This window comes from Pristis pectinata, chromosome 5 (genome assembly GCF_009764475.1).
Source record: "Pristis pectinata isolate sPriPec2 chromosome 5, sPriPec2.1.pri, whole genome shotgun sequence".
In the NCBI taxonomy this organism is placed as follows: Eukaryota; Metazoa; Chordata; class Chondrichthyes; order Rhinopristiformes; family Pristidae; genus Pristis; species Pristis pectinata.
Window position 1 is genome coordinate 86,663,579 of NC_067409.1, and position 264,001 is coordinate 86,927,579.

General features: G+C 40.8%; 5 protein-coding genes across 8 annotated transcripts; 3 read left to right on the forward strand and 2 right to left on the reverse strand.

Annotated features, from left to right (window-relative positions):
- Window positions 1-1,282: 1,282 nt before the first annotated feature.
- On the reverse strand, window positions 1,283-10,553 carry mettl6 (methyltransferase 6, methylcytidine). Of its 4 annotated transcripts, XR_007956355.1 has the most exons (7): window positions 10,263-10,552; window positions 7,250-7,612; window positions 6,226-6,360; window positions 5,450-5,620; window positions 4,838-4,979; window positions 4,387-4,628; window positions 1,794-1,923 (listed from the first exon to the last, which is right to left on the reverse strand). XR_007956355.1 is itself a non-coding variant. In XM_052015889.1 (6 exons), exons 1-6 carry the CDS (start codon window positions 10,282-10,284, stop codon window positions 1,760-1,762), a joined length of 837 nt encoding a protein of 278 aa, XP_051871849.1. In that variant the 5' UTR covers window positions 10,285-10,552; the 3' UTR covers window positions 1,283-1,759. The 4 variants fall into 4 exon arrangements, 3 of the variants coding, with proteins under 3 accessions (XP_051871849.1, XP_051871848.1, XP_051871850.1); XM_052015889.1 differs by lacking the exon at window positions 4,387-4,628 and having other exon boundaries at window positions 1,283-1,923; window positions 7,250-7,452; XM_052015888.1 differs by lacking the exon at window positions 4,387-4,628 and having other exon boundaries at window positions 1,283-1,923; window positions 10,263-10,550.
- A 61-nt stretch (window positions 10,554-10,614) lies between these two features.
- On the forward strand, window positions 10,615-25,885 carry eaf1 (ELL associated factor 1). The gene is given in 8 exon segments (XM_052015891.1): window positions 10,615-10,864; window positions 12,174-12,268; window positions 15,316-15,375; window positions 15,377-15,413; window positions 15,416-15,452; window positions 18,600-18,766; window positions 22,681-22,938; window positions 24,383-25,885. Coding segments are annotated over 8 exon segments (804 nt in total). The 5' UTR covers window positions 10,615-10,761; the 3' UTR covers window positions 24,430-25,885.
- Window positions 25,886-27,281: 1,396 nt separating this feature from the next.
- On the forward strand, window positions 27,282-50,966 carry mturn (maturin, neural progenitor differentiation regulator homolog (Xenopus)). The gene is made up of 3 exons (XM_052015893.1): window positions 27,282-27,864; window positions 43,583-43,705; window positions 48,795-50,966. Exons 1-3 carry the CDS (start codon window positions 27,703-27,705, stop codon window positions 48,903-48,905), a joined length of 396 nt encoding a protein of 131 aa, XP_051871853.1. The 5' UTR covers window positions 27,282-27,702; the 3' UTR covers window positions 48,906-50,966.
- Window positions 50,967-81,609: 30,643 nt separating this feature from the next.
- Window positions 81,610-224,240, forward strand: LOC127570466 (E3 ubiquitin-protein ligase znrf2-like). Its single transcript, XM_052016077.1, has 5 exons — window positions 81,610-82,703; window positions 171,515-171,610; window positions 217,143-217,248; window positions 220,053-220,145; window positions 222,649-224,240. The coding sequence occupies exons 1-4, from the start codon at window positions 82,304-82,306 to the stop codon at window positions 220,108-220,110; spliced, it is 660 nt and encodes a 219-aa protein (XP_051872037.1). The 5' UTR covers window positions 81,610-82,303; the 3' UTR covers window positions 220,111-220,145; window positions 222,649-224,240.
- A 5,027-nt stretch (window positions 224,241-229,267) lies between these two features.
- On the reverse strand, window positions 229,268-252,950 carry LOC127570986 (nucleotide-binding oligomerization domain-containing protein 1-like). Its single transcript, XM_052016957.1, has 11 exons — window positions 252,765-252,950; window positions 250,304-250,478; window positions 245,609-247,418; window positions 243,469-243,552; window positions 241,938-242,021; window positions 241,762-241,845; window positions 239,949-240,032; window positions 238,348-238,431; window positions 236,981-237,064; window positions 234,772-234,855; window positions 229,268-229,541 (listed from the first exon to the last, which is right to left on the reverse strand). Exons 1-11 carry the CDS (start codon window positions 252,948-252,950, stop codon window positions 229,472-229,474), a joined length of 2,829 nt encoding a protein of 942 aa, XP_051872917.1. The 3' UTR covers window positions 229,268-229,471.
- Between the last annotated feature and the right edge of the window lie 11,051 nt (window positions 252,951-264,001).

The following is a 264,001-nucleotide window of genomic DNA, read 5'->3' on the forward strand; positions in this document are numbered from 1 at the left end:
GCTGCTGCTACCTCCTCCTATTTAGAGGGAAATTTGTGTGTTACACAATCTGGGTGATTTGCCAACATTGGCTGAATAGCTGGCTACTTACGCAAGCTGTGAAACGTAGGTGTGAAGCCTACAGTAGTGGCAAATATGTGGGGATGCAATGAGGAATCTTGATATTACATTTGCATCCTGATCAATACATTATTGGTATTGGTTTATTATTATCACATGTACCAAGATACAATGAAAAGCCTTTGTTCGCTTGGCATCCAGACAGATCACTCCATACATGATACATTGAGGTAGTAAAAACAGAATGCTAAACATGGTTTTACAGTTGCAGAGAAAGTGTAGTACAGGTAGACAAATAAAGTGCAAGGGCCATAATGAGGTAGATTGGAAGATTAAGAGTTCATCTTTTAGTGTATGAGAGGTCCATTCAGGAGTCTGATAACAGTGGTATAGAAGTTGTCCTTGAGTCTCGTGGTTTGTGCTCTCAGGCTTTTATATTTCCTACCTGATGGGAGAAGGGAGAAGAGAGAATGATGGGGGTGGGAGGGGTCTTTGATTACATTGGTTGCTTTCCTAAGTCAATGGAGGGGAGGTTAGTCTGCGTGATGGACTCGGCTGCGTTCATAACTTCCTGCAATTTTTTAGGGTCTTGGCCATGGTAGTTGACATTCTAAGTTGTGATGCAACTGAATAGGATGCTTTCTGTGGTACATCTATAAAAATTGGTAAGAGTCATCAGGACATGGCGAATTTCTTTAGCCTTCTGAGGGTTGGTACAGGGAAAATTAAAAAGCTGCGCATGCTAGAGATTTGGAATAAAAACAGAAAATGCCAGAAAAGTCAGCAGGTCGGGCAGGATCTGTGGAAAGAAAAACAGATAATGCCTCAGATTGAAGATTCTCCAGCAGAACTGGAAAAAAAACAGAAAACTTGTTTTAAGTTGGAGAAGGTGAGGGGAGGAATGGAAAGGATGAAGGGAATACCTCTGATAAGGTAAAGGTAGGATTGCCCTGGACATAGATTGTAGAGATTAACCAGCTGATGGGTTAACACTGCCAGAGAGAACATTAGCCTCTAATGTGCTCTATTTACCATGGTATTTATTCAATGATTCAATAGAGCCAGCTATGCTAGCCAAGGATACACAGCATCTGAATTTAAGATTTTAAGTGAATTTAAATACAGAGATGCAATACAAATTTTTAAATTTGTAAGTGTAAATTCAACTTTTTTTGCAATTAACAAATGCTGAAAAATGTTTCATTCAAAAATGAATGGAAGGTACTTTTTAAAAAGAGAGTTTATTAAAACAAAGGTCAGTAAGTACAATGAAAGTTTGTAAAACGTTCAACATTTACACTTTACAAAAGTGAAATAAACAAGGTAGAAGTTTCCTAAAATTCCAATCTTGGAACATGCAATAATTTGTATTTTTTTTAATTTTTGCAACGTGTACAAGATAACCCTCTCCTAGAAATTCAACAAGCGTTGCCTTGAGTCAGCCATTAGAAAGAGCACAGGTGCAACCTTGGAACCACCCACTCTTCCAACCTTCCTTCAGTTGTGTGGGGGAAAACACTAATCCTCCCACTCAGCAAACATCATTTTGGCAATAGCACAGCAAAGATCACCAGTTCATTCCTGCCTCTTACTTTAGATTTCCAAAGCACCATTTCAGGTACTGGTCTGGCACTGCTTGTCCCTTGACAAGGTTTGTCCAAGTGAAATATCAAAACATCTTAAAAATCAGCAGTTGGAATCACTTGTGTTCAATGTGCTCGGTGCTCTTTGACTTCTTAAATTTGCATTGAAGAAAAACTCTTGGAACGCACAGACCTTCCTTCTTATTAACAGTCTCTCGGAAAACATATTCATTCACCAACACCTCATAACCAGCAGACGTCAGGAGCTGTGCCACATACTCTGGAGTGAAAATGTACAAAAATGAAAATACAAATGAATATAGACAGAAGAGTTCCATGCAATAATGCTTTTTAGCACACAAATTCTATTCCTTTGATGGGTTTAGTGCTTCTTCCCAGGGAGGGCAGTAGGTAGTAAACGGCAGGAGGTATGTCCACACCTAATACAGTTTGAGACTTCCTGGAGTGCAAGTCCATATCAAGGTCTCTCAGCACCACTGCTTGCAGATTGTGCCACCACAACAGGTAGAATAAGATGATACACAGAGAGATGGTTATGGAGGGTAGGTTAATGGTAGGTTAGTTGGTTATTGTAAATTGCCCCTAGTGTAGGTAAGTAGCAAGAAAATCGGAGGGAGTTTATGGCATGTGAGAGAAAAATGGTTACAGGGAAATAAGTGGGGGAATGAGTTTTTAAAAAACTTTAAAACTTTCTTTATAAAGCACGGTAACAGGCCCTTCCAGCCCAAAAAGCCTGTGCCGCTCAATTACACCCATGTTAACCCTTAAGTCTTTGGAATGTGGGAGGAAACCGGAGCACCTGGAGGAAACCCACACAATCACAGGGAGAATGTACAAAGTCCTTACAGACAGTGGCGGAATTGAACCCCGATCACTGGGGTTACGCTAACCACTACACTACCGTGCTGTCCTATGTATGTATTAATGTATGTGCTCTGAGAGCTGGCACACTCAATGGGCTGAATGGCTTCCTTATGTGCTGTAAGGAAATATGAGAATAAATACAAGTTTGTAACATTGATGATCACAGGAAGAATGTGCAACCTCTACACAAACAATAACTGAGGTCAGGATTGAATCCCAGTCACTGGAGTTGAGGTAGCAGCTCTACCCGCTGTGCCACTGTGCTTGCTCTTTTGTGTTATTGCAGAAAATAAAAGCACATGATGTAGGCAACATATTGGAATAGATAGAAGATTCACAAGCTAATAGAAAACAGAGTAGCCTAAATAGGTCTTTTCTGGTTGGAACATTATAATGAATGTTGTGCCACTGGGATCATTGTTGGTTGGGGCTTCAACTTCTTACAATTTAGATGAATGACTTGAAGGCACCAAAGATATGGTTGCATATTTGCTGATGAAGCAAAAGATAAATAGGAAGGCAAGCTGCGAAGAGAACATTACAAGACCACAAATGAATATAGATAGGTTAAGTGAAAGGGTAAAGATCTGACAAATGGTGTATAATGTGGGAAAATGTGAGATTGTCCATTTTGGCAAGAAATATAGAAAAGAAGCAAATCCAAATGGTGAAAGATTGCAGAGTTCTAAGATTCTGAGGGATTTGTATGTCCTAGTGCAAGATTTGCAAGACTAGAATGTAGATTCAGCAAGTAATTAGGAAAGTTAACATAATGTTATTGTTTATTGCTAGGGAATTGAATATAGACGTACTGAGGTAGTGTTTCAATTATCTAGGGAAGTGGTTTTCTTATTTAAAGGATGTTAATGCAACAGAAGTTCAGAAAAGGTTTGCTAAACTAACATTTACAATGTGTTAGTTGTCTTATGAGGAAAGGTTGGCAAGGCTAGGCTTGAATGTAAAATAAAAAAAATTCTGATTGAAGGTCTTTGACCTAATACGTCAATTCCATTTCTCTTTCCATATATGCTGCATGACCTGCTGACCGTTTCCAGCATTTCCTAATTTCATTTCAAACTTCTAGTGTCTGCAGTTTTTTTTAAATTTTCTGGACGAACCTGTTGGAGCTCAGGAGAGATGATTTGATTCAACCATATCAGATCCTGAGAGATTATGGCATGGTGAATGTGAAGAGGCTGTTTCCTCTTGTGGGAGAATCTAGAACTAGAGGTCAGTTTAAAAATAAGAGAATACCTACTTAAGAGAAAGATGAAGTAATTTCTTTTTCTCTCAGAAGGTTGTGAATCTTTAGAACTCTCTTCCTCAAAGGCCAATGGAAGCAGAGTTTTTGAATATTTTTAAGGCCATGGTAAATAAGTAAATGAAAAGCAAGGGGTGAAAAGTTACCACAGGTACCCGGGAATGTGGAGTTGAATTATAGTCAGATCAGCCATAATCTTATTAAATGGTGGAGTAGACTTGAGGGGCTGAGTCACCTATTCTTGCTCCTAATTTGTATATTCAAACATTTACAGATTTCCTTCACGAAAGGACATTAGTGAATCAAACGACGATCTAGCAGATTCACAGTTACTAATACTGACATCAGCTTTTTATTCAGCTGTATTTAATTAACCCAATTTAATTGGTGCACCTGCTAAAGCAGGATTTGAACTCATCCCTGGATCATTAGTACAGACCTCAGGATTATAGTCCAGTAACATTACAGAACCACCTTTCCCCATTTCATCAAAAAATTTCACCTAACACAAATGTTGATGGGACAAGGTTAAAACATTTTCTGATACTCCTAAACAACTACTCTTTCTGGGAGAAAATGCATCCGCTGATAACCTACTTTAATCGTGTTGGTTGAAAGGGAGGTATTGGTGAAGACACTGATGAAAAGTCTCTTGCCTTTCTTCAAAATTGTGCCGTTGAGTCTGTCAAATGCATGCAAGCTAGACAGGGCCTTGATTTAACAATAACTTCCCCTTTGGTAAGGACAACAATGACGGTGTCACAATTAGCCTCAACTTTCCTGTGCCAAGTTCGCAACATTACCAAGGATCTCAGCAGCTGACTGCTGTCTTGCAACATCTGCAGGTAGAACATTTAGAGATAAGATCAAACATGAATAGCTTGCAGATGAAGAGTTACTTCTGTTGGTGCTCAACTGATAGCATATCTTTTTGAATTAGTAATTTCAATAAAGTCCAAGTACAGCATCTTATAAGTATGTATTTCAAATATAAATGTACTAGTTGATAGATTCTTGAAAGATAAAAAACTTAAATAATAATTCTCACCATCAGAAAAAAAGAAGGATCTGGTTCCATCTTGTCGAACATAAAAGTTTGGGCCAAGCTTATGGCCAGATTTGAATCTAAGCATGGCGTGATCATACAGTCCATAATCTCTGAATAAGATGCATCCACCTGGTTTTAGTATCTGTCATACACAAGAGTGAAAGTCACAGTTGGTATTTTGTTTACCATGATGCACTCCCAAATGAAAAAAATTGTGACCACATGAGTAATTCACCTGTGTTAGAATATTTGGGCACATTCTAATTGAAACAAGCTAGAAAATGCCTACAAAAGTAATACTGTTTACAGTAATGTACACAATGATCTTAAAATTTTAATATAGAACAGCAATGCTATTCATTGGTTTCTTCAAAGGCATTCACAATTCTTTCATAAAGTAGTTGAATTAACAAAAAATATCTATCATGCTGCAATGTTTAAATTATAACATGACTAATTGAGAAATGGTAATATATCCAGTCCAGATACATCATCAGCTTTAATTTTAAATCCATCAATTTGAAAGAAAATGGCCATCAAATATTTTTTGAATTAGCTCTCTTTTATGCTACAGCGGTTTAGAATACAGCTTGTATTCCTTTAAGTACTTACTTTATAAATATTTTCTAAGGCCAGCTGCATCTTCTCAGGATGAATGGCGGAGAGCACAAAAATCAGCATAACAACATCCACAGAGTCAGGAGGCACATTCTCCAGTAAGTCATCTTTTGTCAGGTCACACTGAAAGGCCTTACATCGTTCAGAGTTATACAAGCGATTTTGCTTTAAAAACAGAAAACATTCCAATAGATGAAAAGCAGTTTGTAAAAGATCCTCACATCAATAGTCCTTTGCAACATAAAATTTAATCATGATCAGTGTTTACCTGCTACTGATACTTTACTTCATATGCTGCCTAAAACAGTTAATGAATTATCAAGGAATTTGAATAAATTGCTTGCCATAACAAAACAAATACATTTTCAGTTGATAGTTAGCCCTAACATTGTTAGGTGTGGAACCTTCGTGTGTCCAACATAGAGGGGCCATGTTTTCTCCATTACAGTACTGAAAATGTTCAGAAGTACCTTAATTACTTTTAAAGTACTTTGCTATGTTTTCCATTCTTAGATGGTAATATAACAGTGCAAATCGTTTGTTTCTTCTTCTAGTTTCAAGATTCTTGCACTTACATTTGCATCAACATGACTTTTGGGTGCATTATTTATCATCTGTACACAGTGTTTCTGGCTAAGGCTACCTCCATCATACATTTAATATCTGTTTCATTTTGATAAACTTCAGCAGAAAAGATTAAAAACAAAAAAATGTATCAGTGTAAAAGTCAGAAATATTTATATTAACATTTTAAATGCCGTTGACTATACCTTCACAAATTCTACAGCTCGGGGAGAGAAGTCACAAGCATAAATGAAAACATTCGGATCGCACTCTAATAGAGGGAATAAACAGTTTCCAACTCCACAGCCTGCTTCCAAGACAATCAGTTTTTGATGCTCAAGCTACAAAGTAAAATTTACAACAGCATTAACATAATACAATGATACACTGAGCTTCACTTAAAAAAGAATGGGCACCACATCAGTAATAGAAAAGATTACTAGGCACATGGTTAAGAAGATAAGCTAACAAAATGGGTGGAATGGTGATGAGCTTTGGCAAGACTGTTTCTGACTGAAAAGTTGAAAGGTGTGAAGGTGTCATTGACAGAAGAGCAGAATGATGAACTGAGGACCATGAGGGTTGAGACATGCTACTCTCAAGGCAGAGGAAAGCAATCTTGGTGATGGATAGACTATGGAACTTGAAGCTAACAAAAAAACGTTTGTATACCACCTGGGTTGGCCTGAGTGAGCACTTGGAAGTTGCAAGTGAGGGTGAGGAGTTCATCACAATATGTATTCACTTTTCGGAATATAGAACTAGAGAAAATCCAGGTTCATTTGTCGGTAATTACTTATTAAGCACTCTGGTACAAGGTAATGACCAATTTAACAGTGACAGAGTTGTCGACAGCCATATAGTTGTTTGTGCCAACTTTGCTGGAAATGGTATGTAAACAAGGGTAGGTGGAGCCAAGATGAAAGCAGCACTGAAAAAGGGAGCAAACATGGAACCTCATATTATGCTGGAAATAACAAGGGGGATAGGAAAATTATAGAAGGCCGAAGGATATGCCATTGCTGGAGATTTTTTAGGTGAAATAAGGCCATTAGGAATGGTAGAGTAGGAGCAAATCCCAGGAGGTTTTTTTGTTTTATTTATTCATTTCTTAGGATTGGTACGTCATTGGCAAGGCCAGCATTTATTGACCATTCCTAATTGCCCTTGAATTGAGTGGCTTTCTAAGACATTTCAGAGGGCATTTAAAAGTCAACCATTGTTACTTACATCTCTACACGCTTTCAGCTCTTCAAACTCCCTGGTTGTCCAGTGTCTATCTTTGAAGAAGTTGGTGCTGTTCCTCTTGTAAAACAAATCCCAGTTTTTCTGTGCCTCTCTTTCCAGCTTTTGTTGTTTATAATCTGACACCAAACTCTGGTCCTTCATGAGCTTTTCTGCTTCTGCAGGGGTAAGGATCCTTCCCTTGTTCCCTGTTACATGTAAAGGGGTTTCTGATTTGGAAGATGTCACAGTTTCTGCGTTGTTCCTTAGAGTGCAACTGCGTAATCCTTCTATTGCATGCATTTGACTAGTACTTGAATCATTTGCCCCCACATCATAATTCATTGTGTTTTCAATATTTCAGTTGATCTTAAAGCATAGAAGAAAAATAATCTTAGTTTAAAATTCAAAACTGTATAATGCAATTGAAAAAATTCTCTACGCATGTCAACACTTGACTGCACACAAATGTAACACTGAATAAATTTTTTAAATATAAAATTAAAATTTTATGGTGAAAGATCTATACATCCTATTGTTACAAGCATTTCTATGAATACTCAGCAAGAGTATTTCCCAAAGAGTAACAAGTTATCAGTTCAACTATCTTAAGAGTTGCAGTTATCAACGTGCCTACCTCAAACTAGCACCCAGTCCCTGCAGTTTAACAAAGAAATATTAGTAGGAGTGGGCCATATGGCCCCTTGTGCAAGCCCTGCCATTCAATAAGATCATCACTGATCAGCATTACTTTCCTGCACTCCCCCATATCCATCGATTCCCCTAATATCCAATAAACTTATCAATCTGTAACTTCAATATACTCAGCCAATGAACCTCCACAGCTTTAGTAGAAAATTCCAAAACTTCACATCCATCTGGATGAAGAACTTTCTTCTTGCCTCAGTCCTGAATGATCAAACCATTAATTTAAGACTGTGACCCCTGATTCTAATCACCTCAGACAAGGAAGACATAATTTCTACACTATCTTGTGAAGTCCTGGAAGGATTTTGGAAAGAGTTTAGAGGAATGAGAGGTTTCAATGTGGTCACCTCTCATTCCTCTAAACTTAGGAGACATTATAGGCCTAGTCCGCTTAATCTCTCCTCATCGGACAACTTCCCTCATCCCAGGAATAAATTCAGTAAACTGCTTTATTGTTCCTCAATCTCAAATTCCTTAGGTAAGGAGGCAAGGCCTGTACACATTCTATGGGCAATGTCACCAGGACACTGTGTAATTGCAGTAGACCATCTGTACATTTGTTATCAAATCCTCTTGCTCTACCTAAACATTACCTTTCAGTGGCATATGGGCAAGGACACCCAAATCCCATTGCACACTAACAGCTTGCAATTTCATTACCAAAGTGGATGACTCAGATTCTTCCCCTTGCAGTGAACTTTGCCATTTTTAGCCCAAAGCCTCTCTGCACCATCGCAACTCACACTGCTATTGGCTTTGTATTATCTGTAAACCTGGATGCAGCCAAAACTGCTGATCATTTTCAGTTTTTACTTTGGATATATTCACTGGATCCCCTCATCCAAATCACTAATATAGATTGTAAACAGCTGCTAAAGGATCCACTCATCAGAGCCAGGTCTCAGTCTATTTATCAACAGCCCCAGTTATCAGTCCACACATTCAGCCCAGTACAGGCCGTGCTCGGGTTGCAAACGGGTTCTGTTTTTAAGTTGGTTAGTCGATTTTGTCCACAAGTCAGAAAATATACAAAATCAGTCAATATGGTATCCATACCTCCACAGTATTGTAATGAATGAATCAGAATCAGGTTTATTATCACTGACATACAGTATGTCATGAAATTTGTTGTTTTGCAGCAGCAGTACAGTGCAAGAAATAAAGACATAAAATTACTATAAATTACAAAAATAAATAGGGCAAAAGAGGAATAATGAGGTAATAATGGGGGCAGCACAGTAGTGTAGTGATTAGCGTAACGCTATTACAGCGCCAGCGACCCAGGTTCAATTCCCACCACTGTCTGTAAGGAATTTGTACGTTCTCCCTGTGTGTCTGAGTGTGTTTCCTCCCACATTCCAAAGACATACAGGTCAGGAGCTGTGGGCATGCTATGTTGGCACTAGATGAGTGACGGCACTTGCTGACTTCCCCCAGCACATTCTCAGTAACGCAAAAAGACATATTTCACTGTGTTTCGATGTACATGTGACTAATAAATAAATATCTTATATCTTAGTGTTCATGGGTTCATGGACCCTTTCAGAAATCTGATTGCAGAGGGGAAGAAGCAGTTCCTAAAATGTTGAGTGTGGGTCTTCAGGCTCCTGTACCTCCTCACCGATAGCAGCAACATGAAAAGTGCACATACTGGGTGGTGAGGGCCAATTAACATGAACATTTAATTGTCTTCCCCTGCCTAATTACGATGGTACAGAATCGGGATGTCTCATGCTGGATGGCTGGTTTCGATGGGCTTAACGTATCAGTGGATGTTAAGTTAGAGTATTGTTGCACAAATATCAATAGTAGTAGTAGAGAAACAAAGGACTGCAGATGCTGGAATCTAGATGAAAAGCACGACGAGGCTGGAGGAACTCATCAGGCCAGGCAGCATCCGTGGAGAAAAGCAGGCAGTCAACGTTTCGGGTCAGGACCCTTCTTCAGGATTTGAAATGTTGACCGCCTGCTTTTCTCCACAGATGCTGCCTGGCCTGCTGAGTTCTTTCAGCATCATCGTATTTTTTATATCAATAGTAGCAACGGGTTGTCAATTTCCAAAGAAACCCTCTTAAACGGCCTCCCACGGTGAAACTGTCAGCCAGAGGCAATGGTGCCCGATTAATGCAGGATTATGGGAGCTCGTTCACATGTACAGGGTGGCCATAAATCGGGGGTTCGTAACCCGAGGAGGGCCTGCATCTCCTCCGAACACTTTATAGATCCGAACATGTCCAGGAATGTGTCATTCACACACGCATCAGTGTTATGGGTTTCAGCATCAGGCACAGCGCATTAACCGTATACACACCTGCTTTTAAATGACCGTACATCAGTAGAATGTGCTGTCCCTCCCAGCATCTGACAAGTGCGCCACCAGCCCGTCCTACGTTACCAGCCTACCCGACCCATTGCGTGCAGATCACGGCCTTGGGGGTCACTTTAACAAGTCCCAAGCCTCGACAGAAACGCAAGCCTTTTGCTGGGACGCTTCGTCCGTGAGAGGGCAAACAAAGCATTGAAAACAAAACCAGTGGGCCGCCCAAGCACTCGGCGGGAGATGGTCGCCAGGGAGGCCGGTGCCGACCTCTCTCACTCTGCCATGCGCAGTCGCCGCCGGAGGGGCAGGGCCGCACGCATGCGCCGGCTCCCTCCCCGCGCACGCGCGCCCCGCCAGCTGGACATGTTTACACTCGGAGCCTAACGGCTGCCGCCGCCAGCTCGGCCCGTTACCGGCGGCTGTTGTTTTAAATGCTTCCCCTCCTCCTCTAAACAGCGGCCGGGTGGTTGATGGTTGAACAAGTTCGGCGATGAACGGCACCGCACAGCCGGCGCTGGGCAAGGAAGAACATGTGCTGAAATTGGGCGAGAGCTTCGAGAAACGGCCCAAGAGCTCGTTCCACACCATCCGCTGTGAGTGGGGAAGGCGGCCGGCGGCCTAGACCCCTGCACACGCTGGAGATCTTAAACAGCGGCGGAAAATGCTGGAAAACAAAACTCAGCGGGCTTGGGCCACCGAGAATGCCCGTGTTCAGACCGAAGCGAAGAGGCCGCGGCGAGGCTTGCGGTCGCCCTGTGACCTGGGCTGGCAGCGCCGCTCGGCCCATCCTGTTGCCACGGTTACACGCCCCCCACCCACTCGCGACCAATGCGAGCGCGGCCTCTGCTTCGGGGCTGGGTTTAAAGGTGGAAACAGATTGCATACCTTACCTGTTGTGATGAAAGGCTGTGGGCCACTAAACGATTCCCCCTCTGCTGAGTGCTTCCGGCATTTTCTGCTTGACTACAGATTTCCAGCATCTGCATTTCTTTGCCATTGCGTTTCAGACTCCTTGAGTTTAGACGGTTAAGAAGTGGCTTGAAGTCAAATATGTATTCCTTTATATATAGTGTCTCCAAGTCACTCATTGTAAATAAAGTTCTGTTTTGAAGTAGGTAGGCCAATTTACTCACAGTATCCTGATGGTGTTGATTAATGCATAGATATTATGAGAACTTCCCGTTCTTCTGAGATTTTTTACTTCATCTTTAGAAAGCGGGGGCTTTGATTTAATGTTCATCCAGAACACTGGACTTGCAGCAGTGTGATAATTGCATGAAAAGAATATACCATCAAATGGTAATGATGCCGTTTAAAACCTTATTTCCCTGTACTCTTAATTCTCTCTTCATTGCAATAATTTTTGTTCAGACAAAAATGTTTCTAATCCAAGTATGTCTCGTACTGGAAAATCAAATGTTTTTACTACCTCCTGACTGATTATTTTACAAGGGTTTTTGTGAGTAAGCAACAGCGGTTATGTATCCCCCACAAGAATTGAGAATAGCCAGCAAGTCAGGCAACATATGTGTAAAGAGAAACAAGTATTGACTGTATTTGTAATTTTATCTACCTGAAAACGGGTTTATTTCCAAGAAACCACATCCTTAATCAACCCTCACGACATGAAATGGGTTCACTGGTTCGGATGGCTTGCTGCAAGGATATCAAAAAGTACTGACTTCTCATTCCGTATCCTTGTACTGTTTTGCACCCATTGTAATAACTTGTGTAGGAGATTAAACAGAAACGCAATCAAATTAGCTGGGGCATGTTTCCTAATCAGTCTTTCTCAAAAAAACATACAAACTAAAAAGCAATCAGCTACAAATCAAGGGACACGATTTTATTAGATAGATTTTTCTATCTTGATGATTAATCTGTGTATTTGCTTGTTTTCAGATGATTTTAAACCAGCATCCATTGACACCTCTTGTGAAGGTGAGCTGCAAGTTGGAAAAGGTGACCAAGTCACCATAACTTTGCCACACATCCCAGTAAGTTTGCATTCTTTCTTTTAAAAGTTAAAACCAAAACTTTCAAGAGTAACAGCAAATTTTTAAAAAATACTTCTACATGCAAAGGGCAGTAGATAATTTGAGTGCTCCTGCACATGATAATACATGCTAGGCCACTTATTAATTTTAAATTTGCGTTTGATGGATTTGTGTTTTTTTTATGAAAGCATGTGTGTTAATGGGGTAAAACCGGGTAGTGGAGTTAAGTGACAGATGAGCCACACTCTTATTTAGTGACAGTAGTTTTAAGGGGTTAAATAGCCTACTTTGTTTCTTGTTTTTTGTATTTGTGAAACCAAAAAGGCTGCCAATGAAATATTTTCTGAAGTGTTGTTGCTATTACAGTTAAAATTTGCTCAGATAGCATGTTCAACAATGTTCTACATGCAGGGATATATTAGACAAGATTTTTTTTTGTAGTTACTTTGAGGAATTTATATTGGCTAGAGAACCTGGGGAAACTTCACTGCTCTTTGAAATAATATCATTCTGCCAGGATAAATGCCTCATTCAAAAGATGCACCTCAAATGCTGTGCTTAGATTGAAAGGCCCAACCAAATTACATTGTTAGGGATGTGCTTCTTGTGTTGAAATAGATAACAGATAGAATGAGTGGAATGGGTTTGGGCCATGCTACTCTTCCAGGTGGGAAATAACTTCATAGGTTGCCTTGTCTCATCACCAATGGTAGATTTGCACTAGTAGTTTTTACTCTGTTATGGGATATCATAAGAACTTGAATTCAGTACAATTTTTTACAATCAAAACAGAAAAAGTTTATCATCACTTCACCTGCGAATCCGAGGGTGTCATTTATTGCTCTCGGTGCAGCCTCCTGTACATTGTTGAGACCTGACACAGTCTGAGTGATCGCTTTGTCAAGCACCTTTGCTCCGTCTGCTGCAAAAGCAAGGATCTCCCGGTGGCCAGGCACTTCAGTTCCATATTCCACTCTCATACTGACATGTCTATCCACTGCCTCCTCAACTTCCACGTTGGTTGGAGGAACAACACCTCATATTTTGCCTTGGTAGTCTCCAACCCTGACAGCCTCAACATCGATTTTTCTAACTTCTGGTAACCCCCTCCCCCTTCCCCACCCCACCCCACCCCACCCCCCCCCCCCCTTTTCCATCATTCCTGTGGCCTCTTCACCCCTTCCCTTTTCCCTCCCCTGCCCTCATGACCTGCCCATCTATTCCCCACCTCCTTCCCTTTATTCTATGATGTACTGTCCTCTCCTACCAGATTCCTTCTTATTCAGTCCTTTGCTTCTTCTAGCTATCACCTCTCAGCTTCTTGCATCACTCCCTTTCATTTCCCCCCTCACCTGGACACACCTATCACCTGCCAGCCTGTGCTCCTTTTACAGTCTCCACCCCCCACCCCGACCTTATTCTAGCTTCTGCCCTCTTCCTTTCCAGTCCTGATGAAGGGTCTTGACCTGAAACGTCGATTGTTTATTTCCCTCTATAAATGCTGCCTGACCAGCTGAGTTCCTCCAGCATTTTGTTTGTTTTGCATCATATATAATTACTTGATTATCAAAGTACTATGGACCAAATTAAGGGAGTCTACAGGAGAAGTTTTATTTGGAAACCACCAAAGCAGTTACTTTTAAGATTTCTTTATTAGCCACATGGACATCGAAACACACAGTGAAATGCATCTTTTGCATAGAGTGTTCTGGCGGCAGCCCGCAAGTGTCGCCATGCTTTCCGGCGCCAACGTAGCATGCCCACAACTTCTAACCCGTACATCTTTGGAATGTGGGAGGAAACAGGAGCACCCGGAGGAAGCCCACGCAGATATGCGGGGAGAATGTACAAACTCCTGAATATTAAAAATGTCTAGCTTGTAGACTGAACAGATGCTTTTTGTGGGAATTTAATTTAGGGGAAAGTAGTTTTATATTTGCTTAATACAGCATACTGAAATAACAGCGAAAGTCTCTTGAGCCTGAACAGGTCACACAGGACTATCAGTGAAACCGTGTAGAGAAAATAATTGATAGAGTTGGGAGAAAGGGGATATTTATGTATGACTGTTTTAGGATTTTTGATTCGGTGTTTGTCAGTTCTGCATATTTCAGACTGGCCATTTATAGGAGATTTCTTTGTATTAAAAGCAGAAAATGCTGGAAGTAACTCAGCAGGCAAGACAGCATCTGTAGAGAGAGAGTGTGTTAACATGTAGATTGATGACATTTCATTAGGACTGCAAAAAGTTAGAAATAAAGACTAAGCTGCAGATAAAAGGGGGAAGGTGTGCAGAAAACAAAGGAATATCTATGAAGGGGGGAGACTGGAAAGGATTCAATGACACAAGTGGTAGAGCTTGCTTAAAGAAGGTAGTAACGATTAGTGAATTAAAGGAGGTACATTTGGAAGTGGTGTACATAGGAGATAAATGAAATTTAATGTTAACAGAAGAATAGAGGGGAAAAAACAACGGTTGGAAAAGTGAGGTAGAAGGCTGGACTTTTCATTGTTTAATAACCCCACGTTTTTGGTAGTTAGTGCTATTTCAGATAATGTTTACTTTAAGTTACTTAAAATTTGCTTTTTGAATTTGTCTGCCTGCATTGCTACTTTATATTAATGACTGAAAAGTTTCTTTCAATCATTAATGCACTCCCTCATTAATATTTCATTACATTACCGTGTCCAAAAAATGCACATCAATGCAGTCTGCTTTTGATATAACATGATTTTGTTTTGGGTTTCTCTATTAAATTTCCTCTTAGCTTGTAATGGAAACTGGTTGATTCAGCTTGTGAATATTTAACCTCATTCGGAAAAGCAACTTCACATCAATAGTAAATACTATATGTGATCAAGTCAACTTTTAACGTACAAAGTGTGTACTTCAATGTGCCTTTTTTTCCATGTAATCCTATGTAATGAAGGAGGTGTATCTGGGGCTTTGTTACAATCACATAGAATGCTTGGAAATGTTTTACTTTGTGTTGTTTTGCCAACAAATTATTTCAAACATTTGCAACAATATAAGTTTTGGTCACCAGGGCTCCACTCCTCCAATGACTGTGTTCAAAGGTAATAAAAGGCCATATCAGAAGGATTGGTGTACTTATCATTAACCATGATACTGGAGAGTTCGTGCTTGAAAGCTCAGTAGCAGTATACAGGTGAAGAAGACTAGGTGAGAATACAAAGCTATTTTCTTCAATTGAATCTGTGTAATGACAGTTTTGTGGTGTGACTAATTGTGACACAGCTTCTCTACAGTGTCATACATAGTGTTGGTTATTCTGTGTCTTTTGGGTTTACATTCAGAATCAGATTTAACATCACTGAGTTACCATGACATGAAATTTGTTGTTTTGTGGCAGCAGTACAGTGCAAAGACACAAAATTACTATAAATTACAAAAATAAATAGTGCAAAAAAGGAATAACAAGATAGACCGTTCAGAAATCTGATGGCAGAGGGGAAGAAGCTGTTTCTGAATTGTTGAGTGTGGGGCTTCAGGCTCCTGTACCACCACCTCGATGGTTGTAATGAGAAGAGGCGTGTCCCGGATGGTGAGGGTCCTTAGCGATGGATGTCAACTTCTTGAGGCACCGCCTCTTGAAGATGTTTACGCTGGTGGGGAGGGTTGTGCCTGTGATGGAGCTGGCTGAGTCTATAGCCTTCTGTAGCTTCTTGCAACCTTGTGCATTGGCGCCTCCGTGCCAGGCTGTGATGCAACCAGTTGGAATGCTCTCCACCATACATCTGTAGAAATTTGTATTATTGTATATGGACATTTGTATTATATGTGGTAATCTGACTATAACTAATACAATAAATACCAAGTTTTTATATTTATCTTGGATTTTGTTACGCCTGGAAGAAGCCCCTTTAATCCATCATGTACATGAGCTATAAAGAGGTTAAATCATTGTTCTTTCTCTAAACCCTTTAAGTTTTTAACAGAGAGATAGAGTTGGGAGAATGTATTAAGTGAAGTACTGCAAGGACTAATTATTTATTAATTAATTTATATCAGTGATTTTAGATGAGGGGGCCAAGTGGAATGTATTCAGATATGTTGATGAGACAAAGCTGGGTGTAAGAGAAAATTGTGAGGAGCATGTATAGAGGCTTCAAGATGATATAGACAGACTAAGTAAATGGATGTGAAAATGGCAGAAGTATATGCAAAAATATCAGGTTGCCCATTTTGATAGAAAAAGTAAATTTTAAATGGGAAAGTATTGAAAGTTACCACAGGATGTACAGCAAGCCTTCATTATGAGAAGATTTGAGTACAAATGTAAAGATGTCCTGAATTATATAGGTCTTGGTGAGATGGCACCTGGAGTGCACTTTTGGTCTCCTTACCTAGAAAAGGATGTACTTGCCATAGAGGGAGTGTGACAAAAATTCACTGGACTGCTTTCTGAGAGGCAGGTTCACAAAGAGTAAGAGTTGAGTAGGCCTTTATTCTTCCAGAATGAGAGGTGATCTATTTGAAATGTACAAAACTCTTGTGGGACTTGATAGGGTGGTTCCCCTTCCTAGCTGAGGAAGATAGTCAGGCCTCAGAATGTCAGAATGGGGGATAGGTCCTTTAGGATTGAGATGAAGAGTAATTTCTTCATTTGGAGTGTGGTGTATCTTTAGAATTCTCTATCCTGGTTAACTATGGAGACTTGGTTGTTGAGTTTGTTCAGAACAGAATGACCGGTTTCAGGATATCCAGGAATCAACGGCTTTGGGGATAATGCAGGAAAATGGAGCTAAAGTAGAAGGCCATGATCTTGATGGATGCAGAGCCTGCTTGAAAAGCCAGATGCTTTACTCGTGATCTTAATTCTTATGGAAGCAAATGGTATATTAGTCTTTATTGCTGGAAAATTTCAGTGCAAAAGTAAAGACATTTCACTAAATTATATAGGACCATGGTGAGACCCTCACTGTAAATATTGTGAATGGTCTGATCTCCCTATCTAAGTAATGTATACTTTTAATGGAGGAATACAATGAAGGTTCACCCGATTGATTGCTGGGATGGGTTTGTAGAGATATAATCTGAGGAGAAATTAAGCAGACTGGACCTATACTCCTTAGAAGAAAGAACTATGATCTCATCGAAGCAGGAAATTTTTGTAAGACTTGAGAGATGCATGATGTTTTTCCCTGGCTCCAATATTTAGAACCTGGGTCACGATTGAAACATTTCTTCACTCAGGTTGTGAATCTTTGGAATTCTTTTACCTGACAGGGCTTTGGAGGCTCAATCATGAATTGTATTCAGGACATGGATAAGTAGATTTTTGGATACTAAGGAAATCAAGGATATGGGGTTAGTACAGAAATCTGCCATCTTATTGAATGGAATGACCATGAGTGGCTGAATGGCCTACTTCTACTTCTATTTCCTATGTACTTGGGTTCTTCTGTTCTCACCCTTTTTGAAGCTTGCAAGCACAGAAGTGAATGACCACATCCTAAACTATAAATTTAATCATTCATTGAAATACTTGCTTTCTAAAAATCTGTATTTATAAAGACAAATTTTAGGTATCAGGCAGATTACATACCTGATATCAGAGGATAACGAGAAGCAGTTAATATTAACCAGCCAGTTCAATCCAACTGTGATCTGCGGCTGTCCTAGTTTCCCAGAAGAAAACCCTAAATTTCTTTTTTAAGGCTAGGTTAGTGTGGAAAACTCAGAATTTAGCGAACTATATTGCTGTAGTGAGTCTTCTCTTATTTTTTTGCTAATGTAACTTTTGAAGATATTTGTTGGAATCAAAACAGTTGAACAGAATTAAAATTTGGCCCCTGGGGCAAGAGCTCAGTGGTCTAGCCTTTAATTTCTTCAAAATTTTTTTTTATTATCTTAACAGGTCACTTGAATTGTCATTGCAATTCCTAAGATTTCTGCAAAATGTGAGCACTGGCTGAAGCTATTATCAGTCTTTTTTATGAACAACAACTCTCAACTTCCATGTTCCCCAGCCCCAGAGCTAAGTAGGCTTTTGATGCAGGGTGTGTAAGCTTGTGACAAAATGAAAGGCAACTAAGGAATAGTGACACCCATGGAACTCTTATACTCTTTATCCCCCCCCCCCCCCTTAGTCTTTCAGCAAAATCAATGGCTTCAAGAGATGAAATAAGAAAAATAGTAAAAGTAAATAGAAAATAGGAGAATTTTATCTCACGTATTTGTTCTACTAAAATCTTATACAAGAATTTAGATTAATCTGTCTTCTGATATTTTTGAGAGAGAATTCTAAAAGGATTTCTTACTGTTGTGAAGTGATAGATAGCTAAACTTTATTTTCTATTGTTTCAGAGCTGAAGGGAGCAGTAAAATCCAGGCTCAATTGGAATCACAGGCAGTGAGAAGATCTCAGCCGCCTTCGCAGTTTAGAGCCCCAAATAAGCCATCTACTGGGCCAAAAACATCTCCCTCAAAGGACAATCCATCACCTGAACCACAACTTGATGACATAAAAAGAGGTAAGCAAATACAGGGTCTGTGTGAAAAGGAACAATTAATGCAAAGAGCCCCCAAAGCATCTTTTACAGTTTTGTGTAACATTTCCTATCCACTTCCTCCTCCTCTTTTAAAAAAAATTATGCCCTGTCAGTTCTCTACCAATCTCTTTTTTTTTCTATATGTTAACCCGTTTGCCTTTCTGAAGTTGTTTACAAAGTCAATCAGCTCCAATCTTTTTCATCTGCAATTTTGATAGATCTGGTCTCGTTTATTTCCTGTACATAAATGTTAAGTGATGAATTAAGATATTTAAAGCATTCCTTTAATTGTATTGCTGAAGACATTTAAAAATGTATTTCATAAGAGGTTTGTTGCAGAATGTCATGTGTAAGGTAATTGTAGCAGCATAGTTAGAAAAGGGGGAATTGGAAATGGAGGGTTAGGTTAAATAGGTCTTCCTTAAATTACAAAGGACCTTGGTGGTGGTAGTCTGTAGTGGTCAGTGTAGAGAATTGTATATGATTTCGGACATAAAAGTATTTTGATGGTTTAACAATAGTTATTGCATTGTGTGTCAATTTTTTCCTCTTTATATAAAAGACATTAAGGTCACACATTCAGTATAAATTCACCAATTAGATACCAAAAATAGGAAATTATGGTAAAGTGGAGATACTGACTTATAGGGACAGCATGCACTAGAAAATAGAGAGTGAAAAGGAGATCTTCGCTTTTTTAAAGGGTGTTATCTTTTTCCTTTTGCTGGAGGTCATCAATTTAAAATGATCATTGTGTGAGAAGCGATGCTTAAAATAATATGATGCAGAGTGTTAGAGCTTGGAATAGTTGAAATAGAGATTGCTAAGATGAAGTTGATAAATATTTGAAGCTGAACAAACTTCCACATAACAGGAAGAGAACAGGGCAGTCTGGTTAAAATAAAAGCAGAATATGCAGGAAGTACTCGGGGCAGGCCATTTCTGTGGGAAGAGAAATAGATTTAATATTTTGGGTCAAAGACCCTTTGTCAGAACTGGGAAGGAGAGAAAAGATGTTTAAGATGTAGGGAGAAGGGAATGCCCCTGATAGCGTAACACCATTGATGACTGTGGAATAAGCTGTAACAAGGGTTATCTGATCAATGAGTAACTGTGAGCAATTAGAGAGTGAGAACATAGACAAAACGTAGGAGTTGTGACAATGCAGGCAGGAAGACCTACTCGGCAAGTCAGACTTGGCAATGTCCTCCACTTCCAGGGTGGGGGGGGAGGGAAAGAAAATCCCTTTACACTTCTACCTCTGTTTTATCAAACTGTTCCCCTCCACCAACAACTCCTTCGCCTTGCTAAACTTGTTCTTGTGTTGAACAACTGTATAGCTATAGGTACTTGCATGGGCTCAAACTAGACTGTGCCTGTCTTTATGTGGAGTATGTTTCTGTCTTTGTTTCTGTCCTACCCTGCCCCACTCCCTCACTTTTTTCAATACACTGTTGACTGGATTGGTACTGCTTCCTGTACTCGTGCTGAACCCAAGAATTTCATTACTTTTGCTGCCAATTTCAACCTTTCTCTTGCTTTCAAGTCATCAGTCTCTGACCCTTTGTTTTCTGAATCTTTCTGTCTCCCTATCAGGAGATAGGCTAGCTACCAATATCCTTTACAAAGCTACCAACACCCACAACTATCTTGACTACTTTTCCCACCCTGCCTCTTGTAAGGACTCTATTCCAATCTTCCAGTTCCTACATTTTTGTTGTTTTTGGCTCTATAATGAGACCTTCCATAGAAGTGCCTCTGAAATGTTTTCCTTACTGAACCCTGGCTTCCCCTTTACCATAGTTGACAAAGCCCTTGACTGATATCATCCATTCCCTGTGCATCTGCTCTCATTCCCTCACCTCTGGGACAGAGCAAGAATAGAGTTCCCCTGGTCCTTGCCTTCCACTCCACCAGCCTTCACATTCCAGCAGATCATTCTCTGCAGTTTTCTGCCACTTTCAAGAGAGATTCCACATCAACCATATCTTCCCCTCTCCTCCCTCTTTCAGCATTTGGCAGGGACTGTTCCCTTAGCAACTCCCTGGTGCACACTTTCCCCTCCACCTGTACAATTCACTTGTGCTGCTTCTAACCTCACCTACTGCATTCAGTGTTCACAATGTGGTCTCCTCCATGTTGGAGAAACCAAAAGCAGATTGGATGACCCCTTTGAGGAGCACCTGCATTCAGTCCACAGGGACAATCTGAGCTTCCTGTTCCCTGCCACTTTAATTCTCATCAGACTCCCAATCTGACCCTATTGGTCTATAGCCTCTGCACTGTTTCAGGGGGCCCCAACACAAGCTCGAGTAATAACACATAATTTTCCAACTGGGCATATTGCAGCCTACTGGACTTTATTAATTTCTACAACTTCAGGTAACGAGATTTCTCTTTCAGTATCAGTTGCCTGCCTGTGATAATGGCTCAGCTTATTTGTTTATTCCTTGTTTTTTTTCTCTCTGGAGGTGGAGGACATGCCCAGCCTGACCCACCGGGCACATCTTCCTGTTCTGCATTTTATAACTCCTACATTCTTTTGTCTATGTTCTTGTTCTCTAACAGCTCCCACTCACTCTGACCAGATGACCTTGTTTACAGTTTATCTGCATAATCACCCTGATTTTACCCTATCATAGACATACCACCTCCCCACCCACCCTCGGCTTAATAAGCTTTTTTTTCTCTCTTTCCCAGTTCTAATGAAGGGTCTTTAACCTGAAATGTTAGCTTTTTTTCTCTTCCCACAGATAAAGCCAGACTTGCTGAGTATTTCCAGCATTTTCTGTTTTTATTTTGGATAACAAGCATTTACAGTTTTATTTTCAGGACTGACAAGTTATTTCTTGATTGCTCATACAAAAACCTGACATGCATGATGTGCCCCTTTCTGGGGTTCGTACAATCAAGAACTGACCACTGAACCTGGTGGAATGTTATCCACATTTCTGTACATCAGAAAGCATTTATTGGTGACTTTTCTGTCCTTCAGCTAACTTTCTAATCCTTTTTGCACATTTCTCCTAATGCAATTTCCTAAGACTGGAATGAAGGAAAAGGAATAGTTTTTTTTACTCTGAAACCGGTCATGATTGATCTTCATCTTAACTCCACTTACCAATCTTTGTTCCATTTTACTTAGTACCATAGTCCAATAAAAATCTGACCAATCTCGCTTTTGAATATGGTTCAATATGTTGAGTATGTATTCTGAATACACATTTTCTCTTGACGCCTCTAAATTGTCAGACTATCTGGCATCCAGGATCCAGAAAATTTCTCCAACTAAACATTGGGAAGGCAAAAATTATTTTGTTAGGTTCCTGTCAAAGATTGAAATTCTTAGCCTCAAATCCCGAACCTTTCCATGGCAACTGTCTGATAATGGAACTGGACAATTGGCATTCAGGTGTCATATCTGACTCCACTTTAAGTTTTGGACCATATGTTTGTTCCACCACTAAGATCCCCGATTTATTTCTGCTTCACCTCATGTGCTGATCATTGTTGAACACCTTCCCTCATTTTATTCTCTATAACTTGCCATCCAAAGCTCAGCAGCTTGTATTCTAACTCTCTTGTTCACCCATCATCCCTGCGTTTGCTGTATGTACCACACTTGCTCCTAGTTAACCAACACCTCTGCCTTAAAATAATTACTTTAAAATCTCCCCATAATGTTGCCTTTTCCCATAGTTTAAGCCCTATAGCTCTTTGTGTTTTGAGGTTTCCCAAATTTCCCTGTTATAAGGGGTGTAATTTTGGCAGTCATCCTTCCACAGCAAAGTCCCTAAGTTCTGTAATTCCCTATACAAAACAAAACTTCCCTTTTTTTATTTTCTCCTTTGAAGTGGCTTAAAAAAACACCTAACATTTTTTTTCAATCCTTCCAGAACTGAGAGCTGAAGTTGATATAATTGAACAGATGAGTAGCAGCAGTAGTTCCTCAGAATCTGGAAGCTCATCTGGCAGTGATGACAGCTCCAGTAGTGATGTGGAAAATGAAGCTCACCCATCTACACTGCCACAGCTGCAAACACATCAACAATCCCAATCCCATCAGCAACAGCAGCCACAGAACTACAGTAACAGAATTGCTGCTACAAATGGCACCAGCAGACCAGGAAGCAATCAGCTTATGACCACACTGAGTAAGTATGCAATGCTCAAATACATTTGTTATTAATACATGTACTATTAATCATAGTTGTGTCAGCTACCAGTTTTATTTTACACTTTCCTCTTCCAATATTGTTTGCATGAAATGCAAAGTGCTGAATTAGTCAATATCAAGTAAAAGTTTTTGAAGACCATCCAAACACTTGGTGCCTCAAGTCTGCCCCACCATTTAATTATAACCACGGCCGATCTGCCCAAAGCCTTAACTTCTCCTCTGTGCTGGTCCCATGTAGCCCTCAATTCCCCCATTTTTTTTTAAACTCTCTCACCTTAAATTATCTGCAATAATATAGCCTCCACAACTCTTTGGGGAAGAGAATTCCAGAAATCCTCCACTGTGAGAAGAAATTCCTAAGCATCTCAGTTATAAACTCCTTCACCCTTGTCTTGAAACTATGTCCCTTCTCCCACTAATGGAAGTATCTCAACTTCTATATTGTCTTGCCTTCTTGGGATCTTGTGTTTGGATAATATCACCTGTCATTCTGCTAAACTCCAACAAAAAAAAATCTGATTTAACTTCTTTAGCTGTTCATGATAGGACAGCCCTCTAAGCCCAGGAATTAGCCCAGGAATTAGCCCAGTAAACTGCCTCAATTGATAGTATATTCTTTCTTAAATAAAAGGATCAAACTACACACAGTATGCCAGGTGCAGCCTCACCAACAGCCTGTACAATTTAACAAAATATAATTAAACTGAGGGCTTCAGCTATCCTTGATTACTATCTAAAGACTGTGCTTTCTCTCCTGTTTAAAATAATCAGCAGTAAAAGTGGAGATGTCATATTGGCTTATTTTTGATCTCCAACATGGTTACATAAGTTTCCAGCTAACTTTTTGAATGCCTTTTATATGAAATGAATGAGGATAATAATTGACTTTGGTCACTTCCTCTTTGTAAAAGCCTATTTAAGAACATAGAACAGTACAGCACAGGAACAGACCCTTCAGCCCACAATGCTGTGTCCAACCAATTACATTAGTAATAAAATGGCCAACTAAACTAATCTCTTCTGCCTGCACAATATCCATATCCTACCATTTCCCTCACATTCATGTGCCTATCTAAGAGCTTCTTGAACGCCACTATTTCTAAATCCCACATAGGAAATAAAGGTTTCTGCCACCTCAAATTCCTCTTTCCTCACTCCCACCCTTTCTCTTACCCATGATTTATCAGTGGTTTTCAGGGCTGCCTGATCTTTGTACACCCAAAACTAGTGAACTGCCATTTCAGGCAGACACTTGGCTGTTCTTTTTACAAAAGTGGAATTGGACTCCCAATTCATAGGCACATGACCCACACAGGAGTTAATATAGGTCCTACAGGAGGAGATCAACCGCAAAGTGAATATAGATGTCAATAGCTACAGAATGACAACCACTTGTTAATAACACAAATCTTTATTTTCAGGAAATGACTTGCAATTGAGTGAATCTGGGAGTGACAGTGATGATTAAAGTCTGAGGAAAATGGACAACCTACCTCCATAATGATCCAACAGGAGAAGTTTGCTGATGCATTAGCTAGATTAGAGATTTTGTGTAAAACATTTGTGTGTGTGTGTGTGTGTCCTTACTGCAGTTTTAATATCAAACATGGGGTGATGAATGCAGTATGTTTTCAATGTATTTAATTGCTTTTTAAAAGTTAGAGACATTAATTTTACTTGTATATTTTGTCACATTCTAATTCATTTTCTGAAGGCTTGTTGATCTTTTAAATGAACTAAATGGTAAACTTGCATATTCAAAACCACCAAATAGAAATAGACTTTGATGCTCAATCATGCAGAAGACCAATGTTTACCTTGCATATTAAAGCTAATTATACAATAAGTTTATATATCAAAACAGATGGTGCACAGTGTAGAAATCCTTTGGCAGAGCCGATTTCCACAAATACCAAGATGACTGTGAGGTTACAGGCATTAAGCTGGGTGGTTTATGGTGTTTAATGGTGGGAACCAATAATGGATGCAAACCTGAATTTAAGAACCACAGATGTGCATTGACAACTGGAGAAATTACCAGCAACATTTTCCTAAATCTTTGAATTTTGCTGGTGAAACAAGTTGCTAGACTAGGCTTTAATTTCCAAAAAACACGACATTTTGTGGCATAAAAATCATGTGTTTGTAATACATCTTGAGCAGCATAACTATCTTTTTTAATAGAAGAATTTGTGTGAAACTGGATATTCTGACTGATCTTCCATACTGCAGTTTTAGCATTTCTTTACACAAGTGGCATTTGTCGCTATTTGACCTGTTCAGTTGGAAAATGTTTTAATCGGTGATGATTTTAAAAAAATAATTTAATCCATGATGCTTTTCAATTTTGTATCTATGAAACAGGGGGAAAAAAAAGCATTACTACTTAAGCCTGATGCTGTCTGTTATCCTCCTGTTCACAAATGCTATATGTCATTACTGGCCAGAGTGAGTGGGCTGGTGATCTGCTCCCAGACCTCCATCACCTAACTCAGCAGTTTAATTGCTGCATCTATTTTTCCAAAATTTGTCAGCGTTCTTCCTAGTAACACAAGTTAAAGACCTCATCATCTGTGGTTATTGATTTGTGTCTGCATGTGCCTGTGAAGGATCATTCAAAATTTCCACTTGAAACAAATTTGGTACCAATCTGCCATTGTATCAATCTTAATTGGTCTTCAAATTCTGACAGTTAAATCCTTTGAATAAAAAAGATTTCTATATCAAAGTGAAGCATCCAAGATTTTAGTAAATTTAGAAAATTACTATTTAATATGTTCTAACAAGATTAATGTGTAGGACTGTAAACAGATACTGAATGCTTCAGTTGGCCAAACCATGAAGCTGTGAATTAAATATGAAATGGCAGTAGATGCATTAAGAATTTGTTATATCCTGTTAAATAATAAATGGAGAAATAGTGATCAATTGGAACCACCTGATTTCTCCATAACATAAGGTGGGTTGGAAGTAGATTTCTTTGTTTTTCTCCAGTCACTTTCTTTTTCTGCATCTAATTATTCTTTAAACCTAGTTACAGTGAACGTTTTATGGTTGTTTTTTTGTTATAGTCTACTGTACAGTTCTGTTTTCCTTGCATTTGCAATTTCCTATACAAAATGAATTCAACCTGCGTTAAAATGAGAATCTGAGAACCTGTATCTCTCTAACTTCATAAGGCTGGAGTAGACAGGACTACCTGATGAATCTGATCATCTTGTATATTTGTAGTCCTGATAATGTAAACTTGTACCAGTATTGTCATAGCCTGATAGATTTAAGAAATCAGGGGTTACTGTGGTTAAATACTTATGACTATGACTAGGATGCTGTAGGACTATTCCAATTTAACACACGTACTCTTACTCATTTTCTGCTGTTTTCATGTAAGTGAGTGTAATACAGCAGCTTGATGCTTCTGTTTTGTTCTTTAGTTATATAGGTCCAGTATTCTCAAAATCCAAATTTGTCTTGTTGTATTGGCTCTTGGTCTTGCCTATCAGTTTGAGAGTTAAATGAAAAGCAGTAAATTATCTTTGTAGATTTGAAAATTTAATGATACTATAATGCTACAGTACAAATATCAGGTTGATTGAATCCTGTAGCTTTTGGATCCAGGTTAGGCAGAAACGAAACTGCTGTTCAGCTTTGTTTGTTCAAAGCAACTTCACATTTTAAATACATATTTGAAGAACAATATTAAACTTCATTCGAATTTCTTAACAACAATGTCTAGGTTGAAGCAGGGTCAAAGTAGCCTATTCCTTGGCCCTAATTTGAATTTATGTACTGGATTTGCCTCTTGGAGTAAGACTGATTTTAAAGCAAAATATACATTGCACAACAAACATCAACAACTGCAATTTTACACTGCTTTGTCAGTTGTGGCTTGTGTTTTATTCCACCCATCTAAGTAGATGGAAAAGGATTATAGTGATTATATAATTTATCCAGAACCATTTGATCTGGCAACTCACAGCATTTTGTCGTCAATTGAATGTTTCACTGAGTAAATTATAACAGATTGGGCCTCTTGGTGATACGGGACTCGTATGTCGGGTCGGCTAAATGACGACATAACAAATACCCTTTAGGGAAGATGCTTATTTAGAAAGAACAATATGCCAGCTTTGATATTAACTATTTAACAATGGAAATTCACAAACCCAAGGTAGGGATTTGACTTCTGTTCTTTGGGCTATTAAACTAATTATTTTCGTTACGTTACACTGTCAGTAGTTCATTGCCTATGGAGTGTTATAAATGCAAGTTTATTGTGTACACTATTGCAAAATGATAAATCCGATGCTAGCAGACCGTGGGCAGAATCAAATCCCAGCATCAACTGAACGGGCTACCGGAGTGTCCTTGAAGGATGGAGGGAAGCGCCCTGAGTTGCACCCATCCCTTGCAGCTTGCTCAGCACAGCACGCGCCGCCAACACCCGCCCTCTTCCGCGCGCAGTGCCTCGTGCTGCGGTCCTTGGGATTGGGCTCGGGGAAGGAAAGCGTGAGCTCCCGGGACCGGAGGGAGGGGAGGGGAGAGGAGGGAGGCAGATAGACCGCGGCAAGCCGTCGGAGCGGCGGAAGTGCGCCACAAGGCGAGCGACGAACGGCGAGGGAGAAATAAAACAAAAGCGCGGTGCGCTCGGTGGGCCGCGCTCCCTCCCAGGCTGATGCGGCGGGCGAGGTCGCGGCTGAGGTAACGGAGGACGCGCGCCCGCACCGGAGAGCCGGCGGCCATGGAATTCCAGCAGTTCGTCGACATCGCCGACAAATGGTGCTACAACACCCCGTTCGAGCTCATCGCCACCGAGGAGGCCGAGAGCCGCCTGGATTTCTACGCGGATCCCGGTGTTTCCTTCTACGTCCTGTGCCCAGACAGCGACTTCAGGGATAATTTTGTGAGTTGTCCCGGGGGTGGGGTGGGGGTTTGCGGTCTGGTTGATTCGTGCTTGACCCGGGTGTCTTCCGTCCGGTTTAGCCTTGCTGCAGCCACTTGCTGCGTCACGGCCGCCGGTTTCATGTGGTACCCTTGTTTACCGGGCCCTGTCATCCATCTCTTCCCTCTCTACCCACCCCCTCCGCGGTCCCCATCCCTGCCGCTGTCCTGGTAAGTGGTAAAACCTCGCCCAAGGCACCCCCCACCATTCAGCTTTACTCATTCCTCGACAAAATCTCCCCTTGGTTTATGGCGGGGGTCTTCGCCCCTTCCGAAATGTGGCCCCAAAATGTGCTTCTCCAGGAGGCGCTCGGCGTCCTCGTTTCTCAGTAATACTGCAAAACAAAGACCAAGCGGCAGATCTTGCTGCACGGTTCTTGTCACTTAGTAATTTTTGGTAACACAGTCATTTGCTGTGACTTGTGAGGGTGAGGTTTTACAGCTGCATGTGTAGGGGGACCAGGATTCGAATCCACGCTCCGGTATAAATGGCAGTTGTATAATGCTGCGGCTGATCCCTAGGCTGCCTTTGGTGTCTATTGCTGTTGTCTGCCAAATCCCCTTTGAAAAGTTGCACACTTGCATGGTGTCTTAAAAAATAGAATATTTACACCTATCTATTTGTATATCCCAAGTTTCGATTGCGGTACTGCCTAGCATCAGCCTACGAACCCATTTTGCAATGTTAAATGGAGAGTCTTAATTGATGTCGAATTTCTGCCTCTCCACCCTCTCTAGAACCCACCCAAAAATGCTGAACGGGCTGACTTTATTTTCTGTGCAAAAAGTGAGCAAGCATCCTACACAATATTATGAAGTGATACAATCGTTGTTCACATCAAATCATTTAATTGCTATGCTGGTTTGACATATTATATGACTGCCTCATTCAGTGCAATGCCTCCACAAGCATACTGATCTGAAGTAGACATTTTATTATTTAGGTTGTTGGTTCAATTGGAAACTTTCTTTTGAGGGGGATGATTGAAAAGAATTTTGTTCTCAACATGCAGCCCTGAAGTTAATTATTTTGTATGACATTTTTGTTCACACATGATGTCATTGCTGGCAAGGCAATCCAGAATCTCCAATGAGAAGGTGGTACCTTCCTGAACTGCTGCAGTTGGGTCATGTAACTATACACAAGTGTTAGTATGGAATTTTAGGATTTTGCCCCAGCAGTGATGAAATAAAACTGATTAGGTCCATATGATGATGGTATGGAATTTGGGAGTTTGTGGCATTGCCTAGTGCCTGTTGAAACTTTCTAGAAAGCTGAGGTCACAAATACCGTCAAATAAACATTGACAAGTTGCTGTGTTACACTCTGCGGACGTGATGAGCAGATACTGAAGAAGTGAAAATATAATGTGCTGAATGGAGAGCCAATTTACTGGAAGTTGCTTGAGTGTTGGTGTTGCATCCAGATAAGTGAAAATTATGCAGCAATGCTCTTGATTTGTGCCTTGGAAACAATAAATGACCTTGTGAAGTCAGAAAGTGAATTGCACCTCCATAGGATACCCAGCCTTTGACCCATCCATGTCATCAAGTAATTAATTGGGTCAGGCAAGATGAATATCTGTGGAGGATTCACTGATGGTAATGCCATTGAAAGGGAAGTTGTTTAGACTGTCATTACCCCAATAGTTTGATGTAAAAGTGAACTTACCACAAACCTGGGTCTTGCTACATTTGGGCATGCACTGCTGTTTTCTGGGGATCTTTTGTCTTTAACACAACAAAAAAAAACAAGCGTTGATATTTGTATTGATATCCAGCTAGATAACCCATTAATGCTCACTGGGTTAAAGATGACTGGTAGATAAATTGCCTAATAGTCACTAGGGAACAGTGTTCCAGGAAAAGCCAGTGCATTGAAAGGGCCAGAACAGTCAGGCATTGGGATTGTATAAAGTCAGTAACATATTCAGTCAGTCATAAATCTTTCTGTTTTAAACATGTATTTAAATAACTAACCTTGCTTCTGATTTGTTTGTGGTACAGGGTTTGGTAGTGGAGTTGTACCTGAAGAATAGCATTTGTATAATTTTTTCTGACATTCAATGTACCTGTTCTGATTAATATTTTGGTTCAGACATAGAATCTCAAAATTTTGCACCATGTACAAAAACTTTTGACCCAAAGCATGTGCAAGTTATTTAAAGGACTTAGTTTCTTTTTTTTGCCTTTTTGTTTAAGTATTTGGTTTAAAATATTTATGTACATCTTTCTTTGCAAGTTATAAATACAAATTCTAGTTCTGCCACTTTTGTAAAAGGCCATTCATTTCATGATCAAACATTTCTCTGCATAAATACATCCATTTGAACTCTTCTGTTATTCTGATTTCAATTAATCACCTATCTGGTTCACAGTAAAACACTCTTGATATCAGATTCCAAATTCTTGTCTTCCACATAATATATGGTCATTTGCTGCTTACTACACAACAGATTCTGTTCACTTTAGAAGAGTGACCCAAGTATTTTGAGACAATTTAATAGGTGGTGATTTTTTTTTAAAAAGGAAAAGTCTTATAGCTGTGGTCCAACTGAGGTAAGCTCCTGTAATAGGTCAGTAGTTAAATTATATATTTTCTTAATAGCAGGACTTTGCCCTCCCTGTAGTTTTTATACATCAAGGTCACTGCATTATATTGAGATGGCGTGGATGTTTGGGCTCTTTAAAAATTGTAGGAGGGAAAAAAACTTGCTGTAAGCTTTCTTTTAAGAAAAACCTACTTAGATTTGAATGTTTGAACTGGTTTTAAAAAGTTCTGCTAATGTTTAACAGAAAAAAACATCAAACTGTGAAATATAAAACCAGTGACCTACTTAAAATCGCTGGAAATTGTTAATCTGGCTAATCCTTTAGTAAATTGTTTTTGGAATTTCCACTTTATTCATGTGCCCCTGTTCTGTAGAGAGAGAAGATTTCACAGAATTCTAGACTTCTGGGAGGAGGGCTACTAGCATTTGCTCTGCAGCCGAGATGGCAGAGGTTGCTCTAAACTTGATTACTCCAAACTTGATTACTCCAGTGATTTTTCTTCCTCTCTTCCACCGCGCCCCCCACCCCCTGTTAGCCTCGTGTCTTTCACTATTGGTAAACTTGCCATTTGTATCAATGTGGATAAGTTCTACATATATTCCAGTCCTCATTTTGGATCAATGTCCTTGAGCCCCTCAAGTTTAAAAACATTAGCCTGGATTTTACAGTTTAAATGACAATAAACCATTGGGGTTTGGCATTATAACACTATGTAAATATTATTTAGTTATTCATTTAGTAGTTTGCATGCCTGCATAATTTAACTCGGAAATCCTCAAGTTTTCTTGAGGAATTTGGTGCTCCTCTACTGGTTGTGGTGTTTTGCAGCCACTTCTATCATCAATATAAATCAGTGAAATCATGGAAATTTAAAGTAGTTACAAGCTGTCCTTACACAACACTCTGAAAATTACCTCTTAGTGAAATGCAGACCCATAATTACAGAAAATGCTAGAAATACTTGGCAGGTGGGGAAATATCCATAGTTAAAGAAACAGTTTGTGTTTTGGTCAGTGAAACTCAGAATGAGATATCCGATGAAAGATCGTTAGCATGAAATTTTAACTCTGCTTTACTCCCTCCTTGGATGTTGCCCTATCAACAAAGTGTTTTCAGTATTTTCTGCATTTTATTTCAGACTTTGACGATCTACAGTATTTTCCTTTAGTAATCCATAATCACTGCACAGCAAACTCCAAAAGCCTACTAATTTTGTAGATTATATTTCAAAATCTAATGGATTTTAAGATTTTAGAAGTTTACGATGAATAATTTTTAATCCTTGTGGAGATTCTAACCTTTTGCATTCTGCTAAATGTTTAAATTATTAGTCAGAAATTTGTCTTTTTCCCTTCTTGGTTCGCCATCTGAAAGTTTATTATGATCAGCTGCCTAAGGCAGCTGGATGGCATTACAGCTGCTGGCTCCCAGGGATCATTATTTGAACTGACACTTGACTGCAAATGAATTCCATAAAAGGGAAGTTCATGCCATATATATCAATGGACCTTCTATGAACAACTTTTCTTGAGATCAGTTGTGATTGCCATTGCTTTATCACTGACTGTGAAATTCACACCCTCATCTTTACATTCTTCTGAGACATCCCATCATATTAATGCACATCTCCCACCTTCATAAATCCCTCAAACTTCGTTCCTGTGAGTCTAGCTTGCTTTACTACTTTCCCTTTAGTGACAGATTCTAAAGATGTCAAAGTCTATACTGTAGAATTCCTTTTGTAAATGTCTCCATATTTGCTTCAGCACTTTTCTCAATAGCAGTTTCTTCAACCAAGATTTTGTTAATGGTCCTAATCATCTTTGCCAGACTTTTTTCATTTTTAATATGACATCTATGAAGCTCCTTGAAATATTATGCCAAATGGATGGAACATATTATTCGTTTCTATATGTTGAAAATGTTTGCATAGTTGAGATCAGGGAAGACAGATAATAAAATACCAAGTTCTATATTTGACTTCTAAACTTCCTGAGTTTTCCTTGGTCCAACCTAGAAACCAAAATCACAATTGTGTTGAATTGGACAAATCATTATTCTTGATGAGTTTTATAACTGGAAAAGGTGGTGGAAATGTTCTTTTAAGAAACAATCAGTTATCTTTGAGAAAGGATGATGTTAGGACCATCAAATAAGGTTATGTGGGTTGAACCAAAGAACAAAAAAAGGGCAGTCACCTACAAACAGTTCATGTGTAATAGAAGAGCACATTTATAGGCAGATTTCTTAAATGTGCAAAAGCACTGGTTACCCAAATAGTACCTGGGATATAATCAGTGTATATTTAAAAGAAAAAAGGCACAGAATTCCTACATTACATATGGGTGCTAGTATGTAGCAAGTCCAACCAGAGGGATGAGCAATTCTGAATTTAGTTTTAGGGAAGAAAATTGAGCAGTTAGAAGGAGTATCAATGGGACAGGAATTTTTTTTAGTAGGAATCATAATTCTGTTAGATTTAGCATGAATGTGGAGAAAGACAAAGATGAAATAGTGAATTCTAAATTGAATTTAAGGCTTATTACATTAATAAGTGATTAAGTAAAAGTGGACTGAAAACAGCTATAAAGGTAAATAAGAGGCAGGTCCCAAGAAAAGTGGATAAGAGTGGATCCAAAATTGGCGGTGCATGCAAAGGGTAATGGTCAGACTTTTGAATTTAATAATTTAATTGGAGCTCATTCGTATGTAGTCCATAAGTCAGGTGTTTGTAACCTGGGGGTGACCTGTACTGCTTGCATTTCTGGGCGCACAATATTGGAAAGGTGTGTTTACACTCAAGGGTGCAGAAGAGATTTACAAAGATGTTGCCAAGACTACAATATTGTAGCAATGAGACACGATTAGATATTGGTTTGATTTGGAATTAGAGTTTAAGAGAAGACTTCGGGTGAATAAAAAGACCTGGATAGAATGAATAGGAGGGAGAGCGGCCATACACTAATGTCATAGATTTAAAGTAATTAGTTAAAAAACAGAAAAGAGGAAGTAGAAAAAAAATCAAACATGGGGTTAGTATGGGTCTGGAACTCTGAACATGTAGTAGAGTCAGAAATTTCCATCACTTTTTTAAAAAAATTACTTCGATGTGGATGAAGAGCCATGATTGGCTTCTTACCATCTTTTAAATTTTCCACACTTGTACAATATTGTAACACCTTATTGATTGTCTTTATAGAAATATTGTCCTAGTTGAGTTACGATATTTAAAGAGATTATTGATTTTCCTTAATGGAATGACAAAAGGGCATGTTGCTGTATAGTTAATTCAGTTAACATAATTAGGGGCAGAGTCAGATTGTGCATTGTCGTGTACTATAAACTGAAGTGGAATGCACGTCATTTTTCAAACTTTTTTTGTTAAGAGAATACTGAAATGATTTGGACAAAATGGGACAGCGGGAATAAAAAAATGAAATATTAGTAAATGAGTGTAAAGTTGATTTTGTAGAATTGTAAATATTGAACAACACAATTCTGTTCACTATGTTGATGCCAACTCCAAAGTTGATTTCATTGCCCTGCAATATCCATTCCCATTTCTACTCTGACTTCTGTCTCTCTAACAACACTCAATGTTAGCTGGAAGAATATTGCACCTCATCTTCTGACTTGACATGTTACTGCCATTGGGAATCATTATCAAATACAACAATATCAAATATTTAGTCATTCCAGACATTTCCCATTTTCAGCTTGTTTTCCTCAAGGAGCCACAATGGTTACAGCATAGACCATTCAGCCAATCAAATCCATACTGGTTGCCTAAGTGCAATTTCACTAGCCTCAGTCTCTACCCCTTTTTTCCATACCTTGCAATTTTTTTCTTTCTGATGCCTACTCAGCTCCCCTTCAAACAGTACCCTTAATTCTGTTTCCACTATTACCTCTAACAGTGCTTCCACACTTTTGCATGTGTATAGGAGAAGACTTGCTTTGAGATTAAGATTTCCTTTAACAAATCCATGCTGTTTTCTCTAATCAAACCACAGTTATCCAATTCGTTGTTATTTCTGTCCCTGATTATTGTCTAGAATTTGCCCCACCACTGATCTGTAGTTGCTAGGTTTAATCCTACACCCTCCAGAACAAGGATTTAACATTTGTAGTTTTCTAGTTCAAGGTACCGTCCCTGAATCCATGGATACTTGGAAGATTTAAGCAAGAGCACTGCAATTTTCTTCCCTCATCAGTCTTAATATGTACTCCATATGGACCAGGTGGTTTATCCATTTCATGTATATCAATCCATTTCATGTATATCAACCCTTGCTAGTGCCTTTTCTTTATCTTTTTAGCCTATTCAGAATATCAGCAAAGAAAGCAATATTCTCAGTGATCACTGATGTAAAGTGCTCATTTGGTACCTCAACCACACCCTCTGCCTCCATGATCAGATTTAATTTTTTATCTGTCAATGGCCCCACCTCTCCTCTCTCAGCCCTGTTTCCTTTTTATATGCTTGACTAATATATTTGGACTCTCTTTTTGCTGCTCTTGTGCCCTCTTTTTTTGCCCATCTCAATACTTCTCTGTAATCAGCCTGGTTCTCTATTGTGATATTTCTGTCCCCTCTTCTGGATTTCCTATTTCATCTGTTCACTCCCCCACTTGGTTTTAACAGCCTCTTTCAGCTGATGCCATCATTGCTTGTCATTTCAATTTCTCCTGGTCTACAGCCTAATACAGCTCTTCCCTTTTCTTTTCCCCTTCCCTACCCCATACTCAATACATTGTTTTATTAGTACTAGGAATTAAACATCATCAACTGGAAACATTAGGTCTGTTTCTCTCTGCACAGATGCTTTCTCACCTGCATAATTCTTTGTTTAACAATTTTCATGTCTGATTAATGAAGATATAAAATTAGCGTAACTCAGATTTACTTAAAAATGGTGATTATTTTCTGAGTCTGTCACTTGTCTGAGTGAGAATAATCGTTCTCAGTTATTTAATTTTCCATCTACAGCAACTTTTTTAAAATTTTATTTACAGCGTGGTAACAGGCCCTTCCGGCCCAGTGAGTCCACACCGCCCATTTTAAACCCAAATTAACCTACCCATACATCTTTAGAATGTGGGAGGAAACCAGAGCACCCGGAGGAAACCCATGCAGACACGGGAGAACGTACAAACTGCTTACAGACAGCGACGGGAATCGAACCCTGATCGCTGGCGCTGTAATAGCGTCAGACTAACCGCTACGCTACCGTGCGTACAATAATGGCTTATAATACCAAATAACGTCCCTTCGGAAGTGGTGAAGACTACAGAATTAGCAACCTAGCCATGCTGTTCCATTATGTTCCAATACCATTACGGTGCTGGAATCTACCCATCAATGTGGAAAGTTGCCCAGATATGTCCTGTTCACAAAAAGCAGGACAAATCCAGTCTGGTTAACTACCGTCAAATTAGTCTTCTCAATCATCAGTAAAATGATGAAGTGAGTCATCAATAGTGATATCAAGGGTAGTTATTCTTAACTCCGGGATTCAGCTTTGGTCAATGATGTCTGGAATAGAATGATTCTGGGGAAAACCCAAACTGAGCATCAGTGACCAGGTTATTGATTGATAAGTGTCACTTGATAGCACCATTGATGACTCTTTTCATCACTTTGTAGCATTTGAGTGTATCAAGGTGCCTTGGTAAAATTGAAGCCTTGAACACCAAAGGGGAAAACATACTCCAGTGGTTGAACTTGTACCTTGCACAAGGAAAGGTGTTTGGAGTTGTTGGAGATCGGCCAACCCAGCTGCAGCATCACTGACGGAGTTCCCTTGAGCAGTGTCTTGGATCTAACCATCTTCAACTGCTGTTTCAAAGACATTCCTTCCATCATAAAGTCAGAAGTGGGGATGTTTGCTGAGGATTATACAATGTTCAGTTCCATTTACAGTTCAGCAAATTGAGTAGTTCATGTCTGCAAGCACAACATTTGAGCATGGACTGATAAGTAATGAGTAACATTTGTGCCACAAAGACACCAGGCATTGAATATCTCCAAGCAAAAGGGAGTCTTAGCATCTATCCTTGACATTCAATAACTTTACTGTCACTGAGTCCCACACTGCTAATATCATAGATGCCATTAATTAGAAATTTTTCTGGGCCAGTCTTAAATACCATGACTACAAGAGCAGAGGCTGGGTATCCTGCAACGAGTGACTTGCCTCCTAAATTGGTTTATTACTGTCACATATACTGAGGTACAATGAAAAACTTTGTTTTGCATGCCATCCATACAGACCATTTCATCACATCAGTAAATCGAGGTAGTACATGGGAAAAGCCTCCTAATATTCAAAAGCCTTTCCATTGTTTACAAGGTGGAAGTCAGGAGTAAGATGGAATACTCTTCTTGCCTAGATGAGTGCAATATCAGTAACTTTTGTGAAGCTTAACATTATCCAGGACAAAGCAGTCCATTTAATTGTCATAAAACGCCTTAAACATTCATTCCCTACACCACCAGAGCACAACAGATACAGTGTGTACCAACTACAAAATGTACTGCAGTTACTCACCTGGACAACAACAATAGCACCTCCACACCTGTGACCTCTACCAGCAAGAATGACAAAGGTCGCAGGCATGTGGGAACACTACCATCAATTTCAATTTCCACTGCATTGCCAGTCTTCCACTGTAATTGTGTGTAAATCCTAGAAGACCAGAGCAGGAGTAGACCACCAGGCCCCTCAAGCCTGCCTTACCATTCAATATGATCTATGCTAGCCTCAACCCCTGTGCCAGTTCCCCACAACCCTCATTTCCTTGATCTTTCAAATACTTGTCTTTCTCAACCTTAAATGTAACTAATGATCTGGCCTCTATCACCCTTGGGGGCAAAGAATTCCAGCAATTCACTACCCTCTGAAAGATAAAATTTCTATGCACATTAGTTTTAAGTGATTGGCTTCTTGTTTGTGACTTTCCCACTAGAGACCCACTAGAGCTCTCTACATAACCATATTGTGGTTCTTTCAATAGAAGGTCTAGAGCAGGTCAAGAAGGCAGGTCCTCATCACCTTCTCATTGGCAGTTAGGTATGGATAATAAATGATGGCCATGCCAGTGATACCCAGATCTTGTAAAATGAATTTAAAAGAAACTTCAAATTTCCAGTTTTTGGATCAATAGAATTTGACACTTTTTATTAATGAGATTGGTAGCTTCCAAAACTAAATTCTGCAATTTGATTGCCTCCTCTTCTTGCCTGCCAATAGAATGGCACTGTTTTACCTACTCATGATTAGTGAATTGTACCAATTGTCACTTAACAAAATGTCTTCATTTTAGCCAAATTTTTGCCTTGTAGACTGTGACAAAAAACACTTAGTTGAGTGATCAAGTATTTAATAGTATCACATGGAACAAGCTATAACCCTAGCTACAATTTTGGAACAAGCCAGAACCTTAGCTACAATTTGAGAATTGACTTGATTTGACCTTTTTGTTAGGTGACTGCTGCTTATTGTGGCATGATGGTTAGTAATAGTCAAGAATTTTTTCTTACATATATCAGGAGGGGGATTTTACACATTTCATATGTGCAGTGGCATTTCATGATCAAATGCAAATTTTTGCTGCAAAACACTTGGATTCTTTTACAACTGTTCTGAAATCAGTCTAGACAATGTGAATGTATTCAAAGAAATTTTATGGCATTTGGAAGTTGCAAATTTGCTTCACAGCTAGATGAAGTGTATGTAGTACTTTCTGTGGCAGCCAGTATAAGTGCACAAAGCTCACAAACTGAAGCTATTTTTGTTCTTTGTGAAGAAGTAAATATCTTGTACAATGCAAGTGTAAATCCTGTACATTATTATGAATTGTGGCTAACTTGAATAAATTCAGAATTGTGTTCTGCTATCCTCTTTGTGGACTGAATGGCCTCCTTCCAAAAAGTGATCTGTGCTTTTATTTATTGAGGCTAAATTCTGTTAGCCTTTCTAATGACATTGTCTACCGGTGCATTTGGGGAATTAGTTTTTGAATGTCTATATGTTTTTCATCTACACTCTCCATATACTCAATAGCCTTCTGCTGTGTAGAATATTCTTTCCTTATTTTCCTCTAATACATTCCAAATGTATTACTAATTCTGCCACTTGTTTACTCTGTCTGTTCTCCTGAACAAAAAAGAAAATTGTGCAGGTGCTAAAATGTGAAACAAATAAACACTAGTGACACTTGAATGGGGCAGAATCTTTTTGGGGGGGGGGGGGGAAGGTGGGAATGGAAAGAGTTAATATTTGGGGTGTAAGTACTTCATCACCTTCATTTTTTTGTGTTTCAGTAAATTTGTGTTCTCTGTGCCCAACAATTTCAATGATCAGGCAAGATAGGGTACTTGTACAACTGGTTTCATAAGAAGCAATATGGATTTGCAAGAGAAAGTTGTGCCCAACAGACGCGTGTATATCACGTGTAAGGTATGTATGATGTGCTTTATGTGGGCCTCCAGAAAGCTTTTGACAAATCCCATATGAACATCTGTGAAATTAAAAGGAATAGGATTCCTATATATCAACTCTACTTGTTACATCCTTGAACTCAAGCAAATTTGCCAAGCATGATTTGCCTTTCATAAAGCCACATTCACTTCGTTTGATTACATTAAACTTCTGTAAATGACTAGTTATTTCTTTCTTGACAATAGATTCCAGCATCTTGCCAATGTCAGATATTAAGCTATCTTGCAAATAGTTACCCAATTTTGTTGTCTTCCCTTAAACAATGGAATTACTTTTGCCATTTTCCAAACTACTCCCAAAATTCAGTGAGTTTTGGAAAAACTCCATTATCTCTGCAGCTGCTTCCCTTTACAACCCTTGGGTGCAGGCCATTGAGATCTGGCAACTTGTCTGTCTTTAATCCCATTCATTTTTCCAATACCTTGTCCCTCTCAGTAATTTTTTACAAGTTCTTCGATAACGTTTGAAAGCAGCCTATTAGATACCTTCAGGATAATTGCAGCATCCTCCACCCTGAAGACTGATGCATAGGATTGATTTCCTTGTTTCCCACTACTAATTCCCCAGTCTTGTTCTCTAGGGGTCCCACACTTGCCCTAGCTACTCTCTTTATATACGTAACCATGGAAGCCTTTGCTGTCTGTTTTGATACTCCTTACCAGTTTTCTCTCAATTTTTTTTTCCTCATTAAATTTCTAGTCTTTCGTTGCTGTTCCTTGTAAATTAGAGTCCTCTGGTCTACTGCCAGCCCTTGCTACTTTATATGCTCTAGTCTTTAATATTTTCGTTGACCTCTTCTTAACCTCAGATGGTTCATCTTTCTTCTGGGATTCCTCTTTCCAATTGGGATAACTTTTTGCTGAACATTATGAACTAGCTTTTTAAACATTTGCTGCTGTTCATCCACTGACCTATTCCTTGGCTTCCTTACTCAGTCCACTTCGGACAATTCTATCTTCATAACTTTGTTGAGGACATTGGTTATGGACCCCGGGTGTTTGCCCTCTGACTATCTGGAATGTTACCATGTTGTAATCACTCCCTAGAGGATCCTTAACCATATCATCTTTATTAATTCTATGTCATTACAGAAGACCAAATATAAAATAGCTTGTTCCCAAGTTGATTGTATAACATTATTTTGAGAAACAATCCCTGACATACTCCTCAAATTCCTCTTCTATGGTATCTCTGCCTGTTTGATTAGTCCAGTAAATTTTCAGATTACAATCATCCATGATAATTAGCCATCATTTCAAAGATGACACTTGTGCTGTTTTTGCCATTGAATATTTTAAGTTAACATGTGCACATGAGTGAGCTTGGATTACCATCTGGGCTGAAACTCCAATACCCCTTCAAAGATACCCTGGAGTGTCAGTCTCAAATCAGTAAACTAGGATGAATACAATCAGTATAGCCAATCCTAGGCTTCCTTCCCAGTGCTATCAAATGTCAGGGCTATCCCAGTCTGCTAATCAAGTATCGCTATTATTGTGACTGCATACCTGTTCATACCATGAGCCGTACCATGAAAAATTTGTTAATTGTTTTTCAGCTGTGGTATTTATCTTGAGGAAATATATTTATTCTTTTCAGGAATTATTTACAGAACACAATTTAAAATTTAGGATAAAAGCTAGGATCCCAAAACTGCAAAATCTGGGAATCATCTGCCTTTGGCTTAACATATACATTACAATTGTGTATGTAGAAGTGTTGCTAAATCCCAAAACACTCTTTCTCATGCTAAACATAATTTTCAACTTGCAGTGTATTCTGCCAAAGTACAATTAAAAGTAAAATATGGGGTGGAGGGGGGGAGGGAAGGAAGGCTGTAATAACCAATGCATTTAAGATTTTCACAGAACTCGCAACACCAGTAAAAAAATCTCTGCATGCTGTGTAATAATAGTAAAATTTTATTTATTCAAAGACAGTAAATAATAGCCTGAATAATGCATTTTGCAATATAGTGCCTGATAGATAGTGGAGTAAAATCTAGCAGTCAATTTGCAAAGGCTAAGTTCCCACAAAACTGCAAGGAGATGCTTCCCAGTTAGAGGTATAAAGACAATTTTTCTTTGTTAGGCTCAAATATAGTACACAACTTCAGAATTTTCAAATAATAAGGAAACTTGGAAATATAACGAACAATGAAGTGGACATTAATGTAGAGAATTGTGAGAATTCAGAGGCAACATGAACTATGATTCAATATTTTAAAAAGGTGCAGGGGCAGAGACCTCTGCTTGAATGTTGGCATATTCTTTAATGTGATAGAACAAAGGGAGATTTGTTTTTTTAATTGTATTTATTTAGTGGTACCATAAGGAAAATGGCAAGGCCCGAGAGCAGTAGCGGGGAGATTTACTTGAATAGTACAGAGAATGAGAAGTAACTTTGTGACAGAACTGAGAAGCTGATGTTTTTCTTTGAGCAGAGAAGTTAATAGCTAAATGAATTGAGCTTTTCAAAATCATGAATTATAATATAGTAAATAAGCTGTTTCCAATCATAGTGAAAGGGATTGTAATCAGAGAATATAGATTTAATGTGATTGGCAAAAAAGGACTAACCTCTTCAGATGTATGTGATCTGGAATGCATTTTGAGTTGGAGGAGAAGCAGATTCAACAACATTGTACAAAGGGTAAATGTGTGTATACAATTCACTTCCTTTATAGGAAAAGGTTAAGGGAGTATAATTACTCATTATTAAACAGCTGACATGGACAGAGTAACCTACCTCTGTGTTGTGTCATTCAATGATTCTGAGTGATTATCTGTTTTTGGTGACGTTGAGAGATGTGTCATCCAAGACACTATACTTCTCTTTGATTAGCTTTGGGAACCAGGGTCAGAGTCATCTGACAAATGGTATCCCCAACAACATGCTACCTCAGGACTATGTTGAATGTTAACCTTCAATATGTGTGCACGTTTTTTAGCATGAGATCTGAATTGGTGAATTTTGGTTTAAGACAAAGAGTGCTACTACTAACCCAAAGCTGACCCTTTTTATATGATGGCATATCCTCCCTCACCTTGGCATTTAAAAAAAAATTGAAGGAGATCTGAACAAATACATTGTGTGTATCAAATGAGATTTCATCAAAAGGAAATTTAGAAAGTGAGAAATCTCTTAAGATTCCCTTGTGTCCTGGCAATATGAAATGGTGACATTTCAAAATGCTTTGAAAATATAAGTAGTTTGAATAGGACAGTACAAGTCTTTGGAGTTTATCCTGGACTCTGCTGTAGACTGATTAGAAATTATTTATTGTGCTCATTCAACACTGGTTATGTATATCATCAGAAAATGCAAAGAGAGTATAGTTTTAAAGATTGATAGGCAGAAGGATACTGAGGGGGATGCTACTTCCAGAGTGGGAGACTGTTTCTAGATCAGGGATCAAGGTACCAAATATTTCCAGACCTTTTGACTTTCGTTGCTCTCATGACTCCCTTCATAGTTTCCAAGTCTTGGCATGTAATGTTTTTATTCCCATAAACAATCATTCTCTCAATACTACTAGACTAGCAGAATACCACTGCTTCCACAATAAATGGTTACTCTTTCATCACCATGATGGATTCTAAATCCATCTATTTGTCTTCCAATAAGAACATAAGAAATAGGAGCAGGAGTAGACCATATTATTCTTCAAGTCTCTTTCACCATTCATCAAGATCATGGCTAATCTTCCACCTCAGCACTATCTCTTTTAGTGCCCAGAAATCAATCATAATGACTGAGCTTCCCCAGGTGTTCAGGATAGAGAATTCCAAAGCTGCTTCATCCTCTGAGTGAAGAAATTTCTCCTCATCTCGGCCTTAATTGGCCTATCCTTTATCATAAACGGGTTGATTTTTCAGTTTTATAAACTTGTTTGGCTTGAGGGGGTATGTTTTCTTGTATGTGCTTATGTGTGTACTATATTTTCTAGTTCAATTCTAAAAATTGATGGGCAGGTTTTGTAGCTAAGCAGTACTCGTTCCTGACAATGCATGAACCATATTGTGAAGTAACCAGATAGTTAAAAGCTTCTATGAGACGGGGTAACTAATAAGCTATAATAATTATTTATTATTGTATATAATAAAAATAAAATTACTATACAGGAAGTCCCCGGGTTATGAACAAGTTCGGTTTTTGAGACTGTTCGTATCCTGATTTTGTATGTAACTCGGAACAGTGTCCGCGCATGTGCACTTGGGCCAGGGGTCGCGGCCGCACATACGCATTTGGCCTGGGGTTGGGCCAAAGAAGGTGTACCGCCGCCGTGGTAGGATCGGGGGCCGGGCCTGCTTACGAACCAACCACGAAGGTCGGTTTGTAAGTAAGGGCATTCATAAGTCGGGGACTTACTAATAAGGCAACCATAAATGATGATATGAAAGATTGCAGAGAAAAGCAAAACAAATGTAACAAATTAACATGGTCAAGTTCAAGTGTATCATTTGGCAATTTATTATGACTTACTGAAATTCAGAGTAATCCTGGATAGGGTTTGCACTAGAAATTTTTGACACTTTGTGATACTGTAATTGTGGAAGATGGTAATGTTCAACCATTGACTTCAAATATAACGTTTTTTTATCCCTATCTCCATCTGTTCAGCATGTATGGAGTGAAAGTGAAGACTGTCTACCATTCCTACAATTGGTACAAGAATACATCTTATCCTGTGGGAAGAAGACCCTCTCTGAAGTACTGGAAAAAGTCTTCAAGTCATTCAAACCTGTAAGTGTTACATTTTAATATTATTAAAATAAGTATACAATACAAGTCATTAATTTTGTTTTTTCACTTTTTAAGCAAATACATATGAAATTTATGGTTCTCATCTCCCTAGGAGGTAGCTCTTTTCAAGCCGATTTGTCTCTTTGCCTTCTTTGTGCAATTAATAATCAGAACCAAGGCAATTTTAATTATCACCGTTGATGAATAGTTGATGCTTGGAGGGGATGTTCAGATACTGCAATGGATTAAACATCAACCTTTCATATGTAGTGCAAGGACTGTATCTGTGTTTAAAAATTGCCTGAATTTTCTACCTGTGTATTCCACCCCTGATATTGTCATCCAAGTGTTTACAATGATAATGGTGCTGTGGTGTGGTACAATGTCCTGTGCTTGGTTGAGATTTGACGATAACTGTTGACTCCTTTGGACTATGACCTTGCTATCAAAAACCAAACCTTTATTTGGTTCATGATGTTGTGCCTTGCCAAGATTTACCTCTCTTCCTCACCTCCAGAACTTTAAAACTTCTAAAATTTTCAACATTTTGTAGCTTCTCCATTGGAGTCAAGGGTGTAGCTGTATAAATAGGCATACAGTTTGTTCGCTTCTGTTCTAAAATGAGTCTCTTGCCTTTTCTCCCCCCCATTTCTTGTCCCCACTCCCACTCTTGTCCTGTTTCATTTTGACAGGTTCAGTTTCTTCACATCAAATCCTGTAAAATTATGGACATCCAGTTCCTCCTAGGATAATCTTAGGGTCCTATGCTACTGCTTTGAACAGCAATATTTCCATTCCCTTCTGTGCTGTCATGCTCTTCCACTAAACTCATTGGCACCCCAACTATTTCCCTCTTAATTTCTTCACATGCTCCCTCCGTTCTCTTCTGTAACAGAGATCTTAAAATTCAGTAATGCTCTGTGTGTCAGATAAATGGAACGGGATTTCAATTCATCCACAAAATCTCTTTTCTAACATGACATGTAGGAAATGAAGGCTTTGGTCTAGATGTTGATTTTTGTTGTCTTGAATGAAGTAAACGCTAACATTTTAGCATAGGGATAGTGTGGAGTTGTCAGTAAATTTTGGAGGATAAGGAGAGGCAGACTTTTACTATGATTTTACTGTAAATGAATGAGGGTGAACAGTTTCCCCCATTACTCCGCTTGTAATTTTATTTGTGTGGTTGATCTAATTGGTTAGAATTAAATAATGAATAAACACCTCTGTTGCTGGATGTTTGACAAAAAGCATGTTAAAGTTTATTTTCCAACCAAGACAATATTACAAATACCCTAACACTGCAGATGCTTGAAATCCGAAATAATAAAAACACAGTGCTGGAAACACTCAGCAGGTCAGGTGGCATCTGCAGAAAGGGAAATGTTTAATGTTATGTTGGCTAAGATATCTACTACTTCCTCCCTTTTAATTGTAATTTGCTCTAGAATTTCACTGTTTTACCCTCCACCTCCCCCCCCCCCCCCACCCAAACAAACACACATACACACAGCTTTAACACCTTCACTGAATTCTGTAACAGCATCCTTCTCCTTAATGGGGCCAAAGGTCCAATCACTTTGGGATTATTTGCATTACTTTGGGATTTTCATTCACGTTGTCTGCCAGTGATACTTTGTTCCCCCTAGCTTTCCATACCCCTGTTAGACATACCCTATTTTTAGTTTTCTGTCCCTGCCATATGTTTTTGTATACTTTATCCAACCCTTGACATCCAGAGTTCCTTGGATTTGTTGTCCTTCTATCCGATATATAGGAACATGTTGGCCCCGAGCTCTCACTATTTCGATTTTTGAATGACTCCTAATTATGGGATGTAGACATGACTGCAAGTAGTGTCTTCCATTCTGCTTTTAACAGGTGCTGTCTTAGGATAGTGACATCAGCCGTCCCCCATTTCAGGACCTCAATTTCTGGTCATTATCCTTTTCCATAATTACCTTGAAACTTACTGAGTTATGGTCTTTATCTTCAATACGTTCTCCCACTGACACTCCAACCACTTGCTGGACTGCATTTCCTAAGATTGGGTCCAGTACTACCGCTTATCTTGTAGGACAATCTAATTATTGGCTCAAAAAAGCTCTCCTGGATACATATTAAAAATTCCACCCACCTTAAGCTTTTCACCCTAGGACGATCCCAGTTAATAATGGGGAAGTTGAAATCGCCTACTACTCTAACCGTATTATTCTGGCACCACTGTGATTTACCTAGATCTTCCACTGACTGTTAGGAAGCCTATAGTACATCTCCAGCAAAGTGACTACCTTTTTTTGTTTCTAAACTCTACCCATGTGGCCTCATTTGAAGAACCTTAGGATATTATCACTCATTACTTCAGTAATGGACTCCTTAATTAATATCGCATTGCCACCTTTTTTATACACCCCTGTCATACCTGAAGTTTCTGTACCCTGAAGTATTGGGTTCTTGCAACTATGTCTTTGATAGCAACAATATCATATTCCTATATGCTAATCAATTCTGTAAGTTCATCTGAGACACGAGATTGCAGATGCTGGAATCTGGAGCAACAAAAAATCTGCTGGAGGAACTCAACAGGTCATGCAGAATCTATGGGAGGAAAGGAATTGTCGACGTTACGATCAAAACCGTGCATCTGAACTGAGAGTGGAGAGGCAAGGTGGCCAGTATAAAGAGGGGGAAGGGAGTAGTACACATTTTGATGCAAGCTTTTGACCAAAAACAACAACAATTCCTTTTCTCCCATAGGTGCTGCTTAACCCACTGAGTACCTCCAGCAGATTGTTTGTGGATCTAAGTTCATCTGCCTTACTAATCAGACTCCTGGCATTAAATGAATTAAATTTAGTCTTGCATTCCTTCCATGTGCCTTATCTTGCTCACGTATGCTCTGTGTCCTCAACTGACTTTATTTTCCTTCTATATTTGATTATACCTCCCCTCACCCCCACTGCCAACTGTACATGTACTCTGTGCTTCAATCCCTTGCCAAATTAGTTTAAACTCACCCCAACAGCACCAGCAACCCCCACCCCAACACAAGTATGTTGGACCCATTTGTGCCCATTCTGGTTTTAGTGAAACCTGTCCAGCTTGCACATGTTTCAACTTTGCCAAAAAACAGTCTGTATTCCAGAAATTTAAATCACTCCTCCATTTACCATCTCTTTAGCCATGTCTTCATCTGACCACTCTTCCAGTTCCCGTAATCACAAGTGTTGATTGAATCCAGTTCACTTAATTGTGTCAAAGAACATGACGTTCTTTAAAATTAGAGGAAAAGAGTATAAATGCATGTGACAATAACAAGGTGTTAAAATCTGATATGATTTAGAATAATTAGCACAAATGAGGCACAAAATGTTCTGCAATATACCTATGAAATAGCCATCTAATTAAAGTGGTGAGGTGAAGTTAAAACTATTACATACAGATCCAGTTTCATTATACAAAAGCTACACCTGATTATATCTTCGTCTCCCATCTGTGAACTCAACAGATATGGATGAGTTCTTGGTACGTAGCCTACTATGCCTTGGCAATCCAAGTGCTAGTAAATTGGATTAATGATAGTCAGCATTAACATAGTGGATCAAATTTAAGTTTTTTTAAAATTTTATTTACAGCGTGGTAACAGGCCCTTCTGGCCCAACGAGTCCGCGCCACCCATTTTAAACCCAAATTAACCTACCCGTACGTCTTTGGAATGTGGGAGGAAACCAGAGTACCCAGAGGAAACCTATGCAGACACAGGAGAACGTACAAACTCCTTACAGACAGCGACGGGAATCGAACCCCGATCACTGGCGCTGTAATAGCGTCGCACTAACCGCTACGCTACCGTGCCGCTTTCTGTGATGATTCTATATTCAGTCCTTTTTAAACCATTTCTATTTGAGCAACACTCCAAGTCACAAGAGACCGTGCTAAGGGCTAGCTAAAAATTGTCAAAAAGTGCTCAACTAATTTTTCAATTAATTATTTTCCTCAATTACTTGTTATTTCTTGTTTTTTATTTCATTCATGAAAATGTTTATTCAAAACATTCTTCTGTACTGCCTCATTTCGGTGAACCTAGCAGAGCCCCAATTTCATTTCTGTGCTGAGCAAACTTGTTCAGCTGGAGTTTACTTATCACTGGGTTCAGAGCAGGTTAATTTTCTCCTCCCTGGAATTCCGTCCTCCCCATCAGCCTCCACTTTATAATTCTAATAGTAATGCAATCAATTTAAAAAGTGAACTCCTTGTTTCCTTATACACTGTGATGAGATTTTGCAGGATGTCATTGCATCCTGAGATTCCAAGTAGATTGTCTTAATATAGTGTGTAACAGCAGGGTGACCATGGAAAAAGGACGCAGCAATGGTTTTATGCACAACATGTTAATATGATGGGAAAAATTGTGTAATTTTAATCGGTTACGGCTTTACCAACTGGCTTGGGAAGCTTTGATCAAAAAAGACACATGCTGTCATTCGACATTGTTGCATTGCATCAATACAATTTTAATGGCCACTAAGAAATTAGTGGTACTGAGGACCATTTGTATGAACAAATGTAGATGGTTGCAGGTGATGAGTAGGTCACTAATCCCTTCTGAGTTTACCTTTTTTGGTTTCAGCTTTTTAGCACAAGTGTGTTTTGTTTGTGTTGTTGATATGCTGGAAAGTTCAGCAATTATGGCATGAGCTTCTGTGGTTACAGCTGACTCTCATTAGTGCTGAGAGCAGGTGGTTAGTTGCGGTTTTTCTCTCCCACCAATATCCTCTTGCTTGTGGAGAGAAAGCTATTTTGAGTTATTTTGAATGTATGAAACATAATTACATGCATCTTGTCTATACCGATTCCCTGGTGGAATAAATTGTGTCTCAAAATTACGAGTAAGCATGTACTGTTTTTTGTATTAGGGGTATATATCTTGTGCATTTATTAAAAGGCTTTTTTGATAACTGCTATATGGTATTTTAAGCAGAATAATGCTGCCTTGCTGTTTTATCTCCTTTTTGAGATAAGTAGGAGCTCAGCAGTTTCTTCACTTCTGCTTCATTCAATTTGTTTTAACTCTATTTCATTTGCACAGTTGCTGGGTCTTCCAGACGTGGATGATGATGCATTTGAAGATTACAATGCTGATGTCGAAGAGGAGGAGCCCGAAGCAGACAGCCAGCATATGAGCGTCAGTCAACAGTAAATGTGTGCAGAGCAGAGTCAGCTTGCATGAAGTTCAGTTATTTTGTTGATGGATGACCCTCATTCACCCTTCCATTCCTGATACATGTACAGCCTTTATTTGGATCAAGTTCAAATAACATACCTAAACCACATTTAGTTTGTTCTGTACATAGCTTAATGTTCATCATTTTCTCAAGTTGAAAGCTGTAAGGAAATGTGACACATGGTATGGAGATAAATGTACTAAACTGGCTTTTGAGGAAAATAAAATTCACTGTATGGTCATACCTACATTGAGGAGGTAAGACTACTTTAATTTACAGTCAGTTTTTTGAACTTGGGCTTTTATTTGGATAAGGATTTTATTTTTAAAAAAGGATTGATTAATCCACTAATTTCAATTAATGCAATTTTAAAGCAGTATTGGGCAATTTCCTGCCAAAATACTGCAATGTTGTCATAAGGATTGTTTACTGGAAAATTTTATTCTTAGATTGGTACCTGGAATTGCATAGATTTTACAGCATTGAAATAGGCCCAAATAGTATGCACTGGTATTATGTTCCACACGTACCCTACTTTAAGTAAAACAATCTGCGTATCATTCCATTTATTGTGGCATAATTTGTATTTCAAATACCCTCTTAACATGTTTTTTAAAAAGATATTGATTGTGTTTATTTAAGTGTAGTTGCCCAACAATAAATTTGAAAGAAAGCAATGAGTTGTGATGAGTCTGGAGAGTAACTGTTTGATATAGATTTCATTTTAAGTTTCCATCAGGTAGTTTTGTAATGATTATTTGAATTAAAATATCCTTGAGGACACTTTAATTAAAATGCAACACTGACTTAGAACTGACATCTGCTTGCATAAGTTTGTTACATAGCAAAATCAAGAATGTGCTGTTATGTAGAAGCTTGAAAGCATTACTGTTTTCTGCTACTGCTGTATGTACTGCAGATACTGTATGCTGTACTGCATTAACTATTGCTTGGCTTTTAATGCACTGCAGTCTGTTGGGTACTTTGATTTACTTCCTGTGCATCTCAGACAAAACATTTACAGCTATGACATTCCCAGTTGTAGATCAAAAATGGCACAGTATTTAGCTCTTTGTTGATGTGTGTTAATAGAAGGAGCTGTAAATTTGCTTTTAGTTGGAGGAACTCGGTAACATGTATGAAAGAATTTTAAAAAAACGTAATGCTCATTGAATAATGGGTGTGTTACTTGGTATGTTGTAAGTGGTAAATTGTACTGTATCTGGCCTGTGGATCTTTTGTACTGTATGTCTATATATTATAAAACAGAATGGCTTGTGTAATCCTAGAACATTTGAGATGGGGGGGGGGGAGAAACTTGATGTTTTAAGATGCCTTTTAATGAGCTGATGGTTTAAAGTAAGTCAGTGTATTCATCTGCCTGCAGTTGGAGTTTTTATTGACTTGGGTAAGGCAGGCCATGGGGAGTAGTGGTGTTTAATGTAAATATTCTGTTCTACAGTATATGTACTGTACAGATAATCAAAGTAAAAGCTTGGTCTGTACTTCGTGAACAGTACCCAGTGTTTTAATGTTATGACAGTTGAGCATCTGGATTTTTGAATTGCAAAGGAGGGAGTCCACTGTTAATAGGTGTTGAATTGCACCTCTCAAATGCATGGCTGGTTGATCTAGGAGGTATTTTAATTTTAGTAGTTTATTATAAAAGAAGGTACTTCATAGTTGATGTGTCGTGGTCTTTTGCAATCTGCAGCACTTCATTTATAGATACCTCAATGCTTTTGTTGACCTATCAGTCTAGGTTTAAAAATGGTTAAAAACAAATTGGACCAATGAATTTCTCTAATACAAATTAAACTCTTAAACTGTTTGAAAATATATTGGATTTAATGAAAGATAATATTACATTGGTTATCTCTCCTTTTAGATTGATTAAAACGTTACTTTTATGTATTTAGACTGAATTTGTAAAGCACATGTTTTTGTTTTTAATAGTTTTATGATGGTTAACAAAAGGCTACTGTACTTTAACATGCTCTACACTAAGTATGCTGAAAATAAATTATTCAAACATTGCTATCTCTGAACTCTTCATATGTAAAATCTTCACTCAAATCATGTGATTTTTTAAAAAATTCCTTGTTATTGTTTGGTAAACAGCTATAAAACAATGACAAAACTTAATGAGGCTCCCGTTTTGACCTTAAATGACTTGTCCTCCATAACAAATTGGTAAGGAAAAGAGATTAGTCCAGAGTCAACTTAATTGGTTATCTGTGCAGTCAAATCAAGGATTTGTCCAAACCTTCTGTTGAGAAATTCTAATAGATATCTCTTCCACCACCACCTTCCTTTTCCTACCAGATAAAATAGTAGAATATTCTAACCTTGTACCTTTATTCATCTGGCATTACTTGATTTTTCTGTAGTTTTATAATTTAGGTTATCTGTCTGTCTAATCCTATTCCATTCCTAGTCAAACACTTGTGAATAGATGTGAAGCACTGGCTTTTAATAGTGCGATGTGTATGAAATGTATCATTTTAAAAAAAAGTTTTGTTAGTGGAGCACAATTAAGATTATTACTAGGTTAAATTGCACTACTCTGGAATTTCAATTAGATGCTTGTGGTTGTAAATTGCACTTGCATTGATGTTTTTAACATGCATGCATCTAATGATATCCCTTGTGCAATGCTCTTTAAGAGTAATGTTGGGGAAATTGTGGCTTGTTGTTCCAAAGCCCATCTGTTATTGAGTATTTTCTTGCAATGGCCAAATTTAAGAGAGCTGCTTGCACTGTGGAAGCACTTTTAAAAAGGTCTTAGCCCAACACAGGCTTCAATTTAGTTTAACCTATTCCCCTTCATGACAATCCTGCCTCAATCCAACAGCCCATCCCTCTTTCCCTTCCTGCCATTTCTTGAGACCTGCCTGCCTATTTTCCTTCATGAAAAGTATGAAAGTCTGTTCAGTATTTCCCAAAGCATATGCTTTAGGCACTACTGAATTTTTAAGCAATGGGCCTGTGATCAAAGTAACAATGGGATTAACCCACCCTAATGACAATGAATTTCTACCCTTTTTTATGTATTAAATAGGACATCTTCATTGGGCTGACTCCTTTTGTTGGGAGGTTATCCATTGCTGTGAAAAGGGGAACATTTCCATCTATTGCTTAATATTGTTAATTTTTTGCATAGGTCTCTTTCTCTGATTTCTTGCACTTCAACTGCCCCCAAAGCTAACAGTGAACCTAGTTGTACGAGTGGCTGCATCTTTCAGTGCAGTGTTTAATGATGATGCAGTTTCCCTTTCATGTTTTTGAGAAATGATAGACATGAAATTTGAAACTTGTTCCACTGGTAGATTGTCATCTCTGTTCTACTTCCCTCCATCTGCCTTGGTGGTTTAGCTAATGAGAGACATGTTTGTATCCCAGAGGTTTTAAATTGTAAACCAAATTTATAATCTGGACCCGGAACTGTTGTTGACAGGTAATAGCGGAGCAAAAGAGAATGTTGCAAAGGTCTAGTTGGTATGAATAGTCCAATCATGGTCAATGATTTAATAGCATCCATCAAATAAAGATGACTACCAGAAATACAGAAGTTACTGATGGCAACAAGAGAATGGATATGGAAGCTGGACAATGATTAATCAGCTAAACAGTAACAACTGAAAATTGATAATTTGGAAAGTTTATATAGTATTACGCAGGTAGGTGTGAGGCTGAATTAAGCAAGAAATTCAATATGGGTATCAATGGCTTGACCAACATTTACCACCTTTCACTCATTATCCTTGGAAGGAAGCATCTAAGCATCATACTCAGCCACATGAATTGGTTACTTTGGGTTTGAATTTACATATAGGCCAGATTGAATAAGGATATCAGGTTTCTTTTCATGAGAGCCATTAATGAACCTTTTTTAATTTTTACATCAATCCAATAAGGACTGGTTTCTTACTAGAAGCAGCTTTTGATTTACTAAACTGAATTAAAAAATTTCAAACTGCCATATCTGGATTTGAATTATCTAAATTATTTAGCCCTCTTAAACATTACATCACCATGGATACTTTCTCAGTCTGGCTGTTTTATACAGCTCAGCAGCAGGATTGGTCATGTAGCCAAAACAAAATGTCTTGCAATCCTGATCCCTCAGCATGGTAAAACAGTTGTATTACAGCCAGATCACAGCCACACTGGCAAAGATTCAGATTTGAAGAACTTAATTCTTGCCTATTGTTTGTTACATTTTTGTATGTCATACTTGACACTTGTTTAACAAAACTATAATTTTGCTGGTGCTTCATGAAAATTTGAAAGGCTTTTTAGCCAAAATGGGAATTTAATATTGATTATTTTAATTTTAAAGACAGAAGCCATCTTGACTGATTTTTCAAAGGTCTGACTCTAAATGACTTTTTCAAACACAAAACCTTAAAGTCACACTTCATGCCCCCTTGCATTTTTGGGCTTTTCTAGCCTTACTCTAAATATTTTCTCTTCTATAGTTAAAACTACATGAGTGAATCCAGACTATCTCTTCCCTCTGAAATATATTGATATTTGAGTTCCCATTAACTATAATCTTGAATTATTCCTTTAGAAAACAAAGGTGGTATTAAGAATATCACAACACTTAGCAATGTAATAATTTTGAAAATGTCAATCATTTTCAGGGCAAAAATTGCAACTTGTGTACTCTTGAATATATAAGACCACAAGTTATATTATCATCCATGCTATTTTACTAATATTCTTATTGCTAACTGTGTTTGTTCATGTAAAATTCCCTTGGGTCTTAAAGGCTGTTGAAAATTAATTTTAAATCTGTCCCAACAATTGCATAGAAGTGCTATCTAGCACAGCAAATGTGCATGCATCATAATTTCAAAATTGAAGTTGCTTGTCAAACCAATCCCCTTAATTTCTGAATGGGTTGTCCCATCAATAACAGTGGAGTGCTTTCCTTTGAAACTGATTACATGTACTAGCTCCAGGTGGCATATGATCTTATTTTATCTTGATACACTGATGTAGATGTTAGAAATTCAGAAAATAGTTCATTTTTAAAATTTTGTAATCTGCAGGTCAGCAGGCAGTGACATGATTTTAAAAAATACTATCCCGGCAAGCTGCAGTGAAATCTTCACATAAGAAAACTCATTGGGACCAAAAGGAAAGATGGTTTTATCTTTGTTTGGTGTCGTCAGATTTAGCCATTTTCTGCATATTAAAAATGAAAGAAAAATATTTGAATGGGCCATCAGTGTGAATAATGCATGCAGTGCAGACTGCTTCATATTTGTCATTATTTTCTCAAAGCCAACTGTTTCTATCTTGTATGCTTTATAGGCTGGGTAACAAGATCAGTAAATGTGGTAGTCTGTGCTACTGAACAAATAGCCCAGAGATTATAAAATCCCCACAAAGCTGTGAAATGAAACTCAATCAACTTGTTAAGTTGTGGGTTGGCAACAAGAGGGATAAGCTATTAAAAATGAGAGACACAAAAGACTGCAAATACTGGAGTCTGGGCCTTTGAAACTGAAATTAACCCTTTTTATTGGCTTCTGGAATGTCCTTTCAGCCTCCGAAACCTTTTCCACTATTCAGTTAGATGTATCCACACTCTTTGCCAGTCTTTAAGGAAAAGTATTAAGTGTTAGTTTATCAAAGTTATCTAATCTTGGCCTAATATAAACTTTATGGGGGGAGGACATTCCAGACTTTGATTATCCTTTGGTGTCAGGTTTCAGGCACCCAATATCCTCAAATTTCTAATCCTGGCGATGACATGGAGGTATACTGCACAGAAACAGGCCCTCCAGCCGATCGTGTCTATGCCAACCATCAAATACCAATCTACACTAACCCCATCTACCAACAATGGAAAACAAATAAAACTACTGCTTAAATCTGAAATAAAAACACAAACTCTGCCAGCTCCAACACAATCCCTCCATCACCCACATCTTCCTGCATCTCATTGAGACCATTCACTTTGCAATTCCCTGGTCTGCTTTTCTACCCCATCCACCACTCTGTCCCACTGAACCTTCCCAAGTAACCAGAGGAGATGCAACATCTATTCACAGCTTCCCTTCCCATCATCCAGGGACCCAAATAGTTCCAGGTAAAGCAGAAATTCACTTGCATTTCCCCTAATCTAAACCACTACATTTAGTGTTCACAATTTGGCCTCTACATTGGAGAAACCAAATGCAGATTGGATAATCACTTTGCAGAACATCTGCTTTCAGACAGGAGTGATCCTGAGCTTCCTGTTGTATGCCACTTTAATCCTCAATCCCACTCCCATTTTGACCCGTCTGCACCTTGCTCCACTGCCATAGGGAGCATCGTAAAGTAGATGAACAAGATTTTCCATTTACGCAGTTTGCAACCTTCTGGAAACTGCATACCTAAGGTATACTGCTCTCTCACCACTTCCCATTATCATGCTTATGTTCTTTACTCATCCTGTTTCTTTAAAATACCTCACCAACAATACTCGTGTTCCTTATCACCTGATCTATCTCCATATAATTTTTATCTCACACATCACTCCTCCCCTCAATCCATATGAAGGGTCTCAACCTGAAATGTTGACTATCCATTTCTCTCCACAGATGCTGCCTGACCCACTGAGTTCCAGCAGCCCATCTTTTACTCCTCACTCCCCAGCTCTGCTTTGAAAAAGTTAAACCCTGCATTCTTCCCATAATTCTGAGGAAGGGTTGTTGAACTGAAATGTTAACTGGTTTCTCTTCCCACTGATGCTGCTTGACTGGCTGAGTTCTTCCTGCACTTGTATATTTGTTTCCTATTTACCAGCACTTTGGACCTTAGTTTTCTCTGCCTTGGCAATGTCTAGTGTTGTGAGAATATCTGCTACCCCACCCATTCTGGCAGTGCATCCAGATTCCAATCATTGTTTGGGTGAAAAAATTCTACGTCAGATTGCCTCTAAACCTTCCGCCCCTTAGTGTAAACTTATGACCTCTAGTTTGTAATACCTCTGCTATGGGGGAGTTTTTGTACTTTCCACTTTGTCTATACCCTTCATAATTTTGTGTGCCTCTATTAGGTCCCAGCTAGGCCTCCTTCGTTTCAATGGAAAACAAACACAGTCTCTCTTCATATGTAAACCCCTATCCTGCTGAATCTCCTCTGCACGCTTTCCAGTGTAATCACATCTTTCCTACAACATGCTGATCAGAACTGGACACAGTACCCCAGCTGTGGCCTGACCAGTGTGTTATAAAGTTACAGTATATCATAATGTCCCTGCTCTTATATTCTATGCCCCAGCTAATGAAGTATGCCGCATGCCTTCTTTGTCACTTTATCTTCCTGTGCTGCCACCTTCAGGGATCTTCGGCCTTGCACAGCAATACACCCTAGGGCCCTACCATATATAATGTATACCACAGTCAGGTCCCCCTTCAATTTCCTCTACTCCAAGGAAAACAAACCCAGTGAAGAAGGAATCTTAGGAATTATAAGAAAATTGGGAAAGTTTGTAATATGGTCAACTTAAGTGTTATATAAATTAGAAAGGGATGATGGGAAAATAGGCCAATGGTGGAGATGGCTTAAAGGTCACTTAGAAGAAACAGGCTACTAAGAGCGGGAAAGTGTTTAGATTACAGAACATAGCTGGCTGGAGCAGAGGTAAACAAATGGAAGTTAGAATACAGCTTAAGTGCAGGACAACTGATCGTGAGATAAGCTGAGTCAGGTCAGAAGGACAAGACCATAAACCAGAGCACCTAATTGCAGGGAGAAAGGGGGATACTGCTTTCTGGCAAAGAAAACAAAGTCCCATTTGTCAGACAGTTTGAGGCAACCCTTGCAGAGAGAAAACGAAGATCAAATACTACAAAAAGAAATGGTTATTGATGAAATTGCGAAATCTGCATTTAACTATTGTAACACGAATACTATAAATTGTTGGAGGTCTTTTGGATCAGTGGAGCATCTTTGAATTCTCACTCAAAGTGCACCCCAGTGTACACTGTAGCAGGCCTGAATAAACCGACTTGTTTGAGAACTCACCACCGCTGAACAAGAGATTTTCTTTGTGTGCTGTCCTGATCTGAGCCGTGACTAAGAGGGTGACTGGGCCCCACATGAAAGCCAGATTCAGGGTGCAGGTTAAACACACAAATTCCTCCCACACCCAGCATATCCAGTCTCTTCTCAAGGACATGTTTACATTTGTACTGTTCACTTCTGACCTTTGTAGTCTCTCAGTAATCAACAAGCAAAAACCTGAAGCAAAATCAGAAATTCCTGCAAACACTCAGCAGGCCAAGCAGCATATGCCATGGAAGAAACAGAGTTAAGGTTTCCGGTCAATGAAATCTTGTTAGAACAAGGAAAAGTGAAGAGAACAAAGGGAATGGTTGTGCTGGTGTGAAGACCAAAAGAGGCTGAACTATGCAGATAGTGATGCTGGCTGAGAGTGGATGGTGAAATCTTGTCTAACACAACTGATCTATGTGGAGTGAGATGAACGAGGAGAGGAAAGAAAGCAAAGAGAAACAGCTGCAGTGGCTAGAAATCTGAAATGAAGCAATGGTGAAAATGCCCAACATCTGTGGAGACAAAATCAGTCAGTGATGACCTTTCATCAGAACTGGTCAGTTCTGACTACAAAGACTGACTTATCTGAAATTGTTGAATTCAAGGTTGAGTCCTGAGAACTGTAACAAACCTAACTGGAAAATGAGATGCTGTTCCTCAAGCTTGCCTTGGGTTTCATTAGAACTACATAAGAAGCCAAAGATCATAGAGTGGGATAGAAAACTAAAACGACGGGTAACTGAAAATTTTGTTAACTTTGCAGAATGGGGGTGTTCTGCAAAGTAGTCACCCATTTTGGTTTCTCTAATGTTGTGGACACCACATTCTGAGCACAGGATGCAATACACTAAATTGGCAAAGTACGCAAAGATGACCCTGAGCTTTAAGTTGCCTGTCACTTGAATTCTCCATCCCACTCTCATTCTAACATCCCTCTTAGACCCCTTACATAATTCTAACAAAGCCCAAAGTAAGCTCAAGGACCGCATCTCATCTTGCAACTAGGTACATTAGATCGATTGGGACTCAATGTTATCTGGAATTGTGGAATTTAGTCTTTCTAGTTTGTGTCAGAACTGACAGGTTGATGACTTTTCTCCAAAACTAATAATGTTAATTGAGTTGTTTTCCTTCCACAGATGCTGGCTGATCTGCTGGGTATTTACAGCATTCTTCTGTTTAAGATTTCTGACAGTCTGGACTTCTGCATGTCATAAGAGAGGGGAAAAGTATGTGAGCATTATTCCCATTCATCTCCCTCTATTTACATCTCTTCCAGACATTTCAGCTACAAGTAACAAGCCTTCAACACCCTCGGTCAACACCAGCACTATCTGCATAGTTTGGTCTCCTCTGTCTCCACCCTATCACACACATTTCCCTTTGTTCTCTCCACTGCCTTGCCTTCTCTACAATTTAAAACCAGATTGTTTTATTTTTTTCCAGTTCTGGTAAAAGATTATCAAACTGAAACATTAGCATCTGTAGAGAGGGAATAGGATTATCTGACATACTGAGTGTTTTCAGCATCTTTTGTTTTTGTGTGGTCTCATTAAGTACCTCCCTGTTTAAGACACTGCACAGACACATTGCAGCAAATGGTCATTGAGAATCAGCAGCACCATAAATCCGTACATTAATCTACCCAGAATGAGAATCAGCCACAGCTTTGTTCTACTGCAGTTAATCTTTTAACAGAGCAAAGGTACAAATTTACCAAGGATTCCACATTTCTCCACTAGAGGGCCCAAAATGTATGTGAAAATGTATCAAGTGTAGCGGTTGCTACCGCGGAATAAAACAAGACGCTAGTCGGAGGATTGCCGAACAAGAACTGGTTTATTTTCCTGCCTTGCGCGGGCCCTTTAAGGGAGACTGTTCCCGCCCAATGAAACCGGCAATGACGTAAGTATTACGTCATCAAGACTTTCCCGTGCGCGGGTTCTCCCCGTCGCTCGGAAAGACGAGGCCCGCCGCCATCTTGGGCCTCGTCGCTCCGACGCCGCGCGACCCGACTGCCGAGCCGGTTCGCCCAACTAAACGGTGAGTCGCCACACAACCCCCCCCAGAACCAGCAATACAGTCCCCAAGGTCCGCGGGCTGTGCCAGCTGCCGCTTAGGGGGCTGGCCTCTGCGTCGCGGCGTTGCAACCTCGACAGGTTGTTGCAGATCCAAATGGGCCGGTTTGAGGCGGTCCGCCGTGAAAACCTGTTCCCTGCCTCCAATGTCCAAAATAAAGGTGGATCCGTTATTCCGTATGACTCGGAACGGTCCCTCATATGGTCGTTGCAATGGCGCCCGAGGCGTGCCCCTGCGAACGAAAACAAACTTACAGTCCCGTAGTTCCTTGGGCTGGCAGGATGGGGCTTGACCGTGCCGTGAGGTGGGAATCGGGGCCAAGTTGCCAAGCTTCTCGCGCAGTCTTTGCAGGACTGCTGGGGGTTGTTCCCCTTGGTCCCGAAGGGCAGGTATGAAATCCCCGGGGACAACTAGGGGCGCCCCGTACACAAGCTCAGCTGACGAAGTGCGGAGGTCTTCTTTGGGGGCAGTGCGTATGCCGAGCAGGACCCAAGGCAGCTCGTCAACCCAGTTAGGACCCTTCAGGCGGGCCATCAAGGCTGATTTCAGATGGCGGTGAGAACGTTCCACCAACCCGTTTGATTGATGGTAGGCCGTGGTGGTGTGCAGCTGCGTCCCTAGCAGGTTCGCTAATGCAGCCCAGAGACTGGAAGTGAATTGGGTGCCTCTGTCTGAAGTGATGTGGGCCGGAACACCAAAACGTGAGACCCAAGTTGTGAGCAGCACCCGGGCGCAGGAATCAGTTGTGATGTCAGTCAGGGGGGTTGCCTCAGGCCACCTCGTGAACCGGTCCATGATGGTAAGGAGGTACCGGGCTCCTCTTGAAACCGGCAGAGGGCCCACGAGGTCGACGTGTATGTGGTCGAACCTCCTACGGGTAGGCTCGAACTGCTGTGGTGGGACCTTGGTGTGTCGCTGGATTTTTGACGTCTGGCAGTGCAGACAAGTCCTGGCCCACTCACTGACCTATTTGCGCAGGCCATGCCAGACAAACTTGCTGGCGACCAGTCGGACGGTAGATCTGATGGACGGGTGCGCCAACCCATGAACCGAGTCAAAAACGCGTCTCCGCCAGGCTGCAGGGACTATAGGGCGGGGCTGACCAGTCGCAACGTCGCAAAGTAGGGTCCGCTGACCTGGACCAACCAAATCTCGGAGCTGCAGACCCGAGACTGCGGTTCTGTAGCTGGGCAGTTCGTCGTCGGCTTGCTGTGCGTCAGCTAGGGCCATGTAGTCGACACCCAAGGATAGGTTGTGGATGGTTGGTCTGGAAAGTGCATCAGCAACGACATTATCCTTTCCGGAGACATGTTGGATGTCAGTTGTGAATTCCGAAATGTAGGATAAATGTCTCTGCTGACGAGCTGACCAGGGATCGGAGACTTTGGAGAAGGCAAAGGACAGAGGCTTATGATCGGTGAAAGTGGTGAAAGGCCTGCCTTCTAGAAAGTATTGGAAATGCCGGACCGCCAGATACAGTGCTAGAAGTTCCCGATCAAAAGCGCTGTACTTCAGTTCGGGCGGTCTAAGGTGCTTGCTGAAAAATGCCAAGGGTTGCCAGTGGCCTTCGAGTAGCTGTTCCAGTACCCCACCCACTGCGGTGTTGGACGCGTCTACCGTGAGGGCAGTCGGGACGTCAGTCCTAGGGTGTACAAGCATCGTGGCGTCTGCCAGGGCGTCTTTGGCCTTAACGAAAGCAGCCGCAGCCTCGTCAGTCCAGGTGATGTCCTTGCCCTTACCAGCCAGCAGCGAGAACAGAGGGCGCATGATACGGGCTGCTGCAGGGATGAACCGATGGTAAAAGTTGACCATCCCAAGGAATTCCTGTAGGCCTTTGACTGTGTCGGGGCGGGCAAAATGGCGGATAGTGTCCACCTTGGCGGGTAGAGGTGTTGCCCCATCGCTGGTGATTTTGTGGCCGAGGAAATCGATAGAGTCAAGTCCGAATTGGCACTTGGACTGGTTGATCGTGAGGCCAAAATCGCGGAGGCGGGAATACAGCTGGCGGAAGTGGGAAAGGTGTTCCTGGTGGTTACGGCTGGCGATCAGTATGTCGTCTAAGTAAATGAACACGAAGTCCAGGTCTCGGCCTACCGCGTCCATCAGCCGCTGGAAGGTCTGCGCGGCGTTCTTAAGGCCGAACGGCATCCGAAGGAATTCGAACAGGCCGAATGGGGTGATAATCGCAGTTTTGGGGACGTCATCCAGATGGACCGGGATTTGGTGGTATCCCCTAACGAGGTCCACTTTGGAAAAGATGCGGGCCCCGTGTAAGTTCGCTGTGAAGTCCTGGATGTGAGGGATGGGATAGCGGTCCGGGGTGGTGGCGTCATTCAGCCTGCGGTAGTCGCCGCAGGGCCTCCACCCTCCGGTGGCTTTGGGGACCATGTGCAGGGGGGAGGTCCAGGGGCTGTCTGACCTGTGAACAATCCCCAGCTCCTCCATGTGACGGAACTCTTCCTTTGCCAGGCGGAGCTTGTCTGGAGGTAATTGTCGTGCTCGGGCATGAAGGGGTGGCCCTGTAGTAATGATGTGGTGTCGTACCCCGTGTTTGGGCCTAGAATTTGTAAACGAAGGTGCCAAAATTGATGGGAATTCAGCTAGGAGCTTGGCGAAATCGTCGCCAGAAAGGGAAATGGAGTCCAGGCGCGGGGCTGGTGGGGTGATTTCTCCCAGGGGATAGGTCTGGAGAGTGCTAGAGTGGACTAACCGCTTCCCTCGCAGGTCGACTAACAGGTTGTGGGCCCGAAGGAAATCGGCTCCTAGGAGTGGTCGGGCGACGGTGGCAAGGGTAAAGGTCCACGTAAAATGGCTGCCGCCAAATTGTAATTGAAGTGTACGGGTGCCGAAAGACCGTATCGTTGTACCGTTGGCGGCATTGAGTAGAGGACCTGGTGGCCTGGCACGAGTGTCGCGGCCGGTCGGGGGCAAAATACTGACCTCCGCTCCAGTATTAACGAGGAAACGCCGTCCAGATTTCTTGTCCTGAACGAAGAGGAGGCTCTGTCGGCGGCCGGCCGCCGTAGCCATCAGCGGCGGCTGGCCCTGGCGTTTCCCTGAAACTTGCAGGGTGGGCGGCATCAACGGGCCTCCGCACCCCACCTCTGATGGTAGAAGCACAGCTGGTCACCCGTGTCGTCGTCTGCGTTCCTGGGGTGTGGCTGCTCGGTTGCTGGGGCCGGGCGAGGCGGGCGTTGGGCTCGCGGCCTGGTGATTTGACTGACGGATGAACCGCTCTCGCGCTTGGCACTCCACAGGACATCTGCCCGGGCGGCCACCTTACGGGGGTTGCTGAAGTCAGCGTCAGCTAACAACAAGTGGATGTCATCGGGGAGTTGTTCGAGGAAGGCCTGTTCGAACATCAGGCATGGCTTGTGTCCCTCGGCCAATGCCAGCATCTCATTCATTAGGGCGGATGGGGATCTGTCCCCCAGGCCATCCAGATGAAGCAGGCGGGCGGCGCGCTCACGACGGGAGAGGCCGAAGGTCCTAATCAAAAGGTCTTTGAAAGCCGGGTACTTATCTTCCTCCGGAGGCGACTGGATGAAGTCTCCAATCTGGGCAGCTGTTTCTTGGTCCAGAGAGCTAACCACATGGTAGTACTTCGTGGAGTCGGAGGTGATCTGCCGAAGGTGGAATTGCGCTTCGGCCTGGTCAAACCAGACGCTGGGCCGAAGTGTCCAAAAGATGGGCAGCTTGAGGGCCACTGCGTTGGCTGCTGCGCTGTCGTCCATTGCGTGGGTCCAAAAGCCGTTTGGACCGTCGGGGTCACCAATGTAGCGGTTGGACCGCGGAATAAAACAAGACGCTAGTCGGAGGATTGCTGAACAAGAACTGGTTTATTTTCCTGCCTTGCGCGGGCCCTTTAAGGGAGACTGTTCCTGCCCAATGAAACCGGCAATGACGTAAGTATTACATCATCAAGACTTTCCAGCGTGCGGGTTCTCCCCGTCGCTCGGAAAGACGAGGCCCGCCGCCATCTTGGGCCTGGTCTCTCCGACACCGCGCGACCCGACTGCCGAGCCGGTTCGCCCGACTAAACGGTGAGTCGCCACACAAGGCTTATTTTGGGAAAAGGATGAAAGTGAGCATTAAGTCTGTTTGAAAGTCTGAATTTAGTTTTGGTCTGAATTTAGTTTTGGTCTTAAATGCCAATAAGCATAATTTGAATTTGTCTTCAGATACTAAACCAGACACCTGCAAAATTAGCAGTTAAGAGCTGAATTGATGTTTTATATAAAACAATAATGACCAGGCTATATCTTTCTCCTGATAACTTCAAAAATACGTTTCATAAAAATTGGGGCAGCACAGTAATTAACTTTAATGGAATAAATATTGTTCAAATCTTAGTGAGGTCCTGACAAAGTATTCCAAGATGTCATCAAATGTATTCAGAGGGACTCTTCATGAATCCAGCTGCAAATGAACATGAAATGATGATTATCCACTTGAGTCGCCACTGCTGATGAAGCACCAGGCCACCCTTGTGCTAAGGGTAGACTAAGTTGCCATTTTTGCTTATGACCTCAGAGGCTCTTTAATATCTGAACACCCTGCCAAAAATTCCCCCAACAAATATTTGTTATTCTCTTGCCAGCTGAACAAGGAGGGAAATATGTGAACAGCCAACAAGAAGTATAAAGCCATTATAAAAATTGAATTTCTGTTTATTGGTTATTGGAGATAGGGGAATAAAGTCTGACTGAGCTTTGGGCAGGACAGGTAAAGGCAGGAGATCATCTGATGAAACATCCAGAAATACATCCAATCATAGTTCAGAGGCTTTTTCTCCCCTAGTGTGGGGAACTAACAGCATCTGATGGTAAAAGAGTTATTTAAGAGTTGAGCAGATTGCAAACCTTATTCTTAGGATACAGCCTTGGATCTTACACCATTGCCAAACCAATGAAGTTCTTTTGAAATATAGTACTTTTTGTAACATGAGAAAATGAGGAAGTCCATTTGTAAATAATAAGGTCTTAGAAATAACAATGAAATAAATATTCAAAGCATCTATTTCAGAGATGTTGCTTGGGTAATATTGATTGCAACATCAGGGAGGAATTCTCATGCTATTCTTAAAAATACTGCGTGACAGAACAGAAAAAACTTTAGTTAAGCATCTTATCTGAAGCAGCTGATATAGGTTTGATATCACATTCCTTTAGAAGCACCATCTCCTTATCATTTCATACTAAGTTCAGGTGAATGGCACTCATGTACTGTATGCCAGTTTGAAATAAAGGAATTTATATGTGATTGAAGTAGATTCTAAATAAGTTGGTCTCAATTTTAATTAATGCTAAGTAATAATCATTATACCTCACCACAGTAAATATTAACTTCAAAGCTCAGAGTAAATTCAATTCCATTGATATAAATTGACAGTATAAGAGTCCTGCTAAAAAAAACCTTCTGAGTATTTTGCCATCCTTATATGGGTGAGCACCATAAAATTGTGCATGAAGATCATTACCATTCCATGCCCGATATTTGCAATGAAACCATTATTTTTAATGTAATAGCATCACAATATGCAAATGGTATTTTAAAAAATCACAGGCATTCCATTTTGTTTATTTCTACCAATATGTAATCTGTTATCAGTTAATCGTAATTATGACTCTCCTTGTATATACGTTAAAGGATATACCTTTTGAATACATGACCCTTTGGGATATTTCATATTAAATGTCGATAATAAAGCACCATTTCTCAAACTATTTACCACAGAAATGTCTGTCAGTCATCCTGTCACAGTTACCTTACCAAATTGTTAATGCACTTCATGACAATATCAGTAAACCATTCACATCAACGTGATTACTGTAAATAAGTTTTTCTAAACCATATGTGATTATTTATTTTAAAAGAAACAGCCACATTTATCATTTTCAAATTATTTAAACTTTCTGTTCAAGAGTGCCAGAAATTTTAATTACCCTCAAAAAAAAATTGAAATTGAAATTGGAATGTGGGACCTGCCACATTGTTCTTGCAGAAACCCAGCAATAGCTTGAATGTCTGAAAGGTCTATCATTTTATAATTCTATGAGCACTTGCTTAGTTATTAATTCTTAATTCAGATCTGCTATCTACATTATTGTTTATGTTGCCCAGAACTTAAGTGAGATATTCTTTTCAATCAGAGGAGTCTTTGAAAGACCTCCCAAAACTGCTGTTCTGACTGTTCAACTAGAGAGTGAAGTTTGCCAGTATAAGTTTGACCCTTGACAAGGACTGTCAACCCTGGTTGGGCATATCCCTGCAGCTGTAATTGCACCACCTTTTGCTTTACTGCTGTGACACGTTCCATTGGTTACCTGACTATCCATTTTCATGGTATACAGCCTTCTTACACCTCTCCAAAATGGAACAGGCTTGCTTAAAAGATTTTTGACTTTTTTCTGTCACTGTGTCCAATAATTTTACAATCAGAAAACCACAATTTTTCCGAGGTACTCAAAGCAATGTCCTAGATATTAGACATTAATGTTGGGAGACCACCTTCCATTTCTTCTGCTAGACATGGACCATCACCATTTAGACATATACCAGCTGCTTATTTGTCATTGATGGATTTTTGTTTATTCATTGGATGTGGATGTCACTGGCAACTCTAAATGACCCTGAACTGAGGAGGGAGTTAAGAATCAATTTGTGCAGGAGTATACTGGAACTCCCTTTCTAATACAAAAGTTGGGAGCACTACCTCCACAAGGATAGTAGCAGTTCAGCAAGAGTCTGAATAGGTTGCATTCAATTTTATTCATATTAAGTAACAAAGTTATTATGCCTCATTCACAATAAGTCTTAGCTCAGAGTAAGTCAAATATCAAGAGTTTGATTAGACTCAGTATAGAACTTTTGCCAAAGATATTCCTGCAAAAGGGATGTGTTGTATAGTTTTTCTTTAGGTTTTCTTTATCATGTTATCATGTTTTATATGTTACATTTCTAAATCTTGAATGCATCTCATGACAATATCAGGAAGTCTTACCATCATCATAGGACAACTAGAATTAGACAGTTAAACCTTCTCGCTAACATCATCCATTTATTTCTGTTTTAACAACAGAAATTTATGCTTAGCTCTTTAAAATGTCTATTAAACAAAACCACTGTAATTATGCATCTGGAGCATCTAAAGCTAATGTTGGTTTATGGGATATGAAAACAATAAATAGTTCTGTTTATTCATTCTGTAAAGACACATGACCCTCAGAAAAGAACTTTCTTTGTCTTAGGTGGGCAATCCCTTATTTTTAAACAACGACCCATAGTTCTAGATTTTTCCCCAGGAGGAAACATCCTCTCCACATCTATCCTGTCAAGATCCCTCAGAATCTTGTATGTTTCAATCAAGTCACCTTTAACTCTTCTAAACTCCAGCAGACATGTCTAGGCTGTTCAGCTTTTTCTCATAAGACAGCTCCTGCATTCCAGGTAGCATTTGCAGCCCTCCTTAAATGAAAAGACCAGTATTGTGCACAGGACTCCAGATATAGTCTCACCAATGCCCTATCGAACTGAAGCATAGCCTCCCCATATTTGTATCTAATTCCCCTAGCAAAAACAATAATATTCTGTTAGATTTCTTAATTACATGCTGTAATTCTTTATAGATTTATGTGGAACATGCAGCAAGATAACCAGGTCCCTTTGTATCTCAGAGCTCTTTAATCTTTCAACATTTTATTTTCTGCCAAAATAGACAACTTCATGTTTTCCCATATTATACCCTATTGCTATACAACTTTATGACTATGACTTTACCTGCCAGAGTCATATAGAGTCATGGCCTACTCTATTAACCTATGTACTTCCTTTGTACTTTCCTCAGCTCTTCTTCACAACTTACTTTTCTACGTTCTACTGTCAGCAGATTTAGCAACCACATCATCAGTGCCTTCATCTTGGTATAATTTACATAAATCATAAAAAGTAAAAGCCCAGCTCTGATCCCTAAGGCACAACACTTGATATCCCTTGCCAACTAGGAAAAAGGCCCTCTCTCAGTTTCCCGTTAACCAGCCAATATGCTATATATGCCAATATGTTAATTTCTACATCATAAATTTTTTTCTGCAGTAAGTTTTCATTCAGCACCTTAACAAATTCCTTCTGGTTAATCTCACTACAGTACAACCACTGGGTTCTCTTTATCCATAGCACATTACTTCTTCAAAAAAGTCCAATAAACTGATAAAATATGATCTCCTATTCAAAAAACCATGTTGACTTTGTCTGAACACCTTGAGTTTTTCTAAGTTCCCTGCTATTATCTTTAATTAACTATCTTTAAGAGCTTCTAACATTTTACAAATGACAGGTGTTAACTAAGTTCTTTTTCTAAAAAATTACCACCATCCTTCAGATTTCTGCCAGTTGTATGGTCTCCATCATTTCTCTTTGTAAGCTTACTCGTTAATTTTCTATTAAGTGGAACTCAGCCAAAGCCCAAGCATAGTCTCGAAGAAAAATGGAACTTATTTCAAAGATGGTATTTTCTACCATTATGTTCATGCATTTCCATTATAACTTTCCATTTTTACATTTATAGTTGGTTATGTAACAAAGCGGTTAGTGCGATGCTATTACAGCGCCAGCGATCGGGGTTTGATTCCCGTCGCTGTCTGTAAGGAGTTTGTACATTCTCCCCTGTCTGCGTGGGTTTCCTCCGGGTGCTCTGGTTTCCTCCCACATTGCAAAGACGTACGGGTAGGTTAATTTGGGTTTAAAATGGGCGGCGCGGACTCATTGCGCCGTAAGGGCCTGTTACCACGCTGTAAATAAAATTTAAAAAAAAAATTTTAAAATAAAAACAAAAAATGCTGGAAACACCTGGCAGGTCAGGCAGCATCTGTGGGAAAAATTGTAGTGTTAACATTTAAGGTCAAAGGTCCTTTGTCAGAACTGGAAAAATGAGGAAATAAGTTATTAGTACTTTTAAGTTCAAATGGGGGGGGGAGGGGGAGGGATGGTTGGGCCAAAGGAATATCTCTGATAGGGTGAGGCCAGAGTTGCTGTGGTGATATGCTGTCTACAAAGCTATTTGGTTGATTCATTAATGAGGGCAGTGAGAGAGACAGAGAAGTAAACAGAGGAATGAGAAACTGGTGAAATGCAGGTCTGAGCTGTGCAGAGACCTGAAACCAAAAGGAGAATGTTAAAAATGCCCAGCACGTCAGCAGTGTCTGAGGAAAGAGCAAGGGTAAACTAATATTACAAATGATTGCCTTACAGCAGAACTGCCCAATTCTGTTACAGAGAAATCAAGTTACCTGAAATTGTTAAATTCAATATTAAGTCCCAAGGTCTGTACCATCCCCAGAGAGAAAATGAGATGTGGTTCCTCTTCTGTTGGGCCTCAATAAAACAGTGCTGTAGGCCACAGACAAACATATCAGAGTGAGAATGAGATTGAGAATTAAAGTAAAAGGCAACTGGAAGCTGAGAGTCACCCCTGCAGACTGAATAAATGTAATCCACAAAGCAGTCATTCAGTCTGTGTTAGGATTCTCCAGTGCAGAGGAAACCACATCATGAGCTCCAAATGAAATGCAGTGAATTAAAGTGCAAGGGTATTGGTGCATTGACCAAAAAGACTGTTAGCCCCCTAGGTAGTGTGAAGGGATAAGGAAATAGAAGAGAGGTTGCACTTCCTGCAGCTGCATGGAAAAGTACCATGCCTGGTGGAGTTGTAAGAGAAGGCATTGTGAATGAGAAGACATTGAGAAGAGAAGACATCGTGATTGTGAATGGTCCTTTCGGAATGCTGAATGGAGAAGGGAAACTTTGTCTTGCGGTAAAATCTTGTTGAAGATAGTGGAAATTACAAAGGATGACCTGTTGAATGTGGAGGTCGGTGGGGTGGTAAATGAGGGCATGGTGGACTTTATCTTTGCTCCTGTTGAGAGGTGAGGGTAGAGTGAAGGTGCAGGAAATAGCTGAGAGGGGGTTTTCAGTTTACTGCCATATTGTAAATCTGTCACATTGTAAGTAATTTTCCTACCAATTATTAGCCTGAGCTGCAGTACCCCCACGAATAGTTAAATGTTATTACAACCATGAAATATTTACAATAGTAATTTCCTTTTTAAGTAGGGAAAAACAATTTATAAATAATAGAGGTGAAATGATAGGAGACATAAAGCGACTACAGGTGCTGGAATCTGGAGCAACAAACAAGAAGCTGGAGGAATTCAGTGGGTGAGGCAGCATCTGTGGAGGGAAATGGACAGTCGATGTTTCGGGTTGAGATGAAGGGTCAGCTCAAGATGAAGTGGATATGAAAGTGACAATGATAACAAGCTTTATTGTGTCTAGCTCCTTCCATGAAAATATTAGTGTGATCTCTCTGTATTACTCCATAAGCAAATATACTGACATTCAGTATTCAAAGAGAGAGAAATTCATTCCAGTCCCTGTTTCCAGGGAAAGGCAGATAGGCAGTTTACACTGTCTTGAAGAATTGTGGCTTGCCCATGGGATCAGGGTGATATAAGCTGTCTGCATACTGCTTTGTGCATACCTCCTGTCAGCTATGTCATTTAACTGAACCAAAAGGGTTTTCACTCCCTCACAGGCACTGACTGCACCATACAAGTCAATGCCCACTGCCATGGGAGCAATCACAATGCACTCGTTCTGTGGCAGTCCTCTCTGCTTGCTGTATTTCAACAAGCATATGCAAGAGCTTCCTTGTGACAACATTGCATATAATTCCAGTGTGCAATCCATGCAGGCAGGCTTAACTGATACACAATAAGAGTGATGCTGCCACAAACATGCCAGTGGAGCAGACTACTGGAGCAACAATTCCAATGCCTGAACTGCTTTTGAAGTCCTTGCAACAGTTGGTTAAGCAGGTCTCGTGATACACTGCATGCTCCTCAACCTTGCCATAAAGAGAGATCAGACTATGCCACCAGCTATCAGGGAAAAAAAAACTGAGGAGAATGAGCAGTAGAAGGAAAGGCAAAGGAAAAGTTAAGGAATATGAACTGAATGTGAACAAATAATGTAAGAGACATTTGTCACACCAACCCCAATTCCATATTTGTCAGCAGTCTTACAGTTCTTACAACCCTCAGTCACTGACCATCCTATCAACCACGTGGTCACAATGCAAAAATAGCAGCCAACACAAAATAGACTTTATAATTCAAAATTTTAAATCATGCCTTATTCTGCACAATAATAAACTAATCAGTACATGCTTTCAAGAGCTATTGCCTCTCCCAATTCTCCTCCGAGTTGCTACCTCAATGGCTGCAGCATATTTAGTGGATGGCTTTTGAGAATGACCTTGAGCAGTTCCAGATCTGGACCCAATGCACCAGGCTACAGTAGAATGTTGGAGAGTGTACACACTGAAATGTTTGCTTCATTGAGAAGTCTACCAGAAAGAAATCCTGTGTGCAATATCAAGAAGCATGGAGAAGTTAGTCATCAACTTAACAGTGAAATCCAAAAAAAACTCCCAAAGCAAATATTTGACTATTGGTTCACGACAGTGAAATAAAACTATTCATATCAACTCTTCAGAGGCTTTTGGAACTTGTAAGTTTGCTAATTGCTACAAATGATTTTCCTAACACAGGGGTAGGCCCAGGGCTTTGTGCAGAACATGATGCCCCTTGATTCCAGCACAGAATGGGTGATCAATTGCTTCAACATTCTTGTGGACCCAAAGCAAAAATAGACAGGGCAATAAGAGGACAGAGTGTACTTATGGTGGGGAGGGAATTTCAACATTCATCATCAAGAGTGGCTTTTCAATACCACCACAGGAGTTGACCAAGCCTTAAAGGATATATCTGTCAAACAGAACATACAGTGAGAAAACCAACATTGGGAAAAACCTGTTGACCTTGCTTTCAGTTACAAATGCACCTTTCTCTCACAGTATTGTCACCATTGCAGAGACAATGTTCTTTTTTCACAGTGAGGACACTCTTCACCACATTATGTGAGACTATCACTATGATGAATGGGATAAGAACATGAGACCATAAGAATCTAGCCTTTTAAACCAACTCCACCATTCATCAAGATCATGGTTGATCTTCTACCTCAGCACCATTTTTCTGCACTATCCCCATTTCTTGATTCCCTTGAAATACTGAAATCTATTGATCTCTGTTCTGAATGAACTCAATGACTGAACCTCCACAGCCCTCAAGGGTAAAAGAAAATTCTAGAGATTCACCACGCTCTGAGTGCAGTAGTGTTTCCTCATCTGATTCCCAATTGGCTTTGCCCTTATTCATTGGTCTAGCCCTGTGACACCTGGCTCCAGACTTCTTCACCGGGGGAAATATCTACCTTCCATCCAGCATCCAGCAGCAGCAAAATACATTACAAGACAAGGACAAACATGAGTTAACATAAACTTAAATTAACATAGATTATACATAACATACGCATGTGCAAAATAAACCACAGAATAAACATAACAACACAAGTGCAAGATTGAGAGAGAGAGAAAAACAAAATATATAGTCCAAGGTAGTGTTAAGGTTTTTCAGGTCGGTTCAAGAACCTGATGGCAGTGGGGAAGAAGCTGTTGTTGAACCTTGAGGTGTGGGTCTTCAGGATCCTATACCTCCTTCCTAATGGCAGCATTGGGAAGAAGGCATGGCCTGGATGGCGGGGATCCCTGATGATGGATGCTGCCTTCCTGAGACATCGCCTCTTGTAGATGTACTCAATGATCGGGAGTGCTGTACCCGTGATGGAACTGGCTGAGTCTACCACTCTCTGTCACCTCTTGCATTCTTGTGCACTGGAGTTTTCATACCAGGCCATGATGCTTTCCACTGTACATCTGTAGAAGTTTTTCTTAGAGTCTTCGATGACATTCTGAATCTCCTTAAACTCCTAAGAAAGAAGAAATACTGGTGTCCCATCTTTGTTGTTGCATCTTTGTGCTGGGCCCTGGATAGGTCCTCCGAGATGTTTAGTTCTACCTGCAGTTTCTCAAATGACGAACCAGTCCATGCCCATATTTAACAAGACCTGTGCAACATTCAGATTTGGGCTGAAAGGTACAAGCAACATTCCCCAGTGAATGATTAATTCCAACAACAACCTAAGCACCTCCCCTTGACATTCAGTGACATCAGTATCACTAAACAACCCAGTACAAAAGTCCTGAGATTAACTCTTGAACAGAAACTTAATTAAATCAGTATGGTAAGTACTGTGGCAGGTCAGAGGCTACATGTTTGGCAGAAAATGGTTCACCTCTTGACTCACATAAACCTTTCTACCACCTAGAAATCTCTACACCATCTAAGACAAAGCAAGCTGCTTGATTGACACCCCATCTAACATGTTAAAAAGACACTCCTTCTCTCACTGGTACCATGTGCGGAAACTTAGCAAGATACTTCAACAACACTCCCAACCCGCTACTTGCACCACGAAGAACAAGGACTGGAGGCACATGGGAATGCACATCACTTCCAAATTGTTCTCCAAGTGATACACCATCCTGATATGGAATTATGTCTCCAGCTTATTATCATTGCCCGGTCAAAATCCTGGATCCTTATACTGAATAGCATTTTGGAAAATGTTCACCATGTGGACTACAACATTACAAGAGCATTAATATCGATAGGTAGGCATAGACATGGTGGGCTGAAGAATCTGTATCGTTGCTGTATGACTTGATGTCTCTGTTGGTCTACTCCACCTTCTCAAGGGCAAATAGTGATGGGCAATGAATACCTGCCTTGCCAATGATACCCGCATCTCATGACCTAAATATAGTTCACTGTATATTGGAATTATCTTTTCATGAGGAACTTAATGAAAGTATGATGACTAGATTGTGCCAGTATATTATGGTAGAAATATGGCTTTGCCTTTGGTTATTTTCTCCAGTTGGTTTGGAAATGTGAATTGAATAACGCAATGTGCCTTCTCTCCTGGTTTCCTTGGTTGGATGATCTTAGGAATCTTATTTGAAAAGAATTTGGATGCTCCCAGTCTCATTACTAATGGGCATGGGTCACTAAACACATCTGCCATTAACTGGCAATGTCACTTAGGATTTCTGTTACAAAAAATGGAAAAAGATTCAGACTGGAAAAATGTAGACTCTGAGGTTTGCATCAAGGCATGTTGTAGGAATGGAGAAGAGGGAACTCAATGCTTCACGTAACATTGCTCTGCTATGTTTCACTTGGAGATGATGAAGATGACACTGTGTCACCTTAAATGAACAATGTTCCATTTCTCAGCATGAAGATCCTTTCATCAAATTCAATAAGCACAAAAATTGGGAAGTAATTTTTCAAATTATATCAATGATGTTGAAGAATATTTAGATTCCATGCTGGCACAGCTCACCTTGTCAGAAGTGGAGAACAATGCTGCTATTGTAAAGTTGTAGAGACATACAGCATGCAAACAGGACCCACCAGGTCTGTGCTCACCAATAACAACCCATTTTCACTAACCTTACATCATCTCATTCTTTATTCCCCCCACATTCTCATCAAACCACCACCCCCCCCCCCACCAATCCACCACAACCCTCCGAGATTCCACCACTCATATAATCATAGAGCAATGCAGTACAGATACAAGGCCTTCAGCCCAATGAGTACATGCCAACCACAGTGCCCACCCAGCTAGTTTCCTGTGTTTGGCCCATATCCCTCCAAGCCCCACCCCTCCGTGTACCTATCCAAGTGATTCTTAAATGATATCTGCCTCAACCATTTCGCCTGGCAGCTCGTTCCATATACTCACCACCCTCTGCATGAAAAGGTTGCCCCTCAAATCCCTTTAAATCTTTCCCCTCTCACCCTAAACCTATGCCCCCTAGTTTGGAATTCCCCTGCCCTGGGGAAAAGACTGTTACCGTCCACCTTATCTATGTCTCTCATAATTTTAAACACCTCTATAAGGTCGCCCCTCATTCTCCTACGCTCCAATGAATAAAGACCTAGCCTGGCTAATCTCTCCCCATAACCCAGGCCCTCCAGTCCTGTCAGTGTTCTCACAAATCTTCTCAGCACTCTTTCCACTTTAACCACGTCTTTTCTATAATAGGGAGACCAAATTAGACATTTCGACTCTGAGAAAAAGACACCAGCCATTCACTCCATTCATAGCCCTGACAATCCCACAAAAATCTCCATCAGGTCTCCCCTGTCATCTACACACCAGGGCCAATTAACCTGCCAACCTGCACAATTTTGGGATGTTTAAGTTTGGGTGACATTGCTTTTGTGAGCAACATAACGTTTATTATCTTTTCCTGGTGGAGTCTGGGTGGATGAACCTGATAGCTCGTGCCAACTCTCTCCAAGAGGTAAATGAGGGGACTCTCCGCTTGCAGCTTTTGTGGATTAGAATGATTTCCTTGTGAGTCTGTCCCTGTCTGCAATCTCTATGTAGCATTCACAAAGCAGGTTCTTCATTTTTGCTTTAGTCTACGGGATTGTTGCCTCCTTCAGTGCTTTGCCAAGGACATTAAGCTTAGACTGCAGATAGACAGGTCAGACTCCTGCAAATAATAGCACTGTAAGAAAAAAGTAGCAAGGCCTTCATTAATTCAGCATTGCAGAGCTGCCAGCTGATTAAATCTATGCAGTAAGTTAGCCAACCTGCTGTTTACATAGTTGGTATGCTCAAGATCATATGGCTTATTTCAGTGGTTGCAGAGGCAATGTTTATTGAACCTTAAAATGCCCTCTGCCTTCCTATGGAAGCAATCAGGTGATCTGATGAAGTAATAAAGCAATTCAGAACCATGGGTCTGAAGTTACTGCCGCACAGAATCAGACATGTTTTCCTCCTCACCTGCAGGAAACTACAAGCATTTGAATTCATAAAGTGATCCCATGATAATTTAATCAGTGTTATATTAATTTAGATAGGATTATCTAAAAAAGAAACCGTAGCCTTCAAAGAATAGAAAGTTACATTTTTCTTTCATGTCAATAATTTATTGCTGGTATTTAGAAAGTCTGGTCTACAAGTTCTAGACAGTCATAGAAATAAAGAGGCAATGGTAATTTTGGTCATGGCCTTGGAAGTATGAACTTCAGTGGTGCCCAGGCCAGGTCTGGGGAGTCAGAGAGGTCTAGTGGCGGTAAATCCCATTGGGACCTAGGGTTGTGATTGTGGTCAAGTCATAGGTAACAGTGGCTGGAGGCTCGGGTCATGACAGTGATTAGGTGATTGGCTGAAGGGACGGGGAGGGGTGCAGTAAGAGCAGTCAGATCAGATCAGTGGTGAAGCATCTGGGGTGAGGGTTGGGGAGCATGGGAGGCTGGTATGTTGGAAATCAGGCTCCCTCAGGGGTACTGTCTTGGGAATTTGTCACTGGATCAGTGTCTCATGTTGATTAGAGGTTCGGGGGTGAAGAGAGTGGGGTGGAGGGGTAGTGGGTCATGTCACAGCCTCAGCAGATTGGGGTGGGAGAGGGGTGCTGTTGGTAGTTGGTGGGAAGTCAGAGCCTCAGTGAAATGGGGTCAGGAAGAGATTGGTGGGTCATGGTGCTAATGCTGGGCTGATTAGGGGCCCAGCAAGGAAATCAGAGGGATGAGGTCTTGGGCCCCAGGGGATCAAATCAACCCTAGACTATTTGCTCAGTGGGGCTGATCCCACTGGACTTGGACTTGCCTTGGTGGAGTCCCAGTCCAGCAGGACACTGTGAAGACATTGTTATCCCTGGAATGCCAAACAATGATCACTTCGGGGGCTAGTTTGCCCAATTGCTCTCTCAATCCTTGAAAATAAGCAAGCATTCCATGGATAATGGGATCCAAGGCGAGCTAGTTAATTGGAGGCAACGAGTAGTGGTGGAAGGATGCTTTTCTAATTGGGAGTCTGTGACTAGTGATGTGCTGCGAGGATCAATTCTGAGACCTTTGTCGTTTGTGATAATATTTTAATATCTTGGACGTGAATGTAGGAGGTATGGTGAATAAGTTTGTGGACGACATAAAAGTTGGTGGGTGTTGTGGATAGTGAGGAAGGTTGTCAAAGGCAACAGAAGGATATAGATCAAATGGAAAGTTGTGTGGAGAGGTGAGAGATGGAATTTAATCCCGACAAGTGTGAGATGATGCATTTTGGGAAGTCAGATAGGGATAGGACATATACAGTAAATAGGAGAATGCTGCTGGAGGGTGATAAGCAGGAACACATAGGCTACTAGTGCTGGAATCTGATAAGTAAGGAAGGTGATAAAGGAAACCATAAGGGGAGAGGTGAAAGGCGGATGGGACCAGGACCAAATGGGGAAGGGTGACAGTGGGGTGGGGCGAGGGGGGAGAGCCCAGTGGGTTAAAGGGTATTTGATGGGAAAGTTTTTCGCACAGAGAGTGGTTAATATTTAGAACTCACTGCCAAAGGAGGTGGTGGAATCAGATATAATCACTATCTTTAAGAGACATTTAGACAGGCATTTAAATAGTCAAGGCATAAAAGGATATGGACCTAGTGGGGAGAAATAGGATTAGTGTAGATGGGCATGGATCAGGTGGGCCAAATGGCCTGTTTTTGTGCTGTACAACTCTATGACTCTATGACTTTGTGCATGTCTGACAAAGGAATTGTTCAGGCACAACTGTATCTGTTGGGATTTCTAGAGTTACATAAATCATTCTGAAATGGTGTTATTAAGTTTTGCTCTTTGGTAAATATATAATGCTGAAATTAACAGTGTTATATTTTTATTTTTGGTACCTTATGTCACCGCTAAGTAATCTGAGCCATGGTATGAATACAGAATGAGAATCACTGTACTATTCCCACACTGCATAATGGTCAAAACCACAAGGGGTTACTTTTTGCTTGACCACAAAATGATAGGCTGACACAGCAATTCAAGACTGAGCGAGTGCAATGGTGCCAGGGATGCTGTCTTTCGGGGAATTCCATTGCCATTCTCTTTCGTCTGGCTTCTTCACTCCTTTTGTCAGTTAATCGCTCCTGCCATTCATCGAACATAGACAATCCCCTTTGTTCTCTCCTCCTTCCTCATCTCCCCTCCCCTCTCCCCACAGTTACTCTGCACTTAAAACTCTTTGCCCATCCTGATGGAAGGTCATTAAGCTGAAACATTAACTCCCTCCACAATGCTGTTCTGATCTGGAGTTTTTTCTGCATTTTTATCTGAGGATTTCTAAGAATATTTCCCCCAGTACAAATAGGGAGTAATTATTTATACCTGTGGTTGTTTCTTAATATTTTAAAGTCTGATGTTCATCTAAATGACTAGTTCCCATGATTATTGTTGTTGTTTTATTGTCTATTTATCTATCTCAGTCTCTGTGTTATCAATGGTTTCTGATCTCTGTTTTAAGATCTCTGGCCTGTTTTCTGTATCTCTCTTCTGGCTACTATCGCAAGATGATTTTCTTCTTATTGTTCTGGTGTGATTTTACCCAGTTTTGTTGCATAGATTTTACAGATTTTATTTTCTTTTTATTACTACTATATGTGATTTATCCCTATTTGTTGCATTTCTCCCTCATTTTCATGCTGTGATGTCTCTCTGCTTGTCTCTCTCTGACTCATGTTATTTCTATACGATTTCCTTGCATTGTTGCATAAGTCCATTTTCTCTATTTATTCCTGTATACTGTCTTCTCTCTCGGTTTTAATCTTTCCTTATATCATACATATGTCTTTCTCAAACACACACACACACACATATACACACACACACACACACGCACACACACGCACATTTATTGCACTTACAGGTATTCTATTTTCACTCACTCTTGCAGTATGATCTCTCCCTACATTGTTACATCTCTCTCTTTGATGGGACATATATTGTTGGAAATCTCTGGTTACTCTGCGGTCTCTCCTTGTATTATTAAATATCTTTCTCCCTCTCTCTCACTATAACCATATGACCTGTCCTGTTATTTACTTATTCAAATATGAGTTATGGACATTGCTGGCAGTTTCATTGCCTGCCCTTGACTTCACCTGCACTGAGGAAGCAGTTAAGAGTCATTGTTGTGGCCCGTACACATGAGCTGGTTATGCATGATCAGAGTCTTGATGCTTGGCCTGGGAGAGGACGCTCATGTTAATCGTCTATCCTACAATCAGTTTGTAGGATTTTGCGGAGATGGCATAAGTAGTATTTTTCCATTGCTTAGAGGTTCATACAATAGATTTCCATAACTCTGGTGCACAGCGGGATATAAATCATTGCTTCTTGGTAGACCATGAGCTTGATGCTGAGTTTGAGGTCATAGTCATTGAACTTCCTCGTTATTATTATTTGATAGTCCTATATTCTTGGATGGCTCAATATTTCTCATTGGTTGCTGTGGAGCCTCCCTCTGTGCTATTTCCTCTCATTCACCACTATGTCCATCATTTTCATATTGTTACCATAGGATCCCGGTGTATTTTATGCCTGTCTCTCATTCTTACAGTATAATCTCTCACTTTTGGAACCTCTTTTGCTTCTCACTCTTTGGTATTTTTGTATACTGTTACATTTCCCACTCTTTTATTGATAGTACTTAATTAGTTCCAATACTGTAATATTTCAATAACATACACATTGTCACTGTACTATTTATTTCAAGATTTTTGCATTTAGCTGTTTCTCATGTTACTGTGTAACTCTTTCTCAATTTTGTTGCATGTCTCACTCCCTCATTTCCAGGGTATGATTTGTCTTTACATTTTCTTTGTCTTTTCCTGTCTCACTATAATAATATAACAGTTCCCTATATTTTTGCACATCTGTCTCTCGATATATTCTCTCATTGTTACTGTGTGATCTTGCCATGGATTCTTCACTGGTGACAACTTCCCATAAAATAAAATTACTCCCTTGCATGGTAATATGTGATCTCAATGGATGTTGTTATGCACCTCTTTCTTTTCCTCACTGTAATTGGAACATCTTTATATAGTCCCATGAATGCTCCATCCCTCTCTCTGCCTCACTATTACAAAGGCATGTTTCTGCATGTTATTCCATCTCCTATTTTTATCCCTCTGACTTGCTGTGATCTCCCTGCTCTTCCTCTTTGTCATAAGGTACAATTTCTCCGTGTATTCACACTCTCACTTTCTGTCATTATGGCTGTATAATCAATTCATATATATCTGTGTATATTAAATGTGTGATTCCTTCTGTATGTTTCAATGATTTTCCTTTTTGTTATTGGGTGATCTTGGCTTATATTCTTACACATCCATGACTCTTCCCTATTGGAATTAGGAAATTTCTCTCAACATCATTCCATGCTTTTTGCAGTGTATTATTCCAGCTCTCAATCTTCATCTTAGCTACTGTGAGATCTCTATATGTAGCGTTCCATCTCCCTGTCTCATTGTTACTGAGTAATCTGTATTTTTTCCACCTGTGTCACTCTGTCTCTCTCTTTCTCATTGTAAGTGTGTGACCACACTCTATATTGTTCTCTCTCTCTCTCCCTCATTGTTGTTTCTCATCTAACATTGCTACTGTATAATCTGTCTCTATATCACACCACTTCTTCCTCTCACTCTGTCTCATTATTACTATGTGATCTGTCTATATTTTTCTATCTCTCTTTGTCTTGCTCACATTGTTACTCTTGTAACCTTTCCCTGTGTATTATTTCATTTCTATCTCACATTGTTACTGTGGGATCTGTGTACTGTTGCATTACTCCCTCTGTGGCCGTGTGATGCCTTTGTGTATTGTTCCAGATACTCTCTGTCTGTCCCTCATATTGTTACTCTGTGATTGGTCCATGTATTGTTCTCTCTATCTATTGGTGGTTCAGTGATCTCTATGTATTTTCTATCAGCAATACACACAAAATGCTGGAGGAACTCAACAGGTCAGGCAGCATCCATGGAGTGAAATAGACAGTCAACGTTTCGGGTTGACACCCTTCATCAGGACTGGAAAGGAAGAGGGCAGAAGCCAGCATAAGAAAATTGGGAGAGGGGGATGAGGACAGGCTGGCAGGTGATAGGTGAGTCCAGCTGAGGGGGGAAGGTACGTGGGTGGGGGAGGGAGGATGAAAGGGAGTGACGTAAGAAGCTGAGAGGTGATAGGAAGAAGAGGCAAAGGGCTGAAGAAGAAGGAATCTGGTAGGAGAGGGCAGTAGTCCATGGAATAAAGGGAAGGAGGTGGGGAGTAGATGGGCAATGTCATGTGTGTTTGTACTTTCTATCAGTCTTCTTCCCCATTGTGTGATCTATGTATTGTATAAATTCTTTCCTTCATTATTGCAGTGATCGCTCCATATATTGTTCCGTCGCTTTATCTTGCACCCTTATTATTACTGTGATTTCTCTATAACATTCCATCTCTTTCATTATTTCCATGTCCCCTCTTTGAATCTTTTCCTATCTCTCTTCCTAACTCATTGCTAATTTGCGATCTCCCTGTTTCATTCTATCTGTCTTCTGTCTATATCCCTCACTGTTACTGTGTGATTTCACTGCATTGGGTTCCATCTTTCTTTGCCTTTCTCTCTTATTGTTATGCAGTGATTTCTATGTCTATTTACCATCTTTCTCTGACCTGCTATAACTATGTGCATTCTCTATTTTCCAGCCTGTTCTCTCTCATTCTCACAGTGATTTCTTTCTGTATTATTCCATCCCTTTCTAGTTCTGATTGCTATTATTTCTGAGTATTTTATCTCCCTCTCATTCTATAATATGATCTCTGAACATTGTTTCATCACTTCTTTTGTCACTGTGTAATCTCACTATGCATTATTCACCCTGCGTTACTGTGACCTTTCTGTGTTGTTCTTTCCCTATGTGCGTATCCTGTTGTTTCTATACACTATTCTGTCTTCCTTCTTGCTATTGTGATCTCTTTGTGTATTGTTCTACCTGCACATATCTGGGTTATACTTTCTATTGTTCCTTCAATATTATTGTGATCTCCCAATGTCTTGTTCTATCTCCTTCTCTCTTCTATTGTTATATCTGATCCTCTTATGTATTCTATCCCTGTTCCCTTTCATTACTACTATGCAATTTCTCTGCATTTCCCAAGTCTCTCTCATTATTACTCTGATTTCTTTACGCATTCTTCCATCTTTGGTCTCTCATTTACATTGCGTGGTCTTTCTTTCTATTGTCCTACCTGTCTGTGTCATTTTATCACAGTGTAATCTCTGTGCATTGTTCTCTCTGTCGGTGTGTGATTTATCTGTATTTGTTCCACCTCTCCCTCCCTCTTTACTCTTGTTTTCAGTAGTTCAATTTCCCCCTTTTCTTTTGATGTGTGTTTTCCCTGTGTCATCTTCCATCGCTCTGTCTCTATTACTGTGACCACACTCTGTATTGCTTCATCTCTTTCTCCGCCTCACTGTTACTGCGAGACCGCTCAGTGTATTGTTCCTTCTTTCTGTCTCATTGTAACTCTGTCTTCCTTCTCTTTGTCCCCACTGTGACGGTGTGGTCGCTCTGTGTGCTGTTGCTTCTCTTTCTCTCTCCCCCTCTCATTGTTACTGTGATCTCTGTGTATTGCTCCATCTCATTGTTACTGTGTGATCTCTTCCTGCTGTTTCTGACGTGTCCTGACGTGAGAAGGGGCAGCCAGCCAGTCACTGAGTGAGTCTCGCTGTCTGTTGTGAATGTCTCTCGGTGTCAGGCTGGTCGACCTCTTGACTTTTAACAATGTGCGCGACTCCGTGCTTCCGCGTCTCCCTGTCGAGCGGCGAGCGCGGAGTTTCCCGGGCGTGAAGGAAGGGGAATGGGACAATTGAACAAAAAGCAACAGCTCACTCTTGTTTTGATGCCATGCTCCTGGTTTAGCACTGCGATGGCGGAGAGAGCTGGCCAGCAGCAGCAGCAGCCCCGAGCTACAGCGGCAGGAGGTGGATTAGGAGCCCGACCAGTTCAGCCCTCACTCTGGCTACAGAAGAGCCGTGCGGCGGGCACTTTCTGAACCCTGTCCGTCCTCCAGGAGACCGGTCGGTGGGTGGGGGACGGAATCTGCTGGAGGTGACTCAGTCTTTCTTTGTTGGGATCTTTCTCTCCTTCACACAACAACGTCTACTGCCCGCGGTTATCTACTGAGAAACCTCGTCGCTACTTACTCTGCGGAGAGAGGGCTTTCCAGAACAATTGGGAACATTTTATATTATATATATAGGAGGCGAAAGGCCCCCAGACGTGGAAAGTGAATCCGAACTTTGCAGGGGGGAGGATCCGGGAGCCACTCGGACGGACCAGCCTTGACCGCCCGCCGCAGGTTTCACTCATGGGAGCAAAACAGAGCAGCCCGACTGCGAACGGCCGGACCCGAGCTTACTCGGGCTCCGATCTACCCTCCACCACGGCCAGCAGCAACGGGAGCAACCGGTCGGTGGCTGGTTCCAGCGGCTCGGGGCCGGGCTCCAGCGCCGGGGTGGCGACCGCCTTGGCCAGCGGCCGCTACCACTACGTGAGCCCACCTGCCGGTGGCCCCAGGTCGGTGGCGGCGGCCGGCAGCCGGAACCAGTCGCTCAACATTCCCAACAGCGGCGGCACGTACAGCTCGCAGGAGGACTCGGAAGGCAGCAGTCCGGAGGAGAGCACGGGGGAGCGCTCAGCAGGTCACGGAGCACCCCGGCTACTCATCGGATCCCTCCCCGCTCACCTGTCGCCTCACTTGTTCGGAGGTAAGACCCTCGGGGACTCTAACGGGCTGCTTAATTGCTGTGCGGGCATCCATAGGAGGGAGAAGGTGGGCGAACAAGCCTGCAAGATCGGAGGCTTGTTCAATCAACAGCTCAGGTCAATGTCACCCAAATGTAATTCATACAAGATCCTAATAATCGTGAGTCAAATCCACCACGAGCACAGCCTGTATATCCAGACTAGCGTTAATACCTTCTCCCTCTGGCTCCTAATTGTGTTTTAAATGCACCTTCTGGCTCAATTCTGTACAGATTACATCTCTGCATTTCAACGACGCCGCCTCTTACCTGTCTGCTGGGTATAGTGAAGGTTTACGCAGGGACTATTCTGGCGCCAGGGCGCCACTTTCTTGATTTAAGATCTTTATTGGTTTGGTTTTTTTTCGCTCTGGTGGCGGGATCCCTGTATCTATTTGACCCAGAAGACGCTCGCTGTTTGGGGAATGGTACACTGTTTCCAAGCACTTTCTCCCGCAGACATTTATCTTGCCCATCGATTTCAAAGTCTGATGAGTTTCACCCACTGAGTGAGTTTTTTCCAAACATGTTTTTTAAGCGTCTTGTTGAATGTATTCGTTTTTCCAGGTCGCACCTTTGCCCCGCTGTGGGTTATAGCTAGAAAGTCTGTTTAATCAGAATCACAAGGCAACAAACGGAGATTTTCAGTACTTGCACCTGCACGTTGCTGGTAATCGCGATTGGATTACAAAGGGACGCCGCAGCGGCGGGCTTTCATATTTGAGCAATAACCTCTCCAGGAGATTGTTTATTGAACCCACAATATTGACGCGGCTTGATGTGATCAGCGAGCTTGCAAATATGATTTAAATCGCCCACAGCCAAACCGTCTGAGATTCGTTTCGGCGTTGATCTTGGTTGACAAGCTATTTAACTTTCTTGCCCCATGACTCCTATCCACAGGCTCCTATTTTGCCAAGATAACGTTTAATTAGTGAATCTCTCGTTGCTATGGTCTATTTTCTGGAGGGGGTAACACAACGCAAACTATTCTCTGGAAGGGTCACTTGTCGACTTTAAACTACCGCCAGGGATACATGGGGGTTTGCTTTAAGTCACCTCGTTGGTTTACTGCCTGTTGACGAACTTTTCCCTTCCAGGTCATGTAGTTGTCCTTAAGGTGAGCTACTCGTATTTTAGCATATTTGTTTCTCCCGGGTCTTCGGCCGTTCCCTTCCCAGAGTGTAGGATGGTAACTGGCTTCCAGTCTCCTGTGCAGAGTCATTGCACAGTCGAAAAGATTTTTGTACTCATTGTCTCATCATGATAGGGATTAGTTCACTGTTTACACATTTCCCGTGTTTTATTTGTAATATGCATATCATTTATGTATATAGGAAAGACAAGAAATAGTACCAGACAACCTTTTTTCCTCCCGAAGTGTGTTGATCCCGACATCGTTGTTCAATCAGTGTAGCCAGGGATGTCTCTCGGCAACATGTTGGCCAGCTAAGCTCTGATGGCAGGATGTGGGTGAAGGGTAGTGAATTAAACTGCCTTTCCTGCCATAACTTCTAGCCCCTTTTCCCCCTCCCCACCCCTGCCCAGTCTCGCTGCAGGGATAAATATGGTGACCTGTCTGTTGCTCTCTGGTATGGGGATTTGGTGGAAGGGAGTAGCAGTATAGCCAGTCACTTTGCTGCCACACTCTGATGCTCCAGCAAACTATACCAAACATTAAAACCACTTTTCACCCCTTCTGTAATGTTTGATTATGTCATTTGCTTGTAATTATTAAATAAACACCTTTGAGTACAGAGGTGGAGAGCCTGTGTTACTGGACTGGTAATTGACTCACTATGAGCAATGCTCACATCTTGAGAATGAATTTAAAACGTTCAGTTCAGATTTACACCCAAAGCAAAAGAAAGTGAGAAAGTGTTTAGCTTTTTTCATGTTAAAGATGGTGCAAGGACACCTGGCTGGTCATTACCTTGCAAGTTCTATTTATTTGCTTGGTATTTAATATATGCTGCAGCAGCTGTTTGTCCATGTTCCCATCTGTTCATAAATTATTTGCAAAGATTTCTTTTCACATATTTTACATCTTTGTTTGCTAATATAAAGACTGACTGCTGAAAATGTGGGAATGGATGTAATCAGCTATTACATGTCCCAAGGGAAAGACAATCAGAAGAATCCAATATTTCAATTTGTTCAGTGTCCTTCTGCAGAGGTCAGAGAGGAATTTAAAAACACATTTAAATCTAGCTATATATTAGCAGTTATTCTAAGGGCAGGGGAATTCCACTGCTGTGTTCTGAAAGGAAGTTATAGCTCTACAAGTGATAAAGGAACGTAACTTAGAAAACAAAACTGCTTTTAAAGGAGCAAAAGCTTGGTGAAGAGAGTGCTTTTCAGTCTTTCTGTTTGAAAGAGTTATAAAGTTCTTCTAAACTCCCATGTACAGACCCAACCTCTCATTAAGGTAATCCCTCCATATCTGGGATTATCATGGTGAATCTTCACCAAACTGTTTCCAATGTAAGTTTATATATAACCTATATATATAACCTATCTTTCCTTAATTAAAGGGATTGACACAGTTCATTGTGCTCCAGCTGCTGAATGCGACCCTCCAAATGAGATGAGGGTGGAAAACCCAGACTCCATTTATCAGTGTCATTTATTGCATCTGGTGCTCCCAGTGCGGCTTCCTCTACATCAATGAGACCCCACACAGATTGGGAGGTCACTTTGTCGAGCATCTTTGCTCCGTCCACTGTAGCAGCCAGGACCTTGCAGTGGCCAGCCATTTTAATTCCACTTCCCATTCCCACACCGACATATCTGTCCACAGCCTCCTCTACTGCCAAGTTCATGTCAGATGCAGATTAGAGGAACGGCACTTCATATTCCGCTTTGGCAGTCTTGAACCTGATGGCATCAACATCGATTTCTCCAACTTCTGGTAACTCCCCCCCCCACACCACCCGCCTCCCCCCCTTCCCCCTCTCCTTTCAAAGTGAATGCTTCACATTTTCCTACATCATATTCCATTTGCCAACATTTTGCCCACTCACTTAAACTAACAATATCTCTCTGTAAGCTCTTTGTATCCTGCCCACAGCTTGCCTTCCACCTCTACTTTTGCATCATTTGCAAATCTCGTTACTCTACATTCACTTCCTTCCTCTAAATCATTGATATACATCGTAAACAGCTGCAGCCCCAACACTGATGCCTGCGGCACCCCACAGGTTACAGGTTGCTAACCTGAAAACAGCTCCTTTATCCTTGCATGCCGCATCCCTCTAGTTAGCCATGTTGCTCTTACGTTTTCTGAGCATTACTACCTTATCTAGGTACTTTATACAGACACAGAGATGCAATCTTTTTTCTAGTGTTCTTTCTTATAAAAATTGTGTATAATTTGCTTAATTTGTTTTTCCTGTGAATGCTGCTTATATGATGCTATGTGCCGGTGATGCTGCTGCATGTTCATGTGATAATAAACTCGACTTTGATCATGCAATACCTAACGTAGGCTCTAAATATGTGTCCAAGTCCTAAACACCATCCATGATGCTTGGGGCCGGTTACAGGCATCTTCGTTGGGCTTCCAGGGTTCTCTGGCTTTCATGAAGGTTGGTCTCCAGTCTCAGCTGGTGCTGGTGCTGGTGCTGCCTTTGCTCCCTTGGTTGGAGCCCTCAAAGTAGGCCTTTGGTGGCTGCAAGTCCTTACTGGCTGTAGTCCTTGCTGGCTTCACTGGCTGAGGTCGAGGTTCTTCACTGCTGACCACCAAGGCTGAGTTATTGCTGCTCTGGCTTGCTGATGGGGGTTAATTATGTCTCTGCTGTGATCTCCCAGAAACTTCTCTCGACTCGACCAATTAGGTGGGGAGTTGGGAGGGCTACTACTAGTCACTTCAAAAGATAATGAATTTGGGGGAAGCTTTGAATGCAACCCTCCAAATGAGGTGGGGATGGGAAACCCAGGCTCCATTCAGTCTTCCTCTCTTGTTTCTCTTTCCCTGGACCGATATGCATGTTAAACATTCAATCACATATCAGCAGTCCCCACTGTTGTGGTCATTAGCACCTATTCTTGCCATAGTATCACTAACTGTGAGCTCAGACTGAACGTCTGGCCCAGCTACTTCTGTGAATTTGGATCCCACACTAGTCCAAGATCAGCTTGGCTAATTTTCCCATGATTCCCATGTTCTGAGGAGCTGCTTGGCCACAGTTAGTTATCAATCCACACTAACATATTAGATCCAACACCACAAGCCCTTAAATTGTGAATCTGAGACTATGCCCTTTTGTGTGACACCTTATCTATTTGAAAACACAGATACATTTTATCTACCGGCTCCCCTTTATCTACTCTGAAGTGTATAATGGCTAAGTTTGCTGATGACATAAAAGTGGTTTATGAAGAGGACATAGGAGGCTACAAAGGAATACAGAGAATTTGAGTGGGCAAAGGTCTAGCAGATGGATAATAATGTGTGGAAAGTGGGAAAGTGTCCACTATGCCAGGAAAAATTAAAAGCATGGCTACAGATCACCATGCTCTGAGATGCAGTGGGATCTGGCTATACTAATGCATGATTTGCAAATGGCTAGTTTTGTGACTGTGGACTGAATCACTGGAGAGACATTGAAGCTGCTTGAGATGAAAGGTCTTTAATCATTATGACATTCACCCTCTCAGTAGAGTCTCCCCGAACTCAAACTGCATCATTTTTTTATATACTCTTAACAACAAAGGTAACAGCATGTGATTCAATACAATTTCAATAGCTACAATGACATTATTTACTTCAATATTTTGGGTCTGACAAATGATTCCATTGAGTTGCATATATCTACAATAGGAGCACACTGTAACTGACAAGGCACCTTTCAATGTTCAAGCACCTTTTCCGGGCCAAAGTAATTCACGTGAATGTTCTAAAAGCTTCTGAGGACAGAGAACCCAGATACCCAAGATTAGTGTTGTGAGGGCTGACTCTCTGAGTACACAAATATCCCAATTATTGACTGAGAGCAAATATGCCCATGACTGTGTTTGATATGCTAAGTGACAAATTGGTCTGGTTTGGAAGCTTCCTTGAACTCGCTCACAGTGGCGCAAAATAGCTTAAAGCAGTGCGTCCTGATTTGATGTAGGTCAATTAACATACCTCCATAGGCTTGGTTTGGCTGATGCATTTGAGAATGTCTCATGGTCATTGTCAGTTTGCAAGCCATATCTCATAAGCAGTCAGCCTCCTGCTGTGGGCCAGTAGTCTCTGCTCTGTAGACCACGGTACTATTTGTTTACAAAGCTGCCTTTACATTTTCAAACTAATTACTGCTTGCAATGTACATTAAGAACTTGCAGACTGGTTAATAACTTCTTCAGTGAACAAAAAGCAAGAACACTCCATTTGATTTCCTAATTTATGCTTCAGTGATATGGGCTGTTAGTGAGAGACCACATCTGGACTACTATGTATGATATTGGTCTTATTTAAGGAATGATGTTAATGCATTGGAAGCAGTTCAGAGAATGTATACTAGATTAATGCTCGGAATGGGTGACTTGTTTTAAGAGGAAAGGTCGGACAGCACAGGCTTGGATCCACTGGAGTTTAGAAGAGTGAGAGGGGACTTGGCTAAAACCCACAGGAATTTGAGGGGTCCTGACAGAGGGAATGTGGAGAGGATGCTGTATGGGAGAATCTAGAACTAGGAGTCACTTTTAACATAAGGGATTGCCTATTTAAGAAAGAGATGGGGCAATTTTTTTCCTCTGAGATTTCAGAGTCTTTGGAAGTCTTCATCAAAGAGCAATGTCTGAATATTTTTAGACAGATAGGAAGATACTTGATAAGCAAGGGGTGGAAGGTTATCACAGATAGAGGATCATGTGAGATTGGGATTACAATCCGATCAGCCAAGGTCTTATTAAATGGTGGAGCAGGCATGAGTGTTTGAGTGGCCTTTTCCTTTTCCTAATTCACATATTTGTATATTGATGTTCTTTGAGTTGTCCCCTTCATTGTAGTAACAAGGGGAAACTTTAGATATTTCAATGAAGGTATATTTTAATAAAATCCAAAATCATTGTCAGCTTTGCTCATCACTTTGAAGCAAGACAGAAAGCTGACCAGAAGTCCAAAGTAGTTGATCATGTTTTCGGTTTGTTTTTATTAAACCCATCAAGCCAAAACCAAAACTTTGTTTTAATTAGAGGTCCAAGTCCCTGGTAAAAGTGCTAATGTGGATTCCCTAAAGAAACTGTAATTGCCATTTGCATTAGTGAGTTCTAATTTAAATTAGAACTTTACATTTTGGCTGTGCATTACAATATTTCAAATAATTTTCAGACTTGTAATTGCCTTGTGACATTACTATGTCTATCAATATAGTTGGTGACAAATTCTCAATACAAGAATATATTGTGGTCTGCACATATTCTGCAATAGTTGTTTCACAGCCAAAGAGAATGATAAGCGGCTCCTTGTATACTAATGCATACCCTGTGGCAAGGGGATGTGGGGTCAATCACGAGTTGTTGCCGGCTTTCAGTCTGTTGGAAACTGTGAATACAGGCCTGTAACTTCAAAAGATTTGTCACACATATATTCTAGCAACTTGTTTCTTAAAAAAAAGATTGGCATTCAATATCAGGCTGGCAGGTCAGTACTTATTGTCTGTTTCTATAGCTGCCTTCAGCAAAGTGGTCTGTATACATCACTGGCAATGTCATGGTTAAAGAATAGTCAACATGAAAGTGGAGAATTTTGCAAGTATGACCTAAAAAGTGGAGGATTGGGAGCTTAATATTTCTAGCTACAAGGTGTTCAGGAAAGAAAGGGATTGGGTAAAAGCCGGGGGGGGGGGGTAGCTGTGTTAATCAAATATACTATTCATCATCTGAGTTTACAGGAGCTATGCAAAAGGATGAAGTATGGTAAAAATTTAAGGTGCGAGGAGAGCCTTTTGTAATTGAGTTGAAAAAGGATCTGACATGTTTAGATCGTTTTATCTACCAAATTCAGATTCCAATGTTCCTCTGAGCAGGAATCGAAGGGTAACCAATACAGGAGCTTCCTGGAAGAGACAGAGAAAGGCAGCTAATGACAATTTTAAGGCACAGTATACAGTATCAAAGCAAACAACACAGAAAATACAGAGGAACTAAGAAAGACAATTAGTGCAAGAAAAGCCCAGTGGTTTGCATTAAAGGAAGGAATCCATATGATTTCTATAAACATAAATAGTGAGAGAGTAATTAAAAGGTTGTGGCCAATTTAGCAACCAAAATATTTTATGAAAGCAGAAGGTATGGTTGAGATGCTAAATGATGACTTTGCATTTGTTTTCACTATTCGGATTTCCTTACCATAGAGGAGGAGGCCATTCAAGTCTATGCTGGTTTCTCCTACCATGCATTTACAATGGAGGAGGATGCTACCAATATAGCAGTAAAAGAAAAGATAGTGGGTGCTCCTCATAGGTTAAAAAAGTGGGGGGCAAAATAATTGCCACTTGGAAAATTCTGTGGGCATCATTCAAACCTGAATTACACCTGGTCCAGTTGGGATACACGGGAATGGAAATGGTGGAGTGTCTCGCTGGAATTATCCTTGGATGTTTCATGGATGACGTGTGCTTAAAGAAGAGGGAGAGGATAACCCCAGCAGTTACAGACTTGTCTGTCTGTCTAAGCAATGAAGAAACTTGCAGATATAATAGTTTGGGGGGAAAAATTATTTGGTATTTGGAAAATTCTAAGCTAATAAATAAACATCAGCACACTTATTAAAGACAAATTTAGTTTGACTAACAATCACTTGAAGAAGCAATGGGCTTTCAGAAGATGTTTGTTCAAATACTACATAATCAGCATTAATATAGTTTAAGGTCATCTGATTAAATGGACAGTTGGAGCATGGATACAAAAAGTGGCTAATAGAGAATAATATTATTCATTTTTTTTCCCACATAGGTGTACTGTTTTCTGGGGTCTGTATTAGAGTGGCAGTTCTATATGGTATGAGGTGGATATGGGTACACTGAGTATAATTTTGAACAGTGTGGAGTATAGCAACAATTCAAGAGGACATAGGCTGGTCAGGTAGACAGTTGAAATTTAGTACACAGAAATAATATTAAATATTATCTTGGGAGGAATTTTTATGAAATAAATGGTAAAAGTGCTGCAGGAATAAAGATACTTTGGTATACGTATTCAAAATATTCAGGGTGAATTATCACAGGATGATGAAAAAGACAGATTAGACTGGTTTCATTATTAGAAGAAAAGAGAAAAACAAAGAGATGCTAAGCTGTAAAGCACTAGTTACATCTCAGCTATAGTGTTGTATTCTGTTCTGGACATCACACTTTAGAAAGGCTTGAAGAAGGGGTAAAAGAGTTGACTTGAACAGTACTAAGGAAGTGGAAATTTCATTCTTTGGTGAGACTGGGAAAGAAGGCTAAAGGGAGATTTTATAAAGTTGTTCAAAATTTTGGTTGGTTTTACTAGTAAATAAGGAAGAACTATTTTCATTGTGCAAGTTTTAGTAACCAAAGGACAAAAGTTTAGGTGATTTGGGAAAGGAAACAGAGACAATATAGGGAAACAGTTTACTCAAGGAGTTGTGATCTGGAATACATTGCTTGTACAGCAATTCAACAGCAACATATACAAAAAAAAATTATTATTTACAGAACACAGATGTGGGATTTATTGGAAACATCTATCAAAGAACTGGAACAAGTATAATGGGTGCAACAGCAGCCTTCTATGCTGTGTCATCCCAGCATAGATCGATTCCATAATTGATATGAAAATTAATGGGGAATTTTTGTTGAAAGGATAAGCATGAAGTCCACACTATAAGGTCAAAAGTTCCAAGATTATTTTTTAGTATTTTAATCCCAAACTTTACGTATTTACTTCCAAGAATTCCAGCTGCCCTTCTATTGCTACCACTATATGGGCTTAATATTATAACCCATTAATGCCAAACCCTTTTTACAAATTATAATACATTTATACAACTATAGCACTATTTGTCAATAACTTGACATGAAGTTGGATGTAATGCACAATTTTCAGAGTCATTGTTCGAATCGCAAATTGTTTTCTGAAATAGCTTTGATTTTGGTGAGTACACTGGTTCTAACAAACCAAATTTCAATGTCTATTACTGATGCTCAGTTTGTTCCAACCACTACCTGCCTTTACACAGCTGTCCACTGTTTCATGTCCCATCCTGATAGATATAGTTACAGAGTGATGGATGCATCTGGGGATAAATCTGACTTGGTTCCAAGATCAGCTATACTGGACAGTTGCTGGACAACTGAAACCAGAGTTTATTGTATGGAGATTGGAGATGTGTACTTGTTTGTGACCTCATTGGTACATAATGAAGTAAATTAACTATTTTATGTAACAAGTTCCTACAGTTTTAAAGCTTCATCTGTGTAGCCCATTATAAAAATGAAATGATTAAAATATAAAATAATCACAATAAAATCTGCCATGAAATCACTTCTCCACTGTATCCCCCACCAGATTGCTCTGCATTTTATAATTTGGAAATTTCTGATTTATTTGTGATGACAAGATTTTTACACCCCCAAAGTGGTGAACATTGACTGCCTGTGCAAACACTGTGGAATTACTGAGCCAGCCAGTGCTGTCTCCCTCTTGCGCCCAGATGCACTTACTTATAATGATATTATGGTCAGGGTGTGGGGGTCCGCTTAATTTGTCCCCATTCCTTTATCTTTCCCTGAACCCATCAACCAATTCTGCAGAGGTCATTGAATATAGCAGGATTAGGCTATTCAACTCCTTGAGCATGTTCTGTCATTTTGTTAAATCATTCACCTGACTTGCATTTTAATCTGTCTATCAGAATTCATGCCATAACCCAATATCCCTGCCTTACAGAAAACGGTGAGTGTCAGCTTTGAGGTTTTCAATTGACCTTTGGGTTTTGACAGCCTTTGGGAGAAGGAGAGGTCCAAATTTCTAGCAGTTCTTGTGTGAAGTATGGTACAGCAGATAATGTTATTGCCTCACAGCTCCAGCAACTCGGGTGCTGTGTGAGTGGAGTTTACATATATTGTCTGTGACAGTGTTCATTCTCCCCTCCACAACCAAACCACCCCCCCCCCCCCCCCCCACCCCGGTGGTGTCAGTTCTTCTCTGATCCCAAATATGTGCTGATTGTTAAGTTAGTTGCATATTGTATGTTCCTCCCATTCTTGGTGGATGGTAGGAGAATCGGGTTGGTGTGGATGCCTTGTGAGAGAGTATAGTTTACAGGGACGTGTATGGGGGAATGATATTGGATCAGGCCTTAATCTTATGCTCAAGGGAGCACAAGCCTAATCTGTGCAGCCTGCCCTCATGGTTGAAGTCTTTCAGACCTGGTTTCATTCAGATGAATCTATGCTGCACTGCTTCCAAACATGATGTAGACACCCTGAAGTACAGTGCTGGAAATGACTGCAACACTACCGATAGGGTCCAACAGGAGTTTTATAGAAAGAATTTTAATAAAGGCATTTTATTGGCAAAACTTTTATAACCAATTGGCTTATGCCCAATGGAAATGGGAGATATTTAATTTTTATTTGTGCCATACACTGATGAGCTGAGTGGACAGATACAACATGGAACTGAACTGCTCCGCAAGCAGCAGATGAATATCATGTTGTGGTTTGGGTTTGCTCTTCAGTAATAAAAGTGCCAGCAGTGGCCCTGAGTAATTTCCTTCATGACATTGAATGACTGGGCGAGCTGCAGTGAGACTGATTACACTGCAGACAAGAACAAACACCTGCCTTCTCATAGCAGTGAAAGCCTGCTCAAAGATAAGCTACCTGCACATTTTCTGTCGTGACTGGTCTTGGAGCTGCCTGTTTGGTTGTTATTACGCTTGCCTGATCATTTGCCTGGGTGCAGTCGTTGGCATGTGGTTTGCATGTGCTCGAGTTTTTTCTGCACTCCTTTGTTATCTGGGTATGAAACAAATTAAAAAAACCTGGACTGCTTTTGGTGGTGATCTGCTGTGCAGTTTAATATAGTAAGTGCATCTTGTTGACTGACACACATACACATAATATTAATCTGTGGTATAATTATTTAGCCTTTTACAAAATCCATTAGTTTAAATCCATAATCTGTTTCCCCATAAAAGCTATTCTCTACTGTCTATACCAAACCTCAAAGAGTGTTAGAAATACTTAATTTGTATTCTTATGAAAGATGTACGTCTTATTGTGGATAATGGTGATATCTAACAAATAATAGGTACAAGATTAGTGGCTAGTCAAGAATCAGTCAGCTGTTGGGCTGAAAATATATTATTCCAGACATGAGCAAGGTTAAAGAGACCTTGGAAAAAATAAGGCCAGAGAGAAGTAGTGTACAAATGGTAACTCTAGTGGTTCAGTTCAAAACAAAGAGCAGAATAGCAAACTGTTTCTAATTTCAAATTCTGCCCCCCACCACTCCACCCACACCAAGTTTACTGCTATCTTCTGGAAAAACTGACTTGTGAGGTGGAGTCCATGGACTCCAACTGACTGAGTCCATGTCCCATCTGATCAGGACAATCCTTGAACATGCTCTACAGAAAGGATAACAGTTCAAGCCTTTGTCTGTACTGCCATCTCCAATTGTGCATAATGCCCCTTACCTGTCTTCTGGAAATGTTTAAGCACTTGAGATGCGGACAATTGTTTATTGAATGAACGAAGGGAGTACACTTTTCAGTAAAAGGTAATTTAATGTCTAGTTCCTCATCTCGAAAACAGCAAATTATGCAAATTGGCTCTCTAATTTGACTTGCAGCAATGTTAGGAAGGGGGATCTCGCCCTTGCAACTATTCCCCTGCCAGGATTTTGTAGACTGACCTTTTTTCAACTCTATGGGAAAGCAAAGACTTGACCTGCAATGCTCCACTGTGCTCTGTGTCGGGGGATTGACTGTTTGAGCTGACAATCAAACCTGCTATCAACCTCTAATTGTGCGTCTCCTGCCAACTAACCCTAGCTGTTTTAGAATGAAAGAATGAAACCAAGCCAGCATTGTTTGTATGAATACCCAGAATGTATTCAGGAATTTCACTGTTTTAAGTCACATAATGAGCAAGGAATCATAGTTTTGCAGATAGCTTGTATGTATTGTGCAGTTAGCTCCTAATTTACTGAATTCAACTTGATTATAAAAATCCTTCTGACACTCGTGTTCTCCATGTTTATGTAGATAGTAAGTGCCAGATTATTTAACTTTGGAGTCATTGCAATAAAACTCGTTGCTGCTTTCAAGTGATGGCCCTGTGTGCTCAGAATTGCTCAAGAGGTTCAGAAGTGGGAACCTCACTGAATGTTGCTTCCCAAACTGGGATTAGTGTGCAGCAGGGTGATGGGAGATTATTGCAGCAGTACTCTACCAGTTTAGCCATTGTCATAAGCCATTTGAATCGTGGACTTTCTAGTTTGCCTGATACCCAGTGGACTGTATTTAACACATGCTGCCTCTATTTTTGTTGAGCTTTATTCATACAATATATGTTCACTGATTCTTTTTGGAAACCATTCTCAAAATTGCAAAAAAAAAATTACGCCTATGACAATTCAGTATGCACCAGAAAACACTGATGTTGACATTTTTATTTTGGGATCTCTGCATTCCTGAAGGGTGATAAATAGGCATTTGTACATCTCTCCGCCCCTCATTCTATAGCCAAAAATATATTCAACCTCCCTCAGCTGCTGATCTTAGAAAAATATTATCAATGTATTTCAAGAATCCTAAATGAATCACTTTTTAAACTTGGGTGTCAGACAGGGCAGCAGTGAGACATTGTCAAAGTCTCAAACCAGAGAATTTAGCACATTACCTCACGGACACACCAGGGATATCTGGAGTCATCTTTTGGCTAGACTTAATGAATCCCATGGGACTATTTGTGATAAGGTAGGAGAATTGGCATCCTAGCCAATAGTTACTCTGTACCCAATGTGGTTTAAGCAGGTTATTTGGTCATTAGTCTCATTGGAGTATGAAGGCTGGTTGTATCCAAATTGACTGGCATGCTTTTTTCACACTTGTGACTTCACTTGAGAGAAAAATAGTATATTGGCTGTAAAACAATATGGGATATCTTAAAACTCTGGAAATACAAATTCAGGTCTTTTTTTTGGTACCTTCTCACACTTATAAACAGATCCATTATGAAGATTTGTAGGATACCATTCATTATCCTACAAGAGGTTTATCTGATAATTAGAGGAAAACATGATTTAATCATGGTCATTTCCTTGACTGCATGGAAACCCTTTCCTCTTGCATTTTATGATGTGTTCTGTTTTTACCCTACATTTAATAATTGTAGTGGCTGTGTTCCTTTGATGCACCAAAATGGGTTCAATGATGCAACTATATTTCTAGTGTGTTTGCAACAGAGGCCACTGCTTTTGTATGTTTTTTCTATATATTTGGAATAATTCTACATTTGAACATTGGCTTGATCCATTCTTCTCTGTCAGTGTAGAATACTTGCACTATGAACTTTCTTATTACAATGTATATTTGGAGCACTTGTACTTTGAATGTACTCTTGGTCCCTTAAAGATGCCCTTAATCTGCTAATTTGGATTTGGGCTGAACAATGAATATACAGCAGCTCCAAGTGTTATGTTGCTGAGTCAGAGTTGATCTCAAAAACAGATCTTTCAGTTGCCTTGGTAAAGGATTCAAGGTTGAGCGTGCTGGGAGTTGAGTCAGCAGTACGTTTGAGTTCAAACTGAATGAGCATCTGAGTATATGTGAATTCACCATATAGTTGTGCTCCGTCAGTTTAGAAGTTCTCTTGTAAGGTAATCTCTGAAATATTTTCAAAGAAAAAACATAAATCAGCGATGTCTCTATAAACTAGGAAAATTACCATGCAGAGCAATTTTGACTTAATAAGATAAAAATAGATTAGTTAATACAATATGGTGTACGCACCAATTCTGTGGACAATGGTTTGTCACATGCAGTTTGAATGAGCAATTCAATAGATATTTTAGATTGGGCAATAGTTTACATTTCGTATTCTGAATCTTAAAGCCATTCATACAGAAAGCTTTGTTGCACAAAGTCCCATTCATTCCTTTCTTAATTATGCAAAGTACCAAACAAATTCAAACTGAAATTGTCCAGAGGGTTGAGGCATTATTTTATAAACTGGCATCAGCTTGTTAGCTTTATTGTAAGAATATGGGGTGACTTGTGGGAGAACCTATTTTAGCAAATCTTGGTTGTATGAATTTTTTTTATCCTTAGTCAATTAGCTCAATTGACTATTTCACCAGTATTAATATAAAACTTTTTTTTCTCTCTAGTGAATTTGTTCACTGAATTGTCACTGCTGATTTTGCACATGCTTCCATTGAAATTGAAGCATTAACAAAGGGTTGTTACCTTTGTCCATAGAAATGTAAAATCATCTCTTGTTTTACTGAATGCTTTTTGAGGTGTTCTTTTCCCTGTGGACTGAATGATTTCATACAGTGACTTACACTGTTGCGATGTCCTGAACAAGAATAGGCTATTCAGTTCCTCAAGCCTGTTTGACTATTCAGTTAGAATATTTCAGAGCTGATCCTACAGTCCATTTACCTACTTTTGCCTTGAAAATTTTGATTTGTTTCAACCTCTATCTTCTTTTGAGGGTGAGAATTCTAGATTTTCACCACACTCATGAAGGAGTATTTCCAGATTTTGTTCTGTAATTTCTAAGTTCTAATATTTGAGATTATGACACTCCCTTGTTTTGGATTCCCTTACCTGAGGGAACATTTTCTGCACCTTTTAAAAACAATTACATCAATTCTTCAACATTAAGGGAATAAACAATAAATTTGTGCAATTTGCTATCATAATTGAACCCTTTCTGGCCTGGTGTTATTCCAGTGAAACTGCATTGTACTAATACTCACAATGTTAATATATCTTTCCTGCAAATTTATATTCAGGATTGAACTTGAGATTTGACCAAGACTCTATACAAGTATTGCTTGTTTTTATTTTAACATTCTTGGTATATAAAAAAAACAGTTTCTTAGATCTTTGATAACATTTGTACCCATGAACTGGAATTTTGTGATTTGAAAGAACAAATTCCATTCTGCCTTTGCTTTAAGAAAATATCCTAATTTACCTCTCTTTCAAAGTGCAAAGTGTTCATTTTATGACATTGGATTCAATTTGCCACAGACTTTCTTGCAAATTAATCTGTCCATTTCCCATCCCGATTCCTCCGAGGATCTTAACAATATAGATTGCAAACTTGGTTTGTACTGGTCTTTTTAGTCCTTCATGTTAATCGTTAACGTTGGGTGAAATGTTGACACTGCATTGTGAATCTTATGGGAACACCATTCATTCGATCTCACCAATTGAACAAAGTTTCCTACTGCTTCTTACCTTCCAACAAATTACAGATTCCGATTAAAAGGTTCCCTTCAATTCTGGGTACTCATTTTGTTTGGAAATATTTTTTATGTTGAACTTTATCAAAGATCTTGGGTTTAGAATCTGTGAGCAAATAAGGCCATAACATAATTATCACAAGGTATTCAATAGTTGATGGATAGAGAATGTGGTTAGTAGTGAGGAAAAAATGTAGACTTTGGGAAGATATTATTAAATTAATCAGGTGGGCAAAAAGTGACAAATTTAATCCAGAGAAAATTATGGTACTGGTGAGAGGACTGGAAGAAAAATCCACATGAGAATAAAAAGTAGTTCCCTGGGGAAGAGAATGGTGTTAATATCTCAGAAAAGGGAAAGTTAAACAAGGAACTAGATCTGAGGAATCAAGTGGGCAAAGCAGAGCAATGTTAGTGAGGGAATGTCTGAGAAACCGATCACAGCATAATTCTGCAGAAGGACAACAAGCAATGAAACATGAAGATTCTTATATAGAGAATGGCAAATTTCAATGTGTTAACTGCCATTCTGGCTTAAGAGTGTTGGAATTGAAAATTAGCAGGTTTAAAGAAAGAGGAAATGAACAGCAGGAACCCATCTAAAAGGAGATTAGTCACATAGAGATACAGCACGGAAATTGGCCTTTTGGTTTAACCATCGGTATAGGTATATTTAAATGGGACTATACCCATTTATCGGTATAATCCCATTTAATTCCATTTGTTTTAATTCTCCCCACATTTTCATCAACTCCCCTCAGATTCTCCCACTCACCTCACCTACACATTAGGGACAATTTACAGTGGACAATTAACCTGCCAACCCACATGTCTTTGGGATGTGGGAGGTAACTGGAGAAGCTGGAGGAAACTCGGGGGTCACAGGGAGAACATGCAAACGCTACACAAACAGCACCTGAAGTCTAGATTGAATCTGCGTCCCTGGCACTAAGGCAGTGGCTCTGCTAGCTGTGCCACTGTGACAGCCCTGTGCCGCTGCAGGAAGTTTCACTTCTAACGATGGGGAAAAGGCAGACTAAGGATAAAGAGAATAAAATGAGATGGAGAAACAGAGGCTAATGACAATGGAAAGGCTTGTATTACAGTTCAGAACAGAGCTGAAGATAGAATGTATAGAAGAGATTCAAAGAAAGGCTACTCTGAGGACAAATAGAATGGTATGAGCAGTTCAACAGCTACCATAAGTTTTCTAAAATTGTTAAAAGGGTGGGCAAAGAAAGTGTGAATTTTATGAGGGACCAATGCACTGATTGTCTAGAGAAGGCTGTGGACATGGCCGAAGAAGTAACTAAGTTGTCTTCTTAGCCAGTCCCTCAAGCTTGAGGATTACTTGTGTAATTTCTGGTTCTATGGATTCTGAGGTGACCGATAGTGCCATTGACACTTCCACAGGTGAAGCAGAAGGTGCCCGGTGGAGCAGGCAGATGGAAGGATCCTGTGTGCTCCTGATGCACATACTTGGGATTCTCAATACCATCCTAATCCCAAATGCTCCTTGAGCGAGCATGAGCCAGGAATTTCAAGGAGTTGGTAGGGCTATTGCATTTCTTGCACCTTGCAATTGTCTTCAACAGGAAAGAGAATGATGTTAATATCTCAGCAAAGGAAGGACTGAGTAGGAAAATTAGATGGGATAAAAATTAAGAGGAAAAACTTAAAAAAATGAAATAGAAAATAATGGGATATGTGTTTGCTGTTGAGAGAGGAATGGGTTGATATAGGAAGTTTCCAGCTGTAATATTTTTCATCCTCATTAACCTCGGGTGTGGAGCAGGAGACCCAGAGGACTGCAAATGTTAGAGCCCTGCCCAAATAATAAGGAAGTGAGAAATTTAGTTATTGAAGTCTTGTAGGTCTATTATCATTGTGGGAAGACTTTCAGAGAGAATGAGCCAAAACGAATAAATGGCACTTGCAAAAACAAAGATTAATAAAATGAACAGGATGGATTTGTTTAAGGCAAATTATATCTGGCTAACTTGACTGAATTATTTGATGAAGAGAACAGTTTTAAAAGGCTTCTGATAAAGTACCACCTAATAGACTTTATTAAAATTGAAGATAAGGAGATTAAAGGATAGTGTCAACATGGATACAGACTTGTCTAAAGACAGGAAACAAAAAATGATAAGCAATTACTCTTCAAACAGGACCTCCAGGGTCTGAACTAAGACAATTGCACTATTACTTAGATTTGGATATGCAGACTACAAAAAACTCTGAAAAAGAGTAAGGTGGATAGTAGTAGACTTGGGGAAATAGATCAACACAAGGCAGATAAATCTTGGTACAGGTAAATGTAAATCTTGGTACAGGTAAATTTTGATCTGAAGAATGAGGTGAAGTACAATAAAGAAGAATTCTTGGAGATGCAGCAACAGAGATTTGCTTACTCCAATGTTTGAAGTGGGTAGGACAAGTTGAAAAGGCTATTAAACAGGCTTATTATGAATCCAGGGATGTATAAACCATGGCAAAGAGTACACTAGCAAGGAAGTGACGCTGAACATTTTTATAATTCCCCAGCTGACGAACTTTTACAATTCTGCCCACTAGCCTTGTGGAAGGATGTCAGGACTTTTAGAGAAGGTGCACAAGTTGTGTGGAGAGACAGAAGAAGCTAGAATTCTCTATTAGGCAGAGGAAGAGAAATGGTTTCAATAAAGCAAGTGAGAAAAGGTTTTTCTCCTCCAGTAACTCGAGATCACAGATTTTGAAGTGAATAGCAAAAAATGTAATGCGGAGAACCTTTTTACGTGCCAAGTTATGTTTAGGAATCTTCTGCCCGAAAAAGCAGTGAAGCTGAAAAGGAAGTTGCATAAATACTTAAAGGGAAAAAATGTGCAGAGCTATGGGGAGTGAATAGGTATGAGGGGCTAGTTGGAAAGCTCTTTCAGTGAGCTGACACAAATGGGCCAAATAACTGTCTCCTGTGATGTACCTTTCTATGATTGTATGAACTGTATGGATGTGCAATTGCCAATGAAAATTTAGGTAAATTCTTTCCACAGTTTTACTTATTGACCCTAAGATTTATGGCATTATAAGGGCCAGTTCAGCAGCTGAATAAACAGCATTTATAAGAGCAACGTAGGAGGAGCTTGAACGGCAAACTAACGCTGAAGATTGGCTGCTAGATTCGCTTCACTATGTTAGTGATGACATTTCACAAGTACTTCTATTAATTGTGAGCTGCATTGGGAGACCCTGAGCAGTGAAAGATTTTATATCTTGCTTCTGATTTTTGACACTAAGATTTGCTTCTGCTGACTCATAATCAGCAAATGATGCAGTAAAATTCTTCTCCAACCTTTGTACCCTGATTGCCTCACACTCCAATCATGGGAACAATCAATTTGACTTGGAACTTGCTGTCACTAAGGCTGTAATCTCAAGAGTAGCTTCAACAACACCTTGATGGAAATTTCACAAGTAAAACAGAGTAAGATTCACTACTTAAATTCCACTTTCTGTTCCAGTGAATTCTGTGTGAATATATAAAACCTAAAACAAATACTTTGCAGTAATCCTCAGGATGTCTGGCTTGATATTTATGTAGGAAAATCACCTTACCCTGGTAGAAGTCAAGCAAACCCTGTATTCAAGCTATTGTGAACTATGCAAGCTCCTATTTCCATTGATAATGTGTTTATGGTGTGATAACCTCTATCCCAGTCTCTTTTATTGCTTCAATATACTGAGGATAGATTTTCCCTTTCATTTCTGGGTATTCTCCACTTTAATTATTTTCCTCCTTAGCCATGGATTTCATCACCCTTCCAACCTTAAGTTTTTTGCAATCTCGGTATCAACCTTGAACCAATGGCTACTCCATTTTCTCTCATATAAGACCATTCTGTGGCACTATTGGTAAACCATTTGTTTGTGTGTTGCCTTGTAACCATGTCTGAATTTGTCTGTTTGTGTGTATTCCAATAAATGTTTGCTGATAGTAGTTGAAAGTAGGATCCCCAGAGTGATTTGCCTATCCCACTTCCCAGTACTTGCTAAGGATCCTTCTCACAATGTTCAATACCATTTACTGTAGAACAGCCTTTGGCCCAAAGGTTCCAATTTTTGGATATTCACCATTCAATCCTACTCCAGATGGGCTTGGACAGTGGAGACTAGAGCTTTTGTTCTGAATTCTAGGCTGATATTCAGTGAGACCCTCACAGCCAGGAGGCCACATGTGTCCAGTAGTCTGGGAGGTCTTTCCTCGTCACGTGTTCTGGGAGCCCATTAACGATATAGTAACAATTATTCAACGGGCATTGATGAAGATGATCGCAGTTCAAGAAGACACATTGCCTCATTTCAGACATGTTAACCAGCTTGTGAATCCCCTCTCTACTCCACACTTCTCTATGAGAAAAATGTATATCTAGGAATTCAATGATGAACTGGCAAAGACAGTGTAAAAATGATCTTTTTCCCATTTTGCCATCAAGAAACACCTTTGGCACTGGTGCCTCTATTGTACCTTGTTGTCTCTTGTAGCTATGTTACAACCATTGTCTCAAATGCAGTTTTAAAACAGAAAAGGCTGGAAATACTCAGCAGTTTGGGCAGCATCAATGAAGAAAGAAACTGAATTAACATTTCAGGATGGGGACCTTTTATCAGAACTGGGGAAAATTAGAATTGTTTTATCAGTGTTTGATTCAAAGAAAGTGCAGAGGAGAGGAAGGCAGGAGAAAGTAGAAAAAAATCAATTTGTTTGGAGGAGGAAAAAATGGTACAGAGGAATCATTATCTGAAATAGTTGAATAAACTGTTGAGTCTTTGGCATGCTTGATCAAATTATTAAGATAAGACGATAAGATTTCTTTATTAGTCACATGTATATCGAAACACACAGTGAAATACATCTTTTGTGTAGTGTTCTGGGGGCAGCCCACAAGTGTCGCCACTCTTCCAGCGCCAACATGCCCACGACTTCCTAAGCCGTATGTCTTTGGAATGTGGGAGGAAACCGGAGCACCCGGAGGAAACCCACGCAGGCACGGGGAGAACGTACAAACTCCTTACAGACAGCGGCCGGAATTGAACCTGGGTCGCTGGCGCTGTAATAGCATTATGCTAACCGCTACACAACCGTGCTGTTCTTCCAGCTTACATTAACTATCATTGAATTTCCTATCTATTGGGAAGAACAAAGCTGCCACCTTCAGTTCCCTGCCATCCAATCTGTTCCTTCTCCACTGGCTCCACCTCTATTTCTGGCAACTGTCAGAATAGAGCAGAGGATACACCAGATTGTTCACAACCTGGGCACCATAGTTACCAGCATAATGAGCTCTGGACCATGTGTGTCATCACAAAAAGCAGAAACCTTGCGTTCTTTTGAAGGGTCTTGGACCTGAAGTTTTAACTCTGTTTCTCTTTCCACAGATGCTGCCTGGCCTGCTGAGTGTTTCCAGCACTTTGTGTACCTGTGCTTTTTAAAAAATTTTCCTAAGAATACTTATTTATTTCTGATTCATCACCTGATGCTACCACTGTCTCCGGTGAGCTGCTAGTGAAACCCTCATCCATATCTTTGCCACCTGTAGATTCCAGATTATTGAATGCCCTCCTGGGATCCTCCCATTACTCTAATGTTCCACAAACCTGGGGCCCTCTAACACTCTGCTGCAGGTTACCCAAAATTCCTGTTCATTCATCATTTGGTAACCATTTTACATTGATTTCATGCCAAGCTATGTCTCTTTTTTTTAAATGTTCTCAGTCTTGGCTGAAAGTACATCATTTGCTGGATGTGTGAGAGGCCAGAGTCAGAGGAGTGATGAATGAGGAGAGAGAGAGAGAGAGGGGGGGGGGGGGAGATGGAGTAGGATTTGTTGGGCCAGAGGTTGCGGAGATGAGGAGGGCCAAGAGATCATGGAAAGGTATAATGTGAGGATGATTGTTAGAAATGTGTTCAAGGGACTTGGCAATCAATATCCAAAAGAGGTCAGAATAACCTTAGAAAGGATGGGATGCAGTCAGTAGAGGCATATATAACCTGAAGTGTTAGAGAGTGGCGGATGGGAGCTAAGCCAAGCCGAGATTCTTGTGGTGGTTCAGTCCATAGTTGCGTGAGGCAGACTTTTCCAACAATCCTCCACTTTAAAGCAAGATCCGGTGTTTTGATGAAAGGTCATTGACCTGAAATGTTAACTCTGTTTCTTTGCCCACTGACGCCACCTGACAGTATTTAGCACTTTCTATTGTTATTACTAAAACAAGAAGTGCATGGAATTGATTATGAAAATGTAGAAAAAATGAGGTTTTTTTTTTGTGATCTTCCTTTTTCCAAAGTATGTAATGGACTATTCAAGACTTTTCTATAAGCTGAAGGACATGGTAAAGCAGCTCAGACTGAACAAAACTGATTCATGGCAGCCTATTTAGCTTAATAACTTGGGCTTTTCTCTTCACTATACTTCCCTAACTAGTTCTTTATTCCATCTTGCCCCAAGATACTGACTTGTGTTGAAAACTTGTAATTCAAGTGGGTGTCGCAAGCAATTTGATCCCACCTTGATTGATCAAGCACTCTGCATCAAGACTCATGGGTTGTATCACAATTAGTTAGCAGTGCCCTTTTTTTTATAAATATTTTTCCTAGCTTGGGGAACTTCAACCAGAAAATCAATGGTTTATGGAGCAACAAACAATCTGCTGGAGGAACTCAGCAGGTTGAGCAGTATCTACGGTGGGTGGGGGGGTGGGAGAATTTGTTGATGTTTTGGGTGTCAGAGGTTCATGTTTCTCTCCAGATACTGAGCCTGTAATCCAGGCTGACGCTGAAGTGCAGTACACTGCTGCTGGACAGTTGCTATGGACGTCGTCAAGTATGCAGTAATGCTGCCAAGTTTGTTTTTGCTATTTCAGTGCATAACTTGTCAATTCAGACACTGAATCAGGTAAAGGAAGCTGCTCATTTCAGAATCAGGTTTGTTATCACTGACATAATTTAATTTTTGCAGCAGTGAAGTGGGTTTGCTGTTGATAGCTACAGGTCCTCCCAGGTTATGAATGCCCAATTTATGCATGGCCCGTACCTACAATCGAGCATTTGGGAGACCGGCGGGATGGAACTGCCAGCCGCTGTAGGGCTGCAGGCATCTTCTGCCCTGTGGGAATACTGTTTATGGCAATATCTGAATGTTGAGTTAAATGCCCTGGTTTAATTACATATTGCCCTCAGTTGGCCTATGTTTTTATTTAGATATATTGCCCGGTGGACGCATTTCCAACTTGTGAACTGTTTGGGTTACAGACAATTCTCAAGAATGGGACCCTCTTGTAATCTGGGGAGGACATGTATAGTGTAAATTTGCTGGAAATACCGGGCTAGTCTTTAATGGTAAATATGGTAGCCCCTAACTTGTTGGCTAAACACATCTTCTGGTACAGGATCTGCATGTGACTTGCAGCAAAGTGTCTTGATGGCTTGGACAAACGTCAAGGCTGAGACTTGGCTTTACCATCTGCAAAATCTTCCAGGAGTGACCCATCCATGTCATCCAGTTATTTTTGCATGTGGTCTCACCACTCAGTTTTAGGACTGTCTCAGCCAGGTAGTTTGTCCTTACAGACGCAGTGCAGCCAGGTGTATGATTCAGGGGTATGGAGTCCAGGAGCAGTGAGAGTAGCCCACAACAGTCAAGGTTCACCATTAGCTGGCTGAAATTCATGTCCACCATTTCTTTTTGTATTCATCTTGAATGGAAATGGGAACTGGAGATTGTGCTGTCTCTTCCTCTCAAAACAATATCACTGCCTGAATGTTGGTGGTCCTTGCACTCCGGACCGAGCTGCAACAGCGTAGAGAGGAAGAGCGAAGAAGGAACATTTCTCTTGCAATCTATTGGATAGTTGGGTGGTTCGTTGTGCTGGAGATGTTGGCATATTCCTGGTAAAGCTTTGTACTGGAGAGGTTGGCATATTCCTGGTGAAGCACAGTTCATCTCGCTGAACTGTGCATCTTAGATTATTGTAGTGTCATGATACAGAGTCCAACTGATCCTCATGGATTTGACCCTTTCCGTAACTCGTGATATAATGCAGCACTGCGTCTTTCAATTTGAATAGGTCCATACTTTGGTACCGTGAAGGACAGCTTGATGTCAAATTTAGCAGGTTATCGAAGAGAACAAATTGCTTACTCGTACAAATCTCCAATCTGGTTTTTCTTCTGAAATTAAAGTAGCAGGGATCAGAATTACATTCAATGACTACAAATTTATTGCAAATCCATCTTGTGTTGGAAATTAACAATTCAGTTTTGCAATTTAATTGAGGTATTTTGGAAGAAAATTTAAAAAAAAATGTAGATGCCAGAAATCTGAGACAAAAACAGAAAATACCGGAAACCCTCGGCAGTATTCATGCAAAAAGAGAGAGAGGTTACACTTCAGGTCCTTCATCTGGTCTTCAATCTGAAACGTTAATTGGGTTCCTCTTTTCATTAATAGTCACTGAGCTGATGAGGGTTTCCAGCATTTCCTGTAAATTATCATGGGGTTGTTTGTAACCATATTTGGGATATAGCAAGTTAGTGATTGCCAAGCCTTTTAAGGTGGATGTTTGCTAAACGTCTGATTGTGTAATAAGCTAAATCATGATTTGATGCATAACATTAATGCTGGACTGACAAAGTAGGTACATTGCACAATTGCCAAATGTTTCCAACTCAGCTTTGGTTTTCAGTTTATTAGTTTTGTGAGAAATAGAACGGAAAAGTGAACACCTATCTGCTGTGTGCCCAGTTCAATGATTCAGTTTGAAAAGGGAAATAATTGCTTTCAATTAACATCTAATAAAACAGAAGAAAGATGTGTATTGATGTAGCTGCCGTGAATAAACCAATCAAGCTGTTTCACAGCACAAAATAGCCGGTGAAGTTATCTCTATTGTAGTGTAGGAACATCAGCTGTGTCAAACGTCAGCCGTTATCATGGATTTGTTGTTAACCCCAGTGTCTAATACTCTTCTCAGTGGCGTGCTAGCTCCTGCCCCTTGTCACGCTGGTGTGCCCCCTCATCTTCCCACTGCACCTTCCCCTCATGTTCCTCTATCTTGTCTGACATGAATTGGTTCACTCTTAATTAGCAAAGCACCATCGATGTCACATGTACTGCACGGACTGCAGGGATCAGAAAGAAAACTCACTTCCTCCTTGTGAGCAACAAGGGATGAGCTGTTAATGCCAGCCTGGTCATGGCAGCCATTGTAAGCAGAAAAGTCTTAACCCCGTGCACTTTAATGCTCAGATCTTAACTGTAAAAGCTCTTATTTTCTGGTATAAAAACAGTAATTGCTGGAAACACTCAGCAGGTCAGGTAGCATCTGTGGGAAAAAAAGACACATTTAACATTTCAGGTTGAAGACCCTTCAGGTTTCCAGCATCTGAAGTTTTTGTTTTTTTTATCTTCTAGTATTTGGATGTAGTACTTGGTGGAAGTGCACAGCTAATTCAAGTGAAACGTTGGCAGTTTTTCTGCTTGAACCAGATGGCAGACCTGCACACCTGTTGATACACAGTGTCTTGCTATAAAGCTTAAAAGGCTTCTCAGTGCGGAGGTGGTTACCAAAAGGGAGTGTGAAACCGGGTAACCACTGCCAGTTGCAGGATTATGTGCAAAAAGTGATTAGATGAGGCAGAAAATAGGTGAAAATGTAGCAGAGAGAGAATCAATTTCACAGCTGCTTTGGAAGTTTTAAAAGAAAAACGGGAATCTGTTAATTAACAGCTATTACTGAGGTGGTCACACCCAGGGTACAGGCTTCAGATAGATGGGTGACCACCAGGAGTAGTAAGGAGTGTAAGCAGTCAGTGCAGGGTTCCCCAGTGGCCATACCCCTCAGCAACAAGTATACCCCTTTGGCTACTGCTGGTGGGGGGGGGGGGGGGTGAAATGACCTATCAGGACACAGCAGTAGTAGCCAGGTCAGTGGCACTGTGGCCGGCTCTGCGGCTCAGCAGGGAAGGTAAAGTCAGGCAGAGCAATAGTGATAGGAGACGCTATAGTTAGGGGGACAGACAGGAGATTCTGTGGTCGCATACGAGACACCAGGATGGTGTGTTGCCTCTGAGGTGTGAGGGTTGAGGATGTCTCACAGTGAATGCAGAATACTCTCAAAGGAGAGGGTGAGCAGCAAGAGGTCGTGGTGCATGTTGGCAACAATGACGCCTATGTAGAAAAGGGGAAGAGGTCCTGTGCAGTGAGTATGGGGAGTTAGGACAGAGGCTGAAGAGCAGGACCTCCAAGGTAGTAATCCCTGGATTACTCCCAGTGCCATTGTCAGGGCAGGAATAGGATGATAGAACAGATGAATGAGTGGCTGAGGTACTGGTGCAGGGGACAGGGTTTCAGGTTCATGGATCATTGGAACCTCTTCTGGGGCAGGGGTGACCTGGACAAGAAGGACAGGTTGCACCTCAACTGGAGGGGAACTAATATCCTGGCCGGGAGGTTTGCTAGTGTTATTCGGCAGGGTTTAAACTAGTTTGGCAGGGGAATGGGAACCAGAGCACTGGGTCAGAAAGTGGAGGGATTGAGAGGAAGGTAGATGTCAGGGCCAGTAAAAAAAACACAGGAGAAAAGTAATAGACATGATAGGACGGACAGTTTGAAGTGTGTATTTGAATGCTAGGAATATTATGGGTAAGGGTGATGAACTTAAGAGCATGGATCAGTACATGGAACTATGATGTTATGGCCATAACAGAGACTTGGTTGCGAGAGGGACAGAATGGGAGCTTAATGTTCCAGGGTTTTGATGTATTAGAAAAGAGGGAGAGGGAAGTTCAGGGGGGGGGGAGGTGGTGGGGGGGGTTAGTTGCACTACTAATCGGGGACAAGATCACTGCTGCAATCAGAGGGGACATAATGGAGGGCTTGTCTGCTGAGTCTATATGGGTAGAACTCAAAAATAAGAAAGATGCAATCACTCTGATGAGATTATACTACAGACCCCTGGATAGCCATTGGAACATTGATGAACAGATATGCAGGCAGATTAGGGAAAGGCCTAAAACTAATAGGGTTGTTGTCTTGGGGGACTTCAACTTCCCTAATATAAACTGGGATCTCTTTAGTGTAAGAGGTTTAGGTGGGACAGAATTTGTTAGGTGCATCCAGGAGGGTTTCTTAAATCAGTATGTCGATAGTCCAACGAGAGGAGGGGCCATACTGGACCTGGTGTTGTGTAACGAGCCTAGTCAGGTGACTGACCTTTCAGTGGGAGAACAGTTAGGGAACAGTGACCACAACTCCTTAAGTTTTTAGATAGCTGTAGATAAGGATAAGTATGGACCTTGCGGGAGAGTATTAAATTGGAGCAGGGTAAGTTATGAGAGTATTAGGCAGGAACTAGGGAGAATTAATTGGGAACAACTGTTTTTGGGCAAGTCCACATCTGGCAAGTGGAGGGTGTTTCAAGACCAACTGCACGGAGTACAGGATAGATATGTTCCAGTAAGAAGGAAGGACAAGGATGGCAAGGTCAGGGAACCTTGGATGTCAAGAGAGGTGGTGAATTTGGTCAAGAAGAAAAAGGAAAAGTATGTAAAGCTTAGGAAGCTAGGATCAAATAGAGCACTTGAGGATTATAAACAAGCCAGAAAGGAACTCAAGAAGGGATTTAGGAAAGCCAGGAGGGGCCATGAAAGGTCCTTGGCAAGTAGGATTAAAGAGAATCCCAAGGCATTCTATACCTACGTAAAGAGCAGGAGGATAACTAGGGAGAGGGTAGGACCATTCAAGGATAAAGGAGGGAACATGTGCTTGGAAGCAGAGGAGGTGGGTGAGGTCCTTGATGAGTACTTTGTATCAGTATTTACCAAGGAGAAAGACATGGCGGATAGGGAGATCAGTGTGGAGCATGCTAATATGCTAAGGCATTTTGAGATAAAGGAGGAGGGAGTGTCAGGTCTCTTAAAGAGCATTAAGGTGGATATGTCCCCAGGGCCTGATGGGATATACTCCTTGACCAATATCTTCATGTCCTCTCTAGCCATTGGCGATGTTCCAGAGGACTGGCGATTAGCTAATGTTGTTCCATTATTCAAGAAGGGAAACGGGAGTAATCCTGGTAACTATAGACTAGTGAGTCTTATGTCAGTGGTAGGGAAGTTACTGGAGAGGATACTTAGAGATAGGATTTATGAGCATTTGGAAAACCATAGCCTAATTAGGGACAGTCAGCATGGCTTTGTGCAGGCAAGTCATGCCTTACTAACTTGATTGGGTTTTTTGACATGGTGATAAGGTTGATTTTTGAAGGTAGAGCTGTGGATGTTGTCTACGTGGATTTTAGTAAAGCATCTGACAAGGTCCCTCATGGGACGCTCATCCAGAAAATTAAGATGCGTGGGATCCAAGGTGAATTGGCCGTTTGGATTCAGAACTGGCTTACCTGTAGAAGACAGAGGGCAGTGGTCAAAGGGATTTATTCTAGCTGGATGTCTGTGACTAGTGGTGTTCCTCAGCCATCTGTACTGGGACTTCTGCTGTTTGTGGTGTATATAAATGACCTGGATGAAAATGTATATGACTGGGTTAGTAAATTTGCAGATGATACGAAGATTGGTGGTGTTGTGGATACCACAGAAGATTGGCAAAGGATACAGCGGGATGGAGATCAGTTGCAGATATGGACAGAGAAATGGCAGATGGAGTTCAACCCGGCTAAATGTGAAGTGGTGCACCTTGGGAGATCAAATGTATAGAGACAGTACACTGTAAATGGCAGGACCCTTAACAGTGTCAATGAGCAGAGTGATCTTGGGGTCCAAGTTCATAGCTCCCTGAAAGTGGCAGCACAGGTTGATAGGGTGGTAAAGAAGGCATACGGCATGCTCGCCTTCATTAGTCAAGGCATTGAGTTCAAGAGTCAGGAAGTTATGCTACAGCTTTATAAAACTCTGGTTAGGTCACATTTGGAGTATTGCATTCAGTTCTGGTCACTCCATTATAGGGAGGATGTCGAGACTTAGGAGAGGATGCAAAGAGGTTTACCAAGATGCTGCCTGGATTAGGGGGCATGTGCTATGAGGAGAGGTTGGACAACCTCGGGATGTTTTTCCTGGAGCGGTGGTGGCTGAGGGGAGATCTGAAAGAGGTTTATAAGATTTTGAGAGCATAGATAGAGTAGACAGCCAGTATCTTTTCCCCACGGTTGAAATGTCTAATACCAGAGGGCATGCATTTAAGATGAGAGGGGGAAAGTTCAAAGGAGATGTGTGGGGCATGTTTTTTTTACACAGAGAGTGGTGGGTGTCTGGAATGTGCTGCCTGGGGTGGTGGTGGAGGCAAATATGATAGGGGCATTCAAGAAGCTCTTAGGTATGCGAATGTGAGGGGAATGGTAGGATATGGACATTGTGTAGACAGAAGGGATTAGTTTAGTTGGGCATTTTATTACTAATGTAATTGGTTCGGCATAACATTGTGGGCCGAAGGCCCTGTTCCTGTGCTGTACTGTTCTATGTTCTAACAGTTGAAGCAATTCTGCTGAAATAACTGGTGTGAGGGTTTTCAAATTAATGAAACATATTATGAGTGAGGGAACAACCTCAAAAACATTTTCACCTAGTTTAACACCAAGAATTCCCCCAAGATAAATCCATTATTGGAAAGAGTATCAACAGTAACTTTAATCATTTTTCTTATTACCTTATGTTTTTGCTGTGGTTCATATTTACTGAGAGCAATCAAGATGGAGTTTGACATTAGAATGATCAGATTTCTCAGTTCCCTCCTACCCAACTTCCCCCACCAACTGAGCTGCTGTTGTCTTTTTCACTGAAGATCCTGTCAGCAATACTGTACATCACATGTTCTTTCTCTGTCTGCTGAGTTCCTGCCCTGTGCTGCTGCTACTCAGATTTGCACCAACTGGTGTGCTTTGAAATCCTGAAACAGATTACATTATTTACAAATGGAGGGATTGGCTGGTCAATACATACTTGATCCATTATATATCCATCACCATGAGGTGATTGTTCTTCCCCTCTCCATCAAGCTGCAGCTCATTAAAGGGAGCAGATGGGAGCTTATGGATAATGACTGTGAAAGCTTTGATTTATGTCCTGACTTTAATATTTTACTGCAAATTAGATTAATGTTTTTTTAACATTCATAAAAATAGAATTTTACTCCTGCTAGGAAGAAAGTGCTTTCACCTTATTGTCTACCTGCACTGCACTTTCTCTGTAGCTGTTAAACTTTATTCTGCATTCTGTTATTGTTTTACCTTGTACTACCTTGATACACTGTGTAATGAATTCATCTGTATGAACGGTATGCAAGACAAGTTTTTCACTGTACCTCGGTACATGTGACAATAACAAATACCAATTACAAAACTAAAAGGAAAGCAGAAAATTGCTAGACATAGTCAACAGGCCATGCAGCAGAATCAGAGTTAACATTTCATGTTGAAGACAGTTTGCACATTTTAACATTAATTGGAATTCATTTATTATTGTCGCTTGTACAGAGGTACAGTGAAAAACTTGTCTCGAATACCGTTCATACAGATCAATTCATTACACAGTGCATTGAAGTAGTACGAGGTAAAACAATACAGAATGCAGAGCAAAGTATCACAGCTACAGAGAGAGTGCAGGGCAGGTAAACAACAAGGTCATAACGAGGTAGATTGTGAGGTCAAGAGTCCATTTTATTGTACTAGGGAACCATTCAATAGTCTTATAACAGCAGGATAGAAGCTGTCCTTGAGCCTGGTGGTACGTGCTTTCAGGCTTTTGTATCTGCCTGATGGGAGAGGGGAGAAGAGAGAACGTCTTAGGTGGATGGGGTCTCTTTCTCTCTTTATGTACACTGACTGACATCCTGTGTACTTACAGTATTTTCAGCTTTTATTTTGAATTTTCAGCTTTCTTAGTATTTAGCTTTTATTTTTCTCTTTCCATTCACTAGGTCAACTGTTTAAGTTAAACTGGTTGAGAATATTATGATTAGGGAGTGATTGTTGAAGTTACAGAAGTAAATGCACTTCAGATGAAACTATCTCTGCAGTTAAAAGCTGCCTTATGTATCACCTTCAGAAACAGTTATACCAATGCAGGGAATGGAGGGATATGGATCATGTGCAGGTAGATATGTTTAGTTTGATTTGGCATCATGGTCAGCACAGACATTGTGGGCTGAAGGGCCTGTTCCTGAGCCACACTGTAATGTTCTACAGATTTCAGTACCTTCAAAACAATGTTGCTCCCTGTGTGCTACCTTGTGTGCTCCGTGTGCCACTATTTACTCTATAGCCCTATGCTTCAGATTCTACCATGAATTTGCTCTGTGCTGTCTCTTTAACCTTTGTAGCCCTAGCACATTTCTTGAATGATGTATCCCCCCCCAACTCTCCTCTCTTATGCACCTCCCATTCCCTTTTCTCACTATTGGAGGCCATTCCTTTAGCTGCCTGGGTCTTTAGCTTTGGAATTCCCTCCCCCTCCCACACCCCTTGTCCCTTTGCCTCCTCCTGCTTTTAGGAGCCATTTAAAACATCTCAACATAGAACAGTACAGCACAGGAACAGGCCCTTCAGCCCATGATGTTGTGCTGAACTAATTAAGCTAGTAATTAAATGCCTAACTAAACTGATCCCTTCTGCCTACACAATGTCCATTTCCCTCCAATCTCTACGCATTCATGTGCCTATCTTAGAGCTTCTTAAACGCCTCTATCGTACTTGCCTCCACCACCACCCCAGGCAACACATTCCAGGCACCCACCACTCTCTGTGTAAAATAAATAAAAGCTTGCCCCGAAGATCTCCTTTGAACTTACTCCCTCTCACCTTAAATACATACCCTCTAGTATTAGACATTTCGACACTGAGGGGAAAAGAATACCAGCTGTCTACTCTATCTATGCCTCTCATAATTTTATAAACATCAATCAGATCTCCCCTCGGTCTTTGCTGTTCCAGAGAAAACAACCCAAGTTTGTCCAATCTCTCCTTATAGCACATGCTCTGTAATCCAGGCAGCATCCTAGTAAGCCTCTTCTGCACCCTCTCCAAATCCTCACCATCCTTTCCATAATAGGGTGATCAGAATTGAATGCAATACTCCAAATGTGACCCAACTAGAGTTTTATAAAGCTCAACATTGGTACCTGACTCTTGAACTCTGTACTTCGACTAATAAGGGCAAGCATGCCATATGCTTTCTTTACCACCCTATCAACCTGTGTAGCCACTTTCAGGGAGCTATGGACTTGGACCCCAAGATCCCTCTGCACATCAACACTGTTAAGGATGCTGCCATTAACAGAGTACCTCCCAGTACATTTGATCTCCCAAAGTGCAACACCTTACATTTGGCTGGATTAACCTCCGTCTGCCATTTCTCTGTCCATATCTGCAACTGATCTATATCCCCACTGTATCCTTTGGCAATCTTCTACACTATCCACAACACCACCAATCTTTGTATCGTCTATGAGCTACATCATCTGGATGTAGCATTGGCCCACAAGTTCTGAAACATCTTCCTTTGGCTAAGTGATATTCTCCTGGATGTGTCTTATTTTATTCTTTAAAAGGGCTACATTAGTGTGAGTTGTCGTTGGCATGCACCACATATCCTTAAAGACAAAACAGTCAAAACTTCACTTTCCTGGTCCTCACTCCTTTCTCAAATTAGGACTGATCTTTCTTTCTGGGACTGGGGATTATGAAGACCGAGAGAGGGTGAGGTGTGCTCAAGCAGTGCTGCTGAAGTTGCACTGGTAACTGGCCTGTATAATTGTCACTAAGGCAATTGGCCCTCATTGTGCTCTGGTTATGATCCCACCAGCTGTCAACAGTGTTAACTTTCAAACATTCTCCCTCTCTTCCTTTGGTATTTTAACATGTTTTGCTCAGAGATTCCAAATGTTTCACAAATGGAAAGATTGTTTAACCCTCAGGTACTCTCACTTCCTGCCAATGTTATTTCAGCCCTGCCTGCAAGGTTTTGTTTCTCTACTGTGCTTCCTCACTCCCTTTTCATCTGACACTGTGTGTTTAAAAGTTTCACCTAACTTAGGGGACTGCTTGGTTTATTCACATTGAGGTATGATGCCTGTGAGTCAGAAGGTCATGCATTCTATTCATACTCCTGAGACTAGAGTACACAACCTAGGCTGATCAAACAATTTTTTTTAGTGATATTGATTGTGGAACAAATATTGGCCAGGGCACTGATAATCACTTATGGTATCTTTTACATCAATTTGCTTATCTTACGTCAACCATATAGTTCGGCACAAAATTGTGGGCTGAAGGGTCCGTACTGTGTTGTACTGTTCTATGTTGAGTGAGCAGTCAGGGGTCTGGTTTAACATATCACCCCAAAGAGTGGACAGCCAGGACCTATTCCCCAGGGCGGCAATGGCCAGTACCAAAGGACGTCAGTTTAAAGTGGAGGAAAATTTAGGGGAGATATCAGAGGTATTTTTTTTACACACAGAGTGGTGGGTGCCTGAAGCACACTGCCAGGGGTGGTGGTGGAGGCTGATACAATAGGGACATTTTTTTTCCAATCTTTTTATTAATTTTCAAATTAATAAACATAATAGTAATTATACACATGATACAAAAAGATCAGGATTACAATAATAACAGTTAACATATACAGACACAGAGTGAAAGATAGGGAAATTTAAAAGACTCTTAGATAGGCACATGGATATTAAAAAAAATGGAGGGTTATGGGCTGGTGAGAGGGAATGGTCGATCAAGGAGTAGGTGTTTATATAGGTCGGCACAACATCACAATACTGTGCTATACTGTTCTATGTTCAAAGGCCACCATCAGCAGCATTGGATATGTTGAATCATAGGTGGCTCAATCATGGCAAAAGAGTTGGAGATTGAAAAGGTTTTTGGGGAAACTGAGTGTCTGTTCTTTATCAGTAAAACACTAAACAGCTGTCATTTCTTCTGCAGAGCTGATGATGGAGTCTACTGGATTAAAATGCCATCTGGTCCTGGGGATCTGTCACATAATTTTCTCATTACAGTTATGCTACTGACATTAATTTTAGTGTGACTCATTCCCTGGCCCATTACTGGATTACTTGGGCTGCCTGGAGGTTCAGCTCTTCCTCTGCTGTTAGGAGTGATGCAAGTAATTATTGATTGCCAATCATTCATTTAATTTTCAATGTTATTGTTATGTGCTTTTAGGGTGCTTATATTCTTTTTACCTAGCTTCTTTTTCCTCTATACAATTGTAAACTATTTCGTGTTGACTTTGTTCCATTGCAAGTTCTTTTCTGTACTCCCTTTTTGAACTACTTACCTCATTTCGTCACCTGTTGAAGCACTTTGCATCTATCTGTGTTAGATTTTTTTAATGCCTTTAAGTTTACGATATCCCATGCCTTCTTAATCACAGGTTTTTTTGCATGTAGGGTTACTGCCTCTTCAGAATAAAAGTTATTCCTTTAAGTTCCTTTCTCTTGAAACCCCTGTTTTTCGGTACCACACCCTTGACAATCTTTTAAGGGTTTCCCATTTTTCTGTGAGTAATCTCTGCTTCATTGAATTGCTGTCAACTTTATCTAAATTCAGAATATTAGCAGCTAAATGTTTCTCCCTTTTATACATTTAATCAATGGACCACAATCATGTTTTTTGGACAAATGTTCACACACTGTTAAGCTGTTAATCGTATCCAGGTCATTACTCATTACTTAACCCAATATGATCTGCCACCTCATAGTTTCTGGGAAAACTGTCCAAAGATTCACTACCCCTGACGTGAGCTAGTCAAAGCTATATGACAGTTGCAATTTCCCCCCTTAAAACCACTTTGTCTTTGCTATATTCTTGTTTAATTTCTGCATTTATACATTCTAGCACTTCATAGCTGCCAACAGGTCCTACTTGTATCTATCTACAAATGTTTTTGTTTTTCTTAATTCTGCTTAAAGTGCCCACTTCCTGAGCATCTCAATTTTATTGCCCATTATGATCTTATAATTGAAACAATTTCATTTTAAACACAGCATACTTCTCCCTCACCTGCCACTTTATCTTTCCTGTGGGGCTTACGATTGGGCCATCTTAGTCAGTCGGTACTACATTGCAGCATGTCTTGATAACATTGACAATTCCAGATGCTGAAAGTTGAACTTATGCTTTCAATTCATTCAATTTGTTCTTTATGGCCCTTGTATTTGTATAAAGAATACTTGTTTGGGCCATATATCCTAATCTGTCCTTCTGTTCTCATGTTTAATTTATACATTTCATATTTTTCATTCTTGCTTTATTTAACACACCTTTTGGTTTCCCTTAATTTCAATTCTTGAGTTTTATTCCACTTTCCTCCCTTCTTGTTCGCTTCTCCACCTGAGATTTCCTCCTCCATTTCCCAGTTTATGTTCATTGTGACCATTGTGTTTATCCTTCCTGCTGAGACCCAGCCTGGTTCAGGTGGAACCCATTCCCCTGGTACTCTTGTTTCCCACCCCTGTCTGATTGTGAGTATTCAATAAAACAGAATTGCCATTTCCCACACTGCTCATCTGGTGCTGTGTCCCGCCCCAATTTATTTCTCTATATGGCTTGGATAATGAGCTTGAAGCCTTATGGATTAATTTAGCTCTGGTTCTCCTGTCATTCCCTCCCCTTCTCATTCCTATTTCTTTAGTGTCTTCAATAGCAATCCCTCATCCCTGCATCAGTTTGTCAATACATCTGTGCACAGAATCTGTTATGGATAGAGATGTTGTGAAAAACCCCTAATTCCATTCTGGCACAGCTTGTCACCCTACCTTAAAGAAATCAAAGTACCTTGCACACAGAGTCAGTGCAGCAAGGATTTAAAGTTCTGAGTATTTTTTGTGCAGTTGCAGATATTACACAACTGGATACCTGAGTTGAAATGTTACAGTGATTGATTTTTTTTTTCCCTATTAGCCCTTAGAGAAGATGAGTACTCTTGTTTAATGTAATATCCCTGTTGTAATGCTCCAACTCAGTGGAAATTTCTCTGCCTCCCCTCAGCCCAGTGTACCATGATTTTTTTTTATATATATTTGGAGTAAACCCCTGCTGAATTTGCATTCCGACTCTATATTATCCTCTTACTTTCCACATTCAGAAAGAGCAAATCTTTAACTTTGTAAATAAGCTCAAACTTGTAGATAATCTTTTCTTCACTCAACTGTGAAAGCAAAGCCTGTAGAGAGGGTAGTTTCAAAAGTAAAAGCTCTGCAAATTCATCAATCAGCTTTGTTTTTGTTTTAAGGCAATTCTCAAGGAGAATATTTTCTTTTGTGTAAAGTACAATAATTGTGTGAACAAAGATGACGATTTGGACCTTGAACTTTTCATGTTGTGTACTGTTTATGTGTGTTGCTTTACAGAGATTTGTTGGAAAATCCTTCTTGAAAGTACTTGGGACTGAGTTTATGGTCAATGAAGTCTGTAGTTTTCCTTCTAGGTCTTCCCTGTAATAATGCAGTAATACAGAAAGTTAGCTGCATGTGGTGTCCAATGACATGGCCTGCACAGCTTGTTTACCATCATGTAGAATCAAGCCCTCACATGAGAAAGGCCTACTTTGTTATAATGAAAGGGGACTTGCACGGGCAGGTACCACACCATGGTGCCTGGTGTTAGGGACAAGCTTCAGTTAAAATCTTGTTCCTCAGAGAGGGTCTATCTCAGGATTCCCAGCTATCCACTTCCTTTCTCCCCATCAGCTCCTGATTTTGAAGCCTAGTAAGCGACTATCATTAACTATGAATTGACTGTATGGTTTGTGTGTGTGTGTGTGTGTGTGTGTGTGTGCACGCGCGCATGTGCACTTGTGCCTATCTTAATATTGGGTGTGGGTGTCCCTACATCTATCTTCATATATGTGTTGGCTTCAAGTAGGATGGACCAGGTTATCTGTTCAACTGCGGCCGTCTTTTAATCACCTAATGAGTACAGCTCCAAGTCCTGCACGGAAAACACCTGCAATGTTTTTTTTACTCAGCAGTCTGGCATCCTAGTTGGTTGCTGGGAGATATATGTGGGTGTGTGTGAGACTGAGAATGAAATGATGGAGGGTGTGACGAGAGTGAAAAAGAACAGTTGTGAAAACTAAAGCAAACAACTTTCAGAGCAGAAAAAGATATGCAGTTACTGTAACAAATACTTTTATTCCCAACTTCAGTTCCAAGTGATCTGCATAGGAGTATGGGTACTTAAAGAAAATGCATGTTGTGCAAATTTGTGTATTATTGTTCCCAGTTAGAAAAACTTTACCATATGGCATTTTAAAAATGTAGTTAATCAGGTTGCTCAGTAACGTAACTATTTGCAATGAACTGTGGTAAATCATCCAAGAACAGATATCACGTTCCAAGAAACAGTCTCTCCATGATTTTCTGCCTTAATTTCAAAAAGAGGACAGTATTCTTACAATCTGTAAGCCTGCCACCAAAAGAAAGAAATAACATAATTTTGGGCAATATCTGTGGAGTACCTTTCATGACATCAGGATATCTTAAAAGTTTCGCAATCAATTAACTTGGTTTAAAAAATTTTCTTCACTATTGTAATATAGGAAATGTGACAGGCAAAGAGCCCACAGAAAATCCCCCCAACATTGTCCTCCTTGGTGATGTCCTTCAAGGTGGGTGGGGTGGGGAATTTTCCAAGGCACTAGGGAGAACTTTGCTTTTCTCTGAAAGGGAGCCAAGGGATCTTTTACACCCACCCAGACTGAGCCTCCTTTGAATGTCTGACAATGCAGCGTTCCATCAGCACTGCACTAACATGACCTCAAATTACATCTGTAGAGTGGGACTTTGTAGCCTCTGCTTCCTGACTCCGAGGTGACAATTGCTGTGGAACAACCATGCTGGCATCTTAGTTACAGTATAATACCTGTACAAATATTCTGCATACCTGGAACTGAATTAAAGGCCTTTTCCTGTTCCCATATATTATATTCTTAGCATAAACAAGATCTGTTCAATGTCTGTGCAAAGAATCCAATGTAGCAAGAGGGCAGACTGGGGGAAGAAATAAAAATGAAACTGACAGTAACTGAGTTTCTGTAATTGGGTGGGGTGGGTGAATGCTGGGTATGGTGCCAAATATTGCAGCTGATGTGGAACAGTTTAATTGAATACAGATTGGTTCCATGCATATTAATGTCACAACAGCAATACTGGCCATTCGAGATCCATAGATGCACCTCTTATTCCGCCCAGCATAGACCCTATGGTTGTGTACAAGCTTTATTTCTCAAGTGGACCCAAAGTGAAATTATGGTGATGGGAAATTGTGAAGTATTTGGACCTCCTTAAGATGATTGGGAAAACACTAGCCAGGTCAGATGGTTCTGCAATCTTGTAGTTACTTATAAACAGAAAACTGTTGATGCTGGAAATCTGAAATAAAAGCTGAAAATACTCAGCAGGACAGGCGGCCTCTGTGGAGAGAGAGGCAGAGTTATCGTTTCAGGTCAATGACCTTACATCAGAATCCGTTCTGGTGAAGGATCTTCGAACTGAAATGTTTATGATTGATTAGGCACCATACGTTATAGACCAATCAATGGCGATGGGGAGTTTGAGATTCTCCCCACCCAGCTCTAGTTGTCCAGTTGTGTTGTGCTAGTTTTAACAACCAGGTTATTGTGCACTCTGCATTGTTTTTATCTGCTTAAACCCAGCCAAATCTTTATGCACACTTGGCAGTGGCAGTGGGGGTGGAGGAACTGGTTCAAGCCAAACTTGAATGTTTTCCAGACCATGCATTAATCTAGAGAACACATCAGCTCTCTGGGTTTGGGAGTGGAAGTGACCTTCACGTCACATGGAAGGAAACTCCACATTGGTGAGGTTCTTAGTTGGGTTTGAAGACACTCGGATGTATTGGGTTTTCACACTGGTAGAAAAATGGGTCACAAAATAAAATTAGAGTTATAGAGCCATAGAATCAGAGAGCAGGGAAACAGGCCCTTCAATCCATCATGTCCATCTAACCATCAGACACTCATCTATACTAATCCCAGTTACCAGCATTTGCTCTGTTTCCGTCCTTGCCTCGGTGATTCAAGTGCTCCTCTAGATCCTACTTAAATGTTGTGAGTGTATCCTCTTCCACGACTCACTCAGGCAGTTTGTTTCAGATTCCAACCTTCCTCTGGTGGGGGAAGAAGTTGTTCCTCAGGTCCCCTATAACCCTCCTGCCCATTATCTTAAACCAATGCACTCTAGTTTTAGGCACCTCTGCTGTGGGGAAAAACCTTACCATCTCCCTATCTATGCCCCTCATAATCTTGTGTATCTAAAATAGCTCCTCACCCCTTCCTCCTCCTCCACCCTAAGGAAAATCGATCTTCTTTGCTTAGAGAATATTATAGATGAAATAATCTGCTCATTTGTTCCCTTGCCATTGCCAGATTCTGCGATCCCGCTGCACAGCCTCAGCACATAGAGCACTGTCCTTGGCATATCCTGTCCTGTCCCAAGCCCTGCTTCACCAATCACTCCAGTTGTCACTGATCAACGATGACCCAGTTCTTCACCATCTCCAGTATGAAGTTCTTGCTCCACTGCAACCTGCTTCATCCTTGCAGTCCTTCCCTAATGCACACTCCATCTCCCTGACACTGGCTGCATTGTCTCTGCTTCACTACGCTATCAGCAGCCCTGTTATCCAACCTCACATCTGGCAACTCTTCCTCCACTGGCCACACTTTCCATCTCCGTGACCCCATTCAAAGCTCACCTCTTTGTTACTTCTGTCATTTCTACATGATTCCACTTTCAAGCTCTTAGGGAAGTTTTTCTATGTTGAAAAATACTGCACAAATGCAAACTGTTGTTGGAAGTAACCAGAATTTTTAGAAAGTTTTCTCTTCTCTCTATAAAAATATCATTAGTTTTTGCCTCTCCTTTATCTTTTTTTATCCACAAAACAGAATACAGACCATGAGTGCTATCGCCTCCTCTCCTTTAGTAAATGTAAACATGTAAATGAATACCTAGTTATGAAGAAAAAATGAAAAGTTTGTATATAGGTAGTGCCTTTCACAATCTCAAGGCACTTCAGAGTTCTTTATCTTCAACTGAATATTGTCACTATTTTAATGGAGGAATTGCGGCACCTATTCCCACCAACGACGAACTGATCGTAACTTGATGGTATGCTTTACTAGTGTTGATTGTGGGATAAATATTGGGTCAGAGTACCTGAGAGAACTCCCTTGATCTTCTTCAAAAAGTGGCATTGGATGTCTTGAATCCACTTGGTTTATGCACTTCTGACATTGCAACACTCCAAATGTACTGCACGGGAGCATCTTCTTGGATTTGTGCACAGTTTTGTGGGGTAGGCCATGAACTCAAGAGAGACACAACTGAGCCATGGCTGGCGCATTAAGAATGGGTCCCTGAACACAGCAATGGGAGACCCCTTCCCCCACCCCAACCTCTGTGAATAGAACAGGCTCCTGTTTGCTTGTACAATCCAGATGCATTTTCTGTTAGCTTGTATGTTAACTTGCAGGGCATTTGAACTTGTGATCAAGTTGCTGATCTTGATTCCCTACTGCTCAGACTGCACAACGGCTCTGCTGGGAGTTCTTTCACTGGAGTGCAAAAGAAAGATGTGAAACAATGAAAAAGCTAAATGAACAAAGTGTACTGAACAAAAAAATGGCAATTTAAAAATCAACCTCATTGGTGCAATGCAGTGGTCTCACCCCACAGCCTTGAGGGGGATGACCATTGTACAGGGTGCTTTACCACATAGATTGCAGTGTTCTGGAAGCCTCGCCTCCTTGAGGCAACTAAAGCTGAGCAAAAAGCCAATAGATTACCATTATTTCAATGCTGTTTGTGGAGGTTTGCTGTGCACAAATAGACCTTTGCATTTTCTCACATTATGACAGCTCTTGTGCTTCAAAAGACTAAAGTATTATACCCACAAAAATCAATGGCAAGGATGCTGTTCACTATGCTGCTATGTTGATACATTTTGAAAATGAGACTCTCGTCTTTGGCAGTCCAAACAAGAACCCAGAGAGCATGGTGGAAAATCTTCCCACTGCGATTTGAAAGCCGCTGCATATTTGAGAGTCCTTTCTTTCCGAAAATTGCAGGTTTTCCTGTGAAACCCCATGACACAAATGAGTGGAGGCCTCTCTGCAGTTGTCCTCCCCTTTAATGTTGGGAACTTGGGGAGGAAAGTGTTGCACAAAGCAGTCCTGTGAAACTGGTTCATAGACTCCAAGGTCATTTCCGTGGCCTGAGTGTCTGTGTTCAGTGTATATGTGGAATGTGTGAGACTGTAGCCCCTCTAGGAGCATTGGAAGGGACTACACCTGGGGTTCTGGTGGCATTTCAACCCCACAGGGCATGGAGAGGGACACATTGGTCACGAGAGCTCCTCGTTAGTCTGCTCAAGGCTTTACCAGGGTGGGTATTCATACATCCAGACAGCAGGCCAGGGTGGGCTACATCCATGCTGACTAAGTGTTTCTCTTCTGTGGGTTCCTTCATGGAGAGGGAGCATGTGGTGACTGCTGGCTCTGCGGAGACTTTCATGGACTGATGGGCACGGCAACTACTGGAGTGCATCCTGGACACTTGGAATTTAAGCTTTGCTTTAGTGTAAATGTAAGCTTTGTGTTAATGTAAATTTCCTTTAAAACAAAAGCATACACAAAATGGGGGCCTGGGGAAAAAGACCAAAGAAAGAAAAAAAACGATATATTTTAAAGAAAAGAATGAAGGAAAGTTGTTGTTTTGTTGATTTGTAGTTTGTGATTCATTGTTTTGAATTTATCTGCCTTCTCTCTGCCTACCCAGAATTGAGCTACAGCCTACAGGCAGCAGCACACCAGCAAATAAATGGTTACTGTGCTTGTGAGGGATGGTAACAAGTAAAAGGGATGGACCTCCTGGTGACCTTTTGTCAGCGACGCTTTATAGAAATGCCAGTAACCTTGGTTTGTGAAGTTCACTGGCTGCCTGTGGCTGGAAGACTCCCCACTACACTCCCTGGGTTCTTGTTTCTTATTTGGACTGCCAAAAAGCACGTGTCTCTCATTTCTCAAAAGAAGATCCGTATTAACCACAACAACATAGTAACTGTCATCCTTGCAACAGATTTATCATGTGTATGATACCACGAAGCTTGACAGTAAGTGGCTTGTAATCCTAACCATAGCCATCTCTTCCTGTCTTGTGATGAGTTAGTGCATTTCAAAAAGTATGCTGGATATCAGCAAAATTGCTATAGATGACATTTAAAACAAATCAAAAAATTGCAGTTGTTGGAAATCTGAAATAAAAAGAAAATGCTGGAGACATTTGGTAGGTCAGGCTGGATTTGTGGAAAGAGAACCAGTTAATGTTTCCAATCAAATGCAGTTCTGTAGAATGGTATGAGCATTTACTTCATTTTTTTTTGGGGGGGGGGGAGGTATTGCAAAGATCAGCAACACAGCTGATCCAGTAAAGTTTGACCCAAAGCTTGTCTTACTTTCTGGAATTGATTTATCTCATCTCTGCACGCACCTCATGCTTTTGCACTATAAATTCAAATATCTGTGATCATAGTAGACACTGTATTGTAAATGTTTTGGACAGTAATCACACTTTATCCTGAAACTATGACCCATTGTTCTGGAAGTTCCAGCTTGGGGAAATGCTTTGTCCCCATCCACACCTAAGTACTGCTTTACCTGTCACCCAATCACCTCAATCAACACAAGTAAAGCATGTTAACAAGTCATGTAGCATCTTGAGGGGTTTTGACAGGGTGAATACTGGGAGGATGTTTCCTCTTGTCGCAGAATCTTATACTGAGAATCATGGTTTAAAAATAAGAAGTTGCCCATTTAAGACAGGCATGAGGTGAAGCTTTTTCTCTGAGCGAGGTGAATCTTTGGAACTCTTCCTCAATGAGTGGTTGAAGTAGAATCTTTTAATGGCAGAAGTAGATACACTTGATGAGCAAGGAGTGAAAGGTTAGCATGGGTATTGGGAATGTGGAGGTGAGATTGCAATCAGGTAAGCCATGATCTACTTAAACTTGCAGCAGGCTTAAGGGGCTGGGATGAAGCCAATGTGGGACTAGTAGACTCTGCCTCAGCTGAGACAGGATGTGCTTGTTGGAGCAGGTAGGATGTTGGTTTGGGAGTTTGTGCTCCCCTGCTGTCTAGGCTGTGTTTCCCTATGTGTTCCTGATACGTGGGCTCGCCATCCCAAATACTCCTCTGTTTTGGGTAGTGGTGGGCCAGGCATTCCCATCAGTCAATGTGGATATTGCACATTTGGAATTGGTTTATTATTGTCACATGTGCCAAGGTACAGTGAAAAACTTGTCTTACATACCGTTCATACAGATGCATATTTTCAAGGAGGCTTGGAGAATGTCCTTGAATTGTTTCCTCTGTCTCTCTGGTAATCTCTTGCTGTGATGGAGCCCTGATTAGAATGTGTTTCAGAAGTCTGGTTCAGTTGTAAGAACAATATGGTCTGCCCAAAGTAGTGCACTGAAAATAATGTGGCCTCAGTACTGGTAACGTTGGCCTAAGAAAGGCATTGATATTGGTTCATTTATCCTGCCAGTAGATCTAGAAGATTTGTGGAGACGGTGTTGGTGATATATCTTGAGTATCTTGAAATCCCAGTAGTAAGTAGTCCATGAATCCACGTCTTAGAAGCATACAGGAGGGCGGGGATTGCTGCGGCCCAGTAGACCATAACGTTCTTGTCAGATTTAAGGTCGCGAACCAAAGTCATCACCCAACCTCGGGTCACTGAGTTGTGGTATGCAGATGGAGGGTGGCACGGTAGGTGTAGCGGTTAGCGTAACGCTGTTACAGCACCGGCGACCCGGGTTCAATTCCCGCCATTGTCTGTACGTTCTCCCTGTGTCTGCGTGGGTTTCCTCCAGGTGCTCCGGTTGCCTCCCACATTCCAAAGTCATACGGGTTAGGAAGTTGTGGGCATGCTATGTTGGCACTGGAAGCGCGGCGACACTTGCAGGCTGCCCCCAGCACACACTATGTAAAGATGGATTTCACTGTGTGTTTCGATGTACATGTGACTAATAAAGAAATCTTATCTTGTGTACATGCACATTCAGAGGCACAACTCCAAGTCATTATCAGTTTGCTTGCTGAAGCATTGGAGAGAAAAGGCTTTGTGTCTAACATTTTGCAAAACAAAGTTACTGTGCCAACCTGTCCCTGCTTTATGACATCATCCCCTGTCAATAGAAGTCCAGGATAAGACCTGGGAAAACGTTGGCTTAGCTCTTATCTCAGGAGCAATCTCTTAATGAAAGACATTGATGATGGGGGAGAATAGATTACAGGGAAAATTAGTGAGAAAATGGGAATGTTCCAAGAGCAGGTATAGATTTTATGGGCTGAATGGCCTCCTATATCTTAAAGAAACATGGAAACAAATAATAATTGGGAAAGAGTCTATATTTCTCCATTCTTGAGAAAGACCACAGGACTTCAGATGTTGAGTGGGATGAAGGCTTCTATGCTGTATCTTCCTTTACCAGTCATCAGATATCAAGATCCTTTAAGGCCCATGAAAGTGCCTACCCAATACATGGGATCCTAACTTCAATATAATATCCCCATTCTTGAGAAGGGTAAAAGAAATGTGAGGCAGCTTTCCAAAAGCCAATTATAAGTTTGTTGTCACAGGGCAAACTGTGTGAATGCCGGATTAATCCATGGGACCATTATTTTGTCCAGAATCTTCACGCAGATTAATTAGAGATAAAAGAAAAGGAGATTTTATCTCTCATTCTTGGAACTGTTATTAAAATGATTAACTCGTGTTCATTGTTGACCAGACAGGGGCCTTTCAAAGAAAACAGAAAATTCTTGAAATACTCAGCAGGACAGGCAGCAGTTTTGGACAGACAGACACACACAGCTAATGTTTCTGGTTGATGATGTCTCGTTAATCCAGGATGACAATTGTGAGACGATTGCTTACAATCACTGATTTGTGTGTTGTTAAACAAGGCAAAAAGAGAGTTGGAATAAATTGATGGTTTTCGGGATATAACCAATGGAGTACCACTAGGATCAAAACTGATACTGTACATCAATGATTTAGATAAAGGAACTGAGGCTATATATTCATGTTTGCCAACTCTATGAAGGTAGGAAGGAATGATGAAGCTGGTGAGGCTGACAAGTGAAATAGAGACCCAAGAGACTGCAGATGCTGGAATTGGGAGCAAAAAAGAAACAAACTGCTAGAGGAAATTGGTGGGTCAAGCCTCATCTGTGGAGGCAGACGGAAGGTTGATGTTTTGGGTCAAGATCCTGCATCAGGACTGAGAGTGTAGAGGGAAGATAGCCAGTATATAGAAGTGAGAGGGATGGGTGAGACAGAAGCTGGTAGGTTGTTAGGAGGCAGGTGGAGCCAGGTAAGAAAGGGATGATGGGCAGATGGAACCAGCTGGGGTAGGGGATAGGAAAAGTGAACTAAGTCAAGTAGATAGGTATGTTGGTGATGGGCAAACGGACCAGTTGGGGGAGGGTAATGAGTCTAAGTAATGGGGGGGTGGGTGTGTGTGGTGGGAGGGATGGAAAAGGTGAACAAAGTGAAAGAGAACTTGGGTGGACCAGTAGGAGTGGGAAAGAAATGCAGGCAGAGTAGGTTAACATGAATTTGGAAAATTTAATGTTATTACCATTGGGCTGTAGACTACCTGAGCGCAATATGAAGTGCTGTTCTTTTAGTTTGCATTGGCCTCATCGTGGCAGTGGAGAAGGCTGAGGTCTGACAGGTCGGTGTGGGAATGGGAAGGGGTGTTGAAATGACATGCAGGTGGAAGCACATGATGGTTATTGTCAACAAAAGTGCAGATGCTTTGCAGAACAGACACCTCGTTTATGCTTGGTCCTCGCTGCATCATTGATTTACCTATCACCTAACAACCTATCACCTACCAGTGTCTGTCTCTACCCTCTCTCCCTCTTCCCATATTCTTGCATTTGCCTAAATATATTTTTTCTTGTGTTTCCATCTGTCACCAAGCTCTGTAGCAACACTAAACCCCGCCTCCCCCTCCTCATTCCATCTGCCCACATTCTTCCCCTCACCTGGTTCCACCTTTCAACTACCAGCCTCTGTCGCATCCCTCCCTCTCACCAGTCCTGAGTGCAGGGTTTTGACCCAAAACGTTGACAATTCCTTCCCCCCCCCCCCCCCCCCCCCCAACAGAAGCTGCTCGACCCCTAAGTTTCCTCCAGCAGATTGATTGTTGCTCCAGGTTCCGGCATCTGCAGTCTCGTGGGTTTCTATAACTTTAAGAATTTGTATAGTGTTCCAATGAATAAAACCAATGTCTTTCATCTGTTGGTTGCCCTGAAAATCAGGACTGGTAGATCATTCGCCTCCTTGAGCATTTCCACAGTCTTCATTGTGGCTGATGTTCAGCTTGGTTCCATTTAGTGCCTTTGTTCCATATCATTGATAGTCATACTAAAAGAACATGGATCTCAGTCTTGAAAATTTCATTTGACTCAGCATCTGCTGCTTTCTGGAGAAGAGTTTCATACTGTCCTTTGTGTAGACAAGCAATTCCCCTTTTCACTTCTGAATGGCCTAGTCCTCAGGAAATAAATCCCCTGTATCTATCCCATTGAATTGTTTTATTTTAAATGCCCTATTTAGATTAATCTCCACCTTGTAACTGTGGGAATACCAAGCAAATTTTAAATAACCAATCTTCAGAGCTTAACCCATTAAACACTGGTACCATGTTAGTGACTCAGCACTGCACTCCTTCCATAAACAAGCTAACCTTCCTGAGGTGCTATGCCCTGAAGTAAGCACAGCACTACATGTGGAATATGCCCAAAACTGCACCAGTTGGAAGAGCAAAGTACAACAGCACTGGAAATTTAAGAAAGAGGGTTTGCTTGGTGGGAAAGGGAACAGGTACAAAATAAACTATGCTATAGTAAACTGGAAACAAGAGCCTTGAGTTTATTGCTGCTCTTTATTTTGCCTTCCCTCGTCCAGGAACTTGTTGGCTTTTGCCAGCTAGAGACTAGTGGAGTTGAAGTTCCTGACTCCAAGCTTTCCTGCAGCTTGTTTCAGTTGGTTTAATCAAGCCAGCTTAAACCATATGAAGGTCCGAAACTTTGACTGTCCATTTGCCTCTACAGATGCTGCCTGACCCTTGAGTTCCTCCAGCAGTTTGTTTTTGCTCCAGCTTAAACTATATTTGTGGGTCATCCCGAGAATTTTGGCTTATCAGTTTAGGATGCTGGCCATTACATCCTGGATTCTTTTAAACCCTTTTTCAGAAATATGAAAACAACTGTTATCCAATCATTCTAAATTTGAAATTGTGTGGCATTATATCTTAACATACAAGAAAAGTGAGGTCTGAGTTTTGTCTGTTGGGAGGTTTATTTATTTTCTTCACATCTTCTGAGCACACATGTCTGCAAACAAAGCTCTTATAGAGATCAACCAAAATGGCATCTGCTAAAGATCAAAACTGGGACATAAAATGTGCCCCCAAAGGCTCCTTGACCCCTGTTGGCTTGAAGAAGAACAACCATCATCTGTATTTCCATGGTATTTCCTGGGTTTGAAAACAATAGTATATTCATATGTCCTCAAGATCAAAACCCATATTTGAACTCGTGAGGAAAACATTTTCATGGAACGGGGAGATCAAGGGTTTGTGATCTGTGTAAATGGGTGGGGGTGATATCCATGATGTCCATTCTCCCAGCGTACTGGACATAAACACTATCAACTTTTTGGAATCATCTTCAATCCAGTGGGACAACACAGTACCAGCACTGTATGGTGAGGTATTACAAGATTAAATCAACTCTTTCTGTTGAGTTGTAGATTAGCACATCACAAATGCCTTTTCTTGAACTTAAGTCCACCTCTGCTTCACGCCCTTTTGTAGCAACTGGTGCAATGGAGCTAAGCATGTTGGTAGATTTGGCAACAATTCCAGGTATGCCTTTTTCTCACTTAGATTAATTGGGCAGGATGATTTTCCTTGTCTTGAACTGGAGAGTCCTTTAGTGTCCACACAATGTCCCAAGTACTTGTGTTTTATTCAGCAAGAAAGGACACTGACTTCCGTTTAAATATAAGTCTGTCTTTTCCAGTCCGCTCAACAGTTCCAGATTCATCAGGTGTTCTAGAAATGGGATGTCGTTCCAAGACTTGATTAACAGTTAGTTTGTAGTCTCCACAAATTCTAGTATATGGACCCATCATGCGTTAAACACTGGCACAATGGGTGCTGCCATTCAGAGCATTTAATAGGTTTGATTATGTTCTCTGTGAGAAGCCTGTCAAGTTCTGCCTCCAGTTTTGGTTTCATTGTATATATTGACCTTGGCTTGAAGAACAATGCTGGAGCATTGGCATCAATGTGACTTTTGACTTGGATGCTCTTTCTTGTCCCCAGCTCATCATTGAAAATGTCTTTGTCCCTTTAGCAACTCCCTGTATATTCCAGCCTGACCCACCCTAACATCATGAATGATCCTCCAATTCAGAGGAAATTCTTTCAGCTGGCTTCTTCGCAAAAAGTTTGGTCCGGAACTTGCAACAATGCCAATGGTAATGTTTTAACCTGTTTTGGTATTTCACTGTCATACAAACAACTCCAATGCCTAGTGTAATCTGCCAAGTGTAATCTGTAATGTAATTTGGTCAAACTCAAATGTGATGACTATTATTCTTTTTCATAACAACAATCAATGGTTCTAATATTTTTAAGTCGACCACTTTTTCATTAAACATTGTCAATACTTCCTCTGCATGATGGTCATCACTTGGTTCTTTTGCATAATGAGAATGGGGAAAATTCAGAAATTTTTCCTTTAATTTAATTTGCTTGCTCAACTTTATGCTTTTCCTATGATTTCTGTGAATTGCCTTTTTAAAACACAATATGTGTCATTTGCTATGGCCACAATGGTATATATCCTTTGTGTACCTTTTTAAAATGATGTTTTGTTTCTTCAGAACAGTGTGTTTTGAGGCTTGTTTCACTTGCAAACCATTCGGGTTTATATCTGCCAATTCCACTGCTTGGGCAATTTTCAATGCGTTCTCAAAGATCACATTCACCTCTGATAGCAACTGCTTCTGAATTTAGTCATCATTGATTCCACACACTAACCTGTCCCATTGCATCTGAGAGAACTGCAGTGCTACAATTAGAATTTTGTGAGAGCACCCTTAACTTGGCTATGTATCTAGCCATGTTTTGTTTTGGTTTTCGTAACTGTGAACTGAACATATAAACCTTTGCTTGGCTTTGGGTTAAGGTGATTTCTTCAACAAATCCACCAATTCCTTCAAGTTGTTTATTACCAAGTTTCCCTAAGCATAACAGGTTTTGTGTTTAAACTATATATAGGGCTCACAGCACATGAATTTGGATAAACTCTGTTTATTTTCATATTTCAGCGAAGAAATCTAACAGTATCTCATAGAATTCTACCCTTGTGTAGGTTTGAGAGTCAAGCTGGAACCAGCCTATTATTGTGGCCATTTTCCATGTCTTTGTTAACAAAAGCAGTTACTAGAATTTCCTCATCTCCAATTATTATTCTTTAACATATATAAAAAGATGAATTTGTCCTTTAAGAAGCTATTTACATTCTTCAAGCCTGCTGAGTGCTTGCCTACTAACACAGCCCTTACAGAGAGCAATGAAAATGGCATCTGACAAAGATCAAAATGACACAAGATAATCCTCCAAAAGCACCATGACTCCTTTTGGCTTAGAAAAGAATAACAATCAGCTCTATATTACTATCCATAGGATGTCGACATCTAGTTTTTTCCAAATGCCTTCTCCTGCTTTCTGGTGAATGAAGCTCCCCCCTGCTGTGGGACTGGGCCACACAAAAGTTTCAGGCGTGGACTATTGACCTATAGGAAGGGAGATTTTCCAGTTAATTTCAGTACTCCTGAGTGGAGAAATGGATTGAGGGGAAACCAGGTAAGGAACTCGTCCTTATTGTTGTTCAATGAAATCCTATGGTTTTGATACACCAGCATTTACCAAAGAGCATTGAGGTTATTACATAGGGTGATGTACAGAGTAGAGGTAAAATGCTGACTGTGTTTTATTTTGGCTGACTTGGCAATGACAGACCTCCATCAGTCAATAATCTGACTTGGTCAACAACTTGAATAGAAAATACTGTTGACTGGAAGAGATGTTGATAGGAAGAAGGTTACTTCCAATAAGACTTGCCATTTTACGTGCAATTTAAGAAGAAAATCTGCTCCATAGGAAACTTCATTTAACTGTCATTGCCTAACCATGATGGATAGGCCTTTCACATCAGAGCAGGGTCTAGGAATTCTAATGGATCAAAGTAAATAGAAAACAGCTCTTGCAGCAATGACACAAAATAGGTGCACACCTCAACGATGTAAAGTGGCTTAATTCGAAAGTTATGATTTTCATGTTTCCTTTCCTGTGAATTGGAAGTTTAGAAAGAAGTTCAACCCCAAAGTCTCAAGATCCTTTAAATTCTACTGTGTCTGAAAGCTTTCATTAAGTGTAAATGGCAGCTATAACCTGCTGAGAAATGCCCTCATCTCTCTTGTTTGAATTGGAAGGTTGTGCATCCATTGGATCAGAGAAGGCCTTTAGCCATTTTCACCATTCAAAGTCGACATGGCTGATCTGTGACCTACTCCAGATAGTGGCCTTGGCCCCATATCACTTAAAATGTTAGGCTTACCAATCTAAGTATAAATTTAATAATTGACTTGTGTCCACTGTTTTTGTGGGAGTCTTCTAAACTTTCACCAAACTTTGTGGCTATGTTTCCTAATTTAACTCTGAGGGGCTGGTTTTGAATTGCTGGTCAGTGTTGCCTAGTTTTACTTGCAGAGACCTTGGGGACCTAGTCTAGCTTAATAAGTGGGTATTTTTCCTAGCCTAGAAAACCAGCAACGTGGCCTAATGATGCATGTTCAAATCCCACCATGGCATTTGAGAAATTTAAATTCAGTTAATTAAGTAAATCTGAACTATCAGCAGTGGGGCCCTCTGAAACTAGTAGATTGCCTGTAAGACCCCTGAAACAAGAAAATCTAGTGTACAGTTGAGGCAGTACCACATTGATAGAAATCTAGCTTTCAGATGAGCTCTTGCCGGTCCTCTCAAGTGAACTCAAAAAAAATCTCATGGTACTTGGCAGCGAATTTGGACACAGCAAAGTTGTTCCTAGCCCAGACAACCTTCCACGGTCCTTCTCACTGATGTCTGAGGACTGGTGTCCAAACTGGGAGAGCTGTCCCACAGATTAGTAAAGCTGACTTGACTGGTCATCCTCATAGAATCATGCATTACAGACGATACCCCAGATGCCTATGTCGCAGTTCCTGAGCCACCTCAAGATCCACCAGCAGGACCGCTCCACTAAAGATGGAGGCACAATGGTACGCAGACAGGAAGGAAGCAGCCTAACATCGGTAGTGCGGAGAGGGTTGGTGCCCATTATAAAGGATGTGATAATAAGACTTCTTGAAGAAATGTATATTAACTGGATTAGGCAAATTAACATGGATTTCTGAAAGGGAAATGATGTTTGACAACCTACTGGATGTTTTTTGACTGATAAGGAAGATCTAGTGGGTATGGTGTGTTTGGATTGTCAGAAGGCCTTTAATTAAAAGTCCCACCTAAGAGCTTAATGTGCAAAATTAAGGTATATGGTATTGGGGATAGTATTAGTGGAATGGATTGAAAATTGGTTGACGGAGAGGAAACAGTAGGAATAAATGGGTCCTTTCTTAAGATGCTGATGTGACTAGTGTAGTGCTACAAGGATCAGTGCTTATGGCCCAACTATTCATAAATCAATGGTTTGGATGAGGGACCCAAATGAAATTGATACCCTGGGGGATACCATCCACCAAGCACTCAACTGGACTTGCCACATAAATATTGAGACTACAAAAACAGATCAAAAGACTGGGTATCTTGTGGCGAGTGATTCACCTCCTGACACCCTAAAGCTTTTCCACCAGCTTCTAGTGTCTGCAGTATGTACTCTATACTAAATGCGCACAGCCAACTTCGGCAACATCTCCTAAGCCTCAGTCACTGAGGAGGACATGAGCAGCAGGTGCAAGGAAACATTACCAACTGCAGGTTTCTTTCTAAGTTGCACACCATCTTGAATTAGAATGCACGTCCAGTCCTTCATTGTCACTTGGTCTCAATCCTGGAACTTCATATTCAGCAACACCTTCACCAGAAGGATGCAGTTGTCCAAATAGCAGCTCACCATCACCACCTCAACGTCAACCAGGGATGGAGAATAATGCTGGCCTTACCAGTGATACCCAGATCTTGGAAAATTAATAAATGGAGGGAGAACTTTAGAAGCTATTGGAAGAACTTTTCCTTGTGGTTCAGGCTATTATTTTACCAGAATTATTAAAATAGATTACCTCGGTCATTTATTTCATTGCTGTTTGTGGGACCTTGTTGCTGCACATTGGCCTACATCACAACAATGATACACTCAAAAGTGTAGTCACTGATACATCTTGAGATTTTGATAGGCGTTATATAAATGCAAGTACTGTCCTTACTATACAGTGGGGAGGGCACTCAGTGTGCTTTAAAGAGAAAATTTTATTTGAGTGCTTTGTGAATGGTAAGCAGGTACAGGATAAAGTCAGGGTGATTGCAAGAGTTGTGTTGTTTTTGCCCTTGCTGATTGTTTTTGAACATAACACGTAGCTGGCTGTGACTGGTGGTGAGAGGCAGTGTGTGGAAGTCTGCTTGTAGACTGTTTGTGTTGATAACGAGTGGAACCTGTAGTTCCACAGTTCCGAAAGGCAGCTCTGAAATGTGACGGCCAGTTGCTACAGTTGTCATTCCTTCAGGCAATCTTTTCATACTTTAAGCCCTGCAGTTCTGGAGCAAATAAGGTAAAAAGGTTTGTTTGGCAGCTAAATTTCATGGCTGCAGCTGATAATTCAAAATTAAACAACAGCTGTCAAATGCTCCTAAAATCTGTAACGGTGATGAACTTTGTGTATGTATGGAGTTAGTGCTGTATTTGTTGAATAATTGAGGAACTATGACTTGAACTCTAATAGCAAAAGACCATTCATCCATTTTCCATTCCCACAGAGACTACACTTAAAATACTTCATTGACTGCATTGCACTTTAGGATGAACTAGGGTATAAATGTTTAAATTCTCCCAGAGTCTTGAAATCTGATAACAGCAAATGGCTATAGAGTATAAAATGAGGCACAGTGAGCTCTCTATCCAGTTGCTCTGACTATGGTTGTAGTGCTGTTAGAAGCAGACAGAACTAAATGAGTTACAAACATTGGGCTAAAGAGAGTTGGGGGTGGGAGGGTGGTGCTGGACAGGGGTGAGTGTGGTGCTGGAGGGTGAAGGAGATTAGGAAAATTCTTCATTCCTAATCACTGTCAAGCTGTGATGTCCTTGCAAAGTGGGAGTTGAGGGAGAATTTGGCTGACTTGTGAAGTCACGTGGTGGAATGGACAATGAAAGTTCTTGCAGGAAGAGGGAACACTTGAATATCTGACACTCAGGATCCATGCTCCAGAAAGACTAACTGGCTATCTTCCCTCGACACTCTCAGTCCTGATGCAGGTCTTGGCCTGAAACATTGACCTTTCCTCTGCCTCCACAGATGACCCACTGAGTTCCTCCAGCAGTTTGTTTTTTTTTGCTCCAGATTCCAGCAACTGCTGTTTCTTGTGTCTCTAGCAAGACTTAATGCAGGATCTGAGGAAAGGGAGAAATCAGATGGAACTTTAAAGTCTTCCATCACATAAAGATAGAATGTCTGCTTTTGTATTACACAATCAGGACCAGATGGAATCCATCAAAGTACTTAAGGGAATGAGAGATTTTGGCTAAGACTTGATGCAGCTGAAGTGGGAATATTGACCTGCAAGTCTAAGCTTGTTATCGATTTGAGAGCATCCAACAAAAGCAAACGCAGATGATCCCAATTAGGTCATGCATAGAGGCGTTATTATGGAAGTTCAATTTACAAGTTCAGCTGTTTGAATAAGGCAGAATATTATTAAATAGGGGTTTTAATTTAAACATAAGGAAAATAACCAGGCCAATGTGACTTATTACACTAGGCAGTCTATTTGTAATAATGCACTGTAATACTGGAGATACCCCACTGCCTGTGGCACAAATTATGTTTCAGCACTGGAGAATATTTGAACAATTAACACTAAAGCAAAATACTGCAGATGCTGAAAATCTAATAAAAAGGACAGGAAATATTGTCAGTGCTCAGCAAACCGAGCAGCATCTGTAGAGAGAGAAATAGACTTAATGTTTCACGTTAGTGATGTTTCAAGATGGGAGGTTATTGAACTGAAACTTTAGCTCCATTTGACTGGTAAGTCTGTGTCATGGCTTTCTCCACAATGGTCCTCACATTCTTCTGCTCCTTCTCCAGATCATTAAGTATTTTTCAAACAGAAAATTTTTTAAAAGAATTCATGGATTCTACTTCAACAATAGTTTTTTAGCAAAGAATTCCAATCTCTGTGTAAACAAGCTGTTTTAACCTTCACAGCTGCTCTTTTTACCGGATGTTGTTCACATCGAGTAAAACTGCTTTTCTGTAGTGGAAGTATCTTTTGAATGTCTTGAATATCCAAGCATTGACAATTCATTGTTTTTTTTTAAGAAGTTCAAGAATGAAATGGGTTCAGTTAAATAATCTGCAGCAAGTATCATTGTGCCTCCCAGCAACAAGCAAGAATTTCCAACTAGAAGCTGATGTTGGATGAAATTGTTCTCCTGGGAGATTCTTGTCTTTCACAGCTGGTGTGTTGGAGCAAACATGTTAAGTCACATGTTTGTCACCTGCCATTATAGATTCCATTATAGAGACGTGTTTCATAAATACTTGCATCTGCATGGTACTTTGGCATTAAAGTGCCCAAATGCTTCCTGTGGTGAAATACATCTAATTTGTATTGATTCTCATTGTAAACTATTGAATTTACTTAAAATCTATATGAGCATTGATAGCAAGACTGCAAGTTATTTCTACTTCCTGGATGCTGTGGGAAAGGGAGGGGTTGCATTATTTAATCTGCACATTAATTAAACTGAAGTCAAACTGTAAACCTGCCTTTATAGCATTTTAACCCTCACTCTAGATTAATTATCCCAAGCCTCTGGTTTACTGGTCCACCAACAAAGCTACACCACCATACTCTGAAACAGTGATCAAAAAGTCAAGCTGCTGGGAGAACTCAGTGGGTCAGGTAGCATCTGTGGAGGTAAAGGGATAGTCGACGTCTTGGGTCAAGAGCCTGCATCAGCCTGAGAATGTAAAGGGGAGATAGCCAGTATAAAGAGGTGAGGGGGAGTGGCGGGACAGGAGCTAGCAAGCAACAGGTGGATCCAGGTGAGGAGGGGTGGGTGGAGCCAGGTGGGGAAGGGAAGGATGGAGATAACAACGGAGGCTGGGCAGTGATAAGTGGAGACAACATAGGGCTGCAGATCAAATCCCCAGCCCTCTTACCCAGTTTCTTAACTCCGCCCCCCCCCCCCCCCCCAACCCCCACCTGGTTTCATCTGCCTATCAACCCATGCACTCAACCCACTGGGTCCCCTCTCCCCTCCCCCAGCTATTCCCATCTGTCCACCATCCCTCACTTATTTGGTTCAACTCATCCTTTCGTATCATATTCCATTATCTGTAGCCCTTTGTCTCCACATATCACCTCCCAGTCTCTGTTGCTATCTCCACCCTTCCCACCCCCACATGGGTTCATCTGCCCATCAGCCCCTCCTTATCTGGATCCACCTATTGCTTGCCAGATCCTGCCTCACCCTCCCCCTCTCCCCTTCATACGAGCTACCTCCCCTTTGCACTCTCAATGCTGATACAGGGTCTCAGCCCAAAACATTGCTATCCCTTTGCCTCCACAGATGCTGCCTGACCCATTGAGGTCCTCCAGCAGTTTGTTTTTCACTCCCAGTTCCAGCATCTGCAAGCTCTTGTGTCTCTGAAATGGTGATTTGGTTTTCATTGAAGAAGCAATGTTGGTTGAAAAACTGAGAATTCCCTATCTTCATTAAGGTTTGCAATCTTTTACATCCACTTGTAATGAAGAAGTTGGCGGAATTCTCAAACGTGCTATTCCAGAAAGGGATCTTCATTTCTGTACAGGAAGAAGTGTTGAAATGCTCTTGGTATGCAAGTTTGAGACTATTTCTGTGGTGGTTCTGTCTGGTGAACAATTAAATCAATGGACACAAACTGGTCCATGTGACCTGTACTGCTTTCTATCGACCATGGGGATAGGAGGGGAACTTTTCAGAATTTTTTTCTTCTCTAGTAAGCTGTGGGTTTTCCTTCTGGCTCTCCCAGCAGATTTCATAACTGTAAGGTATGAGAGAGTAGGAAATTTCTACTTGTAATTTTACAGATATCATGGTATGGGGCAGATTTACTAGCAAGAATTTTGCTGCCAAATTGTGCAGGAAATGTTATTCAAACCCACACTTAGCTTAGCCAGTTCAGTTTTCAGTTTACTCCTTGAAACGTTGATTCACTTAGTTTAGATGATGTGTGATGTCCTGTTATATGATGTGTTTCCACATAACGTGCATGCCAGTAAAAGCAAATGATGTGGTTTTATATTTATGAAGACAGTCTATCTGTGGTATTTGCTCTGAGGTTGTTGAGATCAGTAGTAACTGCACCTGCATAGGGGCCAGAGGAAGTACTCTAATTTTGAGCAGTTGGCTTTGGAGGAATGACGATTAATGCTAATCAACGTCCACCTTGCACATTTTCTTTTGAGCATCAGGTGATTTCTCTTCTGGCTTCGTGCTCCTCTTCTCATTTCCAATCACCTTTATGCATGGCAGCATATGACTCTATTTTTCAGGAGTGGTAGCCCCAAGGCCTTTGTATAGCATTCTGCTCCCTTTACAACATGAGTTAGAAAAAATATTGGATATGTAAAGGTGAGAAAAAGCTATTCGACTGACTATGGAGAATGACAGAGTTGGATAAGAAGATTCATTTTGTTTTCTAATTGATAAGAAGGCAGTGGGCCATGAGGTATCAAGGTGGATGACCACTAACCAGAGCTTGGGGACGGAGTAGTTCGAAAGGAAGCTACTTGGAATTGTGGTTAGTGGCAGGTGGCCATAAATGTCATCTCCAGGAATATGTCCAACTAGCATTGGCTGTGAAGAGATTATAATTATGGTTCATTGCACCTCACTGCAAATGTTAGCTTTGCCATAAAACACTGAAAATACTGAATTACATTGAATTAACCATTTGTTAATTTTTGCACACATCATTTAATGTGCCACAACTTCCTTTAATGATCTGGATTAAATTCATTGTCTTTCCAGAGTAGGAGACTGGACGATATCTGTGTTTACTGTTGCTTGTATGTCAAATACAAAAATCAATATAATAAGTAACTCTAAATAAATAAGTAAACAAGACTAGCCAGTTACTCTAATGGGTTTTGGTTTGTGCTTGCATCATCCAACATGGGTGTTCCTCTTAGACTTAGGTAAGATGTTCCTCTTAGGTAATACTCTCACCTCTGGAGCAGATTCTTTTAGGTTTGACTCACTCTAGACATTAAGTATAGAATGTAGGTTAATGGTCCAATTGCAGTATTGGGACTAAACTGTGCTGTCAGAGAGTGGTAGTAGAATCTTTTTCCCAGGGCAGGGGGCATAGATTTGAGGTGAGAGGGGAAAGATTTAAGGGGGACCTGAGGGGCAAGCTTTTCACACAGAGGATGGTGGGTATATGGAATGAGCTGCCACAGGAGATGGTAAAGGTGGGGACAATTACAACGTTTAAAAGACATTTGGACAGGTACGTGGATAGGAAAGGTTTAGAAAGATATGGATCAAATTACAGGCAAATGGGACTAACTCAGATAGGCACCTTGGTCAGCATGAACGATTTGGGCCAAAGGGCCTGTTTCCATGTTGTATAACTCCATGATTCTATGAAGTACCATCTTTCAGATGACACACCAAACCAATATTGACATAAAACATGTGATTCAAAGAAGAGTTGGGATATTTTGCTGCGGTTTTCCAGCCAAAGATTAATCCTCAAGAAATTTCATTCAGAAGCTGCCTATATTCAGATTCAGATTAGTTTATTATCATATATACCAGGGTACAATGAAATTCCTTGCTCATGTGAAGCGCACAGAGTAAACAGTATATATGGTAATAGTAAATACAACAATAAATACAGCAATGAGTGCCCATTTGTGGGATCTTGCTATGTGTACATTGGCTGCTGCATTTATTGTATTATGAACATAATCAGAAACACGTAATTGTTTTTAAAATTCTTTGTTTCGTCTTGAGGTTACGTGTATGTTTGTACTTTTACAGCTACTGTGCAGGCTAAACCAAAAACTTGAATTTGTAGAGCCTTTCTAACATAAGTCCAGCTCCTTGGGATATTTTTCTATATGAGAGGTTAAGAAAGAAAATTTCCGGTTAAGGAGGTACTTTATAAAGAGGTACTTTTTGAAGAGTCTTTGTTAGGGTGAGGGAAAAGAAAAGAGATGGACAGGTTTAGAAGGAAGCTGTAGATAGTAGGGCCAAGGCAACTGAAGATTCTGCTAGCAGACATGGAAGGTAGAATGGGTGAGATGCATTGGGGTTAGGGTTAAGGTTAGCCCTCTTAATCTATATCTCCTAGTTCTAGATTTCCCCTATATTTGGAAACCTTCTCTCAGCATATGCCCTGCCAAGCTCCCTCAGAATGAGATCATCTTTCATTCTTCTAAACTCCAGAAACAACAAGCCTAAGTTGGGCTTAATCTTTTTTCATAGAATAGTCTCTTCATTCCCAGGAATCAACCTTGTAAGCCTTCAGGAATGTGATCAGAAACAACTTTCTCCACACACACTGCTGAAGATCTGATAAGCTTTTTCCTAAATATTAATTTGAAGCCTGAGGTCAATAAATAGACTTCTGTTATATAATAAAGTTTTTAAGGTATGTGGGCCAGGAGTAAGCAAATAGAGTTGAGGTACACATCAGCTGTGGGGTAAGTCAATGGTAAAACAGACTCAAAGGGATGAATACCCTGCCTGAGCAATGAATCTTGTCTAGAACAGTTTGAATTTCATTTCCTTAAGTTTACCCGATGTCACTTCTCAGCCCTACTTTGGTTTGGTATCATAAATTGTTTAGATAAAATGTTTAACTGTTGTAACATCCTGCATTTATATCAGTGTTGTGTAACGTTCCAAGATGCTACACAAGACCTTTATAATTTAACACCGAGTCACATAAGGAAATGTTGGGACAGGTGAGCAAAAGCTTGGGTAAAGAAGCAGTCTTTGAGCAGTTGAAGTAGTTTTTGTGGTGGGGGATAAAGAGGTGAATGGTGGGGGATAAAGAGGTGGAAAGATTTCAGGAGGCATTTCCATCACTTGGAGCCTAGATAAAGTTACTGGCACCAATAATGGAGTTATGAAAGTTTGGGGGTGCATAAGGTCAGAACTAGAGGAATGTCAATATCTCCAAAGGAGACTGAACGAGAGGAAAGAAGGAACAGGAGCAAACAAAATTAGAAAACTCAGTTACATCTGCCATTCAGTGAGGTCATGTTCAAGTTTATTGTCACTGGCATATATACCCAGGGTATAAATGCCACGAAAATTAACTTTGTGCGGCACAGTACATTACAACATGACAAACATAAAATTACGTAAATAACATGTCTGATTTGTGACCTAAATGTGGTACCTGGCTTTCTTCGCACATCCCTTCATGTGTTTGGTTAACAAGAAGATGCTAATCCTGTGCTTGAGATTAGCTATTGACCTGGCAGTAATTGCTGTTTGTGGAAGACAGGCCCAAATTTCTACCACCTTTGTGTGTGACATCACTCGAAGGGGTTGGCTCTAATTTTTAGACATTCTCAAAAAGTTTCGGGTGCCCCAACTAGTAGACATAGTATATGAATGCTCTATTAGTTCTCCTTAACATCTTGAAAATCAATTCATCTACATTTCAGGCAAAAATCCCAGATTGTGAACTCTGTTCTTGCAACTTGCTCCATGAAATCCAGTATTCATCCTGGTAAATCTGTGCAGTTCTCCCTCCAAGGACAAAATAATCTTCCATGGCATGCTCATGTGTGTCTTAACCAGAGCTGTGTAAAGCAAATGATTTATTTGCACATGAGAAGTTGAATTTAAAATGATACCATCACCACACTGGGAGCCAATTAAAGTCAGCCTGCACATGGATGATATGGGACTGGTACTTGGTGCAAGTTAGAATACAAGTAGGCATTGTTTTGGATGTTATCTGAATATATTCTTACATTGCAGACTTGTAGCACGAGGTAACACATTTCAAATTGCTTAAAATCAATAATTTTTTACTTCTCAAAAAAAATTGGAATATGTGAAGAAACTTCATTGTGTTCCATTATTACTTTGCTGCTTGATATTTATATGGGCTCCAATGAGGTACTCTTTACATAATGTTTACAACAGAGGATTAATTATTGTAGTGTGATCACTGGCTACTTGAATATATCTTTTTGCATACTTGGACAGACAAGGATTACAATGCAGCGACCAGAGTTGGTCTGCTACGGCTGCATAATGGATGTGTTTTAAGAGGTAAATTCATTTTTGAATCAGATGGTTTAGTTGGGGATGTGCATGTGATAGACAAAAGATTGTGGCGCTTGACAGCTGGAATTTCCTGGACAGCTGCCACTTTCCACAACACTAAATCTAACGCTAGATTTGGGCTTTTCTCTGTCATCCCATCAGAGAATCAAAGACCATGGTCAAAGGCTCTTTGTGTTCGAATACACAATGTTTATTGACTTGTTGCGAAATCAAAACTTATAACGCCACCAGCTCTTGATCTCTGTCAACTCATTCTTAGTTCTTCACAAGAGAGCAACTTATTTCTCCTCCTGGGATTTAAATATTTAAACCCAGATGAGCATTGGAAAGCCTTTACTTCTCTAGATGCAAGTTGCTGGCTGCTTTGAAAGGAGACTGAACATTTGATTGTTTCTGAAATCAGTATTTTCTGTTTGGTTTGGGTGTGAGAATCATGTTGCAAGTAATTTGAGTTGGAGAGCAGATCACCAATGATCTGATTGAACAATGGAGCAGTCTCGAGGGGCTGAATGGCCTTCTTCTGTTACTCATGTTCCTGATGCTATTGACTGAAAGTTGTGCAGTGAATGTTGCTGTTAACTCATTTCCATATTGTGTAGATGTTCAAAGAACCATACCAATCAAGGGAGGTTGAGAAGCTGAGGTCCTTTACACCCTCTCCTGCTTCTGGAAATAAACATTTTTCCACCCAATACACACAGGAAAGAATGAAAAAAAAATGAAATGGAGTACCCAATAAATTCCCCTGTTCTGAAGCTTATCAATATTTTTTTTAAAAAAAGATAAAGGCAATATTACTTTACAGGCAGCCTTAAGGTTAATAATCATCATCTGACTGCAGTGTTCCTTCAAAAATTCTCATTGGTCTGTAATATCCATCTGATGAGTGTTTCATTGTAGGATCTAACTGTTAATGTTGGTCAAAGGCCTAGCATTGAATAATGTAATTTTTTGTTAGTGCACAGGAACTTAAAGTGGCCATTCCAACATGATCTGGCTTGGTTCTGGGAAAGTCAGGATAGCCATGAAGTGAGAATTATATAATTAATCAAAGCAAGTTCATAACATCTCAGAGGAGAACTGGAAGAACATGGCTGTGGGATTAACTGGATAGCTGTTGCAAAGAATTGTCACATGCACAAAGGTCTAATTGGACTCCCCCTCTGCTATAAGACTCTGAGATGTGCCTAGTATTGCAAATTCACCCTCCTGTCTATAAAATAATCCTATCATTTGGAACCGGATGACATCACTGTTTCAAAGGAAACAATTGTTGGGTGAACATTACAGATGGAGTCATTGTGATTGTGTGGCACCCTCGCTTACAATGTGGGGTTAGGTGCACAGGGAAATCTTGTTCTGTAGGGGGAGGGGTACAGGCAAAATGGTGGGAGGGGCAAGAAAGGCAGGTGAGAGGTCCTTTAAAATGGATATGACCCATGCGGCTTTATAGCATTATGATTACTTTTCTACATTCTATATTCTGAAATGGCTTTAAATAACTCTTCAGAAAAAATCATGGCTACTAATAAAGATTCCACATATGATGCTCATTAATCTCACTGTACTGTGTTTGCAATGTACTGATTTGCAATGCCTAGTACTCAGGACGTGTTCCAGGGATGAGAGCACTAATGGAATCGGAGGTAAAAGGGGTCATAATTTATATTATAGGGAGAGATGTTTCACTGACAGCGTTGCTGTACTGGGAGCCTAGCTGAAGAAACCACCCTCTTCCCCCCTCCCCTTCCTCCCTCGTGGCACTCCTGCAGCATTGAAATGGGTTGATCTGTCCCACTGAGGCAATGTGGACTGTCGTTGGGTGCGCTGAAGCAAGGTGATACAACAGCTGAGTGCGAAGGTGTTATCATAGTGAAATGTCGGGGCTGGGGAGAGCCATGCAGCCAAACAGAGAGGGTGAGGCAGCAGCTTCCTTTGCATTAATCCACTCACAGCTATGTACCCACCGTACCTTAAAAAGACACTGATACGGGCTGTGTTGTGTTATGCTGTGCTGGGAACTTGCCACAAACCCCTGTCCTCCACTGCAGTCCCACAGCAATGAACTGGCATCACCCCAGCCCTCAAAGACAGCCCCTGCACGTTGCTTTGGTGGCTCAGTGTGGAGTGTGGAGCTCACTATAATGAATGGCACTCTGCAGTGTAATACTGAGTGTACAAGAGAACTGCTGGATACAACCACCCCTTGTGCAATTTGAAGCTGACACCTTTTTGTTCCACTTGGTCTTTGTCAATATTCCTGAGTTTTGGAATGTTTCCAAATCTGGGGGATTAACATGGATATCCTATTGGGACTGCTTCTCCCAGCATTACTGAGCAATCACTGGGATTGTACTTGACCCCTTGTCATGTGTGCAGAGCTGACAGTTAACAATGTGGAATAAAAGATACTGGCGAACAGTTGCTAGCTGTGTTTTTGATAGAAGGGTCAATATTTAACTTGACCTCTCTGGTGCTCTTGATGAGTGCAACAACTGGATAAATTGTGCATTTCTGTTGTAAAAGATATGCTTCTCCTGAAGTTCACTTCCCATCTAATATTTGTGAGTAATTTTTATGTGGAGTTGATGGGAGATGAGAGAGTTAGTAAAATCTTTGCATGTTTTTTTTGTTTTCAGCAAAGTGCTTCTTAAGCATTTCACATTCCTGTGCTTTTTAAATTCTAATCCTGATTCCAGCTGTTAGCCAGTTGGCTCTGTTACATCCATATTAATCTCCTCCACATCCAACTTGTTTTTCATCCAGCGGCGGTCATTGGCTTTTGTATCTCAGGAAAAGCAGCGTGAGTCTGTGGGCTGGCGTTTTTGGCGCAGGCTGAAAGCCAGATGAAAAAAAGTCTTCACAGGTTTCTGTTCACTCAATCACTTACGCCAGAAGCTCAGCTTAAGTACTATATTTGTTAGTCACTGAAGAGTGTTTAACACTATTGCTCCTTCATTGCAAACAGGTTGATAATGATCCTCTCAAATTATTTTCACATGCTTTATCTTCCTTTGCCACTCTGTTCTTGTGAGTCAATACTCTCTGTCTACACTTCTCATTGCTTCAGAAAAGTAGCCAGCATAATCAAAGACACCTCCCACCCTGGACATTCTCTCTTCTCCCCTCTTCCATCAGGCAGAAGCCACAAAAGCTTGAAAACACGCACTACCAGGCTCAAGGACAGCTTCTACCCTGCTGTTATAAGAGTCTTGCACGGGCCTCATGTATGTTAAAGATGAACTCTTGACTTCACAATCTACCTCGTCATAGCCCTTGCACCTTATTGCTTACCTGCACAGCACTTTCTCTGTAACTGTAACCAAAACACTATTTTCTGCATTCTATTATTGCTTTTCCCTTGTATGACCTCAAAGTACTTATGTTTTGAAATGACCTGCATAGATGGCTTGCAGAACTAAGTTGTTTCACTGTATCTCAGTACAAGTGACAATAATAAACCAATATACCAATATTGTTATTATTGCAGTGGTACTAGGCTCATTATGCCACTGCCTTTCCTTTCTGAAGGCTTAAGCTACATTATATTCTCAAGACTGGAGTTGGGTTTGAACTCGTGGCCTTCTGGCTCTGATATAAGAGTGCTGCTAACAGACCATTGTCGGGCCATCTTAATTTGCTTCACACCAGATTGAACCGTTGCTAATTGCACATCGATTGGAAATAAATATTGTGAGATCACAAGCTGCTGATGAAGTGGGAGCTGGGGCATGTCGTTGGGGTGAAGTAGGTGGATCATTAATGGGTGTCTGAGCTCTGGAATAGGTGTTGCTTGAAATGGGAAAGAAATGTTCCCCAGTGCTACCATTTCTAACCTTGGCAAACTTAAAGTTTGAAGTGAGGGAATGCAAGACCTTTTGTAGGTGATGCGGGAATGATACAGGTGTCTTTCATTTACCAAACTGCTCATGTGATATGCCAGGCAGTTCTGTAGGGGCCAGGGGAGTGGGAGCCTTTTGAGAAACTTGGCTTTCGACAACATTTCATGCCAAGCAGCTCCTCAAGTAGCTGCTGAACCAGCAAAGGTCAAAAGTAGGCAACTCAGATTTCTCTTTCCCTCCTGGTCTTTTTTTTGTGTGGTGTCCTCTTGGCTTCCCTTTAATACGCCAGTTGAGATGAAGCATGAAGGGCATAGAGTCACATATGTGTGTTGCCAGCACTGATTGGATGAATTCCATCACTTGGGCTCCTGTCTCCAATCATTAGCTATCTGACATACTTTTCCCTATCCCACACTCCAACCCCCACCCCCAACCCCCACCTCACCCAGTCGGAAAAGAAGCAGATTCTTTGCTACTTGATTGGATGTCTCAGCCTCCAGTTTCTTTTAATGTATTTATAGAAAAAAAAACAATTATTTTAAGCCCCCAGTGATTTTTACCCCTGAGAAGTTTGCAGACGTGCCCTGGAGATTAATCTTAGTTCCTGGATACTCAGCAGTAGTGCTGCCAACATCAGGCATATGACATGAACTCATCGCATTGTTTTGGTGTTCTTTGATAAATTCTGCACCAACAAATTTCATTGATGAGAATTAACAATAAAATTGGGGTCTGGATTGACTAAGAATCTTCCAATGCAACTTGACTCATGGGGCAGGGAAATATTCAGCACCACTGCAGGCTGACTTTACCGGACCAAATCCTTGCCCAATACCACATGCGTCCTGTACAAACTATGAACTAGAGCAATAGGCTGTTTCAGAAAACAAGGAATAACATTTTGAATCCTGTACTCGTATGATGTTGTGATCTGTTGACGACTGGTTTGACCTAGGCATACTGGATTTGTTGAAGGTTTTGAAAATTAAAAAAAAGCTGGCACTGGAAATCTGAAATAAAAGTGCTGAAAACACTCAGCTGGTCAGGCAGCACCTGTGGACGGAGAAATAGAGTTATCTGTAGGCTTGTAATGGATCTTTGTAGCTAACCTATCCCTGAGATGGAGACAGATGAAGAAAGGGTAGCGAACTGCGAGAGATGGACTATGTGAAGGTGAGAGCTGTGTGGAAATTAGTGAATTTTTTGAGTTCGATATGAGTGCATGAAGCAGCACCAATCAATCCAGTGTTGGATGTACCAAGAGAAGGAGTTAAGAGGGGTTACTGAGCAGATCTAAAACAGAGATTGTTCCACTTATCCCACAAAAAGACAGGCATAGCTTGGGCCTTTTGTGAGTGGCCATAATTACACCTTTTGATCTGGAGAAAGTGAGTGAAGTTAAAGAAATTGTTGTTCAATGCAAGAACAAATGTAAGTGCTGACACACAGATATTGTAAGTTGTACATGGTTTCCAATTATAAAAATGTCCTGATCGTCTTTGCCTTTTGGTTTTTCTTTGAACTGCAAATAAACTTTGTTCCCAGGGCTAACTTGTTTAAAGCATGAGGGCAAGTAGCGCAGTCTCTATTTGTATTCCTGTGAAACAAGAGGGCTAAGGTGATAAAGGTGTTTAATGTGATCAAAGAGATTCCTTAGGGAGATGGGGTAGGGGGAAGAAACTATTTGCTCCAGTGCAGGATTGCAGAAGGTATATTGAACCAAGGTCTGGAGATCATTAAAGGAGAACCAAGGGAGGTCCTTGTGGGAAGTGCAGTTGTTTCAATGAGACACTAAGCCATCTACCCTTCCGGGTGGACTCTTGGTCAAAGATGAGATAGGGGAATTCTCCTCAGTCTTGAACAGTATTTATCCCACATCAACATCACAGTAGCATAGTGGTTAGCGTGACGCTATTACAATGCCAGCAATCGGTGTTCAATTCCCGTCGCTGTCTGTAAGGAGTTTGTACGTTCTCCCCGTGTCTGTGTGGGTTTCCTCCAGGTGCTCTGATTTCCTCCCACATTCCAAAGACATACGGGTTAGGAAGTTGTGGGCATGCTATGTTGGCGCCAGAAGTGCGGCGACACTTGTGGGCTGCCCCCAGAATATTCCACACAAAGATGCTTTTTGCTGTGTGCTTTGTACATGTGACTAATAAATCTCTTAAAACTGATTGTCTGATCATGTAACTAAAAGCTTTTGTGGGAGCTGGCCATGGCAAATGGGCTCCCTCACTTCTTATGTTACTAAAGTAACTGTACTTCAAAAATACTTCATTTGTTGTAAAACACCTTTGGGTGTACTATAGGTGAAATATGCAGTATAGGTTTAAGCTTTTATTTTGCTCTATGATAGTTAATAATCATCTGGTTGCAAAGCCAGATGCACCACAAGTAGAAAGCAGTGCTCCCTCTCATAAGCTGTACATTGCACAACATTCATGCAATCCAAATTGACTGGAAACGATGCCATTGGACGATGTAGTGAAAACAAGAGTATATGTATGGCAGGTGACAGAGTGTGTGAACTGTGTTGCCATCTGTCATTACCCCTCACTTGGCTCTCAGTTTTGGGTTAGTTTTGTTCTTGGGAGTATCAGACATTAGACAGGGAATGAAATCTCCTTGGCAACAGCAGTTGAAACTCATTCATTTTCAATGGACTAAATCCAACAGATCCATGGGGGGTGGAGAGGATCTCAGTTGAGGTAGCCTAGGTACCCTTAGATAATGAGCAATGAAAGAAACAGAAAATTTCCAATTCTATGACATCTTCTATAATTCCAGAGTTTCTCCAAAATACGTTCTCAATAGAGCTCCGCTTTTTTAAGTTTTATGGTATTGTAGGAAACTCAGCAGCTTGTGTGCACAGCAACAGACAGAAATGTTCAACCATTTGGGGTACAGAAGTGGGGGCACAGTTCTGTCACTGCCCAATACTGTTTACGGTACTATTAAGCAGAGATTTGTTGCTGTATAAAACGTTGCTACAGTACAGGTCTGTCACAGTACAACACTGGGGTACCAAATTGGTAGGCACTGGTCTGTCACTGCAACATGGGTACAGAGCTAGGGGTGCAGGTTTGCAACTGCAAGATACTGGCGTACAGAACTGGTTGGCACAGATCTGTTGCTGTAAGATGCTGGGATACAGTACTGGTGGGCTCAGGTCTGTGACTGTAAGATGCAGTACTGGCCAAGGAAAGATTCATCCTGACATTAAATGCAATTTGAAAGAATTCCTATGATGAACTGGATCAGGCAATAAGATTTTGTGAATTACCATTCCTGCTGTAACCTCCACTTTTACTCTAGCTGGATTCAGATGCGTACATAAGTGACAGATTCCCATTTGTAAAGCTGATGGTGCAGAGTGCGGTGGTTATTGTGGTGGGTGGGCTATGAGGAAATTGTATTTAGCTTCCTGACTTTGGGAATTGGGAAATGTTTGCTCTTTGAGAAAAAGGAAGTAGGTGTAAACAGCTAGAATTAAAAAAGAAAAGAGTTTTTGTTCCCCCCCCCCGAAATGCCCGGATTAATGCCTTTAAGCCTTTGAATGTAATAGCATACATGGAGAACAGCATGCTTTCAAAAAACCAGTCAGAATTCAGGAGCCTGAAACTATCAGATCCTACATTATACTTTCTTCTCTTTCACTTACTTCATATAAGTCCATATAATCTCCACAGTTACTGGCAAGAGCTTGGCCCATTGACCCTGTACTACTTCTGTGGTCTTCTTTCATACAAATCCCTTCCAGAGTGAAGTGTGGGGCCAGCCAAATATTTGTTTGCCCAAAAGCTCAGTGCAGTGCTGGGCCTACATTGAATTTGTGGCATGTCTTGTCCTGTTACCTGCCTTACTTTTTTACAGTTCTCTTGTTCATTCAAATTTATTCTCATTCTCTCACTCGTATATTCACAGTTCTTTGCTTGCTTGTTTTCTCCCCCTCTCTGTCTGCCTCTGTCTCACAACAAATATTGGAAATTGGATGCAGTCTTTGAATAAATTGAATTTCCATCAGGTTCAGTGAGAACAAACAAAATCTCAGTCTCATCACTCCTGGGTCATGATGTCAGGTTGCATGTTATTGTTCACTACATCCTTTGGGAAGTTCTTTATCTTTCTCTGGACTTTGTAGTCCTTATGGTTTTTCCAGTTTGCTAGTTTGATTACTTGTGTTCATCTTCTTTGAAATTATCTTTGTTCCTTAATAATTTCTGTATTTACTTAGAGCACAGGAACAAAATATTGCAGCCTCAGAACCTGATGCTGTGATAACAGGATCATGCAGCTCTTTAACGTTTCTATCTCTCTTTTTAAACTCATAATTTCAGTTTCTTTTGAGAGTTGCTGTGTGCTATGGGGCAGGATGGTACTTGTATTAAGAAGGTGAGGTTATGTTAACCTGGTTAGAGATTGGTTAGGGACACGTTTGCAGTTTTTAAATACTACATGTTTGGATGAGGATAAAATAACTAGAAACCGCCAAAATGAATTTGACAATACATGCTTGAGTTCCTTGAAGGGATGGACAAGGTAGTTGGGGAAAAATGCAGTTGATATGGTGTAAGTGTACTTTTGGACAGTGTTTGATGAAACATCCAAAGAGCCCATTTTGAATATCAGTGACTGCATTTCAGTTCTATTTACTTGTTTGTAAAGTACTTTGGGGGAGTGGTGCAGAGGAAAATTGTAGCTTGGGTTAGGGATTTTCCCAGTTATCAATATCCTGTTGAGCTCAGTGCTTCCACTTTGCTTTTTGAAACTAAGTTAAAGGTTAATGTCTTTGTATTTGCATGACAAGTGAAAGGTGTTTAGAAACAGGAACAAATTTATTGCTGCTGTGTTCTGAGGAGAATAGAGCAACTCGATTCATTCAGATCAAAATCCCTGATGTTTTTTGTTATTCTCTTTAGCAGTAGCATTGCCATGTATCAACTTGCTTAGGAGGTCCCCATGGGTAACATCTTTAAATAAAAATCACTATGCTGGATTGTGTATTGGTTTTAAACTAAATGATTACATAATTTGCCTTTTTTTTTCTCCTCATGTAAAGATAGTCAGTTGTATTCAGTTCACTAGAAGCCTCCTATAGAGTATCTGTGCAGTAGGTATTTTAGGCTATTGTGTCCTTGTGTACTCTTCACCTCACTGAGCATGGAGGCTGTGGCATTCCAATTGTTAAAGCCAGCCCACACCTTAAACGAACATGAAGGAAAGAAATTTATCAGTTCAGGTTGTCCCAAAGCATTCAGAAATCCCAATAGTCTGGCATCTGGCTCACTTGTTAGGCCAGGGGTCTAGAGTATGGCTGGGGGTCAGACTGTGGCCAGGTTGTGTGCTTAATCTGGGGTTGTGGTTGAGAACACCATGGGTCGGGAGTGTGGATAGGTTTGCGGCTGGAGCCAGGGTCAGAGTGCTTGTATATTTCTTGCTCCCTTTAAACTCTCAAGAGTTCATTGGAAAATTTATTATACTCCTGTGTAATAAGTGAAATAAAGGTATATATGGATATTAATAGAAGTGGCATCCTGTAGTCAAAGTCTGTAGTCTGGCACTACCGAAGTCCCAAAGGTGCAATATTATTGGAGTTTTACTGTACCAATGAAACATGTTTCAGAGACTGGAGAGTGTTGTAAAAAAAAGAGACAACCAATTTACCCCAAGTGTGTCCCAGATACGGTGTTGTGATGGTATTTTGTTTTAATGATGTTGGGAGAAGGACAACAGTACCAGGACACTGATACTTTTCAAATATTTCCACAGATTGTTTTACATCACCTTAAGAGGGGCTTGGGCTAAATGTCTCATCTGAAAGATGAAATCCATGGTAATACAAAGCTCCTTCAATCCAGCACCAGAAATGTCAACCTCAATTATAGGTTTAAGCCATTTTTTTATTAGAGAACGCATAATAGTTATAATTCATGCTGTTTTCTCTACCCCTCCCAACCCATCCATACTTGTCCCCATCATTTTTACAGAGCACTTCTTATTTCAATAGATTGCGTTTGATACCTTGGTTAGGGAATAAAGTTCAGTAATCTAAAAGTTTGTTGGAAGGATCTGTGTTTCTCTTGGTCAATTTTATTGAAGTAATGGTAGAGTTGCTAATAAATTTGTCCTTGCTGCAGAGTCAGATTTGCTAATGTTAAATTAAGCATTGGAATAAGAAGTTATTAAGAAGAAAGAATTGAAAGACTTGATGAATAATGCAAGAAATGTGATGTTGTATTTAGACTTCTATGAAAGAGGGAACTTTAGGCAAAGACTATCGATTGAGCAGCAAGATAGTGATTGATCCTTGGGTGGATTGAGATATAAAACTAATTCCAATTAAAAGAATGAAATATGAGCCATCTGGTCTTCTGTAAAACCTGTTAAGGTTTTTATACAATAGGGAATCAGAGATAAGTTATAAGTTCAGCATGGAAACCAGTGAACCCATTCATTTTGTCTTCAAATTTTCTCCTGGCTGGGATTGAATAAAATGCTTCTGAGTGGTGGTGCTGCACCGAAGTTAAACTTTTTGGCTTTCTTCAGGTCAGGGGAGTCTGCTTCCCTTAGCTACTCTGGGTCTAAATGTGGCTCCAGTCTCGCACCACAGATGACTTCCAGTGCACTTGGGTCATAGATTAATGCAACCTCGTAAGGATCTATGCAAAAGAAACCAAAGATCAGGAGAATAGGTTTGGGGAATTCCACCAACTCGTGGTTCTTTTTTTTAAGTCCATCTCTTCCCCTATCTTGAACTGTAGCCGAAACCAAGGACTTAGTTGATGGCCTTTAAGGAACAACTTACAGTGAATACAGACTCAAACTATGAAAATAAAACGTAAAAAAACTGTATATGCTGGAAATCTGAAATAAAAACAGAATATGCTGGAAGCACCTAGCAGGTCAGGCAACATCTGTGGAATGAGAAATAGAGTTAACACTTCAGGTTAAGGACCCTTTGAGTATTTTTTTCCAGATTCTTGTTCACACATTTAGAGGATGCTCTAAACTGTGTACCATTGAAATCTTCTCATAATAGTAGCCCTTGGTAAATACAGTTGATCTTTCTCAAAGCTGTTCACTGTTCAATAAATGTAAAATAGTGAAAATGAATGACACAAACACGGTCTTGAGGGTAAATATATATAGATCCAAAGATTGTGCTTGTTGTGAGAATCCAGAGTAGACCAGTGGGGTCACAAATATACAGGAGAAGATTTCATTCATTTTCAGGATGTGGCCATCACTGGAGACGGCAACATTTCTTGTTCATTCTTTCCTTGTTGCCTTGAGAATGTGGTGGCGAGCTGTTGACCTGGTTGCTGCAATCCTTGGGTGATAGTGCTATCCAAGTGTTGCCAGAGAAAGAGTACCAGGGTTTGGATCCAGCAACAATGAAGAATATAATTTCCAAGTCAGAACAACTTGTAACTGGAAAGGAAATTGCATGAATGATCTTACCATGCAGGTATTCCCTTTATCCTTCAAATTTAAGATGCTGTTGAAGCACTACTGAATCACTGTGTCTGTCCTTGTGTTGTTTTTGTGTGCTAATTAACTAGTTAATCATTAGTCACTATCTTGATCTGCTCTATTACCAGATGGAATCAGCAGCAAATAGCATCTCCTGCAGATCTGTCTGGGTACATAAGTCAGCACTGAAATCTTGGCAAGCAGAACCTTTGCAATGCAGTGTTTATGTTTTATGTTTGAGGATTAAATTTGAAAAGCAGCCTTGAATACACATGGGATGAGTACTATACAACGGCAGTGATGTGTGTAAGGCAGTCATTCACGGCCAAATGAATAGGCACATCACAATGGCTGTAGCCCGAGGGGTGATTACCTTATTGAGGTTCTGAATGATTGGTCAGTCAATCAGGGCTTCAGTTGGTAGGACAGTACCCCTTGCTGTCTCAAGGGAGATGGCATTGATCGTAATTGATGTATGCACATTTCCACCAGCCAAAGTTTAAGTTTAGAGGATCAATGCTTTGACCATGCTTGATATAAATGTTATCCTCCAATTCTTTGCTCCATCTGTAGCTGATCAGTTTATTACCATCCTTTCACTGAGTATCAGTCATAAGCATTTGTGGGGTTTAATTGGGCCGTGCAGTGCCTGTTTATTTAGGCACACACAAGGCCTTGCAAGACCCCAAATCGACAGACAAGGTAGGTGAGCACACTTTACTAGAAGAGCAGGGCCAGCCAAAGGGCAAGCAAATAACATCCTTTACCTACATCAGACTGTTAGCAAATGGATTATTTGTCTTGAGGTAGCCAGTGCCAGCACTGGAGAAACATGAGCCATCATATTGGGGAAAACAAAAGTGAAGCACTTAGAACAATGCCCTTCCATTTGAAATCCTGAGAGCCCCGTTATCCATCCTCAGGCCATGATGTCCACACACTCTCCCTGACCGCTCAGTAGGACACCCACCATCAACTATCTCTCTTCTGATCACAGACTGAGGCTACTCCAACTATCACAATCTAATCCAGCCACTTAATTGGTTCACTTAACATGTGTTGCATTTTACTGCTGCACATTATGAAGGCATCTGAAGCCCAAAGTCTCAGGCTCTGAACCTTAGCATTTGAATGTTGTGCAGGGTGGTAAGCATGAAGAGGTGCTAAAAGTTTAAACCCCTTTACACTGACTGTATTTATACTGTATTTACGTTGACTGAAGTTGATCAGCAAGTATGAATCCTCTCAATATCAATATTTTTGCATAGTTGCTGAATTATTCTTGAAATCATCCAGCTAAGGCATATTCTAAATTACTGGAGACCTATCATTCTCATATAATATATCCTCAGAACAATTCAGAGGAGGCGCATGTTGGTATTATTATCTTAAAGATTATAGCTGATAACATCCATGGCTATTGTGATTGGAGATAGACGAGAACTTAGAATAGAAGATGGGCTGGTGAACTGTTTTTTCCAGTTTAGTCCAGATAAATGTAAGGCCATTACCCTTCAAGATATCAAGCAAATGTCTATTTGATGTCAAGGCAGCAAATGGGATATAAAGTTGTATTAAAAAGTGAGACCCAAGAGACTGCAGATGCTGGAATCTGAAGCAACATGTGATGCTGGAGGAACTCAGCGGGTCAGGCAGCATCCATGGAGGAAGATGGGCAGTTGAAGTTTCAGATCAAGACTCTTCTTCCAGTCCAGATGAAGGGTCTGAATCCAAAACATCAACTGTCTGTTTTCCTCCATAGATGCTGCCTGACCAGCTGAGTTCCTCCAGCATCTCGTGTATTATAAAGTAAAATAGCGTCTAGATTGAAAGATATTTGGAGCACTGCTCAGGCCATACTGAGGAGCTCTGTTTGCTCTTGTAAATCTATTTATGATAAGGAAGATTACAGCTGGGGTATAAAAAAAAGGGCACAGAGTACTCATACTATTGTGGGCTTGGAGGGTACACACAGGTAGGTTCCCTTTAGACAGGGCAACACATATATACAAGTTGATAAGTTTTGTGGATATTGGACAACTCTGATTTGATGCAAGTAGCATGATAGCAAACATAAGTGTAAAATGAGGAGAGCTGGAGTGTAAAAAGGATTACTTCTCCAAGAGAACAACTTTTGCCAGGGCATCTGGTTTAAATCCTTGTCTTTACTTACTTGGATCTCTTGAAGTAACATATATTAAAGTTACAGCTCTGAGGAAACATTTTGTTTTGTAAGATCTGTGTTTAACATTCTCTCCACACCAAGTCAGCAATTTGCTTCACTTTTAGCCCAAGTAAAGCACCTTGATTGTATTGAGCAGGCTAGTGAAGGAAATCCGTCTTTAATCCTTTAGAAAGAATAATGTCAGTAGGAGAATATTTAAATGCAACCCTTTGGGGGTTATTTCATCATGAGACAAGAAAAAAAGAATCACACAACTTTGTTAAATAACAGAGTGTGGCGACTCACCGTCTAGTCGGGCGAACCGGCTCGGCAGTTGGGTCGCGCGGCGTCGGAGCGACGAGGCCCAAGATGGCGGCGGGCCTCGTCTTTCCGAGCGACGGGGAGAACCCGCGCGCGGGAAAGTCCTGATGACGTAGGACTTACGTCATTGCCGGTTTTTTTGGGCGGGAGTTTTTCTCCCTTAAAGGGGCCCGCACAAGGCGGGAAAAAAAACCAGTTCTGTTTGGCAATCCTCCGAGTAGAGTCTTGTTTTATTCCGCGGTAGCAACCGCTACATTGGTGACCCCGACGGTCCAAACGGCTTTTGGACCCGCGAAAAGGACGACAGCGCAGCAGCCAACGCAGTGGCCCTCAAACTGCCCACCTTTTGGACACTTCGGCCCAGCGTCTGGTTTGACCAGGCCAAAGCCCAATTCCACCTTCGGCAGATCACCTCCGACTCCACGAAGTACTACCATGTGGTTAGCTCTCTGGACCAGGAGACAGCCGCCCAGGTTGGAGACTTCATCCAGTCGCCTCCGGAGGAAGATAAGTACCCGGCTTTCAAAGATCTTTTGATCCGGACCTTCGGCCTCTCCCGTCGTGAGCGCGCCGCCCGCCTGCTTCATCTGGATGGCCTGGGGGACAGATCCCCATCCGCCCTAATGAATGAGATGCTGGCATTGGCTGAGGGACACAAACCATGCCTGATGTTCGAACAGGCCTTCCTCGAACAGCTCCCCGATGACATCCACTTGTTGTTAGCTGATGCCGACTTCAGCAACCCCTGTGAGGTGGCCGCCCGGGCAGATGTCCTGTGGAGGGCCAAGCGCGAGAGCGGTTCGTCCGTCAGTCAAATCACCAGGCCGCGAGCCCAACGCCTGCCTCGCCCGGCCCCAGCAACCGAGCAGCCACGCCCCAGGAACGCAGACGACGACACGGGTGACCAGCTGTGCTTCTACCATCAGAGGTGGGGTGCGGAGGCCCGTCGATGCCGCCCACCCTGCAAGTTTCAGGGAAACGCCAGGGCCAGCCGCCGCTGATGGCTACGGCGGCTGGCCGCCGACAGAGCCTCCTCTTCGTTCAGGACAAGAAATCTGGACGGCATTTCCTCGTTGATACTGGAGCGGAGGTCAGTATTTTGCCCCCGACAGGCCGTGACACTCGTGACAGGCCACCAGGTCCTCTACTCAATGCCGCCAACGGTACAACGATACGGTCTTTCGGCACCCGTACGCTTCAATTACACTTTGGCGGCAGCCGTTTTACCTGGACCTTTACCCTTGCCACCGTCGCCCGACCACTCCTAGGCGCCGATTTCCTTCGGGCCCACAACCTGTTAGTCGACCTGCGAAGGAAGCGGTTAGTCCACTCTAGCACTCTCCGGACCTATCCCCTGGGAGAAATCAGCCCACCAGCCCCGCGCCTGGACTCCATTACCCTTTCTGGCGACGATTTCGCCAAGCTCCTAGCCGAATTCCCATCGATTTTGGCACCTTCGTTTACAAATTCTCGGCCCGCACATGGGGTACGACACCACATCATTACCACAGGGCCACCCCTTCATGCCCGAGCACGACGATTACCTCCAGACAAGCTCCGCCTGGCAAAGGAAGAGTTCCATCACATGGAGGAGCTGGGAATTGTTCGCAGGTCGGACAGCCCCTGGGCCTCCCCCCTGCACATGGTCCCCAAAGCCACCGGAGGGTGGAGGCCCTGCGGCGACTACCGCAGGCTGAATGACGCCACCACCCCGGACCGCTATCCCATCCCTCACATCCAGGACTTCGCAGCGAACTTACACGGGGCCCGCATCTTTTCCAAAGTGGACCTCGTTAGGGGATACCACCAAATCCCGGTCCATCCGGATGACGTCCCCAAAACTGCGATTATCACCCCATTCGTCCTGTTCGAATTCCTTCGGATGCCGTTCGGCCTTAAGAACGCCGCGCAGACCTTCCAGCGGCTGATGGACGCGGTAGGCCGAGACCTGGACTTCGTGTTCATTTACTTGGACAACATACTGATCCCCAGCCGTAACCGCCAGGAACACCTTTCCCACCTCCGCCAGCTGTATTCCCGCCTCCGCGATTTCGGCCTCACAATTAACCCGTCCAAGTGCCAATTCGGACTTGACTCTATCGATTTCCTCGGCCACAAAATCACCAGCGACGGGGCAACACCCCTACCCGCCAAGGTGGATGCTATCCGCCATTTTGCCCGCCCCGACACAGTCAAAGGCCTACAGGAATTCCTTGGGATGGTCAACTTTTACCATCGTTTCATCCCTGCAGCAGCCCGTATCATGCGCCCTCTGTTCTCGCTGCTGGCTGGTAAGGGCAAGGACATCACCTGGACTGACGAGGCTGCGGCTGCTTTCGTTAAGGCCAAAGACGCCCTGGCAGACGCCACGATGCTGGTCCACCCTAGGACTGACGTCCCGACTGCCCTCACGGTAGACGCGTCCAACACCGCAGTGGGTGGGGTACTGGAACAGCTACTCGAAGGCCGCTGGCAACCCTTGGCATTTTTCAGCAAACACCTTAGACCGCCCGAACTGAAGTACAGCGCTTTTGATCGGGAACTTCTAGCGCTGTATCTGGCGGTCCGGCATTTCCGATACTTTCTAGAAGGCAGGCCTTTCACCGCTTTCATCGATCATAAGCCTCTGTCCTTTGCCTTCTCCAAAGTCTCCGATCCCTGGTCAGCTCGTCAGCAGAGACATTTATCCTACATTTCCGAGTTCACAACTGACATCCAACATGTCTCCGGAAAGGATAATGTCGTTGCTGATGCACTTTCCAGACCAACCATCCACAACCTATCCTTGGGTGTCGACTACACGGCCCTGGCTGACGCACAGCAAGCCGACGACGAACTGCCCAGCTACAGAACCGCAGTCTCGGGTCTGCAGCTCCGAGATTTCTTGGTTGGTCCAGGTCAGCGGACCCTACTTTGCGACGTTGCGACTGGTCAGCCCCACCCTATTGTCCCTGCAGCCTGGCGGAGACGCGTTTTTGACTCGGTACATGGGTTGGCGCACCCATCCATCAGATCTACTGTCCGACTGGTCGCCAGCAAGTTTGTCTGGCATGGCCTGCGCAAACAGGTCAGTGAGTGGGCCAGGACTTGTCTGCACTGCCAGACGTCAAAAATCCAGCGACACACCAAGGTCCCACCACAGCAGTTTGAGCCTACCCGTAGGAGGTTCGACCACATACACGTCGACCTCGTGGGCCCTCTGCCGGTTTTAAGAGGAGCCCGGTACCTCCTTACCATCGTGGACCGGTTCACGAGGTGGCCTGAGGCAACCCCCCTGACTGACATCACAACTGATTCCTGCGCCCGAGCGCTGCTCACAACTTGGGTCTCACGTTTTGGTGTTCCGGCCCACATCACTTCAGACAGAGGCACCCAATTCACTTCCAGTCTCTGGGCTGCATTAGCGAACCTGCTAGGGACGCAGCTGCACACCACCACGGCCTACCATCCTCAATCAAACGGGTTGGTGGAACGTTTTCACCGCCATCTAAAATTGGCCTTGATGGCCCGCCTGAAGGGTCCTAACTGGGTTGACGAGCTGCCTTGGGTCCTGCTCGGCATACGCACTGCCCCCAAAGACGACCTCCGCACTTCGTCAGCTGAGCTTGTATACGGGGCGCCACTAGTTGTCCCCGGGGATTTCATACCTGCCCTTCAGGACCAAGGGGAACAACCCCCAGCAGTTCTACAAAGACTGCGCGAGAAGCTCGGCACCTTGGCCCCGATTCCCACCTCACGGCACGGTCAAGCCCCATCCTGCCAGCCCAAGGAACTACGGGACTGTAAGTTTGTTTTCGTTTGCAGGGGCACACCTCGGGCGCCATTGCAACGACCATATGAGGGACCGTTCCGAGTCATACGGAATAACGGATCCACTTTTATTTTGGACATTGGAGGCAGGGAACAGGTTTTCACGGCGGACCGCCTCAAACCGGCCCATTTGGATCTGCAACAGCCTGTCGAGGTTGCCACGCCACGACGCAGAGGCCGCCCCCCTAAGCGGCAGCTGGCACAGCCCACGGACCTTGGGGACTGTCTCGCCGGTTCTGGGGGGGGGGGTTGTGTGGCGATTCACCGTCTAGTCGGGCGAACCGGCTCGGCAGTCGGGTCGCGCGGCGTCGGAGCGACGAGGCCCAAGATGGCGGCGGGCCTCGTCTTTCCGAGCGACGGGGAGAACCCGCGCGCGGGAAAGTCCTGATGACGTAGGACTTACGTCATTGCCGGTTTTTTTGGGCGGGAGTTTTTCTCCCTTAAAGGGGCCCGCACAAGGCGGGAAAAAAAAACAGTTCTGTTTGGCAATCCTCCGAGTAGAGTCTTGTTTTATTCCGTGGTAGCAACCGCTACAAGAGGCTGTTTAAATCAATAACTATTCATTTTATTTTGAATCTATTTTCTTCCTATTTCCTGTCTTGTTGTGCTATTGTCTAAATGACAATATCTAATAATACATAGATGAAGAATCCAACAGGTTTATCCATTGGCTAGTTGATTCAAGCAACACAGTAACTTCCATTTAAAAATGCCATCAATGCACTTGGATACACTTCACAATAGTACTGAGAAACCATATTCGACATTGGGTCACATAAGAAAATGATTGGATAGTTGACCAGAAGAATAGTCAAAGGCTAGTTATTAAGGAGCCTCTTAAGAGGTTCAAGAGTTGAAGTCATGCAATTGAAGGTATAGGTGTCATTGGAGTGAAATTTGGGGGATGTACAGGAGCTAAAATTGGAGGACTGCAAAGATCTTGATGGGATTTAGGGATGAAAGTTATAGAGATATGAGAAATGATCATGGAGGGATTATAGAAGTCTGTGAATCTTAAAGTTGAGTCATTGACTAGAGCCAGTGCAAATAGAAGAACTTTGGGATGATTGGTGAAAGGGATTTGATGTGATTTGGGATGTCCAGTCCACATTGACCTATTGATCTCGGCTATGGTAGTACACCTGAACTTGGTCAGGAGACTGGCTCTTCTGCGAACAATGGATGAAGTGTTTATAGGAGGGAATTAGTAAGATGAAATCTAGGACAAAGACACCCAGCTGTATTGTAACAATAGGCCACAATGAACAAACCATCATGGTGCAACATGAGGGATAGAAAAATATTCACTAAAAATAAAAGTATTTCAGGAAAGTGTACCACCAATGCAGCTTCAATGGGAGATAAAATGAGAACATAAATACTTTATGATAGAAACAAAGATTCTGATAAACCAAAGATGCAGCAATCCTCCCATTACTAAAGCTGCTCAATTCCACCCTAACATTTATCACTTTGATGTCAGGTCTACCCCATTAATTGCTGAATCCATGACTTTGCCTGTCATTGCCTTTTTATCTTGCATGCTGCATAAATTCCAGTTGGTCCTCAGAAATTGGAGTATAACCTGCTTTACGCCAAATCTGACCTCATCCATATCCTAGTCTCCATCTAGACACTGATCTATGTCATATCCCATTTCCACCATGAAGTAACAACATTATAATTGCCTTGCACTGCTCCATGATTTGGCCATGGACACACAACACTGTTAATTTACTCCAGTGTGTTTGTATATGCTCACCAAGTCTTCAGATTTCCATCTCTAGTGTTTTGTTCCTTTTTTTTCATCTGCCCGGACACAGAACAATTTTCTTTCCCTACCACCTCTTCATCTTTCCTTTATTTGACTTATGGAAAAATAAATAGGTCCAACTAACCTCTTAATCACCTACCTTAACCTATTCTCATGTTCTATTTCTTTATCTTTTCTTCTTTGTTCAAATGTTATCCCCCGTGCTCTGGGCATTTTTCTGGGCAGGTTATTTTGGTTAATATTAAATACTTACTGTTGAGTGCATACCATTGGTAACTCTGAATAGCCTTACAAAATTGACCTTGCTCAAAATGTCCAGTGAATAGTCTGCATAGCTTGCAAATGGCAGGAAACTATTTGGTCAAACCCAAGTAATCACATTGAGAGAGAAATAACTTGAGCAAACTTTGTTTCTGCTGGCCAATATTTATCCCCCATTCAAGAATTATCATTTACTATTTTTTTTACTAAATGACCAACCAGCTTCTATTTTCCTTCACCCGCATCTCTTCATTGTGGGTGCTTACCGATTTATTGATCACCAAAACGTGGGCCATCCATTACAATTGTCTACACTGGTTCCCTGCTTGTCCCCTTACTTCCCCATGCACCCTTTCCTCCAGCCACCACACCTTTCTTTTGGTAATTATGTCACCCAGGACTACTGTACATTATTGGATTCTCAGTCATGTGGCCTCTTTGGGCTGATTTTGTTCTTGTGTCAGTGTTAAATTAATCACAAAAGGAAATAAATGCACATGATAACTTACTGTCAGGGAATGCATAATTGATTTAGTAGCCAGGACCTCATCAACGTTGTCAACAGAACTTAGTTTCTTGCTGGTAGTATCAGTTTAAGATGCAGAGTGTTGTTTTAACCAGATTCCAGAGAGGAAATGATACCTTGCACTGAGAGCAATGTAAGCCTTGTTGATGCCCTGGGGGAAGGATGTTTTGGATCTGCGGTAGAATTTTAATTGACAGCTTCACTGGCTGACCCCAGATGCAGAGCCAGGCCACCATCAGAAAACAAGTCTCTGGCTGAAGGATAAGGCACTGGGCAGAAGTTGGAATCAGAACGTTATAGATGCTCACGTGTTGTTAAGAGATGGTTAGCTTGAGAATCGAGATTACCAGGAACTACTTTCTACGCATAGTGATGTGGAATATGTTGAAATTTACTGTAAAAAAAAATTGAATCTTACAATGCATGTAAAATTTTGAGGTTTAAAAATTATCCTTGCCTTGCTGAAATATTTATTAGCCTGGAATGAAAACCCGCCACAAAACTAACTTTTGGGCAGTAAGGCCAAACTTCTGAACTCAAAGGTTGGTGGTCCACTTACAGGATTGGCTACTGAAGCTGAACCCCAAAAATGATTTTGGATAGGCAATTGTCTGATATGCCCCCCCCCCCACCCCACTGCAATGCCCTGGACCCCCAGGATCTCTCCAGTCTTTCTCCCTTTTCACTTAGCTGCCCTCCCCAAATATTTCTGAGTCTTAATTCCTCTTTGCCTAATTGCTGAACAAATAATTATTTTCCTGTCTTCGATGTCATCTGATTTAAATATATTAACTACTCATGTATTATCTGCTGCCTTTTTAGAACTGCCTCATTTGTCTGCATTAGCTACAGCCCCGACTTCAATTTTTTTCTTCATTATCTTTATTTGCTGAGTACTCCGAGTTATATATCCACTTTTCTATTTCAATCACTTCACTTTGGGTATGAAACATTCTCTGTGACTGTGGCCATTGTTTATTAACACTCTTCAACCTCTCTGCGGCCTTTGACACAGTTTGATGCATAATCCACTGCCGCCTGGAGACAAAGAATAGGCAATTAGGATAAATTGGACTGCTTTCAAAGCTCTGGCACATGTTGGCCAAGAGGTCATCTTGTGTTCTATGAATACCTGTTTAAAGAATGGAAAAGCTCTCATCTGGTTGCTCAATGCTAATTCCTGTCAAAGCCAGAGAATCTCCAAGTGTAGTGGCTCTACAGCTGTTGGGTCCCAAACCCTTCTCCATGACCTTCACCTCCATAATATCACCTCTTTCTGCTGGTGGCCCAACCCATCTGCCTCTGAATCCTTTACAGACCTCTAGACTCAATTTCTCCAGTGCCGAACTAGTTAACCTCCCAACTTCCAGACTCTGCAGAGCAACTTATCCAAAATTGTTTCTCATTCTCTTCTGTGCTAAGTGTACCTCAATAAGTGAAGTTGGCTCCTGGCCCCATGATAACGTTGTTTTTTCTGGCTTAGTTTATTTTTCTTTATACCTTTTTGAACTACCTTGGGTCATTGATCAGCTTCACATAGATGTTCAGTTGCTCCTTTTGCCATATACAAGTTAGGTTAAGTACTTCTGAAAAGATATCCAATGCACCATTCTCAGTTCCTAGTCATTACTGATTGTGTCACATAAACTGATAAAAATAATTTGGATGACCAGCAACTGGGTCTGTTCATTCCGATTTACTACACTCATTAACTTGCATGACAGTTTCAGGGCATACAGATGAGAAATCTGCAGCATCGCTGTCCTTGCTCTGACCAAATGATTAGCTTTGAGAGTTTTTTTAACCCTGGTTGGTTCCTGAGAGGTTCTGCCTCTTCCCTGCTCCCTCTACCCATCTCATTTTTAAATCTACCTAATGTTAAAGGTAACACCCATGTGACAGCAACTATAATATGATAGGATTTGATATTAAGTCTGAGAGTTATAAACCAAGTATTTAAATATAGGTGGTGCTGTCTTTGAGGGGGATGCCCTAATCCTACACCACAAAAGATGAGGTAAAACTATGGATGAACTCTGAGAAGTATCCTTAAAAAATTGGTAAGAGACAAAAAAAAAACTGACCTAACTTGATCCAATGTACCAATGTACATTTTTACCAACATAAAATATTGCTGGAGAAACTAATTAAATGAAAGAGAGACAAACCCCCAGGTTCTGATCAACAAACAATTTGCTGAGGAACTCAGCAGGTCAAGCAGCATCTGTGAGAGGAAAAGAATTGTCAATGCTTCAGGTTGAAACCCTGTAGACCTGATTGAAACCTGATTTTCTACTTCCCTGGTACATTTTGGACTGAAAATTCTATTATCCCTGTCATAGTCTGTGAACTAACTGATCTGGAAGAACAAGGAACTGGTCAGCAAGCAAAAAAGGACAGTGGGGATGTACGCAGATTAGTAGACTGTGACTCGCGGTGCCCCCCAGGAATCTGTACCAGAGCAACAGCTTTTCATTATACTTATAAATAAGTTTGGTGGCACAGTAAATAATATAGAGGGAGCAGAATATTTAAAAAGCAACTTACAGATTAAGCATAGCATGTGGGGTTCACCGTAAAGTCAACCACTTTAGACCTAAGGTAAATAGAGCTGACTATTTTCTAAGAAGTGAGAAGCTATAAGTCATGGGATCAAGTTTAAGAGCCGCGAGGTAATGATGCGGCTCTACAAAACCCTGGTTAGACCACACTTGAAGTACTGCGTCCAGTTCTGGTCGCCTCATTATAGGAAGGATGTGGAAGCGTTGGAAAGGGTGCAGAGGAGATTTTCCAGGATGCAGCCTGCATTGGAGAGTATGGATTATGAGGAGAGACTAAGGGAGCTAGGGCTTTACTCTTTGGAGAGAAGGAGGATGAGAGGAGACTTGATAGAGGTATACAAAATATTAAGAGGAATAGATAGAGTAGACAGCCAGCGCCTCTTTCCCAGGGCACCGATGCTCAATACAAGAGGGCATGGCTTTAAAGTAATGGGTGGCAAGTTCAAGGGAGATATCAGAGGAAGGTTTTTCACCCAGAGAGTTGGTTGGTGCATGGAATGCGCTGCCTGGGGTAGTGTTGGAGGCAGATACGTTGGTCAAATTCGAGAGATTGTTAGATAAGCATATGGAGGAATTTAAAATGGAGGCTTATGTGGGAGAAAGGGGTTAGATAGTCTTAGGAGTGGTTTGAAGGTCGGCACAACATAGTGGGCCGAAGGACCTGTATTGTGCTGTATTGTTCTATGGTTTATGAATGAGCGGTGAGTTTTGTGGATCTAAGGACAGAAATTGCTTATAGCTTTCAACTAAGAGGCTACCATACAAAGTGACTGAAGGAATTGCATCTGTACAGAGCCCAAGTGAAATTCTAATTAAAATGCTCCATTCAGTTTTGGCACTGGACCTTGGGAAGAATCTATTGGCCTTGTAGAGAATGCTACACAGATTCACCAGAATGACATCAAGGCTAAAAAGATTAAATGTCAAGGCTAGACTGTGTGGATTAGACGTGTGTAGAGGATTATGGGGTGATTTAATTGAGATGTTTACAATTAGATTTTATGCAGTAGATGGAGAGAAGCTATCTCCTCATGAGGAGTTGTCCAGGACAAGTGACTTTGGACACCATACAACAGATTCACCAGAATAACATGAGGGCTCAAAGGACAAAATGGTGAGGAGGGATTGTAAGGTTTTGTAGCAGCTTTTAAAATGTCTCTTCCATACAAAGATATTTAACAATTAAAATTGTCTTAAATAATATTAAAAATGTAACTTACATTAAAAAACGTTCATTAAAATGCATTAAGTTCCAAAAAATAAAAACATTAAAATACAGTAGTTATTTTTAGCAAATCTCCACAACAGGAACTTGTGTTGGAATGGAAATTCCAAACCTGCACCAGATATACCTGGAGTAGGATCATAAAAGGTCAATTCACCAGCATTATGCCAGGGAATCTCAGCACAATTGTACTCTCCTGTTATTCCATGTGCGAGCCCCACAAGGAAGGGAAGCGAAAAATGTGGTTGTATCCATCACTCTGCATTCCTTCTGTCTCAGACTTGGGCAGGGCTGTGCAAGTCCGGGGTGCCCTTACCCAGAAGTGGCTGTATGCTGGTAGTTCTGTTTGAGACTGCCACCCTTAGCCAGCTCGATTTGGCCCAATGTCATTACACTGCTGTTTGTTCTAATCAATATTGTACCTGTGACTGCCAGTTCTTGGAAAGATTTAGGGGGTAATAAGGAGTTAAAATTGTCAATGTTTACCTGCAGTTACTAGCTGCTGTCAGCTGTCCAAGATGGGCTGTAATGCAATCACTGAAAAGGTGCAGGAGGCACTGAAATGCTGATCCAGGTGTAGATAATGTGCTGTTCTCTGGATCAGAGCTGGGAGACTGGTAGGGAGAAGAGGAGAAATAAGGATATTATTGTAATTATAATGGGAACCCGCCCAAGTTTCTGAAAATCATCACCATTTTAATCAAGCAGAAACTGAATGATGTATATTCAGGGAACTTGGATTGCATGGAACTTAAAAGCTTGAATGAAGAAGCCACACAGAAGTGCTGAGATCTATGCATGGAAGAATGATATGCTGAATGACAGATTAGCGCATTATTTTTAAATTTTCTTCTCACTTCATCTACCCCACCAAACGTTCGGGAGTTCTTTGGCTGTTGTTTCATATTTGTGTACTGACCTCCACCTAATTCTCTTGATGTGCTGAGCATGTTTTGTCAACATCTGAAGAAGAATACTAGAACAGCACAAGCGGACGTGCTTAAAGCCGCTGTCCCAGCTTTGGCTTTCACTGCTGGGCTGCTGGGTAGGATGGTGGGGTTTACAATTGGGAGGTGTAGTGTTGAAGGAAGCACCAAAGACATTGAAGTATGAGCCCATAGGGATTTCCCCTTATCTCTATCATGAATGGCTAACCCTTTATTTTGAAATTGTGAACCTTGATACTAAACACTCTGGCTAAGGGAATGTCCTTGCATCTACTCTCTAAGAAATTTGTACATTTCAATCTGAACATCTCTCATTTTTCAAGACTTTCTCATATGCTATGTGCTTTCTCATACAATATACCCACCATTCCAGGAATCAATGCAGTCAATCTGCACTGCATTCCCTCCATCAAAAGTGTATCCTTTCTTAGGTAGGTGACCAGACTTGTACACAATATTTCAGATGTTGTCTCATCGAGGCTTCAGTCTACATAATTTGAGCATGAGGTCTCTACTCATGTCCTCAAATTTTCTTAAACTAAGGGCCAACAGGTCGCTTGCCTTTCTAATTGTTTGTTGAATTTGCATGTCAATTTTAAGTGAATCATGTGAACCCAGGTTCCTTTGAACACTAACAAAGTACTTTGCTCTTTTTATTCCTACCAATGTGGATGACCTTGTATTTTTCCACAGATAGTCCACCTGTCACAGCCGAGCCCTTTCAATAAACCCGTCTCTATTCCCCTAAAGCCTCTCTGTATCCTCCTTTCAGTCCACACTGCTACCCATCATCAGCAAACTCGGATAAGAGGATCCAGAGTATTGATCTAGATTGTGAGCCAACAACTCCCACCACCACCTTTCATGGCCTCTCAACCCAAAAATGACCTGTTTTTTTCCCTATTGTTTCCTGTGTATTGACTCCCCAATCTACACTTGTACAATACCATGCAGTCTAATTTTGTGTGGCACTTTATTGAAGGACTTCTGAAAGTTTGAATGCACCACAGCAAATAATTCATCCATATCTGTTCTTCTGATATCTCAGGAGGTGCCTTGGGTCATTTTAATGCACTACAGGTGCCGTCTAAGTGGTTATTTATGAGTTGTACCATGTAAAGGACTTTTATGATCGTCATTGTAGAGGGCAAAGGAAAAGCAAGAACATTTATTGTGTGTCTGTGAAACTCATTCACAGCAGTGACATTCGTGAATTATAAATAAAGAGCGAACTTGCATTTACACAGTGCTTTGCATGCCCTTAGGATGTCTCAAAGTGATTCATAGCCAATGAAGTACTCATTCCAATGTAGTACTGTCATAAAGTAGGGAGGTATGGCAGCTAATTTGAGAACATGGGAGTGAGCTAAATGAGAAGTAATTTGATTTTGCCTGTGTCAACTGAGCGATAACAACTGACCAGGATACAGAGAAAGCATCCAGGCCTTCTGTGGAAAATATCACTAGCTTTTTAATGCCCATCTGAGAAGGCATTGGTTAAATGCCTCTTCCAAAGACAATGCTTCTGACATTGTAAAGCAATCCCTGTGAGCTTGGATAACATGCTCAAGTCTCTGGAATGGAATATGAATCCGTTCTATGACCATATAATTGAGAAGTATTTCTTAATATTAAAGTTCAGGAGAAATGTAATTGGTGTTCATAGAGTGCAGCTAATGAAGCTGCTGCCTCACAGCTCCTGTGACATAGATTCAATCCTGACTTCCACTGCTGTCTGTGTGGAGTTTGAACGTTCTCCCTGTGACTGTGTGGGTTTCCTCCGGATGCTCCCATTTCCTCTCGTGTGCCAAAGATGTGTGGATTGCTAGATTAATTGGCCACTGTAAATTGCCCCTAGCATGTAGGTGAGTGGTAGAATTGGGGGGTGGGGGTGGGGGGAGTTGATGGGTAATGTGGGGAAAACAAATTGGGTCATGGCAGAATTAGTGTAAAAAATGTGTGCTTGATGTTTATCACGGGCTTGATGGGCTGAAGGGCCTGTCTCCATGCTGTATCTCTCGATGAAGACTCTATCAATGACTCTAACAAGAAGATGAAAAAGATAAAGATGGACCTCTTGGAGTGCTGGCAGATAGAGAGTAAAATTAGATATGTATAATAGATAGTATGCGTGGCAGACAGCAAGAAGCAGAGAAACGGGACAGTAAAGTTGTGCCAGCTGAGCCAAAAACCAGCTTGCACCAGTGGATGATTTTGGAAGCAAGATGCCTTTCTAATTTCTACACTTTTCTAACTCTGTAGCAGAGGGTAGACTTGGGGATCAAATCTTACCACCCGGGATTATTGTGCGAGAGTTCTGGGACCTATTTGCCACTTTTACTCAGGTACAGATGTTATTAAGTAGTCTGTCAGTATAGATATACTGAACAAGTAGCATCACCAAGAAAAGATAAAGTAGGTGCTTTTTTTAAACAAATCCATGTTTTTCAAGTTCGTGTAGTTTTGTGCTTGGTAAAACATAAACATGCTTATCAATCATTAACTGAGTTGAACTTTCAGCCGACAGCCTCTCTTTTAAAATGTGCTCTTGTTATGTGACTAAGCCTATACTGCTCTGCTGTTTTTCTTTCATGGCCTTGAGAAAATTAATCTTTGTGCTGAGACCCACATAACATAAATTACAAACTACCCATTGGCAATTGACTGAGGAAATTGAGGCCAAGGGAATGTTCAGGTGGTATGGTTAACAAAAAAAGGGGATACTTAGCTAAGGTATGAAAAAATAATTCAATCTCTATTTTAAAGCCATAGATTCTCCCTTATTTTTATATTTTAAATTTCAAAGCCCATATTTATATTGCAGATTACCTCTCAAGACTTATCACGGTGTAATTATGCTCATCTGTTCCAGGTAGCATTGTAACTTCTTGATTGAAGTGTGACAAGTTTAAATACTTTCCATTATAAAAGTGTTTTCTTTCATATTTCCTTATTGACATGGAAGGATGCTATTGAAGTCCAGAGAGTCTGTACTCGGTCACAGAACAATCCCAATCCCCCATTAATTTTCCCTATTAGGTATCCTCTCTACATTCCAATAATCTCCTCCAGATTCTATTACTCACCTACACACTAGGGCAATTTATAGTGGCCAATTAACCTACCCAACCACATATCTTTGGAAGGTGGAAGTAAACCAGAGCACCCAGAGGAAACCCACAAAGTCACAGAGAGAAATGCAAACTACACTCTCACACACTCCTTAGGTCAGGATTGAGCCCCAGCCACAAGCTGTGAAGCAACAGCACTACTACCTACGTCACTCTGCTGTACTTATAATGGGAAGAGATAATGGAAGGTCTCTAGTACCTTCTATTCACCATGATTTATTGAAGTAAACTTAACATCAGTTTGCTGTGCACAGTATCACAGTTGGTGTACTCACAGGAGCTAAGTGTTCATTTGCATTGTCCGATTAGAAATTTTTGGACTGGCAAGACTTTTGTTTGGAGGGAGAGCAATCATCAGCAGTAAAATTACTTCAGTGCCATGCACTAGTACGACTTAGCCTAGAAATTCTACAGTACCTTAAAAAAAAATTCCATCCGCGCTGACTGGGCCAATGTATGAAATAGTTCTTGTATAAAGTGTAGACTCTGCATTGATATAAATCTGTATTGGATTTAATTGATTCTTGCTTTTTTCCTCTTTTTAATCCAGGTTTCAAGTGCCCCGTGTGCTCAAAGTTTGTTTCCACAGATGAAATGGACTTGCACCTTGTAATGTGCCTGACCAAACCAAGGGTGACCTATAATGGTAAGGAGTTTCATTTTGTTGAGCTTATTCATTGTGATCTTGTATCACCACCAATGAATTTAATTGAGCTCATGAATTAATTATAGCTGTCAAATGTGCAGCTCATTTTTGACACTGAATCATAATTTTGCATGAAAACTCCCTGGATTGCTTGTTTTGTAGACTGGGTCAGTTAGCTATGGAATTACACCTGTTTTGCACACAAGGTGCAGATGTACACCATGGTTTGCAAAGACACTAATCCTAAGAGTATCCAGATATCACCAGTGCATTGTGTCAAGGTAAATCAAAATGCTGTTGGTTATGAACTAGTTATTCAGGAAACACCACATATTAGTGAGGTAAGACACTGGTTCAGCAAGTGATGAATAATAATAAGATGATGAAATGGGCACAGAATGACTATCATCTTATTTATGTTTCCATTTCCATGTGCATGTATACACCATCTGCCACTGTGGTTCAGTTGATAATGGAGAGGAGTTAAAGCTGCTGAAATATGGGTCAATACCAGTCGGTGCAAATCTAAATAGAGGCTTGGACTGATGGAAAAATTAATCCTATCCCATGGGAAGCTGCAATTTGTCTGAGCCGTTTATTTGTTTGCTATTTCTGTCTCTTCAGTCTTGGGTTCCTGTAAACTGGCTTGTTACATCACTTGAAAGTTTGTTAATTAGGATTGATCATGCGGTGTGGGGCTTCATTCCATTTTCTTAATGATTTCTTCCTTCAGTTTTTAGATATTGCCTCTTGTGCTGTTGCTGCCTGGTCAGGGAGACCTAGTCCACAGACATCTCTTGGGTTGCTCTCAAGTTTAGTGTTTGTTCAGGCCCTTTAGATAAGTCGGAGTTGTGCTCAAGGAGTTGTCTCAAAGGATAAGATAGAGCTGTGTGAGCTTCATGTATATCCTCTGACACTGGGAGATGAGCTAATACCTGGAACTAAAATGCCTTTCTTCTAGTGCAAGATTGACTGATTAATACTTGGAAGCCTTGGATTATGAGGATTTTCCAAGGCGATTATAGCATCATTCTGTGAAAGGTCCAGAAAAAGTTTCCAGTTCCTTCAGGATTGGTGAACAAAATATTGCTTTCAGAGACCTTTCAGTTGGATTTGGCTGTATTTATCTAATGTTGGTAATGACAATGTTTACTGTGGCATAAATTTCAAATTATTCATAACTGAATAAGTGGGTACTGCCTGATGTTCCCAGGCAATGTATGTGAAGAAAAAATATCTTTGCTCTAAGTATTTCTTTCCTTCCTTTCCAGTCTATCTAATTGTTTCCTTCCATTCTTGGTGTCTTTTTCTTATTTTGTTGACATCTTTCTCTCTCTTCTCAGACTTGCTTTTCTCTCCCTGGATTGTGTTGTAATTGGTTAGAGTCATTCAGCAATGACACAAAGTACTTTATTTTTGATAAACACATACACAATAATCATTCATAGAAATTTTCCCTCTGAGGCTGGTCATTGAATCTAGTCATTCTCTTTACTATCTCACACACAGTAAAAGACACTGAAAACCTAGGCTCATTTGGCCACTGTGACTTCTCATTTCTTATGCTTCATGGGTAAGCATTACTTTTATGCTAATACATTGATATTTTCTTTTCTAGTACTATGCTCCATATGTCATTTATATAGCATAATACTTAACATTTTACAAGATGTTCAGCTCCCAATAAACTCCCTCATAAATTGATCCTATATCCAGAATACCACATGGGTGGCACAGTAAGTACCTCTGCTGTCACACAACGCCAGCAACCAGGGTTCATTCTTAATCTCTGGTGCTGACTGCGTGGAGTTTGCAAGTTCTCCCTATGATCGCATGGGTTTCTTTTCTGGGTCCTTCGCTTCTTTTCCAAATGTGCGGGTTGCTAGGTTAATTAGCCACTGTAAAATGCCCTAAGTGCATAACTGAATGGAAAAGTCTATGGCTAGTTAATGGGTATGTGGGGAGGAACAACTGGGACTATAGGATGAGCATAAATGGGTGTTTGATAGTCGGGGTGAACTTCATGGGCTGAAGGGCCTGTTTCCGTGTTGTATCTTTTATAACACTATGACCCGATGACAAATTCAGATCCAGACATAAAGGAAATGGAAAGTTGTTCAGTGAACAGGTCTCAATCCAGGAAACATTAATGCAGCTTACCTACCACTAAGTCTTTGGGAATTTTTTTCTTTAGAAATAAGCTTTCAATTTTAGCTAGCCTTACCTGACAGAATTCAGGCAATGTAGAACAGATAGAGTAGTATGGGAGTCTCACTTTCTCCTGCTCCACCCTGATATCACCCCTATACTTCTAAACTGCATGAAATAAATGCAAGGACGGCCGCTCTGGGCAGGGTAGGTCCATTTTAAATATGCAGATCAGGTACAAATAAAACCTAATCTAACCTGAGACCTAAACAGGAGAATAGTAACTTCTTTCCCCACCAGATCAAGACTATTTGGAACAGCAGTAATGCCAGAAGGTAAATTGTCTGTTTTTTGGTTTGCTAGTGAAGCTGCTGGGAAAGGAGTCCTCTCCTTTGCCTCAGAGGATATCTTGAATCTTCCCTCTTCCCTTCTTCGCTGATTCCAAGTCCAATGCGGAGCACTTGCCTTGTACTGGGGATTATTCCCTAAACTGTTTTGTTTAGGAGGTCAGCAAGAACAATACTAACGAGAGCCAGGTATTAAAATGGAGCCTGAGTTGCCTGTTGGGTGCTTTAATACATTTCCCCTCCACCTCGTGACAACTTGCAGAGTGAAATAAACCCTCTAACTCCAAAGCTGTTATCATTATCAGCTTCCCCAGTTATTTCTCTTTATGCAGCTGAACAGGAAATGTATCTCCTGCCTACTGAAAAAAGGCTTTGAAATGAAAAAGGTTTTCTCCTTCTTTTGTCGATTGCATCAAAATGATGTTGACAAAGAAAGATCTTGTCAGATTCAGAAATGGATGCTGCTTTGTAAGCTGATATATTAAAATATTAAAAGAACAGCTTTTTTTTGCTCTTTGTGTATGTTCTTTACAATGCAGAGTTTCAATATAGGCAGCTCTCAGAAGATTTATCTCCAGTAGCAAAACTGTTTGTAAAATCTATTATCACAAGGGCTTTTTTAGCACATTAGCTTCAAGCAGCTGTAAGAATCATTTGACTTCACCCAATACATTCCAATTTTGTGCTAGTGTACCTTTGAGTGCAACTCTCAGTCCTTGAACTAACATTTTTCTCACCAGGGATGCACAGGTTACCAGAGTTACTTTCTCCATGGTTGCATAGTTCAAAATTAGTCTCTCCAGACACAGCTCAAGTTTAGAATGGCAAATTTAAAGCTCTTTGATTTTCCAGATTCCACCAAACAAAAGTAGAGCATTTTAAATGCACTCTGGGTGTGTTTTGCTCTGATGCTTGATTCGCTTCCTGATCCATATCTACTTAGATACTCTTCAGTAGCCTTCCATAGATATTGGTGGCATTTTGTTGCAGTTATTTGTTAATGTCAATACCTGGCCATTCACCATTCTGTGAGAAAAGATCATTTTGTATCTCGATGAAAATCAAAATGCAGAAGATGCTGGAAATCTGAAAGGAAAACAAGGAAACACTCTGCGGGTTGGGTAGCATCTATTTGAGGAGTAAGTGTTAATATTTTAGGTTTGGTGAAATATCTTTGACCTAAAATATTAACTCTGTTTCTCTTTCCACAGATGCTGCCTGACCTTCTGTGCGTTTACTGCATTTTCTGTTTTCATTTCACATTGTACCTCAATACCGTTCACTCTATATTCACAGATGTCCTTATCTAATAAATCTCTCTCTCCATCTTGAACAACACTCTTGATGCCCAGCATCCACGTACTTTTTGGAAAAAGAGCTCCCTTGCTCTGAAATCAGCCACCCTTGTATGAAGATGCGCTTCTTGATTCCAACTTCTCAACTCCCTGTCTCTAATTGCCTTTTCTTTTCCCACTCAGGGAAAATTTTCTAAAACCAAAGAGGTGCAAGATAATTTTGTGCATTCCATTCTCAAGGGTTAAGCCTTTAACTCTCAAAGACTTTGGGTATTATGAGCCTTTTGGGGTGTGATTCTTTTTTGCCCTGCGTGATCTCACTCAACTGTGTTAGACTCGAATGCTTGGGAATTCAAAAGCTTCAAAACTATTTGTGCATACCTCACTGAAATTAGAGTGACACCACAGAATGTCAGCTATTTTGTCTGACATCTGTACTGATGGTAAAGGCAGACTCTTCTCAGAAATAAAAACAGAGTGTTGGGAATACCCAGAAGGTCAAGCAGCATCAGTGGGAAGACAAGCAGAGTTAATGTTTCATCAGAACTGGTAGCGTGTGTTTTAAGTTGCAGAGTGGGGAGAACATAGGGAATGTCTGTGATAGGGTGGAGACAGAGGTTTTTTGCTTCTCTTCTCAGAAAGGTTCTTTCCACCCATGAAATGTAAGCATTGGGTGTTGTGTTGTGTTGCTCTATGTACTTTCCACTGGTTGCCATTAAATGTTCTGCATTTGATTTCACTCCGAGCACATCTTTCCAATTTCATCAAATGGGCATCCAAATGTGAAGAGAGTACAGAGAAGCTAGATATAGAAAAGGTCATATAAACAGGTGTAAAGGATAATGTAAAATAATGATAAAACGGCAAAGCCGTTAGTTAAGCTATTCTCTTTATTAAAAAAAAGACATTACATTCATAGAGATGCTGGTCTAGATTAACCAGGATGATGACAGAAATGGGAAACTTGTTATGGGAAGAGAGTTGAGATACAAGTAGTATTTTTGTTGGAGAACCAAAAGTGAAGAACAGGTTTATATCAGGTTTTTAAAGTTGTGGTTAGTTCTCATGAATTAAAGAAAAAGCAAAGTCTGTGTCTTCTGGATAGGGTGTTATTGGTAAGGGATCAATATAAAATGGAGTGAAGAGAAAGATTCCAAGAAATATCGTTATGTGGCGTATTGCTGGAATATGGAATGCTTATCCATTGAGAGTGGATAAGGCTGAGATCATTTGACCTTACAAAGGAAGTATAGATACACTTTTAAAAATTAGGAAAATTCAAGTCTGTGGACAATAGGACAGGAAGGTTAGGTCTATATTGGTTTAGTACTGTGCTAGCATGAACTCTATGGACCAAAATGTTAGAAAGTAAGCTTTTAAGAGTATATCACCAATTGGCATAGAGAAAGAAGGGTTTGTGTTTTAATCATTAACAGAAGATTGGAGCAGCTTATACAGAATGAACGTTGATGTGACTTTTAATTAGATAAGTACCACAATAAAGTGGCATGAACCAATACATCGTATATTTAACAGAGAAACAGCCCACTTATGGCAACCAGTCCATGCTGTTATCTCAGTTCCACCTGAACATCCTTCCTCAAGTGCTTTATTAGGATAACATTGTTCTGCCTTCTTTCTTAATTATTTGTTCAGCCTCCTCTTAAATACATCCATGTAATTTGCTTCAGCTACTTTCTGTGATGGTGAATTTCACATTTTCACTACTTTAGGTAGAGAGGGTTTTTCTAAGTTCCCTATTTGATGCCATGTGGACCATTTTGTATTGATGGCCTCTATGTATTCACTTTCCCACAACTGGAAGCACACGCTCTGTTAACATTTTTCATTATTTTAAAATCCTTGATTAAGCTACCCCTCAGCCTTCTGTTTTAAATGAAAAGGAGACCCACTCTGTCTATTCTTTCCTGATGGGTATACTTTCACACAATATCATTCCTTGTAATTTGTTTGCACTCTCTCCAGGGCCTCAAGTCCTTGTACCTTCAGCTCCTGTTTATAGGAAAGTAAACACTGCTGGGATGAAAAGATTTAGTTAGCTGGAAGAAAAGCCTTGGGACTCTTGCATCAGGCACAAGATAAGGATTAGGAGAACATTTGTTAGAGGTTAGGTCTCAAAACCAATTCGCAGTCTTAACTAAAACTACCCCTAACCTAACCCTAAAGATCTTGGAGCTGCTGTTCAAATGCAATCACTGGTGTGTACATCTCTGTTAAAATCAATTATCAAATGGAACAAATGTGAGATTAATTGAACGCAATCTGCATCGAACATAAAATAATTGACAAGGTAATTGCACGTTCTGGACCCAACAGATGACTGAATTCAAATGCCCTAACACAGTGGTTGCAGTCACTCTTAGAACAACTTGGAAACAAACTCAAAACAGCTTGCATTACCCTAGCAACTTACACTTGTAGCAAGAACATGTAAAGATAAATGTGGAGTAGTTTACCCATTCAGCGAGGCTGCACCTGACAGGTTAACTAAAGCTGTCAGCTGAAATGACGAAGAAATTTAGGGCACATGTGGAAATGAGGTAAATGTGATCTAAAGTGCAATATATGTCAGATGGAAGTCACAAGGTGTGTTTGTCTTGGAATGTTCATGAACGAACATAAAGGTTTGTAAAAAAAAAGGATGCTGAGCTTCCTGATGAGAAGCTTTAAGAAAGAATTTGGCTTTTACTCATTTGGCTCTATAATAATGTTGACTTCCATTTAAATAGGAGATCTCTCCCCTGAACTTTTCCTCACCAATCCCTGGGGAGAGGTGAATGGATAGCTTAGGGGACCATGCTATTGTTGTTTCCAAGCACCAGTTGCCATGGCTTGGACTTGGTCAGTCTCATACACTGCCTTGCAGAAGTGGATCTAACACTTGTGCTTCTACATTAGTGGCTAATGCTGTCCATGGGCCAGGCTGGCAGATCTGAATTTTGTGATAGTGTCATCTCAAATACACATGGGTCATTATCTCCTAGCGTACTTGTTTGGGTTCCTAAAAGGCAGGGAGTATTGGTAAGCAATGACTTTGCTTAGGAAACATGCAGAAAGTAGGATCAATTTTCTGATAAAAGGTCACAGAAATGTTGTATGGCACCATGGAATTTTAAGTCCTTAGTAGTGGATTTAATTTAGTGAAGCCTTATTCCTTTTACATGGATCTGCCTTACCAAACCATTTTATATGTACTAACATTTTGGTTCACACAAAGCAATGCCTGCCAACTCCAAAAGAAGACACAGTAGTATTCATTTCCTATTTCACAAATCTAACTGATTCAACTTCTTTTCTGTTGAACGCACTTGTTATTTTTGGATCACTGTTTTTCCTATGGCTTTTGCACGTGTGCGGGTCTGTGCATGTGTGTGTTTATGTCACGAGCATTATGCTTGTGTAACCTAGTTACCAGTTGTTTGCCATTGCCAATCATATGGTGTTTACTTTTTTTATGTTCAGATTGCTGTCAATAAGGAATGACACCAGAGGAATAGTTTAACCATTAAAGTGATTAACGTAGGAACTGAGGAGAAGTGGTTTTATTTGCAAGTTATTAAGACAATAATACATTTTGCAATGGAATATAAATTTACTTTCTTTTGTATGTGACAATTATTTCTGATTCTTTCCAATTTTGTAATCCTTAAAAAGAATTTTAAAAATAAAGCTGTGATTATTTTGAATCCAGCATATCCTAAAGTGTTTTGCAGTCAGTTTTGTACTCTGTGAAGTGGAATAAGGTTAAGCAGCCCCACTCCCCGTGCCCCGTACCCCTTCGTTGGCCCTGGCCCCAATCATCACCCCATGTTCAATGCTTTTCAATGTTGTGCTTTAATCTCTGAATCTGAGTCTATTCCCTCCAAATGACTGATGAATATTCATCAACCCTATTCCTTAATGGTGAAAATTATCCAGTGCCTGTTCCCAGAGGAAAAATGCAGATCCAGACCAACAAAAAAAACATTGGTGGATCGTCAATATGTCAGGGACCCTTTGGGACTTGGAAGTATTGATGGGCATTAGCTCTTATTACTGTCAGACTGAATATCGATAAATCACTTCAGCCAAAAGCAAAATTTCCAGAATACAATTTATGGAGCAACTTCACCACCCTTGTCTGCGCTATTGTACCTCTACTGTGCAATTAAAAGGATGTTGTGACTTGTAGCATTTTTAATTCTTTCCAAAGGATAACTGCCTAAGGGGTTATTTTAGCAAAGTGGACACCATGTAGATGCTCTCTGACTTAAGAGTCCTGCTAGCATTTTTATTTTTGAACAGAATGTGGAGGCTGATTTTTGTAATTTGAACTTCCCTCTTTTAAGTGAGCTTCTCATTTATTGCCATCCACAATTGCCCTTGACTAGGTGATGTTGAGCTGCCACTTTGAAGTGCCACAACCCATATGGTGAAGGTACTCTCACAGAGCAATCATGCAAAGGATTCAGGATTTAGACCCAGTAGCAATAAGGACACAGTAATATATTTCCAAGTCAGGCTGCCATGCGACTTGGAGGGGGACCAGCAGGTGGTGGTGTTCCTTTGTTGCTTTGCCCTCAGTATTGGGGGTTACAAGTTTGGGAGCTGCTGGGCAGGTAACTGAGGTGCATTCTATAAAAAGTTTGCAGCACAACCACATTGCACCAGCAAAGGATGGAACTGAATGTTTCACATGTTGGATGGGGTGCCAATCAAGTAGGCTGCATTGTTGGTGCTGTTGAGCTTCTTGAGTCTTGTTTCCGGCAGCACTCAACCAGGCTCCTGATGTGCATTATAAATGCAGAACCAACATAAAGCTCTCTGACACACAGTTTTCAATTGGCAACTGGGTGAGCTGCTGCCTCAGAATTTTGGAATAACACTAGAAGTCCTTGTGGAGGAGGCACAAGTGAACCTACTTGCCATTAAAGAATAAAAAATATGATTTCCCCGCAGGGAAGCCAATGACAGCTCAAGGATTAATATCCCAGAGCCTTTGCTTTACTACTTTCAAGGGTCAGGGAAGGAAGAATTATCTTATTTTATTGGAAGTGGTGCTACTGGCAATCTAACTGTCCTCTGATTTAGAAATTGAGTACAATCATTTGGAACATAATTTCTATGTTTGCTGTTAGAAAGAATGGATTGAATGACATTCAGATATTTTAAGTTGATGCAACAGGATTGTAGTTCAAATTTCGGTAGCTTCCCATTGAAAACAATGTAAATCCTGTTTTGTGGTTGAGTTAGCCATGTGATACTTATATAATAATTTAAGAAAAAGGAAAATACTGCAGACAATAGAAAGCTGAAACAAAAATACAAAATGATGGTAAATGCATCGAGGTAGCAAACAGCTGTCTTTCGACATAGATATTGCTTATCTTGCTGAGTATTTCAGCATTTTCTGTTTATTTATTGGACTTGCACCTCAAGGTTTCCTGTAGAATTTTATATTTCAATGAGTTATTTTTATGTGTGTTTCATTGTTCTAAATTAGTCAAAGTAAGAGGCAATTTACACACAAATTGTCTCAAACTACATGTAACCAGCTCATTTCTTTTCTGCAGCTGTGTATTTTGACAATATCATAATTATTCTTTTCATATCTTTCTTTTGCAACAAATTTTAATAATTGGGTTTAAAAGCCTTTATTTCAAGTGGGACATCAAAAGCTGGGTTATGCATTGTAGACATGGAACCAGCACAAAGCTTCCATATTTAGCATTGAGACTGCTTGCATTCAAGTAGATTGCTTTGGCATTTTCTCTGTGGTGAATTCCTCAGTGAGATCAGTAAAGCTTCTGGAATGAAGAGCAGAGTTAACCTTCTGATTTGGAGGTGAGGATGCCACTTCTGTGCCAAAACTGATACATTTCTTGTGGAAATATATATGGTTGGGAGGAGACTGTCAAGTGTGGTAGATTCATGAGTTCAATATCTCACATGAAATCTAGTACATAAAAGTACGAGGGCAATTGGCTTTTCATTGGTCTTTTATAGCACTTGTTGAATGGTAAGTCTTCAAAGTCTAACCTTTGCCTTCTGATTAACGGTGTAGCAAAATATACCCAGTAAACCTCCTGTTGGAGTAGATCTAGCTTACAGCACTTTTGGGGAAACTGTCCAACCTATGGCACCTACATTTCAGAACCAAGTCTCCCCTACCTCTGCATTCAAGCTGCAGTAGGCAGGCAGTTCTTGAATATGTATGTATTCAGCAGCCAAGCGCCAAGCCATTGTTGGCTCATTCACTGAAGCATATGAGAGGATGGGGCTTGCACTCATCATCTGTAAGATTAAAGTCCTCCACCAGCCTGCCCCCACTGTATCACACTGACAATACATGGCGAGACCCTGAGAAATGTAAACCACTTTCTTGTACCCCAAGAGCCACCTCACAGTGGAGGCAAATATGAATGGTGGGATTCACCATGCACCAGCACACTTTTGGCCAACAGAGGAAAGGGCGTTTGAAGATCGAAGCATCTAACCCAGCACAAAACCCATCTCTGCCCTTTATGGGATACCTACATCAGGCACCTCAAGGCACTGGAAATACATCATTAATGGTGTCTCTGCAAATCCTCCAAAACCTTTGGAAGCATAAGTGAAACCAACGTCAGAATCCTCTCTCAGGCCAACGTCCCCAACACTGAGGCTGTAATTAAACTCAATTGGTTCTATAGAGCAGTCCATATCATTCAGATTCTATTCCAAAGTATTCCAGAGTTGGGCAGATGGAGAAAAAGAATCAAGAATGTTCTCAAAGTCTTCTTGAAGAAATGTAACTTCTCCACTAAATAGTGACATCTTTGGCCCACGTCAACTCAAAATAGAGCATTTGGGATGGCACTGAGAACTTTGAGTGCACGTATCAGAAGCAAACAGAGCTTTCTGTAATTGGTAGAGGGATTGTTCTGACCCTGCACCTATCAACGTACCCATCTTGTCAGGCAACTCTAACCCAATCTGTGGAAGTCTGTAGTTCCACATTAGCTTAATTAGTCATCTAAGAATCTAGAGAACTGGAGTAGAATCAAAGTCATCCTTGATCTCTGGGGATAGACTAAGAATGCCTTTATGTAGAAATGTTGATAGGAAACAGCACAAGGAAGTATTGGGACAAATGACCAAATACTTGGACAACAATGTGAGTTTTAATGACATCCTTAAAGGAAAAAAGAGGAAGAATGACAGAGGTTCAGAGAAATCATGCTGGAATTTAAGGCTTTGGCAGCTGGAGACACAGCTATGAGGGGTGCAGAGATTTAGATTCAGGCTTATTCAAGAGACCAGTGAGTGAAAATGTTCTGAGAATGATGGAGTTGTAGGGTTGTAGATGATGGCAGAGGTAGGGGGGAGGAACACTGAGGCATTGTGTACCTTCATAGGTCAGCTGTTATGGAGGTGAAGAGTGAATGGGACTAGATATGAGTTAGGTCCCTGGCAGCAGAGTTTTAATAACCTTCGGCTAAGGAAGCAGAAACAAGGGAGACCAACCAAGTGTGTTTTGGAATGGTCAGATCAAATGCTGGATGCCTGTTACCTCTGTTCTAATGCAAGGGTACAGCCACCTTCACTGATGAATTGTTACAGTGAATGTCTTGGAGTAGGTTATTCTGTGGACTAGCTGTTTTCAGTCTACAAACTAGATCTGTCTTTCAGGTAAAAGTTATGTTTGTTCCCATTCATCCTTGCGCTTCACAAAGTTTAAAAGAAAGTTCTGATGTTCACCTGGAACAATGTATGTTAGAACTCAGATTGTAATTCCATGTTGATTAGCAAAGAGGTAGCACAACCCCAACCTTGAACTAATTGTACCTCATCTCACACAGTACAAAAGGAGGTCATTCAACCCATCTACATTGACTCTCAGAGTAATCCCGTAAATTCCATTCCCCATTTTATTTCCCTATAACTTATTCTCTCTCACATGCCCATCAAATTCCTTGAATTGCCTGCCGCTCAGCCGGATTAAGAGCAATTTGTATGACCAATTAACCTACCAGCACATCTTTGGGATGTGACAGCAAACTAAAGCACCTGGGGGAAACTTATGGGGTCACAGAGAACATGTGAAAGTTCCATGCAGACAGAACCAGAGGTCAGGATTGAAACTGGGTTGCTGCAGCTATGGGACAGCAGCACTAACTGCTGTGTCAATATACCGCCAAGTGAGTAGTGTATTCGGCTGCATCTAGTGCTTCAGCTGTCCATTTTGATTGATACTTTAAAATTTTTTTATGATGGACCAAGGATAGATGATATAATGTACTTTATTCATGATGGCATTACCTCCTAATAAAATGGAGGTGCAATGTTATTGAAATGTGCATTAAAGTACATCCATTTTGGCTTATGTTTATATCAATACTACTGAGCTTTGCTGAATATTGATTGAATGACCTTTACTATGGTGCAGTGACTATGCTGCAGATCATCTGGCCAATACTAGCCTGATGGTGCATTCTACACAGCTTTATTAATTCCTGACTGCGTCTTAAACCCTCCACACGGCAGACTGAGTTAGTGACAATCAAAATGACCTCATAAAACAACAACGGTTCTGCAGTCTAAAATATTTCTGCAGTTTTGCACTCTTGTTTTTTTGTGTGGCCTGTGGAGTCATTTTGATCACAATACATTTGTTTTGTAAGATAACATGGGTTTAATTATTGTTTATGTAATTATAAGTAATGACTTTATTTTAGGTTTACTAATGTATATATTATGTTACATTTAAAAAACTCTCCCCTTTATTTTAATTGTAGATGAAATTTTTAACTGATATCTTTATGTCACAATGAATCAGTTAGCTCCCACTAAACTGTGAGCTTATCATCTCAGTCACCATACTGTGCAGTGTCCACCCTGGAGGTGAGCATTCAGTGATTGCTTAGAAATTTCTATGAACAGCAGGGAGCCAACCTCTGAGTAATGCAGGCAATGCAAAATTAATTATTAAGAGCATCTTTGCCAGACAATGTTGATGAGAGTGGAACCTGAATAGACTGAGCAAAGAAGGGAGTAAAGACAGAACACTGCAGGGTGATGTTTGTCAGAGAGGCTGGGAAGAAATGGGCTCTTCTGAGACTAGATAGCCATGAGTCTCTGTCTTGTATTGCATAAGGTTTTGAACCCATTCTGTACTGCTTTAAAATATTTCAACTGAAGACCAGTGTATGGATTTTAGGAGTCTTGAAATGGTATCTCAGAGCATATCTTTCAGAATATATTTAAGCACACCATGGCTGTTGTTATTCATGGGCTGTGGGAATCAGAAGTGACACCAATGTTTATTGCCAATTTGCAAATGCCCTTGAGAACATGATGGCGAGCCACCTGCTGAAAGTGGAGCTGTGTGCATGATGTTGTGAGCTAAGGTGTTCCAGAATCTTGACCTGACAATGATGTAGGAGTGACAACAGATGTTCGTATCAACATAGCATACCACACAGAAGGGGAACCTGGAAATTGTGGTGTCCCTGTGTGCCTGCAGCTTGTTACCTTTGCTCATTGGGCATGTGGTTATTATCTTGTGTGACCTGTCTGACTGCTTAAAGAGATGCTCATACAGCTTAATACTAGTATAAAACAAGAGATCTTAAAAAGAGGTTGAGATAAAGATTAGACCTGGCATCCAATACAGATAATGAAATGCAGAATGACAGGATGATCAAGATAAATATCAGTGGTAAAAATGAAAATAAATGATATGAGCTCCTATAACCCTCAAAGGTGAAGAGACTGAGGTTTAACACTAGTCCTGCATCATGAAGCCACAACTTTTTGGAGAAGCTGTGATCAGGGAAGAAAGCTTATGAAGAGCAGCAGTAATGAGGGTGACTTGTTAATATTGACAAGTTAACCATTGCAGTATGACCCAACGTTAGAAAGTCCAAGAAAATCAAAAATCTGCAGATGCTGGAAATCTGAATAAAACAAGAAATGCTGGAAATCTGAATAAAACAAGAAATGCTGGAAACACTCGGCAGGTCAGGCAGCAGCTGTGGAAAGAGAACTCTGTTTCCCTTGACCTGCTGAGTGTTTCCAGCAATTTCTGTTTTTAATTATAAGAGTACAAACTCTTCATTAGAACCAACTGAACTAGCATTATAATCCTCTGCTCACAATTGATTGCTGCACAAACTCAGCAGTGTCATGTGTTATGCAACCTATTGGCATTTGAAAGTATATTTTGTAATCAATGTACCTTGTGCAGAACTGACCCCCTCTCTTCTCCAATTCTGTCTCCTGAAAGCAATGACCTTTACCACAAATTTAGTTCAATTGGAGTTGTGTGAAATCTCACTTTAAGAAGGTATGGTTTCATTGGGCTTCTGGTGCTGGGCAAGTGACCCAGAGGTCAGGAGTTTAATTCCATAATTCATAACAGTTCAAGTGTTGGCCAGCAATATAGAATGATGAAAATAACTGTTGATCGTGATAAACGGATAGTTTACAGAAGGGAACCTGCTGTCCTTGCCTTGTGTGGGCCTACATCTTCCTCCCATTGACTTGGTCAGCTCAGACAAACTAGTGGGTGGTTACACAGGCTCCATATCCTAGTAAAGAAGTGAATAGGATGGTTCATCTTTTAAGAGCCTTTTCCCAGCACAGTTGTCTCAATTGAGAAAGTGAAAGTGAACTGGACACAGACCATTGCAGTTTGAGGCATCTCACTCAATGTAATCATTTGCCAAAACAGTCTCACAAAATGAGCTACTGCTCACATGATGCACCCCTTGCCTTGGTGTCATACACCGGCATTAACTTGCAAGTTCAGAGGAGAGAAAAGAACAGTTGGTTCAGAAAAGAACATGATCTAAGGCCCTCAATAAATATATTTATAGTGATTCAGTCCATTGTTTTGGAGAGATCAAGTGCAAATTGGATGATTCTCTCCGATGTACTTTTTCTTGTCCAGATCATTTCTGCATATGTCTACAGCACTATAACTACAGCACATTAACATATTTAATGCTTCATCTATCTGATATTAGATTGGCCAGTCAAAGTTTTATCTATTTCTATATTGTTTGCTTAATCCCCTGGGTGTTCTTATTTCTTGATGATAAATTCTGGCTATTACATTATGATTTCACTATGTTCCTGGAAATTTATATTCCAGGGCGGCACAGTAGCGTAGCGGTTAGCGCAACGCTATTACAGCGCCAGTGATCGGGGTTCAATTCCTGTCGCTGTCTGTCAGGAGTTTGTCCGTTCTCCCGTGTCTGCGTGGGTTTCCTCTGGGTGCTCCGGTTTCCTCCCACATTCTAAAGACATATGGGTAGGTTAATTTGGGGGTTTAAAATGGGCGGCGCAGACTCGTTGGGCTGGAAGGGCCTGTTACCACGCTGTAAATAAAATAAAATAAATAAAAAATCAATGTAAAGCATCACCGAGCACCTTTTTGAAGAAGAGAGGGGTAGCTCTCTCCAGTGTTCTGACCAATTTTTATCCTTCAGTCAACAATGCTAAAATACCTCATCATTATCACATTGCTGTTTGTGGGACTTTGCTATGTGCAATTTGTTTACCAATTTCCCACAGAACAACAATGAATGCACATCAGAACTATCTCATGAGCTGTGAAAAGCATTGGAGTGTCCATAAAAAAAAAATCACTTTGTAGCTGCAAATCATGTTTCTTTTTAATGTCCCTTCTCAAACATCAAATCTAAAACCTCATAGAACAACAGCGGGTAGTAAAATTTCCTTGCTAGACATAAAACTGACATAGTTTAATATGAAGCCAGTTATGAAGCATTGATGACTGCCCCCATCCCTCTTTAAAAAAATATTCAGACTGATCTCACTTAAATCAGATTGCTTTTAAAGATAGAGATTACCTTTTTAGGTCTCTCCTGCAGATTCTCCCTACAGTGAAATGATTTCTCTCTGCTTACTGTGCACAGTGGTTATGTCACATTTAAAGAACTTGGTGAAGCATGACTAATTGTTAGGTGTCTTTGCAATTACATTTTTAGTGCTCTAAGTAAGATTCAACCTGGTGACCACTTATTGAATGAATTGCTGTACTTAGTTTGGGGGAAAGAAAGAAGAAGCAGATTATAGTCATCATTATCAGGACCCAGAGACAAGTATTAATCTACTCTCCCTCTTTGAATGATTTTCACATGTGAACTAATAAAAATCCCAAGGCATATTTATGTGGTTGGTTCTGTCATCTAATGAAAAATATGAGCAAATATCATTGGCTTACTCTCCAGAAGCAGATGGACTAATCTTTTCCTAGCCTTCTCCCAAAAAATCAACAGTGCTCACGTGATTAAACTTGATCTTTTGGATAATAATTGATGCATTGTCATTTTTGAAATAGTTATTTCACAAGTGTTAACTCTGCTAAAATGTAAAGTTAATGACAAATAACTTTAAGGAGTCTTTTAGGTTATGTGTTCTTCAGATGGGCAGGTGAGGAAATGCCTTTGAATCCTTGACTGGACTTTTACAAAGCTGTTTAGTGAGCACACAGAGCTATAGGTTTTCCTTCCATGAACCACATTTATAACTGATCTCTGAAGGATGTGTTCCAAAAATCTGGTCCTGTGGTGCAATATGTTTATTCCCAAAACCCCCATTTTAAAATTGGGCTCTCTATGCATGTGATGTGCAATTGCATGGAGCTTACGAGGCAAAGAGATTGCTGGGTGTGATTGATCTCACTTGGTGTAAAATTCTGTCCTGCAGGGAAGGCACTCAAACAGAGGCCCAAATGCTGAACTAGGTCTTAACTGGAGGGTCAAAGCCTTCTCTGGCATTCGTTACAGGGAGTGTAAGACATCAATCTTCCTCAAGGTAGATTCTTTTACTACGTCTCATTCTCAGTGATTACCACCACCACCTCCCTGCCCCCTGGCCCTTTCACAATGTTGGGATATAGCTAATGAAGAGCTATAGTGTAATGGCTAGAGTAAAGGTGAAAGAGTAATGAGGCAACCAATAAGTACACTGCAAATGCCTCAAACAGCACTGACATAACTTGCCAGGTGGTCTGTTTTTGGTAATGCTAATTGAGGGGTGAATACATCCCAGGACATGGACAATTGTACTGAAATGTCAGCTTGGGTAATGTGTTCCAGCATTGCATTTGAGACTTGTATCCACAACCCTCTGACTCAGCAGTGAAGGGCCTACTGCTGAATAATCAAAAGGGATCATGAAAACAAAGATAGCAGGTTTATGGGAAATATGTTCATTATATTTTTAATGCTTGCTTCATCTGTTGATAGATGGGGAATCTTGTAATAACACTAGTTTAAAGTGAAGCTATCATTATCTTATGTCCAGTTGTCTTCTGTCTTCAGAAGGTCACGAATCAGGCTGCTCCCCAGGTGGATAGCTTGGCTCTATTTATGTCCAGTTTTGTTTATTGCCTGGTCCTGCCAGAGCTACAGCTAGGTTAAGTGAGTATGTAAGACCTTGGAAGTGGAGTACATATAAATGTGAAATTGTCCATTTTGACAGGAAAAAAATAAGCATTTTATCTGGATGGGGAGAGGTGGCAGGGCTCTGCATTGTGACCCAGTGCATGGTTCACAAAAGGCTGATACGTAGTTACTGAAGGTATTTAGGAAAGCTAACTTAATGTTATTGTTTATTGAAAGGGGAAATGAATACTGAAGTAGGGAGGTTATGCTTCAGTTATATTAGGTATTGATGAGACCACATCTGGAGTACCATGTACAGTGCTGGTCTCCTTATTTAAGGAATATATTGGAAGCAGTTCAGAGAAAGTTTACTCGACTGATTTCTGGAGTGCAGGGGTTGTCTTGTAATGGGGCAGCAGAGCCAAACGAAAGATGGAGTGGGACCATTATTTTCACCCCAACAAGAACCCCCCGAGATCCAAAGGCCCTGCTTAATGCCAACCCCACTCCCAGGGCCAGAGGCTTTGCTTGCTTTTAGCCCAGCTTCAGGGATCAGAGGATCTCCTCACCATCAGTTCCACACCAGGCATTAATGGTTCTACAGATTGCCAATAGTACTGTAATAGGGTTGTCTGATAATGTAAAGGTGATCAGTGATCTGATATTACAGTATGTCTGTCTTTTACAACCTGATTCTTTTTAACCTTTTCATCAAAATTTCCTGCATCTATAATGCACAACTCTTTTTAAACCCAGCATCGAAATGCCTTTGTTCTCTCTGAATCCAGCCTGGGTTCATGCCAGGATGTGCAACCAGTTTTGTTCTTACTGTGGTTTGCCACAACAATGTGGTAGAATTGGAATGGTGTGTTAGATTACGAGGTTCAGCTGCTTTTGTGCACCGTCAACATATGGGCCAGACTGGGTTACAACAGCAGATTTTCTGCCCCCAAAAGACAGTAGCGAACCATATGGTACCATTACTAATACTAGCCTTGTATTCTGGCTTTATTTAATTTAGTTCTTAATCACAGCTCTGCAAAATGTTTCTAGTTACATTTGTAGCTTGAATTTTGGCTTTAATCATTGTCTATCAACTTCATTTATTTGTGCCATTTATTACCATCTGTTTTATTTAGTCATTCATTAAGAGTGTCTGCTGCAGACTTCAACTGAGCACTGGTAACTGAAAGCAAAAGCGGATTGTTATTGTGTTGTATGCTGCCATGTTTCGGGATGTTATACTGTACCATCACTAGGTATTGCATCACGTGTGTTTAAAAATGGCCATATTTTTATTACACAGTTTGATTAAGTAGTGAATGTTAATAAAATTGAATCATAATATTAAAAGACAACTTGCAACATAGATACAAAATTGTCTAGTAGACAGAAGCAGGTTGTTGTAGTGAACAGAATGGAAGGAAATATCTAATGTTTTTCCTCCACATGTAGATATTACGGCCACTGTGCTTTGCGATGGGGCAGTTGCTGCCAGCTGGAGTCGTTTGTTAAGACTGGAAGTGGCGACATTCACCCATTTATTCCTCAGCAGGACTCCGATTTCTGCACATGTGCTGTTCAATGCAGAAGACTGGGACTTGCGCTCTGACAGGTGGTGCTGGATCCGCCTCTCCCTTCTGTTGCTGAACTCCTCATGGATTCCAGCAATGGAGCTCAGTCTTGCTTGAACTTGACAATAAATTGGGGAACTGCCTCTTAGATCTTATACCAGGTGAAATTGAATGTTGGGCTGGAGACCTTATTGATTTCAACAGGGATTCCAGGAATGTAGATTAAAAAGCAAAGTGGAAAGAACGTTGTTAGTTTTTCAATTTTTTCTTTAATGTCTTTAATCACTTCTGGGTGTTTTATGTGTTTTTGGTTAACTTTATTTTCTTGATTTATCTGCTTTAACAGTTTTTATAAGTCTCTGAAATTGTCAGTGCAGTTCCATCTATGCAGCATCCCAACAAGGAGGTCTCCACTCTTGGAGGTTGTCCATTTGACCTAAAATTCCAAAGTAAGTCAATGGTCACCCATCCCATCCAACTCGTAAACATTTTCAGAATGCCACTAAGATGAGTTGATGGCACCATGAGCCTGTATTGCCAGAGACTGCTACCTCTCTCAAGACATGATTGGTCAGTTATTGATATCTCATCAGTGGTCCACCAGATTGGCTGACCCCAGATCAGACTAACCAAAGGTGTTGTGACCTGCTTACCCTACACCTGAATTTTGTTAATGGGTTCACTGACAAACATTCAGTAACTAACGTGGCCAGTCTTCCTCCTTGACAATGGACCTCAAGTGTCCGCAGATCACTTGTTCTAAGGCACCATCTCTGGGCCCAATCATGTTCTCACTGACTGATCCCACATCCAGAATCAGAATTGTATTTCACACCTACAAGTCCAGCAGTACTGAAGATCATTATAATGCTTCAGCTGTGGCAAAGGTATGATTGGCAGCACAGTCTGGGCATTCTACCTGTGACTGACCAGTCAGTTCAGTTCAGTACAATGTATTTGTATCTATTCAAAGAACCAATCAGCAAGAAATTATAAAAATAGCCATTGAACAACTGGATCTGATCTTTAGTTATTTCTTTATTTGGATCTTATTAGGGTGATTAAAATTCATGATGGATGTTATCCTGCACTTCTTGAGTACCCTCTACCTGATAGGCTGAGGAGTACTGAAAATGCTTGTGCAGTGATCAACACAGATAAGATTGTTCCCATGTCATCATGTGGTTGGGCTGACTGAGGTGAATGTGCAGAAAAAGAATGCTCCATCAGTCCTGATGCAGGGTCTTGATCTGAAACATGGACCATTCCTTTGCCTCCACAGATGTTGTTTGACTCCGAGTTCTTCAAGCAGTTTCTTTTGCTCTAGATTCCAGCACCTGCAGTCTCTAATGGCTCTGTTATCAGACATAGCTGCTCAGAGTTTCCTGTTCAAAATTAATTCTTCTGTTTACTCAGATGCTGACACTGACCCTCTCTTCCATTACATTCTGTAAATCTAATTCAAACTAAACCTGTCTGCCTGATTGTGGCCTCACCCCCAATCCCAATTCTCTGTCAGACCACACAGCCATTCCCACTGAGTGATATTGACTCCAAGTCCACCAATGCCACAAGTTTAATGTCACAATTAAATCCCACACCCCTCCACCCTGAATAGGAAGTATGGGCATGGTGGCGCTGTGGTTAGGTTACTGAACCAGTGATCCAGAGTCTCAGACAAATGATTCAAAGGCATGAGTTTGGATCTCGCCAAAGCAAATGGAGAATTTGAATTCAGTTTATTAAATAAATCTGGAATAAAGCATTAGTATCAATAATGGTAACAGTGAAATCTATATGATTTGCTGCTTTCAAATTTTCTATTAAGTTTATTACCTGCTATTTTATCAAACTACTTAGCAGAGGTGGAAGTCCTTATTAACATCCATCACACCATGTGACAGCATGGTGCAATGTTCTGAAATGTGTCACTGTACAAACACTGTAAATGATGTGGTGCTCATTTTCAGCTCACAGTGTGAGGTTGAAGCCTGGAGCAGACATAGCCCTAAGATGACTCGATAAAACAGATGGCAATAAGTGGCACAAATCAAAGAAATTGGTAAGTATTTCATCAAAGGCAAATTCCAGCGACAAAGTTTTACCACAAAGAAAATTGCAGGATAATGGGGAAAGAGTGGGGAAGTGAGACTGCAGTTAGCAATGGGTGATTCTGTTACTAGAACAGTAATCCAGAGGAATGGTCTGGAGTTCATATCCCATTATGATGGCAGGGGAATTGAAATTCAGCAAATTGAATTCTTCTGGAATGAGAAACTAGTATCAACATTGATGTCTGGGAAACCATTGGATTACTGTAAAAGCCCATCTGTGCACCAGTATGTTTCAGCTAAGTGAATCTGTCATCCTCATTTGGTCTGGCCTTTACATGACTCCAAATCCACAGTAATATAGTGTTTTAACTAATCACTAAGATACAAAATTGTAGAACCAGGATAAAATTGGATGGATCATCTGGCTCTACTACAATTTACCAGTCAATCAACCCTGCAGTGCCCTTCTGACTAATAGCTGTGCCACAGATTGGTCAAATAATAGCCCGATGCAGTTATACTCACAGAAGCACAATCTTCTACCAATGTTCCAGACTTTCCATCGCCTTCTCTCGGGTGTGCTGCCTCTTAACATTGTGGGTACCCTAGAAGTGGCAGCACAGTTGTAAGCAGTCAGGAGGGACCATCCTAATGGTCTTCAATATTGACCCTGATATCGTACCAGGTCACACAAAGGGAAAAAACTATCTTACTTTTAGTCATCTACTCCCTCTCTCAGTGGTTAACAAGGAGAAATATAGTTGACGAATCTATATTTCTCCTTGTTAACCACTGCTTGGAAGCAGCACTAATTCAGCTCCACATGACAGACTTTAATATTCATCACCAGGAATGGATCAGCAACACTACTACTGAGTAAATTGGGACAATCCTGAAGAGATAATCATCAAACCAAGGAAACTAATTTAAGGAGAACTCATTCTCACTAATCTGCCTGCTGTTGGTGCAAGTGTCCACAACGGCATCACTGGGATCGACCATTGTATAATCTTTGCAGAAATGGTCCTGTCTTCACACTGAGGAGAGCCTCCATTGCACCCTGAGGAACCATGCCACCAACCTTGCATGATTTAGCAGGTTAAAAGATCCATTCATCGAGGGCCATCAGCAGCAGTAGAATTGTCATAGTCGTGGAGTGATGACTACTTGATGAGTGAGGACCCTTGACTACCTGTCTCTAAACTGACCAAACACCTATCTACACCAACCTCATTTTTTCCTCTTGCATCCACGTTAGCTGCCCCCCACTCCACCCCAAAGATTCTCCAACCCCCATGAGAAGAAATTTACAGTAGCCAAATAACTTGCTGTTCAGCACACCTGTGACACGAGGAAGGAAACTGAAGCACCCAGGGGAAGCCCACACAGTCACAGAGTGAACAGGTGATGGAAAAGACATGTAAGAAGGGCAGTGTTACAGTGGTCATGGGGGATTTCAATATGCAGATAGATTGGGGAAAATCACATTGGCACTGGATCCCAAGAGAAGGAATTTGTAGAATGCCTACAAGGTGGCTTTTTCGAGCAGCTTGTGGTCTAGCCCACTTGGGAAAAGGCAATTCTGCATTTGATGTTGTACAATGAATCAGACTTTATTAGGGAGCTTAATGTAAAGGAATCCTTAGGAGACAGTGATCATAATATGATAGAATTCACCCTGCAGTTTGAGTGGGAGAAGCTAAAATCGAAGGTATCGGTATTGCAGTTGAGTAAAGGTAACTATAGAGCCATGAGAGAGGAGCTGACCAAAGTTGATCAGAAGGGTACCCTAGCAGGGATGACGGTACAGCAGCAATGGCAGGATTTTCTGGGAAGACACAGGATCATTTCATCCCAAAGAAGAAGAAGCAATCTAAAGGGAAGACGAGGCAATCGTGGCTGACAAGGGAAGTCAAAGACAGCATAAAAGCAAAAGAGAGGGCATACAATATTGCAAAAATTAGTGGGAAGCTAGAGGATTGGGAAGCTTTTAAAAACCAACAGAAGACAACTAAAAAAAGCAATAAGGGGAGAAAAGATTAAATATGAAGGTAAGCTAGCCAATAATATAAAAGATACCAAATGTTTTTTTAGAAATATGAAGAGTAAAAGAGAGGCAAGTGTGGACATTGGACCACTAATGCTGGAGAGGTAGTAGTGGGGAACAAAGAAATGGCGGACGAACTGAATAAATATTTTGCATCAGTCTTCACTGTGGAAGACACCAGCAACATGCCAGAAATTTGAAAGAGTCCGGGAGCAGAAGTGAGTGTAGTTGCTATTACTAAGGAGAATATACCTGGGAAGCTGAAAGGTCTGAAGGTAGATAAGTCACCTGGACAAGATGGACTACACACTAGGGTTCTGAAAGATGTAGCTGAAGAGATTGTGGAGGCATTAGTAGTGATCTTTCAAGAATCACTAGAGTCAGGAATGGTTCCAGAAAACTGGAAAATCGCATATGTCACTCCACTCTTTAAGAAAGGAGGGAAGCAAAAGATAGGAAGTTATAGGCCAGTTGGCTTGACTTCAGTGGTTGGAGAGATGTTAGAGTCCATTATTAGGGATGAGGTTTCGGGGTACTTGGAAGCTCATGATAAAATAAGCTGAAGTCAGCATGGTTTCCTAAAGGGGAGATCTCGCTTCACAAATCTGTTGGAATTCTTTGAGGAAGTAACTGGCAGGATAGACAAAGGAGTGTCAGTGGATGTTGTTTACTTGGATTTTCAGAAGGCCTTTGACAAGGTGCCACACATGAGGCTGCCAAACAAGATTAGAGCCCATGGTATTACAGGAAAGGTACCAGCATGGATAGAAAATTGGCTGACTGGCAGAAGGCAAAGAGTGGGAATAAAGGGGGCCTTTTCTGGTTGGCTGCCGGTGAGTAGTGGTGTTCCTCAGGGGTCAGTGTTGGGTCCGCTACTTTTCGTGTTATGTGTTAATGATCTGGATAACGGAACTGAGGGCTTTGTGGCCAAGTTTGCGGATGATACAAAGATAGGTAGAGGGGCAGGTAGTGTTGTGGAAGCAGGGACTCTGCAGAAGGACTTGGACAGGTTGGAAGAATGGGCAAAGAAGTGGCAGATGGAATACAGTGTGGGGAAGTGTACGGTCATGCACTTTGGTAGAAGAAATAAAGGTGTAGACTATTTTCTAAATGGGGAGCAAATTCAGAAATCAGAGGTGCAAAGGGACTTGGGAGTCCTAGTGCAGGATTCCCTGAAGGTTAACTTGCAGGTTGAGTCAGTAGTAAGGAAGGCAAATGCAATGTTAGCATTCATTTCAAGAAGACTAAAGTATAAAAGCAAGGATTTAATGCTGAGGCTTTATAAGATGTTGGTCAGACCACATTTGGAGAATTGTGAGCAGTTTTGGGCCCCATATCTAAGGAAGGATGTGCTGGCATTGGAGAGGGTCCAGAGGAGGTTTATGAGAATGATCCCAGGTATGAAAGGGTTAACATACGAGGACCATTTGATGGCTCTGGGCCTGTACTCGTTAGAGTTTTTAGAGGATGAGAGGGGATCTCATTGAAACCTACCGAATACTGAAGGCCTGGATAGAGTGGACGTGGAGAGGATGTTTCCAGTAGTGGGAGAGTCTAGGACCAGAGGGCAGAGCCTCAGAATAGAAGGACATCCCTTAGAACAGAGATGAGGAGGAATTTCTTTAGCCAGAGGGTGGTTGAATCTGTGAAATACATTGCCACAGATTGCTGTGGAGGCCAAGTCATTGGGTATATTTAAAGCAGAGGTTGATAGGTTCTTGATTAGTAAGGGCATCAAAGGTTACGGGGGGAAGGCAGGAGAATGGGTTGAGAGGGAAAAATAAATCAGCCATGATCAAATGGCAGAGCAGACTCCATTGGCCGAATGGCCTAATTCTGCTCCTACATCTTATGGTCTTAGGAAAGTGCAAACTTCTCACATATAGCACCAAGGTCAGCATTGAACCCTGGTCCCTGGAGCTGTGAGGTAGCAACACTAACCACTTTGCCATTGTGCCCCACTTCAGTGATAGGAATGGTAGAGTGAGAGCCATGAGGTTATGTATTGTGGTGGAAATGTATTTTCCTTACCATTCCCGTGAAGGTGAGGAAACAACCCTGGTTCAATAAGATTGGAAGACCATCCAGAAACAGCATCTGGTCTATCTAACAATAAGATGCCAAGCAGATGAAACTACTTCACAAGACTGGAATATTTTAAACAGTTGAAGATACAAAGCGTAGATAAATGCATCAGATTATGTTGGCAGTCTCAATATACTCACTCCTGAATTATAGTGGACAGATGTTCAACTAATGGAAGAACAATCTATGATCTCATCCCTCCTCCAGTGATGCCATCACATGACAGAAAAAGATGAAGCTGGAAAATTTGTAACAGTGTTCAACTGAGTTGTTGATCCATCTTGGCATCCTCTTGAGATTCCCAACATCCCAGAATCCAGTTTTCAGGTACTTTGAATCTCTCCATGTGATAGCAAGAGTGGCTGAGGACCCTTGATAGAGCAACAACCGAAACCAAAATTTCAGTCGTAGTGCTGAAGGTGCACTTCAGAATAAGCAGCACCTATAGCCAAGGTGTTGATGTACTGTTACAACACGGGCAATCTTGTAACAGTACATCTGATAATGTGGAAGATTACCAAGATATGACCTGTGCAGAATAAAAAGCAGAATAAATCCAATTCAAGTAATTTCACCCATAAATCTACACAATCATCAACAAAGTTTTGCAATGGGACATCCAGTACAATTGGGTTCTTCTACCAGACTGTTGAGTTGCAAATCCATGACAACCTTGGTCCAAACATGAACAATAACCCAAATTTCTGAAATGGGAGCAATTTCTCTTGATGTCAAATGATTATATAGCATCAAACACTTGAAGGAAATGAGTGTTGGAACAGCATGAAGATCGTTGCAGTTATTTGAGGCGAGTCTTACCTTGTAGAATCATAGAAAATTTACAACATAGATCCCCATTCAGCCCATGCCTGATAAAGGAAGGACATCCAGCCTAATCCTGCACTAGGACTGTAGATCGCAGTTTTTCAAGTACATAACTAAGTACTGGTTAAATCTGATGAGGGGTTTTACTTCTAGCACCTTTTTGGGCAATGAGTTCCAGATCCTTACCATCTTCTGTGTGGAGCAAATTGTTCCTTATTTCCTTTTAGTTTTCTACCAATTCCTTTCAACTTTTCCTCTGCTAAGAGAAATAAGTCTTCCTATTTGCTCTTTGCAAACCCTCACCCCAATTAAATCCCCCCTCTGCATCCTCTGCCCTAAAGAAACGACCTTAAACTTTTACAATAACTTTCCTCATAGCTAAAGTTTTCTAGTCACAGCAACATCTTTATAAATCTCCTCTGTCTGGTCTCCAGCTCAGACAGCACTAAGGATACACAATCAAATGTTACATCATGTTTTTTTTTTATTTTCAATTTGATTTGGATGTTTTTTGAGTAATATTTCACCATTTACAACCTGATCTTTTAACTGCTTTCAGAAATATAAAATCTGCATTAGCTTGAAATAACCTGTTTTGTAAATTGCTTTCCTGCAGCTTACTGTAACCTTGGTGCTGTGATCTGTTCACCTGCTCCATAAGTCACAATTTTCTCATAAGAGCTTCACCTTCAGCTTTTATGCTAGTGCAGCTTGTGAACAGTGTTCTAAGATACAGCTTGTATTTCTAGTGTGTTTCAGGAAGTAGTCAGTCATGATTCAATGTTGTCTGTGTATCAGAGGATTGTTAAGTCAAGACCCACTTAAGTTCTGGACCAGGTTCTAAGCTGAAACTCTACCGAGGAAGTGCTGTACTGTCGGGCAATGCTGTCTTTTGGATGCCAGGTTAAATCAAGAACACATTCTTGAGCAGATAAAAAGATCACATAACATCCTTCCAAAACAAAAGAGCCTGGGAAATTCCCACCAGTGTTGTAATGAATATTTATACCTCCACCAGCATCTAAAACAGGGTATTTGGTCAACATCACATTGCTGCGTCTGTGCAAGTTGCCTGCCATCTTCTTCAGAAGTGCTGCAGTGATTATAAAAAGCTTTGGTTTTCATTACTTTCAAATGTGTCAATCTATTAAAACAAGGTCTCTTCTATATTCTGTTTTATATTTAATTGTCTCAAGAGAAGTTGAGTGGCTAAGTAAAGAACTCAAAGCTACCAGATTGCAGCAAAAAATTGCTACAACTATTGCTTTGTAAACAAATCAGCTTCATACTAAAGTGAGCTGCAATAACTTAAATATCCGCAAATGCAATTAGCAAGCTCGGGCAAAAAGTATTAGAAGTGATGTGAAAAGTGGAAAATCATTCGGAACAAGAGTCCTAAACAGTGTGCCTGTCTTCAGCAGCCATCAGCCATGCAGCTTTCTGCTTTCTTTCTGCTCTTGATATGAAGGTTATACCATGCTGAGTCATCTCATTGAAGCCAGCAAATTTCAGTGTCGTGGTGGGTTTGCTTCAGCCAACCATGTCTGCAACATTGTGATAATTTTTGCTCCTTTGCTGAACTATGTGACTTGTGAAATGCCATTTTACAACTCAGCTTGTATTTCCAGTGTGTTTCAGGAAGTAATCAACAAGGGGTGACCTTATTCAAACCTATTTGATCCTCGGGGGGGGGGGGGGGTGTGGGCTTGACAGGTAGATGTTGGGATGTTGTCACCAGTGGGAATTTCTCAAATAAGGGGGACAAAACTGCAAGGTAAGGGGTCAGTCACTTAAAGTTGAGGTATGTAGAAACTTCTCGCAGAGGGTGAGAATTTTCTGCCCCAGCGGGTGGTGGAAGCTGGATCATTCAAAGTATTTAAAGTGGAGATGGAGAAATATTTGATAGATTGAGGAATAGATGGGTGTGGAGAAATGGGATAGAAGAGGAGTTTAGGCCAACATAAATCAGTCAGGATCATATTAAATGGTAGGGCAGGCCTGAAGCGTCTGGTGGCTGACTCATGCTCCGATTTTCTTGTGTTGTGTGTTCTTGTCATCTTTCATTGCACTTGCAAAGCTATTCTTAAAATATAACCTGAATCCTGTGCACCTCCCCCTCCCACCCCACCCCCAAGTCAATCCATTCAAATGTCATTTACTTTGGAGACTGTGCTGTTGGACCCTAAAATGAAAGCAGAACTTACAGGAGAGAGATGCACTGAATGACTTAGAGTACACTGAGTGAAGAGAGGCAATTCACTAAGAGCTCTTTTCACTAAATAGGTTACGATTTATCAGAAAGGTCATCGACCTGAAGGGACAAATGCTGCCTGACAAGTTGAGAACTTCTGGCATTCTCTATTTTTGTTTTTAATTTTCATCATCTGCAGTTTTTTGGCTTTTGGTTTATGAGGACGTTGCTTGAACTGATTGCTTGAAATCGATAGCTGTGAGGAAAGATTGGATAGCTGGGACTGTTTTCATTGGAACAGAAGAGGATGGGGGAGACTTGAAAACCAGGGGGATAGATTTAAATTAGTCGGTAGAAGACTAATAGAGAAATGCAGGAACAGTTTTTTTCACTCAGAAGATGGCAGAGGTCTGACACTGTGCTTGAAAGGATGTTAGAGGGAGAAACTATCACATTTTGAAAGTTCTTGAATTGTATCCTACAAGGCTGTGGACTTAGCGCTGTAAATTGCAATTAGTCTGGCAACTGCACAAATAAAATAGGCCGAATGTCCTTTGTGTTGCAATTTTTAAATTCTTTTCTGTTTACGTTCTTTGGGTTTGCCAAAATACTTTACAGCCAAAAATATTCCTGAAGTTTGGTTGCTCTTCCAATATAGCAAATGTTGCTGCATATCTCTGCACAGAAAGAATAACTATGGAATGAATGGTTAGATAATCTATTGAAGCGTTTGTTGGCCAAGCACTGGGAGAAGCCTACCTGCTCTGCTTACAAGCAGTGGCCTGGGAGCTTTGGCCTTCACCACAATTTTATGATGGATCTCAAAGAAGGCACATCTTGACAGTTCAACACTCCTTCAGTAACGCACTGGAGTGCCAGGCTCAATAGTGGACTCAAGTGCTTAAGGTAGCAGGGATACAGTTCAGCAAAGGAACCAAAATCATCACAAAGTTGTCGATATGGTTGGCTGGAGCAAACCCAAAAATGGAATTGAATTTACTGGTTTCAGTGAGATAACTCAGCATAGTATAACCTTCAAAGTTTGCAAAACCATTCTCAAGCAAACAAATAATTTCAGAGGTTCTCCTTTCACAGGACTATATGGTAAAGTGAAAGGCATGGTTGGGAAGCTAACAAAAAGCACTTCCCAAAGTTCTGTGTGTCAACATTGGTGAGTAGTAACACAGTTGCCCATGAGGTGGAAGTTTACAAGTATGCAGCAAGACAACACAATAAAATGTAATATTGAGAAGTATGGAGGAATAAGAAGACCTTGGAGTGTATGTCCTCAAAGACAGCATGGCAGGCTGTTAAAGGTTATAAAGGCACACAAAACGTTTTCCTCCATTAGTTGAGTCATTTAATATAAGCACAAGGGATTGTGATAGAAATGTACATGATGCTACTTAAACCACAGCTGGAGTATTGAAAATGAGCAAATATGAGCAGGAGTAGCCTTCCTGGCCCCTCAAGCCTGCCCCATCATTCAATGTAATCATGGGTGATCTATGCTGGCCTCTTGTTCTGCGTCAGTTATCTATAATCTCAATTCCTTGATCTTCCAAATATTTATCTATCTCCACCTTAAATAGTTCTAATAATCTAGCCTCCAGTACCCTCTGGGGCATGGAATTCCAGAGATGCATTACCTTCTGAGAGAAGAAATTTTTACAAACGTCGATTTTAAGTGACCAGACCCTTATCTTGTAACTATGTCCTCTTATGAGATTCTCCCACTAGTGAAAACATCTCAACATCTACCCTGACAAGCTCCCCTTAGGATCTTGCATGTTTGAATACATCATCTCTCATTCTTCTAAACTCCAAAGAATTAAGTCCCAAAATGTTTAGCCCTCTGGATGGGCCAGTTCTTTCATCCCAGGAATTAGGCTGATGACTCTCCTTTGGACACCCTCCAATGCTACTATGTCCTTTTTTAAGTAATGGGACCAAAACTGTGTATAGTATTCCAGGTGTAGCCTCACTAACACCCTGTACAATTGTAATAAAACCTTCCTAGTTTTAAGTTCCAAGCCCTCCACAATAAATGCCAAAATGTCATTTTCCTTTTTAACTGTTTGTTGGACATGCCTGCTTACCTTTTGCAGTTCATGCACTAGAACACCTAGATCCCTCTGAACCTCATTCATTTGCAGTTTCTTTCCACTTAGATAACCTGCCTTTTGATTCCTCTTACCAAAGTACATCACCTCACACTTTCCCACATTAAACTCCATTTGCCAGGTTTTCACCCAATCCATCTATACTCCATTGTAGAATCATAATTTCCTTGTCACAAAATGCCTTTCCATTTATTATTGTGTATAGTTCTGGGGTCACCAAATTACAGGAAATATGAAGGCACTGGAGAGAATGCAAAGGAGATCTATGAAGTGTTGCTAGTACTGGAAAATTTGAGCTATGAGGAAAGATTGGATAAGCTGGAGTTTCTTTGGAACAGAGGTGGCTGATGGGCAACTTAGTTGGATGTATAAAATTATGAGGGGCCTAGATAAAGTAAATAGGGAGGACCTATTCCCCTTAATAGAGGGGTCAAAGCCCAGGGAGCAGAGATCTAATGTGGGTGTAGATGAGTTAGAGAGGAAAGGGGAGAAAACATTTTTACGCAGAGAGTGGTGGGGGTCTGGCCTCTGCCTGGAAGGTAGTAGGGCCAGATATTGGTATCACATTTAAATAGTATGTACACTTAGAGTTGTGTCCTGCAGGGTACAGACTGGGTGTATGAAGGTGGGATCAGGTTGGGTAGCTCTTTTTCAACCACCATCGACATGATGGGCCGAATAGCCTCCTTCTGTGTGATTTTATGTCCTAGTGGCTTGTGGTCAGAAATCTGCACAATACTTTATGATATCCTAGAGTGCAAAATGCACTATGTAAATAAAAAGATATTTTTGGAAAAAAATGGTGCATCTAAATGCTTTGTAGAATGAACAGAGCCTTCAAATCACCTTGTTTTGTGCACAAGTGTTAAAACTGGTATGATACCAGGGCTGGTAGTGAGTAAAGTATTCTTAGCTTCATTACTCAGTTCATGTTCACCCTAGGATACAAACCAATGTCATTCTCCCTGCTGTCATCCATTACCTGATGAGAAACTGGGAGAATGCAGTCAAAACTTTGACAAGGAACCAGGAGGCAGCACATTGTCGACATCAGAATCACTTATGTCCTGTAGTCCTATTCAAATTCATTATTTTTGTCCTGTTGGCAGTCCAAGTGATTCCCATTATTTGAGGTCACTGTTGTTTTCCCTGGTGGATTGTTTGAACATTGTCAAGGGTGAAATGGTCAATCCAATGCACAGGATCCCCTAGTACATGATCTATGTGACTTTTTCCATGCATCCCATCATGAGGCTGTACTGATACCTCATTTATCCAATTACACCTCATCTCCTTCAAATCTACCCTTTTGAATATTTTTTTAAATCTCTTGCTCCAGGCACTCATGCTTCCACACTAAATAAGGTTACAAAATCTGGGTTTCTCCTTGAAGCGCCAAGAATTAAAGATTAATCTGCTGGACGGGTGAGAGATCCGGATGAAAAATTAGGAGCGTAATGTGTATTTTGTTTTCCTTTTGTCTTTGATCGCTTAACTTTTATAGTTACAGAAACACTGGAGCTGGAGGCAGTGGTGGTTGGTAGATTGCTGGTGAGGGAACAAGCACTGATAAATGGGCTGAGGTTTAGGACCTGGGTGGTCATATGGGAAATCATCAGGAATGTGTTCACTCATCAATGGTGACACCAGTATTAAAGAGTGTTGGGAGATCCTCTTCCATTTAAAACTTTTTAAACTAATGTCTGTCTCAAAGAAATGGGGCAACGCGTGCATTGCTAATTAGGACAGTAGCATTCTGGAATCTATCATCCAAGCCTCAACCATCTGTCCCCTCTACCATTATATGGTGTCCAACACGAAGAAGGTTTAGCAACACCTAAAGAAGTTTAAAAGTCAATCACTGCTTTGGTTCATCCAGATGTAATAAGTGGAACCTTCAGCTGATGAGACAGTCAGTACCTATTTGTGCTGTTGTATGATCAGAGCTTTCCACGTTCACATAATGCTAGTTTCACGATGGGTTCTGAATGGTTAGAATGGAGGCAACCAAAGTCTTAGTAACTTCGTGGCAAGGCAGTAGATCTGTTAGTAAAAAGGTAATTAGATCCTAACATGAAATAAAAATAAATGCAGCAGATGCTGAAAATCTGAAATAAAAGCAGACAATGCCTAGAAATGCTCAGTAAGCCAGTCAACACCAGCGAAAAGAGAAAGAGTTAATGTTTGAGGCGGTAGGTTTAATCTGGTTCTATCTAGCTAATCCTTTGTCAACCAGTGCCGAGTTTTCTTCGTTAGCACCAAAACCAGTAATTCTAGAATTGTTGCTATTTGATCCACACAGAGCCTGCAAAAAAGAGTCTCAAGTTTTTATCAGCAGGTTCCAAATATTCTTATTTCATAAACATAAATGGTCTTTTGTTTCTGGGTGTATCCAGAATCCTGGTTTATAGGATTGCTTTCTGAAATAACTGACAGATCCCTCAATCATTAAGGTATGAACAGCTGAATGTTGTTACTAATCCTCCCCTGCCCCTCCAAAATCCTATTATTAAAGATTTTGTGGTAAATAGTCAAAGGAAGGACTTGTATTTGTATGCCATCTGTGAGGAACATAGGATATCCTAAAGTGCTTTATGACCAGTTAACTACTTTTTAAATCACCACTGTACTATCAGAAATGCAGCAGCATGTTCATGCACAGCAGGGTCTTAAGGCTGTACCTGGTCATTTTGGTTGGAGTGTAAATATTACTTAGGATTTCCGGAAAACCCCCTTGTTTCCCTTTGAAATGGTGCCATGAGATCATTTGCATTTTTCTGAAATGGCAAACAAGATCACTGTTTAATATCTAAGAGGCAACATCTTGATTTGCAGGTTGACACTCCCTCATTCCTGAATATGGCTTCAAGAAGCTGAGTATGGTTTGAATTCGCAATCTTCTAGCTCAAGCTGTCAAAATGTTATCACTGAGTCACTAGTAACCTCTAAGGAGAAAGATTTTAAATTAATGCAAATATTACCAAATACTTCAGCAGGGAAGGTGATTAGGAACAGGCCAGGGATCTGATTCAGGTAGGTTGACCAAGGTTCTACCAAGGTTAGATATCTAGAGAAGTAACCAAAGGAGTAAAATAAAAGGAAAAACACCCTTCATTTTCTGTGCACTGGACATTAGGATCTTGGAATCTCAGGATAGTTGCTCAGAATAGATCACATTCAAATGTCACATGTAAGACAAACCTAGTCGGGATTACAAGCTTCTCTGCTTGAATGACAATATTGAATGTTCTGTTTCATAACAGTTGGCATCTTAATGGTACTTCCTAGTGTGTTGTTGATTGGACTGATCATGGTGAAAAGGCCCTTGGGCTAAAAACCCAACTCAGCATAAGGGGAAAATTGATATATGTGCTTAACAGTGTGTGTGATGCCAGTAATGTAGTTAGATTTTACAAATGAAAATTTCTGGACCACTTCAGAAACTGTGTGGCTGTGTATATAGTCAGAGCATTATTTGATTACATTTGTTTATATATACCACATCATGTAATACTGTGCACATGTAATCCTAGCAATCTGACTTGGCCCTTAGTGTGGCTGTCTCTTAGGCTACTTGGTGATGTACATCTCCTAACTGGAGAAGGGAAAACCTATGTCATAGTTCACAAGTGCACCAAGTAAATTCATAACACAAAGGGTTTTGTGCTACTATATGGTTTTGCACTCATGATGCAAGGTCTGTGTTACTATATGTAGAGGCACTTAGAAATGTTTGTAAATGTTGATGGGTTTATCCTGCCTCTGACCTCAGTCAGGCTGTCAACACCTCTCTCTATTTTGATTCTACATGGTCTTTATGACAGAGTGTTTTGCTAAGGGGAGTACTTGGAGCTAAGATGATTACATCTTTCAAGGGAAGGGTGAACAACTATACAAAGCAGGTGGATGATATCAGAATTGAGAGGTTATTACTGTCAAGAAAACCTAAAATAGGCTGGGCTGTTTTTCTCTTTGAATGGGACATGAATGGGTTTGATTGAGAAGATATAGAGATAATGTTTCTAATTCTGAGAGTAATAGTGGGGGCAAAAATATGAGTCAGCCAGAAAGCCAGTAAGGTAATTTGGAGACTGTGTTTACAATGCAGAGCATGTCACAGTTAGTGTATAAGAGGTAATGTTTATACTGGTGGGGTTAAATGGGGAGGGGGTGGAAGGAAAAGGTTCATGTGGAACGTAGTCTAATTACCCAGCCCAGTATTGTAAATTCTATGGACTTTTGTAATATTGTGAGTCACTGTAGTTTTGAACAGAAGCTTTAGATCAAAGATAGACTTGGTTAAAGGATTACTTTATTACACCGTTCTAAAAGAATTACATAGTAAGGCCTTTTTGGACCTTGCCCTCAGTGGAAAAGGTTGGAATTGTACAGAAAACTGTGTACTTTTTACAACTGCATGCAGACGGCGAGTCAGAGTCGGAGTCAATAAACACTTACGGGTTTATTTTTAATTAAATTGACCTTGATGCAGGTATGTTTGTAAAAAAAAATTGCTGCAGCGCTGCATTTAAATCCATAACTGAGTCTGCTGGGCTGAAGTTCAAGTTCACAGATTCAGTCCACTGGTCTGGCGTTATGTCACAAAGGTCCTTTCAGGCAGAAGGAATTTTTGTGCTCATTGTATTAAAATCATTACTGAGCAATGAGTATTTCTCTTCCCTGTTAGGAATGTGTGGAGCCAATTCGGGGCTTGTGTAATAGAGCCTCAAGGTGAGGTTTGGTCACTGTTCACAAGGAGAGGATTTTCCATGAAATCAATGACAACAATAAAAATTTGCATTTATGTTAAGGCTGGGTTTGACCACTTACTGATACAAAATAATTAGCATTTCTCAAGCACTAATTTCACACTTGAGTAATCTAAAATAGTAATTTTATTACTTGCTGAATGAAAGTTCATGGAAGTATGCCTCCTTAAATATAATCAGGAAGCTTTCTAGTTGCCAAGCAATCTTCCAACGGGCTGCAGGTGAATGTTTGCAAATGAGTGGGTTTTAATTACAAGCCCTAATGACAGCAAGGTACATTGTTTCAGCCCATATGGTTCACCAGTGAGCATGATGTGGGGAAATGAGTTATAGGATCAAGTGCTCAAGTGTGTAAGTATTTTGGCGCAAGAGTAAGGAAGCATTAAATTCATCAAAATGCCCATCCCTAATTTACGCATCACTAACAGCAGGATGTCAGAGGACACTGAATCAACTAAGGACTTGCCAAAGTGGATGGTGTTCTTAAAGGGCAAGTGGTTTAAGGAGGGAATTCCAGAGCTTGGGCAAAAGGCAGAGGTAGACACTGCTGCCAATGCTGGGTCAAAGAAGCAGGGAAATGAGGAAATTCTCGGAATTGGAAGAATGCGCAGTGCACAGAGGGTGTGAGACGATAGAGAGGGATGAGACATGGAGGAAGGGAAACCTGACTTGAACACTCTCAGTTGAAAATTAACATTATTTCTGTTATTGGTAGAGACTTTCGTACTCTTTGCCCAGATATTGCAGAATTTCCTAGTGGGTTTAAGGGCATGGACTGCCTCTCTAGCAATTTCCACACGCCCATAGGAGAGAAAATCCTTAACTCCCTAAAATAGTTTCAGACTCTGATCCCAAAGGATTCAACTTTCTGTACCTTACCCGGTCCTCTGGGTACTAACACGGCTCAACCATCTCTAATGACCTAACAAACTCAATTCTGCAACGTGGAGGGTTACCTACTCTTTACTGTGCCCTCGTGGGTAGCTTGACATCTGCTCTCAGAGGATAGATCAAAGAACAGAGAACAGCCAAAGACTTTGAACAGCCAGTTAAGTTAATAATTTAGATGGTGTCCTTCATCAGAACTGGAAAATGTTGCAGGTGAACACCTAGTTGGAAGGATCAGAGAAAGCAAAACGTGGAAAGGAAGAATCTGCATCCATAGAAAGTGTTCCATGATCTTAGGATATTCCAAAGTGGTTTGCGGCTAATAAAGTACTTTGAAACTTCCAAAATGCTGTTGTATAGAAAACAAATTGTACACAGTGAGGCACAACCTTGTACGTGTTCTTAGCTAGTGCAATCCTGGATATCATGGATAGCCGGGGGAGAGGAGTGAGAGAATATAATGATCAGATGATTGTTTTCAGGAATGCTTTTTGAAGGATTGGGATTGGCCCAAACACTGGGACAACTCGTTCAGATTTTCTTTGAGATGAGACACTGGGGTTTTTTCATCCAACCAAGAGAATACACCTGATTTCAGTTTAATGGTTTATTCAAAATGTAGCTCAGCCATTAACATAATAGTTCCTCAGTACTGTACTTTGCTAAAGCACCTGGAGGGAAGTTTGAAGCTACATACATCTGATCTGGAGACAAAAGTGCCAGTGACCAAGCTACAACTTGCACTGAAACAGTGAAGCATCACTTCTCATATAACCTTGCTATGCATCCTCCTTTCTTTTTATTTAGTGTTAGCTATTGATCAATGGGTAACTCTCATGCCTGTGAATCAGAAGTTCATTGGTTCAATTCCCACTCTAGAGATTTGAGAACAAATTATTTAATGACACTTTAGTGCAGTGCTGAGGGAGTGCTGCATTATTGGTAATGCTAGGGAGAGAGTAGGACCACTCAAGGATAAAGGAGGGAATTTATGCCTGGAGCGAGGTATTAAATGAGTACTTTTCATTGGTATCCACTAAGGAGAGGGACATGGAGTTCAATCCGGGCAAGTGTGAGGTGTTACACTTTAGGTGGGCAAATATAAGGGGAAAGTATACAGTAAATGGCAGGACCTTGAAGAGCATTGATGCTTAGAGGGATCTTGGGGTCAAGTCCATAGCTCCCTGAAAGTGACAACGCAAGTAGATAGGGTAATAAAGAAGGTGTAGGGCATGCTTGCCTTCATCAGTCAGGGCAGAGTGCAAGAGTCAGGAAGTCATGTTGCACCTGTCTAAAAGTTTGTTTAGGCTGCACTTGGAGTATTGTGTGCAGTTCTGGTCACCTCTGTTATAGGAAGGATATGGAGGCTTTGAAGAGGTTCACGACAATGCTGCCTGAATTAGAGATTATTAGCTATAAGGAGAGGTTGGACAGACGTGGATTGTTTTCTCTGGAGCATAAGAAGCTGAGGGACGATCTGATAGAAGTTTATACAATTATGAGAGGCATAGATAGGGAAGATAGTTGGTCTTTTTCCCAGGCTACAAATGTCAAATACTAGAGGGCATAGTTTTAAGGGGGGGGGGGAGTTTAAAGGAGATGTGGGGGGCAATTTTTTTTATACAGAGTTGTAGGTGCCTGGAATGCGGTGTCAGGGGTGGTGGTGTAAGCAGACATGATAGTGGCATTTAAGAGGCATGTAGACAGGCATGTGAACATGGAGGGATGTGGATCACGTCTGGGCAGATGGGATTAGTTTAATTTGGCATCATGGTCAGCACAGAAATCGTGGGCTGAAGGGCCTGTTCTTCTGCTGTACTGTTGTGTGTTCTATTCCATCTTTTGGTTGAGATGTTGCACTGAGGCCATTACCTGGCCTCTCAGCTGAGTATTAAAGATCCCATGCCATCACTCAAAGGAAAGCAGGGAAGTTCTTTCCTCCATCTTGGATAATATTTATTATGTTGGTCATAAACAATATTGCTAAGAAATAATTATTTGGTCATTATCACATTTTGTGGGTGCTTGTGTGTAAGCCAGCTGCTCTGTTTCCTGCGTTATAACAATGACTTCACTTCATTAGCTGTAGAATGTTTTGATATCCTGAGGTTGGATAAGACACCATGCAATATAATCTTTAAGGGAAATGAAAATGGAGAGTGATAAGGACACACATTAGGTATGGAAATGATGTCTGATTTATCATGAGATTCATCAGCTGTTTACCACATGATTCCTCTGGTTTTCCTCTCCCTTTCCCCTCGATTGACATTTTTAGTGTACACAGTGAACTCAACCATGTTGTACCAAAACAGCAGCAGTATTGAGTTCATAAAACCTGTCTTCAAGTTTGAACAGTAGCCAAATATTAATGATCTTCGGCATTGTCTAAACCATCCAAATTTTACACAAGAGTTTGTCATGGGATTGCCATTCAGACTAGTTTACTGCACGTTGGCTGATACCTGTCTGGAAACAAATTAAGAGTATCCACCTGTACTGAAGTAGATTACATCTAGGTAGACGCTGGTGGGTCTCTGTTGAGGGATGTGTCAGGGCTGTATCCCACCAGCCATGGCTCTCTCTTGTGTGTGTCAGTGGAGGTGCCCAGGATGCCATCTGAAAGAATGGGATGCCTGACTTGCACGTGTTCTTAGCCAGAGCAGTGCTGGATATTGTGAGTAGCCAAGCGAGAGGGGGTGGGACTTAGGATCCCAGATATAAACTGCGTGGTTTTATTGAATTGGACATCAACCAGCTTCCTGCAAGCAGACTGCACCCATGTTAGAAATATTCTGCTGCTGAAATGCAGAGAGCAAAAGTGGATGATCAAATATTATGGGCATTTGCTGCCCACGCAGTAAACCAATCAGATTACCAAATGAGATTGTCTCTAGTTTTAATATTTGCTGCCATTTCTCTTCAAATATTCTCTGAATAGCAAGGAACAGGCAAGAGTGACAGGATCATATGTAAGGATTAGGTCATGTTTCAACCCTTAACCATTCAGAGCAGCATTCTGTTCCCTTTTTGCACCAGTGTCTTTCCCTTTGTGTCTTCTGTGTGTGATATAACAAAGCCATACACTCTAAACTCATCAAACCACTGGAAATTACTAACATATATACTTGAATGTTGAAGCTCTTTACTATGACACTATTTAAAGAGATAGCTGCACTCAGTGAGACAAATGGAAACAATAAGAGAAATGATGGGAACGTGAAACCCCTGTGACAAGTTAAAGTAGGTTAGGTAATTTGGATAGAGGAATATGAAAACTCAGCACAGAGTGGAAGGATCAATGATTCCGGAGTCTGCAGGACTTCAGTGGAGACCTCCACCCCTCCATCCTCAGAAGCACTTCTCCACCCAGTGCATACAGATACTATATATTTCATAGTGTGAAATATATGTAAAACCTCTCCTTCCCTTCCACTGAAAGAGGTGACCATGCCATTGACAAATTTAGTGTGGAAATGAGTAAATGAAAGTCTCTTTCCTTCTATTATACTTGAACAGTTGCTTACTTGTATATGGTACTTGGCAATGATAGAATGATTTAGAAGAAGTTTTCCAGGTACTTAGTGATGGTTCCCAAAAGACTTTGAAACTGATCAGCAAGACTTCAAGTGAAGTATTCTAGAGACGTGGTAAATGTTTCCCATCAATCAAGTGACCATTAACTTGCTGTTGCTACAGTTAAGTTTTTTTTGTTATTTTCTGGTTGAGGGGCTACAGGCAATATCAGTGCAACTTCTGTTTGTCATTCCTAGTTTCCCTCAGTAAGGTGACTTGTTCTTGAACTCCTGCCAGTATAGTTTGAAAGTATTCTCCCATTGCTTTGGGTGGGAAGCTGCAGGGTATTGACTCAGCAACAATGAATGAACAGCAAATATATTTGCAAGTTAGGATGGTGTGGGGCTTGGAGGAGAGCCACATATGATGGTGCTTCCCAAAAGCCTTTTAGTTATCCTTGTCCTTTTAGGTGGAAGAGATCACAGGTTATAAATAAGATGCTGCATTCTTGGGGAATTGCTGCAATAGATGGTCCGGCAATCACAGCGGGGGAGTAATTGGAAATTTAAGGTTGTAGGGATGCTCTGTCATGGTTTGTTAATAATCCATAATATTAATATATTCAGTCTGTTCTCCAATTCCATTTCCATGCACCTGATACATACCACTTTTAAACTTTTTTTGAGGGTCATTGCAGTGCAAGAATTTTCCAAAATTAGCATAAACCAAACAATTCTGACAGAAGACGACAAGCTCCTCAAAATAAAAGAGCTGGTCATTGACTTCAGGAAGGGGGGTGGTGCACATGCTCCTGTTTACATCAACAGTGCTGAGGTCAAAAGGGTTGTGAGGTTCAAGTTCCCAGGACTGAACATCACCAGTCGCCTGTCCTGGTCCCAACCACGCTGACGCCATGGCCAAGGAAGCTCACCAGTGCCTCTAATTCCTCAGGAGACCAAAGAAATTTGGCATGCCCCCTTTGACCCTCACCAATTTTATCGATGTACCATAGAAAGCATCCTATCCAGAGGCATCACGGCTTGGTATGGCAACTGCTCTGCCTGTGACTGCAGAAAACTGTGGAGAGTTGTGGACACAGCCTCAGCACATCACGAAAACCTGCCTGCCCTCCATGGACTCTATACTGCTCGCTGCCTCAGTAGACAGCCAGCATAATCAAAGACACCATCCACACCAGACATTCTCTCTTCTCCCCTTTCCCATCGGGTAGAAGATGCAAATGCCTGAAAGCATGTATCACTTAGGCTCAAGGACAGCTTCTATCCCGCTGTTATAAGACTATTGAGCGGTTCCCTAGAACCATGAGATGGACCCTTGGCCTCACATTCTACCTCATTATGCACTTCATTGTCTACTTGCACTGCACTTTTTCTGTAACTGTAACACTTTATTCTGCACTCTGTTGTTTTACCTTGAACTACCTCAATGCACTGTTGTAATGAATTGATCTGTATGACCAGTTTGAAATACAAGTTTTTTCACTGTATCTCAATACATGTGACATATAAACCAATTTACCAATTTAGATTTCACCTCTCTGCATTGGGCAGGGGAAATTAAATGACTTTTCAAGTGGCTGCAACACAACGCTGTGAAATCAATGATGTATTGGTTAGACCAGAGTCAGATAGGCAACACACCCGCATTATTAACGTAATGGAATTTCTAAAATCAATATGCAATATAACCTGTTCACTCCGGCTATTCTCATTAGTAATTTGGAGAAATGCATTGCATTATTTCTCACAAGTCAACTTGGTCTAGATTTTCTTTTAAGCAAATTCATCTCATGTTACTCTCAGTATATCATAACATTAACTTGTTCTCCATTTTGATTTTATTTGAAGTTCCTAATGCAATTCCCATAATACAACATATAATTCCAGCATTAAAAATGCAATGGATAGTTCAACACCAGCTAGGGAGAACCTCTATGCTATTAATGGACGTGTTCTCAGAATCAATGTGCTGTATGATAATTGTAGTCACCTCCTCCATGAGACTTGAAAGGTGGATGTTCTCCCTGTGACAGTGTGAGTTTCACCCAGGTGCTTCGGTTTCTTGGTAGGTTAATTGGCCAATATAAATTGCCCCCTAAAATGTGGGTGAATGGTAGAATCCGGAGGGAGATGAGGGGAATGTGAGGAGAACAAAATGGGATTAGTGTGAATGGGTAGATGGTTAATGCAGACTTTGGTGTGCCGAAAGGGCCTATTTCCATGCCCTAAGACTCTATGACTCCATCAATCCAGTACTGAATTATATTGCAGGTGGTTGAGCAGAAGTGTTGTTTTGATTTCTATTTCTGATAAAGACATCTGAGATGAAGGTTTGTGCATTGAATTTGTCTGTTTTTAGCTGAACAATTTGCTCTGAGTATTCAGTTGTTTTCTTTAATGGTTAATTATTGAGAACATTATTGAATTACAAGTTAGAGCAAGTCATAAGGAAGATGGTGTGCTTCACAAGGTAGTTCTGGGCTCCAGTGTGCTCCCTTGGTCACCGTTGCCTGAGTGGAGATATATTTACAGCGAAAGGAATTCTGAGTGACAAATATCAAGGATATATTCAGGCATCAGAGGCAAAATTTATAAACAAAGGCTCAGCCACCATAGACTCATAAACTATGAGGTAAACTATTACAAAGCAAGATAATGGCACCAACAAAAAATCAATTTGATTCACATAGATGGCTGGGGGTACAGAGAGTAACGTTAGTTGGGATGGAAAAATCCATGACTGGAGAAGTTCATGTCTCGACCGTAGGAAAAGTAGGCACAATGTTCTTCTGGTCTTTTCTCTTTTTAATACCAACACATTTTAATCGCAGCATTTTTAACTTAACTCCTGATCTCTTGGCTTCCCTCTTTTCAAGTCACAGTTGACTATTTTCAGTGTTGGGGGTTTTTCCGTTAGGGTGTTGTTCCTCTTTTTTTTGCAGAGCTCATTGAAGCAAGCTGAAAGAGAGAAGGATGTTTTTGACATTTTCTTAATCTCCCCACCGTGTTCTATGTAGCACAAAGCAGAAATGGAAAGTTTTCAGAGTGGATATTCTCAATCTAGTTCCCCTTTCTATTCTATGCTACACACAGTGAAATTGCATAAGGTTATACTGAAGCATGTCACTAGGTAAGAGGACGCTGTAAGATGCTCCTTTACAATGGTGTTGAAGCTTCAGCTTCTGCAGGCTTTGTGTACCACTTGGGGTTGTCACTCTGGTTAGATATATTCCTAGTTCAACATGTCTCCTAACTACCTACGACCACCATTAATTACCCAACACCTTCATTCTCATGGTGTCTGCTTTCTTGTCTCAATGGAGGAGTGAACTGATGCTTCACTGGTAAATCAGATCACCACTCAATCTTCTAAGCTCGAGGAAATACAAACCAAATTTAAGCAACAAGCCCTCATCATTGAACCATTTGAACCCAGGTATCATTCTAGTGAACCTCCCCTCAAAGGGCAATTTACTCTGCAGCAATACAATTCTCCCAATCAGTACTTTGGCAACATCAGGTTACTTTGCACTGTACTGATTGGAGGGAACATCTTTGCAGCAAAACAACAAATGTCACATCATATGTCGGTGATAATAAATCTGATTCTGATTCTACTACTTTCAGTGGAGGGACTGTTGGATCGCCCAGACAATGTAATCAGTATAAGTACTTGGAGAGGGACTGTGCTGAGAAAGGTGCCAGGTCCAATCCCTCTGCCCTTGGTGCCATTGGTGATCTCACTGGAGTCTGGTTACAATTCACAACAGTAGCCTTATGCTGTGAAGCTGAAATGAAAATAGCTACCGGGCATCACCAATCCAAATTTTTATTTTATACTGTCATAAGGCCACAGCTCACATGCGTAACACACACACTTGCACCCTCACACATAAAATAGGAGGAACAGGCTATCAAGGGGCTGCTGGATAAGTCTCCACTTATTACAGAGACAAGCTGTAACTGAGAAGTTTAGTGTAGATTCAGTAGTGTTGATCTACAAGGTAAAAACGTAACTTACTCAAAATCTAACCTTGAATCTTTGTATAATTTCAAAGCCACGTAAAGTAAGTGGATTTTGAAAAAATGAAAAGCACAGCAACTTTGGGTCAGGAAGCTGGTGCTGGTGATTGTCCAGAGGGAAAGTTTGCAACCATTGTCAGTAGTAAATGCTTGATCTAAAATCCTTCAGTGCAGGATTATACCCAGATTTCTGGTCTAGTATTACTTTATGACTGAGGGTGTGGTGATGTGTGTTCAGTGAGAGAGAGAGAGGAATCAGCCCATCAGCTTAACCAGCAAAACTGATGAAACCTAGCTGAATCCTGCTTGGGATGTTATATTATTAAACCGGACACTGGCCAGAGAGCTACAGTATCCCACATAGAAACAAAAAAATTTAAGACCCTGCCATGATGTTAAGGGTTTGAGATTTTGTTGATTGAATACTGATCATTCACCTTCAATGGACAATTAACAAGAAAATTTCTTTAAAATTTTCCCTTTGTTTTAGTACTTCACTATCCTGACTTATCTATGTCCCATTCTCCTAGCTAACCTACATTGGTATCAGAATCAGGTTTATTATCACTGACATATGCCGTGAAATTTGTTGCTTTGCAGCGGCAGTACAGTGCAAGACATAAAGACATAAAAATTACTGTAGGTTTCAAAAATAAATAGTGCAAAAGAAGAAAATGAGATTGTGCTCATGGGTTCATGGACTGTTCAGAAATCTGATGGCGGAGGGAAAGAAGCTGTTCCTGAAACGTTGAGTGTGGATCCTATTTCCACCTCCTATTTTAAATTTTCACCCTGGCATTCAAGTCACTCACTGCTTAGCTCCTTGCTATCTCTATAACCCCCTACAGCCCACCTAGATCCCTGTATTCCTTGAATTCTGATTTCATGCACTCATTTTCATCACCACTGGTGCCTGTGTCTTCATTAGGCTGGACTTTAAAACCTCTCCATCCCACCATCTCTCTTCCCTTTTGAAACAAAAACTTCATCTCTGTAACCACCTGCTCTAAAATCATTTAATGTGACTAGGTGACATATTTTATTTGATAATGCTCTAATGAAGTGCCTTGCTTCTATTCACATTTATTAAGGTTGAATATAAATTCAAGCCTTGTGGTGGTATCTCATTCACAATGAAAAATTACTAACACAAATCCCTTAACCTCTCTGTTATCTTTCTTGTGTTGATTGATTCTGAGTCTGACAGCTTAATTTTGTAGAGACTCAGCGGTCACGTTCTGTTGCGGGCGCCTAATAGATTTAGTGCAGAGCACTGGTGGCTCTCCGAGCTCATTGGTCTTGTTTGGTTTGTGTCCCTTGTGGCTCTGAAACATGCTGAATATGATGAGAGCTCAAGAGCAAATAAAAACTAGAGAGGCAGCCCCCTCTACTGGCCCTTTGTCAGGAGATTCATTTGGCAAGTGTTTAAGCTTTGCTCCAAACCCAGTTAACTGACATAGTGGCTGTTTCCTGAATTCCCTTGTCAACTGCTTGTATAATTGTCACTTGCTTAGCCAGTGTCAGTGTGGCTCTTTTCACAACACTTTAGTGGAGAATAGTTCAGAGAGTTCTGTAGTGCCACATCATGTCTGTTGTGCAGGATTGCATCAGAGTAAGTGTTATTTTTATTCAGTACATTGGAAGAATGACACAGTTGTGTCTGCTCGCAAGTACAATCCCTATTTCAGAAAGTGCATATGGCAAAACATGACATCTAAATTGAATCCTTATTTCTCTCTCTGCCCACTTCTCTCTCATACACACATACATAAATGGCTACAAACAGCTGTGCATACATGTAAGCACAGACTTGTACCAATAACCCACCTGAGCCAGGAAAGTGCTAGCATACACCACAGTAATTTGTAACAGGAGTCTCCATGTATCTAGAAGTATTCAACAAACTAACCTTTGGGTTTACTTATGAGCTTAGAGGCTTCAGTTCCTAATGATGTTTTCTTTGTATTAAATTGCTGTCAAACTTGTGGGTGCAGTGTGTTTTAATGGTACTTGTTTCTTGAACTCATTACATACTGAGGATTTGACTCAGGATATCGAGTGTATGAATATGTTCTCCTTATGGTGTTTTAGCAAATTCTTCCTTTCGGTACCCACCATTCCAACAGAACATTAGGCCTTTGGTAGAACAGGTACAGAATAATATTGAGACATTTAATCAAACAATGGGCTGTTGATTATTATGTCATTTATATCTTTTTACTCTCTGCAGAGGATGTACTGAGTAAGGATACTGGAGAATGTGCAATATGCCTTGAAGAACTGCAGCAGGGAGACACCATTGCACGCCTGCCCTGTCTGTGTATCTACCATAAGGGGTAAGTGGGTCGAATTCCAAAATCATTCTTTAGAATATTAAGAGCCCTTGTACCCAAGGTGTATATGCTTTAAAGGAATCCAGAGAACACTTTTAACATTGCACCATCAAAAGCTCTGATTTACAGGAGTGATTAATTGTCTTTGATATCACCAGTGTACTTGGAAGCTCCTATTTCATGTGATCACAGATTAATTGATTAAACCTGTTAAAATGTTTAGTGACTCCCAACGCACTGTTTCCAAGAAGATTCAGAGTTGTGTCTAGAAGGCCATTTGCAGTTGTCTTCATGCTGTTGCAGTGTAGTAAAGGAGCATTGGCTATGGTTGGTGGCATTTTCACAGATTAATCATGCTGGGCTGGGATTGCTAACCCTGGTTGGATATACTACTTGGGGTTTCATTGCATAACCTCGCTCCTTCAATGACACCACACTCAAGTTACATATCCCTCTTTTTCCTATGATTCTGTAGTTATTAAATGGAAGAGTCCAAAGGGATGACAATGAGACAATTTTGTTTAATGCTCCTATGAATTATGCCAAAGATTTCTCATAATAAAATCCAGGGAATTAAGATTTGATCCATGAAACCTACAGGTTAGTCCAGCAGGGTTGAGAACCCTGTGCTGGGCCACATTTTGCTAGCAGTTTGAACATGGCCAATTGATCAGGAAAATAAAAGCTCAAGGGCATGTGACAAGGTGGCTCAGGGGCAGAAAGCAAATGGTAATGGCCAATGGGAGTTTTAGTGACTGGAGAGTCCTGTGCAGTGGGAATCTGCAGGGCTCAGTACTACATCAGTACTACTAAGTTATTAATAATTTGGACTTTAATTCAGGGACTATGATTAAGAAGCTGGCTTATGGTGTCATATTTGGCAATGTGGGTGACAATGAAGAAGAAAGTTGTCAGCTGCAGAAAGAATGGTTAAGTGGGCACAAAAGAGGCAAATGGAATTCAATCCAGAAGTGTGTTTGTGCATTTGGGAAGAATACATAAGACAAGAGAGTTTACTGTGAGTTTGCTCAGTGAGGAAGTTCTTACAGGAAAAGGAACTTAAGAAAAGACTTCTCAAAAAAGACAATCCACCAGAGTTCAGTTCCCACTTTACACAGATGTAGAAAAAGAACACAAGAAAAGAGGAGCACGAGTAGGCCATCAGGTCTTCGAGCCTGCCCCACCATTTGATATGATCGTGGCTGTTCTATGCTGGCCTCAACTCCTTTTCTGTCTCTCTTCTCCATACCCCTCTATTCCTTGATCTATCAAATATTTATCCACCTCCACTTCAAATGCTTCTAATGATCCAACTTCCATCACCCATCAGGGCAGAGAATTCCAGTGAAAACATTGCAGTATCTGCCCTGTCAAGCCCCCTTAGGATCTTGTATGTTTGAATAAGATCACCCCTCATTCTTCAAAACTGCAAGAAATACAGGCACAAACTATTTAGTATCTCTTGATATACAACTCTCTCATCCCAGCAATTAGCCTGGTGAATCTCCTTGGTACTGCCTCCAATACTGCTATTTTTTTTAGGTAAAAGGACCAAAACTGTACACAATATTCCAGATGAGGCCTCACCAACACCCTGTACAATTGCAACACAACCTCCCTATTTTTAAACTCCAATCCCTTTGCAATGAAGGCCATAATGCTGTTTGCCACCTTAACTACTTGTTGGACCTGCCTGTGAGCTTTTTGTCATTCCTACACCAGAACACTTGGATCCCTCTGTACTTCACTGATTTGCAGTCTCTCTCCATTTAGATAATAATTTGCCTTTTGATTTCTCTTATAGAAGTGCATGACCTTGCACTTCCATATATTAAAGTCCATTTGCCAGTCTTCTGTCGACTCACTCGATCTACCTATACCTTATTGCAGAATTACAGTATCCTTACCACAACATGCCCTTCCACCTATTTTTGTATCATCGGCAAATTTGGAATTTACATACTGTTCCTTCTTCCAAGTCATTAATATAAGTGGTAAACATTTGTGAGGCAAGAACTGATCCCTGCAGTACTTCACTAGTTACTTCCTTCCAGTCTGAAAAGAATGTATTTATTCCAACTTTCTTGTTTTCTATGAGACAAGCAGTTTTCAATTCATTCTAACGCACTTGCTCTGATGCCATGGGTTTTTAATATATGCACCACCCTCCTATGTGGCACCTTGTCAAACGCCTTTCAGAAATCTAAGTATGCTACATCTACAGGTTCCCCTCTGTCAACTCTCCTTGTTAAATCCTCAAAGAATTCGAGCAAAATTGTCAAACATGGTTCACCTTTCATAAAACCTTGTTGACTGATTTAATTATATTCAGCTGTCCTAAACAATGAGCTATTTCTTCTTTGATTATTGACTCTTGCATCTTGCCAGTAATAGCAAATATAGATGCATCCACCCTTATGCACTGGGCCCAACTCCCTGCTCTCTTCGAAGACCATGTGAACTCAATGTAATGTGGAAATATTATTCATATGTATTGGTTTATTATTGTCACTTGTATCAAGGTACAACGCCTCTCAACAAAAGATGATAATGTCAGTTAATGCAGTGCAACAATTTGTTGTAGTAAGATGCATGCATTTTTTTTAGTGAATTAATGTTTTGCCACTGCAGAAGAGTATTTTTCTCCACAAACTTGGTTGTGTGATTATTCTACCAGGTCACCTGCCATTCTGCAATTACACAGGTTCTGAAAGGCCCCTTTCTTGTTTTCGCTTCCTTTCTCATCAATGTCATATTGCGTGTGTAATCTTGATGTGATGTTGTATCTGCTCCTTCTCTCTCACCAGATGTATAGACTCATGGTTTGAAGTCAACAGGTCATGTCCTGAGCACCCATCAGATTAATAAATGAACTGAACCAAATGAGCTGTTGCTATAAGGTAATATCTTTGTCTGTCTACTATTCATAAACTGCTCCATATCTCCAGCTGGGCTCTATTGTCTATTGACTTTTCCCTGCTTGATTGATGTTGCATTGGGCCATAAGTCACTTGGAGTTATTGAAGTCAGTGGAAGGCTTTTTAAGGGAATCGTGACAATATTTTGAGCTGTAAAATGAAGTATTTTGTCTGAGTGTTTCAATAGCATGCTGCTGTAATCTTGAACAATTAGGTCTCATTCAGAGTCAATACACTAGGTGAGATTATCCTGTAAGTATAAATGATTCAGACTGGAAATAAGTTTATATACAGTATAATCTAAATTGACAAATGGGTAATGTAAATCCATTTGGAAGGGCAGTGTATCTTTTTATTAATTTTTCAGGATCTACACTGCACTGGTAGGGCCAGCATTTATACCGCATCCCTAACTGCTCTTAAAAAGGATTATAAAATGGCCATAACATGATTGCTTGGGCACAATTGATTTAGCAGTTGCCAGTTATCAGGGAAGGGGTGATTTGTTGAAGTATTTGCTTCTGTGTAATGTTCTCATCTGTTCTACCATTTTTGCTTAAGGTATTTGACATTATTTCTCCTGTAAATCTTGTTTACTAATGGGCATGGTAAATGATAGAGTCATGGAGTTATACAGCACAGAACCAGGCCCTTTGATGCACCCTATCTAAGGTGACCATCATGAACCTATTGATACCAATCCCATTTACTAGCACCTGGCCCATTGCCTACTTGTCTTGGAGATTTAAGTGCTTCTCCAGATGCTTCTTAAATGTTGCACCTGCCTCCACCATTTTCTCAGGCAGCACATTGCAGATTTCAACCATCCTTCAGGATAATATCATCAGGTCCTCATTTTCTTTTCTAAATCTCTTACTCTTCTACTTAAGCTTATGCCCTCTGGTCTTTGATCCCTCTGCCATGAGGAAAAGTTTCTTACTATCTACCCTATCTATGCCCCTCATAATTCTGTATGCCTCAAATGCCCCCATCTCCGCCTCAACCTCCTCTGCTCCAAGGTAAACGAACCCAGCCTATCTAGCCTCTTGTTGTAACTGAAATGTTCCATCTCAGGCAACATCCTGCTGAATCTCCACTGCACCCTCTATAGTGCAATCACATATTTCATATAGTGTGCAACTAGAACTGCACGCAGTATTCCAAATGTGGCCTGACCAATGTTTTATAAAGTTATATCAACATCTCCTTGTTCTTGTATTCTATGCACTGGCTATTGAAGGCAAATATCCATTTGCTGCCTTTACTACTTTTTCCACCTGTGCTGCCACCTTCAGGGATCTTTGGACTTGTACACCAAGGTCCTGTTCCTCAACACTCCCCAGAGACCTACAGCTCATTGTGCATGTCTTAACCCTTATTTGTCCCCCTCCCAAAATGCATCATCTTGCACTTATCAGGACTAAATTTCATCTGCCATTGCTCCGTCCAACTTATCAGCTGATCAATATCATTCTGTAGCCTAAGATGACCTTCCTCGCTCTCAAAGCCACCAACAATTTTCATGGCATCTGAAAACTTATTGATCTCACATTCACATCAAATGCTTTTTTTCTCTCATGGCTAATGTGATGATGCTCCTTGAAATTTGTTTTCCATTTCATTTCTTGAGACACTTCCAATTGTAACTCAAAAAAAACCTACAAAATATGAAATGTTTCATTTTGTCCTAAAGCCAGTTTGTGTGGGAGTTGTGGTTGTGAAGGATACTGGACCCATTGAGGGTTTTTATGCCGATGCAGTATACAGACACTGGTTATGGGACAATACTTGGAGGTGTGACAGCCATCATGGTTAATCATTATGATATGATGGACAGCATGACTGGCTTTACAGACTTTTTACAGCCCAGCAGGAATTCATGAACGCTTTTCCAGCTAACTGAATAATCCAATTGGTCCAATGGCCCTGCAGATTTTCTTCATTAATATGTGACCTCATTCAAATATATTTTTCTTTACAAGTATACAAGAAGACTAGATATATATGTAAAGGAGATAAGGGAGTAGGTTATCTGGATGTGGTTAGATAAAGGACATTTGAATAATGTTCATATGGATGATAAACATGGGATTGACTAGTTGGGCTGACTGGCCTATTTCAATGCTGTCTGCATTATTCAATTCTGTCCTTACAGTTCCCTTTTTAAAAACATGAGTTGGTACTGACATCGCTAAAGAGGGATGACCATAGATGTTGTATATTATCATTCTGATTGGCCTAAGACAATGAGCTATAAAGTGTAGGTTGCTGCACCTTCCTTTGTTTCAGAGCCATCTCTCTTGTCTAATTTGAAACAGTGATTTAAGATAGCCACACGAAAAATACCTAATGGTCTTTTACCTTCTCTATTCGCTCTGTTTCTTGTTGGAGATGGGAATAGTGATGAAACCCATTTCAGTCTTCTGTATGGAATGTCAGAAGTGTTTAAAGAATGTTAAATTCACTGTTGTTGCTCTGTCATCAGGTTTTTCTGCCACTTCTGTAAATGGAACAAACTGTTCCAATGAACAGAGGCTGCGACTGAATTCCTAAAAGGTGAGGAAATGCTTAAGAGTATGGCGATCATTGCTGCTTCCTTGGATTGCTGAATAAGAAAACTTACCTTCTGTTCTTTAAACACGACGGCTACAGATTCAGTGACGCCACATCTCTCATCTCTTTTCTGGATTATGTTTCAAAATGCCTGTCGGTAGGCTCTCTTGCCATTTGGACATAGTGTGCCATAAATATGTGAAAGACACACAACAGTTAAACAAATTTTCTTTTTGTACAGCTGATGTTTAATTGTTTGGTAATTAGTTTGTGCCTTTGATATTTTTAAAACACCAATTAATTTGTTTGTAATTAATTGTTTTCTGTACATTTTTTTTGCACTAACTGTGCTGCGATAGCAATTTGTAAGAGATGTGTGAATGACTCAACATTTGATCTTTTCAAAACAAACTGAGTAGGATCATCAGTATCGTAGGATGCAATTGGACCTCCCACCTATCACACACATACACTCAAAGGAACTTCATTGAAGGTACAAGCAAGCAATGGTGTTCCTGTCCAATTTTCAGGTGGCACTTGGAAAAGCTAGAAATATTCAGGATGATTTGAACTGAAAATGTGAACCTAAAGTTTATTGGCACTTTGTTCACATGTTTATACATAAGAAAAGAGTCAGAATGGATCACGTTTCCTCATCCAGAAGTGGTGACTTACTATAACCCAATGAACAAGCCTACATTTTCCTGGAAATCTGGACCTCTTTAATAATGGATGGCCTTCCAAAGACAGAGTGATGTGATGGGATAATGTACATCCATTGGGACTAGGTTTCTGATACAACCTAGAATGAACAGATTATATCTTCTCTCTCTGTTGGAATTGTAACTGCAATGCATTGACCAATCAGCTTGAGGAATCCTCAACTTGGCTCCCAGTGAATGAGGGCTCACAACGGAACATTGACTGCTTTAGGGCACTCTTTCTCAGAGATGCATTAGTATAGCAAATGACTGTGGTTTCATGGCTGAAGTTAGACAGATTGTTGGAGAAACTGTTTCCCAAAATATGAACACTCAATAGAAACTGAGTGCCAAAAGTAGGAAGGTATTCAAATGCACTCCTACTTGTCACAAAAGAAAAATGTATGCTTACATATATACCAGCACCTCTCCTTGGTATCTAGCTACCACAAAGTCTTGCAGCAACAAAAAAAACTGAACTAAGTTTTAATTGGTAGCAGCTAATAATGTTACAAAAACCTTGTAAACTTTGCTCCTCTGTTAGGAGTGACCATATCTCACCTCTGGGAGGAATAAGAGATGTTATTACAAAATTACAAACAAATCAACGTTAAAAACAAAATCAATAAATTGTCAATATGTAAAAACAAAATTTATTACTCTGTGCCTACTTTGGGGAAAAATATGGTTAATACAGAACTGAAAATGAGCTGCTGATGCAGAATGTTTTGAATTTTGTGATTTTTAATGCTCAGTGTGTTTGTAGAAAAAAAAAACTTAAATCTAAAAGCCAGCTGGTTAATAAAATGGACTTAAATTCCAAGCAGAGGTTTTTAGTTGAGTTGTGTAATTAAAGAAATTTGTATTTATATGGTGCATTTCACACACTTTGCTTTACAGGCAATGTGGTACTTCTGAAGTATTCTCACTGTTGTAATGTAGGAAATCCTAGCAATCAGTAGCATGCAGCAAGCTACTGACCAGATTGGTATGTTTTTGTTAAATGATGTTGGTTGCAGAATATTGGACCATGGTTAAGTTACTGAACCAATATAATAAAGGTGGGATCTGGTGACATAAGTTTAAACCCCACCGTAGTATCTGGAATGGCAAAAAGCTGGCACTGGGAATAGTGACCGTGAGATACTGGATTGTCTTAAAAACCCACCTGGTTCAATGTCTTACAGGGAAGGAAATATGCTACCATGAGCTGATCGGGCTGGTGGCTCCAGACTTGCCTCTTAACTGCCCTGTGAAGTATCCCTGCATGCCACTCAGTTCAGGGGCAGCGGGAATGGTCAATATATGCTGGGGCTTGTCACCAACATCCACAGCCCATTGAATGATCACACTTATATGAAGTGGTTTCATTCACGATCATTCTAAAGTGTGTGGCGGAGGGCTGGGGTCAGGATGAGTGGCATACAACCAGCACCAATCTTGGGCAGTATCTGTGCTGGTGGCCAAAGGTCCAACTGCAGGTTCATTTTAGGTTGCAGTATGGCTGGCCATAGATCAGCCTTGTGTGCAGCTGGATGGACACACAATCTAATCAGTAAGCAAATATTAGGGGAGAGACAGGGTCAGCCCAGACCCTCCATTTTCTAGTTAGATTAAAAATGGCTCCAACTATAATTTTCAGGAGTCCATTTGTATTCTTCTGATGGTGCAGCAGAACAAAGTCAAGAAAGGATAAACTGAACTGAGCAGTCCCCTCGAGACCTGATGTGTGGTAGGAATTGCACACTGCTTGGTGTAGAGTGGGGATCTGGTATCAAATTAGTAAGTTTGCTTGCTTGTGAGTTCAGTAAAATGGCAACTCTAAACTGGAGATCTCCTCTGGAGATCTCCCCCTTTACAACCTCCAGCCTTATTGTTTCCCAATCCCGTACTGCCCGTTTCTACCTCCTACCCAAGATCCACAAACTAAACTGCCCCAGTAGGGTCATTGTTCCCACCTGCTCCTGCCCTACTGAACTCGTATCCTTGTAAATTGACTCCATTTTGTCCCCCTAAGTGCAGTCCCTTCCCACCTACCTCTGTGACACTTCACATGCTCTCCACCACTTCGACAACTTTCAGTTCCCTGGCCCTGACCGCCTCATTTTCACCATGGACATCTAGTCCCTGTATACTTCCATCCACCATCAGGAAGGCCTCAAGGCTCTCCGCTTCTTTCTTGATAACAGACCCAACCAGTTCCCCTCCACCACCGCCCGCCTCTGTCTGGCAGAACTGGTACTCACCCTTAACAACTTCTCTTTCAGCTCCTCCCTCTTTCTCCAGACCAAAGATGTAGCCATCAGCACTTGCATGGGCCCCAGCTATACCTGCCTTTTCATTGGCTATGTAGAATAATCCATGTTCCAAGCCTACACCAGTAACACTCCCTGACTCTTTTCTCCACTACATTGATGACTGCATTAGTGCTGTTTCCTGCACCCATATGGAGATCATCAATTTCATCAACTTCACCACCAACTTCCACCCCTCCCTTAAATTCACTAGGTCCATCTCCGACACCTTTCTTGATCTCTCGGTCTCCATCTCTGAAGACAGATTATCTACTGACATCTATTGCAAACCCACTGACCCCCACAGTTATGTTGACTACACCTCTTCTTACCCTGTCACTTGTAAGGATGCTATTCCCTTCTCTAAGTTCCTCTGTCTTCGCGGCATCTGTTCTCATGATGAGGCTTTCCGCTCGTCATCCGAGATGTCTTCTTTTATCAGAAAGTGGGGTTTTCCCTCCACTGCTGTCAATACAGCCCTCACCTGCATCTCCTCCCACCGATCCCCCTCCTGGTTCTTATCCCTGCAACCATGCTAAGTGTTACACCTGCCCCTACACCACCTCCCACACCACCATTCGGGGCCCCTAAACAGTCCTTCCAGATGAGGCAGTGCTTCTCATGTGAATCCATCGGGGTCATTTACTGGATCCGGTGCTCCCAGTGCGGCGACCTCTGTCAGTGAGACCTGACACAGATTGGGGGATTGCTCTGTCCGCCAGAACATCCAGGATCTCCCAGTGGCCAGCCATTTTAATTCCAGTTCCAATTCTAACACTGATGTGTGTGTCCATGGCCTCCTCTACTGCCAAGTTGAGGCTAAATGCAGAATAGAGGAATAACACCTCGTATTCCATCTGGGTAGTCTCCAACTTGACAGCATCAACATTGATTTCAGTAACATCCAGTAACCACTCCCCTCCATTTATTTTTTTCTCCCCACCCCACCCCTTTTGTTTTCCCTAATCCCTCTGGCCTCTTTACCCCTTCTCTTTCCCCTCACCCACAACTTCCTCCCTCTGGTTTCCCACCTTCCCTTTATTCCATGGGCTACTCTGCCCTCCTGTCAGAGTCCAACTTGTTCAACCCTTTGCCTCTTCCACCTGTCACCTCCCAGCTTCTCACTTTATTCCCAATTCCTCCACCCCTCCCCCACCTATCTACCTACCTCTCCCCCCCCCCCCCCCCCCCCCCACCTGGATTCATCTATCACCCACCAGCTCATGCTCCTCCCTCTCCCCCATCCCTTTTATTCTGGCTTCTGCCCTCTTTCTTTCCCATCCCGATGAAGGGTCTCAGCCCAAAACATCAACTATTCATTTCCCTTCATAGATGCTGCCTGACCTGCTGAGTTCCTCCAGCATTTTGTGTGTGTTGCTCCAGATTTCCAGCATCTGCAGTCTCCTGGGACTCAAGACTGTGTATCCTTTCTCTTCCCTCTCTAGAGTCTTAGGCCATCAGTTACGGCTAAAACTGTGTCTTGTGATTGCTTTTAAATTAGGCGCTGGAATATACACGACAGCAGTGCTGGTTCAACCCATTCACTGAAAATATTTCCAGTGATTCCAAGCTGGTTCCTGTGGCAGGAGTTTGGGTAAGTAAAGGACACAAATTTAAGTTAACAAGTGTCAATGTTTAATATTTTCTAACACAGCAAAGTGTTATGAAAGAAGCGTGGATCAAGCAATATCTGTGCAGAGGGAAACAGTTAACATTTCAAGTCAATGAACTTTCATTGGAAATTTCTTTTGATGGAAGGTCATTGACCCAAAACATTAACTCTGTTTCACTTGCCACAGTTGCTGCCGAATCTGTTTAGTATTTCCAGTAGTTGCAGTACTTTGCAATTGAATGCTGTGAATAGGAATGTATTAGTTGAAAGGGAGGCACAAGTAGATTCAAAAATAAATTTTGGTAGGCGTTTTGATAAGTTTTAGATGGATAAAATTACAGCGCGAGACTATTTGGATGGATTTTGAATGAAATAGCCTCTGCGCTCTCATTCAATAATTTTCTAAACTGAAAAATTGCAATGGAACAGTAGAGTGCAGTCAAACAGTTGTAGGTTACTGGCATAGATGTTCTCTATGATTTCTTTGACCTGATCCTTTTACAGCCTACTTAAGTCCTGCACTACGTCTTCATGTTCCTCCATTTTAAACCATAAAGGCTTGTGTTTGTGCACTATGAGCACATACATAGCAGCAGTAAAGTACTATCATATTCACTATTTAGCACCCTTGATCTAAAACAATTGATATACTATTTTGAATATTAAATTTATGTACAACAGTGGAAATTTAATGTTTTTATTTTTATTATATTATGAAATAGATGACATAAAACCAACATATGGTTAGAGTACAAAGCCAAATATTACATCTGGCAGAGTGGTAGAGTACAATAATGTTCGATATTATTTGTATTGTAACTAAATCTGTTAAAAAATCCCATCATTGACATGAAATTACTTGCAATTAATTGCATAATTATTGCATATTGATAATTAGTATAACTTTCACAGCCTCTGTCAGTAGTTGAGTAAATATGAAAGTGGCTTGGGTATAACTAACTGGTTACATAGAGACTAAAGGAACTCAGATTGGCTTCCTTAAAACTGATAAGGTTTAGGGAAGATTTGATTGAGGTACTAAACAAGTAGCATTTATTTTCAGTGGCAAAAATAAAATCCAGGAGCAACAAGACATGCAGAAAGACATTTAAAGGTTAGAGGAAGTAGTTTCTGGAAAATCTTTCAAAAAGGGAAGTGGTTAAATAGAAGGGAAAGATTTGTGGGACTATGTGAAAAGAGCTAGGGACTGGGACAAATTGGCACAGACACAATGGGGCAAGTGGTCTTCTTTGCTGCTGTATTATTCTTTGGAAAACAAAGCAAGCTGTTACAGCCTTATAATTTAAGCCTTTTTGCCTGGCATCATTCTTGTATATATGGGCTGTACAACTTTCAATAATGGTGCAATGGTACTCATTTTTTAGACTGGGAGAGAGATCACCCAGCTAAGAGTGGCCTCTCACTCTCCATGTGAGAGGCCACTGGCTTGTTTATTTTTAAACTTCATGTCAGTTATCAGCTGATTCAAAGCAGTTCCAATGTACTCCAAAATACTTACAAAAGTTGGGACTGTTGCCTTCCTAAATAAGGCACCATTTCTTATAATATTCTGCTAACAGGAGAGATTTATTTGGCACCTTTCTAATGTGATTGCTTAGCCATAGAGCTCTCCCTGGTACACCAGGGATGGTTGGTACAGCCTTGATCTCAGCCAGGTGCTCATCTGAAAATAGGGTACTGAAGTAAGACTAGAATATAATTTACTTCAGGTAATGCTTGAAAATATTGAAGAAAGTGAAATTTTCATTACTACGACAAGATCATGAATAGCATTTTACACTTCATAAGCATTAAATTTACACAAGGATTACAGTCATAGAATAAATGCAGCAGCCAATTTGCACAAAGCGAGTAAGTCTTTTGGGCTACTTTGGAACTGCTTTGAATCAGCTGATAATTGACATGAAGTTTAAAAATAAACAAACAGCATAATGTTGTTGTTTTTCCAGCTCATCCTTGAAATAATATCCGTGAAGGCAGAAGGAGCCTTGGTTAATCTGGCAACTAAAAGAGATTACGTCCTGCAAAGCAGCACTCCTTCATCTCAATTATATGCTGAAGTTTCTGGAGGTGGGCTTGGATCAATGAGCATCTGAGTCAGAGGCGAGAACAATTTCCAAGCACTATCTAGATGACAATGCGTTTGTCTTTCACAAGGTGCTGGACATCGTCTGGCAGAATTTGATTATCCTTTAGACTAGAGAGAAAACAGCAGAACATTTCAGAATTGTTAGTAGTTACTTTTCTCATAAACCAAAAACTTGAGAAGCCAATCATCAACACATCCATTTGAACTTGACCATCAATTCGAACTGCCTCTCTTACCTCCCAATTTAGGTGCATATTAGAAGGATTTGGAACATTTTCCATCTTTTTTTAAACCTTTAAGAGGTGAAAAATATCTCAAATGCTCATAATGTACAACAATGTGCAAGACCATTTGGTGATTGATGTTCTATTTAATATCCTCCAAAGTGGCTGATCCTTGAGCATGTGCCTGTAGCAGGTCCAACTACTGCCAATTCAGGAAATCACTGGTGACTGCTGTGTCTAATTGAATCTATTTCACTAGCAGCCTGCATCTTGCTCTTGTAGACTGCAAAGCTTTCAGTAAGTATCAAGTTCATTTGCTGGTCTTGAGGTGCAGTAGTCATCTTGATCATCCAGTGCTAGCCTCAGAAATAAGTTAGAAATATGGAAGCTAGGGAGTTCAGGGAAGAGAACAGTAATGTCCTGAAACAAATCTACATTATATAAGAGGTGGTGATGGTGGTCTTGAAACGCATAAAGTGGATAAATCCTCAGGGCCTGTCCAGGTGTATCCTAGGATGATGTGGGAAACAAGGGAAAAAATTTCTGGGACCCTGATAGAGATATTTGTATTAGAGATATTTGTATCTTTCTTTGCCATGGATGAGGTATCTGCAGACTGGAGAGTAGCTAACGTTGTGCCTTTATTCAAGAAAGGCTGCAAGGACAAGCCAGGGAACTACAGGCTAGTGAGCCAAACATCAGTGGTAGGAATGTTACTGGAGGGGATTTTGAGAGACAGGATCTATCTGGATTTGAAAAGACAAGAATTGATTAGGAATAGCAAGGCTTTGTGTGTGGGAAATAGTGTGTCAAGTTTTTTTGAAGAGGTGAATAAGAGGATTGATGAGGGCAAGACAGTAGATGTTGTCTATGTCAAATGTAGCAAGTCCTTGAACAAGGTCCCACATGGGACCCTGGAGAGTGTTATTGAAAAGAAAGACATAGGGTATGTGAGAGGAAGGATTTAAAGGGTGGTGGGCATATGGAACAAGCTGCCAGAGAAAGTGGTAGAAGCAGGAACAATTGCAACATTTAAAAGACATTTAGATGGATAGGAAATGTTTAGGGGGATCTGGGCCAAACATGGGGAAATGGGACTAGCTCAGGAAGGGTGCCTTCAAGTTAGGCCCAAGGGCCTGCTGCCATGCTGTATAAATTAATAACTGTATGGCTCATTGTTTGGAGAGTCCAGGAACTGAAAATTAATTCCCCTGAGAAGTGCTACAAGCAGTCCTGAAGAATTTTTATTGTTCTGCCTTTTCATTTCCTTTTTATGGTTTCTAATGATTTTGGCAGAGAAGATTAAGGAAAATCCAAAAAGATTTTATGTATATTAAAGGGAAAAAGAGTACTAGAGAGAGTATAGGACACCATTTGAGTGGAGCCACAGGAGATGGACAAGGTCCTTCATGAATATTTCTCCTCTGTTTTTACCGTGGAGGAAGACATGAAAACTTCAGAACTGGGGAACGTCAGTGGGAAGGTCTTGGGGATAGTCCACATTACGGTAGAGGAGGTGCTGGATACTTTAAAAGCTATGAAGGTAGACAAATCTCCAGGGCCTGACCAGGTTTATCCAAGAAAACTGTGGGAGGCTAGAGAAGAAATTGCAGGAGCCCCAGCTGAGATATTTACATCATCGTTAGCCACTGGTGAGGTGTCAGTAGACTGGAGGGTAGCAAATGTTGTGCCTTTATTTAAGAAGGTGGGCAAAGAAAAACCTGAGAACTATAGGCCAGCAAGTCTAACATCTGTGGTAGGTAAGTTACTGGAGAGGATTCTGAGGTATAAGATGCACATACATCTGGAAAGACAAGGATTAATTAGGAGTAGTCAGCATGGCTTTGTGCATGGGAGATCATGTCTTACGAACTTGATTGATTTTTTTTGATGAGGGCAGGGCAGTTGACGTGGTTTATATGGACTTCAGCAAGGCCTTTGATAAGGTTCCACATGGTAGGCTGCTCTGGAAGGTTAGATTGTGTGGAATCCAGGGAGATACGACTAACTAGATACACAATTGGCTTGATGGTAGAAAACACAGGAGGATGGTAGAAGGTTGTTTCTCATACTGGAGGCCCGTGACTAGTGGTGTGCCTCACGGGTCAGTGCTGGGCCCATTGTTGTTTGTCATCTATATCAATGACTTGGATAAGAATGTACAAGGCATGGTTTTAAGTTTGCAGACAACACTAAGATAGGTGGTTATAGAGGACAATGAAGAAGGTTATCAAAAATTATAGGGGGTTCTTGATCAGCTAAGTAAGTGGACTGAGGCAAATAGAGTTTAATTCTGATAACTATGAGGTGTTGCATTTTGGAAAGTCAGATCCAGGTAGGACTTTCACTGTGAACAGCAGGGCCCTGGGGAAAGTTGTATAGTAGAGGTACCTTGGGACTCCAAATACATGGTTCACTGAAAGTGGAATCACAGGTAGACAGAGTGGGGAAGGCAGCTTTTGGAACACTGCCCTTCATAAGTCAGGGCACTGAGTGTAAAAGTTGGGAGTTCACGGTGCAGTTGTACAGGACACTGGTGAGGCCGCACTTGGAATATTGTGTTCAGTTTTGGCCGTCCTGCTACAGGAAAAATGTTATTAAAATGCAAAGAGTGCAGAAAAGATTTAGAAGGATGCTGCCAGGACTCGAGGAATTGAGTAATAGGGAGAGGTTGGACAGGCTAGGACTTTTTTCCTTAGAGCGTAGAAGACTGAGGGGTGAACTTATAGAGGTTTATAAAGTCATGAGGGGCATAGATAGGGTGAATGCACTCAGTCTTTTTCCTCAGAGTTGGGGTATTAAGAACTAGAGGGCATAGGTTTAAGGTGAGAGGGGAAAGATTTAAGAGGAACATGAGGGGCAACTTTTTTTCTTACACAAAGGGTAGTATGCATGTGGAATGAACTGCCAGAAGAAGTGGTTGAGGCAGGTACAATAACAACTTTCAAAAGACTGTTGGACAGGTACATGGATTGGAAAGGTTATGGGCCAAAGGGCCTGTTTCTATGCTGTATGATTTATGAGAATATTAGAAATGAGGTGAGAGGGTGAGTCTAAATGATGGTTAAATAGTGACCAACTGGCATTCAATGAGGATAGGCATCTCTGGTTTAAAAAAAATCATATTTCACTTGGCCCATCAAGTCCATGCTGGCACTGAAAGTAATCCCATAAATCTCAATCCCCTATAGCAAGAGCCTAGGAGTGGGGATGTTGGAGGTCATATGATGATATCTCCCAGGAACTGTGCACCCAATATTGGTCAATTTACCTCACGTAGAAGTAGTTTTATTATGCATGCAACAAAACTTGTATACAAATTACTGTGACGCACAGGGTTATTATACAATGGACAAATGACTTACCTTATGGCCAGTCTTGGTGCTCTCACCCCTACATCCATTAAATTCCATGAAGAATAGAACTTCATTTCTAATTTATTCCCACTTCACCTCCATAACTTTACTAGAAGGGCAACCAAGGAATTGATTGTGGACTTCAGAAAGGGGAAGTCAGGAGAACACACATCAGTCTTCATTGATGGGTCAGCAGTAGAAAGTGTGAGCAACTTCAAGTTCCTGGGCGTCAACATTTCAGATCTATCTTGGGCCCAACACATTGATGCAATCATGAAGAAGGCATGCCAGTGGCTCTATTTCATTAGGAGTTTGAGGAGATTTGGTATGTCACCAAAGACTCTTGCAAATTTCTACAGATGTACACTGGAGAACATTCTGACTGGTTGCATCACCACCTGTCAGGTGGCTCTATTGCGCAGGATTGAAAGAGGCTGCAGAGGGTTGTAGACTCAGCCAGCTCCATCATGGGCACAACCCTCCCTGCCATTGAGGAGAGCTTCGAGAGGCGCTGCCTCAAGAAGGTGACATCAATCATTAAGGACCCTCACCACCAGGGACATACCCTCTTCACGTTATTACCATCGGGGAGGAGATACAGGAACCTGAAGACCCACACGGGAACAGCTTCTTCCCCTCCGCCATCAGATTTCTGAACAGTCCATGAACACTATCTGGTTATTCCTCTTTTGCACTATTTAATTTTGTAACTTAGTAATTTTTATACCTTTATGGCTTGCACTGTACTGCTGCCACAAAACAACAAATTTCATGACATATGTCAGTGATAATAAACCTGATTCTGATCCCATCGAGTTCTGTCCTGAAGTGTACCATGTCCTCAAATGCCTATTGATGGAACAGACTTGGAACACAATTTTGCTTTCAAAAGCAAAAAAACTTATTGGCTCTACTGTATCATATTACATGATTTCAAAGTAATTTTGTTATACATGTCTTTTTAAAAGCTCTCATGATTTTTTTGAGAAATGTGAGATGGGAGAAAGAGCTACAATAGCCTGTATATGGAAACCCTGGTTGATCGGTTGGTAAAGGTGTGGATAATGCTGCATGACAGGAGGTATCAGGTTCAATTCCTTGTCTATGCTATTGGTTTCATAAGAACATAGGAAATAGTTTAATGAAAAATTATTATGGTCCATTAACTTTATCGCTTACCATTTAGTCATATGATAAACCAATAATTGAGCTGTTGATAAAAGTTTGAATGCTGTAATTAATCAATAGTACACAAAAGGTCTAAGAATAACAAGATTAAAAACTTTAAGTTCATTGTTTTGAGCAATGCAGGTTAAAAAGTTTATCTCACAAACAGACAACATATACCATTGTATTATGTACACTTCTTTATATGCTTCCCTGGGAGAAAGGTGTGAGCTAGAGGGATCTGCCTCCTGCACCTTCTGAGGTGGGAATGATCTGTCAGCTAAAGGCTTAAATAGCCTGCATTCAATTTTCTGATTGCAAGAAGGACAGCACAATTGGTCTCAGTACTAATAAACTGGGTGAAGATATTCCCATTCTAATTATAATTCCATAACCTGGGCAAAGAATGAGCCAGCAAGGAATCCAGCATATCAGTATTGACATTGCCTGTCAATATCTCTAAAATAAAAACCTGCTGAATATTGGACATCTTAAAAAGAACTGGGAGAAAATTGGTCAAATAACAGAGAATCGTCTTAATTTAGTAAAATTTATATCAGGCGTTCAATTTGACTGGAATTTTTGCCTTACCAAATCTCATCTATTGTTGTATTTCCTTTGAGCGACTGGAAGAGATGTTCAGCTCCTCTGGATGTTATCTTGTTTTCATTCAACCTGCAAAGAATTCACCAATTCACCACATTATTGGTAATTTGCCTACACACACACACTAGATAAACTAAAGCTCACTCTGGAAATAAATCATGAAAAATTTCCTTTTGCAATGCTGGTTACTTACTTTTCTCTTAGCTACAGCAATGTATTGTCTTCTTAGAAGTAAGCAAGCAAGTAAATATGCAGGGATGTCATGCATTGAGAATCCCATTAATACAAGCTGTTACAGATATAAAGCAAGTCAACCTGGGGATTCATATCTCAAAATCTGGTGGTAATGATATTGACCTATGATAGGAAAATAATATGAGGAGCTGTTTTTGACTTTGAGATGGTGTTAAATCCATTGTCATCCCAAATTATGTCTAGGCCAATGTTTGGGCACGTAAGTGAGAGGTAAGTTTGTCTCCTCAATGATGAGTTCCAGGTTCTACAGAGACTGGGGTGCAGCCTTGTGTTAATATTGTCAGAGAAGCAGCACCAAAAGGGGCTGCTGCAGGTGTCACAGGTACAGAAGGGATAGGAATTGTTGGCGATGGTGGGTGTTGGAGAGTGGTGAAGAAACATAGCTGCTCTTCCCTGATGCATATTCAAATGTTACTTCACCTTTTTTGCAGCTGTTCTATATCACTGGTTATCTCAGACTGGCGTAGAACTGAGTCCTGAAACGGGTATACATGTCAGGTATGGTGAAGGACTCCTAACATGACAGGTACAGCACCTCCAGTTAGAAAGGTGCAAGTTTACCCAGTGTTTTCGGCCTTTGTAATCAAAGCAATGCCCTCAAAAACAGGTGACAGAGAGACTATGGACCATGATCACAATCAGGAAGAGACAAACAGTGAATAACCATTTCCACTGAATAATAAAGAGGATATGAATTTATAACCAAGAAAGAAATGATAAGCACAGAATTTATATATATTTAAAAATGATTTAGATAGTTATTCAAAAAGTTCTTTTTTTTAAGGATATGGGACACAAAAATCAGTAGGAAGGGGCTTGGAAACAAAAAAAAGCGTGATGAACACCCATCAAACTAGACAAAGCATGGAAAAAATGTAGCATTAGTGGATGTTAAAGCTTTTGGTCCTTCCTTGATGAACATGCTGCAGAAGGGGAAAGTTGGCTTATCCACCCGAATTCGAATAAATTTCAGAGTTAAGAGGAGGAGAGAAAATATCAACAAGCATGGTCTTAGCAGAGGTCTGCTGAAGGAAGTCAAGAATGTGAGACACAAAATGTGGGAATAATTAAAAGGGGATCAGTAAAAAGGAAAGTGACAAGGTTTTTGGTAGCTGACAGCTTTGGTGGTCCACTTCTGATGGAAGTAGAATGGAAACAGGCAAATCAATGCAATGGGTAAAGGATGTTCCAGAGATAAAGATGCGAGGGAAAACTGCTACTTGCAAATCAGGAGGCGAACAGGGAGGATTAGATGATAGGAACATGCTCCACTCCTTTTGGTCAAAACCAGCACTGTTACCAACTATTTGAATCCCTCAGTGAGGGATGATTACCTGCAGAATTAATCAGAATCTGCAAGCAGTAGTGTAGTAACTGGGACAGGAATATATTCTACTCTTAAATACCACAACACATTAAGTATTAAGCTTGTTCCCCTGTATACCAGCTTCAGGTTGGGCCTTCAACTTCAAAAGATAAGAATTCTTGAGCCAGTGAACAAAGCTACCACTTTACTGTACTCTCCTTGCATATTCCCCAACTTCCATGCTATCTGGCTCCTCTTGCCCTTTTTATTCTGTGAAATCTCTTGGTACATTGTCTCATATTTAAACTTGCAGATGGTTTGAGAGGCAAAGGGAATAATGGAAGTAAGTGAGCACATATACATTTTCATAGGTGCGGTCAGTCAGTAGAGGTAAGAGTCTGGGACCAGCAACAAAGAAACACTTTTTCCATTCCATGCGTGTTACATCTATGCTTGAAGACAGAAACAAGTGGGAGCCTGATAGCTCTCTAACCTAGCAAACAAAACAACAATTCTTCTTATGTAGACTACTGTAAAGAAACATAAGTTGATTTATATTAGAATATCAGCCTGTGGCATGATTGCTGTGACATGAAATGATTGCAAGTCAGAGGGATACGAATCAAGTATTACCATAACTTTTCCAAAGAGACATTTACTTTCAGCATTTCACCAAAGCTTTCAGCTGCTTCATCGTCCAACTCATTTTGTGTCAACCTGCAAAACGAAAGTCAGAATACCATAAAATCCAAAACATCACTTCCTTATGGGAAGCTTAATACCAAGGTTCTTGGGTTTATAGAGCAGGCCATATCTAATTTGTTGTGGAAGTGATATGTAATTAGTTATAAATTCAGAGTACTTATTATTTACAACATGCCATAAGGTAGGTTAAAATTAATACAAGGTATTTCTGTAAAATTGAGCACATCTGGTTATAACATACATAACATTAAAATCAAGTGGTAGTCCATTTGTCCCATTTTAAGCCTGCTTTGCTATCCATGACTGATCCTCTTCCTTAGCTCCTTGGGTGATCCCAATATCACAAGATTCTCCTAGATTCCAAAAATCTATTGATCTCAACTTTAAATATACTCCATGACTGAACATCCAAAGCCCGTATAGTAAAGAATTCACAGTATACATGGTCTTCAAAATGAACAACTTCCTTGTAAGCTCAGTCCAAAACATCTCAACCCTGAGACTATGCCCCTGAGCTATTGACTCTCCAGCCATGGGAAACAAGCTTCCTATTGGGCGGCATGGTAGCGTAGCGGTTAGCGTGACACTATTACAGCACCAGCGATCGGGGTTCGATTCCCCTCACTGTCTGTAAGGAGTTTGTGTGTTCTCCTGTGTCTGCGTGGGTTTCCTCTGGGTGCTCCGGTTTCCTCCCACATTCTAAAGACATACGGGTAGGTTAACTTGGGGGTTTAAAATGGGCGGCGCGGACTCATTGGGCCAGAAGGGCCTGTTACCACGCTGTAAATAAAAAAAAAATCCACCCTGCCAACCTTGGATTTCATATTTTAATGAAATCACCTTTCATACTTTTGAACTCGAGAGAATAAAATCCCCTTTTTGAACTTCCTTCATAGGGCAGCCTCCCACTCCCAGGAATTCTATTAGTCCTTCATTTTACCATCTCTGAGGCAATTCAAAGTTTATTTCGAGTCAAATATGCCATTAAATTCATCAATTAATTATGCATTTAGTCTTTGTTGCAAGGTGAGTGTATGCTTAGTAAAAAGAATGCTGTAAATTAATATAAACTAAATATTTCTTATAAAGTGCCTCCTTAATTTAACTCTACTGAATTTCTGAACGTTGTAATATCAAATAGGCTGCTAAAAACTAAATTCCTATCAATGTTTAATTCTGGTCATAAACTTTGAGTATTTGATTTGACTAATTTCAGAGTAAATGATCGGATAGCTACACTTTTCCCTTAGTAATGTCTGCAACTGTTGAGCGTCCCTGTGAATGTTGGTTCTTACCAGAATATCTTCAGTGACTTATTCTCACCGAGTGCCTTGGCCAAGTGTTGGCTGCCCTTTGATGAAATCAGGTTTGCTACAAGACTGGGAAAATTAAGAAACAATCGACTAATTTTCTTTTGCACTGTACCCAGGTCATAACAGTGATGCAAGAAGATCTTAGAATTCAGTGAAAATAGCCAAAATGAACAACAATATACTGCATCCATATAGCACCTTTAAAACAATAAAATATTCCAATGTGTTTTAAAAGAGCATTGTCAAATATGATTTGACACCACACCACATTTAAAAAAAAATAAAGATATTCATATCGGTGTCTAAATGTTTGGTCAAAAGGCAAGTCTTAAGGAAGAAAAAATAGGTGGAGGTTGAAGAACACAGGGCCAATGTAAATGAAGGCACAACCTGCTTTGGTGGAGGAATCAATGTTGCCAATGGGCAAGGAGCCAAAATTGGGTTACATGGATAGGGAGGAATGAGTGGGTTTCAACCACAGAGGGATTTGAAAATAAAGATGAGAATGTTAAGATTCAAGCTTTGCTGGAACCAGTATAATTGTAGCACAGTGAGCACAGTGCTGGTATGTAAACAGACTGGGTGGTCAGAATATAGATCGTAAAATTTTGGATGCACTCAGATTTACAGAAGGTGGAAGATGGGAGGCCAGGAGAACATTGGAATGGTAATGAAAGCACCCATTGTAAACTTACTTATCACAAACTGAATATAGCTGCTGAGAACTCAGTGAAAATATGGTAAGTAAATAACAGGGTATTCTTTGGAACTAGTTGAAGGCTTTTAGAGATTGATTACTTTAATCTTTTTGTGACAAACTCCTGACATTTTAACATAAGATATTAATTAGATGCAGTATGGTAGTATACTCATTACATTATCAAAGTAGTTATCCAGAGAATGCAACTTTGAATGCACCATGAGAATTTGAATTCAGTTTTAAACTAACACAGGAAATGTGTCATGTGCAAGATTGATGAGGAAGCTGTCAGATCATGAAACCTCAACTAGTTATTTAAAATGGCATTTAGGAAGGAAACCCGTGATGCCTTCCTAGCTTAACCTATATGTGACTCAATTGCACACTGACAATGGCAAATAACAGGAACAGGCCATTCGGCCCCTCAAGCTCACTTAATAAGAGCATGGCTTTTCTTTACCTTAGTACCACAGTCTTGTAGTAGCTACTTAATATTTAAAAAAATCTACTGATTGATCTGACTTGAACATACTCAGCAGCTGAGTCTTCATTGTCCTTTTGCTAGAAACTTCCAAAGGTTCACCACCTTCTGGCTAAAGAAATTTCTTCTCATTTCAGTCCTGAATAGCTGGCCCCTTATTTTTGACACCATGATCACCTCCCCTGCCTTCCCAGCCCCTCCACCCACCATCCCCTGCCTTGCGGAAGCATCAGCTCTGCATCATTTCTGTCAAGCCCTGTAAGAATGTTGTTTGTTTCAATGAGATCACTTCTCATTCTTCCAAACTTTAGAGAGTAGCAACCTAGTCTGTTTAATCCCATTTTATAGCATAAACCCATGCAGAAGTTTTGCAAGTAAATGTCAGATGATAAACTTAATTACCTTAGATTTTTCAAACTGTGGTGATCTCTTAGTGCTTCTGCAAAGGCTTCAGCTCCTCTGTCTCCTAACTGGTTTCCCCAGAACCTGTCAATCATTAAACTCTTAAATTATTTTGGTGAATTGCATGAAATTTATAAACGAAGTAAAATAGAGAAGAATGAGTTTTTAAAAAATGTAATTAAGCTGTTCAATACAATTGGTTTTCATGCTATAGAAATGAAGAATTTTATCATCTTTCACAGCTTCAGAATATCCTTAAATGTTTCAAAGACTTTTTGAAGAGCACCAACCAGCAATGAGTGAAACACTTGCATTGTTTGTGCTTACGATTGCCCTTCTTATTTTTCCATATTTAAGAGAGGATAATAATGTTTTGGAAGCAGTTTAGAGGAGTTTTGCTAGACTTAATGTCTGGAATGGATGGATTATTTTATGAGGAAACGTTGGGCAGGGTGGAGTTTCTGTAGAACTGTGAGTTTAGTAGAATAAGAGGGGGCTTGACTGAAAAATATCAAGGATCTTGACAGGATGTTTCCTCTTGTGAGAGCACCTAGAACTAGGAGATCATTATTTAAAAAAATAAGCCATCACCCCATGATTGAGGCAATATTTTTTTCTCTCAGAGTATCATGAGTCTTTGGAACTCTCTTCCTCAGAGCAGTGGAAGTAGAATCTGAGAGTATTTTTTAGGATGGCAATGGACACTGATTAGCAAGGACGTGACAGCTTACTATGAGAAGAAGGGAATGTGGAGTAAAGGTACAATGAGATCACCCATGATCTTATTGAAAGGCAGAACAGGCTTGAAAGGCCTAATCCTGCTCTTAATTTGTATATTCTTCAAATAGTGTTAAGGAACTATTTAGATCCATGGGACCAGAGAGGGGTTCAAGCTGAATATCGTAACTAGTTTGTCAATTATGTTCACATAGTTAGTAAATAATAATAAAGAATAATAAATCATCAAGAAATAATGAAGAATGCTTTGGACTGGTATCTTCCTTTGTCCAGAGTACAATTAGAAAGGTATTGGTTATTTGCTGCAGGACTAAATTTAACACCCACCTACCAAGTGGGAAACCTTGGTAGGTGAGTGTTAAATTTGGGGGCAATCAACAATCCTAGGAGCATGCTATGCCACACAGAAGCAACACCTCTGTCAACCTAGGCTGAAGCTCCATTGCAGCACTGACCAATGCAGCACCATCACTGGTGTCTTTGTTCAGAAGAGACATTAAACTGAGAATCTGTAAGCTCCCTTCTAGAAGGATGCAGAAAATCCCGATGTTGCTTGAGGAAGAAAAAGGGACTCCTCCCTATGTCACGCCAATACATATCCCTCAAGCAACACAAAACTGTTCATCTGTTATTACCAACCCTAAAGGAACAAGTATTGGCACATATTTTGCATATTCCACAATTGAAAGAAAAGTACCAAAAGCATGCCAAAAGGGAACATAGTTGATTTGTTTTTAAACTGTAGCCAATCAAGCTCCTTTACTTAAATTGGATAAGCCTCTACAACACTCAACTATGTTCCTTTTGTACTCAGAGCCATAATCACCTGCCTTTCATAGACTTCTGACAGGTGTCTCTTTAGGGTAAAATATGATGGATGTCAATAGCTTTCAACCACAGGAAGATTGTGTTAGACATTCACTGCCATAACAGCAACCTCCTCAGGAAAAATATAAAATGCCTCTAATCTGTATAATTCAGTAGATATGCAACGCAATGGTATTGTTCTAGTGGCCTTCAGTTGGTATAACTTACACCCCTTCCACACGCTTGCATTTTCTTGCATTCAACTCACCCCACGTCTTCTATAGTTCTGCTTTTTTGTATTGCTTTAGCCAGGTAAGTTCCTCCTATATGGGTAATCATATTTTTTCCCATTCTGTGTTAACAAAACAGGTCTAGTTAGTTTTGTCATTGTCTAAAAGTGTTTACTGAAAGAGAAAATTCATAAACATAATAGAGCCAACTCACTTCAAATGAATGAGACTGGGACAAACTTCAATCAGATCGGCAACATCCCTCGCACCAACATCACTTATGCAATTTTTGTAAAGTCTGAAATGAATTTGGTATAATTAAACTGTATCCTAAAAGCGTTTCAAACTAACACAATGAGAAAGTTAATGGGTGAGGATTTGCTCTATCCAGAAGCTTCTACAGTTCCATTCTTACCCCAAGTTTTGCAATATCTATTTATTTTTAATTGATTCAAGAGGTTTTATAGAATCTGCTGGCACAGGAGGCTGTCATTAGTCCTATCATTCCTATACTGGACACTGAAAGAACTGTCTGAGCAGTCTCGCCCCCATACACGCCATCCCCAAGTTACAAACGGGCTCCATTTTTACAGATGGCTATAAGTTGATTTTGCCACACAAGTCAGAAAATACACAAAATCACTTGATGAGTGCCAATTAACATGAACATTTATTTGTCTTCCCCTGCCTAATTACAATGGCATAGAATCAGGATGTCCCATGCTCTGTGGCTGGTTTCGATGGGCTTTAAGTATCAGCAGATGTTACATTAAACCTACGCCCTCTAGTTTTAGACTCCCCTACCCTGGGAAAACTATCTATCTCCTTTATTCCAGGGAAAACAGTCCCAGCCTATCTACTCTGTCCTTATAACTCAAGCCCTCTAGTCCCAGCAACATCCTTGTGAATCTTTTCTGTGCCCTCTCAAGCTTAATCACATCTTTCCTTGTGGGGACCAGAACTGCACATAATACTCCAAGTGTGATCTCACCAACATCCTTTACAACTGTAACATGATGTCCCAACTCCTGTACTCGGTGTCCTGACTGATGAAGGCAAGCCTGTGTACGGCTTCTTCACCACCCGGTCTATCTGTTCAACACTCCCCAGGGCCCTGCCATTCACTGTGTATATGCAGGCCTGGTTTAACTTCCCAAAATCCATCACTTCGCACTTTTCTGACTTAAATTCCATTTGCCATTTCCTTGCTACTTCCCCAGTTGATCAATATCCTATTGTAACCTTTGACAACCTTCTTCACTTTTGGTGTCATCTGCAAACTTATTAATTATGCCACCTACTCTCTTGTCCAGACCGTTAATGCATATGACAAACAACAGAGGACCCAGCGCTGATCCCTATAGCACACCACTGGTCACAGGTCTCTAATCTGAAAAGCATCCTTCCATTACCACTCTCTGCCTCCTACCACCTATCCAATTGGTTAGCTCACCCTGGATCCCATGTCTTCTAACCTTCCAGAGCAGCCTACCATGCAGGACCTTGTCAAAGGTCTTGCTAAAATCCATATAGACAACGTCTACTGCCTTGCCTTTGTCAATGCTCTTGGTCACATTTTCAAAAGCTCAAAGAAATTCGTGGGACATGTTGACTACCCCTAATCATCCCCTGCCTTTCCAAATAGCAAAAGAAAATCAAGAAACAGAATATAGAAAAATGTAATCGAAGTTTTAAAAAAAATGTGGAATCTACCACACAGGGTAACTAGGAATAAGCACTCTCACCCAAGTACTCTGATCTGCTGATACTTCTTGAGTTCTTCCACCAAGATATGTACACCATGATCTGTGATTTGATTCACACTCAACCTATATTGTTTTTAAAAAGATGCAAGAAATGTTAAATTACTGAATTTAATATAAGCACAAACTCTTTCATTTCGGCTTCAGAAATGTAGATTTGTCAATAGATCAAGAGCATTGCGATGCATTGGACAGGATCACTCTGAGTGTTACCCAGTGGTTTCATGGAGCTGCAGTGCATGTGTCAGCACCTTCCAGACTTTGCAGAAGTTGGGAAGGTGCTGGAAGACAGATGCACGCGGACCTCACCCCTCCCCTTCCTAGAGCTCACTATAGGGTTGCTGAGCATTCCATAATCTGTTGGCACACTTCAAATCTGGCCCCTCAGTTTTACACCATCCATAATGGTGCACCCAGTATATGCCCATTCACTCGGATGAGGCCACCGATCTTCACAAAAAAAACTAATTTTATGTTTTTAATTAACAGCAGTGTAATATGCTTCTAAATTATTTTTAACTTTAGAAGTAATTAATAATTAAAATTGTTCAACTCTTTCCAAATGTCTCTGCTCACCAGAAACACATGAAGGCAGTGGGAAAGCTGGCCGACTGCTTGAGCTGTCACAAGGCCATCAGGCCATCCAGGAGTAAGACTTCAGGTTGTATGCCAGAGGCCTAGTCATTATGGAACAGCTGCAGTGGTGAGGCCTCAAGGTTGTTGGGAACCTTGTGGCTGCAAGTGTTTAGGTGTTACCAGCACAGGTGGAGGGGAGATGGTGGGGGAAGGGAGTTGGCAACAACTGCAAGGCATAGACCTAAGCCTTGCAGTCACCCCCACTACTGCTGCAGATAAACTTCCTACAATGATACAGCAGAAAGAGCACGTTAAAAATATATTTTTGACACGTATTAATGAGCTGGCCTCGAGTACAGAGAGCATGCTGTCACAATTCGTAGATGGTACAAAATTTGTGAATCTGATAAAGGGGATAGTAATGCACTGCAGGAGGCTGAGACGGATTGGTGAAGCAGGCTGGTATATTGAGAAGTGTGAAACACAGAGGAGTGTGAAACAATGCTTTGTAGTAGCAAAGAGGAAATATGAATCAAATGGTGTAATTTTAGAAAGGGCACAGGAACAAAAATACAAGCTAATCAGAAACATGAATGAAAGTGACAGCACCTAGAGACGTCCGATTAAAAAAGAGTATATGAAATTATTGGCTTTATTAGTGGTTAGGGATACCAAAGTAAAGGAAGTCATGCTTACTGACACACTGGTTGAGACCTCAGCTGGTGATCTCTGGGCACCACAATTTTGAAGGAGGTCACAGCCACAGCCTTGAAGAGGGTGTAGTGGAGATTTGCTCATATGGTATGAGGAACTCCAGTGAGGTGGAGAGACTGGAGAAGCTGGAGTTGTTCTACACATCACAAAGAAGATCAGGATCACAAACTGTTTTGAAAGGACAGCATTTCCTTTGGTGGAAGAGTTGGCAATCAAAGGACACGGAGCAAGGGTAAAAGAATCAGAGATGAAGTGATTAAACTTCTTTCTAAAAAAATTATTTGATCTGAAATATACTGCCAGTGAAGGAGACAATAGCAGATTAAGTGGCAACATTTAAAAGGGAACTGGACAAATTCAGGTCAATAGAGAAAGAGCAAGGAGGGTTTGGATTAATTCCATCACAGAGCTGGCATAGACACATTGCACCGAATGGCTTTCTTTCCCCTGAGCTGTATCATTCTATAGTAAATAATTAAGCAGTACACTGGGATCATTTTCTCAGTCAATGTTGTGCCCAGGGATCCCTGAACCCACATGATAGGACAGATCAGCCAGACTTGGTTTAATATTGCAGCTGAAAAGCAGCATTTCATCGGCAGTGCACCAATGTGTCAGTCTAGATTAGGCACTGGAGTCTCTGGAGGTTTGATCCATGGACTTTGTATTCAGGGACCAGAGTGCTAACAATTATATCAAAGTTTACGCCTTAAAGTTCAAACCCAATCCTGAATGACAACAGTGAATTTGATTATAATATTAGACTGACTGGAAGAACCATAGTTCCATTTTACAAGGACCAAGAATATCAATATCTGGTGGCAGTGCTTACCTGAGGACCTTCAGCTGACTAAAACAGGAGGTCAGTTGGTTCACACCATAATCATTGATGTTATTGTTGTCCATCTCTAATGCCAGGGGTTTCTGAATATGCTGCAAGATGAATGCAAGAGCACTACAATCCACGGAAGAAACATTGCAATAGTTCAGCTTTATATAGTCAGCACTGATATATTTGGCTGCCATTCTGGATGCTGCTTCATTCTGCATTTCAAATATATAGCGTATCAACCATATGAAACGTGGTAGTACGTGTACCCTGCAGCCATCTTCAAGGTCCAGCCGAGGAAGACTTTGCAAATGCATTTTCATGCTGCTGAACAGGTAGGATGTTAGTACTGCCTTTTTTTTCTTAACAGCTACAGGAGATGCAAGGCTTTGCATGAGATCAATATTATTGTCAGACAACAAGCCACAAAGGAACAGCATGATAAACTGCAGAGATTCACTGAACAGCTTGAGGACATTTTTGGATGAACGCTTCTTAGGGCTCAGGAAGACTAAAACCAATTTTTTGATAGTGCTAGTTGAGGATGTTGATGCACTGCCATAGTTAAACAATGCCAGAAACTCCTGTGGACTGATTTCATCATCTAGAAGTAATGAAAATGCAGCAAAAAATGACTGAATGGTTAAGTGAATATATTCATATGTTGATTGGTTCCCACATCCATTATATTGACTTGCAGTTTTGATGAAACCTAACTGTAAATCCTCTTCACAAATCTTTGCTGCTTCAACTTTCTCCTGGCTGAGCTCAAAATCATTGTTCTCGGCGCCTTTTAAGGCTAATTTACCGATCCGCATTAGAGCTTCTTTCCTCTTTCTGAACACATTTAGCTGGCTTCTGTCACTACTCCTGTGTAGATTGTCCTGGGAATTATGGTTAAGAAAAACCTCAACCATAACCAGGTAGATATCAGTCAGTGTAATTGTATGTGACAATCGCTGGGAACTATTTGTGAACTGAAAGTGTTCATAGCATTTAAATATAATCCAACAAAACAATGGTACTGTACATAGACTGCACAGGTGAGGGTTTGCCTCCAGCTGGGTCAGAACCAAAGTTTGATCAGCCTTGTCTTTGAAAAACCTCTTCAAATAACCCAGCAAATGTTCCTTGGAAAAGCCCTTCAGCGTCACTCTCTTTCTCACCATCCTCAATGGTAAGTTTGTGCCTGTCCTCGCTGTCAACAATTTTTTGGAACCTTTTAATAACTTTCCTCGGAGAAGGTTCAACAGCAGGGCTATTGGGTGCGTGGGCTCAAAGGGTGATGAGACATCGGGGATATCATTAAGGTCACTGTCCACATTAATTTCATCAAACCCATCCAGCGTGAAGAGAACAGTGGTTGGATGTTGTCGGATGTAACTGAATATCTCATCAGTGTCCTTATCAGGGTAACAGTTGTACTTGAACAGAAGATCTCGCAGAGAGATCTTGTCTTCCTCCTTAAAGCTGTTGAACAGTCTGCATCTAAACTTGAAGAAGAACTTAATGTCAGCACAGAGCTCACCCTTTGACCACAAGTTCTGAAGTCTCTGTAGGAGTATAGTCTTTCCCACTCCAGCATCACCAGTTACAAACACAGTTTCTACATCTTTGTTAATGATTCCACCGTCACTGAACAAATCCTCCAAGTGGGAGATGGTTCCTATGGTTTCATTGACTGCATTGATTAACTCCATAAGAGTCTCAGTGTAAATGTCATCAAACAGAATATCCTCCTTTTGGGTGTACAATGAAATGAACCTAGTATCTTGTTGCAATGCACCTCGGAGCTTCTCAATATACTGACAGACTGAAAGACAAACATTGAACAACATACACATGCAGAAAGGTTCATTTTTGTCATTAATTTCAATTATGTCTTCTTGAGCTTGAAATATAATCCTGATAAAAGTATACTCACTGTAATCCAAAGTAGTGTATAATCATTATCAAACAAATTTTCATGTAGCAAAATAATAATCCTCAGATTTTTGGCATATATTGTTTATAGTTAATTTTTCTAAGTATCATTCGGTTACTACCAGTAATAACTTGATTAGTTATTGAAGCTTGAATTTTGTTGCACTTTGATATGAATATAATGGGGATTTCATTTAGAAATAAATAATAAAATTGTTGCATCAATCCATGGTATAAGCACCTGTGTGTCTGGTTTCATAAAGGGGAACGATGGTGGCAAATAATTACTAAATGTGTTTTGTTTTTACAATTAATAGACAAGGAGACTGCAGTGGTATTAAGCCACAAGGTACCAATTAATTCAGTCTGGGCAGTGCACCTCAGGAGACATATTGGAAGGGGTGCAACTCGTGTTTCAGCATATTATACTGGGTTTGAATGGCGATGCCAGGCAGTATAGACTTGGTCTATAATCTTTTGAATATACCAGATTAAACAAAGGATAATTTAACTGAAGTGTTCAAGATGATTAAAGTATTTGATATCACTGGATTCAGTGAGTAGAGAAATTTGGAACAAGACAAATCTTAAAGTTGAAACTAAAACATTAGGGTGATGTCACAAAGCATTTCTTTGCACATAGGGGACTGAATCTCTCTCCCATAAAAGGCCTTATGGAACTGAAACATTGAAAATGGAAACTGACAGATTTTTGTTTGGGAAGGGGTCTTAAAGGTTAAGGGACTCAGGTAGGTAGACAGAATTAAGATGTAGATCAGTCATGATCTAATTCAAAGGTGGGACTGCTTCAATGGCCAATTCATATTCCTATGTTTCCATGGCGCTCAGCTAAACAGATGGATTCAGGTGTGATCTCCCAGCCATTGAGCATTACTAGCAAGTTCACACACACTGGTGATCTCCAGTTGCCTTGAGATGCTGACAGGTCTTCTCTGCAGTTTGTGTGGTGAAGGAAGTCCAACAACGTCATTAAATTGGGAATTCTGAGGTATTGATCCAGTAGCAATAAAGGAAAAATGAGATTTTGTTAGAGGAGTTATGGTATTCCACCATGTTGCAGATGTTGGAGGGAATTGTAACCCTAATGATTGTACAACCATAGTGGATGAGCGATAGAGGGAGTGGGAAATGAAGTTCCACAGTAAAGGCACCAATCAAATGAACTGCACTGTTCCAAAATGTTTGTTTTAAATTATTAATTTTAACTTGTAACCAAAATTGAAACGTGCACCTACGATGTGACATTGGATTGGCTTGGAAGGAAATGCTTATGCACAGAAGACAATTATCCTTTTAATTGTAGACATAAGAGACGGCAGATGCTGGAATCTGGAGCAACAAACAAACTGCTGGAGGAACTCAGTAGGTCAGCATATGTGGTGAGGAAAGGAATTATCAATGTTTTGGGTTGAAATCCTGTATTAGGACTGAGAGCGGAGAGGTGAGACTATCCACTGATACTTACTGTAAACCCACTGACTCCCACAGCTACTTAGACTACACCTCTTTGAACCCCGTGTCTTGTAAGTACGCCATCCCTTTCTCCCAGTTTCTGTGTCTGCACCACAGCTGCTCTCAAGGTGAGGCCTTCTACTCCATTTCATCTGAAATGGCCTCCTTTTTCAGGAAGCACGGCTTCCCTTCTGCTGTGGTTGATGGGGCCCGCTCTCTCATTTCCTCTGTTTCTTGTACTTCTGCTCTCACCCCAACTTGTTCTTCCCTCCACCCACCCCTCCCTGACCCCTGGCACTTTCCCCTGCAATCGCAGGAGGTGTAACACTTATTCTTACAATAGCCCTTTCATCTGAGGCAAAGATTCACATGCACCTCCTCCAACCTCGTCTACTGCATTCAATGTTCCTGATGTGGCCTCCTCTACATTGGCGAGACCAGGCACAGACTGGATGACCATTTTGCAGACAGCTACACTCTGTCCACATTGGCTATCTCGAGTTCCCAGATGCATGCCATTTCAATTCCCCTTCCAACCTGTCCATCCTAACCCTTCTCCACCGCCAGAGTAAGGCCCAACATAAATGACAGAAACAACACATTCTGCCTGGGTAGTCTAAGCCCAATGGCATGAGCATTGAGTTTTCCAATTTTAGGTAATCCTCCCCTATCTCTTTCTGGTTCCATCTACCATTCACCGCTCCCCTAAATAGTTCCCATTATCACCTCCTTTACTTATCAGAGTCCAATATCGGTAGCCATTTGTGTTCCCGCTCATCTCCCTCCAGCAGCTGTCTCCAACCTTCACCCTCCCTCCACCTTGCTCCATCTGACACTCAATTTTTTTTGTCTGCCTCCATCTGTGATCCACCTGCCACTGTCTTCCAACGCCACCCTCCCCATCATCCTGTCTCACCACTCCCCTACTCTTTATATTGGTTATCTCCACTCCCAGTCCTGATGCAGGGTTTTGATCCGAAATGTCGACAATTCCTTCTCCACCCACACCCCTATAGATGCTGTCTGACCTGCTGAGCTCCTCCAGCAGATTTATTGTTGATCCCTTTAATTGTAGTGCTTGCTGGGAGGATTTAAGGGATCTCACAATGCAGTACTGATATCCAGCTCATGCTCTGAGATAATGGACTAATGATTCTCAGCTACTGTAACTATCTGTGCAATCACACAATGGATCGGCTCAAGACAAAAAAGGAATGCGGTAATTGCTGAATTAATCATTAGCCCAGGATCATTTGATTAACATTGCAGCCAAATTTATTTGTAAGGAATTCACTCACTTACCTGAATCTGTAATCAGCACTGGTTTTCTCAGAAAATGAGCTGGTGGGCTGTAATGAATTTCTTGCAGCCAAGGTTGAACATCAGAGTAAATTTCTTTGGCAGAATGCAGAATAAATACAAAGTACTGTGCACATTCTTCTCCTTTAGCCATTATGATATCCAGCGTTTTACGCACCTGAATTTTTTTAAAAAAATAAATGCTACATTTATTTCTTTTCAATGCACAAGTTGTATCCAGTGAATAAAAATTTCGGCCATTACACAAATGGTTTGCTTGTAACCATTATGGAAATGTGTGAATCACAACCTTTGAGGGAAGAAGTTAGTTCTGTAAATTATAGGGATGTGAAATTTTCTTAAAGTGTCTGCCTGAACTGTGAAACACGTTATAGATTTTGCACTTACAAACACTTACTGTTCCTTGAGCAGATGTGAAATGGCCCTGGCCAGCAGAATTATAGAGAATTCCAAAACCTGTTATATTAGAAGCAAGAGGATAGCTGGAGAAAGAGTAGGTCCCATCAGGAACCAAAAGGGAAGTCTTTGTGTGGAGCCTGGGGATGTGTGTAGTGTCCTGAATGAATACTTTGCATCAGTATTCACCAAGATGAAAGATGGGGAGGATGGAGAGCTAGGGGAGATGTACGCTGATAGTTTGAAACGTGTATCAGGGAAGAGGAAATGTTGGAGTATATTGATACATATCAAGGTGGACAAATCCCCAAGGCCTGATGAAATCCATCCCAGGGTGTTATGGGAAGCAAGGGAAGAGATTTCTGGGACTCTGAAGAAGATGTCTGCATCATCTTTAGCAATGGGTGACGTACTGGAAGACAATCGGGTAGCTAATGTTGTTCCCATAATCAAGAAGGGCAGTAGGCTAAGCCAGGAAACTATAGGATAGGTCAGTAGTAGGGAAGCTATTGGAAAATTTTTTTAGGGATAGGATTTATGATAACTTGGAAAGGTGGGGGAGTCAGCCTGGCTTTGTGCATTGGAAATCCTGCCTCACAAAACTGAGTGAGTTTACTGAGAGGTTACCAAGAAAATTGAAGGCAAGGTGGTAGATGTGGCAATACATAGACTTTAGCAAGACTTTTGACAAGGTCCTGCATGATAGGCTGGTCCAGAAAGTTAGGGCACATGGGATCCAAGGTGTTTTAGCAAGCAGGATCCAAAATTGGCTTGGTGGTAGGAGGCAGAGGGTAGTGGTCAAGGAGTGTTTTTTTTCTGATTGGAAGTCTGTAATCAGTGGTGTACTGGAGAGATCAGTGGTGGGAGCATGACTGTTTGCCTTATATACAAATGACTTGGATGAGAAGTGACTTTGCTGATGACACAAAGATGGTGGAGTTGCAGATTAGCAAGTATGGTTGCCGAGGGATACAGGGGGACATAGATCAGCTGGAAAGTTGGGCAGAGCAGCGACAGATGGAATTTAATCCAGACAAGCAGGAGGTAATGCATTTTGGGACATTTAATACTGGCAGGATATGTATAGTAAATGAAAAAGACCTTAGCAGCATTGATGCATAGAGGGACTTTGGGGCTTGGGGTGCAAGTTCATAGTTCCCTGAAAATGGCAACACAGGCGGATCCAGTTGTGAAGATGCTTAACTTGCTTGCCTTCACAAGCAGGGGTATGAAGTATAAGAATTGGGACATCGTTTTGTAGCTCTACATGATATTGGTTAGGCCACACTTGGAATATTATGTGCACTTCTTGTCACTACACTATAGAAAGGATGTGAAAGTGCTAGAATGAGTGCTGAAGACATTCACCAGGATGTTACCTGGAATGGAGGGCTTTAATTACAAGGAGAGATTGAATAGGCTGGGATTGTTCTCACTGGAGCACAGGAAGCTGAGGGGTGATCTAATAAAGGTTTATAAAATTTTGAGGGGCATAGATAGGGGACATAATCACAGTCTCGTTCCAAGGGCAGGAGAGTACATAGCTTTAAGGTGAGAGGGAAAATTTTAAAGGAGATCCGAAGGGTAGGATTTTCCACACAGAGGATGGTGGTTATCTGGAACAAGCTGCCAGAGGAGGTGGTAGAAGCAGATACAATAACAACATTTAGAAAGCATTTGGATAGGTGTGTGGATAGGAAAGTAATAGAGGGGTATGGGCCAAATGCAGGAAAATGGGATTAGCATAGATAGGCATCTTGGCCAGACCATTGGGCCGGTTTCCATGCTGCACGACTCTTTGTTTGCATAGGACTTGGGTGAAGTACTAGCATTTAATGATCTGCTACTAGTGTTGGATGCTGGGGTGTAACTTGAATTTAGTATCACAGAAGAAATGCAACACATACAAGAAATGCATCACACATAACAAACCAACTTGGCTTCGGCATTACTTTTTCTACAATTAACATGATAAAAGAACATGGCGACTCAGTAAATTTCAAAAGTCAGGTCAGTCAGTAAAAATAATATTTTTGGCTGGTCATACCTTTTCATGCCGAGTAACACTCTGCTGTATGAACTCTGCATCTTCAGATGTGAAATAACTAGAATGTAGCAAGTTATCCAGGATGCAATCAGTGTTTTTAATTCCATTGACAAGCTCCAACCCGATGTACTGTGAGAAGATCAAGGTACGAGGAAGCCCGTTGTTAAGAGCCATAGTCTGCTCCATAGTAAATTTTGGAGTTCAAAAATCAGCTTTTCTAAAGGAAGCAAAAGCTAGGATGGTCAGTAATATCACTTTATATTTGTAAGCTGATCACAGAATATTAATCACAGTTAGTTGACATTCCCACTTCAATGAGTAGAGTAAATGGCCCCAAACTATACTGGGACAGTGAACACAGAAAAAGTGAATCCTAATAATTGACATCTTAATTCACCAAATCATGCCCAAAATATCATGAGCGTAGCAGGTGAGGTTTGTGTCCACATACAATGTGGCCCATGAGGAAAATAATTATGGACTATTAGCAAATTATGTTATAAAACCCCCCACTATTTTTGCATCATCTCGGTAGATCTTTGAGGGCTGGAGTTACCCAATTCCTATTAAGCATAAGGAGTTATTCTGCCTTCTATGGATTTCTCACATTTCACATAAATCCTCTTGACCCTTAATTTGCTGAAAGTTGTGCTGCCCCAGGAAAGATTTTATTCAAATGGACTGGATTAAAGAAGCACACCTATTTAAATGTTTTACTGGCCATTTGCTTATATGCATAAAGCCTCAACATTCATCACCTTTGTTTTCATGAATCAAAATTGACTCAGTCTCCCAGCCTTACATACAACATTTCCATTCTTTTAATGGTCTTCCACACTAAACTTTGCCTTTGTCTGACATTGCTTTCCAACACATCCACCTTAACATTCAGAAATAATAAGCTGATTAAACTGCAAGCTTTAAGACTTTGTCCCTTGATAGATATCTCTCTACCTCTCTTCCCCACTCCCCCAATTTTTAAGGAAATTTTAGACTAACTTCTTTGATCAAGGTTTTATTCAACTGCCCTGATGTCTTTTTCTTTATGTCCATTGACTATAGTTCTGTGCAATGGATTGGGACATTGTTCAATGTTAAACAGAATATATAAAACATTATATTTTAAATGTAGTTATTAGAAAGCAATTAATTAATTCCAAGGATGTGGATTTTGGGACAAGGTTATCATGTATTGCCCATTTCTTTTGTCCCCAAGAAGGCAGTGGTGAGTAATCCATCAAGTCACAGTGAAGCTCCATGTAGTAATTGAGAAATGGAGTCACAAATAGTCCAATTTAGGAATGGACAGATTTCTTTCCATAAAAAAAATTGTGAACCAGATATGTTTTTATGATGATCTGGTAGCTTTGTGCTCAATTTTACTGATACCATTTTTACATTTCCAATGTTTTTAAAAATGGAATTTAAAAATCACATACATTGAAATTGTTATACAAGTATTGCTGCACTACTGAATTAGTAGCTTAAAATATGGAGATTCTTTTTGTTTAAAAGAAAAGCTACTTTCATAAAGTCATGGCGTCCCATGTTTTACAGCCAATTAAGTATATTTATAACCTTGGCACAGCTGTAATTCTTTGAAGGGTAAACATAACTGATTTAATGTTTAACACCAATTTAACATTAAATGCATTCAGTGGGTTATTACATTCAGATTTCTCATTCGCCCCATTCGTGTGCTGTGAAATCCACAGAACCACATGAAGTGGAGGGAGGAGAGGGAGAATGGGTGGAGAGCAGGATTGAGGGGAGGACAGAAAGTGACAGAAGGGGAGATCAAGGAGCAGACTCCTCAAAGAGCTATTGAAAAAAAAAGGTGATAAAGTGCCATGCTAAGGGCTTCAGGTGGAGATTGGTTTCCAACACTGATACTGAAGAAATTATACCACGTTTCCACATATGTCTAAGTGAAACAGAACAGTACAAAATTCCTGTACATTTACCAAATAAGCTACTAAATAAAAGTTAGGTCTTATCTATTCAAATATAGTAAAATTTTAAGTTTGTGGCAAGTCTTAATTACTGTCAAACTCTTGTCACTGAAATTAACTTTTAAAAGTGTGGAGTTCTCATTTCTTTGGATCTTATTTACTGTTGGAGATGTTTCAAAAGAACTCTTACTTTTCTACCACTTCCTGGTCTAGATCTACAGCCTCAAAATTGATTTGCATGAAACATGCTAAAAATATGCAGATAAAAGCATTGCATGCCAGTTTGTTTCAGTGCAATTGAGAAAGGTTTATCATGAACATATGGAATAATGCTTGAACAACTAATACTCAACACTGCCTTTCCACCTCTCATGCAAGAATGCAGGTCAATGACCATCTCCAATAAGAAAGAGCACGACCCTTGATATTCAATGGCATCACCACATTCCAAAAAAAAATTAATAAGGGACAGGCAAAAATGAAGGAAAAATTCCATAATTAAATTTACTTGGATTTCTCTCCCCACTCTCTTAGTTCCAATTTTAAATCCAGGCATGGCACAATTGATAACAACACTAGCTTTACTGTGTATTATCATATTGAAATAATTTGAGATCACAGACATTAACAGCACAAATAAAGTTGTTAATCTGCATCAAATCTACTGCTTCTGTGCCAGAGCAAATCTGAAACAATTCCCTTTCCTACTTCCCACTCCATAGCCAAATTTCTTCCTATATCTACACACAAAAATATTGGAGCAAAACACAAAAGGCTGGAGGAACTCAGCGACATTGTGTGTTGCTCCAGATTCCAGCATCTGCAGGCTCTTGTTTCTCCATAAAAATATTGATCAGCTTTGTGGTTAAGAGGTGTAATGGTCTCAGTCTTAATTATTCCAAGTGGCAAAACATCCCAAGTTCTGACATAGGACAAGCCTTTACACATGAACGAATGGACAAGGAGAGATCAAGTGGCCCATCAAACCTGCCTCATAGCCTGCCAGTCCCTTCTCCCCTTCACTTACCAACCTTCAGCTTGAAGAAATTCATAAAAAATCTTTACCCTCTTTATATTAGGCCCAGGGAATAGAGGGATACAGACTATGTGCAGGCATATGGGATTAGCGTGGTTGGCACAGACATGGTGGGCCTGTTCCTGTGCCATACTGTTCTATGTTCTCTGTTTTATTCTATGTTTGACTGATCTACAACAAATAGTGCTTAAAGTGTATTCCAAGATGAATTACTTTTAAAGGACAGCAAGACTCAGCTAGATGAGTGAGGCAGCAATCTCCCACTCACAAAATGAAATGAAGGAGTGATTACTTTTTTTTTGGTTATATTAAACAAAGTAGTAATACCATTGAGGTCACTGAGGGATTAATGCATGAATTCTTTAATAACTGCCTCAAACAATTGAGAGGGCAAGACTAAATAATTCAATGTTCACTTAGTGCTTCTCTATTACTAGTTCAATCGTAAGTAAAATTACAGACTCTGAGATAACAATGTCACAATATTAGCGAAATTAAAAGGCTACAGATTTTTTTTTAAAGTTACGCAACTTAACATCCATAAATTCCAGGCATTACCATACTGAGTGTTTCAACTCATTAAGTTGCAGTTCCAGTAGAACCCCTGAAAAAAGTCTTACCGTCACAGATTGTCCAATTTCTCCAGCAACGCTGTACCAATTCTTTAAGCTTTTTCAATATTAAACATAATGGTTTTCATTATAACTCTCTGGAAATTCTGATTTTGGCCTTATTTATTTATTCAATGCCACGAAATTGAAGTATGTTCTTCATGCTTTAAATCCGACATTGCTTTCCCCTTCTGTGGTTGTTCTGCTTTATTCACCGAGTTCATCCAAGGGGAACCTATTCCTTAAATTGATGTCACCAACTGCAGTTAGACAGGATGTGTGAATCTGCTCTAAGGTCACATGCCAAATTATAGGAACTAAATCATCACCAAAAAACCATTGATGGAACTGCATGAGGTCGTGCAAGTTGAACTAACTTTATCTCTTTGAGAAGAATGTCATTATTTCTGTAAGTTAATTTTACATTCTTAACAATCCATTTTCTTTATCGAACTTAAAGATCAGTATCAGTTTCTGACCATGCTTATATTTTGATTATGGTATCAGTTAAAGCTTGGTAAAGAGAGTGGTAAAAATACACAGAGAAAATCTACATTCAGTTCTCTCCATTTGCTCTACAACACTGAACCTGCTGCAGGTAATCCCAGCCAAAAGCCAGGTTGTAGCCCTTGACTAATTCTAGACCAGAAGATGTCCCCCCCAACTCAATCTTAAAGCAAACCCATTACTTTGCCCATATTTCCTCCCTCCCTTTCCCATACATACCACTGGCTTATACCTTACTGCCTTTCTTCACAACCATCACATCACAATGCACCTGCAGAGCCCAGTAGCACTTTTCTCTAACCAGTGCCAAGGCTGGGGGCACAACCTTGCCTCTTGTCAAAGCTGAGAAACTTTTCAATGTTTTTAAATTGCTGTGATATTCTGTGACACTCACAAACTAGGGTTGCCGTAAGAAACTAAAATATTTTAAAACCAAAAATAATTGAAGCACATGAAAAACTAACTAGATTAAAAAATATTAAAATACTCTTACCTTTTTCTTCCTAATCTCCTGGCCATGAGGCTCCACCCAAATGAAAATGGCTTCCAGTTCCACACCAAATCTGCCTGATATAGGACCAGACAGGGCATGTGTTGTCACAGGCCACACTCATCACATCCCCAGCCAGCACACATTCATGGAGAAAATGAAGAAAGCAATGAAACTTCATGCAGAGAGCACAAAAAAAACCCAGCAAGAATGCAGGAGACAGAGATGAGCAAAATCTGAACAAACCAGAGAAGCAAAGCATAGTTGGAGCACAAACAAGTAACAGCCTGAGGAAAAGTGCATTTTATCCTCCAACATACCATAAACAAAAAAAATGTGGTTCAGTTTTAAAGGCAACACTAAGTTTAGTAGATAGATTCCATTGTAAGCTTTGCATTTTCACAAACTTACATATATTGTACATGTATTTAGGATATTTAATCATCCAATTGATTTAAAATGTCTATCAAGAATGCACGAAGAACAAATAGGAAAATCATCATGTGTTACAGGATAATATTGATCATTTGGTAAGATGGGCAGAATAGCAGATGGAAATTAATCATGATTAATGCAAGGCAATGAACCAATAGGACCAATAAGGGTAGTACATATATTAAGGAAGAGAGGGATCTTGCTGTACAAGTCCATGGATTCCTAAGGGGACAGCATAAGTAGTAAAGAAGGCATATGGGAGACTTGCCTTCATTAGCTGGGACTAATAAAGGAATATAATAGAATATAATGTGATAGAATATAAAAGCAGGGAGGTTATAGTGCAACTTATAAAACATTGCTTAGACTACAGCTGGAGAACTGGTTCTGGTTGCTACACAATAGAGGTATACAACATTATGAGGGGCATAGACAGGGTAGGTCAGATACCTCTGCTATGGAGCTTTTCCCCTTAGCAGAGGTATCTAAAACTAGAGTGTATAGGTTTAAGGTAAGGAATATGAGATTTAAAGGGGAGCTAAGGATGAACTTTTCCACGTAGAGGGTGTTTGGAATCTACCCGAAGAGGTCGTGGATTAAAGGTCTCAACGTTTAAAAAGCATCTAGAGAAGGACTTAAATCATGAAGGCATATAAGGCTACTGACCAAGTAATGGTAAATGGGATTAGTCCAGATGGGTACCTAGTTTGTGGATACGGTGGGCTGAAGGGCCTGTTTCTCTGCGTTATGAGCTATCACAATAAATAATCACTTTTGTGCCAAGGTTGCAGCACAAGAACAAGATAACTCTGGTTCCAGTAAGTGTGTGACAGAAAGAGAATAATAAAACACCTCAGAAGACAACTGCAAACCTAAACATTAATTAATTCACATTTGCATAATGGAAACCACAAGGAGAGGTCCATTAGATTACTGATGGTGGAAGTGTGACATTTTACAAAATGAGTGCTGTTGATTGTGGACATGCTATTCTAACCAGGAATAACAAACATCAAATATGTGTCAACTCTTCAGTCTAGTTTATGATTACAATTTCAAATTCCTTTCCCTGTCACAGAGTATTTGTGGGATGAAGTAGCACTGACTCCTGCTGGCAAGTCTGTGCTGCACAGAGTGACGAGTTTATACCGGAAATCTCCACTGTAAATATGGACACAGGAATTTATAATAGAATTGATAATAGAAAGAGCAACAACAAAAATATAAAACAGTAACAATAAACAGTAAGGTTCTGCAGACCAGATGTAAGATTTTTAATAAGATATCACATTAATCTTTATTATTTACAAACTCTTGGAGTACATTATTAATTTTTTTGTACTAGCATTGCATACATCACATATGTTACAAAAGATTAAATCTTCCGATTATTTTGAGTCATTTGGTGTACATTTTATCACAACATACATGCAAATATGCTTTTTTTTAAAAGTTGAGATTTATCAGTGTTAATGCTTGGAGTACAATAGGTTGCTCAGCATTAAGCTTGTGCTTCTCCAATAATATTTGGAAGCTCTCTCGACTAATTTGGAACAACCACAAGAAATAAAGTACCATAAAAAGACCATTTGTGAAATCTTTGTAACGCCTTTCATTAGTTCTTCAACTGATGACTTGGAGATCAGGCCTTGTCATTGCAATGCCACAATATGATAGGTCACTGGTGGTCTATAACAGAGCAGTCACTTCTTTTGTTCCCTCAACGTCATGGTACTGTTTCCTTCTGACCTCTAGGACCAGCCTCTGTTCCTGATCTCCACAGACCTCCCTCTCCGATCCCTGTGGCCAGCCTCACTCCTCAGTCTCCATGGTCAGCCTTCTTCTTTGACCCTGATACAGGCCTTGATTCTCCATCACCAACCTGATCTTCACCTCAGACGAGATGTCCCAATCCTTGGCCAATTACCTGATCACTCAACTTCCAATCTCTCCTGGCCCCAGTCTTTCAGCAAGGGACTTCTTGCCTTCATCCCCCTGACCTTTCCATCAGACCCATCTACCTTGTGTGTATGGACAGAGATGCAAATGGAACTTACCATTGTGCAATCATTGGTTCTGATCTGCCACTGCATTGGTTACAAAACCAAAGATTTTAGATGTGGGAAGGCAATACTAACAAAAGAACTTAGTGAGAATGATGGTGGGAAGTGAGCCACTGTACAAGCACATGTTGCTGAACTGATTCTGGGTGTGATTATAGGTTTGGAAGTTCAACAGTTAAAGTTGCTTACAGAAACAGATGTTTTTAAAAAACATAATGGTGAAATACAAGGCAGTAAGCAAGTTAGAAAGAGGCTGTGAGCGTGATCATGTAGGGCAGGATATTAATGAGCATAAGAAATTAAAAATAGTTGAGAGATGAAATTACCAAAACTGATTGTGGAAAATCATTCAGTGTAACAAAAATTATTGTCAACATACTTGCTGATTATCAACCATAACAGAAATGAAAACACTCATGAACTTGGAAAGAACTAGTTCAACAGAGAGAGATATGTTAGATTTTGAATATGATTATTATTTCTAAATAGAACAAAGACTGCATTATACTTTTAAGCCTTGCCTTTTATTATCTCTCTGCATAATACTTTTAAGCCTCGCCTTTTATTTTCTCTGTATACCCTATGGTTAATGATCAACTAACATAAATGTCATGCCTCACAATGAGTTATGGCAGGTTTCCCAACTATTCAAAGATGAGGGCTACAACTAGTAGGAGCATTGCTTACATATAAAGCACAACTGGTGCTCGTTGATGCCACAATGATAATAAAGCTCGAGTTCGAATTCGAATTTCACATGTAACCTGCACTGGGTCAAATGAGTACAGGTTATTCATGCATTACAATTGCAGCATACCTCTTCCAAAACTGGGCAATTTCCTCTTATCTCTGGGAACAAGCTTTTGAAGTTTACTTTAATATTCAGAACGCTTAATAGGTAAGTGCTCAGTCCAGGTATTTTTTATTTAACAAACTTTTGCTCTTATGCAATTGACTTTTTGGGGTATGTGCATCTTCGACTTAAGAATGTATTTTTCACTACAAACAATGCACTACTCACCACGTATTGAAACACAGTGCCAAAATACCCAAGGCATTTTGTCCAGCCTTTTCAATTTATGAAATCTTGCCAAATCACTTTCATAAATCGAAGCCTGGCTATTCTTTCCCAAGACGATAAGGGGAACAGTTAAAAATGGCTCATGGAAATAATGTCTTATCAGAAGTAGATGTCATGGTGACTCTTAATGCAGTTATAGGATATTTGAAAGTGGCCCCATCAGCAGCAATAATTCGGATTAAACCACAGAGATTTTTCCTTGTCTTTACAAAAGCCCTCTCAAAAATCAACAAAAAACTCTAAATTCTCATATCATTTCACTGGGCTAAATGACTTCCTTGGCACAAGGACCTGGGTTTTGGGTGTATGCCAAAAAAAAACATGAGTAAGATATTTCTCATTTGTTCATGGACACTCTTTCATATGCACCTTTGAATGTACTAAGGGACCAATGTGTCACAACAGAGTTGATGTGAATGTTGAAAGACCAGTTGACAAACAAAGGTACTAATCACAGTAGGTCCGTGAGAAACTCAATTGGCGAGCCTGCTATATTGAGTTTCTGCTTGTCTATCTTTTACTCTTGAAATGAGACAGCAGGTCAAAAGTGTTTGATGCTGTGATGCCCCGCGTGCTGATATACACCTACAAATGGGATGGCAGTTTTTAGTGCCACAAGCACAAATTCAAAACTATCCCCCTCCCACCCTACTCTCCGACACTGACTGCAAACAATGTTGGTGCAGTTTCATCCAAGAAGATGTGCTAATTAATCAGAAGTCTCCAGTGTGCTTTGGAGCTGTTTCATGAAGTATTCCATTGTGAGCCAAATGGAGTATAATGAATCTTGCTTTTCATGAATCCCAAACAAAAGTCAATCTCTCAACGTCAGCACTCCAGTTTCAGACCCTTAATGTTCAGTCACCCACTCCCCACCCCCCCTCCTCCCCTACTGTTTTGTACTTCTAAGTTTGATACCATTTGGTTCCATAAGCAACTCCAGCTACATTACTTCAATCACATATTGCGAGATAATTGTACTATATTGTAGCATGAATCCCAACCAGAAGTTCTGCATTCAATTTCATGATTAGTGTGGTTTCACCCAGAAATGAATAGGAGAATGTCTACAATCCAATTAGTAAGCAATAGAATTTTTTCTAGATTCCTACTGTCCTTTTTCCTAAACTGTTCATCTGTCCTCTTTCTAAGTTCATGAGATCACCAGATCATTACCAGAGGGGAGCAATACTGCAGAAAGCAGACACTTCCTTATGATGCAAATACTGGAAAGGCGAGTTTATTTAATGTACTTCAAGACATCCGTTTGAAAAAAAATCCTTGGGTGCAACTTGTATGACTGTACATTTCACAGGAAACCTACATTTTATATTAAGCTTTCAAGCTGTTCAAATTGTCCACAAACATCAACGTGACTGGATTGCAGACCTATGATGTGATCACTCATTGAGATGCCTTGGCTCTATCTATAGCATGCATCTTCTGTTCAGCTCACAGATATCTTTGACTTGTAACTTAGAAATACATCATTTTTAGATATACCTAATGCTGCTTCTGGCATACTCTATTAAATCCTTTATTGAAGCAGGGCTGGTTCTCTGGCTTGATGGAAATAGAGAGGAATATGCAATGGAATATAGGTCTACTATTGCTGATGGCCTGTGACAGCTCATGGGATGCCTAGTTTTGAGCCCCTTCCATATAGCCCACTGGAAGCACTACACAATAAGATGGCAAGTGTCATGGGTCTGAAGACAGGAATTTATCTCGACACTGACTGGTCATATCCATCAACAGCATTTCGTACAGGTGGATCTGTAAAAGGTAGATTGTTGGAGAGAAAGCACATCCCATCATTTGTTACAGACTCTGTCCATATCTAGGATTCAGCCATTGCTGGGTCCTTGCCATGCCTGATTCAGGTGACTAGGCTGATGCTGAGCAGTCCATCCTGTCGTATTTACATCCTATTTTGACAGAGCAGTTTTGATACAATTGAGTGACTTGCTTGGCCATTACACAGGGCAGGTGAGAGTTGGCCAAGCTGCTATGAGTCATGTGGGCCAGACCTGATAGGATGGTAGATTTCCTTCCAAAAATGAACACCGATAGACCACTAGGGTTTTCGCCTCACTTCAGTAGTTTTCTTTGCAGTCACTGTTACTGACACTAGCAATCTGTTTCAGATAATTTAATTAATTTGAATTCCCTGAATGCAGTGAGTGAATTCAAACTCATGTCCCTGGTTCACAGGATTCCTGGTCCATGACTTGACCATTATGCTACTGGTTGTACGTGGGAGTGGAGTTAGTGGCACAAAGAATGAGTAGGAAGGAAGTGGGGAAGATGTGTCAAATCCAGAGATTGCTGAAGTCTTAACCTACTTTATAAAATACCCAATGAACATTGTCTGCGAAAGGCATTCAGTATGACATTCTTTTCTCATTTTCGTCAGTGGGCATAACAACATATTAACTTCTAACAACATATTTTGGAACTTTTAAAATAACATTCCTCAGAGAAGGTCAGAGGCACCAGATGCATCGATGAACAGATATCAGGGATTATCTGGAGTAACAGACTGAGGTGACAGTGGGGGAACATTTTGGGACCAGTGACTATAGTTCTATTGGTTTTAAAAAAGTTATGGAAAAGGGACAGAACTGGTCCACAGGTTCAAGTTCTAAATAGGGGCAAGTGAATTTTGATGTTATGAGAGAGGAGCTTGCAGAGGTTGATTGGAGTAGGTTGTTTACAGGCAAAGGGACCACAGGCAAGTGGGAGGCTTTTAGAAAGTGAGACAGTGAGAGCTCAAGGTCTGCATATTCCTGTTAGAGTAAAGGGCAAGGCTGGTAGGAGTAGGGAACCCTGGATGATGAGGGACATTGAGCTACGGCCAGAAAAAGGAGACATGGGTCAGGTACAGGCAACTGGGATCAAGTGAATCCCTGGAGTACAAGGGATGCAGAAGTGTACTCAAGGAGGAAATCACGAGGGCAAAAGGGGGGCATGAGATAACTTTGGCAGAGAAGATTAAGAAAAATCCAAAGAGATTTTTTTTTAAATAAGTATGTTAAAGGGAAAGAATAACCAGAGAGAGA

Coding starts and splice junctions, on each gene's coding strand:
- mturn (XM_052015893.1), top strand. CDS start 27,703: ATGGAATTCCAGCAGTTCGTCGACATCGCCGACAAATGGTGCTACAAC. Junction 27,865..43,582: donor GCGACTTCAGGGATAATTTT/GTGAGTTGTCCC, acceptor CCATCTGTTCAG/CATGTATGGAGTGAAAGTGA. Junction 43,706..48,794: donor TCTTCAAGTCATTCAAACCT/GTAAGTGTTACA, acceptor TCATTTGCACAG/TTGCTGGGTCTTCCAGACGT.
- mettl6 (XM_052015888.1), bottom strand. CDS start 7,588: ATGAATTATGATGTGGGGGCAAATGATTCAAGTACTAGTCAAATGCAT. Junction 6,361..7,249: donor AGCTGAAAGCGTGTAGAGAT/GTAAGTAACAAT, acceptor TTTACTTTGTAG/CTTGAGCATCAAAAACTGAT. Junction 5,621..6,225: donor GAGCTGTAGAATTTGTGAAG/GTATAGTCAACG, acceptor CTGTTTTTAAAG/CAAAATCGCTTGTATAACTC.
- LOC127570986 (XM_052016957.1), bottom strand. CDS start 252,950: ATGGAGCAGACTATGGCTCTTAACAACGGGCTTCCTCGTACCTTGATC. Junction 250,479..252,764: donor GTGTTACTCGGCATGAAAAG/GTATGACCAGCC, acceptor AAAAAAATTCAG/GTGCGTAAAACGCTGGATAT. Junction 234,856..236,980: donor GTCTCTTTGGAAAAGTTATG/GTAATACTTGAT, acceptor AATTCTTTGCAG/GTTGAATGAAAACAAGATAA.
- LOC127570466 (XM_052016077.1), top strand. CDS start 82,304: ATGGGAGCAAAACAGAGCAGCCCGACTGCGAACGGCCGGACCCGAGCT. Junction 171,611..217,142: donor ACCAAGGGTGACCTATAATG/GTAAGGAGTTTC, acceptor TACTCTCTGCAG/AGGATGTACTGAGTAAGGAT. Junction 217,249..220,052: donor CTGTGTATCTACCATAAGGG/GTAAGTGGGTCG, acceptor CTCTCTCACCAG/ATGTATAGACTCATGGTTTG.